Here is a 213861-nt window from a genome sequence, read left to right as displayed (position 1 = left end):
AAAGAGGCCCAAGAAAACTCCCTTGCTGCCTCCTCCATGTGAGATCACAGCTACAAGATGCAATGTATGAACTAGGAAGTAGGCTCCCACCAAATACTGAATCAGCTGGCACCTTGATCTTAGACTTCCAGCCTCTGTAAGAAATAAATTTCTGTTCTTTTTAAGACACCTAGTTTGTGGTATCTTGTTATAGTAGCCCAAAAGTAGTAAGCCAGATAGGACCCCAGAATTTGCATTCTAACTAGTTCTCAGGTAACGCTATGCTATTCCTGCAGGGAGTATTCTTGAGAAAAGCTGTTCTAATGGATGGGAAGAGACTGTCTGGAATACTGGCCTCTAGGGGGCGCTTCATTTCTGACAGTGCTTATCCCACTAAGACAGGCTAGAGGGTCCCTATATTGGGAACTGAATTTTATGGAGTTCTTTCTTTGTCTCTTAGGGAGCATGCTTCAGTGGAACTTGCAAGGAGCAAAGAACAGATAATGTGCTTTTTAAGCAAGAACAGATAAGGTAGTTTGTAATCAGACATTAATATAGCTCACTTGCACTGTGCTGAACAGGTAGTATGGACCATTTAAGTATTTTGAACTTGTGTACTATAGACTAGGTTTAGACCTGTTTCTTTTCAGTTCAGAGATTGAAAAAGAGTGAAATCATGTGAGATCAAATTTACTTTTGTAAAATTACATTGCCTAAAAGAAAATAGATAAATTCAGTGATGTGCATGAATTTTAAAACTTTATTTTCCACTTCATTACTTTTGTTTGGCCCCAGAAATCCTCAGTCTTCTCTATTAGGGAGCAGTTAAGGATCAGCTGTGGTCCACAGATCACCTGTTTTCTCTCTCCTGCCTTCCCATTCTCCTTCCCCACAACTAGAAGTTTCTAATTTAAATCAGTAAAATTGTTACCTATGCAGAAAAAGAGGATGAACTTCATTACGTACTTGATCTTTATTTCACAGTACTGTATCAGAACAAACACGCTTTTACATTCAACGTTAAAAAGGACATTAAGGTATAGAAAAGTCTTGAAAACTCTTTCATCTTACCTGTCCTCCCATGAGAGCGATTTAAAAATTCTGAATGAGCTTGTGAGTTGAAGACTTTCTCTCTTAAGATTTTGAGTCATTGTACTATAATTAAAGGTAAGAGATTCAGATAGTATTGATATTGGCTCTGTTTTCAAAGCAATACTTTCTATACTCTTTTTTACCTAGCCCAAAATTCTAATTACTTTAAATAAACAATGAGTTGTCAAAAGAACTTTAAATAAATAGTAACACTATGGAGTATTCTGTTTACGAAGGCATGTTCTTTTAAATTCAGCATAATGTAATTTCCTTGATTTTTTTAAGTATCTGAGCTCCCCCATATGCAAATTTAATACCTTGAAAGAAAGTTTAATGTAGCAAAATTCAGCTCATTCAGTTGTGATGCTGAATGCTCTTAAAGCTTTAGTGCTTACTCATTTCTAAAAAAAAAAAAAATAGAAATGAAAATAAGAGTGACAATTTCTAAGATTTGGCATCAGACCATAAAAGCTGATCTTTAAAAAAAGATACCTGAAGGCTCAACTTTATAAACACAGCCCACATCTCTGGCCCTGTCCCCCTGGATCTTCACTCTTGGTATTTCCTTATTAACCAGAGTCCAGATTCAGAGACCTCCCTCTTGCCCTAGAACATTCTCTCCCTAGGAGTTGTAATTCAGTAATCCTCCCAGCTCTTTTAAATCTGTGATGAATTTGACTTTTTTCTAACACAGATGGCAGTCATCCTCAAACTTGTCAATACATTGGAAATTATTTGTGAAGCTTGAAAAATACTGAAGCCCCATCTCCACAAATTAGAATGTAATCAATCTGGGAGGAGTCCTAAGATTTGGACCTTTAAAAAATGTGGGCTTCCCTGCCTTACATCTGGATGTCCACTCTTCCCATGTCTCTGCCCAATTGAATTAGAAATGGTAAGCAAGTTTCTTTCATATACACTCTTTTATTAATAATGATTGACTGTTTCTATTGATATTTTATTAATCATGGAACTTAGTGTTGAGTAGACTCTCTGAGGAAAGAACTTTGTGTTCAGTTAGAGGTAATTGCCATGGTGGGTATGAGAGGTGGGATAGTGACAGCATAGATCCCAACATATTTATAAACCCTGATTTGAGTGCCAATGAGAAATGGGAATATAACAGCCAAAAGCAAAAAAAGAATAAAAATAAACTAATTTAAAGTTCACTTTGACAATTTAACATTTGTTGTGTAGAATCTTGTTTCTTCTCTTTACTGATTGTTTTTTCATTTCCTGGAATATGCTTTCTTGATCGGTTTTTATTTCAAGATGTAGTTTAACTCAAATGTCAACTCCTCTGTGAAGACTGTCCTAACTGCCTTCCCTTTGGCAGAGTGAACTGTCCCCACTGTCCACGTTCCTATCACTCCTAAATTCCACACATTTATTATTTTATTTTTTTAAATTTTATTTATTTATTTTTTTATTTTTATTTTTTATTTATTTATTTATTTTTAAATTCCACACATTTAATATGACTTGTACTGCACTGTGTCCTTTCAGACTGGACCTGTGTCTTATTCCATTCCAAATCCACAGTTCCTCCTAACACAGTGCCTAGAAAGTGGTAATACTTAATAATTTTTTTAAATAAAACATGCTTTATTCAATGTTGCAGTAAATTCTAGGTGGCACTGTAATTTACTTTTTAAACTAAAAGAAAAGGAAGATTATGTATCCTAACTGTGGAGATGAAATGATAAGGAAATGCAGAATCTCTTCAGATTAGATTAATATCATATGTAGAAGAAAAATTTCTTTCATAAATAATTAAACAAAAATTAACATCATTAACATATCCTAGCTGCTGCTGCTGCTAAGTTACTTCAGTCATGTCTGACTCTGTGCAACCCTATAGATGGCAGCCCACCAGGCTCCCCTGTCCCTGGGATTCTCCAGGCACGAACACGAGTGGGTTGCCATTTCCTTCTCCAGTGCATGAAAGGGAAAGTCACTCAGTCGTGTTCAATTCTTAGCAGCCCCATGGACTGCAGCCTACCAGGCTCCTCCGTCCATGGGATTTTCCAGGCAAGAGTTCTGGAGTGGGTTGCCCTTACCTTCTCCATATCCTAGCTAGCTACCTTGGTACATTCAGAAATGGCTGGTAATCCAATAACCATTGGGAAGCAATATGGCAAAGATGGATATGTCTGTCTCCAAAGGAAGCACTGTCTTTGGCCTCATTTGGTTTGTGTGGCCCAGGATACTATGATGGCCAGTGCTGTGTACATTTCCTGCTGACCAGGAAGCTGGGAACTCTGATTAGGAGTTCAATTAAAGTTTGGGAGGAGGAGATTCCCATAGGATGGGGAGAGATTCATGTTGTCACTAGATAAGGATATTAGACAAAACATATGACAGTAGTCATACAATTCATATTACCATAATTGAGACAACTAAATTAGAATCCTAGATCCATTCTTTGCAAACTTTATAGGATAAGACATGTTATTATTTGAGACTCATTCTTTTTACCTTTAAAAAGGATATGCCTCCTAGGGTGGTAATTAAAAATAAGAGAAGTAGACAAATCCGCAAACACAACAGGAAAGTATAACAAATGTGACTTAGAAATTGATGTAATAAGCAGGCAAAAAAGTCACTAGGGATATATGGTTTTAGTAATAAAGGAATCTTGATGTAATGGTCCTATATAGTACAACTACACTATACAAATGAAGAATACACCTTCTATTCCAGCATGTGGGATATTTCCAAGAACTGACAAAGCATGACCTCCAGGAAGGCAAACATTTTCAATCTGTTTATTTCGCTGATGTAACCCAGGCACCTAGAACAATACCTGGCATATATGGGTGCTCAATATTGGTTAAATGAAAAAAGTGGTCCTAAATGGGATCACATGGCAATTCTCAAAAGAAGTAATGATTAAAACCCCTTAATGTGAGAAATCAATATAAAATTTAAAAAACAGTCTTAAATACTCCATAAATCAATGAAGAATCTATGATGAAAATTTGAGGAAAAAATAGAGCAATGATATACTACAAACTGCTTGTGGGGTATATTTTATTAAAGCAAATCTAGGAATATGTTTTTTTCCCCTATATAGTCCAAAATGTACATATTAAACTAAAAATGAATTCAAATGTCAATGACAGGCATATAGACAAAGAACAGCAGAATACCCCATCCCCAAACTGAAGGAAATACAAGCAGAACTTGATGAAATAAAGATATCAAAAAAGCCAAAATTGGTTATTTGAAAAAATTCTTAAAGGAGAGGAGAACAAGACATAAAAAGCATGAGTGGTGAATAAAAAGCATGAGTGGTGAATTGCAGAAGCTGCAGAGCAGTAGGTGGAGGAGAAGTTATGACAATTTTGTCAATAAATTTGAACACTTAGATAAATGGTTAAATTTCTAGAGTATGCAATTAATCCAAGAAAAAAATAGAATTTAGGAGTAGTCTTATCCCCAGCAAAGAAATTAATAATTTTTAAAGGTCTCTCTTCAAAGAAAACAATAAATCCAGAGAGTTTTGCAGACTTCTTCTACCAAACATTTAAGGCACAGATAATGTCAATCCATACAGACACCTAGAGAATAGGAAATAAGAGAACCCCAGTTTTTGGGCAACTGTAACATTAAATAACAAGAGCAGAGTGGGATGAAGTCAGGATAGGAAAATCACAGGTCTATTACATTCATGAACAAAGATGCAAACAAGAACCTAGCAATAAACTGAACTTAAGATATAAAAATACTAGTTCACCTTAAATTGACCTATATTTTAATATACCAGTAGGGCTTTTAATAGAGCTTGAGAAGCTGAATGTAAAATTTTCATGGGTGAATAATCAAGACAAATCTGAAGGACATGAAATAGGGGCATTTTCCCCTACTATCTAGAAAGATTTACCACAACAGCTATATAAGTATTAGCACAGGAATATCAAAATTGACTAATAGCCCAAAACAAGCATGTGCATATATTTAATAAATGAAGTTGACAATTGGTTATCTATATGAAAAACATTATTTCCATACCTCACATCATACATAAGAAAATCCCAGATAGACTGAAAACCTAAAGAGTATACTATAAAGTCTAGAAGACAATATAGGATACTATCTTTATGTCCTCAAGTAGGATTTTCTCAAAAAGGACTTCCTAAAACTACAATTAACTGTAAAAGGAAAGGAGTGAATGATTCACTCTGTTGTGGTTAATAACTTCTGTTCACCAAAAGACGATGAAACAAGTGAAGCAATCCATGAGGTGAGGAAGGTATTTTCAACTTGTCTACCTGACAATAAAGATCAGCATCCAGAATAAAGAAATCCTACAAAGAGTAAAAAAAATACAAAGAAAATTGGCCCAAAGCATCACATTTCCTGAAAAAGAAATGCAGGTGGCTCATAATCTTTAAAAAAAAATCCGACCTGCTCATAATCAGAGAAATGCAAAATGAAACCATAAGACAACTTTTATAATTCACGATATTGATTAGATTTTTAAAGTACTGGGAAAAGGGTGGGGCAACAGGAAGTCTTCACCCCCTCTGGAGGGTAACTTTTGGAAATATATGGCACTACCTGATGAATTTGAGATTATACATACTATCACCTAGTTTCTCCACTCCTTAAGTTTATACCCCAGAAAAAAACAAACAAGTGCAGCAGGAGACATATCTAAGAAGTTCACTGCCAAGTGTTCTTCACAGCAGACAACCAGAAGATCACCTGCCCATGTGTCTGGAGTCAACCATAGAATGAATAAAGACATTGAGGTATAGTCATCCTGCAGTGTCCCGTTGAGTATGTAAAACTGTAAAACAGTTATAGGCAATAACATGCATGACTCTTGGGAAAATATTGCTAAGCCAAAAAAAAAAAAAAAAACCCTCAAGTTGTAGAAGAATATATGTGATATGAGTTCATATAGAGAAAAGTTCAATAAGATGTAAAGTTAAACACATTTTTAAGGGACTAAAATGTGATAAAATATGAAGAAAGACAAGTAAATTTTAAGTAAAATTAGGGACTGTCTTTCAGAGAATGGGAGATACACAAGGGTCTTCACAGTTGAAGGTTATGTGTTCTTTGAAATTGGGTAGTGGATATAAAGGTGTGACTTAACTATCATTATTTATACTTTATGCATATATTATAATTATTCTCCATTCAATATTGAAAAAAAATAGACACTCTTAGATACTAATACACATGTAAAGAAGGACCCACCATAGATGTGGCAGGTGGCTGAGAGAAAATCCTCAATTTCTCCAGTAATCATTATTTGTAAGTGGTACTTCCCTTGGTGCCTGGCACACGATGGGCCCTCAGTTCAATGTGAAGGGAGGGAACAGAGGGAGTAGGGAGACAGGCGTCTCATTTAAAAGGTCAGAAGCAGTCAGTTAGGTTGATAAAATCTGTTACCGATCCCAGGTCTAGATGCTCACCACTCAGAACTCAATATCCTAGAGGCAGTTGTTGGAGGAAAGGAAAGTTGCTTTTAATCAGACAGTCAGCGATCTAGGGAGAAGGCGGACTTATGTTCCCCCAAAACCAACTCTGAAGATTGTACTTGGCCATGAACCTTTTAAGGGTAAAGGAGGAAGTCATCTCAGTTAGTCTTTGAGATAGGGGCCAGGACCATCCCTGCCACCAATCCATTGCATGCAGGCCTCTCAACTTCTTGTAATCTTTCTCTAGACATTATGTTGTTCACACAGTTTGTTCACAAGATTACTGAAGAGAAAGCTAGGGAAGAGATCTGGTCATCTGTTAATTAGTCTTCATTTCTATTTCTTTGATCTACAGAAAGAACCAACAGGTTAGGCAAAGTATTGTGTGATCAAAAGATTTGAAAAGTGTGCTGGGGCAGAGGTGAGCAGAGCACAAGGGAGTCTGAAACCACGTTTAGTTACAGTGAAGCTTTGCTAAAGTGACAAGGCAAAAGGGGTTCTGCTGAAGGCAGTCATAGTATCTGTGAAACAACTGCATCAGACAGTGAGTCTGTGACTCTGTTGTACTAATCCTTAATGCTTAAGGCTGCTCTTTTTTGACTCAAGGAGGCCTGGGAGATTGCAGCTTTTCTACAAACAAGAGGCAGGAAACAGAAGGGTCTTTGTACTTACTTGCAGAGGGTTGGGGCATAGGGTTCTGCTGGGTTCCAAAACCACAGGCTTTTAGAAGAAAGGGTTTGCTGACAAGGCTGAAATCAACATTTTTTTTTTTTTCATATATAAATGGAAAAACTGAGGCCTTGAAATGGGAAGCAACTTGCCCAAATTCATGCTAGTACTCCGGGCGTGCATGTGCATGCTAAGTCACTTCAGTCATGTCTGACTCTTACTGACCCTATGGATTGCAGCCCGCCAGGCTCCTCTGTCCATGGGAGTCTCCGGCGAGAATACTGGAGTGGGTTGCCATGCCTTCCTCCAGGGGATCTTCCCGACCTAGGGATCGAAGTCTGGTGTCTGATGTCTCCTGCATTGGCAGGCAGGTTCTTTATCACTAGCACCACCTGGGAAGCCCAGTACTCAGTAATAAAGCTGAAATTAGAAAGTTGCTCTCCAGGTCCTAGTCCAAGCCACCCCATTCACCTTGGTGTGGTGGAAAGAACACGGCCTCGGGAACAGTTAATCAGTTTGGAATCCAGACTTGGACACTCAGCTCTACAAACACAAGCCAGTTAACATCTGGAATGCCCAGTATCCCCCTGGGTAAAATGGGATGAGACAATGCCAGTGTCATATGGCTCTTACGTAGATGACATGAGGTATTGTACATAAAGTTTTTCAGCCTCCTCATCAGGAGGCTCAGGCCCTTGGCCCTGCTCAGGCCCTTGGCCCTGCTCTCTGCCAGGCTCCAGGTCTCAGTCCTGCTCTCCGTCACTTTCCTCCTCCTCTGGCCAACAGCTCCCAGCTCGCAACCACTAGTGACCGTAAATTTGACCCTCTGGTCAAATCCTAAATTCCCTTTCATTATGCAGAACAATTTATCTCCTCATTGTCTTACCACCTCCCCCCTTTAAAGGAAAAAAAAAAAAACTTATGGTAAGAACATGTGATCTGCCTTCCTATCAGATTTTAAGAGAATAATCAATAAACTGTAGCACAATGTTATACAGCAATTCTCTAGAAATTTTCATCTTGTTTAACTGAAATTTTGTTCCTCTTGGTTAGTAATTCCCCACCTCCCCCTTCCACAAGCCCATGGCAACCACCATTTTATTCTTTGTTTTTTAAAATTCAACCATTTTGGATACCTTACATTAAGTGGAATCTTGCAATATTCAGCCAATGACGCTTATTTCACTCAGCGTAATGTCTTCAAGGTTCATCTGTGTTGTCACATATAGCAGGATTTCCCTCTTTTAAAAAAAGGCAAATAATATTCTGTTGTGTGTACATACCACCTTTTCTAAAACCTTTCATTTGTTGGTAGACATTTAGTTTGTTTTCCCAAGTTGGTTCTTATGAATGCAGTGAACACGGCAGTGCTACTATCTCTTTGAAAAAACCTGATTTCAGTTCTTTTCTGTAACCTTCTTATCTAGGTTATCTATTCCCAGGGGGCTTCACATTCATAATCAAAATTCCTGTTAGGTTATTTTTCCCATCCAGAGAATCAGGAATCTCTTTGAAATGAATTCTGTATCAAGATATCTTTAAAAAAAAAAAAAGAAATTAACATCTCCCTCTCTTTCTCTTCCCTTAATCACACCACCAGGCACAGACAAGCAAATCCTGGTGGACTGATCCCTACCCCTTCTTAATATTGAAAATCTCTGAGGTTTTCCCAGGTGTCTCCCCAACCCTTCCAGAATAATTTTCTTGCTGTTCCTCTTTGCTTTTAGTTGAAAGTAAGAATAATCCATAAGGAAAGAGAAAAGGCTTGGGGGATGGGTAGGGCAGAGAGGAGAAAATCAATCTCCTGTCAAAATAGTCTGGCTCCACATCTGCCCCTTTCACTCAGCCGTTGCTGAAACGGGCCTGGCTGCTGAGATGGGATGGGCTGGGGGCTCTGCTCAGCATAGCATCTGTCACTCCTAGCAGAGCCAGGGCTGCCTTCTGAGCTGAACAGGAAAATGACTTAAGTGATGACAGAAAAATGGCTGCCGATTCCAAGCAGAATTGCCACCTCAGAATACACAGCACTGTCTTTTCACCTGGCATTTCACAGTGAGCTTGCACTCCCTGCAGAGGTTTCTGATCTGAAGATTTTCGTTTCTGTTGTTTAGTGTCATTCCTGTCCAAATGTCCAGGCGTTCACTGACTCTTAGAGTTGTAGAGTTTGTGCTAAAAGAAAACCTTGAGTGTGAAAGGCAATGTTATAGACTGTGAAATTGGTTTTGAAAGTGTTATCAAACCAAACCTGGGTCTGCTTGCCCTTGCAGTACAGCCAATCTACTTACATCAGGTTGTGGTGAAGGAAAGTGCAGCATTTATTGAGAGGTGTCAGACAAGGAGTCCAGGATAGCTAATGTTTAAAAAACCCGAACTCCTTGATGGGTTTCAGGGAAGCATTTTTAAAGGCAAGGTTAGGGAGGGGAATTGCAGGGTATGTGATCAACTCATGCACAATTGTCTGACTGATGGTGAGGTAACAGGGTGGTGTCCCAGGGGGTTACATTATCAGTCCTCAGGCACCAGCAGGTCTGGGGATTGGGTACTCCAAGATCATCAAGTGGTTAGCTTCCTCTATTTGGTAGAGGTTATAGCATCTGTAAAATAACTCAGAAAATGTGCATCAGATACTGTTATCTAGGTATTTCAGAGGAGAACTAAATCAGAGGATATGGGGAAGGGGTCTGTCCTTGAGAGGCCCCATAGGATCCTGCTCATTCCTAAGGGAGGTTTCAAGAATGACAAGGTTTCTGGCTGAATGTTGAGGAAAAAACACTGGACTTTGACACTAACATTCTGTATGTTACTGGGTAAATTACTTCTCTGAAATTTAGTTTCCTCATCTATAAAATGAGGACATTGAATGGGAACAGTAATTTTTAAATGATGTTCCTAGGACTCTATGGTCAATAAGTTTAGCAGTTTGATTGGGATGAGTTGTAGTATAGTTTTCTTCATGTTTCTTATCCTAGGGCTTCCTTGAGCTTTTTCTGATCCATGAGTTTATAGTAGTCGTCAAATTTGGAAAATTTTAAGCCATTATTTCTTTAAATATATTTTCTGTCCATACCCCTTTATCTATTGTCTCTTTTAGAGACGCCAACTTCATACATTTTAGATTGCCTGTAATTGACCTGCAACTCATTGATTGTTTTTGGTGTAGGTGGGGCAAGAGGAAGGGATTCTTTTCACTCTCTGGTTTTCATTTTGTGTGTGTGTGTGTTAAGTCACTTCAGTCGTGTCTGACTCTTTGTGACCCTATGGGCTGTAGCCCTCCAAGCTTCTCAGTCCGTGGGATTCTCCAGACAAGAATACTGGAGTGGGTTGCCTTGCGCTCCTCCGGGGGGTCCTCCTGACTAAAGGATCAAACCTGCATCTCCTGTGTCTCCTGCCCTGGCAGGTGGACTCTTTACCACTTAGTGCCACACGGGATTTTGGATAATTTCTGTTGCTGTGCCTTTAGGTTTACTGATCTTCCCCCCTGAAATGTCTAATCTCCTCTGAATGCCATCCAGTGTATTTTATATCTTAGACATGATAGTTTTCATGCCCTGAAGTTCTAAGTGGGTCTTAAATATTTCCCTATCTCTCCATAACTTTTGGACATACTGAATAAAAAACAGTTCTAACAAATGATTTAATGTCCTTTTCTACTTATTCTACTATCTGTGTTAGTTTGGGATCAGTTTCTATTAATAGATTCATCTTCTCATTATGGGTCATGATTTCTTTCTTCTTTGCATATCTGATAGTCTTTGATTATGCCAAATGTGAATTTTATCCTTTTGGGTGCTGAGCATTTTTATATTCCTATAAATCCTTGAACTTTGTTCTGGGATGGAATTAAGTTACTTTGAAATAGATCTTGTATGTCTGCTTTTATGATATTTTTTAGGTGGGTTCAGAACTGTGTTCGGCTTAGACCACTTATTCTCTACTACATAATTTTCCTGGGCACTACCCAATGTGTATGAACTATGTGTTTTTCTCTGACTGGCAGAAACAGGCACGATTCACTATCCTGTGTGAGCACTGGACATTGTTCTCTAATCCTTCAAGGTAGTTTGCACCCAGAATTGGGTAGTTTCCTTAAGTGCATACGCTGATCAGTACTGTGCTGAGTACCCAAGGAACCTTCAGATCACTCTCTGAGAAGTTGTCTCCTTTTTGGTACTCAGCTTTGCAAGCTTAAGCTCCCTTCTTCTCCCTAGACTCTCAATTCGAGGAGTTCATCAGGGTCTATCTGGCTCCCCTCTTCATAGGCTCCCCCTTTCATATTGCTCTCAAGGCAATAATCAGAGACAGTGCTAGGGGTCACCTTACTAGTTAGCTATCTCCAGGATCGCTACCCTTCATTGCCTAATATCCAGTGACTTGAGAATCTTTTTTTTTTCACATGTTTTGTTTTTTGTTGTTATTTTAATAGGAAAGTAAATTCAGTTCTTGTTACTCTCTCCAATAGAAGCAAAAGTCTCTAACTGAAAATTATGGCAGAAAGTTTAAGTTGAACATAAATAATTATCTTTTTCTATTACTACTAGAAAAAAATAATAGAGATAGGAGACTCAGGGATATCTTATAGTCCTCATCTTTGAGACCTTAATAAAGAAAACAGAATGTGAGGGCTATCTGACCTCAATGAGGGTGATCTGACTGTGACATCTGTTGCCACATTGATCACTAGGATTGATTTGACTGATCTGGCTGGCTAGGCAAGTGTCCCTTTCCTCCCTCACTGCTCCTATGCGCATCCCTCCCAAAGCTACACACTTAGTTGAAGAGGACAACTTTCACTTGTAGAGTGGAACCAGCCTTTAGTCAAGCCTACATGAGTAGCTGCACTCCCCTGCCAGGTTCTTCAGTCAATCTCTTCAGGTCCATTTGCAGGTAAACGTAGAGCAGTCAGGCTTACAAAACTGCAGAACGCCCAAATGAGGTGCTGCATATGGCAGTCTGTCTTTCTTTTAAAAACTAAATAAACAAAAAGAAAAAATGGCATTAGTAATGGGTGGTTATTTATTAAGATTTCTCTCTGATGTATGTGACAGAAAATAAATTCCAACCTTCAGCAAAAAAAAAGTAATTTATTGGCTTAATACTTTTCCGGGAAATCCAAGGAATTGAGCCAAGCATATGTCATTCAAGGTTTGAATGCCATTCCAGGCCCACATCTTTCCTTAACTTGAGGGCCAACACTAAAAGAATAAACCTCTCCCCAGCAGAAATAATCAGGGTGGCCATTTGAGTCATGTGAACACTACTGGATTATTTATTGTTTCTAGAGAAATTATTTAAATTACTCTGTGGTTGCTTAGTTTGGGTCTTGTTTCTTAGCCTCTCCACATTCCCTCCACCCTACTCATCCTCATGATTGATAGCTTGTTTAGAATTACATGCAGTGGGGAAAGGGTACTGGGTAGTCAAAATTTTACCTGTGAAATATGAGAAAGTTATGAGATGATCTTATAAGATTTCCACCTACTCTAAAAATTCATGATTGTGAGGATCAAAACAGGTATAGAAAGGATTTGAAAAATATCAATTATACGGCTTCAGACAACACACAATAAATTGATTCCCTTCTTAGGAAGCATTTCTTAAGGTTTTATTGCCTTTCTGAAATTTTTTATTGAAGTATAGTTGATTTACAATTTTGTGTTGATTTCTGCTGTATAGCAAAGTGATTCAGTTATACATATTTATGCATTCTCTTTCATATTCTTTTTCATTATGGTTTATCACAGGATATTGAGTATTGCTCTGCTATGCAGTAGGACCTTGTTGTTTATCCTGTTTTTTAAAATTTTTAAAGTAATATATATTTATTACTGAAAATTTAGAAAACTGAGAAAATCTAACTGTCCGAAGAAGACCTCTGATAACATTTCAGCAAATATCCAAATTGTTAAAGAATTTGATCGATTTGAATTAAAAGAAGGCATACCTGACTGAAGTCTGTTGCAAATTCTCTTGGTATTTCATGTTTATAGACCAAGTTGAATACCAAATCTTGGCATTTATGCTCCTAGTAACAGTAAGCAGACTTTTCAGTTAATTATGGCATGTATGCACTTTTGAAGGTCTTATTCCTCTAGTCACTTCCTACTGGCTGCCTCTGCGTTGTGCTTTAGTCAATAAAAATGGATGTCATTAACATCCAGTCACTGCTGCTCTAGCCTGCATTACAAAACTTCATCAAAATGCACAGCTTGTCCTGACATAGTTCTGAAAGGTCTTTATATAAACGAGCATGGTGAGGTGTGGGTTGAATGGAACCCGTGGTTAATTTTGTGTTCATTCTACTCATTCATTCCTGCATGCATCATTCATTTGCTCATTTATTCAACAGCTTTTAATTTAATTCCTACTATATGCCAGACATTTACAGGGTAGTAGAGAAATAAATGTGAACAAAACATATATGGTTTCTTTCCTCTCATAGTATTGAGTTAAATGGGAGATTTGGAAAAATAAACAAGTCAGTGAAATAATTACAAACTATAATAAGTGCTGTGAAGGAAGCAAACAATGTTGGAAAGTAGAAAATTTAGACCAGACGAGTTTCATCTCTGCTTCAAACCATCCATGGCTCTGCACTGCTTATGTAATGGAGCCAACTTCTCAGCATGGCATTCAAGGTTCTGTACAGTATGGCCCCTACCTGATAGTCCCAGCTTCCTGTTGCCTCCAGCACCCAGACTCATGCAAATATTCAGTGCTCTCTTGATATGTATGTAATGCCAAGGAGCTCAGGTTTTGACTTGCCAATAGTGATATAGAATCGTTGAGTGGTTCCAAAGTGAAGGAGTGACACAAGCTCATAAGATGTATGCTTTGGATGGTTACTTTTCAGAGTGGAGTGTGCAGAAGGACCTGGTCAAGTGGATGCATGAGGACCTTTTAGGAAACATCAGCAGGGTTTCACAACAGGATAGAATCACCTGAAGTATCAGTGGGTATAGCAGATCTATGAAATACTGAGTTCAGTTCAGTCGCTCAGTTGTGTCCGACTCTTTGCGACCCCACGGACTGCAGCACGCCAGGCCTCCCTGTGCCATCACCAACTCCCAGAGTTTACCCAAACTCATATCCATGCAGTCGGTGATGCCATCCCACCATCTCATCCTCTGCAACCATCTCATCCTCATTCCCACAAGAGACTGACCCAAACTTGCCTGTGAGTGTCCAGGAGTCTCCAGTGGAGGCGTGGGCTGGTGGTGACCTGCTGCAGGGTTGGGGGCACTGAGTGTAGCAGTACATGCATGAGATCTTTTGAAGGAGGTCACCATTATCTTCCTTACCTCCACCATAGTTTGGCCCACAATCCCTTCTTCCAAACTAGGCTTGCTCATAGGTCATCCCAAACTTCAAGTCTTAAAAATGTTCCCTATGACTATGAGCTTCCTTGGTGGCTCAGGCTGTGGAGACTCCACCTGCAATGCAGGAGACCTCGGTTAGATTCCTGGGTCGGAAGAATTCTCTGGAGAAGGGATAGGCTATCCACTCCAGTATTCTTGGGCTTCCCTGATGGTTTAGACGGTAAAAAAAAAAAAAAAAAAAAAATCCGCCTGCAATGTGGGAGACCTGGGTTCGATCCCTAGGTGGGGAAGATCCCCTGGAGGAGGCCATGGCAAGCCACTCCAGTATTCTTGCCTGGAGAATCCCCTTGGACAGAGGAGCCTGGCGGGCTACAGTCCATGGGGTCACAAAGAGTCAGACAGATTGAGCGACTAAGCACACAAACAGCAGGGAGGGAACACAGCTCCACCCTTCAACTGAAAGTTGGATTAAAGATTTACTGAGCATGGCCCCGCCCATCAGAACACAAGACCCAGTTTCCCTCTCTGATCAGTCTCTCCCATCAGGAAGCTTCCATAAGCCTCTTATCCTTCTCCATCAGAGGGAAGACAGACTGAAAACCACAATCACAAAAAACTAACCAATCTAATCACATGGACCACAGCCTTGTCTAGCTCAGTGAAACTATGAGCCATGCTGTGTAGGGCCACTCAAGACGGACAGGTCATGGTGGAGACTTCTGACAAAAAGTGGTCCACTGGAGAAGGGAGTGGCAAACCACTTCAGTATTCTTGCCTTGAGAACCCCATGAGCAGTATGAGATACTGAAGAGATCCATTTTATAGGACCTGGCTGTGGGGGCCAGGAGAAGGAGATAGCAAATGATTCCTACCCTCCTGACCTTGAAGAGATTGGTAAGCTGCCAGCTGAGGCAGTAAAAGTAGCAGTAAAGTGGTGTTAAGGTAATAACACTACTTTAATCAATATATAGATTCTTCCAGAGAAACTTGGAAATAATTTCTTCCTCTGGGGCTCATCAGAATCTTACAAGAAAAGTACCCAGACTTCTTGCCGATGGTGTTCTCACATCAAAAGACATGGCAGAAAAGGTTATTTTATAAGCCTCTAACCTGGAGTCTCACAAGGGTGGTCTGTAGGCTGAATCTGCTAAAAGACCAAAGAGCTATCTTCTTAAAACATGGGAAGTTCCCCATGACATTTCTGATTTCCAGCTTTTCTTATTTAAAAACGAGATCTGCTAACATTATCATGACAACTGTTGACTGGAAATGAGGGGTGACCCTCTCCTTCCAGAGACTCCAGTTCACCAGGGGCCTCACCACTCCCTAATGTCCATCTGGAAAGTTGGAAAGTTCTCAGTGACTGCTCTGCACGTGGTCTCTTGTGCAGTATGTGCAGGGACTTCTCAGTCTGAGACCCCAGGGCACGTGGGTGAGGTTGTAAACAGTCATCCTTCTCTGGTCTGGGAAGCTTGGGCTTTCTCCCCGCTCCCCCTTCTGCCCCTCTGCTGGCCCTGGAGCGTCCCGTGCCATGGCTGCTTTCCCACTCCTAGGTCTCTCCCCCAGCAACGTGTGCCAGTGCCTTCAAGGGGTCAAACCCAGCACTCCGCCCGGTGGCAAGGAGTCCTACAGGTGGACTATGTAGTCCATCCATTTTTTAAGCTCTTTTGGCAATAACACTTTTAGTGATTTTCATAGGAACAATTATAAAGCACTTAGTCTGGATATACGACTCCTTCAGTGGCCCTCAGGGAAGACATTATTATTCCCATGTTACAGATGTGGAAACAGAGGTACCGAGAAGCACCTTGCACAAGGTGGCACCATGGGTGATTAGGAAGAGAGAAGAATCTAGGTTAAATCCTTAGCATCTACTCTTGAAGAATTTCTTGACTGATAATATATTTTTAAATAAAAATCATTCCTATGTCATCTGTTTTTTTTAAGACTTGAGTATGATGCATATTTGGAATTACCTTTTTAGGCAGCCACATCTATTTGGACTTGCTGATTGACTCTAGATGTGAGCCATATGCTTTCCTGTCCTGCCTCTCTGTGCGTGGATTTCTGCTGTGTGGGTTGTGGGTCACTCCTTTTTGCCCATGTGAATCCATGCTCTGGAAGCTTCCAGTTGCAATCTATATATCTCTTTTAAATATTTTTAAACTAAATTAAATTTTTTTAATTGAAGTATAGTTGATTTAGAATGTTGTGTTACTTTCAGGTCTAAAGCGAAGTGATTCAGATATATATTTATACATATATATTGTTGTTGTTCCGTTACCAAGTCATGTCTGACTCTTTGCGACCCGCGTGGACTGCAGCACACCAGGCCTCTCTGTCCCTCACCATCTCCCAGAGTTTGCCCAAGTCCACATTTTGTCAGAACTCTCCCCTGTGACCTGTCTGTCTTGGGTGGCCCTGCATGGCATGGCTCATAGTTTCATTGAGTTATGCAAGCCCCTTTGCCGTGACAAGGCAGTAATCCATGAAGGGGATATGCATATATGTATATGTCTATATATATGTGTCCTTTTCACATTATTTTCCTTTGTAGATTATTATAAAATATTGAGTATTGTTCCCTTTGCTATATAGTAGGTCCTTATCTGTTTCAGTAGTGTGTGTATATTAATCCCAGTCTCCTAATTTATCCCTCTCCTTTTCTTTCCCCTTCGGTAACCAAAAATTTATTTTCTATGTTTGGGTCTATTTCTGTTTTGCATGTAAGTCATTTGTATCATTTTTTTAGATTCCACATATGAGCAATATCATATGATATTTGTCTTTTTCTTTCTGACTTATTTCACTTAGTATGATCATTTCTAGGTCCATACATGTTGCTGAATATACCTCTTATGGGTGGCATGGACATACTTTCTGAGGTAGTCTTGATTTCAAATATTTGTTTCTATTGTTATGCTTTCTCAGAGCTTGTGTCCAGGCCATAGAGTCTTAATTCAAAATATATGACCATGGTGTGTATACAGTCCTTCTAATCTCTACTGAAAGTTTTTTTTTTTTTAATTGCCTGTGAGTCTCCCTTATGAGACAGTGAGATCCTAAGGGTAGAAGTCACATCTTACTCATGTGCATGCTTCAATTTGGCTTAATTGATTAAGAGCATTGCATGGAATGAGAAGAGTTTGCCTTGTATCCATCTATATGTCAGTTTTTATGTCCTTTTCTTTACTTAATAGTGTGTTCAGATTCCTTTTTCTCTCTCCTTATCAAACCAGTTTGTTTGGATAAGGAAATGGCAACCCACTCCAGTATTCTTGCCTGGGAAATCCCATGAGCAGAGGAGCTGGCAGTCCATGGAGCTGCGAAAGAGTCAGACACGACTTATCAACTAAACAACAAACTCATTAGCTACTCCAAACCAACTTAGTCGAAATGATAGAAACTCACTCTGAGGCATCAGAGACTAATACCAATTTTGTGTGGTAGTTTGTTTTCAATTGGCATCAAAGACTTCATCCAGAAGCATCCACAAAGAAAAGGTCGGTGACCAAAATCCCATGTGTGTGAGGGCAAGTACATATGGAAATGGACAGGATGGTAGATTTGGAGCAGAGGTTCTGAAACAGGGATGATTTTCCCCTTCATCTCCCCACTCAAAGAAATGTCTGGAGGCATTCTTGGTTGTCTTAACTTGGGGAGGGATGTTCTACTGGCATCTAATGGTTAGAAGTGAGGGATCCTACAGTTCCCAAGACAGCCCCCAGAACAAAGAATTTTCCAGCCCTATATGTCAATAGTACTAAAGATGAAAAATTCAGATTGAGAGGGTTTCCTGTTTCAGCTGTAACAAATTTTCCCAAACACAGTGGCTTAAAGCAGCACAAATTTATTACAGTTCTGGAGGTCAGAAGTCTGAATGGGTCTCACTGGGCTAAAAATCAAGGTGTCAGCAGGGCTGTGTTCCTTCTGGAGTTTCTAAGGGAGAATACATGTCCTTGCTTTTTCCAGCTTCTAGAGGCCACTCAGATTTGTTGACTTGTTCCTCCTGCCCTTCTTCAAAGCCAACAATGTCAGGCCAAGTTCTCTGGGGCCGTGCCTTGACCCTTTTCCACTTTCATTTAAGGACCTCTTTCACTTAAGACCCCTGATTATGCTGGGTCTATCCCTATAAGCTGGGATAATTTCCCTATTTTCAAGTCATGTGATTAACAATCCTAATTGCACCTGCAACCTTAATTCCCCTTTGCTCTATAACCTAACATACTCCTAAATTTGGAGTTAGGATGTGGGCATTTTTGGAGGCCATTATTCTGCCTATCACAGAGGTCTGTCGTTGTCCTACAAGTGTTGGCACAGTCCTAAGTCAAATTCATTTACTGGTTTATCAAAACTAGTTTGCAAGTCATTTAAGTAATGCCCAAATACGATGATATGATTTTTAAATAATTAAGTGTTGACTGATCAAGGTATATAATTGATTTCTTTCCCCTTCAGTGATAGTTACTTACTGACCAAGGTCTGCAAAATGACCTCCCGTGGCTTTGTTTCCTGAACTATAGGACTTGTTAAGGGCTCTGGACTCAACCACACTGGCCTCCCAGTGTCATTACCTGATAAGAGGTTTATACACGAGGATCAATAGCCAAATGGAAATCAATATGCCTTTTCATTAAGTGCCAGATGCAACAACTCCCAGTATAAAGAGAGGAATCCAAGAGCCTTCACTCCTCTTCCCTGAAAACGTAAGATATCAGCCTAAATCTCCTACCCAGTTAGAGGCAGAGTGCAGGTGGGTGAGAAAGAACCCGAGGGGGTCTGCCCAGAGGTGGAGGTCCTGCTGAAGGGAGCAAGACAGTGTACATGAGGACCAATCATCGTCTGCTCCCACCAGTCAACCTAAAAAATGAGGTTAAAGAAAAAGCTAACATGAGTTTAGGTGGACTGTTGGAGAGTTGCACTACCCTTAGGAGGCATATTGGAATTCGGGGGGCTTCAGCAAAAAGGTTGGGGTTACCAATAGTGAACAGAATGGGCAGTGGAGAGAGTACTGGTATTAGGATCAGAAGTTTCAGTGTGCTGGTGCTGGCTCAACTCTGCCTGGAAAGTCTGCCTTGCATAACCTTCCAGGGCTTAAGCCACTGCCTGCTGCTGTCCTACAGGCTGGTGTTCCAGCCCCCTTCAAGCAGTGCAGGTGCATGCAAATTTTTATTATTCTATTATTACTTTCTCTACAGAAAATGCACCAGTGGATCAGTGGTCATTACTTTAAGAACATAGTAGGAACATAGCTCTAATTTCAGCCACTTTCTAGCTTTTAATAGTCAGGCCTGAATGCCTGGCATGTCACAGAGACTGTGGTCCTGTTGTTTCCTGAGTTGCACGTGAGCCCAGAGGAACATTCTGTTTTGGAGCCAGCAATATGATTTATTTGAAAGTCTATAATGAACACGTGCTTCGAATGAAAGAATTAGGATGGTATTGCCAGGGCTCAGCCTATTACGCTAATTCTCTGTAGGGAGGTAGCTTGAAATTGCTTTTTTGAAGGGAATGGAGCACAGGGTGGAGAAACGGAGCCTGCAGGCAGCTAGAGGTTCCCTATTTCTTCACCTTAAATTTGCAAGCGTCTGGGATGCCAGCTGCAGTTGGCAGAGTGGTGACGCTGGTGCTGGCCTGGCAGGCTGGCTGGGCTGGAGAAGTGCCTTCCTTGCATCCCACAGTCTTCCCAAACTCGCTTTTGCTGGCTCCCTTTCCTCTCTGTGGGTGAGAATCAGGAAAGAAGAACAGAACTCAGTGTCCCCACAGTGCCAGGGTGAAGCAGGTCACACTTCTGGTGACAGATGGAATGGCTATGTCCCGCTGGCACTAGCACATACATGCCATCAACCTGGAGAAGGATCCAGGGGCTCTGGGTGGACACTGGCCTCACAACCTAGATGGATGACCTTTTAGGCAACATAAAAAGCATTCTATCAAGTGAGTGAATGACCAGGAGATGATGGCATTGTATGTGCTAGTGCCAGCGGGGCACAGCCATTCCATCTGTTACCAGAAGTGTGACTTGCTTCACTCTGGCACTGTGGGGATGCTGGGTTCTGTTCTTCTTTCCTGACTCTCAACTGGGGACCTCAGAAGCTGCTGATATTGCCATTTGCAGCATATCTTGCTCCTTGAAGTCTCAGCAAAAATCCTAAGCCTTACGTGCGCCCATCAGCCCTCCTTGGACTGTATAGGAGTATATTCATCTCCTACAGCCACTGTGACAAATGACTACAAACCTAGTGACTAAAAACTATATACAGTTCTAGAAGTCAGAAATCCAAAACCAAAATGTCAGCAGGGCTGTGTTCCTTCTGGAGGTTTTAGGAAGAGTCTATTACCTTCCCTTTTTCAAAATCTAGAAGCTACCTGTACTCCACTCCATTCCAACTTCTTGCTTCTGTCATCACATCTCCTGCTACAGACTCTGAGTCTCCTACATCTCTCTTGTCAGAACCTTGTGATTACATCGGGCATAATCTCCCCATTCTGAGATCCTTAACTTAATCATATCTACAAAATTCCCTCCACTGTAAGGTGAAAGATTCTGAGACTGAGAGCCGAATGTCTTTAGGGAGGGGGGCTGGCTATTTCTCAACCTACTAGTATAGGAGAACCACAGTTGGTGGTGTGGGATGGGGAGACCACATCCAACCTTTGCTCCATCCAGCCTGGCAATGCCTCCTTCAATGTGGTGGCACCAGACCCCAGGTCAAAGGGCAGCTCTGGACTCCACCTGCTAGGATAGGCTTACCCCAGCCACTGCCCATAACCTCTCTCCTGATGCTGCTCATCTTCCTGCCACCTGCAAGTGACCTTGCAGCTCCTTCCCTCCTTGCTCACTTTTTCTTCATCACTAGAACAATCGGGTTGTACCATTTCCCTCATTCTATCCTTGGATTTTCTTATTCATTTCCTGCTTCTGCACCTTGTGACCCTACTCAGTTGAACATTTTCCGCAGAGAGCTTGCCATGGCCTAACACGTCCTGTGAAGTCTGAGCACATTAGTGTTACAGCAGAAATGCAGAGGTATGCTATCTCTTGAAGCCAAAGATAAGAGTCTGAGGGTAGCATATGGGAACAGGGATGAGGTCTCAGTGCTTCCTTGTCTCTTGTGAGCAGAACATCAGGCATGATGAGCAGGGGCAGAGAAGAAGTGGAACCAGTGGGACAACTTGGGTGCAGGAAGCAGAGAGATTTGTCATAGGTGAGGATGCCACATGAGGAGACCTGCTTAAAACAGAGGATACAGTCACTGCCTAGGGTAGCTGAGGTGGGGGCTGGGGCAGTTGTTCCCAAGAGGACAGACTAAGAACCCAAGACAAGACCTGGACCAACAAGACATCAGGAACCTCAGAGGGTGCGTTTTCTCACTTATTAGTGGAATGCGTATTTTGCCATAGGTATTAGTTTCCTGCATTTCAGACTCTTTTGTTGACTGTGAGGTCTATCCCATTTCTTCTAAGGGATTCTTGCCCACAGTAGTAGATATAATGGTCATCTGAATTAAATTTGCCCATTCATGTCCATTTTAGTTCACTGATTTCTCAAGATGTCAATGTTCACTCTTGCCATCTCCTGCTTGACCACACCCAATTTACTTTGATTCATGGACCTAACATTCCAATTTCCTATGCAATAGTGTTCTTTACAACATTGGACTTTACTTTCACCACACTTTACACTCACTTTACACTCACCACAACTCAGCATCATTTCTGCTTTGGCCCAGCCACTACTATAACAAATCCCCCCAAATTTGGTATTTTAAAATAGCAGAAATTTATTCTCCCAGTGTTCTGGAGATCTGAAATCAGTATCAGTGGGCTGAAATCAAGGTGTAGGATGGCACTCCTTTTGGGTGCTCTGGGGAAAATCTGTTCCTTGCCTCTTTCAGCTTCTGGTGGCAACTGGCTTTCCTTGACTTGTGGCTGCTTCAGTCTCTGCTTCTGCAGTCACATTGCCTTTCTTCCCTGTGTGAATTGTCACTGTTTTCTTTTATAAGGACACTTGTAATCACATTATAGCCCATCCTGATATTCCAGGATAATCTCCCCGTGTCAAGATCCTTGATTTTAGTCATACCTACAATGATTCTTCTTCTTTATAACATTTACAAGTTTCAGTAGTTAAAACCTGTTATATTTGAGTGACCAATTTTCAACCCATGATACCATCTTTACACCAGCCTTGTCAATGGCTCTGGATGAAGAAGGGAGATAAGTGACCACAGTGACATTTCCGGTCTCTCATCATAGCTGTGACCTTTGTAAAACCAATCACATGGTGAGTGCCAATGATGATGAGCCTGACATTCTTAGAGAAAAGTGCATCTACAAGATGTTCCAGGCTCAACTTGTATTTCCTGCCCCAGCAGTAGAATCAGCTCTAGATAAACCCTGATGCCTTGCATTAGAGAATGGTATTAGAAATCACTACATGTGCTCACTGCTTCTGGAGTGTCACTGCTTTTAGTCCCTCTTAGCTGAAAGAGCAAGAAAATACATGTGTATTTACTAACCTGTGTTTCTCTAAGTGGCTGTTCACCTTAGATTGGGTATTTCTCAGATTCTTCCCCTTTATATTCCCAATAGGAATAGAATTGTTGGGTCCCAACAACAAGGTCCATCAGCAGGACAAGTCTATAAAAATTCACATAATAAATGAGTCTGAATGGACTTTCTTTATCCTAATGATCCATGTTTGTCAAGCAGTATCCTCATTGTCTCCCTTCACTGCTTCGTAAGGTCTTACCCTGGGACTTAGACTCATGTTTTTCCTTTTACATACTATGCCTGGCTGGCCCTTTAACTTCTACTTATCCAAATTTCTCCAATTTTTTCTAGGTCTAACCTGGATGATTGCATGCATGTGTTTCCATTATCATAATTCATCAAATTGTGTATCTAGGATTTGTACAAATTTTCAAATGTATGCTTGTTGTCCAGTTGCCCAGTGCTGTCCATCTCTTTGCGACCCCATGGACTGCAGCACACCAAGCTTCCCTGTCCTTCCCAGAGCTTGCTCAAACTCATGTCCATAGAGTTGATGATGTCATTCAACCATCTCATCCTCTGTCATCCCCTTCTCCTCCTGCCCTCAGTCTTTCCCAGCATCAGGGTCTTTTCCAGTGAGTCAGCTCTTTGTATCAGGTAGCTATATTTCAATAAACCATTTACTTAAAAAGATACCTTTGATCTAGGTAGAAGACATCAATGACTTTGCTCCCATGAAGTTGAAAGTAAACTTCATGATACTGAAAATAAAAGTTTTTATGCATCAGTTAAAATATATTTGTCTTGAAGAAACCCTATCTCAAGTTGATTTAGACAAGGATTTTATTATCTTGGGTGTTAGGAAGTTCTGAAGTAGGAGGACTGCAGGCACAGCTGCTTTGGGGGCCCAGTGACATGCTGCGGACCGAGGTCTGACTGTCTGCTCAGGCCCTCTGGGTGCTGACTGTGTCTTTGGTGTTAGCAACCACATTGGAGCATCACTGTCAGACCTCTCAATACTCAGTGTCTCTTTCTGTGGCTCCCCCTAAAGAGCACGGGAACCTTCCCAGCAGCTTTCCCCTCTTAAAAAGTCTTCCCTTCACACTCCCTGAGTCAGAATTTTAAAAGAAAAGGGAGGATTCTTGGTATCTTTATGTAGGTAACAAATGCTATCCATCGCTTCCTTCTGAAGAAGAAAGTTCTTTCAGGCAGACTCATATTTCTGGGATTTTTCCTAACCACCCTAAAAAACATATTTGTTGGCTCTTCTCTGCCTTGTCTTCTGATACAGTTGGAATCTGGTTTGAGTGGCCATCACTCTCCTGACCTGCTAGAGGAAAAGGTGGGCAGTGAAGGGTCAGGCAGTACCCGTTAGGAAGGAGATGCATTGGCAGTTATCATGGACCAGGAAACAGCTTCAGTGCCCTGAGCAGGGCTGCTGGGTTGGTAATAGCTCCTGGCCCAGGATTTTGGAGGTGGGCTCAGTGCCTCACAAGTGTTCCTTCAAATTTTTAAGCACCATTCTCATTTTATATCTTGATGATAAATTTATTAATATCTTTCTCCCTACTCTTCTGCAAACTCCTCAAGACTAGGGAGCATGCCATCTATTTTGCTTATCTTTGCCTATCCATCTTTGTACAGCATCCAGAATAGCATCTGGGACATATGGGGGTTTGCCACTACTGCTTGAATCAGTGAATATAGTGGAAAGGGTACGGTTTTGAGAAGAAACCAATGTGGGTTCATTGTCTAACCCAGGGGGACATTTCAGCTTCTGGCTTTCGCCTAGGGTCACTTAGCTTCTCTGAACCTAAGAAGAACACTACCTTTCAATCAAGTCCAATTCCTTGGGACTCCATGGACCGTAGCTCACTAGACTCCTCTGTCCATGGAATTCTCCAGGCAAGAATACTGAAATGGGTAGCTATTCCCTTCTCCAGGGGATCTTTCCAACCCAGGGAACAAACTCAGGTCTGCCACACTGCAGGTAGATTCTTTACCATCTGAGCCACCAGGGAAGCCTTTAGGAGAACTTGACACATGGTAATGTGTCCCTTGTTTTTCACTCCTCTGACCCCAAATCCCACCAGACTGCTTCTTTATGAATCAAATAGGAACCAAATGCTTATCTCTTAGAATGGTTATGGAAATTAAATAAAGTAAAATGTGTGAAAGAAAGTGCTTTGTAAAAGTTAATGCTAAAATTATGAGGCTCACCATTTAAACAGGAGAGTGGAAGAGCCCTGAAATCTGTGTCCAGCTCACAAGATTCTAAAAAATACACAAAGCTTCTTACCCTGCAATTGATTTTGCTCTGTGTCATTTAAAGACCTCCATGGCATTTTTGAAGGTTGATTATGCAAAGCAAAATTGACTATATTTTTAAACATTTTTGTATTATTGATACTCTGACATTTGAAGCCTTGATCTTAGAGAGACTGGCCCTCCCAGGGCCAGCTAATTTCTAAAGGTAGCAAATGACTTTCCCAAGAGTGCACCTGTGATATACAAACCAACCAACCCAGAGCCCACATCTACATCATCTCCTTTATCAAACTCACACAGAACAAGTCAGCATTCCTCCTGCCCTCAATTACCCCAGAGCCAGGTCTCAAACACACAGAGACCACCCACACAGCCCAGAGCCTGTTGAACTCCTTCAAACTTTCCCACCCTAAGCTTACTGATTATACATATCTTGCCTGGCCCATCCTTTCTAGGGAAAACCCCAAAAAAGCTCTGGGCCCTGCTCTCCTCTCTCTCCTCTTCTGCCTCCTTACCTACCCTGTGGCCTTGCGTGGCATGGCATGGTGTGTCTCTTGTTTGTAGGGATCTGTGACTATAAATTCCTTCTATGACAGTCTTGTCTGTGTCACAGGGACAAGGGAGCCTGGGGTCACCCCTGTCCTTTGGGCAGTGGGGCTGGAAAGCAGGAGTAAAGAAGAGAAAGGAATAAAAGAAGAAAAGCCCTATAATCCTATCATCCTTCTTCTCAGGTATCTATATATCTATATATCTAATGTGTTTGTATATTTACAAAGTTGAAGGTATACTGTTTATTATATACTATAAAGCATATACATATAACATACAAGCAAATGGAATTACACTATAATATTGGCATTTAGCTACCTTTTGTTAGCCGCATTTTGTATAGTTGGATGGTAGTAGTATTTTGTGTAAATTGGCACTTTTCAAGTTTGGTTGTGCTTCAAAGTAGCCTGGGGAGCTTAAACCTTTTTGTAAATTCCAGGGCTCTTTCCCACATGTTACTGTGTCAGAATTTCTAGGTTTGTACACTAAATTTTTCACAAGCCCCCCGGAGGTTCTGACACAGCCCAGCCTACTGAGACTCATTTTCAGAACCCCTGGTGTCCGTGTGCCGTCGTGAGCAGACAGAAGTGGCCCGGGACCACCTGCAGCACACAGTGAGAGAGGAGCCAGGAAGGGCCCACTGCAGGGTTTCTGGCTTTCTCCTCGAGAGCATCACACAGTCAGCATCTTGAGGCTGACATGGAAGAGAAGACTCTGGGGAAGAGGAAAGGCTGATCGAAATGAAGAAGGACTGGGGTCTTCTTGTGTGTGACCTTATTTTGGGAACTCCTCACGTGACATATCGTCCACCCCCAACCCTGTATCTCCTCTTCCAATAAGACCACCACTTATATCTATCCCCCACCTTTTTTTATTCTGTGAGCATCTCTGATCATTACTTGCATCCTCTTCAGCTCTTCCCTGAGGGCTGGTCCCTGCTGCCGTGTCTGGGTGTCTGCACAGGGGACAATGGCATCACAGCTGACTCCAGCTGAGCAGCTTCCTCAGAGCCTCAGAGACACCCCTCACATCTCAGCTCTAGTCCCACCCTGGGGCTGAGAGAGGCTCTAAGCCCTTGTGAGTGAAAACATGGTCCCAGAGCAGCACCAGTCATCTCACCTGGAAGCTTGTTAGAAACACAATCTCAGGCTGAATCCAAACTGTGTTTCCCCCAGATCCCAGGGGATTCCCATACACATGGGAGCCCTGTTCTAATGGGTTACATCTTCCAAAGGGCACAACTACTTCCAGTGCCCTACCCTCAAGGACCTGATTCAAGGGGTGACATCAGAGGCTGCATGTTCAGGCAAGCCACCAAGAGGCTCAGGAAGGAACCTGGCCCTGCAGCTTCGTCACTGGATTGGCCAGAAGCTCCCCAAGTTTAAGTTGAACATTCAAGCCATTCTCCAAGAGGGTGTCAAGCCTCATGACTTCATGGAGGCCTGCAGCTGTGCTGGTTCGTGATCCTGGTGACACCTGGCTGCTATTGTTCGGGCAGAATAATGACCAGCAGGGACAATGTCATTGCAAATACTGACTAAAGAGACCAGGCTCCTTTCTGTGACTGGAGTGACAGGCCCAATTCTGTTTGGGAAAAAACACAATGGCTCTTTATTCACTGGATGTTGCAGGATTTCAATGTCAGACACCAGCCAGATAGACCAGGGGATGATTAAGAGACAAAATACAAGGCATTGTGTGCACGTCACCCTGAAAGCACTATCGTAAGAGCCTTTGTTCACACAGCCCCTGCCTGGGCCCCTCCACCTTCCTCAGAAATACTGTAGACCCTGGACATGCTCAGGTCTATTCAGCTCTTCTCAGGAAAATGAGAGTGAAGCTACAGCAAATTCTGATGGAGTCTTCCAAGGGTGAGTGCAGAGGGGGAGATGTAGGGAGTAAAGGACAGGTGGACAGAAGGTGACAGTGAGGTTTGGTTAAGTCAGACCTCAGCAGATCAAGGAAGAAATGTTGGTAGGCAGATAAATAAATGTTGTACTGGGGCTCTGAGGAGAAGAAAGATGAGGCCAGAGAAATGTTACCAGTGGTTCACACTATGAGACATAATGTCAGGAAGCCCAAGTTCAAGCCCCACACCCCACTTAGGGCTCCATGGCTTGGGCATTTTGCATGTCCTTTCTGAGTCTCATTTTCCTCATCTGCAAAGTGCAGATACTGACATTTGCCTCATGAGGGGATGCGACAGTGAAATGAAATGGAGCACGAAAAAGTAGCTAGCCTACTTGGCACAAAAATCATACGTTCTAGTTCAGAAAACATCACTTTCTGTTGTCTATCACCTAATACAGACCACTGCCCCCACCCCTGCCAGTTCCACCTCCTAAGAAAGATTCAAGGCCTGATCCCCAAAAGCAGTGTGGGGGGAGGGGACGACGCAAGTCTAGTGGCAGTGAGAACTATGACACGTGTCCTGGGGGTCGTTAATTATGGTCTGAGGTAATGTGCGGCGTGTGGGAAAGGAGAAAAGGCAACAATTTTAAACAGGATCTGATGTCATCAAATTTGCATGTTAGAATAATCACTTTCAGGCACTCTGAGTGACCCAGCCTGTGTTTTTACCCTTTGAATTATTTGACTGTTTCACATGAATTGTCCTGTTGTCCAATCCCTGTTCCACTCATCCTTGCCCTCACCTGGTGATGAAGGACCACTCCTTGCCCGCAGTTTCCAGAGGTTGCTGCTTAGGAACAGTCCTGCCCGCTACCATCCTGTGTCAGCCGGTCTTGGAGGCCGGTCTTCTTTCTGTGGTCTTTATGGGATTCCCTTCCTCAGAACTCTGGACCTAATGCTACACCAAGTGAGCTTCCCTGTGAGGTCGTCCCAGTTCCTCAGGAGAGGTGGTCTCCACTCCCCCTGGTGCCGCTGCTTCCTCCAAGCAGGCTTGGTGGTGCGGCCAGGGCCCCTCCTCATCCTGGCCCCGTACCTGGCCCTTTGACTGGCTGAGGGCTGGCAGTGCCTCTCTCCCCGTGTGTATTCTACTTTAACAGAAGGGGAGAGAGCAGCCCTGATGGGTCTAAACTGGAGTTGCCAAAGTGGCCAACACAGTGGTGGATACCACAGGATACCAGGTCGCCTCTCTCCTCTGAAGAACCAGGCCTGTCTTCCTGGGCTGTGCTGGGCACCCAGCTCTTCCCTTTAGCGCACGTTCACTCTCTCTCATGCCCAGAGCAGGCTCACCCTCGCCCATCCTCTGGACAAGTGCAGGTGCTGCTGTGTACCAGAGGCGGGTTCTGCCGGGGTTTGCACTGGATGTCGAGTGCAGCTCTGTGTTCATATCTCATTCCCTTCCTTTGACTTGGGGATTACTGCCTGCTGAGGGACCTTAAACTCTCATTGGTCAGGATGCTGACGTTCTCCCCAGCTGGACCAGAGCTACTTGGGGATGGACAGGCTGGACAGGCATAAGGGCATGCTGGGGGTGCCGGCAGGGAAGCAAGCACTACAGGGTGATAAGGGGTTCTAGGCTCCTCCTCACTTTTACTTCCGGCAGGTCGAAAAACGTCCTTTCTGAGGACTCCTTGCTCTTTAATAAAGGCAATTCACCAGGGCCTTATTTAAAGTATTCTAACATACCGCAGATATTTTGGCTATTTGGCCTATTTGAACTGTCAGTCTTAGATTCATCTCACTTGATTTCCTTATTAACTTCTTTGTTTGGGGGGCAGAGGATTGAGATAATTCAATATATTGCAGCTTCTCATGTTATAACTTTTAAGGGTTGGAAAATTTTAATAAAACGGATAGGCTTTCTCCATCTGGGGTAGATGTGCCTCATTAGTTTATTCATTCTGCAAATTTCAGAGCACCTCCTTTTCATAACTGAGCTCTCTACTGAATGTGAGGCTATGCACACACACAATGTCCTTGAAGGAATTGCCTTTATTTCTTCCTATGGTCTGGAGAATTCTTCAATTTGGCATGAGTTTTGCTGTGGATATCTTCTCCTTTACCTTAACCTCTGAACCTCATATTAACCTAAAGAACAAAGCAAATATTCACTCTCTTACTCTCCTTTCTTCCCAAAGTGCCAGTATTGCCAAACTCTATATTATTTATCCACACTTTATTCCCAAACGTAGTTGCTCAAGCCATCTGACAGGTAGGTAAGAAGAAGCTCACATGTTCGTGGTTTTCTAGGGAAACACTCATCACATTCTGATAACAATTATGGAAATGAGTTGTTCTAGTCACCTAAGGCACAGTGAAAAAGGGGGCTAGAAGGAATTGAACAACTGTCAGGTCCAAGATACCGCCATAGATGAGTTCCTCCGAACTGTTCTGTCTCTCTCTGGTCTCTCTCCCACCTCCTCTCTCCACTTGAGTTTCTCTGTACAGCTGCCCCATTGTCCTTTGTCAATTTTCTCTGCTTACTCCTGGGTCCTACTGTCTTATGAGCTTAAAATGGTCCATTTTGACCTCTCCCATTTGATTGTATAAAATTTGGGTTTCAGATCCCACTAAATGACTCATTCTCTTGGCATCTGCTGACGAGTCTGTAGATGAGGCCCCACGGGTTGGTGGTCTACCTTGGTCTAATCTGCTTTAGCCAGAAGGTACTAGGCCACATGGGACCGAGCACTGGCCTGAGTATTAAAGGCAGGACGGTGTCCTTCAGAAAAGACTGTGGGTGTGGAAAGCACATTAAAGGGAGCCCATGCCAGCATTATTCCTGCTGTGGTGAGAATCTGAACTCATCTCTCTATTTCAAGAAAAGGAAGGCGGTCTCCATGGCAGGTGAACTCTGAGGCAGGGAGTTGCTGAGGGTACAAACTTCCTTCAGAAAGAGCCTGGTGATTTGTAATAATCACTTACTTAATTTGTAAGTATCACTAATCTTCAAAGAACAATGGAAGAATGTGCTACGGATCCGCTGATATGTCTGCTAAGAATCACCTTTCCTGGACTCTGCAGTCAGGAGTAGGTGGAGAGGGAGGTCAAGAAGGGCTGTTTCTCCTCTAACTTTCACTCAACTTTGTCCAGGGGGCTTCCCTGGTGGCTCAGCTGGTAAAGAATCCGCCTGCAATGTGGGAGGCATGGATTTGATCCCTGGGTTGGGAAAACCCCCTGGAGAAGGGAACAGCTACCCACTCCAGTATTCTGGCCTGGAGAGTTCCGTGGACTGTATAGCCCGTGGGATCTCAAAGAGCTGGACACGACTGAGCGACTTTCACTTTGTCCAGGGAAGCCTATTTGTCTGGCTTTCCACAGACTAATCACAAGACAGAAGCAAAGGTAATTCTCTTCTGTTTTATACCAAGGAAATTAGGAGTGGGTATGTCTTGAGAAAGAGCTAGTATAATCTGGATGGGAAACAAAGGAAAGATTGTTAGAAGTCAAAACCGGGGGTGCACAAAAAAGAAAACACTCCTTTGATGGGGAGAAATTTTTCCTGGGGAGGTGTGATCATCTTTCTCTAGAAAGAGGCTCCCTCAGTCCTACCTGGTGAGGTTTAATCTGAGTGATTTGAAGGCAGGAGGATAATACTGAGCATGCTCAGCTCAGCTCTACTCACTCTCTCTTGGACTTGAGCTGTCCACGGGGTATAGATGTTTTCTTCTGCTTCTTTATGTCTCCTCTGAGTTGCTAACGCACTGCTGTAGGAGAACCTGTCCTGGGTCAGTTCCAGGAAATTAGAGGGTAGAGAAGGCAGGGTGGCCTGAGGGCCTCGAGAAACAACTTCCAGAAATTTTTTAGCTTCACCCTTTTCTAAGTCCTCAGAGTTTTTTCCATTCAGCTTGCAGATGAGGTTGGGGGTAGCATGAGAAATACTCAATGGAAGTTTTTATGGATTATGCTATAAAAGAGAACACACGACTTTTTTATGATCCATTGCCTAAAATTCATATGGCCAAAGTTACCTGTAAGAGAGGCTGAGAAATGCACAGTACAGCTGTGTCCAAGAGAAAGGGTAAATACAGATATTAGTGAGCAGTAGCTCCATGTGCCACAGTGAGTGCATGCATGCTTAGTCGCTCAGTCATGTCTGACTCTTTGAGACCCCATGGACTGTAACCTGCCAGGGTCCTCTGTCCATGGGGATTTTCCAGGCAAGATTACTGGAATGGGTTGCCATGCCATCCTCCAGGGGATCTTCCTAACCCAGGGATTGAACCCAGGTTCTCCTGCATTGCAGGCAGACTTTTTACTATCTGAGCCACCAGGAAAGTCCAAAAATACTGGAGTGGGTAGCCTATTCCTTCTCCAGGAGATATTCCCAATCCAGGAATTGAACTGGGGTCTCCTGTGTTACAGGCGGGTTCTTTACCAGCTGAACTACCAGGGAAGCCTATTTACCACAGTGGGGAAGCTTAATTCTAGAGTTCATTGTTAGCAGGCTCTCTTGACTGCAGGTGGAGAAGGCAACGGCACCCCACTCCAGTACTCTTGCCTGGAAAATCCCATGGACGGAGGAGCCTGGTGGGCTGCTGTCTATGGGGTCGCATAGAGTCGGACACGACTGAAGCGACTTGGCAGGTGCAGCAGCAGCTTGACTGCAGGTACAAGCCACATTTGTTAGTAATAACGGTGTTGCTCTAATCTCCCTCCTGTTGTCCTTTGTTTGATTTTATAATCTATTCAAAGCTCTCGTGGGGAACAGAGGCTATTTTTGGACCCCTCAACTCCAACGTTTGGTGCAAATCCTTGGAACATTGAGAAATAAAACACAGGAGTTGAATAACAAATTGGGAGGGAATTGGACTCTAATTTTCTTCAACCCTTAAATCAGATGGGTAAAGAATATGATTTTGGACCTTAAATCCTTTGGACTTTAATATATTTGAACTCTAACTTAATCATTGACTTCAATCATTGAAATTTAATTTCTTCCCAGAAAATTCATGATGAGAAAGGATTAATATTCAAACTTGGAACATCTTGTAATTGGTATTTTATTGCTGGAATATCTTAACATGATTTAATTTCTTTGTAGAGCATATAATGATTAGAGTGACAATATAATTTATCACCCAAACTGGGATAGTTCTGAGAGAAAAAGGAGGCTCTATTAATAATTATGCTGGGACAATAGTCATAAACCTATACTGTTTGGGTTGAGCTGGGCAGTATGATCACTCGAGCTATATTGGATAGTGTGGTAGGACAATATTAAGAAAGAAAAATGGAATAGGGAATTAATTAACAGCAATATAGAGATTTAATTAATAGAGAGTTTCTGACTCACATAAGAGCCCTGTGGGGATCAGTTCTAACTTGTCCATCAGTGGTCCCAGGAGGGTCCACTGGGGAACTGTACCAGTCAGGGGCCATACAAGGGAAAGAGAAGCCATGGTAGGTATTTCAGAAAGAAGGGACTTAGTGCAGAATTGGGTGCACAGGTACTAGAGAACTGAAATAGCAAAGAAGAATGGTAGCCTAGGGATTAATAACTACAGACAGCAGCTACCACCCCTAAGACTGGAGAACAAAAGGAAGGAGGCATTACCCTAGGAGTTCAGAGGAGGGCCCCCAGGACAGATGCTGAGGTCTCTGGGGCAAGCTTCATGCACCTGAGGAGAGGTGTGGTCTGAATCCTGCTAGTAACCCTGAGGAGATGGTGGGGAAGCTGATGATTGAAATACAGAAAGGAAGCCCTGTATTTCCCCCAAATTGTGTTCTTTTTTGCATATCCTGCCCATCTCCCTTTGGCAGACCTTACCTAACAAAAAACAACTAATAAAGGAATTGGAAAGTGTAGTTTGCAGAGTCCCAGCCTCAGCTTCAGCATCAAATGGAGTGGAGGGTGGACTTGGAGCAAAGAGACAGTAGGAGCATAAAGGGTCCAGATGAAGTAGGTGGCATTGGGGGAGTACCTGATAAAAGAGGAAGAGAAAGGTCTTGATAGAACTTCTGATCTCCTCATTGGAGAATCACCACACCCCTGACTGACCATAGGCTTAATAGTTAGTCACATAGAGTTAAGAACAAATAATTGTGGAAAGTCAGTGGTGGATGATGCTTCTTCATTTCTGATGTGTCCTTTCATGGAGAGATGTCACATTTTCAACTTTTATTTGCTCTTCAGTTGTTCGAAGAGGAAGGAATGGCCTTACTGTGTCATGAATTTGGAGAGAATAAACTGGGCATGCTCAGCTCAGCCTTCCTCCTCTCCCGGGTGCAGACTGCCTGCCAGAGGCTAGTGTTCACCTCTTCCCCTTTACCCATAAATCTTACTAGTTCGCTAGCATTTATCAACACGTACTCTATCCCAGGCACTGTTCTGGTCCAGGGGATACAGCAGTGAACAAAACAGGCAAAGAACCTTGTCTCATGGGAGATGTGGGCAATAAGCAGTAAACATAATCATAATCATATTATACAGTGCATTGGAAGATGATAGGTGCTGGTGCAGAAAAAAAACAAAACAAAAAACCACAAAACTGCAGCAGATCAGGATTGCTGGATTGGCAGCCTCAGTGTTAAAGAAAGTGGTCTGGGTAGGCTGACTTAGCAAGTCCATTTGAGCATATGAGGAGAGTCATTTGTCTGCTCACATTCAGAGCCCTGTAAACACAGTAGTTTTAGAGGTGAATATTGACCATTCTTGGAGAAGGAAATGGCAACCCACTCCAGTATTCTTGCCTGGAGAATTCCATGGACAGAGGGGCCTGGTAGGCTGCAGTCCATGGGGTTGCAAAGAGTCAGACTTGACTGAGCGACTAAGCATACATACATGCACTGATCACTGTCTTTCTCAGTCCAACCACCACTTGCCCCCAGTCCTGGACATGCCCTGAGGATCTTGATTGAGTAGGACTATGGGCTATGGCCCACAGCAGAGGTAGGTTTAATCACTAGGTTTACCTGTTGAGGTGTCGTCTTGGAGCAAAGTCGAAATCATAATTGCCTATAATTAGTGCTTTACCCTGCTTTGCAAACAGATACACATGGCCTGTTAGCCTACCCACCTCATCCTGCCTCCACTTTGCAGCCAGGACAGCAGTATTAAAGCAATAGCTATTGCTGTTGGCAAATACATGTGCACACTGTTTTTCTTTAAGGCAGCAATCCTTAAAGTGTGGTCCAGATCCTGGTGAGTGGAGAGGACCTTTCAGGGAGGGTCTGTGAGATCAAAACTATTTTCATAGTAGCACTAGAATGTTTTTTGGGCCTTTTTCATTTTCTTTCTCTCTTGTGTACAGTGGAATTTTCCAGAGGTCACATGGCATGGAATAGCACAACAGATTGAGTGCAGAAGCAGATTAAAATACTCCTTTTTTCCCCTAACTACATATTTGTGTGAAGCCTGATTTTCTTTACATATTTCTATCAAAACAACATATTGCCACAGATTGAATGCAGAAGATCTGAAAATCCAGCTGTCTTCTATTAAGCCAAACTTAAAGAGATTTACAAAAAGTTAAAACAAGTTGATCTTCCTGCTAAATTTTTTTTTGAAGAGGGAAATAGTTACTTTCCATATAGAAGATATTTATGTTACTATGTATTGAGTTTATTATTGTTATTTATAAATGAATTCATAGGTAAATATTAAACAGTTTCTCACATTTAATTTTTAATGCAGTAAATATCTATGGGTATAATCCACATAAACAAGCATGTGAAAGTCAGTCAGTTATGTCTGACTCTTTGTGATCCCATGGACTGTAGCCCTCTAGGTTCCTCTTTCCATGGAATTCTCCAGGCAAGAATACTGGAATGGGTTGCCATTTCCTACTCCAGGGGAATCTTCTCAACCCAAAGATTGAACTCAAGTCTCTTGCTTTGCAGGTGGATTCTTTACCATCTAAGCCTCCAGGGAAGTCCATAAATAAGCATAAAGGGGTCCTGAGACTGGAAAGGTTAAGAAAGGTTGCTCTCAAGGGCTTCAGTATAATACCCTATCTGCATGTTTTTACAGCCCCCAGACATCCCTTCAGAGGCATCCTTCCTTGTTCTCAGACATCACGTAAACTCATGGCCATGCTTCCCCACTTGATTTCATTTGGGTATCTACCTGCATGTAAAACACTGTATACTAAGGTCTATCTTCTTGTGGTGAAAGAGCATTTAGTCCACAGTGGAGAGAAGAAACAACATTTAGTCCTGGGTTTACCTAACCATTATCTGGACAGTTGCAAGGTGATGAAGTTGGACTCTTAGAAGAACATTTGTCCTCAGGTTGGACCCAGGGCAACTGGACAGAGGTAAGCCAAGGTGGCCCGCGCCCTTCCTGGCCATGAGAAACGTGGGCTTTAAAGACCTGGCATCCTGTTAAGCACTGGTTCCTAAGTACTGGCGCCTCGAAGAGCTGCAGGAACCCCTGCACAAGATCACCTGAGTGGCTTGCTGTACATACAGACTTCCAGGCTGTACTCAGAGACCAATCAATCAGAATGCGGTTGGAGATCTCAAGATCTGTACTTCTTTCCTAAGACTGTGGGTGATTCTGTGATGCAGCAAAATTTGGGACCCTTTAATCAGCCTTCTTAAACCCTGTCAAATCATCATGGAGATGAGTCAACATGCTTTTGACCCCAAATATTTCTCCTGGCCACCTCCTGCAGGCTCAAAGTATCTACTTTTTTTGGCAGTTAGTTCTTTGGCGATAGGGCAGCAATGCCTCAAACGTTCCCTCTTTACATGAGATCCTCTCTGGAGGAGTGCTGATGTGGCTGTACTTGGGGAGTAACACAGCAGGCTTGTTATCTACCTGCTATACATTAGGGATGAGAAAGGGCAGATAGGAGGAGGAGACTCTTTGGATGGACATGGGGGTTGGAGTTATGAGTAAGGACGTTAGGATTCCAGGACTCCTCAATAGGCAACAAGAGAACAGAAGCTAGATACTGATTTCCACTGGACTGACACTCAAGACTCTATGGAGGAGCCAAGCTGTTTCTGCAGATTTTGAAAATTGCTGGCATCAATATTCCTGTTACTGGATGTGGATGATACATTGCTGGCTCAGAATGCAGAGAAGGAGCCCAGAAGCATCTTTGGGCCGTCTCATCTCTGCTGTTTCTTGTGTGTAATCGAGACCCAGTTGATCACCTTCCTGTTTCCAGTCTGGCTGCCTTCTCTGCACTGCTTCCAGAATAATGGTCCTAAAAGGCTTTGAAGAGTTACAGTTTTAGAAACTTTTAATTGTGAAATATAACACACACTCATAAAAGCACACCAAATGTAAATATATAGCTTAATGAGTAATTAGAAAGTGAACACCCAGAGCAAGAAATAGAACCTTACCAGCACCTCTTCTGCAGGCTCCCTCCCAAACACGGCTCTTTCCCATCCCACAAAGGAGCCCCACTCTTTGCTTTTATAAATTACTTTATAAAACTAATTTCCTTGCATTGCTTTATAATTTTATCACCTGTGCATGCATCCCTAAATACAGTAGTAAAATTTGGCTGGCTGTGAATTTTACATAATTGAAATCATATAGTATCTTTTAGTATTTATCCTCTTTATTTTTGTATTATGTTTTTAAAGATTTTTTTCATGTTGTGACAAGCAGCTGGGGTGGGGGTTTTTTGGGTCATTTTTGGTGCTATAAAGTACTTTATTGTATGAAATATACCATATTTTTTAATCTATTGTCCTGGTAGGCATTTGTTTCACCTCCAGTTATGGTTCGTATAAATCAGTATTATTATGATTGTTGTTAAGTTGCTAAATTGTGTCTGACTCTTTTGCAACCCCATGAACTGTAGCCCACCTGTCTCCTCTTGTCCTGGAGATTTTCCAGGGAAGAATACTGGAGTGGGTTGCCATTCCCTTCTCTAATTATTATGAATATTCTTTCACATATATTAAGGCTCACGTAATTATACTCTTCTGTAGTATCTATACTCAGGAACGGAACTGCCAAGTCATAGGGTATATACATCCTTAACTTTATTAATTAAAGGCTAGAATGGTTGTGGGAGCCTTCCTGGTGGCTGAGATGGTAAAGAATCTGCCTGCAATGTGAGAGACTCTAGTTTGATCCTTAGGTTGTACTAAATATTTACCACCAGAAAACAATGAAAATTTCTGATGCTTCACATCTTCACCAACACTTGATATTGTCAAAGTTTTAAATTTTTGCCAATCTGGTGGGTGCATATTAGTATCTCATTGTGATTTAATTTACTTTTCCCTGACTTCAGTGAGATTTGACACCTTTTCATTTGGTGTTTTATTGGCCTTTTGGAAAATTTATTTTCTGAAATCAAGTCCTGATCAATTTCTATATGTTTTCAATTGTCTTTTCTTAGTGATTTATGTGAGTTTTACATATTCTAAATAGTAGATCTTGGTCATTTGCAAATATCATTTCCCATTCTATCACTTGCTTTTTCACCCTTTTTTATGATGTCTTTTGATTTTCTAATTTTTTGGTAATCAAATTTATTAATTTTTTTCCTTTAAAAGCAGCAGTTTTTGTGGTTTGTTTAAAGAGCTCTTGCCCTATTCAGAGATCTTAAAGATATTCTCCTACATTATTTCTTCAAGGTGTTTTATTTCATGCAGTTAGATCCATAATCCATCTGGAAGCACTTTTGCATATAATCCACCAGGCTTTCATTTTCATTTTTTTCCATGTAACTGCCCAATTTTCCTTATATCATGTATTGAAAGAGCACCCTTTTTCCATTCCTCTGCAATGCTGTCTCTGAAATAAACAAGTTTTCCTATATGTGGACATCTTTTTCTGAACTTTTTTACTGTTATATTTGTTATTTTGTCTACTCTGACACAATACTATAACTTTTATTATTATGGCTTTGTAATAAGGTCAAATATCTAGCTGATCAAATATTCCCACTTCTTTTTTCTCGGTCTAAAACGTCTTGGCTAATTTTGGCCTTCTGCATTTCTCTATAAATTTTTAGAGGCAACTTGCAAAGTTCTATAGAATTCCTGCTGGAGCTTTGATTGTTACTATATTAACCTTACTGATTGATTGGAGAAGAATGGATGATTTTATGATAAATCATGGTGTATTTATTTCTACATTTAATTAGTTCCTTTTTAATACCTGTCAATAGTACTATGATTCCTCCATAGAGATTTACACACCATTTATGAATTTATTTCTAGGACTTGATCTTTTAAGGCTATTGTAAATTGCAATTGAAAAATAATTTTCTGTTTGTTGCTCTTGTGTGGAAATGATATTGACTTTTGTATATTGATTTTGTATCCTGCAACCATACTAAACTTTATGATTACTTTTAATTATTTACAATTATAATATAATTATTAATTCTAATGTATATTGTTTTGATATTCCACTATATATTTATATCAATAATAAATTGATTTTTATTATGCATTGCCAATCCTTATGCCTTTTATCTTTTTGTTTTTGCTTGCTTTGCTATATTGGCTAGGATCTTAGTACAATGTTGAATAAAGTGATGAAATTAGCATTCTTTACTCATTCATTCTTTATTTCAAAGGGACTACCTCAAAGTTTTATCATTAGGATTTTTGGTACATAATCTTTAGAGTTAGGGATTTATTTTTAACTCAAATTTGTGAAAATCTTTTATTGTGACTTAATGTCCAATAATTTTATCAAACATTTCCCCTGTATCTGTTACACTGATAATGTGTTTTTTTAACTCTTGTAATCTATTAGTATAATGAGTTATTTGAGTAGTTTACTAATATTAAGACAACTTGCAGTCCTGAAATGAATACAACTTGGTCATGTGTTTTAGTCTTTTTATATTTTGCCAGATTTGGTTTGCTAAAATTTAATTTGGAACTTTTGTTTTTATTTTCATGACAAAATTTCACTTGTAATTTTCCTTTTGGTAATATCTTTGTAGGGCTTTGACATTATGTCATTTTTAGTCTAATAAATAGTTTCAAAAGACACTCTTTTTATAGTCTCCTTAAGAGTATAAGTATATAGAATTGGAGTTGCTTTTTATTTAAATTGTGGTAGAACTCTCCAATGAAGGCATATTTTTTCTTTAGTGGTTATGATATTTACTACTCAACTTTTCTGTTTCTTCTTATGTCGGTTATAGTAAGCTGGCTGTTCATCTATATTTTCAGTTTGCTTTAGTATAAACTTGATCATAATATCCTTTTATTATCTCTTTATTGACTTCAAGACCTACAGGGATATCCTTAAAATAAATAATACTGCTTACTTGTGCCTGCTCTCTTTTTTCCCTTTGACCAATCTCACAAGAGCTTTATTGCTTTTATTATTTTTTCAAAAAACAGAATTTTGTCTTTTGAGCTTCTAAAATTACATGTTTCTTTTCTATTTTATTAAATTTACTCCTGCTCATTATTTTCTTGCTTGTATTTCCTGTGGCTTTGTTTTGGTGAATTTCCCTAACTTCATGAACTAGATGATTTGTTCATTAACTTAAAGGAAAAGAAGAAAAATTCTTCTTTTTAGTATGTTTGTTTGTATCCCACACTTTTGATATAATTTCATTATCATTCAATATGATTGTTTCCTATTTTCCATGTACTTTTTTCTTTGATTATAGGTACTAAGAAGTATATTTTCTGATTTCCAAACCTGGTAATCTTCTAGTTAAGCTCTTGCTCTTGAGTTCTAGCATAATTGCATTGTGATCAGAGAAACCAGGCTTTATGAGCTCAATCTTTTGAATGTTTTGAAGCTTATTTTATTTATGGCTGACATATGGTCAAGTTTTGTAACTGCTTCACATGTGCTTGAAAAGACGTTTACTTTGTAGTGGTAGGATAATGTGCTCTCCCTGTGTTATTCATGTTGTTCCAGTTCTGTAGATCATTCCTAGTTTTTGTCTCTTTCAATTATTGAAATTAAATGTGACAAAATTCCCCACTATGTCTGTGGACTTGTCTATTTGTTTGATGGTTCTGACAACTTTTGAAAATACATATTTTGAGGCCATCTTGTAAATGCTTAGAAATTTAGAGTTATATCACTCACTGAACTGAAACATTTATCACTTGAAATGTCCCTGTTTAATGCCACTAATGCTTTTTTTCCCTTAAAATGTATTTAGTTTTTATTAATACAGTCTCATCAGTTTTTAGTACTGTTTCCATGGAATACCTTTGTCCATTCTTTTATTTCCAAACGTTCTGTGTCCTTGTGTTTTAGGCATGTCTCTTGCAAATAACATATAGTTGTTTCTTTGAAAGTCTAATCTAAAAAAAACTGGAGTATTTAATCTGCTTACATTATTACAGTTATTAATATATTTGGATAAAAAATCCACCATTTTCCTATGTGCTTTCTATTTGTCCCAGCTATTCATATTTCTGCTTCTCTTTTCTTGCCTTCTTTTAGACTGCTTGAGTCCTTTTATCATGTTTTTCTTCTCTTTTAGTTTCAAAGTTATATAGTTCTTTATTTCTATTATTTTAGTGATTACAACCTACATTCTTGAAATGAAAACATGCATTCTTGGTGTATCAATGTCTAATCTACCACATTACCACATTCCAGGTAATGCAAGGACTTTAAGCAATTTAACTATCTTAATTTTGTCTAGACTTTATATAAATGCTATTGTTGTATACATGAGTATGAATACTGAGTCACTTCTTTGGGACCTCTTAGAGAGTCCCCAAATAGTCAGAAAACCATGAGACTACATGACTCAAGCCTCTGTCCATCTTAACATTCTGTATGCATGGAATTGCATTTTTAAAATGTTAATCAAACCAGCCCTGTTGAGGATAATGCAGTCTTAAAATGCAGCTGCAGAGACATGAGGCGTGTGTTTTTCAGGTTTCCAAAAGCGAGGAGGTTGGCCCCTCAACAGGACCATTTACTTTCAATCAAATGCAATTGAAAAACTGCAAGAAACACTGTTAGATCTGCATATAAAGTGAGGTATATTCATATGACTGTAAAAAAAGTCTAGTTGCCAGAAGGACTGTAGCTCACTTAAGATGACTTTAGAAGAGTAGAGCTACTTTATTTCTTGCTAAAAATATTTTTGTTTTCCTGTTTCCCCACCAGATGCAGGCTTGTGGTCCCTTCTGACCCTGTGGATGCAGAAGGAAGAGGCAAGGTCCTTTCTGTATATGGATGTCTAGAGTTGTCATAATGATGTGGTGAAGCAAGTTTAAGCTGCGTGTTTGATTGAGAAGGGATACTTTTTTCTCATCATTAATCACAAATTAAAGCCATTAAAAAGGTATGGGAAATGTTGCCTGGCAAAATTAAACTTCCGTTAAATTATGCTCAACACAAGCCCTGGAAGGAAAGTTTTTACCATTCATATTTAATTTAGTTCAGTAAAGCGGAGACACTTATTTTCTCTAGCATGGCTAAATATATTAAACACATCTATCCTTATTATCCTAAATTTTTGCCTATGCCTGAAGCTAAGTGATAATGCAGTCATAGGTGTCTGTAACATCTTGGTGTAGGAAGTAAGCTTCTTAATTTTATATATCACTCTGCCGGCTTCTCTGGCCCCACTTGGGCATCCAAGGCTATAAACATGACATCACAACACTAACCTGCTTATTTTCTCCAAGAGTTCAAACTGTATTTCCCAATTGGGAAATGATGTTTCTCTGACTTCATGGTGATAGATGGAGAAATTACACCTTCTAAAGAGCAAATAACTCGGCTATGAGTCATACAGTCATTGTCCCTCTGGGGAAGAAATTCCAGAAGCTATGACTCTATGGATGTAATTTAAGCCATTATAATCTCAGAACCTGTATCTGTAAAGAACCCACAAGACTCTCTGCTCCAGCCTTATTTTGTTCCCATCTTACAGATGAGATGGTTGATGCTCAGAAACATTAAATAATTTGTTCCAAGGTCATAAGACTATGAAACTATTACCAGCATTCCTTAGTGTTTAAATCATGTTTCCTCAAGCTCAGAAAATACATGAAAATGAGAATCCCAAAGTCCTCACCAATATGAAGCAAGTTTCATTGTACTGACAGCTTGTCTTGCAGCAGCCTGTACCATTATCTTACTGATCTCCAGTCTTCACTGGGAATAGGAGTCTCAGCACTACAATAACTACAAAATCACATTCACAGTTTTTAAAGCCCACAAAACCCCTCACTTGACTCTCTCCTTAACTTTCAAAGTCTACTGATGGATGAGGTAGGCATGTAATGCCTTTTTCAGACCAGAGCTTGACCGAGATTTAAAGCATCTGTCAAAAGAACCCAGGCCTCCCATTTTGCCATGTAAGAAGGACAGCCACCAGATTTTGCACTGTTAATTGACTCCCATGCAGACAGTTATTTTAGCAATGATTATGTGGGTATTCCGTAGCACATCTTGATTTAAAGTGAAATGTCAAAAAGCACTTCTCAAAGCTTCCAGGTTTGTTCATATTTAGCTGGTTGGACAGGAAGGAAGACAGCCTTCAATACTGTTCTGTAGATGTACAACTAGATTATTCAGTCTCCTCAAATTCAGAAAGTACTTCTAAGAGAGCTGGTGACTGAGGAGTCTGATTTCTACCTAAGAGATACTTTTCTTAAGGTCAGATGGAATTGAAAAGAGAGTTTATGGGAAAAATGCCACTGTGACCTTAAGCATGAAGTCTTTGGGTTGACACCATAATGAGGAATGGAGTGCTATTAAAATAATAACTCCACTAGCAGTAGACGAAAAAAGACTTAAGCTCAGGATAATTTTGGGAAGGAGGATTTTGCCAAGGAGATTTTAATGTCAAGAATGTATGTGAGGCTAAAAATAAGGAGCTCACACACATCCTAGAGCCGTGGGTGGGGATGTATATATAATCAAATTAAATTATTCCACTTCCACTTATGGAAAAATCTGACAGCAAAAATTGATTAGAAAACATTTAGTCATATTTCACTTGGATTATGCTTATATATATCAAACTCCAGACTTGTCAAAATAAGGCCCACGAGCGCTTCCCAGCCAAGGTGTTAGATAGACAATGGCTAAAATGTGCAAAAATGATAAAGATATTACAGAAACATCATGCCTGGAAAAGCCACAGGCATTCAGCTCCCAACTATAGAGAGAGAAGTGTCCCTGAGGTATGAGACATGGAGCCCAGAGTGCCCTAAGTGTGGAATGCAAAGGGAGGAGCCTTCAGAGGGTCAGAAAGACATGTGTGAGACCCAGGTGCCAACTCTCAGAGCCTGGAGGTCAGAACCCCATGACTTTTTGCGCTATTTCTTTTCCTACCAGATAAAGTACCCCTCAATTTCGATTTTTCTCTGGAGGGCCAGCACTTATGTTCTTTCTGCAAATCATCTGTCGATACAATGGGACTGTGAGGTTGGCTGCTGCCAACACATCCATCTGCCAACCATGGCCATCTGCAGAGGAGACGCAAAGCCTCAATGCCTGGAAATGAATTTATTATTTGTTGGCATTTCAAGGACAAACATCTCTTTGGCCACAGCTACTGAAACTTGAATCCAAAAATGGGAGGAAAATCTAGGCTCAGGTAAGCCTTTTATTTACTTCTTAAATTGTAATTATAAGAACATGTACAAACATGCTTTTTTAGTCAATCCCCTCTGCTTGCCCAAGCCTGGGCCCCGGGCCGGCAATGTCTCTGTCCGTTGATTCTGGTGCTGACCAGTGAGAAGGGCAGCTGGGAATGGTAGGGAAAGAAAGGGTATCTTTCCTGGCTGGTGTGAGTAGTTTGTAACTTCCTATTGGCCAATACTTGCTGAGGCAGGTGACTCACACTCTTTACGATGTTTGCCTTGCATATCCCCCAAGCGATGAACGGTGCAGGTCAGAGAAGTTGGCTCAAGCTTTATACACAGGCCCAAGGTGCTAATGGGAACCCAGGAGAGTTGATGGGGCTCAGCCCAGTGCTACTGCTGCCCCATGACCTACATGAATTCTGGCTTGGACAGAACCTGCATCTCATGCTTCTCAGTTCTCTCCCGACATGTCATTCTGGAATCCCGTGATCTTTGCTCCCTAAAGAAAGAACAAAGAGGAAAAATCATGCGTCATGAAAAATTTAACTGTTAGGAGCTAGCACTTGCGGAGAACTTATTAAGGATCAGGCATTGTGCTAAACACTTTTAATGTAATAGCCCTCACTATACTTCCCCGCCACTCACAGCCCTCCTTCCTACTGATCAGTACCAGAGCCCAGTGACAAGGACATCACTGGCCAAGATGTAGGCACTGCTAGTGCTATTAGCCCCTTTTTACATGTGAGGAAATGGAGGTTTATGGAAGTTAAATAACTTTCCCTAGGTCACACATAGCTATGAATCAACAATGGCAGCATCAAACCCAAGCCTGCAACCATTCTGCAATTCTATCATGGAGACAAGAGGAAATGGGAGGGCAGTGAGGGGCTGATGGGTGAGAGGCCAGAGGCAAGGCAGGTGAGGGATGGTAGCCCTTCTAACATATCAATGATGTTTAGGATCACTGAGAAATGCTACCATTCATCCATAATTCTAGAAGGACTTGAAAGGTCTTGTCAACTGATGGAAGAGAGATTCAATGGAGGGCATCAAACCCAAGCCTGAAACAGTTCCACTATGATTCCATCTCCTATGGATTTTTCCACCTACTCCCTGTAGCTTGTGCAGTAAAACAGCTGAAAAACAGCAGACTGAGTCATTGTGGGAGGGATCTAGTTTCAGCTCTGTAACTAATTATTCATCTAATCTCAATAACGTCACTTAACCTGTGAGCCTTAATTTATCTGTAAAATGATATTCTTTGTGTTCTGCTATCTCCATGGCATTGTATTGAGGCAACTCATGTGGAGAAGCTTTGAACTAAAATAAGGATCTTCTACATGTGACTCAATTAGGATGATTGCTATAAGAGGTGATGTGGTATAGGAGAAAGCATGAGCCATGGCCGAGGGGCCTGGATTTGAACCTGTCACACTAGGGGAAACTTTTTGACTCTCAGTTTCTCATCTATAACCCGCCAGGGAGCTCTAGCATGAGGAAGACAAAGGTTGGAGGTAAGTGCAGTGGGCTTCCCCATGTCTGAATGCCCCTTACCTGCAGGGGAAGCATACGGAGTTGCTGAAAACACAGTAGATGAGGGGGTTGATGGCACTATTCAAGGCAGGCAGGTTCTGAATGATCACAGAGGCGTAGAAACGCTCCTTAGTGTTTGGAAGGAGGCTGAAATTGTCCAAAATGTCAAAGAGGAAGTAGGGACTCCAACAGCAGATGAAGGCTGGGGAGAAGAGAACCATTAGGACTGTAGCAGCCCACAGCCCAGGGGGCCCTCTGTGTTGGCCCCGAGTGGAGCTTTAATGAGGAGGTTCCTTAGCACCTGGGATCTCAGAGATATTTAGAACAGTTGTGTGTGTTCATATTAATGTCATGTTTACTTAAACAAACACACACACACACATCTACACATATATACATTACATCCCACTGACGCATTTCTAAAATTGAGTAAATTTGCTGGAGCTTCTCTCTCTGTAAAGGGAGGGTCTGATTTAACTACTGTAGTGATCCTTGAAAGGCTGGGAGCTGTTCAGCATGGCCTTAGCCTCTCATTCTACACAGTGTGAAAGAAAATTCAGCAAATCCCTTTGGAGACTCTATGGTAAAGAACAGGGAGCACTTCATAGTGACTCCTCTTTGGGGGTAGGCGAGGGGCAGGGGTGATATCTAATGTTTCAAAACACAGCCTGGCTAAGTCACAAGATTCTCAATTTTATTTTCCATTTTCAAGTCAGCCTCTCCAGGCAACACCCAACTATATACCCCTTACCAAGTCCATTAGTGTGCGTAAGACCCTGATTCTGCTTGGATCCAAATCCTCAGAGGAAGGAGATGAGAAATGGAGACCCAGAGTGTGATGGCCAATTTTATGTGCCACCTTGACTAGGTCATAGGATGCTCAGATTTTTTTGTTAATCAGTACTTCTGATTATTTCTGTGTTCTCAGAGTATTTCTGAATGAGATTAACATTTGAATTTGTAGATTAAGAAAAGTAAATTATCCTCCCCAATGTGGGTGGGCAGTGATCTATCCATAGGTTTGAATACAAAAAGAGTGAGTGAGAGAGGAGTCACTCTGTTTGCTTGACTGTCTTCTGGCTAAGACTTTGATCCTCTTTGGCCTTTATACTTTGACTCAGACTGAGACGACACCATTAGCTCTCCTGGATCTGGAGATCTGGGGACTTTTCAGCTTCACAGTCAAATGAGCCAATTGTTTACAATAAATATCTTTATATATGTATATGTAATTTCTCTGGAGAACGCAGATTAATACCATAGAGATAAACCTTCTTGGGGTTGACTGGAACCCACATGTACTCGCTCTTACTTTCTCGCCCCATCCTCTCCAGTCTCTTTCTTCCCTTTCTCAGTCATAGGATTTTTCCTCAGGGAAGTCAGGCTTCCTTTGCCATCTGACTGCAGGAATCAGCTTGTCGCCATAACTCTTTGACTGATGCATGTTTTTTTTTTTTTTCTCCTCCTTGACCTTGACAGTCTGTTAAAAGGGAACAGTTCTAACACAAAGACCATTGAACATTCTGGGTTCTGGTGGTAAAGCCTGGCATTGGCGCAGATAGTGGTTCTGGGGCATGCAGGGGCAAAGCTTCTGTCTGGGGGAATTTTGAAAATGCGTGTGTATATATTTGTGTGTATTGGTTCTGGTTTTCCTAGGGATACCTGTTCTCCTGCATCATGCAGCCAGTCCCATCCATGTCCCATACATCCTTCAAATGCCCATTTGAACATTTATGGAGCAGAGAATCTGTTTATAATGACCCCAGTCTAGAAACCTGATTCTATTTTATATATGACCACAATATTTTAAATAAATACTGAGTTTTCCAGAAGTCCAATTCCCTTGCAAATAGAGGAAAGATTCCTTTGTTTAATTTGAAACTTTAGGAGGATTTGTTCACCTACTGGGAAAATAAAATCAATGTCAGCAACACTGCTTTATTTTTTATGTCTCCACGAAAACACACCTGCATTGGTTTCCATTTGTAATTATTATTACTTCATTATTCTACTAAGGACTGTATCCAAGTATTTATATATTGAAATCTGTATTATTTTATTATAAATTATTTTCTTCCTATTCTCCCTTTATGTTATACATTAACCTTTTAAGAATTATGTTAGGTACATAGGTTTTTGTATACATTTCATTTCAGAATGGTAAAGGGGCATTACAAAATATTTGTTATAGGAAGGGGCATTTTGGTCTGATTGGATTGTTGACATGGCTGACCTCCTTGTGGACTTTCTTGCTCTCTGACTAAAGGGAATCCAGTGCCTATGTTTATGGCTCTTGATTATAAAAGGCAATACTGGCTCTGAAACATATATATAAGGTATGCTTCCTGACTCAACATCATGTGTATCATGCTCCTAATTGTCTGGGAAAGCAAGATAATCTCTGATCTACTTCAGAAGCTTCTGGGGAAAGGATTTTGAGCTCCAGTGGGTGGTATATGCTCTATCCCCAGGTCTGCCTGCAGTGTTGTTTTGTGATTGTATTCTGGCTAAGTCACACGGCATGTGGTCTGTTTGGCATTTGCAGATGCATTTTAGAAAGGCGAGATGGACAACTCTAGTGACTTAATGTACTAGCAGAGCTAACATGAGAGCTGTGCTCCCAGAGCTCCTAAGAGCTACAAGATGGGCAGGGAGGGGTCGTATTTTGAGTTAGGTAAAAAAGGAAATGGCACAAATCTTTTCCTTCATGCATATCCCCATTCGTTCTTTCAACAGATATTAATTAAGCACAGTGTGCAAGGACCCTATAAGCCCTTGGTGATAATGTAAGGAAAACAAAAGCGAAAGTCATTGCTCATGGGGATTTTGCCAGCAGGAGAGATAGACAATAAACAGATCAATATATATCCTATACTGTCAAGTGGAAGTAGAAATACAAAGGAAAAATAAGGTAGGGTAAAGACTATAGGAGAGACATTTAAGACTTGCCAAGACGGCCTTTCTGAAGAGGTGGTGGTGTTGGAAAGCAAGATGTTATTAAGCCATGGCATGGATAAGCCATGCCACCATCTGAAGGTAGGGCATTTCAGGTGGGAAATATTGCAAGGTATGAACAAATTGACATTTGAAGAAACAGCAAGAAAACCAGTGTGACTGTTATATATAGAATGGGCAAGGAAGAGAGCAGGGGCATGGGTCTGGATATTTGGCTGGAGGACGGATCACTGTGTAAGACATGGGAAAAAGTAAGATTTTATTCCAATGTAATGGGAATCCATAGGTGAGTTTGCAGGGTTGTGATAGTGTCTGATTAACATTTTTAAAAAGATCACATTATCTGCTTTGCAGAGAAGGATTAAGAGAAGATCAGTTGCAGTTCCAGTGTTCCTGGGAGCAGTTGGTGGGAGCTTAGATCAAGGAAATAATTGTATAGATGCTGAAAACTGGTTGAATTTGAGATCTCTTTTGCAGGTAAAGCTTCTGTGCCTTACTGATAGACTAGATATGTGGCGTGGAAGAGAAACAGAATAATGACAGACAGATGACCCTTAGGTTTTTGGTGTCGATGGAAGATGAAGTCATTTACTAAACTCGGGAACACAGGAGGACGAGTAAACTTGCAGGAGATAAGAAAGCATGCTAAGACTTCTGGTTTTTCATGTCGAGTATGCTAAGCTTATCATCAATAAAAATTTCAAGTAGAATTATAAAAAAATTTCAAGTAGAAATCATAGATATAATTTCTAAGCAAAGGAAGTGTTCCAAAGAAGGACTGAGCAAATGTTGTTTAGAAATCAACTAAGGACTGAGTATTGACATCTGGCATTTTGTTGGCTGTGGTTACCTTGATAAGTATGCCTTTACTAGAGTAATAGGAAAGAAAGCTAATAGAAATAGGCTCCAGAGAATGACAGATGAAAAAGGGAGGAGGTCTGCTTGAAAGGAGAGTGTTAAAGAAGAGGGTCTGTTACTGGGGAGTTTATAGAGGGAGCTGTTACATATGTGTATGTGCATATGATCCAGGCAAGGGGGATACCTGTTGGGGAGAGGAGATGATTGCAGGAAGAGAATTCTCGAGTTAGCAGGGAGGAATGGGATACGGAGCTCAAGTGCATTTTGGATTAAGGAACAGAGACAGTTTATCCATAGTAATAGGAGAAAAGGCAGAGATGCAGGTAGGTCCATGGATATGAAGGCAGGTGAGTGAGGAAGTTCTATTCTGACAAGAGTGTTTTCCTTGTGAAATAAGAATCAGGGTGATTAAAAAAAAAAAAAGAATCAGGGCCATTAACTGAGGGGACAAAACGGGGAGGAAGTTTTGAAGGTTTGGGAATGACAAAGAATATAACACCAATCTGACATATATTAGGTGCTCTAGAAATACCTTTTTTTCTTGGATGAAGTGACTTTATGGGTCTTAAGAGTAGAGAGACCAAAAAAGAAACAAAAGGAAAGGGAAAATGACAGGAGCGAGCAGGGAAAATAAGGCATCCATTAGGGAAGAATTTATGGTGACCTTAAAATTAAATATCCAGAAGAAATGGAATGTCACTTCTGTCTTCCTAAGTTGTTGAACTTCAGCTCTGGGGAGTGTATGCCTTCAGAAAAGCAACTGGGTCAACTAGATGATGGTGAACATCCGCTTCAGCTAGTAATGTCTTACTTAGATATTTTCTCCACATTATCCACCCCATGGCTGTGTTGGACAACAATATTCATAAAGATAGATATAGGGAACCAAATGTTGGCCAGTGTGGGAGCTACAGAGACACTGGTAAGCTCCACACACACATTCCTTTCTAATTGGGAAGAGGCAGACGTTCCCACAGACACATTTTTTCCCTGTGTGCACTTCGTGTCACCAGGTCCCAGGTACAAATTTGTTTTTGGAATGTCCACAGTTTTACAACACAAGGAGGGATGTTGCTTACCGAGAATGATGACAACACTATACTTGATAGCCTTGATCTTTGCCTTTGAGATGAGCCCTCGGTTGTAACTGGTGCACAGCTTTCCATCTGCAGATGCAAAAAGCGAACCATAAAGTGAAGTGCTGCTTCTGCCGATAGGAACATTGTAGGTTAGACCCACAGTTGTCATGGGACCACCTACATCCTCCTCACCTATGCCCAGGAGGAACCCCCCCTGCCCCCGCCCTGCCCTTTGACATATTCAGAGTAAATGGCCTGGATGCTAGAAACTGCTCACTTTGCAGCTTAAAGTAAAATGCAAATGCATTGGGACATCCAGACTCTCAAGAGACTTGGCTGGATGCCCTGAATCAACTGAATCTGGAATGAGCCACATGACCACAGGGGGTGATGCCGAGACATTGGTCTTGTCCCTTCAGCCACCTAGGACAAAGCCGTTTTCCTAGAAATCTTACCCCAGATGAACTTACTCATCTAACTCAGAAATTCCACTCTCAACGAAAGCTCAAGCCAGAGATATAATAAAACCTGTTCCAAATAAGAGCCTGGTTATAACTTTAATCTTATGTGGGTTGTTTGATACTAAACATGGGAGGATTAAATTTAAGAATCCACTAGAATGTAAGCTTGATGGAGACAGAGACTTTGTTTTCCTCACTCCTGTATCCTCTAAACTAGTGAATGATTAATATTTATTGAATGAATTAATATAAGCCCGTCTCTAGTCAAGGAGTGGTGGTAAAACAAATAACTGATTAGGTGGGCAGAATTCAGCACAGTAGTTCTTAGTAGAAGGAGTAGTTAAATGGCACATTTAGGAATGCAGGCACTTAACACAGAGTGACTTGAAGCTGTGGGAGAGTTTTTACTATCATGGCTTCTACCAGCCCTCATGGTGCCTTTGTGAAAACTGGGAAAAGATGCCCTCCCTCTGGACGTAAGCAGACCCTCAATGAGGGAGAGGCATGGACAGAAGGCCAGCCCAACACACCCTCTGTTGCGTGCCAGTGATTAAGGCTCAAGGGACACAGCCCTAGTGGTGGCCGAGGTCAGAGGCCCACCCACGGCACACTTAAGTCATATGAGGTAGGACTACCCTAGAGCCCAAATACCATGTTCACTGGCCCTCACTACACCTGCAGATGTCACATTTGAAATGTATTTAAATCCTCATGGAAACTGGTATGAAATTTACCTTTGTGCTATTTATTCTACCCTGTCTGCAATCCAGTCCAGTCCAACCCACCAAGAGATAAGGACTAAACTAAATAGGCTAAAAATAGAGTTCCTCTTCTCTGGGAACTTTCAATCCAACAGGAAAGATCACTCAGCATGAGGTTGGGCGAGATGAGAAAGACTAAAACCAAAAACCAAGTATGAAAGAAGAAGGAAGCCGTTCTCCCATTGTAATGCAGAGGGTGGCCACAAGGCAGAGGCGGAAATTCCCAAGGCCGTGCTGGGGGTGGGGGCGTAGGATTGGGAAAGACGCCTGAAGCAGAGGGGAAGTCCTCAGCCAAGACGGGAAATGAGAAAATGTAGGAAGTGTTAGAATCTTGGTGAGTCATCTTGCTTGGCTGGAGCCTGAAAGGACGCTGGTTTGAGGGTGGGGAGAAGGACTGAGGCCAAAGTGGGAAGACCTTGAATGTCTCCCTGAGGAGTTTGGGCTGAATTTCTGAGGCAGCTGCAAGTCATCGAAGCTTCTGTCTGTTTTCACAGTTTGAATGCTTACTCATTGGAGAAGACAAGCTGTTAGCAGGAATAATAGGAATAAGGGGCTTTTTCTGTGCAGTGAACTGAAATGCTATATTTAATTATATAATTGATTTTTATTTCTTGATGTCTACCCTGTAAGACCACTCTTAGGCACTATTAGGGCCTTCAGATTATTCCGTGCATTTCACAGAACCACAAAATTTCAGTGGTGTAAGGGAGAAAATGCTTTAGGAGTGTTTGCAGCAGTGGTTTTTAGGTGGGAAAGTATTGCCCCTGGGGTTATGACTGGACACATTTTTGATTGTCACAGTGGTTGGGGTGGGTGTTCCAGGCATCTAGTGGGCAGAGACCAGGAATGCTGCTAAATATCCTTCAATGCACAGGACTGCTGCTGCTACTGCTGCTAAGTCGCTTCAGTCGTGTCTAACTCTGTGCAACCCCATAGACGGCAGCCCACCAGGCACCCCCATCCCTGGGATTCTCCAGTCAAGAACACTGGAGTGGGTTGCCATTTCCTTCTCCAGTGCATGAAAGTGAAAAGTGAAAGTGAAGTCACTCAGTCGTGTCCAACTGTTGGTGACCCCATGGACTGCAACCTACCAGGCTCCTCTGTCCATGGAATTTTCCAGGCAAGAGTACTGGAATGGGTTGCCATTGCCTTCTCCAATGCACAGGATAGTCCCCCACAAAAGAAGAATTATATAGTTCAAAACACTGACAGTGCCAAGGTTGAAGCCCTGATTTCCAAGGTAGTGTCTTGGGAAGGATACAGACTTCAAGATCAAACCTGAATACACACTCCAGTTCCACAACTAACTAGTGGTGTCATCTCATGCAAATTGCCTACTATTCCCAGCCTCAGTTTCCCACTTTCAAAAATGAAGCATAAAACACCTAATTCACAGAGTTGTCTTGAAGATTAAAATAAAATAATGTACTCAAGGTGCCAAGCCCCATAGCGAGAATGTCAATTTCCTTATTAGTTGGGATGAATGAAATTTTAACAGTGTTTCAGGAGGAATGAGCTGCCTTTATGGAATTGAACAGAAAATCATTTGTTGTTGTTTGTAAATTTGTTGTTGTTGTTCAGTCGCTCTGTCATATCCAACTCTTACGTGACCCCATGGATTGTAGCCAATCAGTCTCCTCTGTCCATGGGATTCTCCAGGCAAGAATACTGGAGAGGGTTGCCAAATCCTTCTCCAGGGGATCTTCCCAACCCAGGGATCTTCCCAAGCCTCCTGCTTGATAGGCAGATTCTTTACCTCTGAATCACCTGGGAAGACTCATTACTATATTTAGATAGGCTACTATTCAGTATTATCTGTATATAGAATTTATATACATCAGATAATTATCAGGATGGGATTATAGCCATGGGGGCGAGTAAAAATGACAGCAGATCATATGGTATCTTTTCAAAGTATCTCCATTTGCTGGTGTAACAGCTGGCTCCTAAACGGCATGGCTCTGAAGACTTAGTTTTTCAGAAAACTTTTTGAGAATGACATTTGTGCTCTAAAATCTGTTTAAAATGGAAACTTGCAGTACTTTCCACAGGGCAACTGGGTGACAATATAATCAACTCTTACCATTCCATCTCCCAAGGAGATCAGTGAAAAGCATCTTTAATCTAACCACTCTAGGAAATGCAAAACCTCCAGCTCCTGAAGATGGCTCTTCAAAGTGAGCTGAGCTGCAAAATACCAGTAATTCTCCTTTATTGGGAGATAAAAGGATTATTTCCCCTCAGGCCTTGGGGCTGAGCAGGAGAGAAAAGCAGTTAAATTCAGCTGTCACTGTGCATTAATAGGGGGTAGCCTAGAGGCAGTGAGTGGATTAGATTTTGGACTGGAAGCAGGATGCTGCCTTGGGCTGTCTTAGTTCAAGGATGTATCCGAAGTGGCCAGTTGCTGCTCCTTTTCTTCCTCATGCCACTTGCAGAGCCACTGGGAACCTTCTTTTTTTTTTTTTTTTGGTGGGCTGAGCCTCTGAAGGGGGAAAAACTGATGTCCTGAGATTTTAAATGAAGTCCTGTCTGGTTGGGGCTGGGGGTAGGCATAAGTGGACCTACAAGAGTCTGGGTGATTTGTTTGTTAACAAGGAAGTCTACCTGATAATATTTTAAAATCATTATTTTTTCATATGTTGGTACTTCATGTATTTCAGATTAATTTTAAAAATCGAACATTTTAACAGTTATGCCTGAGTTCTAAAAATTTTGAACTTTTTAAATTTTTAATTTCTGATCATTGATGACCTCTTTATGAATATAACCTTAATATGAACTATTTTTAGCACATTATGTCTCATCTACTTAGCTCAGGACTTTGGCCACCTCCACTTCCTTTCCTTGTGTGTGTTTTCTTTTTTAAAAACAGAAGGTCATAGATACAAGGAAGTATGACCTAACTAACCTAACTCACAGCCTTGTGTATTCCTCAGCTCCTCAGTTCAGGTGGAACCAGGAACACTGGCAGACCCAAAATAATTGTGACAGACAGGTTAGCTATCCACCACATTCTTTCCTTTGTCCCCGAGGCCCACAGAGAGATGACATTTCCCAGCCTCCTTTTCAGCAGAGGGTGTTCATTTCAGTTCACTCACTCAGTCGTGTCCAACTCTTTGTAACCCCATGGACTGCATGTTCATCAAACTCATGTCCATCAAGTCGGTGATGCCATCCAACCATCTCATCCTCTGTTGTCCTCTTCTCCTCCTGCCTTCAGTCTTTCCCAGCATCAGGGTCTTTTCTAATGAGTCAGCTCTTCGAATCAGGTGGTCAAAGTATTGGAGCTTCAGCTCAGCATCAGTCTTTCCAATGAATCTTCAGGACCGATTTCCTTTAGGATTAACGGTTTGATCTCCTTGCAGTCCAAGGGACTCTCAAGAGTCTTCTCCAACACCACAGTTCAAAAGCATCAATTCTTCAGTGCTCAGCTTTCTTTGTGACCCAACTCTCACATCCATACATGACCACTGGAAAAACTATGGCTTTGACTAGATGGACCTTTGTTGACAAAGCAATGTCTCTGCTTTTTAATATGCTGTCTAGGTTGGTCATAGCTTTTCTTCCAAGGAGCAAGCATCTTTTAATTTCATGGCTGCAGTCACTGTCCACATGATTTTGGAGCCCAAGAAAATAAAACCTGCCACTGTTTCCATTGTTTCCCCATCTATTTGCCTTGAAGCGATGGGACCAGATGCCATGATCTTCGTTTTCTTTTCAGCAGGGGGTAGTCATGTGATTAAGTTCTGCCTATAGGAACATGGGGAGAACTCAGGCCTGGCTCAGATAAACTCCCTGAGTAATCCTTCATGCTGTCTTCCCTCATCCCCAGTCTGCTGGATACTGATGCTAAGTCATACCTTAGTAGCCATTTGTTAAAGAGTGGCAGCATCTTCATCTGCTTGAGTTTCTGAATGACTATGTTTCTTTCCCTTTGACCTTTACTGTCAATTGGACTTTAACTGAACAAAAAACAAATTTCTATTTTGTTAAGGTTACTATATTTGAGGGTTTCTCTGATATAGCTGCTAGTGCTTCCTTAACTAAAGCAGAGATTGAAGCTTCACATGCACTGCTGTCATAATGCAAACCGACAGCATGCAGCATTGGCCTACAGGCAGGGAGCAGGTAGTGAGGAGACTGATAGGGCAAGCTGGGACAGTAGAGATGCACTGGATAGAAGTGCTATAAAGGGAAGGCAGGGTGTATGCTTATTGAGTATGGACCCCCAGGGAGAGTACAAAGGTGGTGTATAGAGTTAGGATTCTCTATACCAGAGAAAGAGAACATATATGTCTGTATTGCTATCTATATCCATGTATATGTGGAAATTTATTATAGAAATTGACTCATGCAGTTATGGAGGCTAAGTTCCATAATCTGCTGTCTGCAGACTGGAGAACCAAGAGGTCTGATGGTCTAATTCAGCCCAAATCCAAAAACATAAAAACCAGGAGAGTTGATGATGTACATCTAAGTCAAAACGCTGGAGAATCAGGCAACCAATAGTGTAAATCTTTGTCCTAGTCTGAGGTCCCAAGAAGAGAGTAGGACAAGATGGATGCCCCAGCTTGAGCAGATTTGTCCTTCTGTTGCTTTTAGTTCTGTTCTGGCCCTCAGTGGATTAGATGATTCTCACTGTCACTGGTGAGGCCTGTCTTCTTTACTTAGTGTGCAGATTCAAATGCTTCCAGGAATGCCCTCTAGACACACTTAGAAATAATGTTTTACCAGCTATCTGGCTAGCACAATCAAGTTGACACAGAAAATTAACTATCACAGTTGGTAAACAGAATGTTAATAGTGTGTGTTGATTGCCACCAGCTGTGTTTAGCAAAGTATTAGAAAAAAAGAGATGAACTCAGACAAGAGTTGGTTGGAATATGAACAAAAATGAAGGAAGTTAGGGAAAGTTCTAGAATTTGGAAACCTTTAAAAAATTTTAATGTATTTTTTCGCTCTGCTGGGTCTTCATTGCTGTACTTGGGCTTTTCCTAGTGGCGGGGAGTAGAGGGTACTCTGGTTGTGGTGCCTGGGCTTCTCATTGCAGTGGCTTCTCTTGTAGCGGAGCATGGTCTCTAGGGCACTGGGCTTCAGTAGTTGCAGCACGTGGGCTCAATAGCTGTGGCACACAGGGTTAGCTGCCACATGGCATGTGGGATCTGCCTGGGCGAGAGATCAAACCCATGTCATGGATTCTTTCACTGAGCCACCAAGGAAGCCCCTTAAAATCTGGAATCTTATAGAGTTGCATGGCTTGATTGTTTTTGGTCGTCATAGCACCAGCTACATACTTTGTATGGCCCAATGCAAATTGAAAATGCAAACGGACTACTAAAGCAAATGTGTATACGTTCTGACTGTGTACATCTTATGCCAATGAAGCCAGTATCCAAATTCAGTTGTAACAGAAGTTGACACACAGCAGTGACCCATTCAGAATCATTCCTGAGAGGTAAGGCAGACTAAGGATGTGGCCTCCCACCTATTGTTTCAGATGACCTCAAGCTAGCTTCTATTCTAGGGGACTGAATGAGGAAGCAAAGAAACTAGTCAGACCTGAGAATTATTTTCAGAAAGACTGTTTGGATATGGTTGCTGGTGAAGCTGACTGGAAGCAAATAAGTTAGAAGTCTACTAAGATTTTTAGGAATGATATTGCTAGATAATCCATGAGGTTTATATCTTTGTTAGTACTTAGAAATACCAGATTTTAAAACTTTACCAGTCCTGTGAGTGACAAATTGTACCTAGTTGAAGTTTAAATGTATACTTTCCTCACGTATCAGTGAGGTTGAGAACCTTGTTTTTGGCCATTTCTCTTTTCCCTCTTATGAAATGTGTTGGTGTCTTCCTCATTTTTCTTCTATTTCTCTTTTTAAAAAATATTTTTATTGATTCTTAAGAATTCTTCATACATTCTAGATACTAATCTTTTCCTAGATAATGTATTGCAAATAGCTTCTTCCACTTTTTGGCTTGACTTTTAAATATAAATAGAGTCAAATCTATTTATCAATTTTTTGGTTTAATGCATCTTGTCTCTTGTTTAAGAAATCCTTTCTTATTCCAATGTCATAAAGATAACATCCTTCATTGTCCTTAAAAATTTTTTAAAGTCTTACATTTCACATCTAAGTTTCTAATTTCCCTGGAATTTAATTATGCCTATGAATTGAGGTGAAGATCCAATTAATTTATTACCCTATGATCTTCTGACATATGTCAAGTGCTTATATGATATGTGTGAGTCTCTTTGGAGCTGTTTTTTTTTTTTTTCCTATTGAATTGTGTCTATGTCACACTCCATTAGTCACTCTGACTTTATGATAAATCAGTGTTTATACATTAAACCTTTACTCTCGGGCTTTTCTTATAGCTCAGTTGGTAAAGAATCTGCCTGCAGTGCAGGAGACCTGGGTTTGATCCCTGGGTTGGGAAGATCCCCTGGAGAAGGAAATGGCAAGCCACTCCAGTATCCTTGCCTGGAAAATCTCATGGACAGAGGAGCTTGGTGGGCTGCAGTCCATGGGGTTGCAAATAGTTGGGCAAAACTGAGCGACTAACACTTTTACTACCTTGCTGTAATTCTCTAGAACTGTCTTCCTGGGTTTTCTTGACTCTTGAAATTTCCATGAATATTTTTGAATTGGCTTATCAAGCTTAAGAAAACATCCCATTTGAATTTTGATTGTAACTGTATCAATCTGTGAATCATTTGAGGAGAACTGATACCTTTATAGTACTGAATCTTGCTATCCACAAACATGCTGTATATATGTTTCATTTATTTTATATTTGTATTTTTTTTTTCACATGGAAAAGGAAATGGCAACCCACTCCAGTATTCTTGGGAAATACCATGGACAGAGGAGCCTGGTAGGCTTTAGTACATAGGAGTTGCAAGAGTTGGACCTGATTTAGTGACTAAACAACTTTTTTTTCATAAAGTTCCTTATGCTTTTTGTTGAAGGTAGTTGTTTGCAGAAAAGCCATTTCACTCTCATGTACTGATAAAGAAAAGTACTTAATGGGCTTATTTTAAGTTTATTTAGCTGGAAGTGATCAGGATTTTCAGAGAAGGCAATGGCACCCCACTCCAGTACTCTTGCCTGGAAAATCCCATGGACGGAGGAGCCTGGTAGGCTGCAGTCCATGGGGTCGCAAAGAGTCGGACACTACTGAACGACTTCACTTTCACTTTTCCCTTTCATGCATTGGAGAAGGAAATGGCAACCCACTACAGTGTTCTTGCCTGGAGAATCCCAGGGACGGCGGAGCCTGGTGGACTGCCGTCTGTGGGGTCGCCCAGAGTCGGACACAACTGAAGTGACTTAGCAGCATCAGCAGCAGCAGATCAGGACTTCAACCCAATTGCTCCTAATCAGAAACTTTTTTCTTCAACTTGTTCTGCCCCATTTAATTGGAAACATGTACTTTGGCTATAGCATGGATCACATCATAACTTTCAAGTCATATTGGCCAGATGCAGTTATATCCAGATATGTTACACTTTGTCCATTTTATGGGTGCACCTCTTCCATCTCCTGCCCCCAGGCAGTAAATGTTATGTTTAATAGGAGTAAACATCCCTGGGCATCAAGAGTAAACATCCCTGGGCATCAAAAATAAACCCATTTATAAAGGATAACCTACAGGATTGGAAACCTCATAATCTCTATCTCTCGCCTGCCAAGCACTTGTTTTGGGGAAAGTCTGTAGATCATTTATTAAATAGTTCTTTCTTTCCCTTTCTGTCAGACTTGAGGGGGAGAAAATAGACATACTTTCCAGGAAGAAGAATGATTCTGAAACTTGAATTTTGCAGCCGTGTTTACAAAGTTAGCTTCTGTTCACACTAATCATTGCTTATTTCCGCTTGTTGATGGGCAATAATCCTGGAATACTAAAACCAGTGGAAACCCTTTTTACTAGCCAACTCTAGAGTTACTTGGCTATAATGAGATTGAAAATCAAGCTGCTTATGAATAAGATACAGAAAGTACACAGGCTTTTTGGAACTACTCTCTGCTCCTCATTCCAGAAGAGGGTCAGTGATGCTGATACAAAAAATATAGACAACTAAAAAATTGATATGATGGACATATAAACTTGTACTAGAGAATAAAAACTGATTGTAGCCATTTCCACCTTTGGAGAGGAGAGGTATAGCATATGTCAGTGAAAAATGGATCTCTTTGCAGCTTTATAAAATCTCAGGGACTGGAGGATGGGGGAACCCAAGAGTGCAGGAACTAGAAAATTGAGTAGCAGGGAGATTTGAAGGACTCTGGAGAGAGACAGGGTAATCACAGATGTAAAAGGCCTGCTGAGATAAAAGTGGGAGATCCTGCAGGTGGTGGGGTCACTGACAGAATGTGGAAACTCTTCATCACTTCAAGCCTAAGGAAATGAGATGGATTCCATAATTCATTGGACCAAGAGCGGAGGGAACAGAAGAGCTGTTGGAGGTGAGACAGTGGGGTGAGAGCTCAGAGGGACAGTGAGAGAGGACACACCAGTCTCCTGGAACTGGCAGAAATCAGAGACAAGGGTTTAAACCAATCTGATTTAAATCTGAAAGTACAGGAAGACCTCAGCCTACTTAAGCAAAATTAGGTCACCTTTTAGATTTTTAAATACATCAAAACACTTCGGGAGATGATTCTGGAAGAGTGCTCTGAAGGCAGAGCTCAGCAGAGAGGCTGGCGGGTGACAGCCATGCCAACAATCCTGAGTTTGAGTTTTATAATTAAAAAAAAAAAGTTTAAAAATTGAGCTCTTTTTTCAGTCATTCACCACCTTTCGTTCTGTAATGTTCTTTCTTCCGAGAGGCAGTCTGATGTGGGAGAGAAAACATAGGCTTTCTAGCCAGTCATGTGTGCATTTGATTCCTGCTATGTCATGAGCTACCTATGAAAACAAGCACATTGCTTAACCTTTGAGCCTGTCTTCCATTTGTAAGAGAGAAATGATGACACCACCTTCCCGAGTTGTGTAAGGATTCAGGGAGTATGGAAAGATCCCAGAAGTGGCTGACAGTAGATGCACTCTCTCTCTCTGCCTTGTCAGTCTGTGCTGACAGACTAGGCAAGCAAATGGATGGTAGCCAGACCGTATTTAAGATGGAGCTTTGACCCACACTCTGCAGGCAACCATCCCAGGAAACCAACCCATTACAGTAACGAGTCAAGGAAACCAACCTACTCTATGCAAGCCAGACTTGTAGGAAGTCAGACCACTGTTTCTAACCCAGAGTCCATAAACTGAATAATACCTCCTGGAACAGTCTACCACAAATACCCAAGACTTGACTACTGACTGATAGCTCTTTAATTTTTGTCCCTATTGTGAACTTAAAACCAACCAGAGAAAGCCAAATATGCGCGCCTAACCCATCACACAGGATGCTGTGCTTTTAATCAGCACACTCACAGGTTCCCCATGACAACAGCCCCCAATCAGGGCACGTCTGAGACTTTACCACTCCTCTGACTGATTTTGTGTTTCTGTCAAAAGACAAGTGATGGAGGCTGATTCCCTTGCTATAGCAAGCTTTGAATAAATAGCCTGTCTATTCCCACTGGTTAGCATATGTTTATTTCCACTGTCTCTCTCTCTCCTCACTTTTCCCACTGACTCTTCCCCTGTTATGCACTGTATATTTGTGTTATCACAGAATTCATAAGTTGAAGACTTAACCTCCCAATGTGATGGTATTGATATTTGGGGATGGGGCCTTTGGGAAATAGAGTTAGATGAGAACAGGAATCTTATGATGGAATTAGTGCCCTGATAAGAAGAGACAGTAGAAAAATTTCTGTCTCTCCTCTCTGCTTTGTGAGTAGATAGCAAGAAGCCAGCAAGGCCATCTGCAATCCAAGAAGAGAGCTCTTACCAGGAACGGCATTGACTGGTACCTCAACTTGGGTTTCCATGTGATAAAATAAATTTATTGTTTAAGCCACTCACTGTGGTATATTGTTATGGCAGCCTGAGCACACTAAAACACCCTCCTTTTCCCTGTGTTCCCCCTCCAACCTAGAGCTCTGGGCTTTCCAAAACCCTTGGGTCCTACCTCACTTGAGCTGTCAAACTAGGATCATGAACTCTGTTAAGTGACAACTCAATTGAAAATCTTCCCAGGCTATGCAATGATATATCTATATAGATAGGTATAACTTAAAAGTTAATATGATATACCGTGTTCATGGATCGAAAGAATCAATATTGTGAAAATGAGTATACTACCCAAAGCAATCTATAGATTCAATGCAATCCCTATCAAGCTACCAATGGTATTCACAGAACTAGAACAAATAATTTCACAATTTGTATGGAAATACAAAAAACCTGGAATAGCCAAAGTAACCTTGAGAAAGAAGAATGGAACTGGAGGAATCAACCTGCCTGACTTCAGACTATACTACAAAGCCACAGTCATCAAGACAGTATGGTATTGGCACAAAGACAGAAATATAGATCAATGGAACAGACTAGAAAGCCCAGAGATAAATCCACATACCTACGGACACCTTATCTTCGACAAAGGAGGCAAGGATATACAATGGAAAAAAGACAACCTCTTTAACAAGTGGTGCTGGGAAAACTGGTCAACCACTTGTAAAAGAATGAAACTAGAACACTTTCTAACACCATACACAAAAATAAACTCAAAATGGATTAAAGATCTAAATGTAAGACCAGAAACTATAAAACTCCTAGAGGAGAACATAGGCAAAACACTCTCCGACATAAATCACAGCAGGATCCTCTATGACTCACCTCCCAGAATATTGGAAATAAAAGCAAAAATAAACAAATAGGACCTAATGAAACTTAAAGACTTTTGCACAACAAAGGAAACTATAAACAAAGTGAAAAGACAGCCTTCAGAATGGGAGAAAATAATAACAAATGAAGAAACAGACAAAGGATTAATCTCAAAAATATACAAGCAACTCCTGCAGCTCAATTCCAGAAAAATAAATGACCCAATCAAAAAATGAGCCAAAGATCTAAACAGACATTTCTCCAAAGAAGACATACAGATGGCTAACAAACACATGAAAAGATGCTCAACATCACTCATTATCAGAGAAATGCAAATCAAAACCTCAATGAGGTACCATCACACACCAGTCAGAATGGCTGCTATCCAAAAGTCTACAAGCAATAAATGCTGGAGAGGGTGTGGAGAAAAGGGAACCTTCTTACACTGTTGGTGGGAATGCAAACTAGTACAGCCACTATGGAGAACAGTGTGGAGATTCCTTAAAAAAACTGGAAATAGAACTGCCATATGACCCAGCAATCCCACTCCTGGGCATACACACCAAGTAAACCATATCTGAAAGAGACACTTGTACCCCAATGTTCATCACAGCACGGTTTATAATAGCCAGGACATGGAAGCAACCTAGATGCCCATCAGCAGACGAATGGATGAGGAAGCTGTGGTACATATACACTATGGAATATTACTCAGCCACTAAAAAGAATTCATTTGAATCAGTTCTAATGAGATGGATGAAACTGGAGCCTATTATACAGAGTGAAGTAAGCCAGAAAGATAAAGACCAGTAGAGTATACTAATGCATATATATGGAATTTAAAAAGATGGTAATGATAACCATATATGCAAAATAGAAAAAGAGACACAGATGTACAGAACAGACTTTTAGACTCTGTGGGAGAAGGCAAGGGTGGGATGTTCAGAGAGAACAGCATTGAAACAAGTATACTATCAAGGGTGAAACAGATCACCAGCCCAGGTTGGATGCATGAGATGGGTGCTTAGGGCAGGTGCACTGGGAAGACCCAGAGGGATGGGATGGAGAGGGAGGCGGGAGGGGGCATCGGGATGGGGAACACATGGAAATCCGTGGCTGATTCATGTCAATGTATGGCAAAAAGCACTACAATATTGTAAAGTAATTAGCCTCCAATGAATAAAAATAAATGAAAAAAAAGTTAATATGATTTCCATTTGTAGAAGATGGATGATAATTTTTGCAAAATGAATATATATGTATGGTCTTGGTCCATGGAAATTCCATAGTTTCCTTTTTCAGAACTAGCCATTTTATAGTAATTAGATGCCCAGGAGACCTTCTCTTCTCTCACGGGCATGTTGGTGTGCTGTGTTCTCTCCAGGTTGTTCTCAGAGGCCCAGCGGTGTCTGCCTGGGAAGCAGATGGGCCTCCAAGTCTCCACACCTATTGTGTAGGTGGTGCTCAGAAGTAAGGTAGCTGAAATGGGATTTGGGGAAGGGCTGTAGCAGGCAGTCTTGGGCTTGTTCTGCTGTGTGGGGTATGCTCAAACCATGGGGAGGGTATGTATTCTGCCTTGACTGTCCTAGGGCCCAGGACTGTTCTGTGGTTAGATGACAGTTTTTCTGTGAGTTTAAGCCAAGTAGAAATGTCTGTCCTCATGTTTTGCTGAACATGTGGCCTCCTCCCTTCATGGTCGTCTCTTTTATCTCAGAGTCCTCTTGGGTGCCTCTCTGCAAAGCCACCAGATAGGGTTACCCTCAGACCCTGGCTTAGAGCTGTCTCGAGGGGCTCTGCTGGTACAGCTCAGCTAGACCCAAAGTCCTCCTTCCTCAGATTTTGGGAGAGCCGTGTGGAGAAGGCAAAGCCTGCCTGAAACAGCTTTTGGGGGGTCTGACCAGCCAGCTGGGCCCTGATATAACAGCAGGCTTGTTATAACTGTAAAACCCCAGTTCATGTTTGCTAGAGAAAAACCTCTGCAGAAGCAAAATTAGCTTAAGGATTTAGTGATGCAGATGAAAGACTTACCTGAGCAGTTGGAAATCACTGTCTCATAGGCTTTGCTTTTGACCCAAATAGTTTTGATCACAATGGCATAGATGACACTGCAGAAAGGACCAAAGATAGTATTAAAGTGGCTGATGGGTCCCCACTCTGAGGACCACTCCAGTTCCCCAAGTGTGAGATATGGAGGCAAGGGTCTCTCAACCATGGTCTGCCCCCCATCCTTCCTGATTACAGAGTCACAATAGATGGCAGCCACTTCTTTTTTTTTTTTTTAAGTCAGGAGGCCTGGACTGGGTGAAATGAAGTGATTTCTCCAAGATAATTCAGATGATCAGAGGTACAGCTGAGATTGGAATCCAAACACAGGGTTTGGGGTCAGAAAAATTTAGATTTGTAACTAGCTCTATTATTTGCTGGTTGTTTGGCCTTGACAGGCTTTCCTTGGCTCCATAATTCCTACCTCAGGTGTTCACATCACTGTGTCATCCTCTCCCCTTGAGTGTGGCCAGACCTGTGACTTGCTTATCAGTGCATTGGGGTGAAAGTGATGGGATGTCTATGATTACATAAGTGTGTAGGATCTGTCTTGCTAGTGTCTCTAGTGCATTGCTAGCTTTGAAGAAGCAAGCTTTTGTGAGTCCATTAGCCCCAAGAAATCAATTCTGCCAGAAGTCCAGGGAAACTTGGAGGAAAATCTTTCCTTACTTGAGCCTCTGATAACGCCCCAGCCCTGGCAGACACCTAAGCAGAGGACCCAGTTAAACTGTGTCCAGACTCTGACCCACAGAAACTGAGAGATAATAAGTCATAGCAACCCGAACCCATTAAGAGATAGATTATCATGAACCTGGTGACTTAAAATAATGATGTGTTACCCAGAAATAGAAAACTAATACACTGTGTGAAATCGGGAGAATGTTGTGTCCCTCCCCCCGAAACTTATATGTTGAAATCCTACTGTCCAGTGTGGTGTTATCAGGATATGGGGCTTTTGGGAGGTGCTTGGGTCATGTGGAGGGTGGCATCCTCATGAGTGGGATTAATGTCCTTGTAAGAGGATATTCCCACAGAATTCTCTTGACATTCTTGTCGTGTGAGGCTACAAGGAGAAGCCTGCAGCCTGGAAGAGAGCCCTCACCCAACTGTGCTCCTGCTCATGCTCAGGTGCTAATTCATGTCCTACTCCTTTGCGTCCCCATGGACTGTAGCCCGCCAAGTTCCTTTGTCCATGGGCTTTCCAGGCAAGAATACTGGAGTGGATTGCCATTTCCTTCTCCAGGGGATCTTCCCAACCTAGGGGTCAAACTTGCATCTCCTGCATTGCAGGCGGATTCTTTACCACTGAGCCACCATGGAGGCCCCACCCAACTGAAGTGGCAACCTAATTCCAGACTTCCAGCCTCCAGTACCATGAGAAATGTGTTTCTGTTGTTTGCAAGACACCTACTCTGTGGTGTTCTGTCATAGCAGCCAGAACCCACTGAAAGACTGGGTCTTAGTTTAGACCATCAAATCAAGTTAATAATGCAAACGTAAAGAGTTTTTTTAGGGATCAAATGTGACAAACTTTAAAGTGCTATACACAGTGTTTTAAAATTATCAGAAGCTCAATGAATGTCATCTTCTTTCCCTCCCTTCTTCATTTTTCACATGCTATCACACCTACTATTAAATGGTGTAATCTGCACCTAGGGGCTTCCCTGGTGACTCAGTAGTAAAGAATTCGCCTACAATAAAGGAGACGTGGGTTTGATCCCTGGGTTAGGAAGATCCCCTGGAAGAGGAAATGGCAACCCAGTCCAGTATTCTTGCCTGGGAAATCCCATGGACAGAGGAGCCTGGTGCGCTATAGTCCATGGGTTCGCAGAGTCAGACACGACCGAGCGACTAAACAACAGCAACAAAATCTGCACCTAACAGGAAAAAAGGACTAATGACTCAAAAGCATTAGCAAATTTTGTATCCTTTATCCCCTTTGATAAATATAAACATACCCTTCTTTAATTAGTTATTTGACATTTCTAATATACTAAGAACCTTGACTAAAAACTTTGAGACAAAGCATTGCTTCATTTTAAAACTGCACTAACATCCCTCTTGAGAATCACTTGGTTAAAAAAAAAAAATCAGAGTTCTAGTTCATAGTAGGTGACAAAGCACTAATTGCTTTTAATGATCTCTGTAACATAACTCAATTAATGACTATGGTAAAACCTTCCTTATTGCTTTTCCCTGCTCAGAGAACTTCCTCTGAGTCTGCCAGGAAAACTCAGGGTCTTTGAGTAGCATCCTCACCCCTCCTATACCTGCCCAGGACTTTGCTGGAAATTGTTTGTCTACATTAAAGAAAAAATGAGAAAGCAAATTGCTAGTGAATCTATTCTTTTCCCTAAGTTGAATATTTGTTAGATCAAGTAAACTTTTCCCCAGATAAATGAAATACAAGGAAAGGTTACAATATCATCAAGTGTAATTGAGTACCACAGTTGCAACCCCGCTGCTTAATTGATCAATAATTTAAGTATTTATTGAGTATCAACCATATACACAATGGAAAATTAAGAAAGGTTTTATGTGTTAGGGGTTTGGGCCTTAGTCACCCCTACCTTGTCTCGCTAGGATCAGTCAGGCAAGTAGAAAGCCAGGAGCAGCTTTACTGTTAGACAGGAAAACTAATAAGTAGGATGCCCCCTTATTTTATTTCCCAAATCCGGCCACTTCTCAGGATGTAACAGTCATACATCAGAGAGAACTGTGAATACATTTATTTCTTTCTTGCTGAAGGAAGAAGGAAGACATGGGTTCCTTCTTCCTTTCATCTAATTAATCAGCAAATTTTGTGAATTGTCACTTCAAAATGTCTCCATCATCTGTACCTTCCTTTCCACTTCTGCTCTTCAGCATTACTTCAGACCCTTACAGTCTCTTCTTGTTTAATATCTGGAACCTTTTTATTGTGATGAAATAAGTATAACATAAAATTTACTATTTTATCCATTTTTAAGTGTACAGTTTGGCCGCATTAAGTACACTGACATTGCTGTACAACTATCACTATCATCCATCTCCAAAACTTTCTCATTTTCCCCAGCTGAAACTTTGTATCCATTAAACACAGAAATATGCATGAACTCACAAATTAATGTGTCATCGTTATTCCGGGGGCCAAGAAAATTTTCTTTGTATCCTTCTAATTTTAATATATGCGTTGCCAGAACAAACACTCCTTATCATCTCTTGCCTGATTTATTGCCATTGTCATAAGCATCTCCACTTTGCTACCATCTGGAATGCCCATACCACTTGCCATCAGAACTGGAGCTTTGGGACAGAGAATCATTCCTTGGCTTAAAAACCCTCCAGTGCCCCCACTTTCCTACATGATGCTCTCTAGTCTCTTGAGCAGGGCATCTAAAGCCTCCCACAATCTCTCTCTGCCTTCTTCACCTCTATCATCATCATCCCGCCTCCCTCTAATCCACTGTCTCTCAATACACCTTCTTCCATGTCAGCAACAGGAGTAGCCAGCTAAGCTGACCCCAATTCATGCTTAATATGTAGTTGACTTTGGGTGAACATAAGGTCCAATGTCTTCCATTTCTCTGTGTCTCCTTTGCTTCCTGAAAATACATCTTTTTAGCCCATTCTCCATGTATCACCTTGACATGAAACCTTTCTCTTCCTCGGTGACAGTTGGCTCCCTCTTCCTTGGGGCCTCCAGGCTGGTATCACACTTGGTATAATACTTGAGTCTTGTCTGTGCTGTGCATGTGTGCTCAACTTTTAGTGACCCATGGATTGTATCCCACCAGGTTCCTCTGTCCATAGGACTTCACAGGCAAGAATACTGGAGTGGGCTGCCATTTCCTGCTGCAGGGGATCTTCCTGACCCAGAGACTGAACCCATGTCTCCTCTATCCCCTGTATTTGGTAGGTGGTTCTTTACCACTGAGCCACCTGGAAAGTCCCTTGTCTATAGCAGTCATATCTTAAAGATCAAGCAGATCCAGAAATGGCCCATTCTCAGAAACAGCTGAGGAATAGCATCTCCATCCTTTTGGGTCAACTTCTTCCATGTCTTTTATTTATCTCCATTCTCTCAGAAGGCATAGCTTTACTTCAAGCTTCTTAGAAACCTGAAAACCTAAGGTTAAGTAAAGTATCCCTTTCCTGGCTGGTTTATTTCTTGATTTTATGGAAGGTGATCCAGACACAGACCCATTTTCTTCCATTGCCTTCCGAAGGCAGCTCCTGGTCATGGAAGAGTGCAAGAGTGCAAACCAGAGGAAAACTTTTCGAGTGGCATTAAGTTCTTAAGAGGATGCCTGAGGCTGCTTCCTGTGTCTTGTTTCTAGATTGTGTATGAGGAGTGTCAGGAAATGGAATCAAAATTTCCCTCTGTCCTCAAGATAAAGGGAGAACATTCCATTCAGACCAAAAGTGCCCATTTCATGACTCCTACTCAGCACAGGTCAGGGACTTGATGGATGCCCATCACAGTCTTAGAGCCACAGGTTCCATCTCTGTTTCCACCTTTGCTTCGTTCTGGGGCCTGAGTATGAGGTCCAGCTGTGCTCTGTAGATCTAACTAGAAGCTAAGCATGAGTGGGTGTAGAAGCGGGAGTAGGGGGAGCTGCTGCTTCACTTGGCATGCTTCATGTGGTCCTTTTCACTCTTCTCCTACTAGTGGCTTAAAGATGCTTCCTGATCAAAAGTGTCTCTCTCCTCATTAACTAGTTTCACTAACACTAATGCCATGAAGATAAGATATAGGGGATGAAAGAGTATGTAACAGAGGCTTGGCTTGAAAGGCTTCCGGGAAGCCTTTCCAGAAGAGGTGTAGTTTCAGCTAAGATCTGAAGAATAAATGCAAAAAAATAAGATGGTCATTCAAGCAGAGGGAATAGCATGTGCAAAGTCTCTGAGACAGGAGGGATCAGGCCCATTTGAAGAACTTAGAGAAGGCCAGTGTGGTTGAATCATGGTGAGTAGGCAGCTGTGTGGCCTAAGACATGGATGGAGAGTGAGGCATGGACCAGGTCACACATGGCCTTGAGTACAGGATTAGAGGTCTTGGACATTTTGTCCTGAAACAATAGAAATCCACTGAATGGCTCTAAACAGGAAAGTGAAGCGATTGATCAACTTTTTTTTTTTTCAAAGATCAGATGTCCTTCAGTATGTTTAATTTGTTTCTGTACATATATATATGCTGGCATGTGAATTGAATTGGAAGGGTGTATAACAAGATCTTAACACTGCTGCTTCTGAGAAGGGAAACAGGGGAAGGAAGATTTTTATTTTTCATTTCATACTGTTTTGTTTGCTTAAAATGGGGAAATCTTTCCAAAAGCTCTTCAAAAGACACTGTCTCACATTTCATTGCCTAGAATTAGATCTGAAGCATTCACAGGCTAAGGGGAGGGGTTGCCATGAGCAGCTTAGAGTGGAATGGATATGGGGAGTTCAAATATAAGCATCTACCATAATCTAGCAGGCTAGTAATGATGGTTTTTTCAAAAGACCTAACTCTTGCCATCCCTCCGACAATATACTTTGGCCTTGAACACCTCGTGCCATGGACAGTGCTGGCTAGGACCTTGGGCCCTTCTATCTACCATGACCTTGTAGTCCACAGACCTGTATTGACCTCTGAATGGGGCTTTACCCACAACATGACCCCCTTTACCCAAACAAAATAAATGGATTTTTTTTCGCATAATATAAATCAGTGCTCCATGACCAATGTGCATTTTTCCACTTATTGTTTTGCAGTTGTCAGCTACGGGTCTTTTATGCCTCTACCTTCATCTCCTAGAGTAAAAATGATAGGAGAATGATAAATCAATTAGGTAGAAAGAAGATAACCATATCTAAAGTAAATCAATTACAGTGGGGCTAAAAACCTTTCCCAGCAACAGTCAGACAAGTCAAGTAAATTTTGAAACAACAGGAGTTTGGTGACCCAGAAAAACAATGCATTGCCTTTACTGTCAGTCACTGTGGTTTCAGGTCCTTGGAGCCTGATTTAATTAGTGATGGAACAGCTAAATCTTTATCCACACACAGCTCTCAGGAGAGTTTGCCACTGACAATATGACTCCTTCCTTCCTCTTTCCCTTTCTCTCTGCCTTTCTTCCTCTCTCTCTCTTCTTTCCTTTCACATGTATTTATGGAGTATCTGCCATATGCCAGAAACTGATCTAGGCATTAAATAACCAGAAATTTCCATACTAGATGTGTGTGTGTGTGTGTGTGTGTGTGTGTGTGTGTGAGAGAGAGAGAGAGAGAGAGAGAGAGATGGAGTGATATAATACTTCGGTCTAATTGAGGAAGTTCAGCAGTCAGGTCTGCATTCTTTATTTAATCTAACATTTACAAAGTGTTCATTATGTGCTGAGTTCGGAGTCTAGAGATTGAGACAAGAGTCACATGCTCAAGAGATCCAATTGCAGAAGCAGGCAATGACACTCCCATGAAGCCTTAATGGCAGCTTGGACAAGTTGAGGTCAGATGTGGCCTAGGATTGGCAGAGACAACTCCATCAGTCTTTGAAATAAGACAGAAAGAATGTGAATCATTTTGCCAGAAGTGAGGCAGAGTGAGTCTGGAGGAGTGCCCAGACATAAGGAATGGTGCACAAAGGCCCAGGGGTGAGAGGAGTGTGGGGTGTTCAGCTGGCTTGTTCTGGCTGGAGTATTGGGTGCAGGGAGTGTGTGAGCATCTTCCCCAGGAACAGCCTTAGAATTTAAAAAAGGCATAGACCTTGTCTTAGCAGATATTAAATGTATAGAAAGCTACAGCCATTAAAACAATGTAATATTAGTAGCAGAAAAATCACTAATTTAATTATTTGTGTGGTCTCTCCTTTTCTGAATTGTGTCAATCTCTACTAACTGGAAACAAAATGAAAGCATATTCAACCACACTGTGGAATATTATGTATGCATTATATTTTATATTCCCAGAGACTTTTTAATGAGAAGGGGGTACCTTCAGAAGGTAGTACTTTTTAATCAGGACCATGTAATTTCCTCTTCCGCTTGGACATTTTTGATTGATTTCTTTTCTATTTAAAAATTTTTACTTTTTAAAAATTTTTTTGAAGTGTGTTGATTTATAGTGTGTTGATTTCTGCTGTACAGAAAAGTGATTCAGTTATACATATACTCTTTTTCATATTATTTTCCATTATGGTTTATTACAGGATATATAGCTCCCTGTGCTATACAGTAGGACCTTGTTTATCCATATGTGTAATAGTTTGCATCTGCTAATCTGAAACTCTCCATTGATTTCTTTTGCTGTATAAACTTTTGAAGGATTATCATTGTATTTTATTAAATTGTTTTTTAAGAAAGTTTGTAGAAAAATTTCACTCTCTGCCTCCCACTGTGTCCCTCACTTCCAAGTCTTTTAAAAATATTTCCAGTTTGATATGAGAAAAATGCTATTAAGAATATTTTCATGTGAGAAAAAGGAAAACATATTCAAAATGAAGAAACAAATGAAGAACTTAGGAAATATTTATAATATATTAAAGAAGAGAAAGTTATTGTATAAAGGTTTCTCTAGAGATAAAGAATAGAGAAAACAAAAACAAAGTGAAGAAACTAGAAAGCTCCTAAACAGTAAGAACATTTATAATATAACTATGCATATGATAGAATTACCATTTCATACCATACAGAAAAGGTAAATTATTCAGTAAGTAATGTTGGAGTGAATGACCCAGCATTTAAAAAAAACAAATTTAACTTAGATTTCTAATTTATATTACATAAAAATCAAGTAAAACCTCAAAATCAGACATCACAATAAAATAAAACAATTTTAAAGTGATATTTTTAACATGCTCCCAAAACTCAAATTATTTTCAAATAAGTAAAATAATAAATCATTTAAAAGTTAAATTAAAATATAGATAAGTTTGTGAAATGAACTTATTCTTTCCTAAGAGAGAATAGAAATAAAAAATGTCAAGTGTGAGTGGATGTGAATACACTAAAATGTAAAATGTTTATAGATTACAGAAAAACCATTTACATTTCATTCATTTTTTCATATGCATTTATATAAACTTTTGCCAAGTACTTTCCTATGATTCTTTTTTCAAACTGATTCATATGACTTTCTAATTTTAGTTATTCATAATTTCTCTCCTTCTCTTGATTATGGCAGTCTTATTAACTGAAAGCAAAATAAAATCATATTCAAAATGAAAAGGCAAACTAGGGACAAACTAGGGAAATATCCTAATCATATAAAAACAGGGGAAGTTTTTATATAAAAATATCTCTAAAGAGAGAGAATAAGATAAATGGAGAAGAAGAATATGAATAGGTAAGTTACTTAAAAAACAGAAATAGGTCATCCCTGGTAGTTCAGTGGTAAAGAATCGCGGGAGACATGGGTTCGATCCCTGACCTGGGAAGATCCCACATGCTGCTGAGCAACTAAGCCCATGCGCTGCAACTCTGGAGCCAGTGCTCCGGAGCCCGGAGCACAGCCAGCGAGCCCACGCGCCCAGCTGCAGCGGGCCGCCGCCGAGAGGCCGTGCCCCTCACCAGGAGCAGCCGCCGCAGTGAGACGCCCAGGACCCAGCCAGAGAGGAGCTCCTGCGCTGCGGCAACTAGACAGAGCCGGCGCCCGGCAGCGAAGACCCAACACGGCCGGAAATACATGAATAAATACAAAGCAAACAAAAACAATAATGAACACATAAGATGTGCTCCCCTTCATGTATCACAGCCTTGTCATGGCAGAGGGGCTTGCGCAACTCACTGAAGTGGTATTCAGTATGTTCAACCTCATTTGTGATGAAAGAAATGCAAATTAAAACAACATATATATATATATATATTGCGATCATTTTGGTGAGAATGTACATTTATATGTATATATATATGTATATAAATGTATCATGCAGGAGGGACAATAAAGCATGAGACATGGTTAATAAAACTAGTGAACACTTGAGTTGTTTCTTTCTTCTACTCAGTCTTGGAATTAAGAGTTTAAACTTATCCGAAAGAGTCACTAGCAACAGAATCAAGCTCAGGGTGCCAAAGTGTGGTTAAGAAAAAAAAAAAAACAGTGAAAAAGAGTTGCTCTTTACCTCTGAGACAGATGGAATTATAGCAACTTATCCCTCAAACTAGTTGGAAAACAAATGCCTCACAAAACTTCATTCGTGCCTGGTCCTCATTCAAGAACAGGTGACTTGCTCTGATGCATCCTCCCAGAGAGAAGCTCTTTCTCCCGCAGAAGGCTGACCACAAGAGGCAGGAGAAGGAAGATAATGATTGAGTAGGTAGGAAACGCTTCAGGGGAGCTAAAGTACAGAGCAAGGTCACTCTGCATTTTCATGGTTCAGCCCTGGCTGGAAGCAAGCATCAAGGAGCAGGATTTACTGATGCCTTTGTCTGACAAGGGCTGAGTGAAAAGGACTTTTGAAATCACACCCTTGAATCATTAAGTTAGACTTAGTGTTTTCCAAGGACACTACAAAATGCACAAGCTGGACTGTAGGCAAGTTGGAGAAAAGGCAGCTTGAATGAATGGGGGAAATTTCAGACCATGACAGCCCTGAGTGAGAGATCTGGCCAGACAGCATGTTGTGAGCCTGAGCTTCAGGGTTGCATCCACCCTATGGAACAGGGGTTTTGACTGATTTCAGGAGCTGATGGGAAATCAATCAGGAGAGAAACAGGGATATTTGCTGCTGCTGAAATCAATGTGTCGGTTGCCTGTGACGACATGATTTGCTTCCTTCCAAATACTTTCTTACCATTGCAGCTGGCCTCTTTCTGTGCTTCTTTTAACATGGCTGTTACCTAGTTTTGATCAACTGTCTAAATAACTTTCATCTTCCCTTCCAGCTTCCTCCCAGATTCAGCTTGGTTAAGAGACCACTAAGTTGAAATACAGTATAGATGTTAACTTGTGGATTCAGCAGAGATGACTGGACAATATCCAATCTCAGAAAGGCTGAGAGGCTGACTGTGGGAATCACTCTGCTCCTGTCTACCTTTGATGGAAAGCAAGTCATTTCATTTCTTTTAGCTCTAGGTTTACTTGTGAAAAGTTTAGGGGATGGACTGTGTGATGGATAACATTTTTTCCAGCTTTAGCATCTTATGAGACAAAGATGAACAAAGAGCAAGAAGAAGTAATTCCTGTAACGTCAGAAAGCACTTGAAAATACCCAATCGCTTAATCCAAGAAATGCATATGGAAACAATGAGATACTTTTTTAAACCTTTGTGATCAGCAAAGATTTAATAAAGAAATGATATCACCTTTCTCTGGGTCAGGGGAAGAAAAATCAGAGCTCTTGTTTGCTGTTGGCAGGAATACACATTTTTTTATAGGGCAGGTTATGAATATGCATCAAAAGTCTTAAAATGAACATCATCTATGATCTAGCAATTCCATTAGAATGAGTTCTGAGGAAATAATCAGGGACTCATGAATAATTTTAAGTACTAAGATTTTTATCACAGCGTTATTTATGCTATTAATATTGAAACACAAAGGCTGATCTTCATTTGCCCAGGACTACTTATGTGGCACTTGATAGTAGACTTGGGAACACTCAAGAGGTGCAGAATCAGCAAGTTCCATGTTTGTACTTATCAAGCCAATTATCTCCCTGCTGTTCCCAATCCCGCCAACCTGTGCTGAGTCACCCTTTCAGAGAGGATCCTGTGATGTGACTAAGGGAGGCCGTGCCTTGTCCAGAAGCTTGTGATCTTCTCTACTGAAAGACCATCTTTGGCCCACCATTGGCTGCAGGGCAAAGGGAACATCCTACAGCTTGTTTCTTAAGGCCCTTCACAGGGAGCCTCACCCCATCCAGAAAGAGTTTATCGCCAACTTCTCTTCCACTGGCACTGCCTGCCTGTCCTTTCCAGTCACCATATGCACCCTTATCCCCAGTCACCAGGTAACCTGCTCTCCCTACCTTCCCCTTCTCCTATCTGAAGGCTTTCCTCCTTTAAAGGATGCTTCCAAGAAGTGCTCCCTGACATTGTTTGACTTCATAGAATACACATGCTAGCATATTTTTGTGTGTACTGTGTTTTTGTTTTTTTTTCAGTTTTGTTTCAAGTTTGTCTGTCTTTTCAATTATAAGGTTTCTGAAACTGGTACTAGGTCTTATATTTGAAAAGTTGCATGATATAGGAGAGAGAACAGGATATGAAATCAGACAAACCTGGCGTTAAATCCCATGTTATGTTGAATAAGTTACTTGACTTCTTTGTGCTTGAGTTTTGTCATTTATAAAATGGGGATAAGAGTAGTCATTTCATAGAGTTGTGTTGGATGGGCTAATTGTTAGCCCCTTTTCACAAGGCCTGCCCCATAGCACATAATCATAAAATGTTAGCTCCCTCCTCCTCATTCCACTTTGGAGGAGCTGAACTTAGCATATGGTAGCTTTACATAAGATCTTGTCTCCTAGCCAGTTCCCCAAAGGACACTAGGAGCAATGAGTGCCCTGGAAGGAAAGAGAACAGCAGCTGGTGAACTGGGAAGGCCCCTGTGTGTGTCTGGCCAGCTGGCCTCTTACCTGATGATTGTCAGGGGGATGAAATACACCAGGAAGGCCACGATGGTCATGTACGGGGTCCAGTAGGAGTCGTCGGGCCACAGGGCCCAGCACTGCACTTCGCCGTTGGAGAGTTTCCTTTTCCCAAATATGATAAGGGTAGGAATGGAGAACAGGAAAGAGAGGCTCCAGGCAATCATGATGAGGACCTTGGCCTGCTTTTCTGCTCAAAGAAAAGAGAGGGATGCCTGGGCATCTGGAAACAGCCTCTGGGAGCACACTTGGTGTCTGGTGTGGAAAAAGATCGTGGTGGGAGAGGAATTCTAGAACTCTCAGAGCCTCAGTTTCCTCATGTATAAAATGAGGGTAATAGGACCTGCATCCAGGGCTGATGGAAGGATTAAAGGGAGAATTTAATCACAGAAGCTAGAGCACTGCTTGGCCCAATCTCTCCTCTCTCTGATTTACCTGTTTGACTGGAGATGCTGACACATTCCTACAGTACTATGAAGCTTAGTTTGTATCATGTACTTTTGATAGGTTGCTGTGCAAATGCTTGTCTCTGGTGCCTTGCTCATCCTGAAAGGCAGAGATGGGGCCTTTGATCTGGTTGTTATTCTTCTCACATACCTAGCCACATGAAGCACTGTGACAGTGTTTGAAAGCTGTTTGGCAAATGTTCAATAGCCCTCTTTTGTTTGAAGGAACAAGGGAGGAGTGGTAAGGCAGAGAAAGAGCAGTGGACTTGGTTCTGGAGAGCAGAGTTCTTCCAACCAAGCCCTGAAGTCTGGTAGCTCTGACCCCACACACTAGATCTGGGCTCTTTCAAATATGATGTTTTGACCTTGGGCAAACCACTCAGTCTCAAACTGAGTTCTTGAAAGTGGAATTAAAAAAAAAAAAAAAAACACTCTGCTCATCTAACCATGATGGGGTCAGATGGAGACAATTAATACACATGAGAGTGTTCTTTTGAAACAGTTTTTATGATGCTTTCTGTTAAGCCGGTGTTGAAGCTCTTCATCTTCATCCCCACTGTAGCTGTGCTGTCTGTGCTGACTGACCCTGGTGGGCCCCTTCATCCAGGGACAGGACACCTCCCTCCACCTCCCAGCTTTAAAATTGGAAAGCCAGTTCATGTGTCGGGGTGGGGAAGGGAAATGTAGAGTCATGAGGTGTTGTAGAGAGGTGAGTAAGGTGTGATCAGGAAGACTATAAGAAGTGAGAACAATTCTAGAAGAAACTAGGGACTCTATTAGAATCTTGAATCCCAAATATATGGGAGAATAATATCTGGGATTCTGTTCTTGCTGAACTGTCACTCTGAAAAGAGTTATTGGAAAGATTTAGAAAACAGATATAACTGGCATACTGAACAAGCAGGAACCGTGGGGTAGAATTATAATACAGTCTTTTTAGATCTTCCCATCATTCCTTTTTCCCTTGTTTTTAACCTTTCTTCTTTCCTCAGCTGTTCGTAAAGCCCCCTCCAATAACCCCTTTGCCTCTTGCATTTATTTTTCTTTGGGATAGTTTTGTTTGCTGCCTCCTGTACAATATTACAAACCTCTAACCATAGTTCTTCAGGCACTCTGTTTACTAGATCTAATCTCTTGAATCTATTTGTCAACTCCACTGTATATTCATAGGGGGTTGGATTTAAGTCATACTTGACTGGCCTAGTGGTTTTCCCCCACTTTCTTTAGTTTAAAGCCTGAATTTTGCTATCAGGAGCTGATGATCTGAGCCACAGTCAGCTCCAGGTCTTGCTTTTACTAACTGTACACAGCTTCTCCATCTTCACCTACAAAGAAGGTGCATGTAACCAGAGACCCAGTAGCGTTGGGGACTCTCCTGCACCTGCTTGAAAACTCAGGAAAGCTCTTTGATATCAGAGACTTTAAGTAGTAAACAGTTATAATTAACAGTTTTATATTTCAATATCTGACACTATATATCTCTCTTCATTATTGGTTGATGCTTTCCTGAATATTCTCACATTTAATTTTACTAAAGAGCTTTAAAATTGATGACTCCTCTGGAGTTGCTGGCTAAGGAAACTACCGCTTAAGTAAAAAGCAGTAAAGCATCAGTAAACTGTGTTCACGCCAGCGTTTCTGCTCTCCTTCCTTTGGTCTTGTTGCTGTTGCCATGTGCTCACTCAGTCGCAGGAGAGTCCCTTCTCTGTGCTGCTCTGGGGGGACTCTCCTTCTGCCTGCCTTCTCCATCCTGCCCCCCACCCCCTATATTCCAACGAGCTGGAGCACCAAGATGGCTCTAGCACACACTTCCCTCCACCCTGTTCCACCAACTACCTCATCCTGTAACCGTGAGGATCTTTTCATCTTCCTGCAGGGCCATGCAGCTTTCCTAGAGGGCCTGGCATCCATGTTATGTTTAATCTGATCCCCATGTGCTGGGGATTCCTTGAAGTTTCTAGTCTTTGGATGACATCTTTCCTCGGCTCCCTTCCCAGCTGCAAGTGTCCTCCTATTTGTATGCTTCTTCCATGACTTCAGTTGGATCTGGGCGGAGGAAGGGAAAGTGGCTAATTTCTGTTTCCAAGCTTGCATCTCTCCCTGAAGTTATTAGAGATGATTATTTTCCAAGTGCCCTACATGAAGCCTCTATTAATTTTATAGTGAGGAAATAAATTGCTTTCCATATTTTAAAGAGCACTATAATATTCATTGCTGTCTTTCCTGTAATTTAGGGACCAATCCATAATATTGGGCAGTATCTCCCAGAACCAGTCATATTTTCCATAACCTAAATAGTTGATTTGTTTCTTAGCTAATGAATATGGTTAGACATATAACTCACCATGTTTCCCCCTTGGCTATGGATCCCAAAGCCTCTACCTCTAGCAAATGTCCTGGGACACCCCTCACACGTTTTCTTATACTTATCTTTTCTTTTCTGCAACTTTTTCATCTTGAAATACTCTGGTATAGAAGTATTGTCTATTGTATTGTACATTGTCTGCAATCCTCCCCAGAGCTTGCTGGGTGTTAATAAGTAGATGGATGAGTAAATGTATCATACTTTTGCATACACATATCATAAAATGTCTCTCCCATTTACCCCGTTTCCTCCCCCACTTCCTTCTTTGCCATAATCACTAGACCATAACAGTGTCCAGAAACCTTAGTTCAGATTGCACCCCTTCACACACACACTTACATGTAACCTACAAAAAGCCTTAGAAATAGATATCAATTTTATCTTAAAATTAGTTTCACATCACACTGATGTATTGCTGGTATAAAAATTACCTAATGGCATATAAGTTCCTGTGGTCACTATGGAGATTCCAACTCCCATCCCCAGAGGTAAGTACTAGTTGGTATGCATTTTTGTGGGCAATTGTTTATTATTCTGAGACCTTCCTATTTCTTGCATTCTTTCCTGCTCTTCTCTCTCTCTACACAATATCTAGTGTTGTTTTGAGTTTTTCTTTGTATTAATGTTATACTATATACATACTGCATATATATTGTTTTTATTACTCAAAATATGATACAGACATTTTCATAGTGATGCATATCTCTCTCCATGGCTGTCCTACCTCTTCTTTGAGAGACAGGATATATAGTAATTGAGTGCACCTGAGCTGAACCCAGACCATCTGGGTTCAAATCCTGCCCCTGCAACTACTAACTGTGATCTTGGGCAAACTTCTTTAACTCTTTGAATTGCAACTGCCCAGACTAAGATGCAAATAATAATGGAACCCATATCACAGAGCTATTGTGAGGATTAAAGTATTTAACATATACAAAGAACTTAGAATCATGACTAGTACATAGTACACAATCAATGAACCTAAGCTATTAAAATTTCTACATAGGTGCTAGCCATTCCTCCATTGAGGGACACCAAGGTGAGCATTGAATTCCTGATATTCTGAGTAATGCTACAATACACAACACATATGTATATATGCACATGTGTCAGCATTTGTCCAGAGAAGATACCAAGAAGTAGAACTTCTATATCAAAGGGCTGTACATTTTACATTTTAATTAGGTATTGCTACGTTGCCATCCAAAGTATCTTTGTCAGTACTGCCTGATGTATTTAATAGTATCTGATGACATTATTGCTACTTATTCTAAAGTTCTGCTTGTTCTGTTTTGTTTCCTTAGGTCTAAATTCTGCAGAATGGCATTTTAAACATATTATCTATTTTGTCCAGTTTGGCTTTTGTCACACTTTTTCATGATGTTGACTGCATCTCATTTTTGTAGACAAGATTTCATGTTAGGTTCTTCATTTTATCAGTTACATAGCCTGCTTGGAAAAGTGAAGTACTTTGGACTCTTATTTGCTTTTGGAGGTCAGAGATGTAAGTGGCCTCCGCCTGTGGGCAGAGCAATGGACAATAGACACTTAGTCCTATGACTGGGTATCCACCATCCCTCCAAGGTGTCACTGCTCCCCAGGGCCCCACCCTGTCTCTCGAAATCCAGTGTCCCCACTACTTGGAAGCAGAGATGTTCATCCTTGCTGCACATCTGGGAAGGGGAAGGACAGCAGGAAGGGAGATGTGCTATGATAGAAGGTCCGCATTGTGCTCCAAGAATCACCCTGCCAGTTTCCCCGAGTCTGTCTTGCTCCAGGCTATTCCACAATCTATTTAGGAAGATCTCTGCCTCATTGCTGTAGCATCATCTGTGTGTACTATGGGTTGTGTGCCTTCAGCCTTCCCCCTGACCGGTCTGCTTCCTTCTTTCAGGGATTCTTCACTATCTCTGGATCAAAGAGGGTTTTCCTTGTTTCCATTATAATTATCAATTTGAAAGATTTTTCCAGGTATTTCCATGGTTTTGGGGTAAGGAAGGCAAAATGCTTCTTTATGGAAAATAAGCAAGTTAAAGTGGGAGTGTTCCTTAGTTTGGATAGTTATGTGTGTCAACGCTACTCTAAAAAAAAAGCTAGAAGCACCAGTGTCAAGGTAAATGGTCACAGGATGGGCTCAGCAAAGCATCTTTCCACACAGCTCTTGGCCATGCAGGCCAACTGTCAGCCTTTTCCCAGGCAGCCAAGTTTCTTTTCTACGTCTTTTTCAACAATCAGACTCAAGAAGTGGGGAAGGAAGGGGAAGAAGAGGGGAAAGGGAGAGGAAAAGAACCATTACTAAGAGGATAATATTAGCAAAACCCCTCACCCAGGGATAGTACTTGGTTGAGCCTGCTCACCTCCTTGCAGGAACTTCATGGGGTAGACGATGGCATGGTATCTGTCTATGCTGAGGGACACCAGGACGTAGGTAGAGGCATAGAGCAGCACAACCTGAAGACAGAAGTGCAAGGAGGTGAGTGGTTTCATAATGGTGAGGAAACGCACGTGCTGGGAAGAAGAGCGTTTTGTGCTATTTGGAAACCTAGGCACCAAACCAAGGGCTGGATGAGGTTTGGAGTATGGACAGGTATGCCTGACTCCCGCCCAGGCAGAAGATGGCTCTTCTTGGTGCTGGACTTTGCTTGGCTGGCTCTGACAGGTGAGAGTGCCTCCAGTTCTCACTTGCTCACTCTTTCGCTTGGCTCCTTGGAGACTCCACATTTCTCCAAGGATCAGTCTCCTTTGACATTTGCGCGGTACATTTGTTTGTAATTGACTTTTAAAGCTAAACTAATTTTCTCTGCTACAGTTGACATTCCAGAATAATTAGAAACAAATGTTCATTTGCCTTTTATCAATGTGAGTTGTTGAAAGATGATAGGAGGGATCTGGCTTTAAGGGGCCCGGGTGCTGTTTTGTATCATCTATCACCATCTGGGCTGACACTCTTAGAGCTCCCCTTCTTCATCCACTTCTGCAGCAGAGCCGCCCACTAGGGTCAGCCTTTGGGTCCCCTCTTCTGCCTTCCCACCCTCTTTCATTAAGCTTACCCATGTCCTTTAGTTATCCTGTGTACAGTGGTATTTGCATACTTTGCAGAGAAGAAAATTTTGATTTAAGAGGTTAATATCTCTTCTGTGAAGAACATACTCAAAAGGTAATTAAATGAAATATATCTGAAAGGATTATCAAGATGCAAAATTTTCCAGTAACTTTGAGCCTCATTTCTACCAGGAGTCTAGCCATCACTACTTTGTAAATTTTGGGTCAAATTCATAGTGAGTAGAAAGTAACTCGAAGACTGAAGTCTAAGGGTGAGTGTCTGAATTTCTTCTAAGACTAATTAGGAATAACATGACTTTTTAAATAATCTCTGTCTGAATTTGTACCTTTGTTAATTCCCTGCCTCAGAAAAATAATCAGCTACATCAATGTTCTTTATTATTTTTATTTCTGTAACACTGCCACATACACATCCCAGCATCTGTGTTGCAGATGGTGCCATGGAGAGGGTGTTCTGAAAACTGACCAGAGATTGAAGCCTCCCCTGAGGGATATAAGAAGAAATTCTCATCTTGCTAAGAAGCTGATGAGTGATCAGAGAGAAAAATGGCATACAGTTTTTACAACAACAACAAAAATAAGAAGATTATCTCCTTAGAGAAAACTGGGATTTCTTTGTGGGGTCCATGGATTCAGGATTGTTAATGCTGGCCACATTGAGTTGAGGAGAAGGATAGGAAAGAGAACTCTCAATGGGAGAACTGCATGGTTAGAATGTTGTGACGAGACAGTCATGAGAATTGTGGCATCTGCGGCTGTGCTGATGAGATGACTGGCTCACACAAATTCAGGACCTGGGCAGGAGGAAAGGTCACAACAGACTAGCCAGAGAAGCAGGATGATTAATAAAAAGATACCTACTTTTGAGAGACAGTCAGAAAGAATATTTAACTTCAGGAGTCTTCAAACATCTAAACAGGGTTTTTTTTTTTTTTTTTTTTTTAATCTTAAAGATTATCTGAAAGAAATACACCTCAAATTGTCATGCCTCCTCTCCACAAAAATTAGTGCCAGAAAACAGAACAAAAACATTAATGACTTTTGAAAGAAAAATTGTGATTCAAAAATTTGGTAAATATTTTTGTACCAAGGCACAGAATACTTTTCTTACATATAAGTAGAAGGAAAGCATCACCTACTTTTGGAAAAAATCTTTCTTGAAGAAACATTTATGCTGACTGAGAATTGTCTTGAAATTAAGTACTCAAGAAGAGGAAAGGGGATAGAATACTAAAGCCATAGTAAGCAATGAGTGAGAAAAACACAAAATGTTTATAAAATAGCTATGAATATAATTGCATAATATTTCAGGGAAAATTTGGTGAGTTGGATGAGGGCAGAAAGTAGAAGGACAGCAATTTTCTGTTTAGATATTTTAGATATCAAATTTCTATTTAGATATTTTAGACATCTTTTTTGTTGTTTTTACTTTGATAAGATGTATTGCACTTTAAAGATAAGCTATGATAGAGTAAAATAGAAATAGAGAAAAAAAGATTTATTTGAGTCCTATGGCCACCATAACAAATTACCACAAACACTGTGGCTTTTAAACCAACATAAATTTATTCTTTTATGTTTCTGAAGTCAGAATCAGTTGTACTGGGTCAAAATCAAGGTGTTGGTAGCCTTTCTCTCGATGCTCTGGGGGAGAATTTTTCCCTAGTCTTTCCAGCTTTAGGTGCCTACGAGAGTTCTTTGAATTGTGGTCACACCAATACCATCTCTAAGCCCATGGTTACAGTGCCTCTTCTGTCTGTGTGTCAAATCTTCCTCTGCCTGCCTCTTACAAGGATGTGTATGTTTGCCTTTGGACTCAATAGTAATAATTATTGAGATAATTCAGAATAGTCTTCTCATTTCAAAATCATTAACTTAATCACATCTACAAAGTCTTTTTTTGCCATATAAGGTAACATACATAGGTTTCATGTATTAGGATTTAGAAATGTTTGGGGGGCCATTTTTCAGCCTACCACAATTATAACCAAATATATAGAAAGGGAAAAAATGAGTGAATAAAAAATTAACACAGAAAGATTAAAATGATATGATTGAAATAGTACCAAACACTATTTGTCAAAATAAAAACAAATGGCTTGAGCTCCTCCACTGAAACAAAGACTGTTTACACAACTCCTCCCCAAATCCATCTGTATACTATTTAGAAGAGAAACTTCTAAAACCAAAAGATTATCAAAGTTTAAAAGTAGAGTGATGGCCAATGGTATAGTGAGCAACTGAAAACTATAAGAAAGCATTCATTGCAATAGTACTATTAGACAAGTTAAATTCAAAGCAATTAGTACTACATGGATTGAAGGGATCATTTATATAATAATAGATACAATACCACAATGGCAACAGAATATCACTAAACCTAAATGTAACAATAGTGTAACACTAAATATATATAACTAAAATGTTCGAAGTTCTACAGAGGAAACAAGTACAGTAATACATAGGTAGAAATAATTAAACAAATGCTAAGAATGATACACATTATTATAAAATATCTAAGCAGTATTTCAAAAATTAATCATAAACTAAGCTATCAAGGAAAAAAAAAACCCTCAATATATTCCAAAAAGTGGAATTTATACAATTCACAAATTTAAAACAACAAGCAATGAAAGCTGAAATTAGTATCATAGGTTTTTTTTAAACACCACTTGGAAATTTAAGCAGCCTTATAATTAACTTGAGTCAAGAAGGAAATTAAAGTACAATTATAGTCAATTCATAAATGTCAACAATGAAAATTCTACACATCAACAACATATGGGATACCATTTGGAGAACAGATGGAAGCTTCAGGACATATGTCTAAATTCTCACTATCCCACCCTCAATTCTGACAAAAATGACCTAGGAAATATGAAACCAAAAAAAAAAAAAAATCTTGTAGAAAAGTGAGACTTAAATGCAGAAAACTTAAATTTTTTTGTTTAGAAAAATGCCAGATTGGATTCATTTAAAGTAGAATCTCTGGGCTGACTTTAAAAAATCAATATACTATATCTTTTAGAACAATTTTAGTTTTACAGAAAAAATTGAGCAGATAAGACAAAGAGTACCCATATTAGCCACCCCCCACATACATTTTCTCTTCTTATTAAACCTTATATTAGTGTAGTAAATTTTTTAAAATTAACAAACTGATATTGATACATTATGATAACTTAAGTCCATGGCTTATATTGAGATTCACTATTTGTGTTGTACAGTTCCATGGGTTTTGATAAATGCATAATGCCATGTATCCTTTATTATAGTGTTATACAGAAGAGATTTACTGTCCTAAAAATCCCTTGTGCCTTATCTAATCTTTCCAAATCACTGGCAGCCACTGATCTTTTTACTGTCTGCACAGTTTTGCCTTTTCCAATGTCATGTAGTTATAATCACACAAACATAGTCTTCTTAGACTTGCTTCTTTCACTTAGCGATGTGCTCTTAAGATTGCTCCATGACTTTTCATGGCTTGATAGCTCAGTTGGGTTTATTTATCCATTCAGCTTCTGAGGAGTATCTTGCTTTCAATTTCTGGCAATTGTGAATAAAACTGCTATAAACATTCTTATGCAGACTTTCATGTGGATATAAGTTGTCAACTCAATTGAGTAAATACCTAGGAGCACAATTGCTATATCGTATGATAAGAGTATATTCAAGTTTATAAGAAACTGCCAAACTGTCTTCTAAAGTGTGCCGTTTTGCATTTCCACAAAAGATGAATGAGACCTCCGATAGCTACATGTTCTCAGTCCCTTTTCGTATCGTCAGTTTAAAAAATTTTTTTAGCCATTCTAATAGGTGTGTAGTAGAATCTTAATGTTTTAATTTGGAATTTCCTAATGCCTAAGTAATGAACGTTGAAATTCTTTCTATATGCTTGCTTGTCATCTGTAGATCTTCTTTGGTGAAGTATCTGTTCAGGTCTTTTGACCACTTTGATGAGGGTTGTTTATTTTCTTATTGTTATTTGAGGATTTCTTTGTTTCTTTGACTTCCCTGGTGGCTCAGATGGTAAAGCATCTGCCTAAAATGTGGGATACCCGGGTTGAATCCCTGGGTCAGGAAGATCTCCTAGAGAAGAAAATGGCAACCCACTCCAGTATTCTTGCCTGGAAAATCCCATGGACAGAGGAACTTGGTAGGCTACAATCCCTGGGATCGCAAAGAGTTGGACACGACTGAGCAACTTCACTTTCTTTCTTTCACTTTTGTTTCTTTATCAAATATATGTTTTTTATATTTTCCCCAATTCTGTGCCTTATTTTTCCAGTTTCTCGACAGTCTCTTTTGCAAAGAATAAATTTTAAATTTTCATAAAACACTAACTTTCAATTGTTTCATGGATTGTGTTTTTGATGTTATATCTTAAACACAGAAAGACCCAAAGTCCCCTAATTTTCTCCTGTTATTTTCTAGTAGTTTTATAGTACTTCATATTTCATTCCAATCTGTGATCCATATTGAGTTAGTTCTTGTGAAAGGTGTGAAGTCTGTGGTTGGATTCTTACTTATTTGTTTTTGCAAATGGATATCCAGTGACTCCAGTAGCATTTCTTGAATAGGCTATCCTTTCTCCATTGAATTGTCTTTGATCCTTTGTTAAAGATCCATTAGACTTTTTGTGTGTATCCCTTTCTGTACCCTCTATTCTGTTCCATTGATCCATTTGTTGATTCTTTTCCAGTATCATGCTGTTTTGATTTTTGCAGCATTATAGTAATTCTTGAAATCAGATAGGGTCAATCTTCCAATCATATTCTTCTTTTTCAGTGTTGTATTTACTGTTCTGTGTCTTTTACTTAAACTTTAAGGTTTGTCCATGTCTATAAGATAACCTGGTGGGATTTTGATTGGAATTGCGTTGAATTTATAAGTCGTACTGGCAGAATTATCATCTTGAAAATAGTGAGTCTTCCTATCTATGAACATGGAAAATCTATACATTTCAAGATATTGTTTGATTTTTTCCAGAGTTTTTCCAGTTTTCCTCATATTGATCTTTCACATATTTTGTTAGATTTATACCTAAATATTTCATATTTTTGGTGCTAACATAAATAGTACTGTGTTTTTTAATTTTAACTTCAAATTGTTTATTGCTGGGATATGAAAAAAATCTGAACTTTTGTGTGTTCAGTTCAGTTCAGTCACTCAGTCGTGTCTGACTCTTTGCAACCCCATCGACTGCAGCACTCCAGGCATCCCTGTCCATCACCAACTCCCGGAGCCTACTCAAACTCATATCCATTGAACCATCTCATCCTCTGTTGTCCCCTAACCTTGTATTCTGTGACTTTGCTGGTTTTCACTTTATTGTCTATATAGACAAAGTTATTTGTGAACACAGATGTTTTTAATTTCATTTTTCGGTACCAATCTGCGTAACCTTTTTTTTTTCTTGTCATTTTGAATTAGTTGGAACTTCTAGCATGATGCTGAATACTAGTGTGAGAGGAGACATCTTCGTATTATTTCCAGTCTCAAGAGGAAAGCTTCTAGCTTTTCACCATTAAATCTGAGGTTAGTTCTAGGTTTTTTGTAGATTTTTGTTATCAAGGAAGTTTCTCTCTATGCATAGTTTGCTGGGAGTTTTTATTACGAGTGGGTATAGGGTTTTCTCAAATGTTTTTTCTGTATCTACTGATAGGATCATATAATCTTTTCTTACCTTTTGATGTTATGAATTACATCAATGGAGTTTTGAATGTTGAACCAGCCTTGCATACCTGGAATAAATCCCATTTGGTTGTGGTATATGAGGAAATAATGAGATGTCTGCAGTCTGGAGGAAGCCCCTCACCTGGCCAGGCTGGTACACTGATTTTTGACTTCCAGCCTCCAGAACTATGAGAAATAAATTGTTGTTTATAAGCCGCCTACTCTGTGAAAGTTGCTCAGTCATGTCTGACTGTGACCCCATGGACTATATAGTCCATGAAATTCTCCAGGTCAGAACGGTATTTTTACATTAGCATCCTTGGACTAAGACAGCCAGAAAATGTCAAAAAGAATAATAACCCAGAAATTTTACCGAATGCTTGAACTAGGAATGCTTATATTCTTATTAGTGCTTACTTGTATTTTTTTAATATATGTATTATTTTTAACAAACAAAAACATGAAAAATATTATAAATTTTGCTTGTCCTTTCAACTATGAAGAAGTGAGCAATTTGTTACATCAGAGTACAGGTTTTATACTATTTTCCTTATGAAGAATCCAAGAGGTAATATTAGTGTCAGTTTGTCTCATCATATTTGGAAGGTGCTACATACCTGCAAATAGCGGACTACGCGGCAAACCAGGTCAGGTGCCATGAAGTCTCCAGTGAATCTCCAAATGATATCTGTCAAGATGTTAACCAGTCCTGTGAAAGAATCTAACAAAAATACATAAAAGTGGTTGATTTCAGTCTCTTTCAAATTTGCAACTATGCTACAGTAGAAATGAATTCCTGGAGCCTTTTTTTTTTTTCTTCTGATTTTCTAGGTGGCAAATGGCTTCCCTGATAGCTCAGCTGGTAAAGAATCTACCTGCAATGTGGGAGACCTGGGTTCGATCCCTGGGTCAGGAAGATACCCTGAAGAAGGGAAAGGCTACCCACTCCAGTATTCTGGCCTGGAGAATTCCATGGACTACAGTCCATGGGGTTGCAAAGAGTCAGACACGACTGAGCGACTTTCATTTTCACTTTCAATAGAGAAAATGAAAGGCAAGGTAGGAGTTACATTTTATTATTAGTCTGTCACCACTCAGATGCAGCCACTTAGGAAGAATTTTTGTAATGACTGAAAAGAAATATTATCAGAGTTGACCTTTTAAGTCACAGAAGAGGAGATTTAAAGATGTTGAGACCGGTACTAAACCAAGGACAGTGTGAGGACCAATATAAGGCAAAACTGAGAAAAGGCAAATATTTATTCCCATGAAGCCTTTCAAAAGTTCCTTTCTGCACCCATCATTTTACAACTTGGACTTCTTGTTACCGCCCTACATGAGTTGTGGTCCTCTTCCTCACTTTCTTCTTCTTTCCTCTTTGGACAAAGTCAAGTGCATGATTAATTGACTTAATTTTTTAAACTACTGAGGAATTGAGGCCAAAATCTGAGACCAATGTTAGAGACTTTATGCTCAGTTCTATAATTGCATACTATGTAAGTTATATAGATGTCCAGAGCTATGGTGAAATATGCTGTGTGTCTAGAAGTTCCTTCTCCCCGTACCTCTATGCAGATATCTCTCATTAATTATGTGATCCAGAATCATTCTCAAATCAGTGCTTCAGGGATTTTCTGCTGATCAATGGATAGGACGAGAACTTAAGACAGATTCATTGACTTAGGGCCACTTTCTTGAGACATGGGATATAACACTCTGTCAAGGACCTGAAAACCTTCTCTATCTGAATCTTCACCATTAATAAAGTCTGAGCCCTGAGTTTAGCATCAAAGCCTTCCACAATCTGGTCTTGCCTGCCCCTTGCCAAGTCCCCAACTGGCATTTTTATATTGAACATCAGTGGTCTGCCTGTTTCTTCCTTTTTGTTTCTCTATATGTAACAACAATTAGAAGCATTGGAAAATACATAGAAACTACCACAAAACTGTCCAAAAAGTTGGAGAAGAGAAATCTCATGGCAATTCTGGGTAGTCAGAGATGTTCTAGCTGAGAAGGTCAATTGAAAGCAGGGTCTTCAGAGTTGTGGGGTTGTGATTTGATCAGATAGGAATTTCATGAAGCTTTTACTGGCAGGAATAGACTCAAATGAGTGGAATGGACACTGAAGTTACTTGGATATGCTCTTTTGGCTTATTTATTACTTAATTTTTTTAAAAAGTAAGGGAAAAACAAACCTACCAATCTCTAGATCTAAGTGGTTATGTGAACAATTATAATGTACTCCAGTAAAAAAAAAAAGCAATTTCCCTCTGGAGCTCAAACTTAAATAAGCCCATCTCTGGGAGGAGACTATCAATGGACTGTGCCACTGCATTTGTTATTTGCTATTAAGCAAATGCTGCTCTATCTGATCAGTAAATGCTATTTAGTTGCCTAAGTAATTGAGGACATTGCAAATAAGCCTTCCCTAAATGGCAATTAATGGGACCTTGGGAGCAAAGGGCACACTTGAAAGGCTTAGTCACTTCTATGTATTACTCTTGCTTTTTAAAATCTCCTCTGTGAACAATTCTAGGAAACTGTTAAACTCAGAAAAGCCAAAACAGGCTCACAGCAGTCTCTAGTGCTCCTTTGACAGATTCTTACAAACATGAAAGTGGGTTCCCAGTTGGAGCAGGATTATGGGTATTGTAGGGAGAAGTCAAAATGAGGTGACCACTGATCTGAACCCTAAAAGTTTGGACAGGCCAGTGGAAGAGGGAGGGAAGGATGTTAACTCTGGCACAGATGACAGCATAATTGAAGTTACAGAGGTGAGACAGAGTGAGATGAGAAACTCATCGCTTTTGCATATGAAACAATATCTATTTGTTGTTGCTGAAGCCTAAAACAGGTGCTTGAAAGTGGCAAGAAATGTGCCTGGAGAGTCAAGAATCCAAGGAATTTTAAGGTCTTATGCGCCGATTAAAGGAGCTTTCTTTTTTTTTTTTTTTCCATATACTGGGGGAAAATTAAATGTTTATGTATTCAAACATGTGTTTTACATAGCTTCTTTAGTTACTGTAATGGTTGTGGGTGGGGGGAGGAGGTAGATCAATTTGGTAGGTTCAATACTTAAATTGGGCTTCTTTGGTTAGCTCAGATGATAAAGAATTGGCCTGCAATGCAGGTGAGCTGATTTCAATCTCAGGGTCAGGAAGATATCCTGGAGGAGGGAATTGCTACCCACTCCAGTATTCTTGCCTAGAGAATTCCATGGACAGAGAAGCCTGGCAGGCTACAGTCGATGTGATTGCAAAGACTCAGACACGACTGAGTTACTAACACACAATACTGGAATCGCCATTTATATTTGTTAGGGAACTGTGCAGAAGTTCAAGAAAGAGAACATTGGTACCTAGCGTATGTCAAATAGGAGCAAAAATAGAGAAGAAAATGCAATATGACATCTATTTTGAAGGTAAAATAAGGAGGACTTTGGTGTTTTAAAAGTGAGGTAGAGGGAGGAGTCAATAGTATATTAGGGTACTGGAGTGGGTAGATGGTGGTGCCTCCTGCAAATATAGGAGGATAAGCTCATTCTATTTGGGTTGCTTCCAGGTTTCAGCTGTCCCAAATAAAACTGCTATGAACATTCCTATATAAGATTTTATGTGAACATAAGTTTTCATTTTCTTAGGGTAAATACCCAGGAGTAGACTGTTGGGCCCTAGGGTAAGTATAGCTTTTCATAAGAAACTGCTCAACTGTTTTACAGAGTTGCTGCACCAGAGTGCTCCTCACCAATAAAGTATAAGAAATACTTGTGCATCCTTGGTACCACTTGATATTCTCAATGTGTTTTATTTATTCGACCATGAGTGTACTGTGCTGTGCTCAGTTGCTCAGTCATGTCTGACTCTTTGCAACGCTTTGGACTGTAGCCATCTCATCCTCTGTTGTCCCCTTCTCCTCCTGCCCCCAATCCCTCCCAGCATCAGGGTCTTTTCCAATGAGTCAACTCTTTGCATGAGGTGGCCAAAGTATTGGAGTTTCAGCTTCACAATCAGTCCTTCCAATGAACACCCAGGACTGATCTCCTTTAGGATGGACTGATTGGATCTCCTTGCAGTCCAAGGGACTCTCAAGAGTCTTCTCCAACACCACAGTTCAAAAGCATCAATTCTTCGGTGCTCAGCTTTCTTCACAGTCCAACTCTCACATCCATACATGACCAATGGAAAAACCATAGCCTTGACTAGACGGACCTTTGTTGGCAAAGTAATGTCTCTGCTTTTTAATATGCTGTCTAGGTAGGAGACTTCTAATTAGTGTTAGTTTAATATCCTGGTCCAGCCATTTTATACCTCCATCCCCAAGAGTTGAGGGATTTTTATTTCTGTGCCTTTCCTTATTCTCTAGGGCATTTGGTCCTGCAGTGGCCTAGGGTTTTTGTTGGAAGAAGTGACTGGCAAGAAGGAAGTATTTCATGCTTTTCCTGTAGGCATGGCCTAAACCTTCTTGTACACCTGCACACCATCTCTATAACAACTCTTCAGCTCTGCCACTGTAGTGTGAGCCATAGGTGGTACTCTAACTGAATGGACATGGCTATGTCACCATGAAACTTTATTTATAAAAATGGGTTTGGGGCTGAGACTGACCTGTGGGCTATAGTTTGCCACTCCCTGATCTATAGAATAAAGTCCAAATGCCCTATTGTGACTTTTGGAGCCTTCTTGCCTCTTTCTTCAGTTTGATCTTTTCTCATCCTCTCTAAATTCATGCTACAGGAGAAACCCTTTCAACCAGTACATTAATAGCGACACCAGTTGGATGGTCAAAACATTGGTTAAAGAAAGAAAGCACACCCACAAAACCACCTTAAAATATCTTAACATAAAACTTGAGTGTACATTTGTCTTATCTTTAACATAGGGACAAGACTTTGATTTTATGAATCATCCTTTTTTAGTGCATAAAATGCCTCCATAATGCATCTCTCATGATTTCCAGTCCTGGTTTTTTTAGAGTGAGAACTTGAGATATAAGCAAAGCAATTTGAGGCAGAATCTCATTGTAGGGGATTTTATAATCCTCCTTTATTCTTTTATAGTTCCATTTCCTGGGCTTGCTTCTATTGTAGCTTCTTTTAGTGACTCAGTAAAAATAAAAGTTAAGTTGTTTTCAAAATATCCAACTTAATTTTCACAGAAACAACAACTCTCTGGTGTTGTTTATGTTAATTATATAATTTCAGTAATGAGTACCACTGGCACAAACTGACTGGGAACAAACTCCTGTGACTCACGTGATATAAGAAGTGGAAGTGGAAAGGGCACAGGCTCATTAGTGTCCATCCGTCTTGCCACAGATGCTGGTAGGGTGTTTTCTGCTAGTTTGCAGAAAGAGTGGAAGTGCTGCTTAGTCAAGTGAGGCACTTAAGATGTAGTTAAGAGAGAAGACCGTACTGTTCCTTGAGCATCCCCAGTGTTTTCCTCCGCCAGCACCTTTCTTTACGTCGGTCCCTTGACTTGGCAAGTTCTTTATGTACCTCTACCTGAACGATATCTCTTAGCGTTGAAAAGTTTAGTTCAATATTACCTCCTTTATGATGCTTCGTGTTCTTCTTGCTGAAGACTATTGAGATTGGCTGATTCCCTGGAAGTACCTGTAACACACTGACATTGTTAATATTTCTTTTCAATTACACTATAGTTTGGGAAGATAAGGTTTTTTTTAATTCACCTTTATGTCTCTGGACCCTGACGCTGTTTTATCATGTGGTAAAAGCTTGGTAACTTCCTACTAGGTAATGACTACATTATTACTGCTGCTGCTTGGTTGGCTGCCTGCAGGCTCCTGCAGAGGCGATGCCTCAGAGCAGATAGAGCCACATTAACCATCTTCTTCAGTGTAGATTAAGATAATGATTAGAAATCCAGATGCTGGAAGGAGGAATATGACTGGAAGTTTTGCTCCCTCAATAGGTTTCCAAAAGAGCTCGCTCTACAAATGACCCAATTTCACTCCTTTTAGTGGCCGAGTAACATTCCATGTGTATGTGTAAGATAGACAGCTAGTGGGAACCTGCTACATAGCATAGGGAACTCAGCTTGGTGCTCTGTGATGACCTTGATTACAGGGGCTGGTGGTGGCAGGGCTTGGGGATGGTGGTGGGAGGGAGGTCTGAGATGGAGGGGACATATGTATATGTATAGCTGATTCACTTTGTTGTACAGCAGAAACTAACACAATATTGTAAAGCAACTATACCCCAATTAAAAAAAAGAGCTCTCTTGATTCTAAGGTCTCTGCTAGGTTGCAATACCACAGTGGCTGTGCCTTATTCATGTTTATATTCTCATCCCTTTTTATACTGTCTTGCAAAATACTCAGTGTTTGCTAGAAAAAGAAGAAAATGTTGGCTTACAAAACAGATTTGCAAATACCTTGAAAATGCAAGGCCACCTGTGTAGGATTCACTCTGCATAGAGAGAAAACTGAAGCACCATTTCTACTTGCTCTAAGTTGATATTTGAACTTTCCCATGCAGAGCAGAATTATAGGAATAGTGAATACCTAGAAAGCTGAGTAGCTCTTTTTCTTGGCAAGTGAATAGTACATGAACATTTGTTGCACTGGATAGGGGGCTATTGAATACAAACACAATTTCTATAAGATTGAGATTTCTGATAGTGTAAGATACTTTTAGTGCCAAGTAGGGATTGTGGAGGAGTGTTACTTGGTTTGACTGTAGGGACACTCTGGGCAATAATTTCAACCATGAATCTCCAGGGTTTGTGATGCTTCTAGTTCAATTCAGTGTCGTTGCGTTGTTTGTTTTGTTTTAGAAGCAAGGGAGGTGATAATGGTTTGTTTGCTTGCAGTTGCACAGGAAACTATTTTTGATATTACTAAGGATCCCACTCTCTCCCACTTTGCTTCTATAACAACCATATGCTTGAGAACACTCTAAATGGAACAAGATTTCAAGACCTTATGTGAAAGTTAGTTTAATGAGAGAACTTGCATTGCCCAAACTGATGTCAGGTGATTAACTGCCAGATAAAATTATTTCTCAGAAAAGTAAGTTCTTGTGTCTCTAAGTTTTGTGCTCATTTTACAATGCTAATATGATTCTGGCACCATGTCCTTCACCAAGATTGAGGACTAGCTGAGCTTAATGGCCTAAACTGTCAACTCCCGGCTTCTTTATTAATCCCGGGAAAAGTGGCCTGCACCTCAGTCATTATTGCTCAATTAGGTAAATAATCATCACATCCATTCTCATTAGAGCACTCTCTTCACAGAAAACTTCATTCCTGATATTTTTCAATTAGTCTTAACAAGTCATAAAATGCCACTAATGTCTCTCATTCTCCATTGGTCCACCAAACAAATAAAAATCATGTGTCCAATTAAAGAAACCCAACTCCTCCTAAAACTTATTCCCTTTGCTTCTGTTGTGCTCAAAAGCCAAGAATCTCATTTAATGAGGCCAACTGGTCAGCCTAGGTCATTGTTCATTGCTGAGTGGTGAAGAATTCTTAAACTCATATGTACAAACATCAGGTTCAGCAAGAGCAAACGTTTCCTTAAGATAAGGGAAAATAAGGCACTGAGTCACTACTATTTCTCCTCCACTTTATGTGGAAATGTCTTGAGGCAGGGTCATGCACAATCATCCCTACACAACATGGGACTCAAACTGACTCAGTATAAATGTAAGAAATGGACAACTTATTTCCTATTTTAATGAGATTGTGTTTTCCTATTAAAAAGAATTGGCATCAGTGAATCAATTTATTATAGGATGTTTAGAAATCTAAGTGTAGGGGTTGGGAAATTCATTTGTAGTTATCCAAGAAACAAGTTCTTTGAATGTCATTTTTTTTCCCTTTGTCCTCTTGCCCAAGGACAAATGAGTTGTAGCAGGTTGGGATGGATGTGGTAGATTATATCAAGAAATATTTGGACTATCATTGTCTTGAGATGGTCTTTATGGCTGCCCCTTTATATAATTTAAGATCTCAGTAAATATCTTATTTCACTGACACTGCCCAAGCGTCATCTGCACCTCTGTCATCAAGGGTTTGTAGTTAATATATGTTGTTTAATAATCATAGAGATCAAATTACCAACATCCATTGGATCATAGAAAAGGCAAGAGAATTCCAGAAAAGCATTTACTTCTGCCTCATTGACTATGCTAAAGCGTTTGACTGTGTGGATCATAACAAACTGTGGAAAATTCTTAAAGAGATGGGAATACAAGGCTACCTTACCTACCTCCTGCAAAACCTCTATGCAAGGCAAGAAGCAACAATTAGAACTGGACTTGGAACAATGAACTGGTTCCAAATTGGGAAAGGAGTACATCAAGGCTATATATTGTCATCCTGCTTATTTAACTTAAATACAGAGTACATCATGCAAAATACCAGGCCCATCTGATCTCATCAGTTCAGTTCACTTCAGTTGCTCAGTTGTGTCCGACTGTTTGCAACCCCATGAATCGCAGCACACCAGGCCTCCCTGTCCATCACCAACTCCCAGAGTTTACCCAAACACATTTCCATTGAGTTGGTGATGCCATCCAACCATCTCATCCCCTGTTGTCCCCTTATCCTCCTGCCTTCAATCTTTCCCAGCATCAGGGTCTTTTCAAATGAGTCAGCTCTTTGAATCAGGTGGTCAAAGTACTGGAGTTTCAGCTTCAACATCAGTCCTTCCAATGAACACCCAGGACTGATTTTCTTTAGGATGGACTGGTTGGATCTCCTTGCGGTTCAAGGGACTCTCAAGAGTCTTCTCCAACACTATAGTTCAAAAGCATCGATTCTTCAGCCCTGAGCTTTCTTTATAGTCCAACTTTCACATCCATACATGACCACTGGGAAAACCATAGCTTTGATTAGATGGAGCTTTGTTGACAAAGTAATGTCTTTGCTTTTTAATATGCTGTCTAGGTTGGTCATAACTTTCCTTCCAAGGAGTAAGCATCTTTTAATTTCATAGCTGCAATCACCATCTGCAGTGATTTTGGAGCCCCCCAAAATAAAGTCAGCCCCTGTTTCCACTGTTTCCCCATCTTCCACTGTTTCACATCATTGCCATGAAGTGATTGGACCGGATGCCATGATCTTAGTTTTCTGAATGTTGAGCTTTAAGCCAATTTCCCCCCATCCTCTTTTACTTTCATCAAGAGGCTCTTTAGTTCTTCTTCCCTTTCTGCCATAAGGGTGGTGTCATCTGCATATCTGAGGCTATATATATTTCTCCTAGCAATCTTGATTCCAGCTTGTGCTTCTTCCAGCCTAGCGTTTCTCATGATATACTCTGCATATAAGTTAAATAAGCATAGTGACAATATACAGCCTTGACGTACTCCTTTTCATATTTGGAACCAGTCTGTTGTTCCATGTCCAGTTCTAACTGTTGCTTCCTGACCTGCATACAGGTTTCTCAAGAGCCAGGTCGGGTGATCTGGTATTCCTATCTCTTTCAGAATTTTCCAAAGTTTATTGTGATCCACACAATCAAAGGCTTTGTCATAGCCAATGAAGCAGAAATAGATGTTTTTCTGGAACGCTCTTGCTTTTTCAATGATCCAGCAGATGTTGGCAATTTGATCTCTGGTTCCTCTGCCTTTTCTAAAACCAGCTTGAACATTTGGAAGTTCATGGTTCACGTATTGCTGAAGCCTGGCTTGGAGAATTTTGAACATTACCAGCGTGTGAGATGAGTGCAATTGTGCAGTACTTTGAGCATTCTTTGGCATTGCCTTTCTTAAGGATTGGAATGAAAACTGACCTTTTCCAGTCCTGTGGCCACTGCTGAGTTTTCCAAATTTGCTGACATATTGAGTGCAGCACTTTCATATCATCATCTTTTAGGGTTTGAAATAGCTCAACTGAAATTCCATCACCTCCACAAGCTTTGTTGGTAGTGATGCTTCCTAAGGCCCCCTTGACTTCACATTCCAGGATGTCTGGCTCTAGGTGAGTGATTACACCATTGTGATTATCTGGGTCGTGAAGATTTTTTTTGTACAGTTCTTCTGTGTATTCTTGCTGGTCTCATCACTTCATGGCAAATAGATATGGAAACAATGTAAACAGTGACAGACTTTATTTTCTTGGGATCCAAAATCACTGCAGACAGTGACTGCAGCCCTGAAATTAAAAGACACTCTTTGGAAGAAAAGCTATGACAAATCTGGACAGCATATTTAAAAAAGCAGAAACATTACTTGGCCAACAGAGGACCGTATAGTCAAAGCTATGGTTTTTCAGTGGTCATGTACGGATGTGAGAGTAGACTATCAAGAAGGCTGAGCACTGAAGAATTGATGCTTTTGAATTGTGGTGTTGGAGAAGACTCCTGAGAGTCCCTTGAACTGCAAGGAGATCCAACTAGTCCATCATAAAGGAAATCAGTCCTGAATATTCATTGGAAGGACTGATGCTGAAGCTGAAGATCCAATATTTTGTCCATCTGATGCAAAGAGCTGACTCATTAGAAAAGACCTTGATGGTGGGAAAGATTGAAGGCAGGAGGAGAAGTGAACAGCAGAGGATGGGATGGTTGGATGGCATCATTGACTCAATGGACATGAGTTTGAGCAAGTTCCAGGAGATGGTGAAGGACAGGGAAGCCTGGCATGCTGCAGTCCATGGGGTCTCAAAGAGTCAGATATGACTGAGCTACCGAATAACAACAACAAGTAATCATAGAGGACCAGGTAGCCTCTATGCTCTTAATCCCCAAACAATGAAAACCTTCGCTGATATGTTCCTGACACCCATGAGATAAGTTACCCATTCATAAATCTTAAGTTAGGAGCATGCTTCCTGTTTCCCAGCACCTACTCCCATACCCTAGGTTAACTGTAAAATTGTCCCAGTGGCCCCTCGCCAGTGTGGGGTTCACCTGTGAATGCTTCTAGATCATTGTCTGCCCCCAACCTAATCCAACCCTGTGAGTAAGTGACCCTGTAATAAACTGATTCACTGAGTATATGAAGCTACCTGCCTCGTTTTTTGGTCTCAAGATGTCTTCTCAGTTCATTGGACACTTTTCATTCCCTCTGTCCTGGAACAGTCCTCATGCTCTCGTCTCCTACTGAAGGTCTATGAGAATCACTTACTCTAAGGATGGTTTGGACTTCCCCAGTGGCTCAGCAGTAAAGAATCTGCTTGCAATTCAGGGAACTTAGGAGATGTGGGTTTGATCCCTGGGTCAGGAAGATCGCTTGAAGGAGGGCATGCCAACTCACTCCAGTATTCTGGCCTGGACAATCTCATGGACAGAGGAGACTGTCTGGTTACAGGTTACCTGTCCATAGGGCTGTGAAGAGTCAGGCACGACTGAAGCGACTGTGCATGCACACACGCACACAAGGACATTGCAGGGAATGTTTTATTGAAGTCTTTTCAAAGTCTTGCATGCAAGGCTCCACAGGATCAATGTTCATGATCCAGAAACTTCTTGAGATGCATTTCTCTCAAGGCTGAAAGGAATCATATCTGAGGAGTTTTGTCCTTAGTTTTGGCTACTAGGAAACACAGAGTGAAATATAGTCAGCTACAATAACTTTGTAGTACCTCAAAACTTAAATTTGTTTTTGATTTTGTTGTCCCTGTAGTTTAACATTTTCCATGGTTCTTGTATTTTATTTTGTATTTTCTATTTTATTCAGTATGTCTTACATGTTACAGGCAGTGCATGCAGGGGTCCTGGGGCCTGACTGAAGGGGTTTGGAATTTTGGTTCTGCCACATAATACAGCTGCACCATCTTGGGTATGTTACTAACCATGCTGAGTATCAGATCCTTTGTAAAAAAATGATAATAAGAGTGCATGATTTATAGGGATATTGTGAAGGTTAAATAGCTTGTAAAGTACTTGGTAAAATGCATGGTGTTAGCCCTGGGTACCTTTAATTGGTGTTGATGCAACAAACAGGGCTGAATGACTAGATGGACCACTACATAGACTAGAAATGAATGGACTTCACCATAAGTTCTGAGTTCATAACCAATTTGCTGGAAGATAGTTTTCTGAAAAGAGCTAATAAGTAAGATGTTGAGGCTCTGTTTAAATCAGATCAACAGTCAAGGCTGGCTGTTTTATCTACCATAAGGCATGGTAGTTAATTCAATATATTTGGCACCTACTGAGGAAAGGGTGGTGATTAAGTTAACTGAGTGCCTGACAACTGAGCCAATACTTGAGGAAACAGAACTCAAGAAAGACAAGCTGTGATGACTGATTCAGGGATTGGATAGCTATTTGTTAGCAGGGATGCTGTTCGTGGGGCCATTCTTTATCAGTCTAGACTGCTCTGTGCATTATAGGAAATTTCACATCCCTGGACTCTCTGATGACTCCAGATGCCTCGCCATTTCCAAATGCCCCTAAACTGCTTCCATTTGAGAATCACTGAAATATGAAAGGATATTGAGGCTTAGACTGAGAAAATAAACTGGTGTGCTTAGAACAGTCCCAGTTCTATAGCCCTTTCACTCAAATATATCCTGGTCTCCATGGCTCCTTGAAGATGGTTGTTTCCAGGCCTGAGGCTGGGAAGAGTATGAGGTGAGTATGGAAGTAAAGTGTCATTTTGGCTTCATATTTCCAGGTGACACTTTTCCCAAGAAAAAGCTCTCTGAGTCTGATCCTTGTCTTTAAGCAGGTTGGGGACAAATATTGGCAGACTACCCTTGTGCCAGGCATTGTACTAGGCAATTCACAGACATTCTCTTATTTAATGCAGTGTTTTATATGAATGTATCTGAGCCAGACTCTCCACTGTGCACATAAATAGAAATAGTGATCATTCATTCAGAATGTGCATTCAACTTTGCTTCAGTGATATTTGGAGTATAAATTGGACTTTTTATATACTCCTAACTGAATAGAATAATTAGATGAAGTGATTCACTCTAATGTGCAGTACAACAACAGATACTAAAAAAAAAAGCACAGAATCTTAGAAGAAGCAAGAAAACTATCATTGAACCAATATAGAAACTTCTGCATATAATAAGGATTGACCTCAATAAACAAGGAAGGCCAAGTCAGGCAAAATTACGTACATAATCTCTTCCCAACACTATAACTGTTCAAAAAGAGGCAATAGTATAATTTCTGCTTCTTGTGGTCATTATGAGGGTTAACGTCAGCAAAGCACAGACTTAGTGCCAGTCACAAAAGAGGACCTGCATGCATGGAGCCCCCTCTGCTCATTTCTCCAAGAGAGAAAGGAAGCTGGGAGAATTCAAGTAATGTTTCTAAAGCCATGTAAATAATAAATGGTGGAGCCAGAATTCAACCCAGATCTCCAGAACCCACCACTTAATTTTGTACAGTTGTCAAACTAAGAATCTTCTTTATCTTCAAGAATTTTGAAAACATTTTTCTCTACTCAGTAATTTCATACAAGGATTCTCCAATAAAAATAATAAAAATATAAAGACCTATCTCAGACTAGGAATATTTTAAAATGTGTTTTAATTTTTGAAAAAATCAAGAGAAGAAAAATATTTTTGTGGCACATGAAAATAATGTGAAATTCAAATTTCAACGTCCATAGGTAAAGTTCTGTTGGCACACAACCACTCCCATTCAGTTACATATTTTCCATGCCTGCTTTCGTGCAACAACGGCAGAGTTGGGTGGTTGTGACAGAGATAATATGGCCCTCAAAACCTAAAATGTTTATTATCTGGCTCTTAATAGAAAAAGCTGGCTTACCTCTGCTCTAAAGCTTAAGACTCCTGCTCTTTCCATTATGCCCAAGTGCTGGTGGATCCAGATTGCTTGTGACTTTGCCAAATCTTCCTGTATTCTTGGGGAATTATTAAATTGCCACTTCATTGCACTGAAGTGTTTTCTGCTAGCTTACATTGGAGAGCTTTGAAGATACCAGGTGGAGCCAGATTCCGTTCTTTCATCTTAGCAAAAATCCAATCTCTCTCTCTTTCATGTTCAAAATGATTTGATTCATTAGGACGTAAAGGGGGCAAAGAGCAAACCATGCTGTAAGGCTGGGCTGGCGGGCATTTGAATCTGCTGTATTTGAGCTCCTCCTTCTCCAGTCTGACTGGCTCCCTGGCTGCCCAGCCCTGTCTGTGCATCAGCGGTCAAAGCACAAGCTTTAGAGTCAGGGACCTGTGTTTGAACTGTGTTTGAACTCTATTTGCTAACTATGACTCTGGGCAAATTATTTAAACTCCCCAGTTTCAGTTTCTGTAGGTCAAACATGAGAGTAACAAGAGTATCACCTGCTCAGGTGATGTGCAGGAATAAATGAGAAAATAAAAAGGTTTTCTGTTTGTTTTGCAAACAGTTGATTCAGTAAGCATCAAGCCAGAATACTGGAGTGTCTTTCCCTTCTCCAGGGGATCTTCCCAAGTCTCCTGCATTGAAGGCAGATTCTTTACCAGCTGAGCCACAAGGGAAGCCCAAGAATACTAGAGTGGTTAGCCTATCCCTTCTCCTGCAGATATTCCTGAACCAGGAATCGAACCGGTGTCTCCTGCATTGCAGGCAGATTCTTTACCAACTGAGCTATGAGGGAAGTCCCATGAAATATTCGCTATTGTTATTAATTTTTCTGCTTACTTATTGGCAGGGAAGGAGTGAAATCTCTGATCCAAATTAAAATGCCCTAGAAGGTGCTTTTAAAATATGGTTTCTGTGTTCTTTATAAGCAATGCAAGCATATAATACAAAATTCAAGTAACACAAATAATAAAAAATAACTGTCACACAAAACAATGTGTCTGAAATGTTCAAGGCAGTAATAGTCATAATAGCTCTAAACTGGAAATTACCTACATGCCCATCACCAGTAAAACAGAGAAATCGATTGTGGTATATTTATACAATGAAATGCCATTCAATAGAGTGAATGGTCTGTAACTACAGGCTATAATGGTGATGAATCTCTTGAACAAATGCTAAGCAAAAGAAGCCAGACAGAAAAGCACACATCTAGATTCCATCTAGATAAGGTACAGAATCAGGTGAAATCTGACCTTTGCCTCAGGGAATTACCCTGAGTGGAGGTGTTGGGTGGTGATGGGAAATGAGGGAGGAGGCTTAGCGGGCAGCTAATAATGCTATGTTTCTTGATTTGGGTGATGGTTACTCAGGTGTGTTCAGTTTGTGGAAACACATCAGCAGATACTTACAGATACTTCATGGGATTAGATTTCATATTTCAATAAAATAATAAAATCTAAAAATAAAAAGACAATTTCCTCCTATTTTTGACTCCTAGTCACTTAGTCCCCTCCTCAGAAGCAGCCACTGTTACCATCAAAGAGAATATACAGTCATTGAGTATATAATACCATGTCTACCTGTATATAAGGTGTGCATTATTATTATTCTTTCTTGAAAGCAAGTTTTTGTCTTATTTTATGAGGACTTTATTTTTTAGGGCAGTTTTAGGGTTACAGAAAAATCAAGTAAAAGTGCAGAGCTCTCGTATACTCCCTGCCCCCACAGCCTCCCTCACTACCCACCCTGCACAAGAGGGTTGCATTTGTTATGAGAGATGAACTACAGTGCGATTTCCCAGGTGGCTCACTGGGTAAAGAATCCATGAGACTTTGGTTTGATCACTGGTTTGAGAAGCTTTCCTGAAGGAGAGCATGACAACCCATTCCAGCATCCTTGCCTGGAGAATTCCCATGGACAGAGGAGCCTGGCTGGCTACAGTCCATGGGGTTGCCAAGAGTCAGACATGACTGAAGCTACTGAGCAAGCAATCACGCATGTATAAACTACAGTGATACATTATAATCATCCAAAGTTTGTAGTTTACATTAGGGTTCACTCCTGGTGTTGTACATCCTGGAGGATGGATTTAGAAGTATAATAACATGTATCTATCATTATAGCATCCTTCGCTGCCCTGAAAACCCTCTGTCTGAGAGCAAGTTTTGATGTAGATGGCCTTTTGATGAGTCAACTATCTGCTGCAAAGAGGATAGTAGATCTCAGGAGGTCAGGTAGAAAAGAGGAGATGAGAAAGAGTCCTGTTCCTGGGTGACCCTCTTGGAGCTGGCAAGGTTTCTGCAAATGTTTGTGGACAACAGTCAAAGATAATTTAGGGGCTTCAAGATGTCTGGACCTTCTTCTTGGTATTGGATTGGGCCCCATATAAGGTCATCCTATGTCCTTGTGTTTAAAACTCTAGGTGTCCTGTTGGGCAGTTCTGCTCCTCAGGTCTTCTGTTCATGATGAACATTCAACTCAATGTGGTTTGGAATAACACCCATTCTTCTCTGTGGAACAATATTCCTCATTCTGAAGCTGACAACATGTAACAATAGGGTGGGATACGTGAAAGCAGAACTACCATGAAACATCTGGGAAGATATTCTTTTTTTCTGTTTTATCCTTCTAGCTGATAACTTTCTCTTACACTATTTGCAGCATCAACAACTCCAGTATTACTCATCCTCTAAGACACAACACAAACTCCACCCCCCTCCATCAAGTTCCCACCGTTTTCCCCTGGAGGTCCTCAATTTGTATAACTTCATTTAGTGCTTATTTAAATGATCATCAGTCTATAATTGTTGATTTCTGTCTGCTAGGCTTCAGACACCATGCCATATGCTGGGAATTCAAGAAAGAAAACACTATTTCTGTCCTCAACTTCCTCACATTCCAGTGTCAAAGGGAGACATGTAAAATAGCAGACAGTATTGCATGGCATCTGTATAAAAGATGTGGTAATTGATCAAATCTGGTAAAGTGGGAACCAGGAGGACAAGGCATTCTTCACAGAGGTATCCATCCCTTGAGTTTTTCATGTTGAAGAATGAGCCAGGCTTTGCTAGACAGACCCAAGCGAGAGAAGGGCACTCAGGTAGCAAGAGCAGCACCTGTGAAGGTGTGGAACTACAAAGCACATACTGTCATTCACCATTTAATAAGTCTGTGTCATTTAATTTACTAGTCTTTCCTCCCAGACTATGAGAGACTCCTGGATAAGACTCATAACCTAGGCTTCTCTATGCCCCACTCTCTCAAATACCTAGTAAAATTCTGAATTCTAAAATTAGATAGACACCAGAGTAAGGGCAAACACAGGAAGAGTCTTCTTAAAAGATTTAACTGAAGACCTGAATTTTAAATATTCAACAGATCTCCATTTTTAGAAATTGAACTTCTCATCAGATTTGGAATATAAAAGAAACCTTCTAAAGTAATAAAATTGAACTTTAATTGGAGCACTTATTATAATCATGGCCAAACTGTGATGAGCAGCTGATATCCTCCTTACTTTCTGCCCTATTCAATGCCCACCCTGGGATCCCTGGGGCTTGGCTCTCAGGTTCTCAGGAGGATAGAAATTCTTTTGAGTGTAATTGGGCCTGGCCTTTGACACAGGCATTATTTGAATCCATCGTCTGCCACTTAATTGCTATGTGACCTTGGGCAACTTACTTAGACATCTTACAAAATTGAAGTAAGTATACTTACTTTGTGAAGATTAAATGTCAAAGTGTTTGGAACTAGTAGGCTCTCAATAATGTGAGTTTTCCTTCCTTCCTTCTCCTTCCCCTTTCTACCCACTTCCCCCTTTCCTTGGAATGTTTAGGAAGAAATCTTGGAGAAGAGAGTGCCTAGAAGGCAGAGAAAGAAGCGATTCTGAGCAGCTAATGGAGACTTTGGAAGTAAATGAATGGACCCAGAGGAAATTTAAGATACTTTGCCATGTTTCATGTGATTTACCACCAAAGATAAATACCATTGCCTCTGAGAGGTTTCTTTTAGACCGAAGTTGGAGGTTTCTTCAGAAACATCAGGCGGAGAGTGGCTTCAGGGGGGCTCGGTTTTGTTGGGGTTGTACAGGTTGCAGAAAGGGAATAGGGTATTATTTATCTGGAAGAAGAGGAGATTCAAGGTCACATGCTTGACTTCAGTGTGTGCCTGTTACACCTTCTCTTAAGGATTGCCACCTTGGAGGAGCATTAGGCCTCAGTCTTGTATAAGGCTGGGCTCAGGGTCTTTTCTCAGTATTACCTTGGAGCTTCCAAGTAGCTTGCTTAGGAGGAGGGGATTACTCCAGATCCTCAGTCCCCTAGTCAGGGATTCAGGCACTGTGAGGAGATGGATGTACTTGCATCTCTGAGCCTATAATGACTCACCAGGATCCTTCCCTATGTCACCTACCTAAATCCCAGGCAGGAGATTCTCAACACTCCACTTAGCCTTCTCTCACCTGCTCCTGCCTCATGTCAGTCCACTAAAACTGAAAGCTCTCAGCTGTAAACAAATGAATCTGACAAACTAATTCTTGGGAGCTAATGGCTAAAGTGGCTAAAGAAACTTTATTTTCCTAAGTTGCAAAATCACTGCAGATGGTGACTGCAGCCATAAAATTAAAAGATGCTTACTCCTTGGAAGAAAAGCTATGACCAACCTAGACAGCATATTAAAAAGCAGAGGCATAACTTTGCTGGCGAAGTCCATCTAGTCAAAGCTCTGGTTTTCCAGTGCTCATGTATGGATGTGAGAGTTGGACCATAAGGAAAAGTGAGTGCCAAGGAATTGGTGCTTTTGAACTGGGGTGCTGGAGAAGACTCTTGAGTGTCCCTTGGACTGCAAGGAGATCAAACCAGTCAATCCTAAAGGAAATCAGTCCTGAATATTCATTCATTGGAAGGATTGATGCTGAAGCTGAAACTCCAATACTTTGGCCACCTGATGCGAAGAGCTGAGTCATTGGAAAAGACCCTGATGCTGGGAAAGAGTGAAGGCGGGAGGAGAAGGGGATGACAGAGAATGAGATGGTTGGATGGCATCACTGACTCAATGGACATGAGTTTGAGCAAGCTCTGGGAGTTGGTGATGGACAGGGAAGCCTGGTGTGCTGCAGGCCATGGGTCGTACAGAGTCGGACATGACTGAACTAAACTGAATGGCTAAAGGCATCTAATTCTCTCAACAGCATTTTCATTTTAATAGGGGCTTCAAACCTTGGCCCAGGAGGGATCTCTAATGGAGGGATTCCAGGCAGTGTGGAATGCAGAGAGGAACAGAACAGACTGGCAGCTTGCCCAAGGTCACACAACTCGGTTGTCGCCAGAGCTATGAGTAAAACCCGACTACATCGACTTTCTGTCTCATGTTGATGGAGGATGCCTCTGGTTTGGACACTGGGGACTCTCTGCCTCATTCTTAAGCCATGTTGGGGACTGTGGTCCACCCTGAGTGTGCAGAGGCTGTGATGTGAGCCTAAACCATCCACCCACACTGCCAGACCTCACAGGAAGAATAGTAGTGTTGAGGAGGCTTGATCAATAGATATTATGCAAATGCCTAGAGCAATAACATTCCCTTCCATTACCAAGCTAACAGCCCCCATCAAGAGCCTGCCTGCATTCTGACAGTTTTATTTTTCCTGGTTTGTCAGCCTGAAATCAGGGTCTGACTGATGCCCATATGAAACATAAAATGTATATGACTGGCAGAGGCCCAACTCCTTTTTCTCTGAATTAGAGGCCCTTTCTCTATGAGCTGGCAAGAGCTCTGTGTACATCAATTATATTTTCTGACTGAGAGCCTTGCTGAGCAGAACCAGGCAGTAAGCATTCCTTGAGCTACGATGAGCCTCATTTGTGATGCAGTCCCCATGGAAAGCAAACTGCGAGGCAGGGGTACCCAGATCCCTACTCTCTATCCCCTCTTTTTCTCCTCCCAGCTGTCACCCAGCTAAGGGATCCTGGAATCTGAGCATTTGTCACACTTCTGATTGTAGTTGTACAAGAAAAATAGCATTCTTCACTGAAATTAATTTCATCTCTGAACTCTTACTCTACTGGATGTCAAAATTTAATTGCAGTCAATTAACTGTTTACCCTTCTGTTGTCTCTGCAGTCCTTTTAAAGTTCTCGAAAGCTTATTCAGTATCAAGTTGTGTGTGTGTGTTGTGTCTGGTCCTTGGCATCATTCGTTATCCTCACTGACATCTACTGAAATGATGTCCCCAACCCCATCTTGCATTTGGTTGTCAGTAGATTAAAGTGGTCCCTCCCTTTTTTCCAACTGCAGGACTTCTTTAAGACACTGTCTCTGCTCTGGGTTCCTCAGAATGTGTTCTGTATCCCCACAGCAGACTTCAGGTGCAGAGACCATATAAAGTTGTTTTAAGCTTTCTGCCTGGGTACCCACATGCGCATTTCTTCTCACTGTCAATGCTACATGGAGGTGGAACGCAGTGCCTCACTCATTCCCTGGACTGTCTCTTGAGAAAGTGGGTAGAGTGAGTCACATGTCTTCTTGCTCTTGAGTTTCTCCAACTTGTTATCTCCCCTCCCATATCCTCCTCAACATTTGTCCTTTGGTGGCTCAGGGCTCAGGGTCTGCTTCCCAGCAAGGCCCTGATGTTGAAGCTCCTGTCTCCTGCACATGCTCTTCTCATCCTTTCCCATTGTTAAACCCACATAACCAGGCATTTCATTTTCCCTTCCAAATCATTTGAAACTCAAAGTCAAGAAGTAGACTATTTTGTTTTCATGTTCCTTTAATAAACCTTCATTGTAGCAGTAAAAACTTCTAAGTGGAGGATTATGTAGTGATAGAAATTCTGAAGAGGAAGTGGAAAGAGCACAATGATTAAGAAGCAAAAACATTGTATAGTTACATTAGATACAATTTTCAATAACTTGCTGTCTTTCTCTACCATGTTCCAGAGAAAATGACTGGTACTTTCATTTTCTCAATGTTCCCAGTGTTGACACCTTCCTAAAAGTGCCCAGGGCAACTCCCAAGGGTATTCTCCATGCATAGGAGAGAAGACCTTAATTTAAATTAATGGATGCTGTGGGGAGGTGATTTTCAAGTGATCTGAGGACCCCTAAGTGTCCCTGAGACCCTCAATCTATCAGGTCAAAATTATTTTCACAATAATACTAAGACTTTGCCTTTTTTCCTTTCATCTCTCATGAGTGTACTATGACCTTTGAAAAGCTCCACTGTGCAAACATGAACATCTGTGTACACTCGAAAACCAAGTGTTCAGAGATTTCATGTATTGAAAACATCAGAAAAACAATATTATGTAGCATCTAAAAATATATTAAAAGAAATAAAGTAGGGGATTATAAATTTGATGATATTAAAAAAGTGACTCTCTAATTGACCAGGTATATTAAAAGAAGAACAAAATAAAACTTTTAGAAATGACATAAAGTTATGTAAGAATTAAAATTAGTATCTTAATAAACATGATAAGTAGAAGATTGGAAACAGATGAAAAGAGAATCTGTAAGCTTAAAGAGAGATCTGAAGAAATCACATTGAAGGCAATAGATAGAAACAAAGAAGGAAATCAAATTTAAGAGATACAGTGAATAGAATGAGAATGTCTAATAAAAATCTCATTGGAGTTCCAGGAGGAGATGATAAAGAAAATGGAAAAGACGCATTGTTCAAAAAGATAGTGCCTAGGAGCTTTATATAATTAACGAAGGATGTCAGTCTCAGGTATAGCAAACCTGAGGAAGTCCCGGTTTTAAATATCTCATACTATTTTCAGACAATGTCACAGCTTTTGGAAGAGGAAATGGTTTCACAGAGATAATGACTGTTGTTTTGAATGACAAACCAAATGGAATGTTTATCATGAACACAACACCTGGGGATCAGGGCTTCTTCATGGGACACCTAGAGTTTCAAACACAAAGAACTCATAGGGATAATTTATCTGAGTCCAAGGCCAACACTAGGCAGAAGGCCTGGCAATTTAATTAATTTTGATGCCAGATGAAAGATCAGAGCTTCTTCCCATATCCTCTGATTTCCCTGTTCCTCTTACCCTGAGGTGTCCCCTCTCCCCTTGGGAGCAGGTGGTCAAACTGGACATAGGACTAGACATATGAATACTTGTTCTCAGGAAGGCAGAAGGAGGAAGCATCTAAAACATAAAAACCACACACTATTAAAATAAAAAAATGATATAGACAAATGCTAACTAAAAGAAAGATGCTATACCTAAACCAATATAAGATAAAATCCTTAAAAACATTACTAGAGACAATGAGAGTCACTGAATAGTAGTTGAAAAAGTTCAGTTCACCAGGAAGATGTATCAATTCTAAACCTGTTAGAATAAATAAGGTAAAAATTTAATAAAACTACAGGGAGAGAAAGACAAATTCACCACCATAACTGCAGATTTTAACAACTTATTTTAATTATTTATACATCAAGTAGATTTAAAAAATCACCAAGGATAGAAGAAATTTGAATCGCACAGGAAACAACCTTGACCTGATGTAAATAATGAATAATACTTCTCAAATCTGGAGAACACTATTTTTAAAGGCATATGGCACATTATAAAAATGTTGTGCATTACACCATATGTCAGGTTGCATCCAATGTCAAAAAGTTTAAAAGACAGAAGATATTAAGCTAGGAAATAATCACAAAGACAAGTCCAGTACTTTTCAAAATTAAAGTTCTAAATAACAATTTGTCAAAATTGTTGAGAAAGAAATCAAATAGAAATTATAGATTAATTAATCATAATGAGATAGAGAAACACTGGGCTGGAGGCAGCACAAGCTGGAATCAAGATTGCCAGGAGAAATATCAATAACTTCAGATATGCACATGACACCACCCTTATGGCAGAAAGTGAAGAAGAACTAAAGAGCCTCTTGATGAAAGTGAAAGAGGAGAGCGAAAAAGTTTGCTTAAAGCTCAACATTCAGAAAACTAAGATCATGGCATCTGGTCCCAACACTTCATGGCAAATAGATGGGGAAACAGTGGAAACAGTGGCTGACTTTATTTTTTGGGGCTCCAAAATCACTGCAGATGGTGACTGCAGCCATGAAATTAAAAGACACTTATTCCTTGGAAGGAAAGTTATGACCAATCTGAACAGCATATTGAAAAGCAGAGACATTACTTTGCCAACAAAGGTTCATCTAGTCAAGGCTATGGTGTTTCCAATGGTCATGTATGGATGTGAATATTGGATTGTAAAGAAAGCTGAGTGCCGAAGAATTGATGCTTTTGAACTGTAGTGTTGGAGAAGACTCTTGAGAATCCCTTGGACTGCAAGGAGATCCAACCAGTCCATCCTAAAGGAGATCAGTCCTGAATATTCATTGGAAGGACTGATGCTGAAGCTGAAACTCCAATACTTTGGCCACCTGATGCGAAGAGCTGACTCATTTGAAAAGACCCTGATGCTGGGAAAGATTGAGAGCAGAAGGAGAAGGGGACGACAAAGGATGAGATGGTTGGATAGCATCACCGACTCAATGAACATGCATTTGGGTGGACTCCAGGAGTTGGTGATGGACAGGGAGACCTGGCGTGCTGTGGTTCATGGGGTTTCAAAGAGTCAGACATGACTGAGCGACTGAACTGAATGAGATAGAAATGAAAATAATATCTATCAGAACTTGTGAGATGAGATTGAAGCATATTTGACAAATACTTATAGTGCCTAAATGCCTATAATAGAAGAGAAGAAAACGTGAAGACAAATGATCTAAGTAACTGAAGAACTTAAATAGGGGTGACGTTGTTGAAAATGACCGAGTGGGGAACTCCAGCGCTCCATCATTCTAGCAGCTAATGCACTAGTGAAAACTGTCAGGATCAACCTGCACAGAACTCTGGGGTACAGTCAACAACTTACAACAACCAAGAGAAAGCCTAGTGAAGAAAGTCAGTGCATTGTGGTAAGAGAGTGCTACGAAATTTTAAATTGCCCACTTGCCATCCTCCATCCCCAGGTCAACAGGGGGCACAGAGATACTGCACGCCTGGTGCAGGTTGCTAGTGCCACAGGGAGTAACACAAACCTCACTCTCAAAGTGCTGTGGTTGTGTGTTTTGACCTGTCTGTCTACTTCTAGGGGACTCCTCTCCATGGAAGAGAAGAATCTAGGAGCCACATTTTCTAGATTCTCCCTCCCCATGCGGTTCCAGGTTAGAGTTTTTCAATGAGAAATTTTAAAGGAAAAGTGAAGAGAGGCCGTTACTGTCAGTAGCCATAGAAGGCAGATTTATGAGCAATCACAAGGCTTATTGCTGAAGAGCCTGCTTTGCTGCCGCTGCTGCTGCTAAGTCGCTTCAGTCGTGTCCGACTCTGTGCGACCCCATAGACGGCAGCCCACCAGGCTCCCCTGTCCCTGGGATTCTCCAGGCAAGAACACTGGAGTGGGTTGCCATTTCCTTCTCCAATGCATGAAAGTGAAAAGTGAAAGTGAAGTCGCTCACTCGTGTCTGACTCTTAGCGACCCCATGGACTGCAGCCCACCAGGCTCCTCTGTCCATGGGATTTTCCAGGCAAGAGTACTGGAGTGGGTTGCCATTTCCTCCTCTAGGGCATCTTCCCAAGCCAGGGATCAAACCAGCATCTCCTGTATCTCCTGTTTGGCAGGCAGATTCTTTACTGCTAAGTCACAGGGAAAGCCCTTTCAGTCCCTTGATTCATATAATAATTAGAGTAACTTTGATTTCCAGACCAAATGCTGACTGATGCATATGGGAAAGTATTCAAATGGAATAGGTTTAGGAAGTGAAGATCAAGATTTAGTTTTGGACATGAATTGTTTGAGATCTTTTTGTAGTGATGTATAGTAGAGTTGATATACAGGTTTAGAGGTCAGGAGCAAGGTCTAGTGTGGAGATATAAATGGGAGAGTTGTTTACATATGGATAATATATACAGTTATGCCTCTGTGTGAAGTCATTAGGGAAGTGGGCATGGATAGAGAAGAGTAAAGTTCTGTGGACCAACTTCTGGGACACCCAACACTAAAAGATCAGATCAAAGACGAGGAACGAGGAAAGGAGACAAGGAAAGATAGACCAAGGGGTGGGTGATAAACCAGGAGAGTATGGTGTTTTAAAAGGCAAATTTGGAAAGTATTTTTGGGAGGAGGGAGCGATTAATTATGTCAAATTTTGCTGAGAGGTCAATTGAGATGATTGAGAGATGAACATTGGTTATGCTTACCAAAAATATAGCAACTAAAGAAAAGTAGAAAGTTGGGAGAGAAGGAGGATCATACTTTATATCATCACCAAAATCAACAGTTATTTATGTTCATTTTTCTATGTAAGTCTTTAATTTTTTATATAGCTGGAATTTATGTAGCTATATAATTTTCTATATTGCTTTTTGTTTACTTAGAAGATTTTTCATTGTTATTAAAAACATATTACTAAAATTATTTTAATGGTACATTATGTTCTTTGAGGAAATGCAACATATGTTATTTAACTGTTCTTTCAGCATTGGACATTTAATTTGTTTACAATTTTCTATTTTATAAATAGCTCTGCAAAATTTCTTTACAAAAAGCTTTATCAGCAGTTTTATATGACTTCCTCAGGGTAGATTATGAAAACCTTAACCACTATTTCAAATAAATGAGCATTTTTAGAGCTCTGTTTTGGGCTTTTGGAAATTAACTCATTAAGCACTACTTTTCACAGGACCCATGCCCTTTTCTCTGGATCTGGAGTTGAGAGCTTTCACTTTTCCTGCTATTCAGTTCTGTTCAGTTCAGTCATTCAGTCATGTCTGACTCTTTGCGGCCCCGTGGACTGCAGCAGGCCAGGCTTCCCTGTCTGTCACCAGCTCCTAGAGTTTGCACAAACTTATGTCCATTGAGTTGGTGATGCCATCCAACCATCTCATCCTCTGTCATCCCTTTCTCCTCCTGCCTTCAATCTTTCCTAGCATCAGGGTCTTCAGATGAGTTAGTTCTTCACATCAGACAAAATATTGAATCTTCAGCTTCAGCATCAGTCCTTCCAATGAATATTCAGGACTGATCTCCTTTAGGATGGACTGGTTGGATCTCTGTGCAGTCCAAGGGACTTTCAAGAGTCTTCTCCAACACCACAGTTCAAAAGCATCAATTCTTTGGTGCTCAGTTTTCTTTATAGTCCAACTCTCACATCCATACATGACTATGGGAAAAACCATAGCTTTGACTAGACAGACCTTTGTCGGCAAAGTAATGTCTCTCCTTTTTAATATGCTATCTAGGCTTTCTTCCAAGGAGCAAGTGTCTTTTAATTTTATGGCTGCAGTCACCATCTTCAGTGATTTTGGAGCCCAAGAAAATAAAGTATGTCACTGTTTCCACTGTTTCCCCATCTATTTGCCATGAAGTGATGGGACAAGATGTCATGATCTTAGTTTTCTGGATATTGAGTTTTAAGCCAACTTTTTCACCATTTCCTGCTATTAAATTCTAATAATTGATCAGTTTATTTTTCAAAAGAAAGAAGGAAGGTTGGCATGGGCTTTATAGGGATCATGGGTGTGGGATCCAAATATACAATTATTTATTCATCAAAATCAATGAAAAATAGGAAAGGGACAGGGTCTTGGGAAAAGAAACAAGAGGGATGACCTGCCATGAATGGCACACCAAATTGGGATCGATTTTAGCTTTGATCTCCAGAGTAGTCTTTTTTTCTGAAACCTCCAGGGCCTCCCCATGAAGCACAGCCATCTCTGCCTCCAGATGTGGCTATGAGTGGAGACTGGGGAGGGAAACCTGTTAAACCATGGATTATTCCTGTGAATCACCAAACCATGGTGATGCTCAGGGAGATGAAAAATCAGAGACTCGCCGAGGTTTTACTGGTCATCTGTTGGTTTTGCTTACCCTACGTATATTAGTATTTCTTCTCATGATGACAGTATCTCAATTGTCTTCTTCTGAACCAGTCTTAATCCACATGATTTAGGTGGTGTTGGCTCCCTGCCCCCCAGCCTGCTGGGGACTCATGACCCCATGAGGGTCATCTACCCCATGGTCACAGTGATTGTGTCCTAGTGTTGGGAAGCCCAGTGTTGAGGATGATGCAAGCCTGATGCTTCTGGGGTTCCTTGTGGAGAGATCTTTCCTGGGAGAAACATCTTCTCAGAGACAAATACAGAGAAACACCTTCTCAGAGAAAAATACAACCACTAAATAGAGAAAAAGCAAGAGAAAAACAGATAAGACCAATAGGAGATGACAGATAAGACATTTGCAGGTGGACATGGGTTTTCAAGACTGAAATCTAAGAACTTCATAGCTGTATAAACCAGTTTGCTGAGAAGCAGTGTCCTCTGGTGAGCTATTCCATCTCAGTCTTAAAAAAAGGAAATGATAAATCTAATCACAGGTAGGAGCAAAATCTTCGTAATGAGATGTTGCTATTTCAATATCTAGATTCCCTTTGAGAACAGGCACCTATAGTCAAGTTTTCTTTTAACTTTTGAAAGAATATAATTTTCCTGAAACTACCAAGGAATTATTTTTCAAATTATATAAGCTTCTTTGCTAATTGCTACCCCAAGTTTGTAGATTTGTAGGGCATGTTAGGTTTAGAAGAGACTACATGTTACAATGTATTCAAAGTTTGAAATGTGTTCAAGAAGTTCTCTATATTTTCTGTCTTAACAAGTGCCACCCAATCCTCCAAGCTGTCCATGTCTAACCATGAGGTTAGACATTTCCTATTCTTCCAGTTTCATCTGTCTCATCATGGAGGTCTATCTCCTAAATGTTTTTTTTTTTTTGTATATCCATGTCAGTTGCCACTGTGTAGTTCAGAACAGCATTCTTAGTTTCTCCTCTTACATCAGAATCACCTGGGGAGCTTAAAAATATAGTAATGCCCAGAAACCACCCACAGATATTCTCAACATATTTTCAGCATCTGCTGTTTAAAGCCTTAATGGTACTTTTGTTGTGCATGGGTTCCTGTAGAAACACCTACTAACACTCTTAAGCTAACCACCATTTTATCATCCATTTATTTTATCTTTAACAAGATGAGCAGTTTTTGAATGGGGCAATCATTAAAACAGGAATTTGTAGTTTCCAAAGCTCTCCAGCTGACTCTGTGATTCAAGTAGGGTTGAGGACCACTGGGTTTGGGATCCTTATCATCTTTTTAGGAGTATGAAAATACTCTCCTAAGCTGTCACCTTGACTCTTCTAGTCTGGTTTCTTATTGATCTGTTCTCCACCAATCTGTCTGTCCATTTCCATAGGGATCATTCAGTGAAATTGGTGTCCAGGAGAACAAATCTGATTTCATTGCTCCTATGGTTGTGATCCTTCTGTCTGTAACCCCCAGGCGTGGCTTGAAACTTAATCTCATGGTTGGCTTCCCATCTCCCATCTCAATATCATATCCTGTGACTTTGCCCTCCCAGTTTGCTCTATAGCAGTACCAAAGTACTGCTATTTGATACTCCAAAGGAGAAATATCTCAACTCAGTTGTGAAACTCCATTTTCTTGAACGTCAGATGATTTCTTTCTATAACTGAAAAATTTGTAACTTCTATGACTCTATAAATGCAGGACTAAGGTACTTTAAATAGCAATTATATAGTATATTTTGTCATGAAAATAATCTCCACACAATATTGTATTACATCTCTACAGTAACACTAACCAAGAATGATGAATGATGTTAATTATTCCCATAGAAACCACATTTTTACAGAGGTGTGTGATTAAGGAGCCCTCTCCTCACAAAGGCCTATTATCCACATTCTTCAAATAAAAAATATATTTTTAAAATTTCCAACCAACTTCTATATTTCAGCATATACTGTTTAAAGCCTTAACAATACTTTTGCTGTGCGTGGGTTCCTGAATAGTCAAACACCTACTAACACTGTTAAGTTAACCACAATTTTATCTTCCATTTATTTTATCTCTAGCCGGATGAGCAGTTTTTAAATTGGGTGATCATTAAAAGTATTATGAATCATCTTACCTCTTTCTAAATGTTGTACTTGTTATCATTCATACTTTAACAGATACATGAGTTAATATTTCTCTTCTTTGTCATTTATCTACGACTTCTCTTTTCTGTCCAAGAACTGTTAATCCCTCATTCTTTATTGTCACCTTTATTGGCAGTTAGTACAAAAAAGAAGTTTGTGGCTACTTTTCACAAAATAACAGCCTCGTATTATAAATGTGCATGTGTATGTACTGACAGATACCCAAAAAGACGTCTAACAGAGATGTGACTGCTGGGCTTGTAGCTAACCTCAGGCCACTGGTTTAGTCATGTTTCTGCACACTACCCTTAAAGGAGGGGTGAGCCCAGTCCAGCCTCAGTGAAATTAAAATCCATAAAATGTCATAGACCTCTGGTATGGACACCAGAATAGCCCAGAAGTGACCCTAAGATTTTGTTATAGATAAACTGAATAGCCTCACCTGGGAATTCTCACTGAGTTGTCTGGATGTGATGCACCAGTGTGATGACCGTGGGTTTTCCTCAGGTCAAGAGGCAGGGCTACACCTGGCAACTGGCTTTCCTAAGCAACTGACCTCTACACCATACTGCCCCGTGCTCGAGTGGTCCCTTTCCTGCCACTGACCATCCCTTCCCCCAACTGATAACCTTGCTATATCTCTTGATAAATAAGAAAGGTGAGCAACTGGGGAAGCTGGGTCCCTCCCCTGGAAAGTACCCTATGGCCTGTCCCAGCACTCCCTAGGGTAAGACATTAGAGAAATGTGCTCTTTTTCCTAACCCTCGCTATGCAAGTTGCATCAAAAACTCTTTCTTTTACTCATAATCAGTGAGGTGAACTCCGTCCTGAGCCCAGTAATATGATAGGCTTTCAGTGTCAACTGAAATCCAAAGTGTTGCATGTTTTTATTATGACACTGTGGTGCCCCCATGTTATCCTATACCCTCTCCTGCACATTCTATTCCCCCTACAACCCCTGCCTCCATTGGCCACCTAGAAAACCTGCTGGGACTTCAAGATCTGTCTGTGTGGAACTTACTCTTATCCCCTGGCCTACATACAAAGCAGAGAAAAACATCACCCCCTCCTCTGTGTGGTCAAAGCAGCAACAGACCTAGGCAGTTCTCAGTACCGGGGCATTGGACTGACCCACCCTGGGAGCCAGAGATTTACAAGTATTTATTTTCTATGTACAGTTACTTTTTTTTTTATTACATAAGTAATATGCAATGATAAAAAATTTGAAAGTGTCAAAAAGGAAAATATGACCCACAAACAAACACTTCCTAACATTTTGTTGGTACTTTTTCAGATTTTAATAGAAATGGCCTGATGCAGTATCAATTTCTTGAAACCTACTTTATTAATAGGCAGACATGGTAGCTCATTGTTATTATTTTTTGCATTTACTTAATTCATGACATTTAAACATTTAAACATTTAAAATAGACATAGTGGTGACCTTCATTTTCTTTTTGTGCCTTTCCTATTCACATATTTATGTTTATTTTTCTATGAAGTACATTTCTCTTTATTAATAACTTGTAGGAAGTCCTTATTTAGTGAATATATCAACTCTTTATCAGCTATGCCAATACTACTTATATTGTAAATATTTAATTGGTTTATAATTTTATTTTTAAATTTTTTATTTTATAATTTATATTTTATGCTTTATATTTTTAAATTCAAAAGTTATATTTTTTAATTTAAAAATTTAAAATTTTAAATTCCTTAATAATTTCTACCTTGATATCATGCTTAAGAAAAAATGCTTTCTCTATCCCAATTTTTGACACTTTTTCCTAAAAAGAATTTCATGTTTATATTGGAATTTTAAACTTGTTTTAATCTTTATCTTAGTATGTTTCCTCCGTTCTTCTTTTCCTCTCTTCATTTCTCTAGCAGATGTCTTTCAAGCACCCATTCTGTTCAGGCACTCAATTTGTGTTGAGGAAATAGCAATATACAAAGATGAGATAGTTCCTATCTATCTTCTTGGAGTTAACATTCTTATAAGAAAAAAAGATAATAAATACAAAATCCAAATAATATAGATTATAATGTTACAGAGGGATAAGTGCTATAAAAAATATTAGAAGGGGTATTGATATTGAATGGAGTGGGGGTATGTCATATAAATAAGCCAAAGAGAGTTGCTGTGTATTAGCTCTTAGGCTGCTTGTTTCTTCATTGCAGGATGAGATCTATTAGCTCAAAAGCTCACTGGCACCAAACTCAAGTTTTTATCACACTCAATTATTTTAAATGTAAGACAAAGAAACAGATTTTTAGCCACTGACAGCCATTGACAGACTGTGCTCAACATCTGTTAGCTTTACAGCCATAGCTATAGGCATAGGCTATAAAGACCTCAAGCAGATGTCAGCTTCACAACTCCCTGACCCAGACTCCCGCCTCTGCTGCAGAATGACATCATCCGGACTCATAAACCCCGGCCTGATCCCACTCACCCCTACTTTCCTCCCCTTCTGAGCAGTGATCCCTGTACCATAGCCACCAGACAGTTTATGACTGAGGGACTTCCTCATGAGGCACTCTTGTCAAAGGGGTATCTATTAAATAAGGCTTTTGTGTGTTATTGGCCCTTTGTGCTCACATCTTTTTCATTGATTAGCCCCCAAGTCCCTCAAACCCTCTTCAGGGTGCTATTTTGTTAATGGTTAGGAAGACCAAGGAAGACCTCACCGCGGAGGGAGCATTAAACAGAGATGAGAAATAGCTTTGGGGGAAGGTTTCAGGTCAGAGGGCAGAGTAAGTCGAGAGGACTGCAGGCAGCACAGAGTAAGTGCCAATATGCTGGAACACACATCCTGTTCTGTTTATTCAGCCAGGTTTCTTTCCTCCTGTTCATTTCAAAAGCATTTTTATTATTTCCTAAAGTCCTAAGTATCTTTGATTTATTCCTGGCCTTTCATTCTGTTCCTTCACTTTTGAATTTTAAGCCAACACAGCCTCGTTCCAAGATGAGCAGTTACATGTTACTTATTGTTTTCATTATGATAAATGTCTTGGAAAATATCAAGAATGTGTGTTTCCAGATGTGCTTTAAAATAGTATCTGTTAGTTTTAAAATTAGAAATTCAATTGGAGTCTTCATCTGAATTGCATGGAACTACAATTTTAATTGCAATCTTTACATTGTGGGGTTTCTGACCAGAAACATTGAATGGATTTTATTTATTTTTTTTTCCATTTATTTTTATTAGTTGGAGGCTAATTACTTTACATCATTGCAGTGGTTTTTGTCATACATTGAAATGAATTAGCCATGGATTTACATGTATTCCCCATCCCAGTCCCCCCTCCCACCTCCCTCTCCACCTCTCCCCTCTGGGTCTTCCCAGTGCACCAGCCCCGAGCACTTGTCTCATGCACCCAACCTGGGCTGGTGATCTGTTTCACCCTAGATAATATACATGTTTCGATGCTGTTCTCTTGAAACATCCCACCCTCGCCTTCTCCCAGAGTCCACAAGTCTGTTTATACATCTGAGTCTCTTTTGCTGTTTTGCATATAGGGTTATCGTTACCATCTTTCTAAATTCCATATATATGTGTTAGTATACTGTAATGGTCTTTATCTTTCTGGCTTACTTCGCTCTGTATAATGGGCTCCAGTTTCATCCATCTCATTAGAACTGATTCAAATGAATTCTTTTTAATGGCTGAGTAATATTCCATGGTGTATATGTACCACAGCTTCCTCATCCATTCGTCTGCGGATGGGCATCTAGGTTGCTTCCATATCCTGGCTATTATAAACAGTGCTGCGATGAACATTGGGGTGCATGTGTCTCTTTCAGATCTGGTTTCCTTGGTGTGTATGCCCAGAAGTGGGATTGCTGGGTCATATGGCAGTTCTATTTCCAGCTTTTTAAGGAATCTCCACACTGTTTTCCATAGTGGCTGTACTAATTTGCATTCCCACCAACAGTGTAAGAGGGTTCCCTTTTCTCCACACCCTCTCCAGCATTTATTGCTTGTAGACTTTTGGATAGCAGCCATCCTGACTGGCGTATAATGGTACCTCATTGTGGTTTTGATTTGCATTTCTCTGATAATGAGTGATGTTGAGCATCTTTTCATGTGTTTGTTAGCCATCTGTATGTCTTCCTTGGAGAAATGTCTGTTGAGTTCTTTGGCCCATTTTTTGATTGGGTCATTTATTTTTCTGGAGTTGAGCTGGAGGAGTTGCTTGTATATTTTTGAGATTAATCCTTTGTCTGTTGCTTCGTTTGCTATTATTTTCTCCCAATCTGAGGGCTGTCTTTTCACCTTGCTTAGAGTTTCCTTTGTTGTGCAAAAGCTTTTAAGTTTCATTAGGTCCCATTTGTTTATTTTTGCTTTTGTTTCTAAAATTCTGGGATGTGGGTCATAGAGGATCCTGGTGTGATTTATGTCGGAGAGTGTTTTGCCTATGTTCTCCTCTAGGAGTTTGATAGTTTCTGGTCTTACATTTAGATCTTTAATCCATTTTGAGTTTATTTTTGTGTATGGTGTTAGAAAGTGTTCTAGTTTCATTCTTTTCCAGGTGGTTGACCAGTTTTCCCAGCACCACTTGTTAAAGAGGTTGTCTTTTTTCCATTGTATATCCTTGCCTCCTTTGTCGAAGATAAGGTGACCATAGGTTCGTGGATTTATCTCTGGGCTTTCTAGTCTGTTCCATTGATCTATATTTCTGTCTTTGTGCCAGTACCATACTGTCTTGATGACTGTGGCTTTGTAGTATAGTCTGAAGTCAGGCAGGTTGATTCCTCCAGTTCCATTCTTCTTTCTCAAGGTTACTTTGGCTATTCGAGGTTTTTTGTAGTTCCATACAAATTGTGAAATTATTCGTTCTAGTTCTGTGAAAAATACCATTGGTAGTTTGATAGGGATTGCATTGAATCTATAGATTTCTTTGGGTAGTATAGCCATTTTGACAATATTGATTCTTCCAATCCATGAACACAATCTGTTTGTGTCCTCTTTGATTTCTTTCATCAGTGTTTTATAGTTTTCTATGTATAGGTCTTTTGTTTCTTTAGGTAGATATACTCCTAAGTATTTTATTCTTTTTGTTGCAATGGTGAATAGTATTGTTTCCTTAATTTCTCTTTCTGTTTTCTCATTGTTAGTGTATAGGAATGCAAGAGATTTCTGTGTGTTAATTTTGTATCCTGCAACTTAACTGTATTCATTGACTAGCTCTAGTAATTTTCTGGTAGAGTTTTTAGGGTTTTCTATGTAGAGGATCATGTCATCTGCAAACAGAGAGAGTTTCACTTCTTCTTTTCCTATCTGGATTCCTTTTACTTCTTTTTCTGCCTTGATTGCTGTGGCCAACACTTCCAAAACTATGTTGAATAGTAGTGGTGAGAGTGGGCACCCTTGTCTTGTTCCTGATTTCAGAGGAAATGCTTTCAATTTTTCACCATTGAGGGTGATGCTTGCTGTGAGTTTGTCATATATAGCTTATATTATGTTGAGGTATGTTCCTTCTATTCCTGCTTTCTGGAGAGTTTTAATCATAAATGGATGTTGAATTTTGTCAAAGGCTTTTTCTGCATCTATTGAGATAATCATATGGTTTTTATCTTTCAATTTGTTAATGTGGTGTATTACATTGATTGATTTGCGGATATTAAAGAATCCTTGCATTCCTGGGATAAAGCCCACTTGGTCATGATGTATGATTTTTTTAATATGTTGTTGGATTCTGTTTGCTCGAATTTTGTTAAGGATTTTTGCGTCTATGTTCATCAGTGATATTGGCCTGTAGTTCTCTTTTTTTTGTGGCATCTTTGTCTGGTTTTGGAATTAGGGTGATGGTGGCCTCATAGAATGAGTTTGGAAGTTTACCTTCTTCTGCAATTTTCTGGAAGAGTTTGAGTAAGATAGGTGTTAGCTCTTCTCTAAATTTTTGGTAGAATTCAGCTGTGAAGCCATCTGGTCCTGGGCTTTTGTTTGCTGGAAGATTTCTGATTACAGTTTCGATTTCCTTGCTTGTGATGGGTTTGTCAAGATCTTCTATTTCTTCCTGGTTCAGTTTTGGAAAGTTATACTTCTCTAAGAACTTGTCCATTTCTTCCAAGTTGTCCATTTTATTGGCATAGAGCTGCTGGTAGTAGTCTCTTATGATCCTTTGTATTTCAGTGTTGTCTGTTGTGATCTCTCCATTTTCATTTCTAATTTTGTTAATTTGGTTCTTCTCCCTTTGTTTCTTAATGAGTCTTGCTAATGGTTTGTCAATTTTGTTTATTTTTTCAAAAAACCAGCTTTTAGCTTTGTTAATTTTTGCTATGGTCTCTTTAGTTTCTTTTGCATTTATTTCTGCCCTAATTTTTAAGATTTCTTTCCTTCTACTAACCCTGGGGTTCTTCATTTCTTCCTTCTCTAGTTGCTTTAGGTGTAGAGTTAGGTTATTTATTTGACTTTTTCCTTGTTTCTTGAGGTAGTCCTGTAATGCTATGAATCTTCCCCTTAGCACTGCTTTTACAGTGTCCCATAGGTTTTGGGTTGTTGTGTTTTCATTTTCATTCATTTCTATGCATATTTTCATTTCTTTTTTGATTTCTTCTATGATTTGTTGGTTATTCAGAAGCGTGTTGTTTAGCCTCCATATGTTTGAATTTTTAATAATTTTTTTCCTGTAATTGAGATCTAATCTTACTGCACTGTGGTCAGAAAAAATGACTAGAATGATTTCAGCTTTTTTGAAATTACCAAGACTAGATTTATGGCCCAGGATGTGATCTATTCTGGAGAAGGTTCCGTGTGCACTTGAGAAAAAGGTGAAGTTGATTGTTCTGGGGTGAAACGTCCTATAGATGTCAATTAGGTCTAGCTGGTCCATTGTGTCCTTTAAAGTTTGTGTTTCCTTGTTCATTTTCTGTTTAGTTGATCTATCCATAGTTGTGAGTGGGGTATTGAAGTCTCCTACTATTATTGTGTTACTCTTAATTTCCTCTTTCATACTCGTTAGCGTTTGCCTTACATATTGCGGTGCTCCTATGTTGGGTGCATATATATTTATAATTGTTATATCTTCTTCTTGGATTGATCCTTTGATCATTATGTAGTGTCCATCTTTGTCTCTTTTCACACCCTTTATTTGAAAGTCTATTTTATCTGATATGAGTATTGCGACTCCTGCTTTCTTTTGGTCTCCGTTTGCGTGGAATATTTTTTTCCAGCCCTTCACTTTTAGTCTGTATGTGTCCCTTGTTTTGAGGTGGGTCTCTTGTAGACAGCATATATAGGGGCCTTGCTTTTGTATCCATTCAGCCAGCCTTTGTCTTTTGGTTGGGGCATTCAATCCATTTACATTTAAGGTAATTATTGATAGGTATGGTCCCGTTTCCATTTATTTTGTTGTTTGGGGTTCACGTTTATACCACCTTTCTGTGTTTCCTGTCTAGAGAAGATCCTTTAGTATTTGTTGAAGAGCTGGTTTGGTGGTGCTGAATTCTCTCAGCTTTTGCTTGTCTGTAAAGCTTTTGAGTTCTCCTTCATATCCGAATGAGATCCTTGCTGGGTAGAGTAATCTAGGTTGTAGGTTATTCTCTTTCATTACTTTAAGTATGTCCTGCCATTCCCTTCTGGCCTGAAGGGTTTCTATTGATAGATCAGCTGTTATCCTTATGGGAATCCCTTTGTGTGTTATTTGTTGTTTCTCCCTTGCTGCTTTTAATATTTGTTCTTTGTGTTTGATCTTTGTTAATTTGATAAATATGTGTCTTGGGGTGTTTCGCCTTGGGTTTATCCTGTTTGGGACTCTCTGGGTTTCTTGGACTTGGGTGGCTATTGCCTTCCCCATTTTAGGGAAGTTTTCAGCTATTATCTCCTCGAGTAACTTCTCATGGCCTTTCTTTTTGTCTTCTTCTTCTGGGACTCCTATGATTCGAATGTTGGGGCGTTTCACATTGTCCCAGAGGTCCCTGGAGTTGTCCTCATTTCTTTTGATTCTTTTTTCTTTTTTCCTCTCTGCTTCATTTATTTCCACCATTTTATCTTCTAACTCACTTATCCTATTTTCTGTCTCTGTTATTCTACTCATGGTTCCCTCCAGAGTGTTTTTGATCTCATTTATTTCATTATTCATTTTTAATTGACTTTTTTTTATTTCTTCTAGGTCCTTGTTAAACATTTCTTGCATCTTCTCAATCTTTGTCTCCAGGCTATTTATTTGTAACTCCATTTTGTTTTCAAGATTTTGGATCATTTTTATTATCATTATTCTAAATTCTTTTTCAGGTAGATTCTCTATTTCCTCCTCTTTTGTTTTATTTGGTGGGCTTTTTTCATGTTCCTTTACCTGTTGGGTATTTCTCTGCCTTTTCATCTTGTTTAGATTGTTGTGTCTGGAGTGGGCTTTCTGTATTCTTGTGGTCTGTGGTTCCTTTTTATTGTGGAGGTTTCACCCAGTGGGTGGGGTTGGACGATTGGTTTGTCAAGGTTTCCTGGTTAGGGAAGCTTGTGTCAGCGTTCTGGTGCGTGGAATTGGATTTCTTCTCTCTGGAGTGCAGTGGAGTGTCCAGTAATGAGTTTTGCGATGGGTCTTTGTGTTAGGTGTGACTTTGGACAGCCTGTATGTTGACACTCAGGTCTATGTTCCTGCGTTGCTAAAGAATTTGCGTGGTATGTCTTGTTCTGGAGCTTATTGGCTCTTGGGTGGTGGTTGGTTTTGGTGTAGGTATGGAGGCTTTTGGATGGTCTCTTATTCCTTAATGTTCCATGTAGTCAGGAGTTTTCTGGTTTTCTCAGGTTTTGGGCTTAAGTCTCCTGCCTCTGGAGAGTGAATGGATTTTAAATTTTAAAAATGTCACTAAGTAAAATTCTGTAATTTTCTTCATATAACTCACTACATTTATTTTAAAGTGTATTCATATGCATTTTGTGTTATGACTGCTATTGAAAATTCAAATTTTAGGTTTATATTATATTGTTTAATAGGTTATTGCTAGTATATAGAAAAGCTAATTGCTTTTTATATTTGTTGGTTTTATAATCAGCCACTTTAATTAAATCTCTTACTAAGACCAATGATTTTCTTGTGTTTCCTTCTAAAAAAGCCACATCATTTGCAAATTGATAATTTCACTCATTTTTTCACTTACACCATTTATTCTGTTGTCTTCTTATTGGATTGCATTAGCTAAATTCCTTAGAGGGTTTCCTTTTAAATTACAGAGTCTTTGTATGTATTCACTGATTTTTCTATTCAGTTCAGTTCAGTCACTCAGTTGTGTCCAACTCTTTGCAACCCCATGAATCACAGCACACCAGGCCTCCCTATCACCAACTCCTGGAGTCTACTCAAACCCATGTCCATCAAGTCGGTGATGCCATCCAACCATTTCATCCTCTGTCATCCCCTTCTCCTCCTGCCCTCAATCCCTCCCAGCATCAGGGTCTTTTCCAATGAGTTAACTCTTTGCATGAGGTGGCCAAAGTACTGGAGTTTCAGCTTCAGCATCAGTCCTTCCAATGAACACCCAGGACTGATCTCCTTTAGGATGGACTGGTTGGATCTCCTTTCAGTCCAAGGGACTCTCAAGAGTCTTCTCCAACACCACAGTTCAAAAGCATCATTTTTTTGGCACTCAGCTTTCTTTATAGTCCAACTTACATATCCATACATGACTACTGGAAAAACCATAGCCTTGACCGGACGGACCTTTTTTGGCAAAGTAATGTCTCTGCTTTTTAATATGCTATCTAGGCTGGTCATAACTTTCCTTCCAAGGAGTAAGCATCTTTTAGTTGGTATATATATATTTAAGATGTTTAGATTTTGTAAAGTTCAGGGATATACCTTTTCAGTGGGATACGATATGGTTTGTTTCTTTTATTCATGAGGAGATGAAAATTTTAGGACACAGAGAGGCAAACAGAGTTCAGTCAGTGGGTTTTGCTCCTTCTCTATTCCCTCTCAAGTGGGAGTCTCCAGAAACCCCCACACTGCTACAACTCCAGGGCAGGTGAGACACCTGAATAGTCTGGACCCTGGGGCTGACAAGGCTCATGGGGAGAAGATGATGTGCTCGGAGGGTTTTCCTCAGACCCGAGCCTCCAATGGGGAAAATAGGTTGTTGTTCTTGCAAAAGGTAGGGGTTAAGACACCTACCTTGCTTAGCATTTGCTACAATCAATGAACCTACATTGATGCACCATTCTCACCCAAAGTCCATGGTTTACATTAAGGTTCATTCTTGATGTACATTCTATGGGTTTTGATAAATATACATAATGATGTCTACCATTGCAGTATCATACAGAGTAGTTTCACTGCCCTAAAACTCCCTACCCTCTGCCTGTTCATCTCTCCCTCTCTCCTGACCCCTGGCAACCACTGATCTTTTTACTCTTTCTAGTTTAATTTTAGAATAGAATAATTTTATAATGGTTTTCTTTTCCAACATGTCATATACTTGAATTCATACAATATGTAGCCTTTTCAGATTGTCTTCTTTCACTTAGTAACATGCATTTAAGTTTCTTCCATGTCTTTTTATAGCTCGATAGCTCATTTCTTTTAGCACTGAGTAGTATGCCATTGTACAGGTGTTCAACAGTTTGCTTATTCATTCACCTACTGAGGGACATCTTGCTTGCTTTCAAGTTTTGGGAATTATGATAAAGCTGTTATAAAACTCCATGTGCTATTTTTTTGGTATGGACATAAATTTTCAGCTCTCTTGGGTAAATACCAAGGAGTTCAGTTGCTGGACTGTGTGGTAAGAGTATGTTTAGTTTTGTAAGAAACTACTACAGTATCATCAAAGTGGCTGTACCATTTTGCATTCCCACCAGTAATGAATGAGAGTTCCTGTTATTCCACATCCTCACTAACATTTGATATTGTCTGTGTTCTGAATTTTGGCCATCCTAATAAATGTGTAGCAGTATCTCATTGTTCTAATTTACAATTCCATAATGACAAATGGGGAGCATGCTTTTTTTGCCATCTGTATATCTTCCTGAGTGAAGTGTCTATTCAGGTCTTTAGTCCATGTTTAAAATCAGGTTGTTTGTTTTCTTACTGTTAAGTTTTAAGAGTTCTTTGTATTTTGGTTAGCAATCTTTTATCAGATCTGTCTGGTGGCCTGTCTGTGGCTTGTCTTCCCATTCTCTTGACTGACTTTATTAACAAGCTGGTGCCAACAATTAGCTAGCATAGTGCACTGGACAATCTCTTCACTGGGTTTTGCCTGCATTCTGGCTACAACTGTTCTCTTGACTGCATAAACAGTTCTGTATGAGAGTTCTAATTATAAGTACAGATTCGGGGATGTGTTATTGGGCTTCCCAGGTGGCCACTAGTAGTAAAGAACCTGCCTACCAATGTAGGAAACCTAAGAGACGCACGTTTGATCCCTGGGTTGGGAAGATCCCCTGGAGGAGTGCATGGCAACCCACTCCAGTATTCTCACCTGGAGAATCCCAGGGAGGGCTACAGTCCATAGGTTCATAAAGGGTTGACTATGACCAAAGCAGCTTACACGCATCCTGAGTTTAACTTGGTTTTACAGTCGTGTCTGACTCAGTCCATGGGGTCACAAAGAGTCAGATACAACTAAACAACCGTTCATGTATGAGGTGTGTTGCCTCGATAAATTACTTAATATCTGTGTTCTCAGTACCCTCCATAGCAAATGGAGATGAAACCAACATTCATCCTAGGGTGGCTGTCAGGATGTGTTTTGCCGTGCTTAGTCATGTCTGACTCTTGTGACCCCATGAACTTTAGTCCGCCAGGTTCCTCTGTCCATGGGATTTTTCCAGGCCATCAGGATAGAATGAGCCAATTCCAGTTGGGATTTTGGCACAGTTGATGGGACATAGAAAATTCTCCAAAAGTGTTATTATGGGTGCTATGTATTGTGATATCTTTTTTTTTTCACATTTAGTGTCTTAATTACTAAGTTTTACTCTTAGAAATATGTTCTCTTTTTAGAATATGAGTGGTTTCAGGAATGGTTATAAAAGTTGTATCTACAGTCACTTTGGAGACAGTCAGCATTCTACTGTTCTGAGAGCTCTGTTCAAAGGTTTTGGAGGTCTCTTCTTTTTTTGTTCCTTTTTAAAGTGAAATTTAAAGGGGCTTCCCTGGTGGCTCAGGTGGTAAAAATCTGCCTGCAGTGCAGGAGACCTGGGTTCAATCCCTGGGTCAGGAAGATCCCCTGGAGAAGGAAGTGGCAACCCACCCCAGTATTCTTGTCTGGAAAATTCCATGGACAGAGGAGCCTGGCAGGCTATGGTCTATAGGGTTGCAAAGAGTCAGACATGGCTGACTGACTGAGCTAAAGTGAGATTTAAATGGATTATTAATTTGGGCAGCTTGATAACACATGTTGTTTGTTACCACTGGACATTTCTCTCACCTAACCCCATGGGCAACAGACATATGGTGATTGGTGCTTAATTAGTTCTGCCCAATAAAATAAGGGCTTCATTGCATATTATATTACTCTCTAACTTTTCATATAATGATAATAATTACTTCCATTTATTGATTACTACTGAAATGCTGACAGTGTGCTAGCTGCTGCTGCTGCTGCTGCTGCTAAGTCACTTCAATCGTGTCCGACTCTGTGTGACCGCATAGACGGCAGCCCACCAGGCTCCCCCGTCCGTGGAATTCTCCAGGCAAGAATACTGGAGTGGGTTGCCATTTCCTTCTCTAATGCATGAAAGTGAAAAGTGAAAGTGAAGTTGCTCAGTCGTGTTCAACTGCTAGCGACCCCTTGGACTGCAGCCTACCAGGCTCCTCTATCCATGGGATTTTCCAGGCCAGAGTACTGGAGTGGGTTGTCATTGCCTTCTCCAGACACTGTGCTAAGCACTTTGCATATATACATTATCTCATTAATGTATGCATATTGTTATCACATCCACTTGATAAATGGGAAAATTGAGACTTGTTAATTGGCTTGCCACCCTCATCCAGTTGCTAACACAAAGATCTGGGATTTGACGATTTGACAGTGACCCTATGATGCCACTATGTGCATACCACCACCAGATACTGACTTGAGATTTCAAATCATTGCTCCAAAACCAGTTGGGTAAGGAAACTTTAGAAAACGAAAATGCAAGTCACTCAGTCATGTCCGACTCTTTGCGACCCCACGGACTACACAGTCCATGGAATTCTCCAGGCCAGAATACTGGAGTGAGTAGCCTTTCCCTTCTCCAGAGGATCTTCCCAACCTAGGAATCGAACCCATGTCTCCTGCATTGCAGGCAGATTCTTCACCAGCTGAGTCACAAGGGAAGTCCAGGAATACTGGAATGGGTAGCCTCTCCCTTCTCCAGCAGACTTCCCAACCCAGGAATTGAACAGGGGTCTCCTGCATTACAGGTGATTCTTTACCAACTGAGCTATCAGGGAAGCCCAAGGAAAACTTTGGGGGGTGGTTTAAAGAAATCCAGCTTTTTGGGTGCCCCACCTCCAACCCCAGACCTACTGAATCAGGCAGTCGACTTTCTGCCCCTTACTGAACATGTCGTATCCCCGCAAATGTTTTACACTTATCAGAAGAGAGAAACCTTACAGATCCTGGGAGGAGAGAACAGATGTCAGGAAGTAAAGTTGTGTGGGCTTATTGGTAGAACTAAATGAGTTTATATCCAACTATGAACAAAGGCTGCCAAACTCTAAGGGAAAACTTACATAATATGTTTTCTTTCCCCAGAGTTCTCTGGTTTGTTTTTTCTGAATTGTTTCTGTGGCAATATGGCTATACTTTTTAGAGGTTTTCCTTTATGCTAGTTATGCCTCTTTCCCAGATCTAGTTAGAGAAGGGGATGAAAAGAACGTCAACATTAACTATTCTTTTTGAGAAACCAGCCAGTAACTCAGGTTTTGATAACTTTGAGGGCAAAGGTCAAAGTGAATGTTTAATAGGTCTTTCTTGATAACAGCATATTCTTTAAAATAAAAGCCTAACTCCTCAGTGTGGGAGGTAGATGGGTTTGGTTCAACCAGATGGATAAGTTTTCTCTCTGACATCTGTAGAAATTAAGTTACCTTCATCAGGTTGTTATAAAGTTGTTAGTTCATCACTTGTTATAAAGATAAAACAAGATAGGTTTAGGGTCTGGCAGACTAAGAACTATTTATGTTATTTCCTACGGTTATCATTTTTATTGTTATAAATTATAACTAGTAAGAAATATGGAATAGAATAAGTGAAAAACAAGTCTTTTTTTTTTTTTTTTTGAGAAAACTGCAGTGCAGATTTGGAATGGAAATTCCATTGACCTATTCCTACGTCAAATGCCTGCTAAAGATAGATAATTACAAGACACTTTATTTTGGGCCATTTAGAAATTTGTGCCTCCTTCACCCTGCATATAAAAGGATGCTTTGTTCAAATCCTGGGGCACTTGGAGTCTTCAGGGAGAGCCTGTCAGTGTGATGGATCTTCCTGTTCTGACAGGAGCTCCTATCTGCTGGATGGTATTTTGGATCAGGTCCTTGGGGAAAGGACCCTTCATTCCCAATGAAGGTCACAGTGATTATTACTGGGCAATGGGACATCATTCTGTTATTGTAAGTCATTGGAGTCAAATGAAAATTTCCTAGAAATAGTAACTGTGCTGTGCTTGGCTGGTCCAGAATTCCCGTGAGTTCTCCATTCAGGTGTAAATGAGGCGCTCAGCAGAGAATAACCCTTTTCTGCAAAGCAGCCTTGGGCAGCCTGTCTGGAGATTGCTATAGCAAGGATGGATGGATTCACTTTGACATAATGTGCTTCCAGTTTCCAGAGGGAACTGTGCTTTTCACTCTCTTTGAAAATGTTAATTCAACTTCGGTGGGTGTGTTTGCAGTTTGGCTGAGAAAAGGCCACTGTAAGACAGGTCAAATAATGGAACACACACTTTTGGCTGAAATGGCCTTCCTTTCCTTTCCATCTGGCTGACTCTTCCTTACTTTAAACTCCAAGGAAGCATGATATCTTACTGCACTGTAATTATCTGCAACCCCACTCCTGTATCTAACCAATCTCCAACCCCATCAGTTCTTGTATTTGGAATCACTCAATTCTACCCACTTTTGCCCATTCCCACTGTCTGGATTCTAACTGCCATTATCTCTCATCTGATTTGTTTCAATTACCTTGTCTCTTACACTTGTCCTGCAATCCTGTCTCTACCCTTGAAAATCTAATTATATCACAACCTTTTTTAAGTCTCTTACATGCAGCTTGGGCTTCTCAGGAGGCGCGGTGGTAAAGAATCTGCCGGCCAATGCAGAAGACACAGGAGACACAGCTTCGATCCCTGAATCAGGAAGATCCCCTGGAGTAGAAAATGGCAACCACTCCAGTATTCTTGCCTGGAAAATTCCATGGACAGAGGAGTCTGGCAGGCTACAGTCCATGGGGTTGTAAAGAGCTGGACATGATGGAACACACACACATACACACAACTTGCAAAAAAACTGGAAAATCCAGATGAACCCAACAAACTAAGATAAAACAGAAAATAACAAGCATGCAAAATCTTGCCATAACAACTATTAACATTTAACTGCAGAAATTAATAGAATTTATTTTCTTTTTATACACAGAATTTTTTTCTAAAATAGAATTATTTTCTATTTATACACATATAAATTTTTCTAAAGTAGAATTCTAAAGTAGAATTTTTTCTAAAAGTAGAATTTTTCTAAAGTAGAAATTTTTTCTAAAACTGGGTTTTAACATGCTTTTTTTTTTTTTTTTTAACATAGCAACATATTGTAAACAAATAGGATAGGAGGAAGAGAACCAAACATGACTTTCTGACCAAGCCTGGCTTTCTTGACATAAGAGAAACCATTTTTGGCTTAAACCATTTTTCAATCTAAGCCTAGCCACAAGGCTTGGCTTTGAACAGTTCTTAGTAATTAAGCATCTTAAGGGAACAAACAACTACTGTCGGGCAAAAGAACTTGCAATAGCAAACATAATCTTCTACTCCTGCTCAGTTGCTCATTTGCTCATTCATATCTGACTCTATGAGACCCCATGGTCTGTAGCCCCCCAGGATCCTCTGTCCATGGAATTCTCCAGGCAAGAATACTGGAATGGGTTGCCATTCCCTTCTCCAGAGGATCTTCTCAACCCAGGGATTGAACCTCAGTATCCGATCATTTGTTAAAGACTCCCAGTTCTGATTAGCAGTAAAGAGTAGCCTGAAGTATTCAATCACCAGATCAACTAAAACCTAATGGATGGTGATGTCAACGTTTTCTGACCCGAGTGACGTCAATCCACTTAAAACTTGGACTCAGTGGACCACCTAAGGCCCTTCATGAATATGCATGTGCGCTTAGCTTAAAACTTCCCCTATTTTGCTGTTGGAGAAACACTGCTTTGGGAAAGAGCCCTGGTGTCCTCATTACTTGCTGCAAGTAATAATAAATCCTTCCTTCTCCTGATCTTAGTTGTGTCTTTGGGTTTGACATCTACCAACAGGCAAATTCATTTTTTTGGGTAAAAATGTCACAGCTTATTGCCCTATAAATGGACTTGATCTACATTGTTCTATTTTGTTTTATCATAAGTATAAATTATCGTTTATGTAACCAGTGTCACCATTGTTTTATTCTATTTTTTTCACTTTGTAACTAACATTGTAAATTATATCCTTGTTTAGAAACCATTACACATCTTTAAATAATTCTTTGGCAGAAATATTTCTACTCATAGAATTGTTGAGGTAAGGATATGTACATTTATATATCTTCCTTTTCTGGTATAATATGTGATGTATGTTTTCAGTTTACAACCACATGTACCAATTAATTATGAAAGTGTATATTTTTATAATTTTAGGACTTCCAGACATGACTTTTCAATTTTAGCCCTTTGATTCTGCTACAACTCTCCGCTAGTAATCAAATATCTTTATATATATTTTTCAACATTCAACACTAATGCCATGGCTTCACACCACTGTGAAACCAAGCAGAATCCTGTGGGACTCTTCCAGGTACAAAACCCCTCATGTCCCCCATTTCTTGTTTGTAGAAGAAAAAAGATTTAGTCTTGTAAGCCTTCTCTGAGTTCCAAAGAGCACTACTAGTTACTGATAAGGAAAGAGAGGAAACAGAGAAATGAAGGAAAAGCAGTCAAGGAACAACAGTTCAATGTTGAAAGAGTCCTAGTTCCTCCTGAAGGATATACATAACAATCTGACATGTATCTTCAAGTTGTTCTGCAGGAACAAAGACATTCCTACCCAGGAGGAGGATGGTGGTATATCCCAGACTGGTTGGAATCAGAAGGTTGATGGTTAGGATTCCTGAAACACCACCCTGTTACCTCACCAGCAACGAATCACAAGAAGGTCCATGAGCTGATCACTCTCCTATGATCCCCTCCCCTAACAATGTCTTTAAAAACCCTTGCCTGAAAGTCATGGAGAGTTTGGGTCTTTTGAGCATGAGCTGCTTGTTCTCCTTGCTTGGTGCCTGCCATAAACACTGCTTTGCTTCACCACAATGTGGCGTCCGTAAATTGGCCTGGCTGTGAGGTAGGCAAGTGGATCCAAGTTCAGTTGGTAATAAATATATATCTGCATTTGTCATTTTGTTATATTCATACAAAAAAGGTAACTTGGCACCTTATGAAATCCCTGAGCCCCCAAACAACCCCTTAAAATGATGGATGTCTTCTAATGATCCAATATTTGGTTTACTGTAAGTAAACAATTACAGTTTTATATTAAATTGTAATTATAAGTAAACAATTTTGTCCTGCCTGAATCTTTGAGGCTTTCCCTTTGATCTTTATAATTTTAGTGCCTGGTGCTTAAAATAAATATTTGTTGAGTGAATGAATAAAAATGCTTTGCTAGGATGTTGAGTAGATGATGGTGGAGGTGGCGATACTCCAGGTGTGCTTTCAATTATTGTATCTAAAAATGATAACCTCTTGAAACATGCTCCATAAGACTTTCTCGCCCTCCTTTGCAAGCTCAGGAAACATTTCTTATAAGTTTGATTCTGCTTTTCTCTCATTTTTCCCCCCTTGTTTCTCTTCCAGGAACAACCTTGGATGTCTTTCATTCCTGTCTCCTCTTACTATGTTTTGACTTCTTATCCTTTCTCTTGGCATTCTAGAGGCATCTCAAACCTGCCCTTCCAGTAATTGATGGGATTTTTCCGCACCATGAATTGGTCTTTTTTTGGTTGTCGTTGTCTCAAGCGTTGTCTTAACAGCTCCTTTCCCCACAATGGCTCCTTTCATGACATCTTCCTTCCCTCTCCCTGCCTTTTTGTTTATGATGCTGCTTATGCCTTCTTACATCTTTGGATGACACTAAAACATTTCCTTGAAATATCTTTTTACTATTCATTGAGGAGTATTTTTTTCAGAGACATCTTTTTCTTCTGAGCCTTCCAGATGTTATTTTTTTTTTCTTGGTATAAATTATGCTTCTGCAGTTCCAAATTACTTGATGGATTTCTTCTTTTTCTCAAAAAAAAAAATCCAGATTCCTTTTCAGATTTGATGCTTAGAAGCTGATACAGTAAATGAATGACTCTTATTCCTGCTCTCTGTTCAGCACATGATGAACCAATAATGCATGTGTGCTAAGTCACTTCAGTTATGTCCGACTCTTTGTTACCCTATGCACTATAGCCTGCCAGGCTTCTCTGTTTATGGGATTCTCCAGGCAACAACGCCCTGCCCTCCTCCAGGGGATCTTCCCAGCCCAGGGATTAAACCCACATCTCTTATGTCTCCTGCATTGGCAGGCAGATTCTTTACCACTAGTATCACCTGGGAAGCCCAAACCAATAATCAACAGCCTTTATTTCATTTGCAGGCCAGGTCAACATGCACAAACAGCTCCAGGCCAACTCGAAATTTCTGATGGGTCTTTATCCAAGGGAAGTCATCCCTCTCTTTCAATTGCCTGATTCTTTAGGAGTCTTAATTATGGTAGTTAGGTATATACACCCTCCACATACACCCCCCACACATACCATGTCCACATATATGGATATGCCAAATGCATACCACATACACACACACAAACATATACCACATACACACGCTGCATATCACACATACATATTCACTCATTATATCAAACACACACCATACAACACATCACACATGCCACTCATTAGACATACTACATGCTCATACATGCTGTACACATATACTGCACACCTCACATGCCACACACACACACACAAACCATCTAACTCCCACCCACTCCCAACATGGTCCATTATGAGGGGACTTCTCTCTGCTCATACAACCAGCTCCTCACTCGTGGGACTGCACATGGCATTATAGCTTGAGTCTTCTCCTACCTCCTGCCCAGTTTTCCCCTGGGACTTGTATTCTTTCTAGAGAGTAGTTAATGGGGTAAAGAGTCCATCCCCTGTTTGTCTCACAGCCCAGCAGCGTCTAAGGATGAGCTTAGCTCAGGCCACAGGCAATGCCTCTATCTCACGTTTGTTGACAGTCTGTTTTATGTGGAGCAGAGGGCTCTTTGACTTGGTGTGCCTCAATTCAACTCCATCTGCTTCATGAGTAGTGTCTTTTCCTCTTTGATTCTGACATTAGATTGTCTGTCAGTGATGGTTTTTAATAATAATGAGAGTTTTCATTTTTTCCCATATTTTTAAAGTGAGAAATAGGCAGGTTGTGTTGAAGACTGTTGGCCAGGCACCATCTCAAGTTGAAAGTCCATCTAGATTTTTTTGCATAAGAAAAGATAGACAAAAATCTGTCTGGCAGCAGTATGAGAATCCATTTGGAATCCTCATTAAAGAATCAGGTATGGAATATACATTTATTTAGCAAAGTGCCAGCTGTATGAAGGAACCTTTTCTTGTTTCCCAAAATATTTCTGAAACTTCTTAACAGTGCATACAGACAAAATATAATTATCCAAGGACAACGTGTTATCACTTTTTTCTTAGGGCAAATCTTTTCTAGGTCACCTGCTGCTTAACATAGCTATGAACAGTCTAGCATGCTAACCATCTGACTCCATTCTCCTAACTCGTGAGAAAACGGATTTACAGCAAATTATGCCAGGCATCAGCATCTAAATAAGATGGAGAGTCCCCTCTCCTGCCCCTCCCCTGAGAGATGCAGGGGTGGGGAGGGTGTTGCTTACCCAGCACATCTGCTCTGAGGGCTTTTCTCCTCACTCTAGCCCTCTGACAACCAGGAAAATTACCTTCCCATTTTCCACTCATTGTACGAACATCCTCCTCAGTTATTGGGTACTGAGCACTCATTCACTCCTGACATTGTCACCACATGCCATGAGCTCTGGTTAAACTTATAGAACAAATTGCATCCCCCACCATTCTCTGCTCTGTGCTGACCCTGGACCCCTTCTCTCCAAGTCAGCAGGATGAGGAAAAGCATGGGATTCTAGGTCAAACAACCCTGGATTCCAATTAAGCACCTTGTATCTACTGAGCACTTTGATGAGCACATGACTTCCCATTGCTAAAAGAGAGGTAACTGTGTCCCCTTGACTTTGCATGTCTCGTGGCATTATAGAGAGAATGTGTGTAGAATGTACATGTGAGTTAAATAAGGTCACATTTGCCATGTGCTTGGATATTATCTCCATTTTGCAAAAGAGGAAATCTCAGAAGGATGCAGTGACTTTTCCCAAGGTTGTATAAGGCAGTGAAGTGGCAGAGTTGGGTACTTTGTATTCATTAGGCTACAGCTACTTCCCCTCTGGTTCCCAGATTCACAAAGATGGAGGTTCAGCAAAGATACCTACAAACACTCTATTCTATCCCAGTCCATAGTCATTCTACAAACTCCAGAACGCCCTGGAGTCTTCATCTTAGATCTAGGAATGTCTTTAATTATGGAAATGCTATTTCTAACTTTTTCTGAACTTCTGAGACTTGCATGAGGTATTCAGGAACTAAGGAATATGTAATTTCAGATCAGCCCAATCCCAGAAAACAATCCTCTAACACAGAGGTCTTCAGGTGGGGTCTAGGGACACCTGAGGTCCCTTGAAACATTTTTTGGGGGGGATTCTGCAAAGTTAAAACTATTTTTACACCAGTGCTGAGATGTCATTTGCTTTTTAACTCTTATTCTTTGATGTGGTGTTTTCCAGAAGTTACATGATACCTGCCTCTGATTCTCTGACACCAACCAGGTATCCAACGATTGAACTCAGTTCTGACGCTGACTGCCAGAGTTGGTGTGGACATCACAGATTAAGAATTCAGTCCCACGAGACTGCCCATTTCAGATGTATACCACAAATGGGGTGCCAGGTGACCCACACTTCTGCTCGGCTGGCTACAGATTTGGGGGTTCCTATAACCTTCCCTGCCCCTTTTGACAATGCATTAGAACAACTCAAAAAACACAAGAAAACCCCACCAGTTTATTACAGAGCCTACAACTCGGGAACCAGAAGAGATGCACAGGGCAGTGTACACACATGGCTTCCATACCCTCTTTAGGAACACGCCCTTCACCACTTTGATATGTTCACCAACCAGGCAGCTTCTCAAACCCCGTTTAGGAGATTCGATGGATGTTTCATTACATTCATTATGTTACATTAAATCATCGGTCATTGTTGATTGAACTCACACTCCAGTCCCTCCAGAACTCAGGGGTGGAGCTGAAAGTTCCCACCCTCTAATCACAGGTTTGGTTCCTCTGGCAACCGGTTCCCATCCTGAGCCTACCTGGGGGCCTCCAAGAGCCACCTTATTAATATAAACACAGGTACAGTTGGAAGGGGCTTCTTAGGAATAACAAAAATTTTTCTCTCACCCTTATCAGGAAATTTCAGGAAGTTTAGGAACTCTGAGCCAAGGATGGGACAAAGGTCAATATATCTATTTCCTACTATAATACACATACATATCTGACTGATGAAGAAACCAAGCAATTGTTTTTTTGTTTTGGAAAAAATAGTTACTTTCCATAATGCATGTAATTTCTATTTATATTTTATTATTGTTATTTAAACTAAATGGATAAAAATATTTTTTTAATTCCTCAGTTTTAATTTCTAAAATGGTAAATACTTCTAGAGATAACTCATATAAACACAAGTTCTTTGGGAGCCTCAATATTATTTTAAAGAGGGTAAATTAAAAAATTTAAAACTTTTTCTCTAAAATGTGATGCCTGAATAATTCCCAGCTAGATTTGCTCATCCATTGTGTTTATTCCTATGCTTATACTTCCCTGAAAGGCCACAGTGACACCTTTAGAGGGCCAGGGGATTCCAGATTCTTTAACCGAGTGGGAGGGCAGGCATTTGACATGTTTGATGGGGAAGTCAAAGTTCTCCATGCAGGATGTGTTCTGATAAAAATGTCTTTGGTTCCAAAGCCCACACTTTCTGAATGAGCACTCTGATTACTCTCTGTTCCCTGATGAATATCTGCTCAGATAACCATTATAGACTCTGCAATCCCAGGATTTGAAAGTAGTCTCTTCCTAAGATGAGACCCTGAGAACCCTATGGGACCTCTGGGGATACAGCTCATTTGGGGACATGACTCATTCAGAGCAGCCCTGGTCCAAATGGTACCTATATAATGACTCAGGTTCCCAGGACTCTCATTTGGATTCTTTTTCTCCTCAGCTGCTTCTCAAATCCTCAGGCTTTTCATCCTCTCTTATATCTCCCTGTTGTCTAACCTGCTTTCAGAAAAGAAATCTGAGAAATTCATTTATACCGAAGTATATGAAAAATGAAAGTGTTAGTTGCTCAGTCGTGTCTGACAGTTTATGACCCCATGGACTGTAGCCCAGCCAGCTACAGTCTGTCTGTGGGATTCTCCAGGCAAGAATACTGGAGTGGGTTGCCATTCCCTTCTCCAGGGTATCTTCCCAACCCAGGAACCCTAGTCTCCTGCATCTCCTGCACAGGCAGGAAGATTCTTTACCACTGAGTTACCTGAGAATCCCATGTGACTGATAAGTCTTGCTATATATATTCTCCCCGGAATTTTTATATTTTAACTAGATGAATGTGTCCTGACTTATAGGATTTTAGACATTCGAATGTGATAAAATGTTCTTGGCGGTTGGGGTTTTCTGATATCTTGTAAAGCACAACAAGAAGGGCATCGTCTGGTCACTCTCCCTCTAAGAGAAGCAGCTGCAGGCTCCTGCACACCCCAGTCTAGGTGGGAAGCAGACAAGAACAGTGTCAAGTTAGAGAGAGGGAGGGCTTCCCTGGCAGCTCAGCTGGTAAAGAATCACCTGCAATGCAGGTGAGCCCGGTTCAATTCCTGGGTTGTGAAGATCCCCTGGAGAAGGGATAAGCTACCCACTCCAGTATTCTTGGGTTTCCATGGTGGCACAGATGGTAAAGAATCTGCCTGCAATGTGGGAGACCCTGGTTCAATTCCTGGGTTAGGAAGATCCCCTGGAAGAGGGCATGGCTACCCACTCCAGTATTCTTGCCTGGGGAATCGCCATGGACAGAGGAGTCTGGAGGGCTATAGTCCATGGGGTCACAAAGCACTGGACATGACCGAGCGACTCAACACAGAGAGAGAGAGAGAGAAGGGAATCAGGACCCTTAAGCTGTGATGCCCTCCTCCCAGGGCAAGACCCCCCAGTATTGCTCTGTCTTCCCAGGAATTGGGTGGCAAGTGGGGATAGGGGAGAAGTGAACTGTCTTAAGCATTTCAGTGGGAAAAGGGAGGAAAGGGGGTGGGTAGGGAGACCTGTGCAGTACTTTTAAAGGATTCTGGTTAAATCATGACATCTAACATTTGTTTAGGACTCATGTATGAAACATGGTACTTAGCACTTTTCTTCCTGATCCAGTATAGTTCGTGTGCTGACCTCATGACAGAGGAGCTTCTTTCATCTTCATTTAACAGTTGAGGAAATTGGAGCAGGGAGAAGTCAAGTAACCACCTTGCAAGATATCCCGATAGAAAGCAGGCGAGCCAAGGTTTGAACCAGAAACCATGTCTCTGCAACCTGCTGTCAATAGATAAGCTCATTTGCTCTTCTCAGGTCAGGGTTAATGTAGGGAGATAGTGTTTTTGTGGCAATGATCAACTTTTCCAATAATCAGGTAAGGTGCCTACAGGGGTGTGTTGTTTGCCATCATTTTACATGTTGGTAAATACCACACAATCGCTTGTTTCCTCTCTGGTGGATAAATGGCAATGTTTTTGTTATAATCATCTCATGGTTCAAGTAACAATACTCTCCACTGATAGAATTTAGAGCACAGTCTTCAATCTCAAATACGTTCTCTGCTGAATGAGGACTGAAGCATGTGTTTTGTTGTGTGTGCTTAGTCGTTCAGTCATGTCCGATTTTTTGCGACCCCATTTACTGTAGCCTGCCAGGTGTCTCTGTCCATGGCGATTCTCCAGGCAAGAATACTGGAATGGGTTGCCATGCCCTCCTCCAGGGTATCTTCCCAACCCAGGAATTGAACTCGGGTCTCCTGCATTGTGGGTGGATTCTTTACCAGCTGAGCTGCCGGGAAAACCAGAAGCGTGTGCTACCCATTTGTAAACTAACACCCAAACAGCTCAATCCTGAATGCAGTTTACCCACATCTAGTACCTCAACTCTGGAGGCCACCCACACCACCACTCCTTCTCCAGGTCTTCTCCCTCATTCTGACCGTGGCTTGACTCCACTTTCTTCTCTTGGAAGTATATTCTAGGATTGCTTCCACTAACGCCACTCCAAGCTGAATAAGAAGCTTTCCCATCCCAGTGCTGCCCCTATGAGTGGTCTTCCCATGTGTCTGCTCCAGCATCAGGGCATTGCTGGGGCTGCAAAGATGAGCCCACCGAGGCTCTGGGGGAACAGGGTGGATGAGGCTCCCTGCAGCAGCAGACGCCCTCCAAACCCAGAGTCATTCAGGCAGCTTTGCCTTAAAGACCCTGATGTGTCAACACGGCCTCCACACTCGTTACTGAAAGTGGAGAGACAGACAGGGGAATCTCAAGGGGACATTTTCATGACTTCAGCTTGCAGGTGACACAATCACTTCTGCTCACATTTCATTGAACTGAGCGAATTATAATACATGACCCCATCCTGAGGGAAGAATTATTTCTGCTACATATTTAAGATAAGGTCACACAGAATATTCTATAAAGCTGGCTGACAACTCCTTGGTAGAGGCTCCAATAATTTTCTGACTCTTAAATGCTTCATGGCATGAGCTACTTTATAACCCACTTGTGCTGGATTGGCTGTCAAAAGTGCGGCTTTCTTGGGAGAAGGACTTTCTGGACTCACATTCCCATGTGCTTATCCCATGAGAAATGTTGGCTTGGGACAGCATTGCCTTTACATGCTTGTGCTTCTTGATTTTACTGAAGTTGGTATTCTTTCTTTGCTGTCTTTCAAGCAGTCTGAATTATGAGGCCAACATATACCTCTGCTGTATTCTGAGCATCAGCCAGGCAGAGAGGAACTTGCCACAACCGTGACAGCCAGGCTCCTCTCACTCGCTTCATCCATCAGTTTTCCTCAATCTTCCTCCAGGCAGAGGAAGCACAATAAGACTTGTCATTTGTGTTCATCTGCACACACATCCCCACTGTGAATTGCGCTGTACAATTTCTATGTATATGCATGTGGTCTTACATCCTTCCAATAATGGTATGTCCTTGTTCATTTGGCTGCTGGTCTCTGTGGCATTTCTTGATGCATGGTTAACATCACTGGGTAGCCTACCTCCCATCCAGTCCCAACCCCAGCTCTGCTTTACTTCTGAGGCTGGTCAGAGCAGCTGACTGGATCTTGGATGGGGGACAACCTTGAGGAGCTCCACTTAGTCAGCTTTGGAGCTCATGTGCTAGCTAAGAGGCACCTTCTTCTTTTGGAGTTCATCTTCCAGGGAGCATATCACCTGTGAGAATTCTGAGGCAGTCGTGTGGATGCTGTAATATGCAGAGGTCCTTTTATTGGAGAAGTTTTATGACCACTTCTGAAGGGCACCATTGGATTGAATCCATTTGTATTTGGCATTTACACCAGGATTTCCACAACTGCAGCCAAGCACTGACACATAGTCCGATTCCAGCAGCATCATCACTAGTCTGTAAGAATTCATTCCTGCTAAGAACCATGTTTCATGTTATTCACACACTTGTGTGGTTGTGTCTTGAATCCTGACTGGTTCTGTGGCCTGTACCTGAGCAATGAAATGTGGCAGAAGTGACACATCAAAGCCTGGGCCATAGGAATCCTTCCAGCTTCTACCTGGTGCTCATGGAACCCAGCTGCCACCCTCCAAGGAAGCTGTGAAAACACCCTTGTGGAGAGGTGGTGAAGTCACTGTCTTACAGTCCTTGATAAGCTCCCAGTGGTCCGTCTGCATCACCATGTCAGTCACACCAATCAAGCCATTCCCAGCTGAGTCCCAGACTTTATGGGGTCCACAATGTGGACCTTGTTGTGTCATGCTTCATTTCTTGACTGTCAGAAACATGAGGGAGGTTTTAGGTCACTATCGTTTGGTATTATTCGCTACCTAGGAATCAATGACAGAACAGAGGACCCTTATTTATGTGAGTCATGTCCTTTGGAGTGTCCAGTGGGTTTGGTACATGGTGTGTGGTGCACAGTGGGTTTAAAATCCCATTTCCTGATGCTTTCATATCTGGAGGGATCTGGAACAAGGCCTGGGAGAGAGGGTTGGCTTCCCAGCCAGTGGGGAAGCTTTTCATTTCCCAGGCACAGATGCTGCAGTCTCTCCAGTTCCCAGAGTCATTTAGGAAGCCCAGTTCTGTGTTCTAGACCTGAAGCCTTGACCTCCTCAGAGATGAGAAAACACAGCACCTAAAATTTTGCATCTTTGTTCTCTCTATATTCTGCAGCGCTTCTCACCTGGCTCAGTGGTAAAGAATCCCCCTGTTAATGTGGGAGACCTGGGTTTGATCCCTGGATCAGCAAGATCTCCTAAAGAAGGAAACAACAACCCACTCCAGTATTCTTGCCTGGGAAATCCCAAGGACAGAGGAGCCTGGTGGGCTATAGTCCATGTGGTTGAAAAGAGTCAGGCATGACTGAGTGACTAAAAAACAACAACAATAACAGATATTCTACAGGACTTCGGCTCCCATAGCCTTCTAGTCTAAGGATTTTCCCTTTATTCCTGGCACCTGAAAGTTTCACCTTCTACCTTTAAGATAAGTTGGTAATTTTTAAAAATATATGTTTTTTCTTCCATACATTTTAATTTGGAGTGGGGTTAAAGGTGGGTTGCTCCACCTTGCTTCCAGAGGTTGCTCCATCTGATGTTTTAATCTCACTTCCTTATCTTCTCTCTAGAATATTTCTGGGCATTTGCTCCCTACATCACAGGACTGTGTTAGCAAAACTGTGAATGTGCTAGCTCTTTTAAAAGATGTAAATTCATTCAAAAAAGTGAAACTCTATCCTTGGTTTCTAGATGATTAAATTCATAGTTGTATTCTATTGATCCACCAGGATGGTTCTGACAATTGAAATTCTGTTTCCTATGGGGACCAGTGATGGTAGTTACTGATCAGGGAGGTATCTTTCTTGCCCAGTCTGGTCTTCTTTGTAACAGCCAGCAAAGAGCTGTGTCCTTAAGATCATGACCACTCATAATCCATCTCCGCTGCAGATAACAGCTAATGGAGTCAGGCTGCTCATATGGATATGCTCCTAGATAATGTAAAGGTTTTTTTCCCCCCCATCATTTATATTTTAATAAAACTAGCAGATAGGACTTCAAGCTGTAACATTCAGCAAAAGAATTAATATACTGAAATGTGGCCCTTTGACAGATGCTCAAGTGAATATAAGGCTATCAGGAAGAAAAAATAATTAGAGAGGGAAGGAAACTGGAAACAGAACTCAGATGATTACATAAGTCCTTTGAGAAATGAATAAAGGACTCAATCAGAAGTAACTGATTCTCCTTATATCCATATGCTGTCTTCTGGCTTATACACTTAAAAACATCTCTGGTTCAGTTGTACCTCTGCTCAAAGACTTCAGTGATGACCCAGTGCCTTAATTTATTTCACTCCAACTTCTAGAGCTGGTCTTGGGTCTCAGATGCTTCTGTAGTCTGGTCTCAGCCTACTCTTAGAACAGTGATTCTTAACCTTGGGTACATTTTTGAATCACTGGAGAGATTTATAAACTGTAGGTGCCTTCTCACATACACAAAATTATAATGAACATGCATGTTAATTATATCATTATCTATATACTATCATACCCACTAACCAACTTCACTGATGGAGTTGAATTTTGAAGAGATCATTTTAGCTACAGGGTGAAACAAGACATTAGAAGACAACAGAAGAAAATATGGCAAGGAATGTAAGTGAAAAAGTAGATTCGAGAAGTTGGAGGGTTTCAGATGGGTATTCTTGGCCTCAGACAATTAATTAAATTAGTGTTACTTAAATATATACAATATGTTAGAACTCTGGTGGGTCTGAAAGGAGAAAGAGAATGTATAAAAACTATGAAACAAAACATCCACCTTGACCTTGGGTACACAGTACAGTGGGTTAAATAATATAAACAAGCAGTTGAAACTGAAGTGGCATAAAGAACTACACAAAAATTATAATGGGGAAATAGAGATCAGATCATGTGACAAATGTTTGTGGAAAAATTAATAATAATGCTGAGGTGTGGGTCCCACCCCAGAGGTGCTGATTTAACTGGTCAGGATAGAACCAGGCATCAATGCTTTTGCAAAGTCCTCATTAACTGGAATGTTCAGCCAGTGACAAAGAGTATGCTGTATAGTCATATCCACACTTCTGGGCTGCCGTGGGGCAATGAATGGACACTGCCAAGAAGCCTGGGCTCAAGTCTCAGATTTCCTGATGATGAAGCAGAGGAAAAAAGCTAACATTTTTTGAGCAGGATCTGTGTTGGGCATTTCATGGACATCTCAGTGTTTCTCAACCCTGACTGCATATAAAATCATCTGAGAACTTTGAAAACTACTAATGCCTTGGTTTGAAGCCAGATCTATTAAATCAAAACTTTGGTATGAGTCAAGACATGATTTTTTTTTTTTTTTTTTTGTAAATGCTCTTGCAGTTGATTATCCGCAGGATGTTAAGAACCACAAGTTTTGGAGTCCATGAGGTGATTCTACTGCATATAATTTTAAACCTACTCACTCTTCTATGGAGTTCTTATTCCTTAGCCAAGCAAGCCTGTTTGCCATGCCTTGAAAACACAACTAAGAAGACCCGCAGGCCAAGGAGAGCTTCTCAATTATCCAGCATCATGCCAGATACAAAGATCTTTCTCTCATTTGCCAGAGGATTCCTTTTTAAGCTTCTGATTAGTCTTTGAGGCTCCAATCTAGGAAGTACAAAGGGCACGTTAGTCACTAATAGTGGAATCGATAAATAGGTAATTCACGGTGGTTTTCTTTCCTCTGTCTAAAGGCAGGCTATGGTAGGTTTTATTTAAGGATCTTGAGGAGAGGGCCAAAATAACTAGGAATAGTTCTTTCCACACGAACTTACTAAAATTTTCAGGTTTGGTCAGAAAATAGCCTTTCTAGGTATTCCAAGTAGGAAAGATTTTGGATACAGGGAATGAGACTTAAGAGGGCTCAGGGAAGGTTTGGCTTGAGTTCATTAAGCCAAAACGCACCTGAGTAGCTACAAAGCTAGGACAGATAATCTTAGTTTTCCTTGGCACCAAAGCAGGCAGCTTGCAGGAGCTCACTAGAACTCGGCAAACTTCAAGAATCTTTGGAAACACCAGGAAATCAGGTACTTTCTAAGAACTCACTTAAGTGAGTGAAGCTACTGCTGATAATCTCCTGTTTGACTTCTTGTGTTTTTGCTGAACTGCCACTGGAGAAAGCGGTTTCTCCTTCTCAGTTCTCTTTCAGATCTCATATCTGTACCCCTCAGTGGCAGAATGTGACCTGGAAGCAATTGGGAGAAACAGTTCTGGGAAATGCAGACTTCTCCCCTGTGATGCAAAGCAAAATCTGGAGAGAGGGAGAGATGACATGGAATTAACAACAGACAATCTGGCAAAATGAAGTCAAGGTAAGTCAAGACAAGCTTATTTGGGGGAATACTTAGAGGAAAAAAAATGCAAATGTATAAAAAAAGAAAGATCAAGAAAACATTTCTCTTGAAAGCAGAGGTATGTAGCTAGCAGGAAAGTGCCTCTGCGTGCTTGCCCCCACAAAGCTCACAGGATGACTTTGTTGTGGTGAATTTGCCAGGGTCTATGGTTTAGTCTTCAGCATAGCAGGTCCACGAATTAGGCTTCCAATATGCAGCCATCTCCCCCAAACCTCACAGTTCTCTGATAACAGTCTCTCTGAGAGACTTAAGTAGTCATTAGAAGGTAGTTTCATGATCATATAATCAGAACAAAAATTAGTGGCTGGTCTTGGAGACCCCTTCAAACCCTGCTAGACAAGTGTGTGTTTAATATCTGGACCCACACTAGACTTCTGTTCCACAGGGCCTGGGGCACTCTTTTGCTCACTACTCAATCCCTGGCACTTAACATAAGCCTGCTGCATGGTAGCTGTTCCATGAACTTTATTGATTGAATGGATATATAATCATGGTGACACCTGAGGACATATCTTTGATTCAAAGGACAGAACACCATGCTAGTGACCTGATCTAGCACGTCTCTCTTTTGACCAGTAGTACATTCCTAGTTCCATAGTTTCTCTCTTTTTATTAAAATATTTCAGATTGTCAGTCTCTTTAAATATATATATCTATATGAATATATGTAATATGATATGTGATATATAGACAAATAGGTATAATATATATATGTATATATAACATATAGTATAATGTATTTTCATGTATTATAAACTATATTTCTGTGTATAGTAGAATATAACAATTGCTATGCAAAATTATATAATTTCTGTATATATTACATATACAGTTACATAAATTTATATATATAATATAATGTATATATCTAATATATAAGCATGTATATCATATTATCATATCATATTTAGGGGATTGCATACCACTGAATAAACTATAGCAAAGTAACTATTTCAGTGGGTCTAGAAGACTCTGCCTTTTCCCATTGTGGACTGGTTACATAAATTTAACTGTTAAAAAGAAACCTTCTTTCCCTCTCTTTCATGTCTGGGGCTTGGGGCTTTGTGAATGCCCATCAGGATTTCCTACATGCAGATGCCGAGATGCTCTACTAAAGGCATGCTCCTCACCTGCGCTCTTCCAGCACAACCTGGGCAGGTATCTTCCAGAAAGTTCCATGTTCCCGTCTGTAGTTTGCCTTCCCTGCAGGCAGATGAGACCAAGCTCCTCAGTGTCCCATTGACTAATTCATGGATTGATGATTGATGGAGGAAGATAAAAACTTCAATTCTAGATTGTTAAGCTAAGCTGACTAATAATTTTCTGAGGAGCAGGTGCGGTGGAGTATTCTTTCCCACTTCCCTGGCTTTGCTTATGCCATGCTCTTTGTGTGGAATTCTGTGAGTTCCTCCTGCTACCACTGCTTAATTCAGTTTAATTCTCTCTACTTTTCTGGAAGAGGTTCATGATATTCCAAGAAACCTTCCTAAACAACTCTGTCCTACTTTGTTCTCTTATTCTAATATATTATGTACATTTGGCTATACTAGTCAGTCATTTTAATGCTAATAATTGATGTATTCCATTATACTTTTCCTGAATTCCTTCAACTTTGTATGTGATAATAAATTCTTGAGATAAAGGAATACGTCATATGTTGGGGAGTATGAGTATACATTTCTCCACAGTGCTTAGCAGAGTGTTAGGACCTATAAATATTTTATATTCAGTTTTCATTTATTCATTTGTTCATCCTTTAACAAATATGTATCAAGCACATTGATGTTGAAGATGAAGCTCCAATACTCTGGCCAGCTGATAGGAAGAACTGACTCATTGGAAAAGACCCTGATGTGGGGAAAGATTGAAGGCAGGAGGAGAAGGGGATAACAGAGGATGAGATGGTTGGATGGCATCACTGACTCGACGGACATGAGTTTGAGCAAACTCTGGGAGTTGGTGATGAACAGGGAAGCCTGGCATGCTGCAGTCCATGGGGTCACAAAGAATCGTACATGACTGAGTGACTGAACCAAATTGAAACTGATCAGCTGACTATTCTGTGTCCAGTTCCTTTTCTGAGTTCTTATAGAACCTAAATCTTTGCCCTATATTTCAGGGAGTATAAAACAAACAATAAATAATAAACTCAATACATAAGTAAATTATAGTATAGTAGGATATAACAATTGTTGTGCAAAAGAAGGAAAAATAGAACAGCGTAAAGGGAGTCTCAGTAATTCTGGTATTTGGGGCTGATTTGCTGTTGTTGTTCAGTTGCCAAGTCATGTCTGACTCTCTGTGACCCTATGGACTGCACCCCGACAGGCTTCCCTCACCATCTCCCAGAGTTTGCCCAAGTTCATGTCCATTGAATTGGTGATGCCATCCAACCATCATGTTCTATTTCTCTCTTCTTCTGCCTTCAACATAGGGCTGATGGGTTGTATTAATTAGAAACCCACAAGAAACTGGTATTTGAGGAACGATTTGAAGAACATGAGAGAGTGAGCCATGCAGACGTCTGGGGAAAGAGCTCTGTAAGCTGAAGGTATAGCATATGCCAGGGCCCTGAGGTAGGATTGTGTGGGGCATTTTTCAAGAATAGCAAGGGGTGATTTGTGCTGGAGCAGAGTGAATGAGGGAGATATCAGTAGAAGAAGCCAGAGAAGGTAATGTTACCTTAAAGGCCTTTGTAAAGCTTTTTGGATTTTACTCCTGGTAAAAATGGGAATTGTAGGAGGGATGTGAACAAAAGCATTGCCTGATCTGATTTTTATTTCAAAATGACCTTTCAAGATTGCAGAGTCAAGGGTACTCCAGAGACCAGAAAACTTTGTCTTTAAAGGGTCAGATAGTAAATACTTAAGGCTTTCTGGGCCATACAGTCTGTCAAATGTGTTCATTTCTGTACCATTTTAGCACATAAGTAGCCATAGACAATATACAGACAAATGGACTGTGTTGCAATAAAACTTTGTTTACAAAAACAAGTGGTTGACAGAGTTTGACCTATCAACTGTAGTTTGCCAGCCTTGGTGTGGACTAAAAGGAGGCAGCTATAGAAACAGGAAGACCTATCAGGAGGCTATTGAAGTAATCTCTGTAGGAGATGGTGAAAGCTCAGAATAGAGTGGAAGCAATAGAGATGGCAAGAAGAGGTTGGATTATAAGGGCTTCCAGGTGGCTCAGTGGTAAAGAATATGCCAATGTAGGAGACCAAGGAGACACCGCTTTGATCCCTGGGTCCGGAATATCCCCTGGAGCAGGAAATGGCACCCCAGTCCAGTATTCTTGCCTGCAAAATCCCATGGACAGAGGAGCCTGGAGGGTTATAGTCCATGTGGTTGCAAAGAGTCGGATATGGCTGAGTACATACACACACACTCACACACACACATACATATTTATATATTACAGCAGATGATTTTCTGATGAATTGGATGTGTGGTGTAAGAAAAAGAGAGACGTCTAGGATGACTTCTTATTTGTTCCAAGCGACTGCAAAGATGTGCTGGCATCAATTGAGGCGTGGAAAGCAGTGCATGGAGAAGGGCATTTTTCGACATGTCAGGTAAGTGGTTGGCAATACAAGTCAGAGCACTGGGAACTGGATTGGCCCAAAAAGTATGCTACAAGGACACATTTTAAATCCAAGTATTGATTGCTTGAATTTTGAGACAATGTCCCAATTGTATGTAAAGCTGGGGAATTCAGAAGTATGCAATGATATTATTATGAAGGAAAAAGTTGATTGTAGATCATGTCCAGCCTTTGTCTGTGTAACAATGATCACATTGTTACTACTCAAACAATAAGCCAAAGAAAGTTGAGTTAAAAGTCACTGAAAGTTGTAAAACTTCCATTAATTATTAAACTTAGAGACAGGCAACAATTCTTAATGTTAAAATCTTTGGCTGAGTTCATGTAGAGTGGAGCCAATAATATCTGAGCCAAAGACAGGGTTGCACGGCGCAGAGTTGTATACTGTATACTAAGTCACCCTGCTCTGGGGATCCTCAATGCATGACGCCTTGAACAGACGCTTGGTGACTCTCAAGCCCCTTTAGGAGAAAATAACTACCTGCAACTCTAGGTTCCTCATTCTTGAGTCCTTACACTGTGGAGTTACTATGGGTGAAGGCATTCAAAGACATTCCCAGGACACTTACCCTCTCTGAGCCTTGTTATCCTCATCTGGAAAATGGAAATATTTATCTCACAAGGCTGGTATAAGGTTGAAAGAAATATTTTTCAACATCCTGAAGGTTTATGCTCACACTCACCCTTCTATTTGAATATCAGGGAAACATACAGTGGCAGTTCATTTGACCTATGTTTCCCTAAGTTGAATGGAATAGGCTAACTTATGACTTCATAAATTTTACTTTTGCCAGGCAGTGTTTTAATGTTTCTAATCTTCAAAGATATTCAGAAGGCTCACAACTCTCGAACAGAAATATATTCTGCCTACTGTGATTCCAGGCATTAACCACCCAGCGTCCCAGTCCTGAGAAAAAAATCTCTCACTCCAAATAGAAGTTCCTGAGGATTAGAGACTCTGTCTTTCCACACTACCATTTGTTCTGAGGTTTCTCTCCAACATCTGCTTCTCTTAGTAAGAACTCAGCTTTTGGTTCCAATATCACATCCCAGCCAGCGTGCTTTGGGGAAAGCTGAATCCCTAGGAGTGGGGCGTTTGACTTCAGTCTGAGATCATCACTAATTGCGTATCTTGTTCACAATGATTAGTTCATGTGTGAGCATATAGATTGTTAGGTTGGTGAGGGGCATGTAGGGGTTTCCTAAGCACTGCTGGGAAGGGTGCCTTCCTACATTTCTTAGCTCCCCGACCAGGTATTGAACCCACACTCCCTGCATTGGAAAGCGAAGTGTTAACCACTGGACCTTCAGGGAAGTCCCTCCTTCCCCTCTTCAAGAGTTTTCCTCTTCTTCCTGTGAGAGGACTTGCACATGGCTTGCCATACTTGCACATCTTGAATGGCAGTTCTTTGCTGATTCTGAATAAATCAATTTTTTCCTTGGAGAAATAACTAGCAGTCTACTTGTTTTTAGGTCAACAAAAGACAAAAGAAGAAGATGGACACCAGTTCAAGGAGAGAGCCCTCAGAAGAGTCTAAACTTGCCAATATTTTCATCCATGACGTGTAGCATTCAGAACTGTGAGGAAAAAATTTCTGTTAGGCCACCCAGTCTGTGGTGATTGTTATGGCAGCCCCAGAAAATAAATACAGCATCCTATAACTAAGATGAAGAACAAGGCTGAAGGAAATGACTTCTATAATGTCAGAGACAGCATCCTTCGTGGCATTCCTGAGTTGCTAAAGCTGAAACTTACTGAAATTTACATGACGAAAGCAAAACTGTCCCCTTTTTTGCTTTATTGTTTCAAATGTAACTTAAACAGTTGAACCAAATACATCACTGTGTTCTTGGTATCTGCAACTAACTATGATGACATCAGTTCAGTTCAGTTCAGTCGCTCAGTCATGTCCGACTCTTTGCAACCCCATGAATCGCAGCACGCCAGGCCTCCCTGTCCATCACCAACTCCTGGAGTTTACTCAAATCCATGTCCATCGAGTCGGTGATGCCATCCAACCATTTCATCCTCTGTCATCCCCTTCTCCTTCTGCCCCCAATCCGTACCAGCATCAGGGTCTTTTCCAATGAGTCAACTCTTCGCATGAGGTGGCCAAAGTACTGGAGTTTCAGCTTCAGCATCAGTCCTTCCAATGAACACCCAGGACTGATCTCCTTTAGGATGGACTGGTTGGATCTCCTTGCAGTCCAAGGGACTCTCAAGAGTCTTCTCCAACACCACAGTTCAAAAGCATCAGTTTTTTGGCGCTCAGCTTTCTTCACAGTCCAACTCTCACATCCATACATGACCACTGGAAAAACCATAGCCTTGACCGGATGGACCTTTGTTGGAAAAGTAATGTCTCTGCTGTTTAATATGCTGTCTAGGTTGGTCATAACTTTTCTCCCAAGGAGAAAGCGTCTTTTAATTTCATGGCTGCAATCATCATCTGCAAATATTTTGGAGCCCAAAAAATTAAAGTCTGACACTGTTTCCACTGTCTCCCCATCTTTTTCCCATGAAGTGATGGGATCAGATGCCATGATTTAGTTTTCTGAATGTTAAGCTTTAAGCCAACTTTTCCACTCTCCTCTTTCACTTTCATCAAGAGGCTTTTTAGTTCCTCTTCACTTTCTGCCATAAGGGTGGTGTCATCTGCATATCTGAAGTTATTGATATTTCTCCTGGCAATCTTGATTCCAGCTTGTGCTTCTTCCAGCCCAGTGTTTCTCATGATGACATAATTAGTGCTTAATAATAGTTGTTTAAAGACTGGAGGAAGGAATGAAAGAATAAGCCACAAAGGGACTATAGTGTGTTGATCAGGGAAGCCCAGTGAGGTAGCAAGCAACAGAAGAATGAATCATTCCTATTATCACTATTATTACTACATTCCATTGGCCATTTTCCTTCCATATGGATGAGGAGCCAGATAGTACCATTATTAAGCAACAGAGCTAATTGAAAAAGGTGACCTGTACTTATTATGACAAAAGTTGTTTAATCAGCAGACATCTGAAGGTATAAAAAAATCCCCTCAATTTCTACAGCTGCAAATTTCTAATTAGAAGCACAAGACTGCTAGAACCAGATCACTTCTGATCTCTTAAGCCTATGCAGATAGCTCCTTCATTTTAGAGTTGAGAAAACAGAAGGCTTAGTGAGGTGAAGTGCCTTTTCCAGGTTACATAGTGTGATGACTGAGGAGCAAAGGGAGAGAACAAAAAGAAACCCAATTTCTCTGAAGAAGAAAAAGATTTTCTGGGATAAGTGTTCATTCCTTTTAGTTATATTATTCCCAAAGTGATAAGGCAATACCTTCTTTTCCTGCTCAAGAGAAACTGGTTTTCTTTACAAACATAGACCACCTCTTCTCAGAATAGGGAACAATGATGGCATTGTGTAACCACTGTAGGAATAATCTAAATGAAAGACATGCACTTATTCAGATGTTAGCCAATCAAACAACTTTTAGTGGAATGAGTGAGTCATAAAGTAATGAAATTTTATAACATTAAGTAGAAAAGAACACACAAATGTCAGAAAAAAATCCTTAAACAAAACCCTTTAGTTCAGGAAACATACTTAAATCTTAAGCAGTGTTTTGTGTTCTTATTACATTTTAGAAAAACTTTGACATTGTGGCAAGATGAAAGACAAGGTAATAAGACGTGCTCTGATGCTCAGTTGTGTCCAACTGTTTCGACTCCATAGACTGTACCCCACCAGGCTCCTCTGTCCATGGATTCTCCAGTCAAAAATGCTGGAGTGGGGTGCCATTTCTTCCTCCAGGGGATCTTCCCAACCCAGGGATTGAACCCACATCTTTTACAACCTGTGTCTTTTACATCTCCTGCATTGGCAGGCAGCTTCTTTACCACTAGCGCCACCTAAGAAGACATTGCGTGCCAAGTAGCTGCAGTCATGTCCAGCTCTTTGCCATCCCATGGACTGTAGCCTGTCAGGCTCCTCTGTCCATGGGATTCACTAGGCAAGAATACTGGAGTGGGTTGCCATGCCTTCCTCCAGGGGATCTTCTTACCCCAGAGATCAAAGCCATGTCTCTCATATTTCCTGCATTGGGAGGCGAGTTCTTTACCACTAGCACCAGCCACCTGGGAAGTAGGAAGTCGTTAAGTAAGTTGTAAAAAGAAGTTGAGAAGTTGACAGCAATAAAAAGGCACTATATAATATAAAGAAGGAATGTTTTGAAACTGCTCAAAGGAAAAGCAACTTTCAAGAGACTTTAGAAACATTAAAAAGTAGAGTTTTACACTGCTAATCAAAATCAAATCAATCATTAGAAAACGTTTTCATAGTTCTTCCAGATACAGAAGAATAGGACCAAGATATATAATTGGTGAGAGAAAAGGACCATAGTTCCTAACATATGGATAGTGTTCCTGAACATAAGATCAGAACGAATGGAAGGTAATCAATATTTAGACACAAATAAAATGAACTTAGAAATCACTTTAATCTTCAGATCAAAAGAGCTTACTTGACAAAAAGCAGAACTGATACAACAGATCAATAAATAGATATAATAAGTAAAAGTATGAATACTCAAAAGAAAAAAAATCTGATAAGCTATAAGGTAAGAAATTCCAGACTGACTTTATACTTCTCTGTAACATGAAATGCCAGGAGTCAATAGAGCAACATCTTTGGTGATTTGAGTTGTGAATTCAACATTTCCTCACCTATATTTTTATTTTTGGGAGGCAAGAGAAAGTCTTTTTCACTAATGCCAGGTTCTTGAGAATCCCATCCTGAAGCGGGAAAAAAATAAGCACTCAAAGTACTCCAGAAAATTGGGAGCTCTATCAAAATAAAGGAACCAAGAATGGGGATGCCAACTATTGATAATCTTTGAAATATTCAAATATAGAAATACTTGTTGATAATTGTTGAAAGCATAGTCACAAAGCAGAGGCATTTATAATAAATATATTTTTTAAATGAGGTTTTATTAAAATGCTTAGTCCAGTGTGTGAAAAATGAATGCAATAAAAATTAAATAGATGCATTTAATATTAGTATCACATAAATAAAATTTAAGCAAATTAATAAATGAAAGTAGAAGATTGTGTTTGTGCATGTAACATTAAGCACTCAAACCTGTTTTAAAGATATATTAAGAGACTTTAAGAACCAAGTAACAGAATGCTAAAATTTATAAAATAAATATTGATTAAAAGATACTGGGAGAAAATGAGAGAAAGTATGAACATTTTTAACAGCGCTTTTAGTCACTCATGACATAGTGAATAGGCAAGAAGTACATATATGGAGATAGAGAAAATTTGAAGATGATAACCAGAGAAAATTCAGAAAGATAAGTACAAAAAATATGTTGAAAAACTAAATATACATATGGACTGTGACCAGACTATATAAAAATGGAACTTTGGCCCACAACTTGCAGTGATCAACTCAGAAAGCCAACCTACTATCAATAGCAGCCTGTTTGGAAAACCAAACAATAACTGCTGTTGTGATCTGCCCCAAACAGCCGGCTCGTGATTAAAAACTGACAGCTTTCCTAATTAATAACCACCTCTGCTTACAACTTAGAACCAATTGAACAAAGCCAAATATGCAATGTTAACCAATCACATTGATGCCATGCTTCTAGCTAGCCTGCCTACCACTTCCTGTGCCAACAACCTCCAATCAAGGCATACCTGAAGTTTTTTTTCCATTACAAAGCATTCCACTCTTTTGCTTATCTTTGAGTGTCTGCCAACACAAATGACGATGATTGACTCCCTTGTTATTTAAGCTCTCCATAAACAATCATTGCTTTTTCTCATTTAGGTGGTTTTTTTAAAATTTCCACAACTTTAATTATTATTAAATGAAATGAAATGAAAAATTTAAGTCTGAGAAATGAAATATTTCCTGCCATATCAATAAACAAGGATGTCACAATCATCAGCAATTCCAGCCCTTCGGTGTGAACTGTTGAGTCCTAAAGGCATTCAGGAAGGAGAAGAATACCTGCTATCTGTGTGCATCTCAGTCGCTAAGTCATGTCCAACTCTTTGTGAACCCATGGACTGTAGCCTGCCAGGCTTCTCTGTCCATGGGATTTTCCATACAAGAATACTGGAATGGGTTGCCATTTCTTTCTCCAACCTGCTATCTAATAGCCAGCAGATTGCAGCCAATCCCTATGGTGAGCCCCAAGGGAGCTCAGAATGTGAAAAACACAGGATACTGGCCCCAGGATAACTGAGATGCATATGAAAGGAATGATTTCAGCAAGCTCAGACTCTGGCATCTTCCCCTATGTAGAAAAGATGGTATCGATAACCCTATATGCAAAACAGAAAAAGAGACTCAGATGTATAGAACAGACTTTTGGACTCTGTGGGAGAAGGCGAGGGTGGGATGTTTCAAGAGAACAGCATCGAAACATGTATATTATCTAGGGTGAAACAGATCACCAGCCCAGGTTGGGTGCATGAGACAAGTGCTCAGGGCTGGTGCACCGGGAAGACCCAGAGGGATCGGGTGGAGAGGGAGGTGGGAGGGGGGACCAGGATGGGGAATACATGTAAATCCATGGCTAATTCATTTCAATGTATGACAAAAACCACTGCAATGTTGTAAAGTAATTAGCCTCCAACTAATAAAAATAAATGAAAAAAAAAAAAGCTAAATTACTTAACCTAGGATATCTGATTTTCTTTAATTAACAATAATCTTTTGATGTTAAGACTACCTGCTCTTTGTTGTAAAACTTCTATATAACCTGGCTCTCCCCTTCGCCTCCTCAGAGCAGTTCTCTCAGGATTACTTCAGATGCTGTCTCTGGGCTTGAAGTCCTAAAAACTCCCACCAAATCAAACATGACTCTGAACTTTTAGGTTGTGACTACTTTTTTTAAGTTGACATGTCCTAATTTTTAATATGTATTAAATATTTTTCAAAAGAGCAAGAATTCTTCTAAAAATACTCTCTGATTGCAAGGCAATACAATTAATTGTGAATTACAAAATGCTATAGAAAAATAGTCATCTGAAAATTAAAGATAAAAATAATCAAAACCTATGAAATGGTTATTTCATAGTGAAAGAGGAAATAAAAAAGCACTAAATATTTGGAAAATAAAACAGTAAGAATTAATTCATGAAATGTATGAATTTAGGGAAAAATTATCCATAGTCTTAAGCATTTCCATTACAGAAGGGAAGGATTACAAATAATGTCATCAAGATGGCAACACAGATCATTCCTGACTACAGTCGCCCTCACAAGACCAACTAGCCACTGTCCATAGACAGGACATGATTATGAAAATGCCTGAACACAGAGGTGAGGTGAAATAGCCCCTTGAATCACAGAGATCAAGAAGGACCCTGTAATAAGGGTAATGGGAAGAACTACACTCTGACTGCATTGCCCCTCCCCCAGGCAATCACATCTGAGAGGGCCCTACTGGGCCTACAGTTTCTCCAGTGGGGAAGAAATATACCAAAGTGAGCATCCACTTCCCCCAGTGTCGCAGGATGCTTCCCAGGATGCCCACTATGATCTCACTCCTCACAAGGCTCACTGGGGAAATCTGTAGGGTTTGACTCCTGTGGATCAGAAACAGACAGAGAAGGAGGATGGAGCCACAGCAACTAGTGCTCAGGTCTTGGCAGACCACATTTCTCTTCACACATGCATGAGAGCAAAGATCACAGATGGTGACCCCATTTGGCTAGGGAGCTTAGTCATTATTTTTGCCTGATTTGGGTTGCAGGATATAAAATCAACATACAGAAGCCAATTCCTTTTCTATGCACTAACAATTATCTGAAAAAGATATAAAGGAAACAATGCCATTTCAATAGCATTCAAAACAATAAAATGGTTATGAGTAAATTTAATGAAGGAGGTGAAAGATCTGCACACAGAAAGCTGTAAGATATTGATTAAAGAAGCTCAATAAGACACAAAGAAATGGAAAGATAACCTCTTTCATGGATTGGAAGATCTAATATTATTAAAATGTCCATACTACCCCAAACAATCAATAGGTTTAATGGAATCTGTATCAATATTTCAAGGGTATTTTTTCATAGAAATAGAAGAAATTCCTAAAATTCACATCAAACCACAAAAGAGCTCAGCCAAAAATAAATAAATATTATAAAGAAGAATACATGGTATATATACACAATGAAATATTATTCAACCATGAAGAGGAGATCCTCCCATTTATGACAATGTATAGATGAATCTTGAAGGCGTTATGCTAAGTGAAAGGGCAGAGAAAGACAAACGCTGTATGTGGAAATTAAGAGAAAAAAACACATGAACTCATAGAAACAGAGGACAGATAGGTAGTTGTCAGAGGTGAGGACTGGGGGAAATGGGTAAAGATGGTCAAAGAGAACCAACTTCTACTTATAAGAAGAAGTAGTTCTGGGAATGTAATGTACAACATGGTGACTGTTGTTAACAATACTGTATTGTATATTTGAAAGTTGCTTAGAGAGTAGATTTTAAAATTTGTTGACTTTCCTCCCCCCAAAATTGTAACTATGTGAGGTGATGGTTGTTAGCTGAACTTATTGTTATATATACATATCACATATCATTACTTTGAATGTGTTAAGCTTAGACATAGTCTGTGCCAGTTTTATCTCAATAAAATTGAAAGCAATATAAAAAGTAAATGAATGAGCAGAATTCAAATAATGAACTGAGTATGAATGAAATGAACTGAGTATGCAACTCAGTGAGCGAAATCAGCTTTGTAAGTGGTAGTGAACTCTATGTATGACCTTGAACATCTCACTCTTCCTGGTCTCACCTCCCTTGCTAAACCTCTCAGCTTTCTCTGCTGTCAGATAATTAACAGGGAGCCTTTGAGAGTGGTACATTCCTTAGTTTATTAGTAAGTTTCTCTCCAGAAAGTGCTTTGAAGCAAAGCTAATTTCCACCAATGTGAGAAGATTTGGTCTTATCAGAAGAAAGTTATTTGAATACATGCCAGAAAACATGTTTTCTATCTTTCCTTGGTTGAACACTCAATGGGAGTTACTCTCATTAGCTCCCGTTCTTTATGGCATTTGAATAAAACAGACGTCAGTCCTGAAGATGATAAATGAATAATAAATTTTAATTGGCACTTTAGCTCATAAAATATAAACAGTCATTAAATTCATCCAGAAAATTGTTAAAATGGATGTGCTAAAAATTGCAGAATATGCCAAAATAGCAGCTTTAAGATCTTCTGATTTTCTTACATTCTCAAGGCTAAATCCTACAGTCAAAATTTCTAATGGAAGATATAGAGAATTTTTTTTTTTTTGGAAGGGATCAGAAATGTGGAGAAGAAGGAAGTGAATTGAAATATATGGGTGTAAAACTAAAACAATTCTTCCATTCAAATGTAAATGACGTGTTCTTTGTTTTCACAAATCCATGAGTGCTGCTATAGGGACTGTGGGGGAAAAGAAAGACAAGGGGATGTAGCTCCTTCTCTGATACACTGGATAGGAGGGAAAAAAATGTTCCTTTTTATTTTTGAAATGATTTTTTTTAAATGTATTTATTTTTGGCTGTGCTGGGTCTTCACTGCTGCTTGGGCTTTTCTTTAGTTGTGGAGAGTTGGGGCTGCTTCTCTAGTTGCGGTGGGCTTGTCATTGCTGTGGCTTCTCTTGCTTCCAAGCACGGGCTCTGTCTCGGTCATGTGGACTTCAGTGGTAGTGGAGGTCCATGGGCTCAGTAGTTGTGGCTCCTGGTCTTAGAGCACAGGCTCAATAGCTGTGAACTTAGTTGCTCCACAGCATGTGGGATCTTCTTGGACCAGGGATCAAACCTGTATCTTCTGCATTGGCAGGCAGATTTTTTACTACTGAGCCACCAGGGAAGCCCTGCTCCTTTTTACAGTAAGCAGATTAGATTTGAGTAGGTGTGGACTGAATGTTAACAGATGAACAGAGAGAATTCATGCCCTCAAGGAACTAATCATGCCCTAATGTTATTGCAAATAAATAAGGCTTCCATTTGCAGGGTCTTTGAAAAATAAGACTCTGTGTGGATCTGTGCTGGTGGCTTCTAGAAGGTTTGTCACATGACATTTTTCCTCATCTTTTAGCCTGGGTGACCTAAAATTGCCAGAGATCAAATTGCCAATAGCTGTTGGATCACAGAAAAAGCAAGAGAGTTCCAGAAAAACATCTACTTCTGCCTTATTGACTACGCCAAAGCTTTTGACTGTGTGGATCACAACAAACTGTGGAAAATTCTTAAAGATATGGGAATACCAGACCACCTGACCTGTCTCCTGAGAAATCTGTATGCAAGTCAAGAAGCAACAGTTAGAACCAGATGTGGAACGATGGATTGGTTCCAAATTGGGAAAGGAGTATGTCAAGGCTGTATATTGTCACCCTGCTTATTTAGCTTATATGTAGAGTACATCATGGGAATGCCAGGCTGGATGAAGCACAAGCTGGAATCAAGATTGCCAGGAGAAATATCAATAACCTCAGATATGCAGATGACACCACCCTTATGGCAGAAAGTGAAGAAGCAAAGAGCCTCTTGATGAAAGTGAAAGAGGAGAGTGAAAAAGCTGGCTTAAAACTCAACATTCAGAAAACTAAGATCATGGTATCCGGCCCCATCATTTCAAAGCAAATAGATGAGGAAACAATGGAAACAGTGACAGACTTTAATTTGGGGGGCTCCAAAATTGCAGATGGTGACTGCAGCCATGAAATTAAAAGATGCTTGCTCCTTGGAAGAAAAGTTATGACCAAACTAGACAGCATATTGAAAGCAGAGACATTACTTTGCCAACAAAGGTCTGTCTAGTCAAAGCTATGTTTTTTCCTGTAGTCATGTATGGATGTGAGAGTTGGAGTGCCGAAGAATTGATTCTTTTGAACTGTGGTGTTGGAGAAGACTCTTGAGAATTCCTTAGACTGCAAGGAGATCCAACCAGTCCAACCTAAAGAAAATCAGTCCTGAATATTCATTGGAAGGACTGATGTTGAAGCTGAAACTCCAATACTTTGGCCATCTGATGTGAAGAACTGACTCATTAGAAAAGACCCTGATGCTGGGAGAGATTTTAAGCAGAGGAGAAGGGGATGACAGAGGATGAGATGGTTGCATGGCATCACTGATGCAATGGACATGAGTTTGAGCAAGTTCTGGGAGTTGGTGATGGACAGGGAAGCTGGGCATGCTACAGTACATGGGGTCACAAAGAGTCAGACACGACTGAGCAACTGAACTGAACTGAACTGAAGACTTCTGTTTTCAGGATCTTTGAAAAATAAGACTCAGTGTGGATCTGTGTTGGTGGCTTCTGGAAGGTTTGTCACATGCCATTTTTCATCACCTTTTAGCCTGGGTGACCTAAAAAGACATTGGCCAATTTGAAAGTCACAAAAGTGTCTTCCTTTGATGCACTAAGTGCATGTCTATAAATTTTCTTAAGTGAATAATAAAGAATGCTTGTCAGATTTAATTGTGAGAATATTCATTGCAGAATTGATGACAGCAGCCAAAAATGGAGGACAGGCTTCTCTTATAACTCCACTGGTAAAGAATCTGCCTACAAGATTCTTTACAGAGACCTGGGTTCGATTCCTGGATCAGGAAGATACCTTGGAGAAAGAAATGGCAACCCACTCCAGTATTCTTGCCTGGAGAATTTCATGGACAGAGGAACCTGGTGGGTTATACAGTCCATGGTTTGCAAAGTGTCAAACATGACTGAGTGACTAACACTTTCACTTCTTTCATGTAAATAGTCAACAATAGGAATTTATCTACTTAATGTACAGTCATTCAGTGGATCACTGCAGTGTTTGGACACCATGAAAAGTACTACTTGCCAAGATATGAGGTCTGAAGAAGAAAGCACAGCATCTGGTAGAAGTATCTTCAAAGCAGGGAAATGGGTGGTCAAACAGAGATTCACTGTCTAAACTTCTCTTTCTTGAAGGAAACTAAAGTACAGAAGACAAGCTATGCCTGAGACTGCTACTTACTTCTGTTCTCTCTTAGGAAGAGAAATGATTTTATTCTGGCCAATGGGTTAAAAACAAATGAACAAAAAACGAAAAACATTTACCAGCTTCTCTTTAGTTAGAGATGGCAAATAAAATGCAAGCAAAAAGCAGTGAGTGGGAATCCTAGGAATGCCAGCTAAGAGGACAGGTGGTGGGGTGAGCCCCGCTTGTCCTTCCCCCTCTCTGCCTTTCTGTTGGCTGGAATCTGGGAATGATGGCAGGAGTTCAAGCAGCCATCTCGAACCAACTGACCGTGAGCCATATACCATGAGCTGACCTTGAGGCTGAACTCAAGGTTCTTTAATAGAGTAGGAATATGGAGAAGCCTGAGTTTCCAGTGATAAGGAAATACAATATGAGCCCTGGACTGCCTACCTCCAGAATGCTTTACATAAGATGAAAATAAATCCTTGTAGACTTAAGCCACCTTTATCTGGATTTTATATTCAGCTGAATCTAATTCCAACTGATTCACTAACCAAGTAAATCAGAGACCAAGTGGAAATCAAAAGGTTCCTCAAAGAATCACTGTTAGTTAGGAGGCTTTTGTCAGGAGAGTCATAATGGACAATATTATTTAATGAAGAGTATTAATATTGCTTTCAGTTCAGTCATGTACAATTCTTTGTGACCCCATGGACTGCAGCATGCTAGGCTTCCCTGACCATCACCAACTCCCAGAGCCTATTCAAACTCATGTCCATTGAGTTGGTGATGCCATCCAACCTTCTCATCCTCTCTCATCCCCTTCTCCTCCTGTCTTCAGTCTTTCCCAGCATCAGGGGCTTTTCTAATGAGTCAGTTCTTCGCATCAGGTGGCCAAAGTATCAGAGCTTCAGCTTCAGCATCAATCCCCCCAGTGAATATTCATGATTGATTTCCTTTAGGATGGACTGGTTGGATCTCCTTGCTGTCCAAGGGACCTTCAAGAGTCTTCTCCAACACCACAGTTCAAAAAAATCAATTCTTCGGCATTCAGCTTTCTTTAAAATCCAACTCTCACATCCATACATGACTATGGGAAAAGTCATAGCTTTGACTAGACAGACCTTTGTTGGCAAAGTAATGTCTCTGCTTTATAATATGCTGTCTAGGTTGGTCATAACTTTTCTTCCAAGGAACAAGTGTCTTTTAATTTCATCGTGGCAGTCACAATCTGCAGTGATTTTGGAGTCCCCCAAAATAAAGTCTGTCACTGTTTCCATTGTTTCTCCATTTATTTGCCATGAAGTGATGGGTCTGGATGCCATGATCTTAGTTTTCTGAATGTTGAGTTTTAAGCCGACTTTTCTACTCTCCTCTTTCACTTTCCTCAAGAGGTTCTTTAGTTCTTCGTTTTCTGACATAAGGGTGGTGTCATTTGCATATCTGAGGTTATTGATATTTCTCCTGGCAATCTTGATTTCAGCTTGTGCTTCATCCAGCCCAGCATTTTTCATGATGTACTCTGCATGTAAGTTAAATGAGCAGGGTGACAAAATACAGCCTTGACGTACTCCTTTCCTGATTTTGGAACCAGTCTGTTTTTTCCATGTCCAGTTCTAACTGTTGCTTCTTGACCTGCATACAGATTTCTTAGGAGGCAGTTCAGGTGGTCTGGTATTCCCATCTCTTTAAGCATTTTGAATATTTAAGAATATTGCCTTACCCAATAATAATTGTTAGCATTTACTTTTCTCAATTAGAAGAGCCAGGTATAAAAATGTCTCTGAATTTTGTTTTCCAAATATGTCTGTCACTGATGATGTCGGTTGAATCTGATGATTTAAGAATATGTTCATGTGAAAAATTTGGTCATCCTATAAGCAACATTGGAGAGTCTAAGACAGCTGGTGGTAGCTGAAAGTTTTAAAAATATGTTCAACTTTAATATATTTTCTTTGTTATAATGCAGTCTCTCTCTGTTGCCAGAAACATTTGGCAAAGCCTTTTAAACCTAGAAAGTTAATTTTTTGTGGATAATTTCTGAAGAAAACAAAGGAAAAGAGAGCTGAGTGCCTTGTTAGGGTCAGTCTGGCTTTAAAAAAGAAAGACTAATTAGGGAAAATGAGATGCTTGTAAAAGAGAACAAGAGTTCTGCAGAGATAGCAAGTGAGAACCAGAAGTGACAAGTGAAAATATTAAGTCCAGGAAATTTGAAGAAATCTTGGGGAGGCCATTAACATAGAATAGGAGACTCAAATCAAATTTATATAAATCTCAAAGTGTAAGATCCTGCAGCTGATACTGGAGCAACGTTTTCATATGTGCTACTGAATACTCTGATATGTATTCTCAAATCCCTTACTACAGGATCAGAGATCATGGTGAAATGTGAGTGAAGAAAATTTTAACATCTTACATAAGAAGTTAGCCCATTCTCAGACACTAGGCAAAGTTGCTCTCTCCAAGAATTCTTCACTTGAAATGCTCCTGATCTGACTCCTTGAGTTTTTCCATAGGGAATTAACAAATAAAAAACAGACTATCTAGAACACTCATAAGAAATTAAGCCCAGGTTAACATGGCAGGCTATGGATTTCAGTAAAACACACAACTCTTCTTTTTGAAAATAGATGGTGAGATTTTAGTTGTTCATTTATTATTATTTTTGACAATGCTTTAAATTCTAAGCTGATATCCTTACCACCTCTAAATTCTTATACTCTAAAAGAATATATGGTTTCATAGAATGTTGGTTATAGCACTGAAACTGAAAAAAATATGGTGAAACTAAGTTATTATAACCTCATCTAAGAATTTTACATTTACTATCAACAGATGATTCTAATTACCCTTTACTCCTACCCTTTGCATGCATGCTAAGTCACTCCAGTCATGTCTGACTTTTTGCAGCCCTGTGGACTATAGGTTTTCTGGCTCCTCTGTCCTTGGGATCCTCCAGGCAAGAATAATGGAGTGGATTGCCATGCCCTTCTCCAGGGGATCTTCCTGACCCAGGGATTGAAAGTGCATCTCTTATGTCTCCTGTATCAGCAAGCAGGTTCTTTACCACTAGGGCTACCTGGGAAGCCCCCTCCTACACTCTACTCCTAGTGAAAAAATGGAGCTTCTCTTTACAGGAAAGATTGAAGGAATTTCTTTCATCACAAGTCCCACTTTTGTTACTCGGTGGGTTCCTCTTCCATCTTCATGTTTCTCAATAGCGCCCTTGTTCTTCATCCTGGACACTGTAGCCCAACCCAAGCAGATGGGCCTCCTACACTTTGTTAAAGAGGAAGAGGGGAATTTCAGGATATCAACAAGGTATGGCCAAGGTTTTATGTAAGATACAGTGACATATGTTTCACATATTGGAGTTTAAGACCAAATTCCCAGTAACTCTCACGGCCATTACTGCAACTGAGAGGACAGAAAAGGTTGAATGTACCTAACAGCCCTTCCTAGCAGTCATTTACCCTTGCTCTTGTTAGCACTTAACACTTATGAAACTTTTTTTTTTTGCATTTGCCCTCAGTAAGATTCAAATTAAAAGTATATGACAGCTATCTGGTTCCCATAGCTCAGGACTCCACAGCTGTCTTAGGCTGGACCATCCAGGAATCCCATCTGCCCACTCTCTTCTCTGGCCTGTGGAATAAAACTCTCTCAGTTATGTTTTCCTTTTGAACATGAGCCCTACCAATTTGGACTCTACTCATCTATGTGGGGGTCTTTCTTTCATAGATCATTTTTAAACTTGAGAATATTTCATCATTCTCCTTCTAGGTGTGCTGCATTCACTTTTCAACGGTACTGCCGCTGCTGCTGCTAAGTCGCTTCAGTCGTGTCCGACTCTGTGCGACCCCATAGACGGCAGCCCACCAGGCTCCGCCGTCCCTGGGATTCTCCAGGCAAGAACACTGGAGTGGGTTGCCATTGCCTTCTCCGTCAACAGTACTAGCCAGTCCCTAAATCCACCCTTAAGCATCGAAATCTAGGATATGATCCTTGTACTATGCCCAGCAGTGGTGTTACATGTCACTTACATTTCAAAAGCAATGCCCACAGACTTAAATCTGCAAAGTCCCTGAGACTTGACATTTATTACTGAGTAAAGATAATTCTGGTCCATTTTCTGGGGTATATTCTTTAAGTTCATCATATGGCATGCTGTGATAACATTACCTTAGTGAACCACAGAGGCAGCTGTGTATGAGGAAAGTAGAACCCTTTGGTGGCGCTGACAATGGTATACTCAGCTTTGTTGTTTAGAGAGTTATTTTTATAATGGAATCTTATAAATATTTAAATATGTTAAACTTGTTGGAAGAAAAATTCAAATCTGAGTTTTATTCCCAAATCTACAGCTGCGTTTTGGACTGGTAATACGCCAGTGCTCTTGGTAAGATACTTGATAGTGAGGAGCCACTGGAATTCTCTACTCAGCTTATTCCTCTCCTGCGGTCGCTTACCTGTGATGGCCAGCTGAGTCACAAAAAAGGTCATCCTTGACTTCCTCTTCCTCCTCCAGGTAGAGAACAGCACGATGGCATTTCCAACAATGGTGAAAACAAAGAGGACCCACAGAGTTATCAGCTGCTCAGTCTGTGAAAAACAAAGCAACCAAAATCCAGTGTAAGTGAGAACCCTAGTACTTTACAGAAAGCAAGGCTCAGGCTTTGTTGTTGAAATGACTTCCTCCTGGTCTCCTGTCCCCCACCTGTCAAATCTCTGCTCTCAAGAGAATAAAAACACAATGATCCTTATTTACACTGGTAGAAATGTAAATTGATGCAACCATCAAAAAGATCTATTTGGAAATATATGTCAGCAGACAAAAATATAGGCACAGTATTCTTTGGCTAAGCAATTTTAAGCCTATGTGAAAGAATTCTAGGTGTTAAAAAGAGCACTACAATCACAAAGATGTGTCTATTTATTGTAAGAAGAAATTTGAAATTGCTTAAAGATAACAGGATAGTTAAGTAAATAAAGCACTTCAATTCAGAGGACTATTATGTAGCTATTAACAACGACAGACTTGAAGATTATGTGGCAACATTAAAAATGCTTATAATGTAATGGTAAATGGAAAACATAATAAAATTATATATTGGGTATGATTACAACTCTGCAAAATTATACATGTAGGAAAAGAACTGAAGTGTACTAAAATGTTAAGAGTGGTTATTTTAGGGTAGTGTGATTATGGGTTTTCTTACTCTTTTTCCTTTGACCGAATTGTATAATACAGGAATATTAAAATTCCACTGAGAAAATGTATAATTAGTAAAAGTGAAAAAAAAGTAGGAATGCTACTCATTCAAAATGTCAAGTTCTTTATAAAAAGTTTCCCACTCTCCCTTTAATGGAATTTTTCAGCTATCTTAAGTCCAAAGCCCAGAAAAACAGAGGCAACAGGATGGGCTGGACACAGGGACTGGGGAGGGCTGCGCTGTAGGTGAGAACAGGGCCCAAGGGGACCCAGAGGCAAATCAGAGATCAGAAGCTGATAGACTTCAGCCCAAAATGTCTGGGCGGAATCCTGATAAGACTGTGCACGTCTAAGACCAGGATGCAAAGTGTTTTTCCTATTTGGAGAAGACAGTAAGAAGAGCCTGAAGAAGGGACTTCCCTGGCAGTAGAGTTGAGACTTTGCCTTCCTGTGTGTGGGGTGCAAGTTTGATCCCTGGTTAGTGGGGCTAAGATCTTATATGCCTTGAGGTCAAAAAACCAAAGCATGAAACATAAGTGATATTGTAATAAATTCCATAAAGATTTTTTAAATGATCTACATTTAAAAAATCTTACTAAAAAAAGAAGAGCCTGAAGAAATCCCTTATAATGATAAAATTGTATGTGATAAAATTGTATCCTGGCTAGGTGAGAGGACCCAGCTATTTGGTCAAACTCTAGCGTAAGGTGGTTGTTGTGAAGGTTAACATCTATAATCACTTGACTTTAAATAAAGCAGATTACCTACCTAATATGGGTGGACATGGATTTCATCCAATAAGTTGAAAGCTTTAAGAGAAAAAGCTGAGGTTTCCCCCGGAAGAAGGAAGATTCCCTGAAGAATTCATTATAGAACATAGGTATCAAGCCTGAGTTTCCAGCCTGTCACCTCCTTTAAGAATTTCAGACTTGGAGTCCCCACAATCATGTGAGCAAATTTCTTAAAGTAAGTCTCCTCCTTTCTTTCTTTCTCTCAATATAATATACTAAATATTTATCTGGGCTTTCCTGGTGGTTCAGTGGTAAAGAATCTGCCTGTTAATGCAGGAGATACTGATGTGTTCCCTGAGTCAGAAAGATCCCCTGGAGGAGGAAATGGCAATCCACTCCAGTATTCTTGCCTGGGAAATCCCATGGACAGAGGAGCCTGGCATGCTACTGTCCATGGGGTTGCAAAAGAATCGGACATGACTGAGCAACTAAACAACATATCTATCTATCTATCTATCTATCTATCTATCTATCTAATCCCTCTATCTTTCTATTGGTTCTGGTTTCTGAGGAGAACTCTGACTGAAACACTCCCTGAAAATCTGAGGCATCACAGCAGCACTTTCTCTTATACTATATTAATTTTAAATTACACAGTAACAGACAAACCAATTCTTTAAAAACTATAATGAACCAGATAAAGCTCAGATCCCATTTGCCCACCACTTTTAATCTTGATCAAGTCCCTTCTCTCAGAAAGTAAATATCCTTTCAATTGCATTGTATATCCTTCTTATCCTTTGAAAAACATGTCATAAGCATTCACACACACACATCCATGGTAATTAAATATCAAGCTGATATTAAAGTTCTCCATCTCACATGTACAGATGAATTCTGAGGCCGCAGAAAGGTAGAAGTTAGGGAATGTTCCTTGTGGTGGTGGTGTTGGGGGCAGGGTGGGTCACAAGTGGAGTGAGAGGACCAGAGGGTGGGCAATCTCTGCTGCTTTGAAGGGCACCAGTGACAATACCTCACCTCCAGCATGCTTACATCATCTCTCATTGGGAAGACAGTGTCTTTGCTGAGCACCAGGCTTCCTGATTTTCTCTGGTCCTTTTCTGACCAGAAGGGATACCTTTTTCTGGATGACTCATTTCTCTAGCAGCCTAAAAATGGGTGGTACTGAGAAAGCATTAGGAATGGAAACAAATTGTTATGAAAAGGGTTGTTCAGAGACTTTGTAAGAGAATTCTCTCCTTTGAGATCCATGGACAACTGTGCTGTCAGGAGCAGATACAGCGGGGGAGGCCTTGATGGGCCAGTCTGACCTTCCCTATTCAGCAGCTCATGTGTGGATAGTGAACAGAAATAAGTGGTATGAACTTGGAGGACCTGCTTTTTAAAACTGTAGAACAAGCTGGGGGCCAATCCAAGAAAATAGGTGGCTTGGAAGTCAGCAGATCTTTTGTGGACATTATGATGTTGGCAGATGACACGGGAGATGCATCAAGCATTTATGTCCCCAATATGGTCCTAATGTCATTTGCTCTCTTGCTCTCTGGGAAGATGATGGCATCCTGGTAGTGCACATGGTTCAGGAAAGATCAAGGAGCCCTTAGAGCAGGTGGTGTGGCAGGCGGGGCCTGCAAAGTCCTTCCCAGGCCTGCTGAGAACACAAATGAGAGCTTTTCTAAGAATTTCTCCATTTCTCTTAGGAGATCTTTTTCACCTGGAGAAGTGTTTCGATGCCTTAAAAAATTCCTTGCTTTGAATTATAAAACACTATTCCATTTCCAGAAAATTTTCTCTATTTGGGTGGAGGTGGAGGGTAGTTTATTTCCATACTTGTCCAGTACTAGTCAGTCTCTGTTGAACTCTTTCAGCCTCAGATGAAGAAGAAAAGGAATGTTAGAATGCTTCTGATTTTTTTTTTTTTTCATCAGATCAGAAATCCAGGTTTGCACAGTGAATGGGCAGAGAGTAGCATCTGGAAGGAGACAGAGAAGGAGGCCTGGCACTCTGAGGGGACAAGCGAGTGCAGTGAGTACAGGCTGTTTTCTTCACCGAGTCCCCCGTCTTCGCCAGCACCACTCCTGGCCCTGCCCAGCTCCAGCCTCCCTTTAACTAGGAGGAGGCAGTTGGCCGTCATTCTCCTCCCTGGAGTCTGAGGCCATCAGTGAACTCCCCACAGAAATCCAGCCCAGCCTCAGCCTCTGGACTGCGCCTTCCTGGGTGGGATTCCCTGGGGGCCTGGCCTCCCTCCCTGATTCAACAGGACGACTCTTTCTTCACGGAGAGAGAGTGAACAGCCTGCCGCTTGTGCTCCGGCGCCTCCACACCTTGCAGAGACAACCTCCAACTTTACAGCAAGTCGGCATCAACTTTCCCCATTTTCTACTTCTGACACAGAATTTTTTCCAACTAAAATTACACTCTGAAGGACTTTGGGATGAGAATTAGAAAGAGAATTAAGTGAACCCAGGGTAATTTTGAACTAGAAGTCAAGGTTTTTTTCCCCCCAGAATCCCTCTTTCTTCACAGTCCCTTTTCCTACTAAGTGCCTATGGGAAGTACAGTTAGGCCACATCTACAGGAAAGTAATACTGAAGTGGGCAAATGATTTGCTTTTCACCAAGCATACTGGGGATTATGCTGCTGACACCAAGATTCAGGTTTCCAGAAATCACATTTCTCTAGTAGAGGAGCCACCGGACTCCCAGTGGACATGGGAGGGCTGCTTTTTCCATCTTTGTACTTCAGGATCCTGACCCAGGCAGCCAATCTCTCCAAAGTAGGCTTGGGGCTCAGAATTGCCCTGCTGGGAGCAGAGAGTGATAAATAACTGCAAATCAAATTACCCCATTTTGACGTATCAGCGAATCAGAGGTCAGGTCTCAGGAAGGCTTGGAGCAGTGAGTGCTGGCTCTGCAGCTGAGCCTCTTCTGAAGAACCTGCAGTAACCATGCTTTGGGCTGGCTGGCCCAGGGTGCTCTGTGAACAGGCCCAGGTCTATAATGCTCTCTTTGGGGTTAGATAACATCTGTGGGGTGGGTTGAGCAAATTCTGTGAAATCAAGTCTACTCCTTCTGCTTTGCAGTTTTCTATTGAAAGACAGTCTCACCTTAATTCATTGGCTTCAGGAAATTTCTAGATGGAAGAAGCTCCCTATTGTAACTTTCTTAGAGCTGTGTGTATTTATTTATTCATTCATTCAATATCAATGAATTGTGTACAGTACAAAGTGTTGACACTACAAAGCAGGCTAAAACACGTAGACTGTATAGATGATACTGCTAAAATTAAATCCCGTGTGTGTCATCAGTTGTCCAAAGGTCATTAAGTATAAAAACAATTACATAGTTGTAAGATCATTTTATTCATAGCATTCTTAACCTATACATGCACATACATCTAAACATACACACGCATCCCAAGGTAATATGAAGATTTGGAGAACTACAAGAATGGGAATTGGGGAAACAAGTTTAGAGTCATTTGAGCGTCACAGTCCAGTGAGCCGTTTAGTAGAAAAGTGAGTAGGTTTTCAAACCTGCCTGATTTGGGATGAGATTCTTTACTGCTTGCTGGATGTGTGACACATCAGTAAGTGATAACCTCTCTGAGACTGTTTTCTCATTTATAAAAGGATGACGGAAATGAAATCTGTCTCAGGGTACTTGTGATGGATAGAGATGATGATGAAAATAAAGATTTCTAGCTCAGTGTCTGATGCATAGTACACACAGCATAAAAATTGGTTGATCTCCTTTTTAGGTTCAGGGACTATATTTAGGTTTGAGCAGTGGCTTATAAATAATTCACTACTTTTTAAGAATGATGCTTGAATTTACCCTCTTCATCCCATTTTCCGTAGGGTCTGCTGAAGTTTCACCCGAGCCTAATTTTCACTCCTTCCTCCACACAGTAGTTTGTGAACTATTTCAGAATATAGTTGGAGATGAAATGCCCCCTAGTGCTCATGTGAGGCAAAAATTCAAGCCAATTGCTTAATACAGAACAGAGGTAGTAAGTGAATTTGGAATTTTTCAATGAATGTAGCGTGTTTTCAACTTAGTTACATAGTTGTGGGCTTATGACTAATTGGCTTTTAACCTAAAGTTAGTGACACCATGCAGTGATGCCAGCTCCCTGCAGATCAGAAAATTACAGTGCTGGTTTAAGAGGGATGAATTGCAGCATTCTCTTGATGATGCTGGTGCTGGCACAGGGCTGATACTTGAGATTTGACCCCATGGGATATGCTTTCAGAGTCAAAAGGATTTCCATGATATCGGGCATTAAGTCTGGGTCACCATTCTAGGCTGGCATTTTATCTTCCCCATAGAAAGAACCTAATAAGTATTTGATGGACAGCTATATGGTTGATGACAAGGCCAAAGGTACTTATAAATATCACAAGAATGAACATTATCCCAGGAAATACAGTACATTTAGCTAGATGGCTCTAGTTGAAACTAAATACGTCAGACTTGTCTGAAGAGGAAGACATGATTTATCCAAACCCAAAGAATGATAATCCTCTTTCCAATGAAGCCCTGGGAACTGAAAGCAAGCAAAACATCCCTAAGGTATCTGTAACAATCATGGGGTGAATGGGAACTAACATTATCTGAGTGAATCAAATTATTAGTCTAGCACCTGACGGACTTGGTTTGTAATGTATGGTAGGTACTCAGTAAATGTTTGCTGGTGATTGTCCTGTGCAAGTGTCACAGCCTGACTGATGAGATGACTCTGTCCTCAATCTTATAGGTAAGGAAGTAAGGGCTCAGAGAAGTTGCTATCTAGAGTACCTAGCTCCTAAGCAATGCAGCTGGAACTTGAACATGGCTTTGCTTGACAGAAAAGTCCATACCATGTTTACTGGTAGTGATTTTCTGCTTGAATTTTGGGCCAGAGATGGCAAAATTGGCTCATTTATTTTCAATTTTCAGGTGGGAAGCAGATCTTCATTTTCCTTCTGACCCAAACTGGTCTGAAGCCGGGTTTCTGAAGCTGAATCAGCTTCTCAACTGCCTCCCCGAGGACTGAGAGTAAGGTCAGTGCTCAATATGTGTTTGTATGGATGAACCCTGGAGTGACATGTGACTTCCACACAACGGAAGCTGTAAATATCACACAAGATGCAGCTGCATCGTCTGCCCCAGGGAGTACAGGGCTTTCTGTACCCTTTACATTTTCACGGTTCATTTTATGGTTCTTGTTATTTTTATGAAGTTGAAGATGAATATCTCAAACACAGGAAGTAGCAAATACATCATACTTCCCACGAGAGGAAATGAAGTCTCAGAAAGGTTATGATTCAGACTCAGTTCTCAATCAGCAAACCAATAAACTCTACAGTCCTGTCACCGAGACCTCTATGCCCCCTGTCATTCATAGCACCCAAGTTCTGAAGCCTACTTCAAGTCTTAGTAATTTTGCTTAGGTGGGTTGGAAATACCAAAAGCAGAGCTCTGAAAACATCCTGTTCCACTGAGGCTGAATCACTGTGTAACACAGGGAGCACACAATTTAAAGTGAAATAGGCAGGAACCTAGCTACAAGAGTTTTTAATTAGTTGCTATTACAAAAAATTAGAAAATTACAAAAAGCTACATGTATGTGTGGATGTTAATTTCAGTCTTATGTTTTTGTTTTTTTTTTCAGTCTTATGTTTTTATAAGCCTTTCCATATCATTTTAACAGGTGTCAAGAACAGAAATGTATGTTGCATCCTCTTCCTAATGCCTGGTGGGACCTGCTGGCAGGGGGCCTCCTGCATGAAGAACAGAGGATGTAAATGGGTTGGGAGGTATTGTCACAGCCCAAGTCTGTTGAGGTTGACAGTAGGGCTGTCAACCAAAATGGTCCCAAAGAGTTGGGCGCTAAGAATTGTCCTGTGATCTCTCATGTGGTATACAAAGGGGCAAGACATTTAGCCTGAGAGGAAAGCCTTGATATAGCCATGGGTTGGTGTACAAATGATACTCAGGCCGGAATTGGGAAACTGTCCTTGAAATCGTGTTGCTGTGATTATGGTTATATTGGTTCTCATTCTGCATAATCAAGCTCTGTTAGTTCAGTTCAGTTCAGTTCAGTCACTCAGTCGTGTCTGACTCTTTGCGACCCCATGAATCATAGCACACCAGGCATCCCTGTCCATCACCAACTCCTGGAGTCCACCCAAACCCATGTCCATTGAGTCGATGATGCCATTCAACCATCTCATCCTCTGTTGTCCCCTTCTCCTCCTGCCCTCAATCTTTACCAGCATCAGGGTCTTTTCCAATGAGTCAGCTCTTCGTATGAGGTGGTCAAAGTATTGGAGTTTCAGCTTCAACATCAGTCCTTCCAGTGAACATCCAGGACTGATCTCCTTTAGGATGGACTGGTTGGATCTACTTGTAGTCCAAGGGACTCTTAAGAGTCTTCTCCAAAAAAAAAAAAAAAAAAAAGAGTCTTCTCCAACACCACAGTTCAAAAGCATCAATTCTTCACCGCTCAGCTTTCTTTATAGTCCAACTCTCACATCTGTACATGACCACTGGAAAAACCATAGCCTTGACTAGACAGACCTTTGTTGGCAAAGTAATGTCTCTGCTTTTTAATATGCTATCTAGGTTGGCCATAACTTTCCTTCCAAGGAGTAAGCATCTTTTAATTTCATGGCTGCAATTTCCATCTGCAATGATTTTGGAGCCCAGAAAAATAAACTCAGCTACTGTTGCCACTGTTTCCCCATCTATCTGCCATGAAGTGATGGGACCGGATGTCATGATCTTAGTTTTCTGAATGTTGAGCTTTAAGCCAACTTTTTCCGTCTCCTCTTTCACTTTCATCAAGAGGCTCTTTAGTTCCTTCCCTTTCTGCCATAAGGGTGGTGTCATCTGCATATCTGAGGCTCAACAAACATTTATTGACAATCTAGCAGCAAAGTTCAACATACTTTGGGATCTTTACCACAGGCCCACAGAAGTTTCATAGTACCATAGAGGGAAGGCTAGGACAAGGAGCTCCTACTCTGATGGTAGAGGCATATATGTAAACAGAAATGTTCAATGTGAGTTACTGTGATGGAGGTGCTGTAGAATCCCCAATAAGGGACATCTTGGAAGAAACTGAGGGGGGCCTGGGGTGGTTGGTCAAAAGGTATATCCTGGAGAAATTAAGGTATGAGTTGAGTCTGAAAAATGAGTAGATGTAACCAAGCAAACAAGTAGGTTGCCTGGGAGCAGTATGAGGAAAGGCAGACTGAGAAATTTTAGGTTAGTGAAGACAGACAGGGCTCATCTACAAACATTAGGTATGGTCATAGAGCAGAGAAAGGCTTATAAGAAGATAGTGGACTTGTGTCCTAAAAAATATTTCAAAAGTGGAGAAAGGTCCACTCTGGATCTTTGTCCTGAGTTGAAAGAACTTGCTACCAAAAGAAAAGATTCCTCTCTATCTGGACTCTTTTCTACTTATCTTCATTGCCCTATCTCTTAATACCACTATCATGGGTGAGAGAATTCAACTTTAGCTTCTTCAAACTGGGCTGAACAGAAAAGCAATTCTCTGCCTAACATTTATTTCTTAGTTTAGCTTCTAGGACATATTGTATAAGCTCTTTCTACTCTGACCAGAAGCGGTTAGATATTGGTCTGGAGTATTTGATCATTATTGCCATGGGTCATATTTTGTGTTTATTAGCAATGTTAGCTGCTCACTGCCTAATTGTTCTCATTCCTATCAGGCTTTGGTGCAGATCAGGACTGCCTTTGCATGACTGAGTGATGTAGTTTCCTGGTTACGAGTGAATTCTTGGATTTCACCAGAAGCAGAAATGCCCATGCCCCACATTCATTTCAGTGTGAGTCCCTTCTTGTGAGTCATTCTTGGATCACAAAAGAACCTCCACATTAATCAAAAATAGGGTGCATTGAAGCTTTGAGGCATTTAAATTCTGGTATTCCATCTGAATTCTCATAGTATATCAGACCGCACATGTTAGAAATCATCTTAAAATCTACTGGGCTCCAAGTCCAGGTAGAAATTAATATTTATTGAACAAATGAATGAAGTGTCTGCTATATACCAAGAACTGAGATTAACATTTAAATTGCTATTTGAGCTCCAGACCCTTGAAATATAGAAAACTAACATTTGGGTAAATTAGGTCCAAATCTCTGCAGTGTAGTAGAAACGAAAGGATTACTGTGTGATAAAAATACCAAGAAAATATTCTTCTGCTTGATCCACAGATTAAAGAATAAGCCTGTGGGAATTTGTTTTCTGTCTTGGAGGTGCTACTAAGTAGGGAAAATTGTCTGGGGAACCTTCCCCCTGAGGATTTATCTCAGCTCAGACCTTCAATCTGTGATACATTTAATCTGTCATTTCCATAGTTTCCAGTCCATCCAGGAGGCTCAGATTCGAGTAGCCAGAAGAAATCTGGGGAAGCGAGCAAGTGAAAGAGCACCAGCAGATGTGAGGGTAATGCATGGAGCTAAACATCCTGGTAAATGAGAACAGGTTGGGGAAAGAGGCCTTCTCAGGGCTCTGAATGATGATTCCAGGGAGATTGTCCTATATTACTATTATTTTCTGTGCATCTAAGTTGGGTGTTTCATCAACAGAGTTTAAAAAGCTAATGAGTTAATGTACACCAAGTGACAGCTGGTCATCCAACTTGGTTTCCGTTGCCCTTGCATTCCCTTGCCTGTCTCCTATGTTCTATCTGGTTCCCTACATGCAAGCCTCCCCAGCCCAGGGCTGAACACTAGTCCCTCCACCTCTCATCAGTCACTTTATAGGCTCCCTGGGAGCCTATCCAAGGTTGACAGATGCAGGCACGTGCCTGACTCCAAGTATAGCTCCCACTGCACCTGAGCCTCTTGGATTTTGACGGAGTTGGCCACATCAGCTTGGGCTTATGCTCAGAAGCCCTAGTTCCCAGCAGTGGCCAGTGCCCTGGGTGGGCTTGGTCCTCTAACCCTGATGCCTGCTTCTGTCTAATCCATCTTCCTGCAGTTCTCAACATGGAAACCAAGTGCATTTTATGGGTCAGTCCTTCCCAATGATAGTAGAAAAACAACACAATTGGAAAACGGAGTTTTAAAGAAATAGATAATTAACAGGTTGCACGCTTAATCCAGAAATCACCATTAAGATATCTATTGGGGTCAGAGTGGGGAAAATATTCTAAGAGGAGTGATATGAGAGAGGGGAGAAAGAAATGAAATAGGAGAATCACTACATTTCCCCCCACTAAATTCCTGAATTCTGCTTTAGCTTTGGAAGTGTATAACCTTCATTATAAAAAGCGTGAATTGCACTTGCCTCCACACAGTTCATTACTAGGGAGACACTGGCAGGTCCTCAGACCCTTCATTGTGTGATCCTTGGGGGTCAATTCATTATCTGTTACCTCCCCTCCCCCCATTTTGGCCAACTTCTCTACCACAAAGATATCTGCTTTCAGATGCCTTTTTCAGCTTCCCTTGTCACTTGTCTGCAGAGGAAACTGATCCTTTCACTTCCTTTTATGGAAATACAATGTGCAAAATATATTTGAGACATTTCATGGTGTATTATACATGATTATTTTGTTTTTTCTGATAATAAAAGTAATATGCACTAACTGTCAAAAATTTAGTAAAATATTTTAAAAGTACAAAGACAAATGCCCATCTTCCAGAGAGAATTTCTCACTCACTTTCCCACTTTTGGTATATTCCTTTTGTATTTTCTGGTTATATATCTGTATATCTGGATATATGTAGATATTTAAATATCTGTACAACTGGGACTATTTTATATATGCAGTTTATTGTGCTTAAAAATCTTTAGCATGGAATGAGGAACAATGATTATTATAGGTGCATAATATTCCTCAGTATTCCATCTTATGGTTGCATCACAATTTTAATTTTCTATTGTCAGATGTGTACTACATGAAATAGTCTAACACATAAGACCATGTCAAAACTTTTCTTGAATATTTCTTTACTATTCTTAAGGTTTAATCCTGCATGCAAAGCTACCAAGTCAATATGTAAATATATTGTTTAGGCTTGCTGTGTATTACCAAATACACAGAAAATTGTGTGCATTTACTTCGTTGTCTGTATTTACTCTCCCACCAGTCTACAAGACTGTCATATGCTTTTGTAACATTTGTCTTTAATTTTTACCAGTTTGATATATTTCATATTATGTTTCATGGTTAAATTTGTATTATTCAGGCCACTAGCAAATAAAACTTTTTATGCATTCTTTTAACTTTACATTAAATCTAAAATGCTTTTTATTTCCTTTGCCTATTTTTTTCTATTAGAAATACCATTTTTTTAGAGCTTTTTATATATTAAGACCTTTAATCATGTTATATTTGTAGTATAATTATTACATAATATATAATATGTAATATTATAAATATGTATATGTATATAAATATTATATATTTATTTTATTGAAAATACTTTCCTTAGTTGTTTCTGTTCAAATGTTTTGTTAGGCTTAGAAAGTTCTTGCTCATCTGAAATCAGTCTAATAAGTATGCTTTTTTTCTATTTTGTAAAAACTTAGTTACAAAATCCAACTGAAATTGATCTTACAACTTTACATGAGGTAAGACTCACCACCCATTCACCAATGCTCTAACTGCCAAAATATTCTTTCCTTCTTACTATTTTTCATAGTTTCTTTGTAGTATTAAGTTCATATATGTACTGTTTTATTTTTAAAGCAAACTGTTATTATGAACCTGTCCATTACTGTGCTAATTCTAAAATGTTTTGCTTAATGCAGGTTTATATTTTTTAGTAACTGATGGAGAAAAATCCCTCTTCCTCATTAACATTTATGTTCAAATCTCTTAGCTTTATTTACCTTTTTAAAATTGAGCTTTTAAGTTATTTTGTCAAATTAAAACAATCACATTAAAGATTTGATTAAAGTTTTTTAACACTATAAAGAAATTGGGGAGAACTGACATCTTCACAAAATTTAGTTTTCCTGTCCTGGAGCACCAGATGCCTTTTCATTTATTCAAATTTTGTTTTTTACATTTCACTAATGGTTAGCATGGGCTTTCCCAGAGGAGCAGTGGTCAAGAATCCACCTGCTAATGCAGGAGACACAAGAGACAAGAGTTTGATCCCACTCGTGCCTGGAAAATCCCATGGACAGAGGAGCCTGGTTGGCTACAAGCCATGGGGTCTCAAAGAGTCAGACACGACTAAGCACGCACACACAGTGCAGTGTGGTACAAGAAGTTCTAATGCTTAGAGTTGTAAATTATTGCTATCCTAAATTTGACTAGTGCTTTCCAGTTTATAAAGTCTTCTAATAGTTTCTGTATGCTTGAATACCTTTTGCATTTTTATTCCAACCTGCGCCAAAAAAAAAATGAAAAAAAAAAAAAAACTCAAAAGGGACTGAATACAATGGAAAGGTAATCAAATTTATTCTTAATCAAAAGAATATCTTCTATAGGTATGGATTGCCAAGGGCAATGGTGCACAATACTAGAGGAAAGAAAGGAAACTTCCACTTGTGCACTAACAGTATTCCCTTTCATTTTTTATTAAATTAAGAGCTGTGAATAATTGTTCTTAAGCAAACACTTGGGCTCAATATCTGTGTGTAAATGGAATTCTGAGTGCTGTGGGGAAATCGTTTGTCCAGTGCAGAGCCTGGAACACCACGGGCTGGGGTGAATCACAGCTCCTGCCCACCAGAAGAGCAAGGCAAGGAGACTTCAAGAGCTGGAAGAAGAGGAATCAAGGGGAAACATTCCCTGCTGCTGCTGCTTTTTCAAGAAGCTCCAACAATCCTCTACATCCTAAGTAACCTTTGCTATCTCATGCCCAGTATACTCAGGAGAGTAGGGGTTTATTTAAATGAAGCAAAGTTCTTTTAAAAAATGCAAATAACCTTGGAAGATCAGGAAGGCTGTGGGAGAGACACCTGAGGGAAGGAATTTGTTTACTCAGAATGGGTTTCATGCAAATACTTGGAATCGATTTATTGAGAAAAAAAATTGGGGGACAAGAGGAGGACTAAGCAAAAGACAGAGAAAAAGAATTTTTTAAAAAAGCAGAGCATTCAGAATCCATGTAGTGATGAAGAACCCGCCTGCCAACATAGAACCATAAAAGACACGGATTTGATCCCTGGGTCGGGAAGATCCCCTGAAGAAGGGAATGGCAGCGATCTCCAGTATTCTTGCCTGGAGAATCCCATGGACAGAGGAGCCTGGTGGGCTACAGCCCGTAGCGTTGCAGAGTCTGACATGACTAAAGTCACTTAGCACACACTGCATGCATGCAAAGTCCACACTGAATGCCCTGGTAGGGATGAGGGCAGGCAGAGGAGGTTGGGGAGGGAGAAATACGGTGTGTGAGAGAATGGGAAAGCTTAGTCTGGGTTCTTGTGAGTCATGTCAAGGTTATGCTTGCTTGTTATTTCTCTACAACCACCTACTTCTTTCCATAGGAGAACTATCAATCGAACTAAAAAGGGGAGGTGTTCCAGGAAGTTTCTGCTTTATTTATCTTTTAAGAAAGGAGAATAGTTTGGATGGGAGGAGAGTGTGAGAGGATGGAAAATCTCAGTGGGTGAGGAGTTTGGGAGGATAAAGCTGAGATGAAGGGTCTGTGAGGCTGGTCTTGGAGGAGAAGGGGATTAACCCACCCTCACTCCTGAACCCCTCTGGGTTGGTAGGACCCTCCCAGGAGATTATTGAGTAGAACTCCATGATTACTCTCCTCCGGTTCCCACCCAAAATGTCACTTCTCACCTATGACTTGGCTCCTTCCCTTCTTTACCATCCTGAAGGGGCATTGTTATTGTTTTACGCTCACAGCTGAGCTGCCTGGATCCAGAGAAACCATGTGATGTGCTCAGGGTAGCACAATATAGAATTGGTTTGAGGTCCAAAGCCCATTTCTCGGACTTCCCTTGCTTGTTTAAACTGTAAGGAGAGGATGTGATTCTTTGTGCGTCAGGGAGGAGAATAAAAATCTTCTTATTGAGTTGTCATGAAAAAAATGAGCTAATGTTTTGGGTAGTTTTTTGAACTAATGTTTTTAAAAGTGCTTTCAGATTCCCCCCCCCCCCCCCATAAAATCACCTAAGTGAAAAGCACTGTCATTATCTGAAATGTAAAGAATCATTCTGAAAAATTTAGGGCTCTTTTCTTTGGGAAGGAGGGGAAACTATCTTTTTCTTGGTTACTTGGAAACATACAGTCCTGTCTGAATCAATGTTTATAAAACTCTATTCAATCCTTTTGTAATCCAGATAATAGTAATCTAGATAATAGATAATATTAGGATGAAAAACATGAGCAGAGCCAGCTCCTGCCCCGCCTAAATGTAGAATAAATGAAATGTCTATTTGATTTTCTGTGGTCCACTTTCAAGGGCTTGACTTCAATACTCTGGATATATAATGTTGCACTTGGTATTTGTATCACTTGGGAAAGTCTACGACTCAAAAATAAAAGAAAAGCCCACTTTACAGTGGCTTAAACAAAAATTTTTTTCATACGATAAGAAATCTGAAGATACATAGCTGCTGTCCTGAACTCACTGAAATTGCTTTAGCTTTTCTTTTGTGGTTGCAAAATGGCTGCTGAAGCACCATGCATTGTGTCTGAATTCAAGGGAGAAAGAAAAATTCAAGCCATGTCTTTCTCCTTCTATCAAAGAAAGATGGAATCTTTATCAGAAATCTCATAGACTTCCAATTAAGTTTCTCAAACTGTGCTACTGTTTACTGCAAGGGAGACTATGATAGTGAGTACTTGGCTGGGAAAATGAGAAGAGGGTTGAGAATAACTCCTCTTTCCATGGGATTTCCTAGGCAAGAATATTGGAGTGGGTTGCCATTTCCTTCTCCAGGGGATCTTCCTGGACCAGGAATCAAATCTGCATCTCCTTCATTGGCAGATGGATTTTTTAAACCACTGAGCTACCAGGGAAGCTTGCATAGTAAACATTCATACTAAATGGCTAATGGCAAATGTCTACTTGTAAAGTAGAAATAAGGAGGACCCTTGGAAAACATTCATAGAGCCATATCCTGGATTCTTTGCCTATATTTATTCCTAGCAAAGTGCTAAGTCTATAATAGGGTTCATTCACTCTTTTAGACTCTCTGAGTGTCTTATTGAGGTGGCATGGCTGTTGACATTGGAGAAACTCTTTATAGAATAATTTTTTATTAAGTAGTACTTTATACAGAGGAAAAGTCATCCTTTGAATGTTAGTTTTGTAGTTTTGACAAACTTAACCATCATTGCAATCAAGATATAGAATATTTCTGTCATCCAAAGAGGGTCTCCAGTGCCATTTTGTAGTCAGCCTCTTCACAGCAACCACTGATTTGCTTTCTGTCCTTAGAGTTTTGCTTTCTCAACCTCATGTAAATGAAATCATTACAGCATTTTGAATCTGGCTCCTTTCACTTAGCACAATGCATTTGAAATTTATCCATTTTGTTCTGTATATCTATAAGCTTATTCCTTTTTATTGCCAAGTAATATTCCATTGCACAAATATACGACAGCTTATCCATTTTCTAGCCACTGAACATTTGAGTTGCTTCCAATTTTTAGCAATTTAAGATAAAGCAATCAATGCGAAAGAAATAGAGGAAAACAATAGAATGGGGAAGACTAGAGATCTCTTCAATAAAATTAGAGATAACAAGGGAACATTTCATGCAAAGATGGGCTTAATAAAGTACAGAAATGGTAGGGACCTAACAGAAGGAGAAGATATTAAGAAGAGGTGGCAAGAATACATAGAAGAACTGTAAAAGAAAGATCTTCATGACCCAGATAATCACAATGGTGATTACTCATGGTGATCACTTATCTAGAGCCAGACATCCTGGAATATGACGTCAAGTGGGCCTTAGGAAGCATCACTATGAACAAAGCTTGTGGAGGTGATGGAATTCCAGTTGAGCTATGTCAAATCCTAAAAGATGGTGATGTGAAAGTGCTGCACTCACTATGTCAGCAAATTTGGAAAATTCAGCAGTGGCCACAGGACTGGAAAAGGTTAGTTTTCATTCCAATCCTTAAGAAAGGCAATCCCAAAGAATGCTCAAACTACCACACAATTGCACTCATCTCACACACTAGTAAAGTAATGCTCAAAATTCTCCAAGCCAGGCTTCAGCAATACATGAACTGTGAACTTTCAGATGTTCAAGCTAGTTGTAGAAAAGGCAGAGGAACCAGAGATCAAATTGCCAACATCTGTTGGATCATCAAAAAAGCAAAAGAGTTCCAGGAAAACATCTATTTTTGCTTCATTGACTGTGCCAAAGCCTTTGACTATGTGGATCACAATAAACTGGAAAATTCTGAAAGAGATGGGAATACCAGACTACCTGACCTGGCTCTTGAGAAACCTGTATGCAGGTCAGGAAGCAACAGTTAGAACTGGACATGGAACAACAGACTGGTTCCAAATTGGGAAAGGAGTATGTCAAGGCTGTATATTGTCACCCTGCTTCTTTAACTTATATGCAGAGTACATCATGAGAAATGCTGGGCTGGATGAAGCACAAGCTGGAATCAAGATTGCCAGGAGAATTATCAATAGCCTCAGATATGCAGATGACATCACCCTTATGGCAGAAAGGGAAGAAGGACTAAAGAGCCTCTTGATAAAAGTGAAAGAGGAGAGTGCAAAAGTTGGCTTAAAGCTCAACATTCAGAAAACTAATATCATGGCATCTGGTCCCATCACTTCATGGCAAAAAGACAGGGAAACAGTGGAAACAGTGACTGACTTTATTTTTCTGGGCTCCAAAATGATTGCAGATGGTAATTAGAGCCATGAAATTAAAAGACACTTACTCCTTGGAAGGAAAGCTATGACTAACCTAGACAGCATATTCAAAAGCAGAGACATTACTTTGCCAACAAGTCCATCTGGTCAAGGCTATGGTTTTTCCAATGGTCATATATGGATGTGAGAGTTGGACTATAAAGAAAGCTAAGTGCCAAAGAATTGATGCTTTTGAACTGTGTTGGAGAAGACTCTTGAGAGTCCCTTGGACTGCAAGGAGATCCAACCAGTCCATCCTAAAGGAGATCAGTCCTGGGTGTTCATTGGAAGGACTGATGTTGAAACTGAAACTCTAATACTTTGGCCACCTGATGTGAAGAGCTAACTCATTTGAAAAGACCCTGATGCTGGGAAAGATTGAACGCAGGAAGAGAAGGGGAAGACAGAGGATGAGGTGGTTGGATGGCATCACTGACTCAATGGACATGGGTTTGGGTGGACTCTGGGAGTTGGTGATGGACAGGGAGGTCTGGCTTTGCTGCAGTTCATGGGGTTGCAAAGAGTCGGACATGGCTGAGCGACTGAACTGAACTGAACTGAAGATAAAGCCACTATAAGTATTGACATAGAGGCTTTTACATTATTTGTCTTGGACAAATACTCAGGAGTAGGATTTTGGACTTGTGTAATAAATGTATGTTTAACTTTATAAGAAAATGGCAAAAAAGTTTTCTTAACTGTCTTTACCATTTTCTTTGCTGTCAGTAATGTATGATGGTTCTAGTTGGTTGCTTAATATCTTTGTCAGTTCTTCATATCCTCAGTGTATTTTTATTTTAGTCATTCTAATGAGTGTATGATGGCATTTTATTGAGCTTTTAATTTGCATTTCACCAGTGACAAACGATGTTAAGAATTTTTTCATGCATTTCATCACCATTTGGTGATATGTCTGTTTGAAACTTTGCTATTGTCTTAAGTTGGGGTCTTTTTTCTTTGTATTGAGCTTTAAGAATTATTTGTATCTTCTTGATAAAAATTATTTCTGATATATAGATATTTTCTCCTAGTATATGGTTAGCCTTTTTATTCTCTTCATAGCATCTTTTAAATTATAGAAGTTCTTAATTTTAATGAAGTCCAATTTATCAAATTTTTCCTTTATGGACTGTGCCACTAGTGTTGTATGTAAGAAGTCATTGCCTAATCCAAGGTCACAAAGTTTGCCTTCTATGTTTTCTTTTACTTTTATTTTATGTTTGTTTTATTTTAGGTTTTACAGTTAGATATATGATCCATTTGATGTTAATTTTTATGGGGTGTGAGGTTTGGGCAGGGGTTCCTTTTTTACATGTAATTATCTATTTGTTCCAGCAACAATTTTGTTTTTCTCGATTGAGTTGCCTTTATATCTTTGTCAAAAATTAATTGACTGGATATGACTGGGTCTATTTCTGGACTCTTTATCCGGTTCCATTTCTGGATGTGTATCCTTTTCTCGGTACCACACTATTGCTTTAGAGAAGGTTATAACCAGCCAGTGTGAGTTCCCTAACTTTATTGGTTTTGAGAGTTATTGTGGCTAGTCAATTTCCTTTGCCTTTCCACATATATTTTAGAATCAGCTTATCAATTTGAGCCCCTATGTCATTGTCACTCCTTGCCTCTGCTAATCTTCTCTGATTCCCCAAGCCCTGCATATGATCTGACAGAAGGTCCCACTGCTTCTTCCTGTCCACTCTCAGGCAATCCTTATCTTACTGAGCACTGACACCTCTCATTGGGTCATCATAACTGACTCTCTTTCCTCAATGTTCCCTCCCAACATCCCACCCAGTACTCTGCAGTCTGATTAATCTCTCTCGTTACAGTTTTCACTCTTAGCATTTTTGCTAATAAAACTCTAAAGATTTATTATGGCCTATAAGGACAAAAAATCCATATTGTTTAGTCTGAATATCCTATCCACCTGGGTCTTTTTTTTATCTCTTTAACTCTTTTATCTAAACTGAAAGCTTCCATTTTTACCTATCTTCAATGAAGATCATCTTGATTTTCTATGCAGAAAGCCTTCTTCTTAATTTGTTTATACCTCCTTCTGTCATTCCCCCCACTGACTTTTCTTCTAAGTGACTGCCTTCTCTTCCCTTGCATCATAACTATTGGCTGAGTATACCTTTCCCCTGTTAGACAGAACTGGCTCACAATATGGTACCTGTTTTGTGCATCTTTGAAAGCCCAGTGCCTAAAGTAATACTCAGTCAAGCCCATCTGTGATTCTCAACTTTATAAAGGAGTACATGACATGGGAAGGAAAAGAATATAGTTTAAAAGATTATATTCTGAATTATTATATTTTGATTTGGGGGCTTCCCAGGTGGCTCTGGTGTTAACTCGTCTGCCAATGGAGGAGACCTAAGATACATGGGTTTGATCCCTGTGTCGGGAAGATCCCCTGGAGGAGGGCACGACAACCCACTCCAGTATTCTTGACTGGAGAACCACCATGGACAAAGGAGCCTGGTGGGCTACAGTCCAGAGAGTCACAAAGGGTTGGACACAATTGAAGCAATTTGGTATGCATGCATGACTTATTTTTAGCTTTGATATTTATTTTCAAATTTAAATTAAATTGAGGGAAACTATTTATGTTTATCTATAGGTGTTAAGAATTTAAAAGGTTAAATACTCTTAGTAATATTTGTTGAATGAAAACATTAGCTTCCCAGCCCCTTAGGACAGTGATAAATCCTCTTTGACTCCTTAGTCCCTAGTATAGGGCCCTACACAGTGAAAGCAGCTGTAGTCTCGGTGTTCACAGGATAAACACCTTTTCTGCTTGAAGTGTCCAGAGGCAGCAGACAGGAAGCATGTGTAACCACCTGATTGACATTCTAGTAGACAAGCCTGATCCATTCACCCCCGTGGAGCAGATTCTTCCTGTTGTTCACAGGTGGTACCCTCTGCCCTCTGTACTTTGCAGAAGATTTCCGTGACTGAGCTTCTACATTCAGGCATCAGAACACATAAACAGAGAGCAAGGATGTGAATGCTAACACACTTTCCCAATACCCACCTGGTGTCTTAGGGCTCAGAAGTGGATGGCTTCCCAGCCTCAGATATGGAAGCTGAGCTGGCAGTAAGGGAAGGGGAGCAGACAGAACTTGGATGTCGTTTGCTTTAGGTCTAATGATTTGGACTTCCCTGGTGACTCAGATGGTAAAGAATCAGTCTGCAATCTGGGAGATGTGGGTTTGATCCCTGGATTGGGAAGATTCCCTGGAGAAAGAACTGGCAAGCTTCTCCAGTGTTCTTGCGTGGAGAATCCCGGGGTCAGAAGAGCCTGGCAGACTACAGTCCTTGGGGTTGCAAAGAGCTGGACATGACCAAGAGGCTAAAACAGACCCCCCCACACACACCCCACCAATAGGGCTTGCCAATGGTGTCAGTGAAAAAAAGTGAAGTCACTCAGTCATGTCCAACTCTTTGCAACCCCATGGACTATAGCCTACTACACTTCTCTGTCCGTGTCAGGAATTCCCCCAAATCATGGTGCCTTTAAATTCAACCCAATGGCTTGGAGAATAAGGATTAAGACTCCATCTACTTAAATGTTTTCACATGAATTTGCTGAGAACTTAGGAATAAACTTGTTACACATATTGTTTCTCAATATGCTCTTTCACTCAATAAAACATGTTTTGACCATTTGTCTACCTTGTCAGGCACTACCCTAGGGGTAATGGGATCTGGAGCTGCCTTAAAATGACTGACATCATGTATGTGTGTATTTATCTGTATGTGTGTCAGTCTATGTTTGTGTGCACACTTGTGTCTGTGTGCGTGTGTAGGTGGACATGCACGTCAAGAGATCAGTCTTATCACACAAAGACTTGAAGTGCTTTGGAAACATGAGAATAGTGACAGTGTTGATCTACTAAACAAATATGAATTCTTCACAGATGAGGGGGCAATTGAGCTTAGATGTGATATCAGAAGAAAAAGCTATGAGAAAGGCATTTCTGCCAAAGACAATATTTCCCTGGAATACAGTATCCAGTGAGGCATGGTACAGGAAAGGAGAGAAATGGGGGAGGAGGGGGAAGTCAGATTGTGAAAAGCTAGAAGGCTAGTTTGGAGAGTTTGGGTTTTATCATGCAGAAGGTGAAGGTCAACCATGCTTGGTACTATGTTCCCCACACTGGGGGCATTCAGTTAAGCTACATTTCCCATGCCCAACGGCTAACTAATTCTTGCCAGTGGAACTGGAGTCAGTCATGCATCATTTCAGGTCAAAGCAGATAGGGTAAGTTTTGCCATCTCCCTTGGAAACTGCTTATTCTAGATGGCAGAGATACAAGTTGACCTGCTTGCAACTGGGATGTGAGAGAAAAATAAACTTTTAATGTGTTAAACCACTGAGATTCAGGGTGTAGTCTTTTTTGGTTTTGTTTTAAAATTAATGAGACTTTGTTATTATTATTATTATTATTGCCAAGCTGTGTGAGGCTTGTGGGATTTTACTTCTTTGACCAGGGATCTAACACTCCCTACGCCCCCACCCGCCCACCCCACCCTCTGCCAAAGTGGAAGTGCAGATTCCCAATCACCAGTCCTCTAGGGAAACCCTGGAGTTTGGCTTTTTGCTATCACAGTGACCTATCCTATCCTAACTAAAATCAGCAGTAGAACCACGTTTATTTTTCCTTTTTTTCCTCCTTTCTTTGTTTGTTTCTTGCTTTCTTTCATTTATTTTTTAGAAAGTTCACACCTTTAACTTCTATCAGGCCTTGTGTTCACATCAGGTTAAAAAAAGGAATGCTATTTTTAAATCCTCCTAGAGCTGATGGCGAGTCAGATGAAATCATATGATGTCAAGTTGTTAACTGTAAGGTGTTGCCAAGTATGAGACCCATCATTTTTAGGCAGATGTCACTATTGCCGAAGTGAAAAAATAAGAACCCTGGTTATTCCTTGATGACTTCATCATGACCTTGGTGGTTTTGCCATCTTGTGGCCCAGAAAACCTTTCTACCATGTTAGAAACTCATCCCCTCTGGATGGGGTATAATTTCCCATCTCTGTAAAAAGACCTTCTTGTAGTAAGCCATTAAGCTTGCATAGATAAAAATTAGAGATGGCATCTGGATGATAAAGAAGGAAGTGGAATCATCTCTAGATATCTTATCCTACATTTCCCATGGTCTAATTGAGAGAAACGAAACAATTCAGCACCACTGTTTGGGGGCCTAAAGCATACTGAAGCGGTTTTGGAGATCTTCCAGCACACGGATCTCTCTTAGTATCTTCAGAAGATTCTTCTGTGTAGGTAATGGTGGCGCCTCATCTCTCAGTTAGGAGCTTCAGAAAGGAGTGTAACAACTCACCCCTGGGGCTATAACCAGCGGATTATTTCCCCTGGTTTCTCAAACATTTCTCAAACTCTGTACTCAGGGCCATCACTGTCCTTAACAGCCCCACCAACATTTAATCACTTAACTTGTCACAACAATCCTCTGAAAGACATTCAGTTATTAGCACTGTTTGTCAGATGAATAAACCAATTCCTAGGTAGGAGTGAACTGCCTCAAATTCTCAGCCAGATGGTAGAGGCACTGGAAGCTGACCTCAGCTGTCCTATTTTACAGCCTGTGCCCCGCTACAGTTACAGGGAAGATTCAGAGCCTGAGCATACCTGGGAATGACTAGACTACTTCTTCTGCCATCAGCTGAGCTGAGAGGTCCAGGAGAAGCCAAGTTCAGTTACAGAAAATAAAATTATATTTCTCGTCCACTTCGGCACATAGCTCAAAACGTTCTTACCCACTGTCAACAGGAAATTACTTCAAGGATGACAGGGTGATATATATATATATATATATATATTTTTTTTTTTTTTTTTTTTTCTTTTTGAAGCATTAATGGATATGCTCTTTTCCCCCTCCTTGAGAAAACCTCTCGGAGCCTAGGCAGCCAGAGAGCTCTACCCCATCTGCCCTCTGGGTACAGTCTTTACTTCAGCAATGCAGACAAAGAGAAACAAGTCAGCTCCCGGCTTTCAAAATACCTCTTGAAGGACATCATAAACAGCTTGAAGAGACGTGTCTTTTTCCATTGCAAGAGGATGTGTCTTTTGAGCAGACACATTTGGCAGAAAACAGTCTAGTCAGGTTCCCCACCACAGAGAAGGCAGGCAGTGGGAGACAAGAGTGTCACAACAATAGTGGTGAGGAGCTTGAGGAGACTTAGACACTGATGAGAGGATTTGTACAGCCCCCCACCCCCCCAACCCCAGGCTACTATAGAAAAAGAGAAGAAGAGAACACGGTTGGGAGCACAGGATTAGAAAGCGGCGAGCTCCACTTACTGCCCAGGAACCAGGGGATGGCAGACCCCGGGGATTTACCCAGCTCTCATGAGGTGGCAGCTGAATAGTCAATGGCCTCGTGGGGAGACAGAGGACCAGCCCAAAGCTGGGAGGGAAGCAGTCAAACTTTTCTTTCCCAGGAAGGATGCAGAAATTCAGAGGGTTGAGAGAGGGGAAGAGGGAGTGTGAACACCCGTGCACCTGAAGGGAAATGGGACAAATGGACGCTCCTGCAGAAGGCAGCGCAGCCTGACCCGAGCTTGATGTACACTCTCAGAAGAATACGGAACAAGCATGATCACTTCTGAAGGCCAGACAGGACTCCTCATCTCAGCCAATGCCAAGTGGCCCAGGTTCAACCAGGTCGAACTTGCTCCCTCACTCCAACCACACATATATGGACACACACACCCCGGAAGCATCTTCCTAGAGCTTAAATGCCTTTCCTGAGTCAGAAAGTGGGAAAACCCTTCACACGCTGAAAAACTCTGCAACTTTGCATTTACTCTGAATTAACTAACATTGTTACCTGCCATCAGATGATGTTGTTAGGTAGTTAGAATAGGGAACAGGAGTCCAAAATGGCGGTGACTAAAAGACAAGGAAGGGAAAAGCCCACGAAAATAGAACAAAAGAAGGTCAAAGGAAGGTCCGGGGACCAGAGTGAGGACCTCAGGTAGAACAAACAGCACTCCTAGCTAGCCCAATTTACATAGGCCAAGCCCAGGGAGAGAAAAAACATATAAAAGGAGGAGTCAAAGCGCGCGCTCTCTCTCTCTCTCTCCCCCCCCGTCTCTCTCCCTCTCCCTCTTTCTCTCTCCCACGCGCTGGGGAGCTCTTCTCTTCAGGTCCTTGGGTCGACATGCCCTCACGCCTGGAGGATGGATTCTCCTGCCTTGGGTCGACATGCCCTCACGCCTGGAGGATGGATTCTCCTGCCATTTTCTAAATAAAATAGAGCTGTAACACTAATTTGTCTAAGAGCTGTAACATGGTCTGTTCGAGACTTGAGAGCTGTGACACGCCGAGGGCTTTAATGTCCGTCACTCCCAATCTTTGTTGTGACGAGACAGAACTGAGGCGCATACACTGGCCTGACAATGTGATACAAAGAGATCAGTGATACAAAGAGAAAGTTGGTTGAGGGAGTTTTCCTTTTTCACACACAAGAGTACATAGCTTGGGGAATTGCACTGACAGTCTTGTAAAGCCAACCAATGAAATGTGTGCCTTTCTCAGGGGCATGGGGTGAAGCTGGATGTGGTAGCGCTGGTCCAGGACAGGGGATTGGAGAGTAGCGTGCTAGGTGTGCCTAACAGGAATAGGCAGTGATAGCAGACCTTTAATAATTATTTAACTGGGAAAAACTAGTAGTAATTCCCTATGAACTGTCACAGTATTCAGCTCTAGAAACTCTGTATGAACAGACTGAGTGAAACTGATTAGAAGAGGACAAAACGATGCATGATTAAATGCAAGAACCATTGTTCTAAGTTTCAGGAAGTACCTTGAAAGGACAGGACCCAAGGGTTCCTAGACTCCAGGAAGGGCATCCCTGACATTGTTCTGAGGCCCAAGGCAGGAAAGGAGATATCAAGTTCTGCAGGGCCGAGGTGGGACTAAAGGAGTGTGCAGAGAAGCAGGCAAGTGGGCACAGAGAGAGCTGAAGTGGCAGTCACTGAAAGTGCTGGTCCAAGTAGGTAGAGTGTGTTCTTGCAAAGCAATTGTTAACCTAAATATATAATAAAAATGAGAACGGTATACTTCAGATTCTTTACATCATTAAATGTTTCTTTAAGCCTAGTGTGAGATAATTGAGACATGGGTTGAGCTGGAATTTGCTTTTGTTATATTAATGGAGGAGAAATGTGTTAAGAAAATTAAGAGACAGCAGGCAGAAGGAGCAAAACAAAGGGAACAAACTGTGTCCAATCACCCTCGAGCACTTAGAAGCAACCATTTACATATAAACAATAGTTAGACTAATTGCATATCATTTATAATGACCCACTAAAGGAGATTCAAAAAAAGATCATTGTCAAGTAATATTTTTGCAGTCTTGGTTCATGTTTCTCCCCTCACCTGAGAGTAAAAAAACTGAGATCTTTTGCATTATTTTATAATTTCAGCATTTACTAATTCAAGTATGTTTCCCTCCCAGTACTTTGAATTAATTTTCTCATCATCAGGAATCAGGGATTCAGGAAATTTTGCAAGTAAATTCACCAGCAAAATTAAGTCTATTAAGAGTTTCATCTTCGTCTTCCACTTGAACAGTCTTATATTCAGGTCCTCCATTCACTTTGTTATGAGCCAGGTCCCATCCTCCTTGAAGATTCTTGAAGTCCATAGAAATGCTTGATGCTGGGGACTAGGAATGGATGAGGTGAACTAGATGGAACCTTGAACATAGGAGACATTGAAAACTGTGAAAGAAACCAGGGCCTGAGCTGAGAACCTTGAACCCAGGACCACAGAGCCTTAGTCATGTGAAACCCATGGTGGAAGAAGAAAGTGGTGAACTCACCTCTGCCCTTCCTGCTTATATCCAAGAGGATGGCAGAGTGGGTTAGAGCAGTGGGGAGCAGGGGCAAGAATTTGGAGATAGAGATGGGAAGAAAGAAAAGCCTCCAAGCTTGTGAAGAAAGGGCTGGTAAGATTTAGACACGGTATCTTATCTTCTGCCAAGAAGGAGGTTTGGAGGAGAACTTGAGGGCTACATAAGTAAGTAGGTTAGAAGCCCAGGCATGTAGACTGAGTGAAGCAGCTAAGACTAGGGCAGACAGCAACAGGTGGGTGTGGGTTCGCTAGGGCTAAACCAGTAGGAGCTACAGTGTATGATGACCCATTTACTTTTATATCCCACCCACTGGAAACTATTACTTACCTTCAGCACATTGGCTTAGAAATGGAATACTGCTGCTGCTGCTGCTAATTTGCTTCAGTTGTGTCCGACTCTGTGTGACCCCACAGACGGCTGCCCACCAGTCTCCGCCATCCCTGGGATTCTCCAAGCAAGAACACTGGAGTGGGTTGCCATTTCCTTCTCCAATGCATGAAAGTGAAAAGTGAAAGTGAAGTCGCTCAGTGGTGTCCGACTCTTCGTGACCCCGTGGACTGCAGCCTACCAGGCTCCTCCATCCATGGGATTTTCCAGGCAAGAGTACTGGAGTGGGGTGCCATTACCTTCTCTGAGAGATGGAATAAGGATGTGCTAAATGTGCCTGCTGGGAAGGACCTCAGTGAATACATTTGATAAAGACCTGGCAGGGCAGTGGCTGACCTGTGGAATAGTGAATAAGACCCCCACCTCTGTCACTGAGAAAGCAAACTTTCTGTTGCCCAGCCTGGCAACATGTAGATGGCAGACAGAAACAGAACACAGAGCCACAGTTCATTTATGCAGTAAATGTTTATTGAGTAGGACATGCACGGTGCTGGTTTTTGGAGAAAACATGAAATGAACATTAGGCATTACTTTCACTTGAGGAGCTTAATGACTGGTGCACATTGCCCCGACACTTTATTGAAATAGCATGAGCACAGAATTGGATTAAGCCGCAAAGAGAGGGGGTATACTCCAGAGAAGTCGGAGGAGGGGTGGGTCTGGGGGTCTTCAGGGAGGAAGTAACCCAAGAGGAGCCTTAAAGACTGGGTTGAATTTAGATCGATGAAGATGAAAGGCAATTCAAAATGAAAGATACACCATGGGTTGAGGATTAAATGAGACACTTCACAAAGTCATTCAGAAAAATTCATGTCACTAAGAAAGACCACAGCCAGTGAAATGTCAGACTTTTGCTTCTGCTATTAGTTCTTCTATTTTTAGTGATGTTACCACTTTGTTTTTGATAACATTTCTACCACTTTTGGAAAAGGCGATGGAGATTAAAAGGACACGGTTGGGAGACAATTCACAAACACAGTTCTGACTTTCTTCTTGAGACACATGTGGGATAAAAGGATCACAAGGAACAAGAGTTTGCATCAAAACTGCTTGTGCTCAAAGGGGATGGTGGAAAAAGTTACACACCAGTTTAAGACACTTAAGCTAGTTCTCACCAACACTACTACTGACTATTGTGTAACTGAAAATCACTGCTTTAATGAATGATTATATTTTTCAAACAATGAAACAGAACATTCTAAGTTCCTGATCAGACATATTTTCTTTCTTTCTGTTTCTCTCCTTGTCTCGTGGTCCAATTGCTGGAGGGCAAACTTATTAATAGAAATGAGATGAAAATGATGTGATTTTCTGTAGTGCCTAGAGATGATGTTGCTAGGACAGAGTTCAAACACTAGAAGAGAGTGAGTAGGGGTTCGTTTGTCCAAACACTCAAAACTTCCCCTTTGGAGCTGTATTAAAAAAAAAAAAAAATGGCAAATGAGATTTCAGCTGATTATTGCCTGACTCTCAGAACAACTGTCTTATTGCTGATTATTATCCTTTCTGCAGTGGCCAGTCTCTTCATTCTGTTTGCTGTCATGTTCTATAAATATCAAAGAGGCTGCAGAGGCAGCATCTCTGAGAGGAGCAGTATGCTTCCTGGGTGCAGAAAGCCTGCCTCTCCAAGATAGAATCTCTGGATCTGAAGGCTGATTTCAGAGAGGGGATTATTCAGTCAATGGTAAATGGCACCCCACTCCAATTTCAATTTCTATTTTCTGTTGTAGAGCTGGGCAGCTGGGCTCTGTGTGTGCATGCATGCATTAAGAAGTGGTACCTAGGGATGGGTCCCGTGCAATCCGCCTAAGTGACTTGTTCCACTCTGCTTTGCTACATTTTCTCTAGGGCTCTCAAACACCAGTGAGGCTGGCTTCCAGGGAAGCTCCCTGCTAAAAGTTTTATTCTGAGTGTTGGCAAAGAAGCAAAGCTCCAAGGTGAATATTACAGCAAATTCTACCTTGTCAGTAAAAACCAAATCATTTCAAGAACACCCAGAGGATTAAAAAAAAAAAAAACTGCTAGAATTTTTCTTGAAGTATGAAAGACCAGTTCGAGTCTTGGGAATTAGTGTAACAGCTGAATGCACCACCAGGCAACCTGTGAAATAACCTGACATCACTGCATTCCCATGCAAGAAGCAGAAAACTATTTTCTGGATGCCCAGTTTATTCTTGACCACAATCTTGTTGTGGAAGAGGAAACAGTATCAGCCTAACAATGGCCTCTTCCTCAATGTGGCCCTTGGATACTTTAAAAGTGAAACTTACTAAACTCTGACTTCCTCATTTCTTTTAGGAGGGAACTTGTTGTGAACAGTAACATCACCAACTACAGTTAAAGACCTTATTTCTCTCTGATGTTCACTGCAAAGTATCAACACAGAAAGTGTGGTGCTTCTTTCCTTACTCAGCGCTTAGTCTCTCATTGCAACAGGTACTATCCTGGATGATGCGGGCTTTACAAACCTCTGATGCTCCCAACAAAAAACTCACAACAATAACCCTTATGAGGAACAGACGTTTCAAGCACTGCTATAGGATTAACTAAAAGTACTTTCACCTAAGGAAAGGGGGAAAATTAAAAAGTCATCCACTTACAATTGTTACTCATGACTCTTACATTTGTAGCAGCAGCAGGAAAAAAACAAACAAATATTCTTAAGAAATGACAATATAGATCCTAGCACAGTATGAAAAACTTACTTTTATAGCTCATCAGGTTTATTTTAAAACTCTTTTTAGTAAAGAAAATAAGCTACACTCATTCATAATATTGGCTGTGATCTTTTAACTTAAAATTCTACTTTGTCTTATTATTTAAAATCAGTGTTCAGAGTGGAAGGCAGGACACTTACCTTGAAGGAGTAGTAGAAGGAGCCCCATTCCTCTCCTTCCACCTCTGCAGTGAAAGGCGCTGTTTCAGTACAAAGGACAGGAGAATTCAGTGCCTGCCCAGTCCCATTGGACTTGGCGCTGCCCTCTGTGAGGTTGGCCGACATGGCTTAGGTGGAGTGGAGTCCCACCGTCCTTGAGCCTGCAGCCGACGGAGAGTCCAGCCGTCTTCCTGAGAGCCAGGCAGCAGCCGTGGCTCTGCCCTCTGCCCCCCTGAGCTGCTTCTGGAGCTCCGCTGAGCACAGGCTCAGAACCCTCCCGGAACCCACCTCACTGAAGAGCTCTGCCTGCCTGCTCAAGCCACGTGCTGCTTGCTCTTCGGCAGTTATGAACCAGTAGCTGGTGCAGCCTCAACAGCCCATGTCCCTGCCCCGGGCGGGGGGGGGCAGGTGGGGGGGTGCTTGCTCCGAAGAGCTGGCAGGAGCCCCTCACAGCAATCCACATGGCTCCCCAGGCAGTCCTTCCTGCTCAGTTGCACTTTTCCTCACTTCTGGAACAGACCCCCCTGCCCCCCACATCTGCTCCAGCTTCAACCAGACAGGAATTTGGATTCCACAGCCACTCGATTAATTCAGCTCACATTTGCCTTTCTGAAATCAAATCACAATGATGCATTTTTTTTTTCAACTGAGGGTACCTTCTGACTTACGATCCTCACTCAAGCATTTACTTAGTAGCCTGCATGTTATTTCAGTAAATGTGAGCAAAGAGCATGTTTGTGTCGCACACCCCTGATTCTACTCTAGGTTTTCAGAGGGCAGTGCTTCAGAAAAGCCTGGGGTCTGTGCTTGTCAGTCAACCACCATCTCTCATGGTGTGACTGGGACTGGTGTCTGGAAGATACTCTTATCACCTTGATGTTCTTTTATTTGATGTCCAAAACAACTCTGAGAGGTAGGCAGGGGATGTATCTTTATATTCTCATTTTACACTAGAAGAGGCTGCAGCTCAGTGGTGAAACGACTTGCCCAAGATCCCACAGCTGGTGATGGAAATGAGATGATAACTCAGATCCTCAGAAATTCCTAGACAGTGGTGCTTTTACTGTAACATACTATAATTTGCATCAAATCTCAGGAGCCTATTGCGATGTGAAGTTAAAGGAGTAAGGAGAGCAGGCCAGGTAAAAAACAAAAGTACCAAGCTGCTTGTATTGCAACCAGGCGTGATACCTGATAACTTACACTGAAGATGCTCTGTGAGCCAAACTTGCACGGCCACTTGTTAACGACACCTAGTATAAGAGGTAGTAATGCCATAAAAGACTATAGCCCCCATGATATTTCCTGGGAAAGTTGTAGCATAATCCATCCAGCCTAAGAGGAGTGCAGTATGCTAGAGATGAGAAGATATTGTCTATGCTGAAGAGGCAGCAAATAGAAGGGAGCTGTCAGAAAATACCAGCTGAGCCATGAAGGAAACCTCAGGGTCAGCTGTGGACTCTTCGGGAAAAAGTCAAAATAAGATGACAACCAAACAGTAAAATGAGCAAAGAGTGTTCTAACTGGCACATAAACATGAACAAAGTGCTCAACCATTGGTGAAACAAAAGCAACTTAAAACAAGGCAGAATTTTTATTTGTTGGCATAGCAAAACTAGGGTCTGGCTACCACAAATATTGAGAAAGATGAGAAGAAATGGTGTGAGAACTAGCTCACCTTGAAGACATGCTCACCTTGAAGAGCAATTTGGCAGTATCCAGTACAGCTAAGATTATGCAGTCTGTAATTTTCCATCTCTTTATCTGGGATACTTGCATGTATTTAATTTAGGGAAATCCACTACACTACACATATAAAATGCTTGCATCTTTTCATAGGTCTGTTTTACTTCAATAAGAATTTATAAAGCAATATCTGTGAAAAACTTCTAGGAAAGAACAGAAGCCAGTTAAGTCATGGTGTGGTGAGGATAGAGAGAAAATGGTAGATGCCATGAACAGGTGGAGAGAAAATTCTGTTTGTGCTATTTTCTCTCCACTCATGGTCCAGCTGGATTAGTTTTTGACGTGTGGTTACCCGAGAGAATGTTTATGTATGTGTACAAGGAAACATGCAAGAGATGCCTGCACAATATTCCTTAGAAACAAATTAGAAGTAACCTAAATATTTATGGTGACAAAATCCGTGAGAAGCTCCAAACCAGAAATTACCCACATGCCTATCAACAGTAGACTGGATAAATAAATTTCTATGTAATCATATAATGAAATACTTTATATCAATAAGAATGAGTAATCTATGGCAAATGTAAAATTATAGATGAAATATACAGATGTAAAGCTAAACAAAATAATATATTTTAAAGTTTATATGAATTATGACTACATATGAACTTCCCTGATGGCTTAGCAGTAAAGAATCCACCTGCAATGCAGGAGACATGGGTTCAACACACAGGTTCAACCCCTGGGTTGAGAAGATTCCCTGGAAAAGGAAATGGCAAACTACTCCAATATTCTTGCATGAGAAATTCCATGGACAGAGGAGCCTGGCAGAGTGCAGTCCATGGGGTTGCAAGAGTTGGGCACAACTTAGTGACTAAACCACCACCACCATGACAATATATGTGTGTGCATATATATAATAGACATATACATACATATGTATGTATTTTACAGTAGAATATTACACAACATTTGAAAGGAATGGTTGCAGATAAGATGGCAAATTAGCATGGTGTGATGGTTAATTTTATATGTCAACAGAGAGGTTGGTGCCCAGATATTTGGTGAAACATTCTCAGTGTGTCTGTGAGGATGTTTGGGGATAACATTAACTTTTTGAATCATTAGACTGAGTAAAGCAGATGCCCTACCTGATGTTGGTGGCTTTCATTCAATCTATTGAAAACCTGAATAGAACAACAATGCTGATCCTGCCTTGAACAAGAGGAAACTCCTCCCACCAGACTGCTTTGAACTGGGGCATTGGTTTCTTTCAAGCCTTTAGATTTGAACAGAAGCCTTAGTTCTTCTTGGGTTTCAAGGCTGCAAGCTTTTAGACTGAAAACACACATTAGCTCCCCTGGCTAGCTGACTACTGGTTGTAGGACTACAAGGCCTTTTTGATCGCAGGAGCCAATTCCCTAGAGTAAATCAGTTTCTCCCTCAATATATCTCTCACTGGTTCTGTCTTCTTTGGAGAAACCCCAGTATTAGACATGGCCTCTGGCTCTTCACCTGAATTCATTCCTACTACTGCTGCTGCTGCTGCTGCGTTGCTTGTCGTGTCCGACCCTGTGCAACCCCATAGACAGCAGCTCACCAGGCTCCCCCATCCCTGGGATTCTCCAGGCAAGAATACTGGAGTGGGTTGCCATTTCCTTCTCCAATGCATGCATGCATGCTAAGTCGCTTCAGTCGTGTCCAACTCTGTGTGACCCCATGAACAGCAGCCCACCAGGCTCCTCTGTCCACACGATTCTCTAGGCAAGAATACTGGAGTGGGTTGCCATTTCCTTCTCCGTTCATTCCTACGGATTTCACAAAAATAAGAAGAGAATTAATGAATTATAGAACTTAGAGTAAAACCATGTGATACCTGCCAGAAAGGCTTAAATGATAAAGATGGGAACCATGTGTTTGTAAGGACATGCAGGATGAAGAACCACCATACACTACTGAAGTGATTTAAGTTTATACAAACATTTTCAATAAATTCTTGGCAGTGTTATCTAAAGTTCGACATATTCTCTGACCCAATAGTTTCCTCACTTAGGAAAATACCTGACACAAATGACTATTTAATCAAAACAAGTAAAGATGAATAGAACAACTCTGTTTGAAATTGCCCCTAATTGGAAACTACCCACATAATAATAGCCAAAACTCACAAAGATTCCAGGTGTTCATCAATAAAAGAATGGGTAAACAAAGTCAGATATATTCTTATAATGTAATATTTTGTTTAAATATCTCTGTTCTCTGATAGATGATAAACTCCACAAGGGAGGGTACCATGGCTATTGTATTGACTGCTGTGTCTTTAGCGTCTAGCACAGTGCTTGGCACGCATATCATAGGCATTAATAGTTATTTGTTGAATGAATGAACCCATCAGAATGCAAGTGGTTTCATGTGACTGTGGTACTGTTACAAGGATAATCTTGAAACTTTTCTAATTTAACAAAAAAAATGTAAATCATTGGGAAATGTCAGTACTTTGACTTTATTATTAAGAATTAACTAATAACAATACCCACAAACCCAGTATACTGTGATGGTGCAGTAGAGAATCTTTGCCTTGAATATTCAGTAGTTCTCGGGGCTGGTTCATGGCAGAGTGTGACAGGTATGCTCACAGGAACTCTGTTTTGAGAGCACTGCTGCTGCTAAGTCGCTTCAGTCGTGTCCGATTCTGTGCAACCCCATAGACATCAGCCCACCAGGCTCCTCTGTCCCTGGGATTCTCCAGGCAAGAACAATGGAGTGGGTCGCCATTTCCTTCTCCAATGCATGAAAGTGAAAAGTGAAAGTGAAGTCACTCAGTTGTGTCCCACTCTTAGTGACCCCATGGACTGCAGCCTACCAGGCTCCTCTGTTCATGGGATTTTCCAGGCAAGAGTACTGGAGTGGGGTGCCATTGCCTTTTCCGCTTGAGAGCACTAGTCTCTACTAAATGTATCACTAGAGACAGCCCACCCTTCCCCATCATGCCACCTCCCTAACACAAGACGTAGTTAAATGTGTGCTCACAGGTTGCAATGAGGTAAGCCTCAAAACTCTATGTTCCCTGTAGAAACTGGGAGCCCCTGTATTTTACATGCTCACTGCTTCCCAGGGCAGAATTCTCAGTCCTGGCTGCACATTGGAATAACCGGGAGTGCTTTAGAAACTCTTAATGCTTGGGTAGCCTCCCCAAAGTTTATGATTAGATTTTTCTAGGGTGCCACCTGGGCATTAAGATATTTAAAGTCTCCCCAGGTGATTCTAATGTGCTTCCAGGAATGTGAAACCCTGTCCTAGGAGGACAGCAAGCCACCTGGCTCGCATTTCTGTGATTTTTGCTGCCTGCCCACAGAGTTCATTGTGGGGCCGCTGTCCTGGTTATCCGGTCTTGTCTGGTCTTCAGCTCTGCGGGCTGTTCCTGGGGCTCTTAGGACCCATGGTGAGCCTGATCTCATTTCTGGGCTCTGCTTTCTCAAGACGCAGTTTGAGCCACTGAACACCTGTCATCTCAGAGGAATACAGAGAGGGAGGGGATTTTTCTTTATCTTTGGACCACCAGATTTTACACTTTCTCAGCACCAGACGTCATGGTTAACTTCCATTTTGGAGACCCTCAGATAAATAATTTGTGCCACATTTCTAGAATTAAGTATTACCTTTCTTAAAAAATATCCAACTAGAGCCTGAAGGAGATATGTTCCTGATGCAAAGAGCCAACTCATTGGAAAAGACCCTGATGCTGGAAAAGATTGAAGGCAGAAGAGGGTGACAGAGGATGAGATGGTTGGATGGCATCATCAATTCAATGGACATGAACTTGGGCGAACTCTGGGATATGGTGAGGGATAGGAAAGTGTGGTGTGCTACAGTCCATGGGGTTGCAAAGAGTTGGACATGACTTGGCAAGTGAACAACAATAGCAAGAACCTGAAAGAAGATGTTTCAGGTAAGGAGGGGAGTATGGTTTGTAACACTCTCAGTTGTATCCCTTAGATTTTCTCTGTTTTTGGTGTGGTTCAGTAATTCATTCTGCCTTTCTGATCTCAGGGTAGTGAGTCTCTCAGGTTAGTTCTTATACCCAAGAATGTATCAGATCCTGGACTAGGGCATCTCAATAAGATGCCACCAAGGCTTGGTTGGAGACAGGGAGAAATGTGCACAAATTGTTATGGAACTGCTACCAGGTGCTTCTGAGGCACACTTTTTGCCCTTCCTGCTTTTGGGGCACATTTAGGCTGTGGGGCTTTGGGGAAAAGGTGGTGTCTGGGGAGCTGGGGAGTTTCATCTTTTATTTTTTGCCCACTTTGTCCCGGATACATGCCCTGTTATCCTCTCCTCAGACTTCCCTGCTACTGCTGCTGCTCCTAAGTCGCTTCAGTCGTGTCTGACTCTGTGCAACCCCACAGATGGCAGACCACCAGGCTCTGCCGTCCCTGGGATTCTCCAGGCAAGAGCACTGGAGTGGGTTGCCATTTCCTTCTCCAGGGCTTGAAAATGAAAAGTGAAAGTGAAGTCACTCAGTTGTGTCCAACTCTTAGTGACCCCATGGACTGCAGCCTACCAGGCTCCTCCGTCCATGGGGCTTTCCATTCAAGCGTACTGGAGTGGGGTGCCATTTCCTTCTCCATCAGACTTCTCTACCCCTTCCCAATTTATCAATCAAACATTTAGTTTGGAGGAAGGCACTTTATGTGGCTCAGGCAGGCAGTGAGACTGCCCCTTGTCCCTCACTGTCTTGGTTACTCTTCAATCTCTGGTAGCCCTTGAGCTATGGGCAGTGTTGCTGCCCTGATGGAGAACCTAAAAATATCAGCTGAAACAAATGACCTTGGTAACCAATGTCAGGGACCACATGAAATCAGGCTGACTCTGCTCCCAGCTGGTCTCCCATTGCCAGAGTGGTTTGAAATTTGGCATGGTCACTGAAAGTGGTTCAGTCGGGTCTGACTCTTTGTGACCCCATGGACTGTAACCTGCCAGGCTCTGCTGTCCACAGGATTCTCCAGGCAAGAATACTGGAGTGTGTATTCCATTCGCTTCTGCAGAGGATCTTTCCAACCCAGGGATTGAACCCAGGTCTCCTGCATTGCAGGTGGATTCTTTACCGTCTGAGTCACCAGAGAGTTTCCCCAAACCCCAGGGCACCAATAAGCATGGCGCTTGAATGGATAGTCTATGGGGACATGTCCACCACTGTTGACTATGAGCTATATTACTAGATGTCAGTAAAAGGACAGCTGGGCACTAACTTGGTTCCCATGAAGTCCTCTGCCACTGGCTCACAAATTACTTTCTCTGCAGTAACCCATTTCTTCCAAAGCAGTGACTGGTGTCACTCAATCTCTTTAGGCTTGACAGGCAGATGCCCTTGAGCTAAAAGTAATGGGATTTTACAAGAGCTGAAGAAAAGGGATACATGAGTTTTATTCTGAAATAGTATTAACATGTTTTGATCTTTATGAAGAGACAAGATTTTCTTTCTTTTTTTTCCTGAGGGCTTTCTGTGTTCTTTACTCCCTACTCTCAGCCTCTTCCCCTTCTAGATGAAGGTTACCTTTTCCAGGTTACTGGCTCCCTTCTTCATCTCTATTATAATACCCTTTGCTCAAAATCAGTCTCATATCAGACACATACCCCTTGGAACAGCATTTAAGTCTTAACCTTCTCAGGATGAAAACCTCTACCCCGGGACAAGAATTTCAACTTCAGCAAACAAAATAATGGAGAGGTTTGGAAGAGAGATGCTCAGCGTTCCACGAATCCCTTCCAGCTTCCTGCTTCATACATTTATTTATGGGAGCCTTGGCTACAGTATTTATCCTTGAACACATACATTGTTTTCCTGAAATGCTAGATGGAAAGAGTTTATAGGCTTTGTAATAAAAATTATGGGCAAAATATTTAAATTTGTTTCGTATACATGCATTTTTAATGATTATTAGGGTCCAACTCAATAGGAATTGCCATTCTGCCTCAATGCAGTCTGAAAGCCCCAGGTTTCTCATTAGTTTTATGTAAATGAGAGGGTGAGTTCTGGGCGTCCGGCCTATCTCCTAAAATTCCCAGCACTCATTTGTTATTTGAGATTTTGGCATTTTCATGTATTAACTGTGACCTGGGTTGTCAGCACCATCTGGACCCTAAGCTGTCTCTCCTGGTTTCTTTCTGTGTGTCCACAGACACCCGCAAGGCTCTCTCCCCTTGTCTGTTACCTGGGATGACAATAGCACCCGCATCATGAGGGTGTTGGAGAATTAAATGAGAAAATGCTTATCCCTTAATATCGTCTTCCATTGTTCCTTCACCTTCTTAATTATGACTATTATTTTTTACATGTGTAAGTTTTTTTGGGCTCTCCATTTAGCGTTCAAGTTCCTAAAGGGCAGAAGCTGCCTCTTTTCTTTTTGTGTCTTCTGACAACACTGAACTTTACCTGAACCCTGTGATCTTCACTTCACTGTGGTCCAGAAATGGCTTACTGCAAGTAACCATCATTCCCCGTGTGACTGAGATTATGTTCACAGATACCTCCTTGACTTCTACAACAAGGCTAGACACAGCCTCTCCAATTCTCTTTCTTTGTCTCCTAAATGGTTAGCTAGCTGTTTAGTCCCCTCTGGTCAAGTGGAACAAAATGCTGGTGAAAACAAACTTTGTTAAGATTCTGTCTTTCTCGAAGGCTAAACTTGGGTGGCCCTCAGCCTAAATTGGCTTACAACCCCTCCTCAACAGCTCTTCAGAGGAATAGGATGATGCTGCTGTTATCAAATGGTGCCCATCTGTCCATCCCTTTTATTCATGCTTGCTTCTTTCCAGACTCATAACTTCTTTTTGTTTAACCCTAGACACACCTGCAGATCTCCTGGGAGCAGGGGGACACTCTCCTCACTGCTGCGGTCCTACTTTCCCTATTTGCAAGTGGCCCCTTTTCCCAGTCTTGCCACATCCTTTCAAGTAAAATCACTTCTTACCAAAGTCCCAAATTGTACTTTGACAGCTCCAAACTGCTCAAAAATGCATGTTGTACTGAATTGAATTTGTTGTTGGTCATAAATATGCTTAAGCAATTGTTATATGAGGGATACATAATTCAGATGATGTGGGAAAGTTCATGGTTCTGTTGGAGAGAACAGATATGACCTTCCAGGTTACATCAGAGAAGGAGTGTGAAATAACATCAAAGCAGGAAATGACAGAGGCAGTGTGTGATTCATCTCCAAGTGAGTAGTAAAGAGAATGAATATTTTGACATCCAAGGAAGCTAAGATCACAGTTTTGAGGTTTAAATTTGGGTTTTGCTGTTTTTAATTACTTTGGATGAAGCAAATAGCTTTTTTTTTCTCACCAGTGTGGAGACTGGTTGAATAAGGGTGGGTTTAAGACAAAGAAAATTAGCTTCCTCTCGTGGGATTTTGATTCTCTGAAGCCAAAATGCTCCATTGCCTACAGAGGCCAAATTTCTCATGGTTAAAGTGCTAATAGACGCTCCATCATCTGTGACTTTTCTCTCAAAGGGAAGAGCTGACAGCTGATACTGACGGTAGCCATGATGTTGCATACATGATCTAAGTTAGGTACATTACAGCTGTTGCACTGGAATTTTTATTTCTAAGTGTCTATTGTAGAATCTATGTAAATATGTGTTGGTTAGAGGAGTTTTAATTATGTGCTAAGAGTAGGAAAGGATTTGGGGGGAAGAAATAGGAAATTCCACCTGATCACTGTGCTGAGGGCTTAACCTTTGTCACATTTAATTCCCAGAAAATTACTTTACAGTGTGTACAAGTTCCCTAGTAAAGTACAGAGAGATTTGGATAAAGGAGATGTTTTTAAATAGGAAAAAAGAATTAGAAACAATCACTGACTCCATGTTGGTTAACTTTTCCTAGTCCCTCAATTTTTCCGTTGTATTCTGATGTGGTCATGAGGGCTCTGAATCATTAGTATGAAATAATAGTGGCCTCTGAGAGAAAATTGCTTTGAAGGCAGAGATAAATCCTTGGGATCCTGGAGAAAAGATAAATGCAGTATTACAAATGGTAATTGCTTGCTCTAATATGTATAGAAGTTATCCACGTTACACTGTTTAAGAGATACACTCTCATAAAGTAATGGAACACAATGTTCTTCTTTAAAGAGGACACTGGGAGAAATATGAAATAGTAAAACTTGCCTATTTTAAATAAATACCTGAACATGCAAAAGCACAAGTTGTATTAACTGCTAATGTATTCCTCAGTCCCCAGGTGAGATCCTGCCATACACTCGGCTTTGCATTCTACTTTTTAACTTTACATATTGTAGGCTTTTAAATCAATAAATATGATAGCTATTTTTAGTGTCTCTCTGTAATGCAAATGTGATGTTTCCATGATCTATTCGGTCATCTTAACAATGACTGAGAGTTTAAGTTGTCCGAATGTTCAGAAATTGTGCACTGAACACAACGAATCTTTGAGTACTTGTCTGATAAATTTCTCAAAATATTTTCTTGAAGTGTAATTGCTGTTTTTTCTTTATTCCTTCTTCTGTCTCCATTTTGCTGTTTTAAAAATCTGAACCCTTGGATTAAATAATCAATATTTATTTTCATTCCTTCATGCTTAAGGCAATGAATTTTCCTCTGATTATGTTTTTAGCTATGTCATATAGATTCTGATATGTCCTAGTCTTATTTTTATTATTTCCTACAATCTATGTAATAGATGCTTTTATTTATTCTTATAGCAAAAATTACTTGAATGACTTCTAAATGTTGCTATCTTTGTTCAGTCCAATGTAACTTCCTATTTTTATTTCTCGAGTTTTGTTTTAAAAAGACAAAAATCTACATTTAAAATTTCTATATAATCAATTTTGAAAAATAATCCATGGAATTCTATTTATAAGACAATTACACACACAAATACTTTCATATCCATATCTCTCAGGGCACTCTTATTAGTTTTATTGTATTCTTTAGAATCTCTGTTTCCTTACCTTTTGATTTTTGTCTAATGATTTTTCAAAGACCCAGAGAAGTTTGGTTATGCTTTCTATAATGAAGGAAATTCTGTAAATGCCATCTTGCATTACTTGTAGGCTTTTACCTGTACTGTTTAGTGTTGTATTATTGTTATAGAAAATTTTATGACATGTACTTATGTTGGACTATATCATTTTACTCTAAGGACCCTCTGTAAAGTGGACATAGTTATAGTCTGTGCTTTCTAGGGTGGTGTAATGGTCAAATAAGTTGCTGTATGTGAAGGGTTCAGTGCAGTGGCTAGTGTGTTGTTACATGGTATTTATTCTTGTTAATGGTAGTTGAATTTGTATTTAGAACTCTCTTCAACTAAAAGAAAATTTTGACTAATACATTTAATTTTAAAAAATATTTATTTATTTGGCTGCATTGGGTCTTGGTTGTGGCACGCAGGATCTTTTTTGTATCATGTGGGATCGGTCTTTGTGGAGAATGGACTCTCTAGCCGTGGTGCATGGGCTTCGGTAGTCACAGTGCACGGGCTCAGTGGATCTGCGGGGATGTGGGATCATAGTTCCCTGACCAGGGATTGGACCCATGTTCCCTGCATTGAAACGTTGCTTCTCAACCACTGGACCACCAGGGAAGTCCCTCTTTAATTTTTTAATGTTGATTCTCTCCTGAAGTCCCCAGAATGCTATTATCCTTTCTTTGGTTCTCAGTTTATGTCATCCATATCTACTTTTGATCACATTCATCTCTTTCTCTTTTTCCTCTGCATTGTGATTTCTTCAATCCCATTTTGATCAGGACTAAACTAGTTTTGAGTCTTTATTCTTTTTTAATTTGTTTGAACACCAAACAATAATGGCATTATTAATTTCTTGAATTGTTTCCTTAGCACTACCAGACTTTAAATATAATTCTGTCTTTTTATACTATCATCTCATCTTTCGTTTCCAGTTAAGCTCATTTTTGATATCTGAAAAAGGGGATATAATATCAACCTCATAGGATCATTTATATGGTAAAATGATATAGCACACTTATTAATAGAACAATAGCTTGTGTATAGTGTTAAATGTATAACCTGAGGGTTTTAAAAATTCCTTAAAAAAGACTAAATTTTCTATTTCTTAAAACAATTTTTCAAGTAGTAATCTTTCTTTATGCATTTTATGTTTTTTCACCTTTCATTTCTCAGAACTTTAAAACTAATTCCATATTCTGTCTTTCTAAATAGTTTTATTATGATATATTAAATAATTTACATACTGTACAATTTGCCAACTTGAAGTATATAATTCAACTGACTGAATAAATTCATGAAGTTGTAGAACCATCATCGCCACAATCCAATTTTAGAACATTTTCATTATCCAAAAAGAATCTCTTACATCAATTTGCAGTTGTTCCTCTTATTCACCTCAGCCCCAGAAACCACTAATTAACTTTCTATCTCTATATATTTGTCTTTTCTGGACATTTTATGTAAAGGGATCATAAAATATGTTGACTTTTGTGTCTGCCTTCTTCCACACTGCATAATGCTTTTGAAGCACATATATATTGTAGCGTACATCAGTATTTTTGTTTTAATGCAGAAAGTGTTTTACTGTACGGATATTCCCCATTTACTTATCCATTCATCAGCTGATTGAGTTTCATTTCCACTTCTGGTGAGTTTAAGTAATGCTGCTATAAGCATTCACAGATAAACCTTGTGTTTGTCTTTGCAAACAAATGTTTTCATCTCTCTTGAATAGATTACTAGTAGTGGAATTTTTGAGTTGTATGGTAAATATATGTTTAATTTTTTGCTTATTTGAATTTTTGAAACATATAAGAGTATCACATACTCAAAAAAGGAAATAAATTTAAAACATAAAAAGTATTAAAATATCAAATTTTCCACTTTATTCTATATTTTAAAATTTTGCTTTTTTTTAGGAGTTGTTTTAGGTTCACAGCAAAATTAAGGGAAGGCAGAGATTTCCCATGTACTCCCTGCTCTCAAATATACATAGACTCTCCCATTATCAGCCTCTTTCACCAGAGTCCTGCATTTGTTACCACTGATGAACTTACATTAATTCATTATAATCATCCAAAGTCTGTATTTTACATTATGGTTCAGTCTTGGTGTTTTACCGCTGTGGGTTTAGATGTATGTATAATGACATGTATGTACCATTATAGTATCGTACAGAGTATTTTCACTATCTTAAAAATCTTCTGTGTCCTGCCTATTCATCCTTTCTTGCCCAACCCTGACAATCACTGATTCTTTTTACCGTCTCCAGTTTTAGTTTTAGAAGAGTTTGGTCTTTTCCATAATGTAGTGTAATTGGAATCATACAATATAGAACCTTTTCATATTTGCTTCTTCATTTAATAATATGCATTTAACATTATTTGATACCTTTTCATAGCTTGATAGCTCATTTTTTTAGTGCTGAAAAATATTTCATTGTCTGATTACACCACAATTTATTTATCCATTCACCTACTGAGGAACATCTTGATTGTGTCCAAGTTTGGGCAATTATGAATAAAGCTGCTATAAACATATGTATGCAGATTTCTGTGTGATGTGAGTTTTTAATTTCTTTAGGTAAATACCAGTGTGATCCTGGATCATATGGGAAGAGTGGGTTTAGTTTGTTAAGGCACTAGCAAACTGTCTTCCAAAGTGGCTGTATCATTTTGCATTCCTACTAGCAATGAGTGAGGGTTTCTATCCCTCCACATCCTGACCAGTATTTGGTGTTGTCAGTGTTCCAGATTTGGGCCACTCTAATAGGTGCACTGTGTGTATCTACACACCTTTTGGTTTCTCACTGCTTTAATTTGCATTTCCTTGATGACTTACAATGTAAAGCATTTTTCCATGTTTATTGGCCATCCATTTGTCTTTTTGGTGAAGTGTCTGATAAAATCTTAGACTCATTTTTTTCAAATGAAGAGTTCTTTGTATATTTTGAATAACAGTCCTTTTACTGAGGTGATTTTTGCAAATATTTTCTCCCAGCCTGTGACTTGTCTTTGTGTTGCCTTGACAGTGTATTTTGCAGAGCAGAAATTTTTAATTTTAATGAAGTCCAGATTATTCATAATTTTTTCCTGAATTATATCTTTGATTTTTTTATCTGAAGAGTCATCACCGTACTCATATACATCTTGTGTATATTTTTCTAGATTAGTACCTAAAAATATAATTGGTGGGGGGCAGGCTAATATAAATGGTTTTAAGTTTTAAATTTCAAATGCCATTTATTTCTGGTACATAGGAAAGCAATTGACTTTTGTATAGTAACCTACTAGCCTTTTTTTCTTGCAACCTTGCCCTAATGGCTTATGTGTTACAGGAGGATTTTTCCCCTTTCTGGTTTTTTTGTCTATTCTTTCAGATTATCTACATACATAGACAATATATCATCTGTGAACAAAGGCGGTTTTATTTCTTCATTTCCAATCTATATAAATCTTCTTTTCTTGCCTTATCTTATCATGCTAGCTAGGACTTACAGAAATATGTTGCAAAGGATCATGAAAGAAGACATCCTTGCTTTCTTCCTGATCTTACATAGAAAGCTTTGTTTCTCACCTTTTTCTATGACGTCAGCTACAGATTTTTTGTAAATCTTCTTTATCAACTTGGCTTTCCAGGTGGCATAGGAGTAAAGAATCTCCCTGCCAATGCAGGAGATGCAAAAGACACAGATTCAACCCCTGGATTGGGAAGATCCCCTGGAGTGGGAAATGGCATCCCACTCCAGTATTCTTGGCCAGGAAAATTCCATGGACAGAGGAGCCTGGCGGGATACAGTCCATGGGCTCACAAAAAGTCAAACATGACTGAGCACAACACTGTTACAGTTTATCAACTTGAGGAAGTTCCCCTCTATCTTAGTTTGCAGAGAGTTTTTAATCATGAATAGGTGTTAGATTTTTACCAAATGTCTTTTCTGCATCTATTGGTATGATTGTGTGGAAATTTTTTTTAGCATGTTGATGTGATGGATCACATTAATTGATTTTATAATGTTGAACAAGCCTGGCATACATGATATAAAATCCCATTTAGTTGTGGTGTGTTTAATTTCTAAGGAACTACCAAACTGGGCATACCAATTTTATCGTTGTCCCACCAGCAATGTATGAGGATCTAGTTTCTTCACATCATCTCCTCTAGTTATTGTTATGTGTCTTTCTGACAGTAGCCATGTATTTGATATAAATTGGTATCTTATGTGGTTTTGATTTTATTTTCCTAATAGTTAATGGGATTGAGTGTCCTTTCATGTTCTTACCAGTCATTTGAATACCTTCTCTGGTGCAAATCTTTTGCCCATATAAAAATTGTTATTTGTCCTTTTACTGAGTTTAAAGACTTCATTATATATTCTGGGTTTTATATGTGTTATTGTTGTTTATTGCTTTATCCTCTTAGAAAGGGAGACAGTCTATACAGCCTTTCCATTTCCATATATTGGTGTGGTAGATGCTTTCTTACTGAAAAGAGCACATTTATATTAACAATGTGTCATGTAGACTGAGGACCACAAGGAGAGGGCAGGAATTCAGAAAGTCAGATCTCTGGGACTTTTCTTTCTGTACATTCTCTCATATTTTAAAGTATTTAATGTGTGAGAGTATCATAATAGAAAAAGTATCATTAGAGTTACAGATTTTTCTCCTAATTCAGGATGAATCAACCTCATTTGTGAGAATTTGTGTTAGTGGTTTTCAACTTTGGATAGACTTTGAATCACCTGGTGAGCCTTATACATAATCATTGCATATGATCAACCACCAGATTTTGTTGTAAACAGCCTGGGGTATAGCTTGGGTATTGGGGAGTTTTAAAAGTTCTCCAGGTGATTCTACTGTGCTGTCAAGGTTGAGAAGTATTGAGTTAAGCAAAGCAGTTGTGCCTGAGGTTTTCTGTCTGTTGACAATACATAACTCATGCCTACACACTTAGTTGGCAAGTAAATCGGTTCTTATTTTGTTGTAACCACGTGTTCTGGGAAACAAACTCACTCAGAAGGACAATGCAGATAGTGGAGTGCAGTTTATTACACTGGCAGGCCCAAGGCAGAGTCTCCTCTTAGCCAAGGACCCTGACCAGCATTTGTGAAAATCTTTTATACCCCATGTGTACGTGTCTGAACCCACCACCCCAAATTCCTTGAGGCGTACCTAAATAAAGGAAGGGTAAATACAATCCCAATAACCTCCATCATTCATGTGCCATGTGCTCAGACATTTAAACAATTAGCCAATAATCAATAAGCCCGAGGTTACACTCTGATTGGTACAGAAATATTTATGGCCTGTCTGGAGGAAAGGGTGATTGGTGTATGTGTTCTCTTAGGCGATGAGTAACCTGGGTAGGATCTTCAAGGTTCCCCTGTCCGGAGGGGGTCTTATCCTTCTGTTGTTGTTTCCATAGACACTAAACACAGAGTTCAGAGTTGATGGAGAGGTGATCATGCCGAGCATGATCAGCATGAACAGGCCTAAGATTAAGTCCAGGCACTATGAATTCCTTCTTCATTCCCACTTCTTGATGCTCCTAGTTTCCGAAACAAGCATCATTTATTGTGATATTTTTGTACCCTAGCCCTCTGGCCACCCACATGAGAGAACACTATCAACCTCTGGGTTACAAAATTCACAAGACATTGTAAGAAGACATACCACAAAGCAGTATGATAAGAACGATTATGACAACAGTAACAATAGTTTTCCACCAGTCTCCCTTTACCCAGGACAAGACCGAAGTCCAAAAGGGAATATTTTCATCTGACATGACTTTTACTTGATTTTGCATATCCTTCAAGGCAGTAGATACATTTACAGACAAGTCAGGGATGTATACACAACATTCAACTTTAATTATGGCACAAGCCCCCCCCCCCCCCCCCCCGGGCTGCTGTGAGTATGTCTAATGCCATCCTATTTTGAATTACTGCCTTCCTCATCTGAATTTGTTCTTTGTTCAAGGCTTGAATGGCTTTTGTGCTGTCTAAGAGGACCTGTTTAGTGAAATTAGTTTAGGCCTCTACCCTAACCATGATAGCTGTTGTCCCTATAGAGGGTACAAACACGGCAGCAAGTCATACCATTGGAACACGGATCGTGTCCATCTTGCATGAAGATAGAGCAGGTTTACTGGAGGTTGGTGTAGGCTAGGCTTTTGTTACACTGGCATTTATAGCAAATGTAACCCCATGACCCGAGTCTATTGACTGTAGGTCTCACATCAAGAGAGCAAGGAGAGGTTATGATTGACAAGAGAGAGGAAAGTCTCTTTTTGTCATCCCAGAAAAGAGCAGAGTGGTTTAAAATATCCTTGGCAGAGCAGTGATACCCACCAAGGAAGTCCATCCATCACTGACAGAGGCATAGCCCCACATACCCAGCAGTTGGAAGTGTTGTGGAAGTCTGCATAGGAATGTGCCCATTAGATGAAACATTGTCCTGAGTTGAAACTGACGTTAAATTCAAAATCACGTTGATGAGGCCAAGAAGCAGGAGTTGATTATGCGGCTTCATCCTCAAGGGGCTCGTCTGGGATCTTCTTTTTCTTCTTCTTAAGGATGGTCTTAGTCTCTTGAGAGTCAGCGGGGTCCCTCTGTGCAGTCCACTCAGTGTTTTCTGGGTCTGCGTGGTATGTTCTCTTCACCCTCATATGATGGATCCAAGGGGCAATACCTGCAAATTTAACTGCAGTGGGGCTAGTTAGAATAACATAAGGGCCCTTTCACCAAGGGGCTAGTAAATCAAGTTTCCAATCTTTGACTCATACTTAGTCACAAGCATAAACTCATGAATCTGTTCCCCAAGGGGGAATGGCACCCTTTCTTGTACAAATTTAGTTACCCAATATATTACCTTACCCAGTTCCATCTGCTGTGAAATCCTGTCCCCCCTTACCTAAGGCAAATTTGTTCACACCTGCTTTATGGGAGGGGGCTTTCCATACACAATTTCGTATGGAGAATAGCCTTGAGACTGTGGGGTCATCCTAAGTGTGAGCAGAGCCGTTGGAAGCAAGTCCACCCAGGAGCAGTCAGTTTCTAAGATCCACTTGGAGAGTCTCTTTACGTGTCTGGTTGGTTCATTCCACCATCTCAGAATTCTGGGCCTATATGC

At 40.5% G+C, this 213861-nt stretch overlaps 1 protein-coding gene, 1 long non-coding RNA gene and 1 other non-coding gene across 3 annotated transcripts; all 3 read right to left on the bottom strand.

Moving 5' to 3' along the window:
- Positions 1-44080: 44080 nt before the first annotated feature.
- NPSR1 (neuropeptide S receptor 1) lies at positions 44081-196396 on the bottom strand. The gene is made up of 9 exons (XM_070468387.1): positions 196026-196396; positions 166581-166713; positions 88358-88461; positions 81359-81452; positions 76179-76380; positions 64625-64701; positions 50602-50688; positions 45731-45911; positions 44081-44675 (listed from the first exon to the last, which is right to left on the bottom strand). Exons 1-9 carry the CDS (start codon positions 196167-196169, stop codon positions 44585-44587), a joined length of 1113 nt encoding a protein of 370 aa, XP_070324488.1. The 5' UTR covers positions 196170-196396; the 3' UTR covers positions 44081-44584.
- On the bottom strand, positions 67720-67827 carry LOC139036618 (U6 spliceosomal RNA). Its single transcript, XR_011489443.1, has one exon. It is a non-coding gene; the product is annotated as a U6 spliceosomal RNA (small nuclear RNA).
- LOC139036459 (uncharacterized) lies at positions 192334-195151 on the bottom strand. Its single transcript, XR_011489243.1, has 2 exons — positions 193109-195151; positions 192334-192623 (listed from the first exon to the last, which is right to left on the bottom strand). It is a non-coding gene; the product is annotated as an uncharacterized lncRNA (long non-coding RNA).
- Positions 196397-213861: the final 17465 nt, after the last annotated feature.

Source organism: Odocoileus virginianus, chromosome 1 (genome assembly GCF_023699985.2).
Source record: "Odocoileus virginianus isolate 20LAN1187 ecotype Illinois chromosome 1, Ovbor_1.2, whole genome shotgun sequence".
Lineage (NCBI taxonomy): Eukaryota > Metazoa > Chordata > Mammalia > Artiodactyla > Cervidae > Odocoileus > Odocoileus virginianus.
Note: the sequence above shows the minus strand (reverse complement) of the source record. Positions and strands in the feature narration are given on the sequence as shown.

Excerpts from the sequence above, each read along its gene's own strand:
- NPSR1 (XM_070468387.1), bottom strand. The coding sequence starts at position 196,169 with ATGTCGGCCAACCTCACAGAGGGCAGCGCCAAGTCCAATGGGACTGGG. Across the intron at positions 76,381-81,358 it reads CATGAAGTTCCTGCAAGGAG|AAAAGCAGGCCAAGGTCCTC; the intron begins GTGAGCAGGCTC and ends TTCTTTGAGCAG. Across the intron at positions 45,912-50,601 it reads TAGTGTTGTCATCATTCTCG|CCTTCATCTGCTGTTGGAGT; the intron begins GTAAGCAACATC and ends TCTTCTCCCCAG.